The following is a 265,161-nucleotide window of genomic DNA, read 5'->3' on the forward strand; positions in this document are numbered from 1 at the left end:
GTTGCAGCAGTTTCGAAACCTCTACAAAAGATATCGTTTTCCAGGGTTTTATCGAAGTAAAGGATGTCGTTGTATCGAAACGAGTTTAACAGTAGAATATAGGCAATTCCAAATGTGATTTGAAGAAATATCGTTATAGAGCAATTTATCGTTGCATCGAGTATCTTTGTAGTGAAGTTTCACTGTATTTTTAATCATAATTATGATAATTTAATTATGTGAGTAAATTAGAAATAAGTTAGAAAAATAATTTTATTCTGTAATTTTAGTAAAGAATCGAAACTTGCGTATGCCTCGTTATGGACCGGAAAAAAAACTGTACATTTTTATAAAACAGTTGATCTTTATTCAACAATGTAAAAGAAAATACAGGTAATATAGTCACCTTTTATGGATGAGAGATGAAAAATCGGCATTTTTTGTATAAGAACGTAACAAGCAACTCCTCCAATTCCTAAAGATTATATTAAATTATATTATTAATGAATAGAGAGTGAGAAAGAAAGAAAGAGGGAGAAAGAGTACGAGGGGGTTGCTTGTTACGTTCTTGTGCAAAAAAAGGGCCGATTTTTCTCCTCACATCTATACAAGGTTACAGTTTTTCATATGGATTAGACGCCGCTGAGAAACCATACTATGCCATTTTTTCCCAAAATAGCGAAATTTACATCTGCGGTTTTTCGCAAGAAATTACGGTAAACCGAAATTTCGAATTATTGCTGAAATTATCAGTTGTGTGACCAGGATTAGAAAAAGGTCAAAATCTGCACTGAATTAGAATATATGGCATAGGTGAAAAACACTTTGAACGCACAGCCCGATTTCTACTTTCAAGATCCCTTTATGTCGATGGCTCAAAAATTCGAACAATATATATATATATATACAATATATATATGTATAATAAATATGTATATATATATATATATATGTATTTTGTCATAGTTTTTTTATAATCACCCTGTATATATATATATATATATATATATATATATATATATATATATATATATATATATATATATATATATATATATACAGGGTGATTATAAAAAAACTATCCCGACATATGGGCCCCTAACTATAATACCATTCACAGAAACTGAATGAAATTTTGGTATAAGGTATTTTGATATATGCGCTCAAGAATGATATGGAAAACAACAGTGTCACTCCAGCAGTTACGGTTACAGTGAGGAAATTTCGAAAATATCAAATGGCAACACCAAGTTTTTTGTATTGGAATGTGATCTCCATTGTGAAAAACCCTAAATAGCGTTCGAACGGCAACTGCAGCATGAAAATCACCGGCGGTAGATAGGCTAAAGGTGAGGACAACCAATAAGGACAGAGAAGCAGCATAAAATAAAGCATTTTATTGTGTTTCACAAATTTTCCACATGACCTTGTGGAGGACTAATCAGGCTGGGATCTCAGCCGAAGAAACGGTGTGACGAATGAAACGAACATTAATGCTCTGGTGCACGGCAAAGTCCTTTTTACTTTTTTCCTTGCCTTGCTCCGGGGATTTTCGTGCTACAGGTGCTTCCAACGCTATTTAGTGTTTTTCAGTATGGAGATCGCATTCCAATACAAAAAACTTGGTGTTGCCATTTGATATTTTCGAAATTTTCTCACCGTAACCGTAACTGTTAGAGTGACACTGTTGTTTTCCATACCATTCTTGAGCGCATACCTCAAAATACCTTATGCCAAAATTTCATTCAGTTTCTGTGAATGGTATGATAGTTAGGGGCCCATATGTAGGGATAGTTTTTTTATAATCACCCCGTATATATATATACATGGTCGGCTGAAGTTGCTTTCCTGTGGTTCCCAACTTCGAGGCGCAAATGTGAGCCGATCTCCCCATTAAAAAGTCTCGCCATATAGAGCAACAGGCCTTCAACGAAACAATTATTCAATCATTACACTTCACTCAGAGTTAGAAAAACTGGTGGCAGATGGCAGCACTACACATAACAAGCATTACACAGAAGCTAACTTCACGTCAAGTTTCACTACGCGTACACGCACATTCCCGCATGTGCCAATTCGTTAGAGGTTCCGCAGAGGAATATGGACGAGGTGCATGTGTGGTTTAGTAGTAGTAGTAGTAATCAGTTCAAATTACATGAAATGGTACTGAGTTGGTCATTTTTGGTTATTTAACTCAAATTGACATAAAGGGAGCTCGTGTCCCTCATATCAAAGTAGTGGGCCTTGCTTGAACATGACGAATATTGGAGTTGAATATTTTTCTCGATGTAATATGGACATCCTATCCATGTATAAACGAAGATAAACATTAATTTTATGTCAATTTTCTGGGTCCCTCTACATGTCTGAAAGTGCTTCCTTACTAATTTACGTATTTACTCTAGAATAGTGTTCTTCAATATTTTTACAGATGCCGACCAATAAAAGTAGTTGAACGACTTTGAGGAACATCTGAAATTAATAAAAAATAAGATTTCTTGACCAGCAAAAATAAATAAATGGGAGACACAATTTGCGGACTGTAAAAAAAAAACAAATGAATATAAGAAATAATTTGCTGATCGGCAATGAAACAAATACCGTAAATAGTTTGCATATTTGCAAACAATAAACAAATCGAAAAATAACTTATGGGATCGGCAAAAAATAACACAGATAATTTTCAGACATTCTGGGGATGGACAAGACAGAAATAAAAACCAATGTAGAGACGGTATAATAAAACCCCCTTATAATGGTCACCCTCTTTTACGACCTAATAATAATTTCCTTGTACAATTAAAGTATGAATTTAAACCCCTGAGAAATGATCACCCCTCTTTTATAGACGAATTTTTTTTTGTCCCTCCTGTGTCCACAAAAGAGTGATTTTACTTGAATGTAATGAATCTGAAATTACGCAGCTGCTATATGAATTGGCCGAGATGTTTCGCGACATCGATCCGTTCGAGAAAATGACATTATGATGATGCCCTCCTGTGGTTTTAAGGCTGTATCTGGTTGGGTACATGTTTTAGGACTACCTCGGCAGCCTTTATGGTGAGACATCCGAGGACGAGGTGTAGGGACGATCATTGGCAAGCACTTTTTATTCTTTTTTTTTTTTTGAATCAGCATGATTGAACCAATGTTTCTCAATCTTCTATCGTCCATGACCTTTAACTTGTTCTTGTGGCACCTTATCTTTACCAGAATCCTCGCATAATTTCTGAGCGAATTTACTGTGTATAAGTATTGTATACATAAGGGTGGATCTTTGAACCCTCCGGATGGATACGATTAGCCTCCGTCTTATCGGGGTTACACAAAACTCTAAAAAAGTCCATTTTCTCACATCATATTATATTACAGTAGAGTCTCGCTTATCCGACATAAACGGGAAGGCAGATCGTCGGATAAGCGAAAATGTCGGATAATAGGAAGGTGTTAAGAAAAAGCCCATTAAACGTCAAACTATGTTAAAATTTTACACGTTAACCTAATAATAACCTAATAATCATGTTTTATAACATAACAGAAGAAAAAATTGACTGATTACAGAAAACTAACAGTTATAGAATATTCTGAGGTTAGATACAGTATACTTAAAAAGTTCAGTCCTGTGATGATTTAAAGAAATTTTTTTATCGTAGTTTGCTTTCGTGACGAGTGCCATTTCTTCGCTGCCAAGTCTTGCCATCACTGAAGCATTATTATGTCGATTCCTGTAGCTTCTTGTTGCTCAATGTATTTAATCGCAGTTTCTAAAGCCTCAGTCGTTGTGTGAAATTTGGGGAGGCTCAACAGTTGGTGCTTGATCTTGCTTTTCAATTTCGGTGTCATCGCAATTGACAATAGCGACAATTTCTTCATCAGTTATTTGATACTGATCATCATGGTCATAGTGTAGACGGACTCGCCACTGTACAGTCGGGATAACTAATTAGTTACGGTAGAGTCGGAAGCGACAAAAAATAGACTACGCTCGTAACTTGCAGTTCTTGTTGCCGATTGATGCGTTTTTGTGTTGGTTTTTTTTGCGGTGGGACGTCGGATAATACGGAATGTCGGATAAGTGAAGATCGTGTAAACGAGACGCTTATGTAAATCGCTTCATAACAGGTTTTTTTTTTCACTTCCATAGCTCACTCTGCTTCTTCTGCCCCCCGCTCCCTTTTAGTTGATTTTCATCCGTGACTCCCTTAGAATATCCCAGAGTCGAAGGGTTCCAGTCGAGAACGAATTATTATATCATTGTATGACATGAATGTCGCTCTCCACTTGTTAATACAAGGTATACAGAAGACTGGATGTTGTGAAGATATTTATTATTTGAGATGTTAATTTTTTAAGGAAGGAAAAAAAACTCATCTCTGCCTTTACCGGGAGTCGAACCCGGGTCCCTCGATTGCCGGACGAGTGCTCTGACCACTAAGCTACAGAGGAAATAGAGATTTCCCTTCGCTAGAGCGTATATATGCCGAACGGAACCGTGCAATGGACGGTGAAACCGATCAGCTAATAGCTCAAGGACGACGAGCCACCAGAGGGCTATATATATGACATGAATGTCGCTCTCGACTTGTTAATAAAAGATTCAGAGCACTCGTCCGGCAATCGAGGGACCCGGGTTCGACTCCCGGTAGAGGCAAAGATGAGTTTTTTCCTTCCTTAAAAAATTAATATCTCAAATAATAAATATCTTCACAACATCCAGTCTTCTGTATTATATCATTGATTAATCCCAACAAACGAAAAAAAATCACAATTAAACGGAACGAAATTTGCATAAACATTTTTTATTACATATTTTGTTGAACATGCTTAGCGCACAGGGAAACAATATTTCATCAACAGTTGCGATCTAAATTCATCTGATTTTAAATGAGAAACATTACTAAAGGCAAATTTATCAATCCAATTATTTATTCATTTCTTTTGCAACATGATTTCAATTAATTATTACTTCGTACATGAAATATTTACTACAATAGATAATTTTTTTTTGATTTTTTTTTCTTATGTCATACAGTAAAACCACAACCATTCATACACACTCGTACACTCATACAGAGGAAAAAACGTCAATTTATTTTTTTCATAACCCTATAAACGAACGGAAATTATTTCAGCGAACCGCCGAACGCGATTTGCATACCTAATAAGTTAATCGTTACGTGCATGTATAGCAGTTACATGGCCACTTTTTCTTAAAGTAACGAGTGACTGCTTTCTTCCCGTGTACAATGAGCAGTTTAAAAAATGAGCATATTATTAATGAGTACACGCTGACAGAACACGAACATTGAGCAGATGATTAAAAAAAAAATTGAAAAATTACATGCATTTTGCGAATCAAACATCTCAATGCTGAATTGCGTGTTTTCTGATTAATTAATTATAAAAATTTATTTAAATATATGTGTAATAATTTATTTATAAATCCAATGAGTAAGGAATTCGAAAATGTCAACTATCTTTTAATGGATGTTCATCATTATGAGAGTAGTTTTGGTCAAGGATTCACACACACATGTATACTTCCATCTAACGTATCTAAAAGATGTTGCTGTCTTAGTAATTATCTCAAATATTATTTAAATATTTATTTTAAATGAAATTAATTAATATTGAAGCTCATGGTCAAGAAGAGATGAAAGATAATTTATTGGGATACCGTCGTTTTCGAATTTGCCATCATTTTGCAGCATAAAATCATTGTTATACGTACAGTTATTGTACTTATTCTTGATATAAAGTAATGAATAACAGGATTACATCAGACGTTAGTATCCTGTCCGATAAAAATAAGCAAAATGCCCCTATTTTTCAAAATCCTCCCATTCATTAAATTCACATCATAACATAAATTGATTTCAAATGATGTAAACTTCAAATTTTAACTCAACGGTGGAAAGCAAAACAATGGCTGGCTGTGACGTTCCGAAAATCCAAAGTTGTCCGATACGTCTCATTTTTACCCCAGATTGGTGACATTTTTCTTGGCGTGATTCCCTTTTCATCGTGGTAATGACAGATATAATTGTACCCAGCTATCTTTGGGGCCATTTTTATGGTCCTTGTGGACCAGAGGTGGTCGGTCCACAGGCAAGCTTGATAATTTAATTTTAATCAAAGTGAAGAACTATTCAATTTGAATAATAATACATTAATCGTTGCTACTGATATTAGTAATGGGTTGAAATAAAAAATTAGACATTGGTACTCGGGGGGGTAATCATATTTCTCATCAAGAAAAATATAAGAAATACAAGCAATCATAAGGATGATAATTCTGTTCATATGAGCGAATATGGATGACATGCAGCTCATTAATGGATATTTCTTTTGATTCAACCTATTACTGACAGCAAATTGATGGCGATTAGTTTTGGATGTTCCATTGCAAAGAAATAATGCCAGATTTAATTGCTATAGTTTGTGAGTTTAAAATTTGCTAACCCTACGAAAAACAGTCAATTTCGATGAAAAAAAACCAATATATATTTTACTATTTTTCAACAAATACTTAATAATGTGAATAGAGTTCAAAAAAAAAGAAAAAGAAAGAAAGAAAAAAGGAAACGTGATAAAATTCCAACTGAAAATGCGTATCAGATGATAATTCTCTTCACATGAGCAAATATGGATGACACATGCAGCTCATTTCGTTTACATTGATGGACATTTCTTTTATACTAGAGATGAAATCGTGACGTTTTGGCACGAGGACTACAATGTTTGTGACTTTGCTATCATTTGCATACCGTAGAAGCACTAATTAGGTATGATGCAAGTATATTTGAAGTAATTATCATACATTTAATAAGTAGTCAAACAACATGGAGTAAAACACTGAAAACTTTAGTTTTTTTTTTGTTTTCTTTAGAAAATTGTCGTTGTTTGAAATATTTTTTTCCTTATCCTTTTAAGAAAAAACAGGCACATTGAGAGATTATCTTCATCTAAATCACACACAAAATGTAAACAAGCATACACCTTTTTCCTAAATGAACAACATATATTCACATGCATTCCAGTTTACATATACTGTATTAATCAGGTAAAACATATGATTACAGTTATATATAATCCTATTATTATTATTATTTTTTTTTTTTTGCTGGTGGATAGTTATATCAGAATGTGCTGATCTCTTATCTATATAAGATTGTAATTGATTTAAATTAATTATTATACGATTTCGGATCAGCACTGAAATCATGAACATTCATGAGTGTGACGAAATATACCTTCTACCTTTGTTGTGGATCTCGCTAGAAGGTATATCATGTCCGACACTCGAAATACTCACCCCCCAAGTAACAAAAAGAATTTCTCACGACGAACCACTGCAAGAGCTGGGCAAATATATATTTATGTATACATTTATATATTATATGTACATTAAAAAAATATATTTCTAAAAAATACTGTTTCTTTTTTTTTCATTTCATCTTTTTTTGTCACCTGCTTCGGACCCGCAATCGCATTTCTTGTTCTCATTTGCATAACGTTTCGAATATATATGTACATGCAATGTCTTTATATACTACCCGAGCGATACTTGTCTTTCACCTGTACACGAACGCGCTCATACATTGTACAAAAAAAGTCAGTCAATTTCTGTAAATGTAATTTATGTGCTGATAATTTCAGTGCAATTCCGAAAAAAACATTAATTCATTTGAACAGTAACAAAGTCAAAGATGATTTATAATAAAATAAAACACTAAATATATATATAAAACAATTTAAAATGAAATAAGTATATAAAGCAATTTACAGTAAAATATGTTTTAAAACGATTATTATAATTTAACATACTCAAAAAATAATAAAAATCATTCATAGAATGAAATTATTATTAGACTCGTGTGAATATGATAGTGATGTGATAAAAATGTTTATAATTTTTATATCATGCATGAGAATTTTTGATTATCATTGTTATTGTTTGAAGAAAAATAGAAGAAACTATTTATCTACTTATAATATATTTATGAATATTATAAATTAATAATGAATTAATATGGAGGTGTTTTATGCGTTATTAATATAATTAAGCAATATATAAATTAGGTTATACTGTTCATAACATTTTCAATGAAAGTTATTGTTTATCTGCATAAAATACATTTATGAATATTACAAATTATTTATTAATATGGAGCGTATTATGTATTATTAATATATTATGTATAAGTAATATATAAACTAGGTTATATATTTTTTGAATCCTTCCTTAATTTAAAACGAACGAAAAATATTATTGTATATATTTTTATTTAAATAATACTTAAATAAATTAAAATTATTATTTAAAACAAATTAGAAACGTAAATTGAATTATTATAACATGAAAAAAATTTACCATAAGATAATGGTAAAAACCCTGGCCTATACGAGTCCAGCCAAGGATTTAGGAGCCCTGGGCTAAACAGACTCAAATAATTTATTTTTTATACATCCAAAAAATTGAAATAAATATTAATGAAAGTTAGTATCTTGATGTAAGACAAGTCATAGAAACATATAGGTTTATATATTATGAATATATGCAGAAATTAAATTAAAATGATAATTTACTTTTTTCATATAATATTATCATTTCGTATTTATAATAATATTATTATCCAATGTTAAAAGAAATAAATTTTTTGAGTTGAAATATATTTTTAGAGCTAAATACCCCATATATAATTGAATTAAAAACGTGAATAACTATAACTTATTATCTAATAGTTATGTATATACAGGCAAGTATATTATATTATATACATATGTGAAAATATTGAAAAGTAATAGAAATAATATTATAAATAATATTATAACAAAATTAAAATTATATAATAATAAATAAATAAAAATAATACAATGATAAAATTAAAGTGATGTAATAATAATAAAATCAAAATAATGTGATAATGATAAAATTAAATAATGAAATGTATTAAATAGAAAGGAATTTCAATAATAATGTAAAAGAGATCAGAAAATTCCGAATAACGATCCAATTGCATATATCTTTGAAATGCTCGCAATGTTCGTAACAAAAAAAAAAAACATGAGCGCATTGTCGGGAAGTCCGTTTTGTATATGAATTATTATTTATTTATATTATAATTATTATTTGTGTCAAAATTTTTTTCGCACTCTCATTCATACAACATGATGAAAAAATTGCAAAAAAAGAAAGAAATTTCTAAATTTTATGATAATAATGATAATAACATCACAAGCTAAATTTTCTAATACGTACAACGCAAATATCTATAATATAGTAAATGTTCTTTTACATTGAAAATCCACTCGCGTACTTACAGTAATTATGTATATATATAATATATTCATTTTTTATTATCATGATTTTTTTTATTTTTTTTTTAAATCTTTGCATAGAAGAAGGATGAAATTGGGAGAAAAATTAAAAAAAAAAAATTGTTTTCAGTTTTTTTTCCTTGTTTTCTTTCCCCCGTTTTGCGAAAAAATTGTCACATAATTTGGAAATTGGTTTCTTCTTCTTCTTCGGCTTTTTATTTTGAAACACACTTATACAGTACACACATACACAGACATAGCACATATACAGAATGTTTCATTTTTTGCTTCGGAAGCGAGACATTATTACAGAGCAAAAATCTTTTTTTGGATGAATGATTCGAAATATGAAGAGAAAAAAACAAAACAAGTAGGAAAAGAGAAACAAATGTGATTATCATGTTTACATAATAAATATGCATTAAAAGTATAGAGAAACATTGCTTATTATTATCATTTTTAGCTTCACATAGACACTCATTATTACAATAAATATTCTTTTGCGAACAAGAGAACATACATGCTTCTATAATTTATTTTTAAGGTTTCCTACTGAAATTTCAGTGCCAGTTTTTTTTTAAATTTATTTTTCATTTTGCGTTCATATATATCATATCTACACTATATTTAGAATGACATACACCAGAAATATACATAAATAAAGTGGTAATTACAATAGATTGTTTTTTCAATTAAAATTATTTTTGTTGATTTTATTGACAAAAATTAATTTCCAATGAAAACGTAAATTTTAGTTATTATATTGAGTTTTAAATCAATATTGATTAGAATAAGGGGAAATGTACGACTTTTTAGTTTAACAATATTTAATTAATATAATAATTAGTCGTAATAACAATTTCTTTTTTTGTTGAAGGGGATACATACGCTAAAGATTTATGATTAAAAACTTAGTTATTTGAGTACACTAAATAAATTTTCAATATTAAATTTTTTTATGGATCCAAATTGTTTTATAGATACAAATATTTAAAATTTAATTTTGGAAATTTATCTAACATTGAAATAATTATGTTTTAATAGAAGTCAAAATTGTTTTTCTACTGAAACTTTGAATTGCATAACTGATAACATTCGCAATATTCTATTGATTCTACCATGTTTATTAAACAAATTTACAAATCCAACTTAAAACAATGTATATTGTAATACATAATTTATTTGCAAAGCGTTTTGATGTCAATAATTGTTTTATCTGAGTTGATAAATGCATTCTCTTGATGGATAAACTGTTTATTAGTAATTGTTGAATGAACTTATTAATATGAAGGTGAACGATAACTATACTGTTTATATATGGACATTTTATTTTAATAATTTGCCGTCTCGTTGGATATTCCCTCTTGTAGTAGCGTTTGTTTTGTTATACAGTTTTAAACAGTATAATTACAGTCAAATTTGGTTATAACGACACCGGAGATTCCACGAAGTTTTGTCGTTATAACCGAGATGTGGTTACAACCGAGACTGATTTTTTCCAAGACAATATTCACGTATGAAAAATAAAATCTGATGCAATCAAAGGCAAAGATGAAGTTATTTCACTATGATCAATATGACCATAATTTCATCGAGAAAAATACGGTAAAATTAGGATCCTAAATAATCACGGAATATCGCCAATTCTTGCCAAAAAATGTTGCCAACTGTCAATAAATAACTCTTGTCTGAAAATAAAGTGCAACATCAAGTCCGCAAGGAATTAAAAGTTATTTTACAGAAAAAAAAGAAAAAAACCTCCACATGACATATATGCGAGATCAATATTTATAACTATATTCTTATAATATAATTTGTAAATTATCATAATTATTTTCATCCTCCATTTTAGTAAGCTTCGTTGCAAAAACGGGACATTTTTTATAGGAATTTTTCAGGAATTTCTTGAGAAACGGAAGAAAAGGGACAAAAAAATGTGTCGTTATATCCGACGTCGTTGCATTTTCATCGACGTAATAAGCAAGGTTCGTTAATATTATTCTCCATAGGAATCAGCCGAGGCCGTCAATTAGTTACATTATAGTCGAGGTATCTTTACAACACCAAGTTTGACTGCAATTATGAATGATAGGGAATAAGAAACAAAACTGAAATTACTAAAGTAATAATTGTCATGTCAACAATTATCAAGTAATGAAATAAAAAAAATTATGATCAGAATTAGAATATTAATTTTTTAAGTTATTTAGGTGTGTATGTGTGATTGATACAAGTAGTATATACTGATTTTTATATATATATATATATATATATATATAGAAAAAAAACATTATAATGACGGTTATATATATATAAGGAGTCAAAAGATTATCCTGCACCAAAAATCTGTACTAGCTGCCAACGTATAAATGCAATTTTCCCATAGGATTTTGAAATAAAAATAATTACTAAAAATATTTATATGCAAAAGCCATCAATAACGACTTTATTAACGCATTTTATCCAGTCATGTTTCAATTATAGACATCATTAATCATTTAAATTAAGAAAGAAAAGTGTGAATTGATTCAAAAATATCGGGTGAGAATCGTTGTGTAAGAAAAAATAATATAACACGATTTTTATAATTGTTTATAATGATTTATTAAGCACTAGTAGGAAATATTTTTGCAAGAATATTTACAAACTGTAACGGAGATGGTTAAATAATATATGCATATACATTATATAAGACGCGGATAATTTTTCCGAGATGATTAATGAAAAATGGGAAGGGTAATTAGTCAAATGCTTAACCATGTGTGTTTGTTTTGATCATTTCGTGTTCAAGACCGACCCAGGGAGGCAAAGTTATGATTTAAAGGGGGAGGGAGAGGGTCAAAGGGAAGAGGAATAAAAATTCTGAATTTTCTGCACAAGCGCAATTACAATGCAATTTTTAAAAACATTTTTCTTTCTATTTCTGTTAAATATTAAAGAGAGAGAAAGAAAGAGAGAGAGAGAGAGAGAGAGTCCTCTCTAAATTTTTCAATTTAAATGTGTATTAATAGATTTTAAATACATTGATTCGTAATTTTTTTTTCGATAAAAGTGACACAAAATCCCCATTTTATATTATACGTATAAAAAGATGAAATCACCAATAAAAACTTTCAGATTTTGATTGATTGATGGCTGTAACTGCGCTTGTGCTATTATCGGTATAATTTTATTTTATTTAAATTTTTCTATTCTTGCGGGTACAAAAACCCCGCGCATCTTCATTCTTATAATTTAAGATTTTAGTATACTAAGAATCTTAGGATGATGTGTGTACGGTTAGAATGCGTAAAATTTCAAATAACCGTAGTAATCATCATCAGCATGAGATTCTCGTGTTCACGATTATTTATTATTGAGTTTGCATGAGGGTGTAACATCTGCCTTGAAGTCATGTTCATCACGAAGATACGTGAAATTTGGGATTTTTTTCCAAAGATTCTCATGCGGACAAGTAAGTCCACCACCATCATCATCGTAAGACGAACAGCAAGGAAGTGAGGTCCCTTTCAAGCCCTTTGAAAGAGATTGCATTCAAACTTGGACGTTGCATAAATCGGACTTTGAATAAAAAAAGGGAGAATACGAGTACAGTAGAAGCAAACCTGTTGGAGAATAGGAAAATAATCAGGCTGACCATATTTCCTCGTGAAAAATAATATAAAAAATAGGGGGCATCGCCAAAAATGATGCCAAAGGTAAGCAAAATTGCTAATTATTGCATAAATCACTGAGAGATCACTAATAGCGGGTAGTGAAACTTTACTGTAAATTGCAGTGTATTAAAATGAATAAAACGTTTAACATGACAAATGTGTGAGCTGAATACTCTCATTTGCAATTGTAATTATCATAATATGATTTATGAGTTGAAAAATAATTTATCCTTGTGATTTCAGTAAAGAATAAAATTTCAAGAGTAGGTTTCATTGAAAAACGGGATGTCCAGAATACGAAAATACAAGAAAATTACGTATATGGAAATACGGGACGTATGATCATCGTAGAAATAACGAAGGAAAATAAACTAGAGCGTATATTCATGCTCCATCTGTACGTAATTTTAAGAATTTCATCTGAAGAAAGCATTTCATATCATCACAGGGATTATTGAGCATCCCATTAAGAACCTCACTTTGTGACGATGGGAGCAGTTTAAGTGTTAAAAAAATCCTCTCGGATATCACTTTACAATTGCAGCTCTAAAATTTAACTTCGACGCATCTCTCTCACGATTTATGATCGATCGAATATGTTCGTCAAAAAAAACAAAACGTAGAAAATGAATATATATCGGTTAAAAAGATGTAAAATAATAGTCATTAATTTAATAATTTTTCAAAATTTAAAAAAAACTGAAGACTTTAGCAATTTTGTTTCTTTCAATTTCCATATTGGATACAATAAAGACACGATGAATATGACCCAGGACAGATGCTATCCACATGTTACAACTACCTTATTTATTTATTTTTTCGTGAAAGATGGCACTGGTGAAATACGGATAGACCTATGTATTTATATGTTATTGCAGCAGGAACTTGTAGACAACAGCAGATCTCACGGACTGACGAAGGGAGGGAAGGAATTTTTTGCTGGTGAACCAGAAGACGCTCACCGACACAGACAGACAACACGGAGCTGAATTATGGAGAGCAACCAGATCGGACGATGGTGAGCCTTCATTTCCATTCTATCATATCTTCAGCAATCGCGGCGAAGATAAGAGCTGAAAATATAGTACATATAAGATCAGTTTTAATGCATCTGACTAAGTTTTTAAAATTATTCAAATGAAATACAGGCAGAGCTGACAAGTACTCAAATATTTGAAGGGTTGGTAGAAAGATGGTTTGGTGTAAGTAATACAGCTAGAGCCCGGAAGTTCAAGTGTAATGCCATCAATGCCTTTTTTAAATTTTTCCTGCCGTAAATTCTTGCTGTAAAAGACTGACCAAGAAAGTGCGCCAGGATGTGACTGACCAAAAGAGTGATCTATAAAATGTGTGTGCACGGTAGTGACCTAAACTCCGAAGGAAGTCTTATTTTCTTCGTTGTAGGTGATGGAATGTGGAGGGGGGGGGGAGGATTTGAAACCTTTCAAACATTTTATTTAAGTAACCAATAATCATATGTAAAAATTAGGTGCAATTTGGTTAAAAAAATCGAAAGAGCGATCCAAAATGTGTTAAGTCACCTCCGGCGTCCTCGGCTGTTGAGGTAAAACATTAATTTCTGTTTTTCCATTAATGACTGTTAAAACATTAATTTCTGAATTAGAGAGTAAATGAATGAAAATGAAATAGAATTAAAATGAATCAAATAGAATTAAAATGAATGAAATAGAATTAAAATGAATGAAATAAAATTAAAATGAATGAAATAGAATTAAAATGAATGAAATAAAATTAAAATGAATGAAATAGAATTAAAATGAATGAAATAGAATTAAAATGAATGAAATAGAATATTACTCATATCAGTTACCTCATTAACGTATCAATTACAGAAAAATTTGATGTAATCAAATATCGGCTACGATTCCAGATTCGCGTCCTCAGGCGCTTTACTCTAGAGCATAGTTTCCCAAACTTTTTGTTCCATCGCCCCCTTCATCAGTAATTTTTTCCTTCTCATCGCCCCCGAAGTGAAATGAACCCATAGGATCCTATGTTAAATCAGTAGGTTCTATCGCCCACCAGGGGGGCGATGCGATATTGCCCACTTTGGGAAACACTGCTGTAGAGCATCAAAATTTTTCCACCTCACTGATCTGCACAAAGATTTGAAGGTGTCGTTCCCCACATCAAGGAACCATCTCGAAACTACTTCAAAAAACAAGAAAGGTCGTGTCACCAACATCTGAGAGAGATCTCCATTTATGGTGCTCGCGAGTTTTTGAAATATCTAAGGCCTAAAAACATACTCCATACAAAATATGTGTCCGAATTTTGAAAAATGTGTGTGCGCTTGTGTACACATACATACTTTTTTTTTTTTTTGTAAATACTCAAACATTCATTAGTGTTCATCCTTCAAGACAATGTTTAAGACAGTCTCACGACTGAAGATATAAAATGTGTGACGAACTGTGGATAAGGCAATTTTCCGCAACAAAAAATGCCATTTTCTTTTCTCTTTTTTCCCCCCTTCAAATATATTATCATTTATACCATATTTTATGCCAATTTAATATTATGTTACCCCAAGATGAAGGAGAATAGGGCTCTTTTGAGTTCGGCGTTCTGTATAACGTTCAACGTCATTTATCGGCTAATATGATTGCTTTTTTAATTTTATTTTGGTCAGTGGACAGATTTTGTCCCATTTTGAGTTAGTTTTTGGTTTCAATTTTGTCCCATTTTGAGTCAGTTTTTGGTTTCAATTTTGTCCCACTTTGAGTCAGTTTTTGGTTTCAATTTTGTCCCATTTTGAGTTAGTTTTTGGTTTCAATTTTGTCCCATTTTGAGTTAGTTTTTGGTTTCAATTTTGCACTCGCCTAAGTTAGTTTTGTTTTAGCCACATCTATCTTTGACTTTGAATATTACTTTATAATTTTACACGTATAAGCTTTGGTCATATTTCAACGCATTCGATCGGTTTTTTTATTTGAGAAATCAAATTCTCAGCAATTAGCAGAATAATTGATTATTTTGATAAGTTGTGCCTATTTATAAAGTAATCGGATGCAGTGAAATATCGGTTAATACGATGTTTCTTCTGCTTTCATAAGCCTGAGCCATTAAAATCACGTTAAAAACTAGATGCTCATTGTAAATGTATTTCCAGCGTTTATTCATTGTTTTGAATGTAGGGAACAGGCTGGATAAATTATCCGACATGCCCGGGCATGTAAAAATTTTAACCGAGCACATTTTTTTTTCGGTCGGCATGACTATCACTGCTTGACCGTACATGCACCTCGTACACATTTCTCTGCGGAATTTCTAACGAATCGGTGCACGTCGGAACGTGTACTCTTGTGCTCTGGGTGTATGCGTGACTCCTAACGTACTTAGAGTTGTGCTTGTTTCCTGTTCTGCTCTCTGGTGCTGCAATCTGTCTTTCATATTTCGAAGTGAACATGGTAGAAATCGATTAGATGCTTGAATTTTGATGTTATATAAGTATTGCGTTGAAGGTCTGCCTGCTCTCCTCGGAGAGACTTTTTCAGAAGGGGGACCGTCTCGCTAGCTTCATGACTGTAACATATATGGCGTATATAGGATCTGAATGTTACCGGGGTACTTTTTGTTAATTGGAAATATGTTTCGATGATTATCGATGATTTTCGATGATTTGCACTCTGTATAAACCCTCGATTTTTTTATTATTTTTAAGGGGTCTCATTACTCTTTCGACTTGGAAAAGTAGAATTTTCAAAAATAACTCCAAAAAATATTTCAATTGATTGCAAATAAAATACTAAAAATTTCGTGTCAATCGGTTAATTTGTTCGTTCATAATTAAAGAAAGAAGTACTGCGTGGATTATAGTGTAAACATATACAAGAAAAAACATTTTGAAAGCGATTTTCTCAGATTGCATTTTTTGAGCTCATCCGTAAGATTTAAAGAAAACCACTGCTCCAAAAACTGAATTTTCGCAGGAAAGTTTAGTCGACATGTGTTAGCAGAATAGATCTCGGACTTTTATATCTGACCATTCGGTAGAATTTTATGAATTTTTAAAGTTTGAAAAAATATATAAATTTCAAAAATTTAAATTCAACGTTTTTTTTCTTCAAAAAATACTTCCCATTAGTCAATTTTTAAATCCGTACGGATGAGCTTAAAAACTGCAATCTGAGAAAATCACGTTTAAAGTGTTTTTTTCTTTTATACGTATATTGGATTATAGTGTAAAACACTATAATCCAATATTTCTTTCTTGAATTATGGAAGAACAAATTAACCGATTGACTGACAAGAAATTTTTAGTATTTTATTTGCAATTGAATGAAATATTTTTTGGAAGTCATTTTTGAAAATTCGACTTTTTCAAGACGATAGAGTAGTGGACCCTTTAATGAAATTGCATTGACTCGGCAAAATACATGAAAAATTTTCACCTTTCATAATTCTCGAAATTTCGCTCATCTAAGGGTTGTAATTTTCAATAGCACCAGCTCAAAATAGAGACACGGGAAAAAATGGGGAAACATGCAAACGAACGATAGATGAAGGTACTCATACAAAAATATACTTTTTTTCGGAAAATGTATACAGTATTTTAAATCGAATGAGGTCTTCGCACGCGAAGCAGTTCAATCTTTATGAAAGATTACGTTTACACACGATCAGCAAAGCATTTATTGATCGACCGTCAAGGTGAATGTAAAGTTGCCATTTTCAGAACAATAAACCTCATTTTGGCTGCGATCATTAAAAATCTAGATGGTAAAATTACTGGTTTTTGAACAATTTATTAGTCTGTGTTTCAATTTGTTTAACAAGTGATAACCCACTCGTGAATGGAGAGAGAGAGATGGAAAGTCTAAAACACTCAGGTACTCTCAAGATGGCCAGGATGGTCACGACTCTAATATACAATGTGATGACTTCAAGTTCCTTGGCTACAAAATTACTGGTGATCTGTTGATCCTAGAGGCATACGTCCAATTACAACAAGTAGCGTGTAGATCTCAGATACGTCATTCATATTGCAAAGGGGTTGTATAGTTATTGAAATATAAAAAGAATTAACTTTTTATTTGATCGCTCTGTCCTAAAAACCCAATTAGAGAAAGTAGACGCCTTGTTTCTCCTCTGAGTCCAAAAATAAAAATAAAATAAAATAAAAATAAATAAAAATAAAATAAAATAAAAAATAATCCACGTTTTCAAGTGCAATATTCGCTGAGACATTTGAATTCAAAAACCATTGAAAATGAAGGGGAACTGCATAAACGAACGGAAAAGCTCATTATACTGTTCTTTACATTCTTTTCAGAAATTTTAGCTTGAATTCAAATATCTCAGCAAATATTTCCCTTGGAAAAGTTGATATTTTTTTTGTTGGGCTCAGGAGAAACTGGGCAACAATTTTCTAATCGAATTTTTAGGACAGGGTGACCAAATAAGAAGTTTTTTTTCTTTATTGTAATAACTATGCAACTCCTTGCAATATGAATGGCGTATCTGAAGTCTGCAAGTCATTTGGACACGTTTTCAAAAATGGGAAAGTACATCCCTAGGATCAACGGTTTGCCAGTGATAAGCGAAGTTCAACGGTGAACTCGGAAAGAAAAGTCATTCTACCTATGTGGGGACTAGAACCCAGTCCCCCTCGCATACCGGGTAAACATGCTTCCTACCATCTACACCACTGAGATAGGACCCCGCCTTCCTTATTCCACGCGCTGTGGCGTGAGTTGAGTTCACCTCAGCAGTTGAGTTCACCTCAGCATAATATCCAGAAAATATCTGTTTCCTTGATACCTTGGGCTGAGAAAAAGCCGCCTATTTTTTTTTCCGGCCATATTGGTTGTGTTTTTTTCTTCAAGTTTTGTAAAAGAACTTTTATCAAACTTTATAGCGTAATCCTGGCGAAATGTCTGCACGCGTGAAATAAGAAACAAACAAAAGAAACGAAAGAGTCGATAAGAAGTTTAGATCGTTTTCTTTTGTTCCCATGATTCATTTTTGAAGGAAATAATTATGTAGTAACAATTTTTTCTATAAAATGGAATTTTTCAAGAATGAAATTTTAAAACTAATTTGTTAATTTGAGAATATTTCAAACGCAAGATTCATAACCATGTTGTAAAGTAAAATATCATAGCATACCTGAATTCATAATCAAAAAGAATGGCCTCGCATCACTCTAACTAAAGAATGGTGCAGATCGCTCCGTGGCATCCTTGTGGTAACAGTGGATGAGCGGTAAGGTTTCCGGAATGTAGGGTCGGCATCCTCCAGGGCTGGTTGCTCACTATCTGACGAAAGAAGAGGCAATAACAAATTCATCAGTGAATTTATCGATTAAAAATTACTTTTTTAACGAATGTGAGAAACAAATAAAAATTTTACTGAGTTGTGAATTTTGCATATTACAATAAAAGCATATCCAAAAAACATTTGGCGCCAGCAAAATTTCATAGGTGTCAAGAATCTTTTTTTCCCCGCAAAACATTGCTACTACATTGGTACTACATCCTGTAAGAGCGCCAATGCGGACTTTATCTCCTCAATCGTCCATCGTAGAGGTAAGATTCCAATTTAAAAAATGATCAAAAGGGGTAAAAAAATTACCCTGTACCGGTTTTGAGAGTGTGTGTGTGTGTGTCACATAATAAAAAAATCTAAATTTTTATACGGTCCCATTGTCCTGTAACTTCCAGTCAGAAAGTTGTTGCTCCGTATCTCCTGAGGCCAACAAAAAAAATTTCATGTTTCTAAGTGCAATATCAGCTAACATATTTCAATTCAAAATCAGAGAAAAGTTATGAAAGAACAGCGAAAACTAACAAACAACGGTCCTTTTCCTCATTTATTCTTTCCTTTCCACTTTTCTCCGGTTTTCAAATTCAAATATTTCAGCGAATATTGTACTTAGAAACTTGGAATTTTTTTTGTTGGCCTCAGGAGAAACAGGGCATCATTTCTCTATTTGGAAGTTATGGAAGGGTGCCATATCAAAATTTAGATTCTTTTCTTACACACTGTATTTTCATTCCAAAAACCGTTACAGGGTAATTTTTGAACACCATTTGAGAATTTTTTAAATTGGAATCATATTTCCAGAATGGATGGTTGATGAAATGGCCGTATTAGCACTTACAGGATACCCTGTATGGGGTATTCGTTGACTTTTCCGGGATTTAGGGACCTTTCCCATGATAACAGACTTATTGACATAATTTTGTGCTGTCTTCAGACTTAAAAAGAGACATTTGGTGAGAATACCACGTTTTTAGTTGCCGTGATGACTTGGCACCTGGAATTTGTCAAGGCCTGCTAAAAGTATAGCATATCCGATGTATATACAAACGTTTCAAAAATAAGTGATTTTCTCTACTTCTTAACCGTATATGCAACTCGTACACATTCCTCAGCGGAATCACTAACGAATTTATCGATACAGAAACGTATTGTGAGTGTACGTGCACATGCGTGGCGGTCCTAACGTGCTTATGTTGTCGGAGTTGTGCTAGTTTCGTTTTCTTGCTGGTACCGCCATCTGTCTTCCATATTTTGAAGTGAAGGTGGTAAATGTTTGAATTTCCATGTTATTTTACGTATTACGTCGAACGTCTGCCTTCTTGTGGAGAGACTTTTTCAAAGCATTTTTCTTACATTTTTGTATATTTTTTCACATTTTACATATTTTTTCTGTAATATTCACTCAATGTCAGTTTAGTTTCTGAAGTCTCTCATGAAGAGAGAGAGTGTAAAAGGAATGGAGAAAATAATATGGTTGGGGTTCTAAAATTGAAGTAAAATATCGAAAAATAGCAAAGAAATTAAGACTAAGAGCTCTAGTAGTTACACTTTCGTATGATGATGTGTGATTTGGGGAAAACATAAAAATTAAATTATTATAAGTCCCCGAATGAAAAGAAATATTAGTTTCAATATTTCCTTCCATAACATTCATTATTATATAACATTCGTCCTGTTACTCCCGAAGTCCGAAAATGGCCACTTCGCGAACTGGCTGGCCAGCTGAAACGTCCAATGTCCAAAATTCTGTAGAGATTCAAAAAATACTGATACCATTCCACACTAAGATATCGATGTTCCGATTTCTTTGACAGTTAGGGTTGCCATAGCTAACAATAATCATTAATGGCCATAATTATTACAAAAAACAAAAAATACGCCAACTTGGTGATGACCCGAGTCGTGATTTTTTAGCCAGGGAATCTGTATACACTTCACGACTTGGTTGGCCAAAACAAGGTCATAGCCCGAATTTCGGACGTCTGGCCGATTTCGGGCTTTGGCAATAACAGACCCTCCCTCAATAATAGCAAGTGAAATCCTTGAGTATTTCCACTCTTCCTGACCATATTCCTTTCCATACCTTCTATTTTAGCGCGTAAAAAGTGGTGAAAATCATGAATTGCAATCATCGATATCTCGGTGAAAATTAGTCTTCAATTATTCCTTAAATTTTCTTTTTGTAAATATGCTTTTCATATTTCCCTCTAAATTCAGGATCGACAGATTTATTTGGTACTAAGCATAAAACAATACTTTTAAAAAAATGCAGGGTGTCCCATAAATTGGTAAATAGTTCAAAAATTTATAAAAATTGAAGGTATCAGTGTATTTGAATGGGGTTTGCGAAAAAGTTATTCTCACGAAGGGGGATTTTTTTAGTGCTGAAAGTTCAAATTTTTGTCACTGGATGGTAATAAAAAGAGAGTTGCAGACGAACCAGTTTCAAGAAGACATTATACATAATAACACCCATCTTCGTTAAGTGTAAGTTTTTCGCAAACCGCATTCACATATACCAATTCCTTCAATTTTTATGAATTTTTAAACTATTTACGAAATTAGGGGATACCCTGTATATATATATATATATATATATATATGTGTGTGTGTGTGTTACGGTAAATGTCATAAATTGATTATTATACATAATAACCGGTTATTATGCACACTTACCAATCATATTGGTACCAATCATATACTTACCAATCATATTGGTAAGTTTGATAAATTTATCACTTTTACCGGCGATTATTCATAATATCCAAGCATCATTGGTAAATTTGATAAATACCTGGAATTTATCGCCTTTATCTGTGATTATGCATAATACCTTAGTGTATTTGGGGAATTTGATAAATACGAACAAAAAAAAAATCACATTTACCGTATAACATATACAGTATATATAAATTTTACTGATAAATTTTCAAACTATACCCTTCGTATAACTGTCTGTGTTGGTGGACTTCTTATTCAGAAGATTGAAAAATTTTTTGTCAACGTTATTGTTCTGAAAAAAAAAAGAAATCGATAGTCAGTTTCAACAAGAAAAAAGTACATAATAATTTATATTCAACGCGCAACGTCTCTCTCACGGCTGAATAAATTTAGCAATATACGAAAATCATATATAACTATGCTACTCTATGTACCTATAAGCTATGATGATTATCTTGATTCATTTTCACACCACCAAATACGAATAGGCCTATTTATAACCCTAACGAAATGAGATTAAATGCAAGCAAATGGTAAAGTCTCATTAAGAAATTTCTAAAGGAATTCATAGAATTTTCATTATCAGTCCTTTTGAGTTTAGTATGATGGAATATCTCACCATTGGATGTTAATAAGCCCTTAAGCTGATTGATATATCATACATGGAAATATGGGGATGAAGGGACTTTCATCCTGGAATAAATCGCGAACTGTTTGTCCTAGAAGCATACTTCCAATTAGAAGAATTATCCAAATAACCTGTAGGATTCTGATATGTCATTCATATTGCGAGGGGTTGTATTATTATTAATATAAAAAATAAAATTTTTATTTGGTAACCCTATCCTAAAAAATCTAATAAGGAAGTTGTTGCCCTGTTTTTCTTTGCGCTCCCCCTAATAGAAGAAATGAAATAAAAAATGAAAAAGCCACGTTTTCTTTCAAGTACAATATTCGCTGATATATTTGAATTCGAAAATCGCTGAAAATCGGGGGGAAAGAACAGCATATGAAGCACAGAATGAGCCTGTCCGTAAGTTTATGCGGTTCTTTCCCCCCAATTTTAGCGATTTTTGAATTCAAATATCTAAGCAGATATAACGCTAGAAACGTGGATTTTTTTTTTGTCGGGCTCAGAAGAGACAGGTGGACCGTACAAAAATTTAGGTCTTCAATTTTGTGTCACACTGTATTTTCATTCGTCAACACAACTTCTCACCTTCGACTGGTATGGGGTGATTTCGGAACAAATTTTGAGCATTTCGATTTAGTACTAACAGGGCACCCTGTATTATTTAAATGGATTTTTTTTTTCACACACAACTGCCTTCCAGTAATCCCTCATATTCCTGGTCCGATATGTGCAGCATTAGTGAGAGTCTAATGTAATTAAAATGTTTTGATTTCAAAACTGTCTTAAATGAGGACCAATGATGGATTTGAAATCTGTGCGTGAATACTTGCCAAATAAATTTGCCAAAAAATGATTTTTTTTTGTTTGGCAAACAAAAGAAATAATTCGCCCAATCCCAAAATTTGTGACTGGAAGAAGAAACCGCATTTCAAATACTACAGGAAATCTGCCAATTTTTATTATTTTTAATCGTATTTACAAATTTATGGGACACTAAATGTTACATAAAAAATAAATGGCATATTTCTACTCAATTAATATATAAATATCTGATAAAAGTTTTGTAAAAATTTTCAAAACTTTTTGACAAAAAAAAGATAAGAAATAGAGGACAGATGTTCATTCATATTCGACTAAAAAATACAAAACATAGGACATCGAGGGAAAGGACATATATATATATATGCACACACAATACACATACATAGCAAGCATGTAAGCCATGACGTCACAGACCATATCATACGTAATAATTAGCAGGACAAGTCCCATATTCGAGACAAATGGTAATGCATTCAGGCGAGTGTTTAGAAATTTTTTTGAATTCAGTCACTTAAATTTTTTGAGAAAAACTCATAATTTAAAAAAGTGATTTCAGATGGCAGCACTACACATAACAAGCATTACACGGCAACAAACTTCATGGAAGGTTCACTAAACATACACACACACATTCCGACATGTACGAACTCGTTAGAAGTTCCGCAGAGGAATATGGTGCATGTCTGGTTTAGTAGTATGTATACTTGTATCATCCCTCAAATATATATTTTGAGATTTTAAGTAACTGCACGCCATTTGAAAACTTTTTTGCAACTGAAAGTATGTTTCTTAAGTGCAGAGATGTCTGCTGCGCAAACAATTTGGGACAGCGTGCATACGCATTGAAAACCTTATTACTGATTCGATTTAATAAGGTGTTCAGATCTTAATGAATATTTTAGCTATAGGCTGCCTGTCATTTTCAATAACTACCCCCGATCTATACTTCAAGAGAATGACCTAGATTTGTCAGGAAATTTTGTTTACGTATGAATTATCATCCACCCACATCCCGAATAACGAATATATTCCGTCCCAAACGTCTGAGTTTGGGTTTGACGTCCAGCCAATTATCGCCAGTCAGTGTCTATTCTGAAATTTAAGCTTCCTCATCATGGAACAACCTTACGTATAACCTTACGTGTAACTGGATTATATCCGACATGGGGACGGAGTCGATGGTCATGTCTGGTTTCGTTATTGTTGAATGAAGTCCCACAGGCACTTAACGGCCCACGAGATTGGCCGTGAGATGTGCCGAGAGACATTTCAGTGATACAATTCCGTAGGAAATAAGTTAAGCCATATAAATGTACGGATCCCCAAACAACTTTTGTATCTCTTTAAGGTTATCGCCGAGTGCTTCGATACCCATAGGGCTGGTGCAAGAGTATTTAACATAACAGGGCGTTCAGTTTACAGCTGTATTGGAGTAAACATGGGGAAACAACTCATGGGCAAAACTTTATAAGGATTGATAGAGCACATCTAAACAAACAAATCTTTCTTATTAAGTATTTTTTGGGTAACCACAAAGACCTTTGAACTAGAAGGAGAAATATTGGTGCAAAATGTGATTCATTAATAATTTAATTTTACTTTTTTGAACGTTTCGAAAAAAAAACAACAACAATGGAACAGAATTATAAAGGCAGGTGAGGCTTGCATGTAATGGCAGATTACTGTTGAAGTCGCCTACTTCCAAAGCCCATAACAAAAAATGATATCAGTGTTTTTCCTTGAATTAATTGAATCACATCATTTTGCTTTCATTTTAGTAGACTTAAAAAATGTATAACACCACATATTTTTTAGAGCATCATGACTATTGATCTACAAGATCACCATTACTTTTGATCTATCTTGTACTTTGATTTCATAAAATTATTTCACTATTATAATTATTTTATCTTTTATCATATCATTATATAATTTTAATTTCATTCCTAACTTACATGTCACACAGATTTCGTGTGACATGTGCATTGCCTGCCTATTTGAATCTGCCATGTGTATGGTGTATCAATTGTAATTTTAGAATGCACATTTATTGATTTAAAAACAGGCATTACTTAGTATCACTACTTTTGATCGTTCATCCCTCATTGACTTCATCACTATCTTTTGAGTTCATCATTATTGATTTATTTTTTGATTAAATAAATCGATTATTCTTTACGATGAAATTGATTTATGGCATTGATATAAGTTTAATATTTATTGGTATTTATTTCTTACAGTTTGAATAAATTGCGTCTTGTCAGTTGCTTAAGAAAATATTGAAATTTAATTTTCACTTCATCTCAAAAACTAGAGCCAATCTGGCGATAACCATGCTAGATTCAAAATCAGCGCACCCCCCTAAAATTACCCTTAAATCACTGGAATATGTTTGGAAACAAAATAAGTGTCAAACAGTGTTATCACGACCACATGTTATCAGGACAATTTAAAGTACATATTTTCGCCAAATATTACCAAGGTTAATCTGAAATTTACGAAGACCAAAACTATCGTAAGGAAGGAGATGTGTGGCTGCCTATCTTTACATAAATTACGGACTCTATAACCCTGAATGCATATTCCATACTGAAGATAATAAAACTGAAAGGAGGGGGGTATAGTATAGAGTAATTAGTGGGAGAAAAGAAATTATATAGTACACACAAAAGGAAAAGGGGGTGAGAGAAAGATAGAGAAAGAGAGCAACGATACTTTTGTGACGAAGGAATTCCAAAGGCACGTTTTATGCAGTGCGTTGCTGCTGCATGCACAAGAAAGGACAGAAATAATTACAATGAGTTTCACACAACACATCAAACATTTACAAAACTTGATGATCTTGGAAAAAAAATATTAAAAGTTCAAGATTATTTCAGACACACAAACACACATTTACGACAACACCACGACAAACAAGATACGTTTAAAGACAATTCGTATGATAACAAAGGACAAGTTTATACACAACAAGAAAATACGCATTCATTTTCACAACGAAAAACAGGTTTTGTTTTAAGATGAGGTTGAGAATAATGTGTGTGTATGTAAATACGAGACTTTCTTTACGAAGTGTGTCCCAAAGGAATAAAAATTCTACGGGGATTCGTAAATTGAAGTAAAATGTGAAAGGAATTTGGGTGGGCTAAAGATCTTTGACATATTTCGAAAATTCATACAAAAAATCAACCAATTGGCAAAACGTGTGTGGTTTGTACTGAAATACTTATCATGGCGTAGAATTTTTTTTGTAAAAAGAAAAATATCGGAAAAGTAGTTCAAAATTTCAATCACAAAAATTCGACGATGTAGACCACTGTTATGACCACCTCAGATTAAACTTCCCTTTGATTTCTTCTTGTGGGAATAAAGAAGAAAAAAAAAATTCTTCGTCAAAGATGAAGTTTACGCCTCACGTGTGACCAGCATCGAGAAGACTACCGAAGACAAGAATCACGGAAACTTATCGGAACTCTTCCATCTACGTTTGCAGATACGTGGGTTGAAATCAAGTATCGTTTTTATATGGCCCGAGCTACAAAGGGGATCATATTGAAATTTGGTAGTTTTATACAATGCAAACATTGTTCACTGTTGTGTCACTTTATGGAGTTATAGTTTTTTTGCGATACAGCGCCATCTGGGATTTAAATTTTGAACGACTTCCTAAATTAAAAAATAAAAAAAACTTCTACGCTATGATAAGAATTTTAGTGCGAACCGCACCTTTTATTGCCAATTGTTTGTATTTTCTATTATTTAAAATGTGTCAAGGACTTTCACGCACCCTGTATACCAGGAAATAAGTAAGAAATTCAGCTGTCAAAATTTCATCCTATAAAAATTAAAATTAGACAGGGAAACGGTCTGAATCAAAACATCTCAAGAAATAAAATTTGCGGATGCTTCTTTTAAAACGAAAGAAATTTATCGAGTAAAATTTGAACAAGAATTCGTCGAGATATCGATAGTTGAAGATCTTGATTGATCTTGATCTCACCCCCCCCCCCGCACTATCTCCATACTGTTTTTCTTTTTTTCTTTTCTGGAAAAAAAGACATTTTCACGAAAATCTAAAATTTTAATCCCTGATATCAAAAAGAATATTCATTAAGAAGTTACGGTGTAATGTCTACCCCCGGTAAAATAGTGACACAGCCGCAAACTTTAATTGACTCTTTTTTTTTTCATTGTAGGTCATATAAAAAATTATATTTCTTATGTCCGTCTTCTCTCTTATTATCATTTTACATAGATGCCAATATAACAGCTCCACTTCTATATTTTTACTAAAATTTCTTTCCATATTTTACTAGTATTTCAATTTGATGATCAAATGCAGGACATTTATTCCCCTTCGGACACACACGTTATGTTCCATGCAAGTTGAAAGTTTGTCTCTCTTCGTTTTCATAAAACATATTTCGTAATAATGTGCGATTTATTAACGTTTTTCTTACGTCATATAAATGATGTATTTACTCGACACGTGAAGAAGATCATGGGATGTGACACATACAAAGAAAAAATAATAATAAATAAAAAAAGCATGACATCACATGCGTTGAAATCCAATTTCGTATAATTAAACACTTCCTCAATCATCTTTAAGGAAATACATCAAGCAACATGCAAGTATAACATTCACATTTACCCCATGCAAAAATAATATTTGATTAGCACTATATGCATTTTTCTCACATATTTAAAACAGAATTATATTATAGACCTCTTGTTATAAGTTGCTAGTAATAATTTAATTCACTACGATCGGAATGAAATATATGCAGATATTCACTTTGGAACAAAAGAAAAATCTATTGAAATAAGAGTACAATAATCTATGTGTGTTGGAAAATATTAAAAATAAATAAATTAAATAAAATGCAGAGGAATGAAAATTTGATAATGAATCACATGCTTTAAATTGGAAATTCAAATAGGGAAAATTAGAATTGCTTTCCATTGGAAATTCACTAATGCTAATGATAATTCAAAATATCAAAAGAATGTGAAAATTTCAAAATATTTGTGATTTCTAAAAATCTATTTGGATTTTCTAAATGCTAAAGAAGTGATTTAAAAATTTAGATTTATGCATTGGATGACTGAGAATTTTCGAACAATGAAACCTCACTACAACGATAATCGATATAACGGTAATCCCTCCACAACGATACTTTTTGTTGGTCCTCAGACTATCGTTATATCGAGGTTTCAACTTATTCAATTGTAAATTTCATCGAAACCAATCGAATAAGTGAGGAAAGAATTTAGTATCCCAAGTAATCAAAGACAAAATATAGAACGCATTTCAATAAGACATTACATGCTGTCTGTTATGCAAAATTATACACTGAAAAAAAGACAACGTGCTTCATGCAAATACTCATATGCAGCTATTACAGTATTAAACATTTCATTCTATGACAAAACGGAACATCATATGTACAAATTGGTGCTAAGATAACACGCATTGTATTTAAATTTTCTTTGTGATAAGTTTGGAAGAATCAGCATTTCAACTGAAGAAATGGGATAACTGAATGATGTGGGGAAAAACATTCTGCCCCGTAAAAACACGCGTGTCTGTCTCTCTATAAATATATTGCCAGCTAGAAAAGTTACATTAGTTGGCGCATATATATAGTATTCACTTATTTTAAAATCTGGAACCTGTACGTATAATATAAAACCATAGGGATGTAGGAATTTTAGTTTGAAAGTAAGTTATTTTACCAATTATTTTTTGTATTTTTAAGGAAGATATTATTTGAGTTCTTATTATTTTTTTACTGAAAGATTTATGATTATTGTCATTACTTATGTAGGTTATATTATAATAATCATGAATATAAATACAGACATATATCTCATATAATTGCCACGTTAAGCAGTTTTTCTTGTGAAATGCTTATCAATACACTGCGATTTGTTGTTCTTTTCCCGTCACTGAAAAATTTTCAGTTTTTCTACTATAAGTGGTAAATTTTCTTACTTTTGGCGAAAATTGGATACACCGATTTTTCTCGAGAAAATGTGGTCAGTCTATCTATACGTATTTCTTGTTTTTTATCCGCGGCACCGCATTTAAAAAATATAATTGTGTGGGGCTTGTAGTGTTACAGCGTATACGTTAATTATTTATTTTTTTACGTTATATGTAGCATTAAAATATAAATAATTTGGATTGAATTGTAACAAGGTATCTGGAATTGGTTCTGAGCATTCAGCAAGAATTTTCTAACAAATATTTTGTTAGCAGAAACCAAGAAAACGATAAATGCACGAGTATTAAATTTTATTCTGGAAAACTGGGAAAGATAATAAAGTGAAATTATATTCACGAACTTGTAGCATAAAACGGTATTTTTTGGTACTAAATCATGATGTCTTTTATTTTCACATTATTAAATTTCGCTAACACCACTAAAAACTCATTTCAATGTTTTTTTCCCTATAAAATGGCTCATCTTGAGTCTTTGTGGCGGCATTACTCACTTTCCTGATGTCTTCTCCGGTCTCGAAATAATGGGCTGACTTGTGTCCAGGATTATTGAGTCTCGCCATTTTGGTGTTGCTATCGCTGGTTACCGTCGAGAGGTTGATTTGAGCTGTACTTCCTCCGGGGTATTTCTTAGGATCGTGCGGATGCAGTTTGTACCATTTGGACTGCTCGTCTATCACTGACGTATCTGCTTAAGCAAAAACATGGGATTTAGCAATAGCGAATCAATAAATTTCGAGTATCAGTTGTCATTAGCTAAATTTTATTCACTAAGAAAATTGCGCGAGAAAAAGTCGTGAGTATTTCAGCTTGAATCGAGGAAAAGAAGTGTTCATGATTCTATATAAGGGTTGGATCAAATGAAAACGGATCAGTTGTTATAATTTAGTTTAATTTTGTATGATTGTGGTAAAGCATTACAGAGAAGTAGAGCGGGGGGTAAGGAAGGCGATTCTTACTGGGGAATGGACTTGCCCTAGGTAGTCGCGCGGAATCATGTGATATGTGTTGGAGGTCAGCTCGGTATCGTCCAACAGGCCATGGCGATCGGTTGCTATTTCATCTACGTCTGCGGAATGTTTGCGAGTAAAGAAGAGCAACGTGGTCTTACTCATTTTTTTTAGTGGCGGAAGGAATTGGAGTTGAAGTGCATTGGTAAACGAAGGCAGTGTACGAAGGTTATGCACTGTCATTTACTCGTATTCAAGACTGACACATGACTTTACATAAACTCGTGGTTGGATTTAGCCTCTCCTGCTGGGCTGGATTGCTGTCTCGACGTCGGACCTAGTAGCGGGTCGCGGTGTGCCACGCATTTACCCCTATCACACGGCACGATTATTGTCGGGGTTAAATTCAGCTCGGATCATCATCCAACCAAATAGAGGTCCAGTCAAAAACCAAAGCACTTCGATGTAGTAACCTCAAGTAGCATGGTCCTGGAGTCCCGTTTGCAACTAAACTACGTCGATGGGAGGCTGAGAATATGGCAGAAGCCCATTGGGCCATGGATCCTGCATGCCCCGCTAAAACTGGTTGGATCATGGTCTCTAACCAATGATATAGTGGCGTTTTATCTTCAAATTTATAGTAATTGGTACTCGTACAAACCACTCTAAATGCATTTCGATACATTCACTTGATTGCCTATCGCCTACATTCATTACGTTTGTCTCTCATCCGATTTACGGACAATGAATCTACCAGGTTTAAGGAGTGTATAATGGAATCTTCTTGGTGAACTGGCCAACTAGATGACAAACCCTATTGCTTTCGCGGTGTCTTGAACTACGCATTAGAAAATGGGACTATTTGGACCCCCTTCCTATTGGAGGTAAATTCAAGAAGAATTCGAATATGTATTCCTGAAATATAGGATTCACGTGCATGATAACTTCTAAATATATCGGTTCAATACGCTTATTTTTTTTTACATATTCTTACCTTTTAAATCGAGAATGACTTCACCAAGAAATTCGCTAGGTCTATTGATGTCGTAATTCCAAACGCTAATTTCCAGATAATGTTTCTTCAGTTCGTCTACGGGTACGTTAGGGTACACCATGGTCTGTTTCCATTCGGGATCGCTGCATCTCGAGAAATACCTGGTTCGACGCTCGTTTTCCACGCTTTATAAGAAAAGAGAAGCGCCAAGTACATTATTACTTCTTTTGCGTACTGTGTATGCGTCTTTGAAATGATATGAAAATTAGGAGATAAAAAGTACCATTAAATTTTTTGAAGCAAATGAATAATTTCGTCCTGGACGTGCGTTGCCGTGCGGTTTTAGGCACCGTGTCTTGATGAAGATGGTTTACGGAAAATTCACCGACAGCAATTCACCGTCATGCAATTCACCTCTAGGATGTTCACCGACAACAGTTCGACACGGGTCAGTAGTAAGCCAGTAAAGGGGCAAGAAATGACCGCATGAGTGAGTCAGAAAAGGATACACCAGTTAGTGAGTGAGTGACAGAGTGGTTAGTGTTGGTGAGTAAGCAAACTAGTGAGTGAGCGAGTGACAGAATGAGTAAAACAGAGATAGAGTAAGTTAGAGTGGACGACCTAGTGAGCGAGTGTCATAGTGAGTGATTTAGTGGTAGACTGAGTGACCTAGTGGGTCAGTGCGTGACCTAGTGATTGAGTGTGTGTGACAGAGTGAGCGACCCAGTCAGGGAGTAACAGAGTGAGTGAACGACTTAGTGAGTGAGCGACCAGGTGATTGACAGATGTGTAACAGATCACTTCAGCAGTGACCTGAAAAGGTGCAGCACGGCACTCAAGAGATATATATATATATATGTAAATATTCTGCGCGTCACTTGAGTGATGTCATTATTTTTTCCTAGCCACTTTGTTTAGCGATTCGCCGGATGTGGCATCTGATTTTGTATACATAGTTCATCATTATTTCTCTATTTTTTGACAGGTTTGCTTGTAATGTACTGGACGGGTGTATATTATTGAGTAGTAGTAGAGTGCTTGCATACCCTAATCGCTATTTTGCCAGCGATTATGGGTTCGAATTCAGATTTTCTCTGTTTGAACCAGACCTTTTTTTTCAATTCTATTCAGTTTGTAAGTCTGAGTCTGAGTGCCATCTATCTTTCCCAAAAGACAACTGGAAAAAAGGGAATTTTTTTTTTAATCAGCGGTACTGAGAGCAGCTTTTCTCCTACTCTTCCCGCAGTCAAAGGGTAAAAATACGGTTCCACACCTTGCATATTTTACATTTACAATATTTACATCACGTTTGGCTTCTCTCGCGATTTCAACGACGTTATTCCTTATTTTTCGTAACTGCGCCCGAAAACCTTCTATCATGTAGTACAAGTATTAACTGATAACATTGGAAATATGGCTTTGGTTCTGAGTCATTTGTTCAGTTTTTCATGCAGGAAGCAGTGAGGACTTTCCTATATGCTCCATCGTTTCCTTGGGAAAAATATTATCAATTTTTTTACCTACATAACGTAATTAATTGTGTCTTTTTATTGGGGCTGAACAACCGAAAAAAAAGAACGAATAGTTACCATCGACTCGGTAGAAGATAACACTTGACAAAAGGGTCTGGTAATCCGCTGTTGTCTCTGGTTGTCACCAAGTTGCGAGCCCGAACGATCGTCACGTACAAAATGGCCGCTTTCGAATCGAAACAAACTTGCAGCTAACGAAATTATGTAAATACACACATAAATTATTTTATATGTTACATGCAAAAAAAGAAGAGAAAAATTTTATTTTGATAAGAAAAGAAAGTTTAAGAATTATGCCCAAATCGGGATTCGGAAAATATAATGTTAATAGTAGTACAGTCCACGCCGTTTAATGGGATTATATAGGGTTTTTGATAACAATAACCGGATGATAACTATATCCGAAAATCCAGTTTGCAAGTACGAGGACCATACATCCCATTTGATCAAATGGAACGAATGATAAAACAGTATTGGTAAAAATGTGACAACTTTGTTTTTATTTTCTACGTAACTGGTTGCAAAATTCATTTCGTTCTTTTTGTAATTCTAAGAACGGACTTCTTTCTTCCTCCTTTAAGGTGAAAGATGGGACACTGAATGTACAGGACGTAAGATTCATGAAATTCTACCCAAAGTCAGTATACATCACTTGCCATGGCCCAGAACCATCACCATCTTTTTCACAGAACACGGGCCATTCCCGGCCTATCTGGCACGATTCGAGATTAAGAAAAAGTAGCCTCTGCCTCTGCAAAAAAGAGGGAAACAATTTTAATTTCATCTCAGACTGTGTCCAAGACCCCAGAGTTACATTTTAAATTACCATACAAAGACAAGCTGACACTCTGGAAACGACGCATCATCAGAAGTCCCATGAATGCCAATCGCATAATAAAACTTGTTAAACGTCTTGAAACATGCAGAACAGAATCCAGACGTCCAATTAATCAGACTGACGATTCCAACGACTCCGAATGTACAGCTTCAGAACCTGAACCAAAAATTCCTAGTAAGCATCTCATGATCAACAAGGCTCAGGAGTAAAGAAAGATTAATCCAGGCAGCCCTCCCTCCCTCGGAGATACCCTCTACATCCCAATTACAGCATCCAGATGTAAATGTACATAAGTTAAGCAGTGTAAATTAGCGTGTGTTTGATCTTATTTTCTCTTTGGTATATATATTTCATTATTATTTCATTTTTTTCTTATGTTAATCCCGATTGTATCGTGCTCAATGTTTCCTGATGGATTGTTTCCATAGAATGTATATAATTATTTCATTTGTTGAATAAATATAAGATGCTCTCCGACATGACCCAGCCTCCTAGGAGGTGAAGAGAGGAAATTGTCTTGCACAAGAGCTCTGGGCGTGAGCGGTCATCAATCAACCAATCCTTTAAGCTGAAATGCTGCATTTGCTTTATTCGGCCATTATGCGTTAGAATGATACTGTCTAATGTATATCATGAATTGCTCTTTCAATGCACAATGCGTTTTATAGATTACTTGAGGAAGTCTCTCGGAAAAAGAAATTTGAAACTGGTCAATGGAAAAAAAAAATGATGAAAAACAGAAGGAAAGAGCTCTGTTGCATACATTTGCTTTCACTGTAGGAAGGCCATTGCAAAAGCAGCTGAGAGGGGTCTTGCGTTGCCCTTAAGAGAAGACACCCAAGACTACTCTATCCCTCTCGTGGTCGGGCTCGAAGAGAGCCAAAGATGGGGTCTTTGGGTGCAGGGCACCCCCCGCTTTATTACGAAGTTTCGTTATTCCGAAATGATTTCTCCGGTTTGTAGGAATTCGTTATAACGGGATTCGATTGCACACAAAAAGCTTTTTCCCTCATCGTTTTTAACTTCAGACACAACATTATACGGAATTGCTGTCATCTATTGAGAGATGTTGAAAAAACTTTGAACGTTTTTCTTTATTTTTATGTATCACAGATTGCATTATGTGTAATAATTTTGAAAAAATAAATTTTTAAAATCATGTCATTCACTTGTGGAAATCCTGCACATTATTCGTGAAATAGTGTCGAATGTCGTGTCTTTGGAAAAAAAACCCAATGTTGTTAACGAGATTAAGATAAGATTTAAAATTAATAAAGTAAACAAGATTGCATTTGAAAGATTTACGGTAGCTCAAATCCTACGAAATTGAACTACCGTAAACACGGGCTACTTTGACAATAGAACCGTAAAATAATAGAACGTATTCTAATTACTGTGGAGAATTGTTTTTTCGGAACTAGTTTTTGTAGTTTTTGTCAAGTAGTAGTACTAATCAAGGCAACTGAGCACTTCAGGTAGTTCATGAACACTTGACTAAGCAGTAACATTAGTGTTTTTGTATGCTGTAATCATACATGGTTTTTATCTCTCAAAAACTTTCAACTGGGGGTTATAATCCAGCTTTGTCAAGTTAGGTAGGGCCTAATTAGAAACACAATTTAATGCTTTCAACTATAGTGTGATTGAAATATCGCTTCATCTTCCGTTTTTTTTGAAAACATTAATTGAATATTTAAGCTGTGGTAAAGCTACAAAAATACACCCAACTTTCGCCCAAAATTTTGATGGGCCAAAGTAGGTAGGGGTTTTGCAACCCTTGAGAATTTTATTGTGAGTGCACATAAAAGCATAATTATGCATTGAATAATTGTGTTCATTTTCTAAATGTCTATCCTATTTCAAAAGTTTTTGTTTGCAGACTGGAATGATGGCATATAAATACTAGCGTGTGTTAGCCTGGAACTCGAAGTTATGCATACTACAGCAATGACCACATTCAGAATTATTGAAATGCAATTACACCTGTTGAAATAAGACAAAGGGAAACTGCAGATAACTTTAAAATACCTCGAAGCACCATCTAAAACAAACTTAAAAATGCATTCTCTAGAAAATCATGTCATCCCGAGGTTTTCTGGGCCGACGAAGAACTAACATTTGCTAGTCACGGGACAAAATGTGTGATTATCGATTCATTTTTGTCTTTTTTATGTCTCACGATTGTCTTTTTTTTTGGCCAATTTGAAAACATAAGGTAATTAAGTAAAAAAAAAACATGCACATATTACTATCTTTATGATCAATACAAGTTGAAATATAAATTTTATATCAAAAATTGATGTTGTATTACGACCCCGGGTTAAAAAATACCATAACTTTTTATTAAATGCTTTTAAAATAGGAAAAAATAAGGTTATCAGAAGTTAGATTAGACACATACAATGGCAACATTTGAACAAAATGTTTTAATTTTTTTCAATTAGTTTAAGTTAAAAAAAAATCTGATTTTATTTACATATATATAATATAAGATAGCCTATCGACATAAAAAAAGTTTACCAGAACTCAAAAATAGTAATAATATTGGGTTTATTGGAAAGTGAATTTGAATTTTTTCAAAAATGGGCCAAAATAGTCCGGCGTTTAGGTGCATGGAATGCTTACCTGAATTTCACCAGAAATATCTTCCGCCCTGTATTTCTCCTAATGAAAAAAAGTGAAATCAAATTTTAAAGAAAATAAAATTAATTAATTTTTTCACAATATAAGTAAGTAAATTATTTGCATAACTGAGGAATATTTTTTGAGTGTTAGATTTTCATAGAAAAAATAACGCCAATTTAATTTTTCCTCCAATGTTTATGAATAAATACACTGATTGTGAGAAGAGCGCCCCTGATATAATTTCGGGATATTTTTTTCATTGTGTATAAGACACCTATGGCAACAAATATTATGATGCGTCATCATGGAATTTTTTTAACAGTTCTTAGTCCAGGAACTTTTTAAACATTATATGAAAAAATTAATTGAAAATGATTTGATCTCTCAAGGTTCACGGTTGAGCTTGTACGAGTATTTCATTAATACTGCCATAGTTTTTCAGTCAACAGTAATGCCAAACAAAATAACTGAATAGATTTGACCAAATTTTAAGGGCATTTTTTTTTTTGTTAGCTAAATCAATCGAATAACCTGATGGTGATGATGATAGCACGTACTTTATTAGAATCCGTGCAGTCAGCACCGAAACTTGTCGGTGAACGTTTCCCCGCATGTGGTGCTCGATTTTCGGAGATGTAGTCGTGAGCTGGAGATGAGTAACCTTCTCGCCGAGACTCTCGATACGGATAATAGTTCGAATTGTGAATTTCTGCAAACACGTACAAAAGAAAAGAACTGTCAGAAAATAAATGTTTTATAAATCAAATATTGATCAAACTAACTTTTAACTAAGGAATTGCCGTACAACAACACCCCAAAAGAAAGGGACGTCACGTGTAATGCGCTTTGAACGTTTGAATAACACCTTAATGATTGAAAGAAATAAGCTACTTGCATTTGGAGGCAAGGAAACAAATTTTTTCCGTGTTGCTTGAAATTAATGATAATAAAATACAGTATATATATACTTCGTGTATAAGCCGAGTTTTTTTGTGGAAAAATTCGTTCCCCATGTGAAGAAAGGGGGGGGGGTCGGCCTATACTCGGGTCAGTTTTTGATGAGAAAATATCGACCCCCCCCGCAATCAGTAGTAATTTTTGTAGCAGTGTTCGAGAGACCGGAATTATTGGTATAGGATATGTTCAAACCCCACAGACCCGATAATGTCAAAGCCGAGGCAAAGAAATCTAAAACATCATTGGTTGGGGATGGCTAACGGGGATTCTACAGCCTTTAGATGTGTGAGCATCAACAAGCCTCTCAAAGACTATTTGAGAAATTTGTGGATCGAATGGATGAGTTCCGATGATAAAAGAAACTACAAAAAGTGGTGCCTTGAAGAAACCTGAAATTGGCCTAGTGTGCCGATGGGTACATGAGGCGTGGAATTCTGTTTCCGCTGATCCTTCATAAAGTGTTGCATCAACAATGCGATGGACGGAACTAAAGGTGATATCCTCTTTGAAAGTGACAATGGCGATGACCGCCCAGATGAGGATAAAAACGAAAATGCCGCATCCCCTATGATGAACTGATGGATTACGATGAGCTTGGAGACTCAGAAGAAATGGATTAAAAAGTTTGAATCATTTTCTATTGTAAATTTCCTCAGCTATTCATTTTAGCTATTCATTTTACATGAAAATATAAGAATTTGTTTTTTCTCTGAAATGCAAGGATTTTTTGGGGTCGGCTTATACACGAGTATATACGGCAAATTGTTGCAGACTCGCTATCAGTCGCTGCGCGGTCGAGTGGTCATCGCGCTGGACTCTCATCGTGAGTATCCGGGTTCGGACCTCCATTGACGCACAGCGGTGTTTGGTTGAAATTGGTTTTCGGCGGATTTCCAACTTTAAGCAGCGAATTCGCGAGCCGATCTCCCATTTTAAAAAGTCTCTCCGCAGAGAGCAGGCAGATCTACAACACGATACTTATATGACATAGACATTCAAGCATTTATCATCTCTTATTCGAAATATGGAAGACAGATGGTAGCACCGGGAAGAACACAAAACAAGCACAATTCTGACAACATAAATACGTTAGGGGCAGCACACTCAGAACACACATTCCGGTTAATGAGTAGTGGTAGACTTATTACTATTAATTAGCATCACATTACACGATTTTTTGTTTCAAGATTGGCAATAACGTTAAATTTCAGGTATGAAACATGACAAATTTTAAAAAACATGGCAGATGCTCTAGAAATCGTGAGATTCCATCTTTGTACTTTTCGTTATTAATTGTTACCCTTACAAGGACGCGATGGTTTTGATAGAGCTAAGGAACAGCGATTAGCTCTATAAGTCACTTATATAGGTCACCCTGGAGCAACAAAACAATTTTTTTTTGTTTAAAGTGGGTGTCTAATCGTTAAAAAAAAACAGAGGAGGGAACAGTGCTTGGCTATACGTTAGTACTGACGTCACTTTTAACTCAAGGATGTTAGATGATTCAGTCTAGGATGTCAAGGAGTCCTAATTTACTATAGCACTAATACTGATGTCACACTTTTGATCGAAGATGAAGAAATGAGTAATCTAGTATTTCAAGGAACTTTAGCATTATATTTATAGGAATGGGATGCGGTTGCTAACGAAGGGTAAAACCCACTCAATTCATCTTCTTATTTCCTAGATGTCAACAAATATACCAATTTCAGAGATATATCGCCGGTACTTCAAGTACACATAACCTCCTCCTTCTAACCAGATCATGGTCCAACGCTTTTTCTTAATGAAGGGATATAAGCAGGTGATGGAAGATAGAGGTTCCCCAGAAGAATATGGAGGAGGTGCATGTGTGGTGTAGTAGTAGGTGATGGAAGAAGACCTGGGCTATGCTGGAAGCAGCGAGTGTTGTATGAGGCCATGTTGTGAAACTAATGTTTAATGCTTTTTATAGAGAGAGAGCTGCCATGTACCATTTAAATTTAGAACTATGAGTGAACTGTAATGACTGAAAATTGTACCGTTGCAGGCTTGTTGCTCTCTGTGGCGAGACTTTTCAACCACTACTACAAAACTACACACATGTACCTCGTTCCTCTATATTCCTCTGCGGAACCTCTAACGAATTGGTACATGTTGGAATGTGCGTGTAGCGAAACCTGACGTGAAGTTTGTTTCTGTGTAATGCTTGTTACGTGCAGTGTGCTGCCATCTGCCACCAGTTTTTTCTAACTGTGGGTGAAGTGTAATGATCGAATAATTGTTTCGTTGTGTAGGCCTGTTGCATTCTGTGGCGAGACTTTTCAATGGGGATATCGCCTCGCATTTGCGCCTCGAAGTTCGGAACCACAGGAAACCAACTTCAGCAGACCACCACTGCGGTGACGGTGGGGTTCGAAACCGGATCCTCGCGATGCGAGTCCGTCACTATGACCACTCGACCACCACAGCGGCAGACTTTTTAACCAGGAGATCGAGTGCTCATAGCCCAAATTCGTTACCAAAAACCCGTAAATGAGCTTTCCCAGCCTATTGGAGCCTCTCAAAAATCCGCGAAGGTTCGTAACGCTGACATCTTAATCTTTCAAACAACTATTACTTATGACTATTCTTTAATAATCGCTACCATAATTCTGTGAATAAGGGTAGAATCGGAATTCGAGAAATGTGAATTTTTCACAGAAAACTATTAGGTCGCGGTATTGCCAGCACCTCCTATAGCAGAAAGCCTAAACGCGAAGCTCGAGACGTCACTGAAGTCACACATTTCACCAATAGTCATTGAATATACTGCAAAAAAATTTAAAGATTTTTCTCATACGTCTCAGACTACTATTCAATGGCTACATGTGAAATGGACGACTTTAGTGACGCCAAAGCTTCGCGCGTAGGCTTTCTGCTATAGATTGGACACTTCCAAGGAACTAATTGGTCATACCTTCATCTACTGGAGACTGCAGAAAATCCGCAGAATCGTAGTTCCTGTTGTAACCTCCGCCGTGTCTTTCGGATCGGCGCGATTGATAGGATTCGCCTCGTCCTCCGTTTCCTCCACTGCCTTGATACTGGTAGTTTGACCTGCTGGTACTTGACTGGTGGTCGTGGTGACCTCCTCCTTCCATAGACCCATCTCTTAATCTCGAATGCTGCCGATTGTGTTGGTTCTGATGATGTCTGTCGTTCGAGTGATGCTGGTGTGATGAAGACCTTGAACTCAACATGTTGAAGTCACTGGAAATATTCGAAATGATTTTTTTTTGTAGCTATTTCACACAAAATAGCTAATATTTCGAATGCATCGATACTCATAGGTACATATTTATTTCTACGGAATGAGAATCTACAATTTTTTTTTTTAGTTCGAAAATAGCATTTACTTTTAATAATGATCATATAATGTTTCTTCTGGGATATAACTTCGTGTTTTGTGAGTATACATAACTTCATTATTTTGAATGATAACTTTTTTTCTCTTTTGGTGGCGATTTCGCAATTTCGTACCTTCGTATGACTAATTCGACTTCGTCACCGGAAGATGCGATGATTCTTTGAACCTCTTCGTAAGTTTTCCCCGTTAATGGTATGCCGTTCCATTCCAGAATTTGGTCCCCTGAACGAAAAAAACAAAGAAATGTCATAAAACATTTCTTAAAAAAATGGAAGAATGTTTCTCAAAAACAATACATAAAGAGAGCAACAAACTCAAGTGCCGGACGGTTGGCGATACTTTATTTTATACGAAGCTCTGTGCGTTATTTCTCGGAAGAGTGAGACGCAAAAAAAAAACTGAAATGTGGAATGTCAATGTGAGATCGATATCCAAGTAATAACGAAAGTGTGCGCATGAAAATTTGAGATAAACCATTCCGTAAGTTAATTGCTAAAACGTTTTACATACAGGGTGGTTATAGTTAAACTGACGCTACTCAGACCTATGGAGAGCCTGTTCTGGTAGATATATTTCTTCGAAACTTGGTATGTAGGTTATATGGTCTACGGCGAAAATGAAACTGCAGTGTAAAAATAGCTCATGTTTTGATCACCGGGGGAAAAAGGCGCTTTTAATTTTTAATGCAGCATCCCCCCCCCCCCCCATAGTCCATAAGCGTAACTACCAAGTTTCAATGGAATATGCCCACCGGAATGGGCACTACATAGGTCTAAATAATGTCATTAAACTGACACTACTCTGTCATTAAGCAGAACTGATACCATTCAGTAATAGACCCGCACCCGTTTTGGTGGACGTATTTCGTTGAAACTTGGTAGATGCGTTTATGGGCTGTGGGGAAAAAGAATACTGCAGGAAAAATCGTCACTTTTTCACATGGTGGTCTAAATTGAACTATTTTTTATATTGCAGTTTTATTTTACCCATAGTACATATAGCCTACATACCAAGTTTCAACGAAACACGCCCACCAGAACAGGCTCAACATAGATCTGAGTAGTATCAGTTTAATTACAACTATCCTCTCTGTATAAGTACGAGTGATGCGTGATTAATATTCACTTGAGCTGTCTACAGCTGAAACAACGAAGACTCACGAAATTTTAGGAGTGCCTTTAAGAAAGAATATTAAACACATTGAAACACTATAGCGGTCGTCACACACACAATGAAACTAAGAACGCCAAGACGAAACATTCGAACCACAACCACTCGAGTCCCCCTAGCAAGGTTTTTGAGACAGTCCAATTTGTTTGAGATCATTTTCTGGTTACGTGTGAATCACCAGATCCTAACATCATTTGAGCAGGATTTGCGTGCCATTTTACACGATGTGGAATGGAGAAACAGAGCTCCTTAGGTCGGGTTCACACTGGACTGATACGACCGCGACACGTTACGAAACTAACACTGATAGGTTAAAAAACACGAAACCGGTATTGATATATGACCAGAGTTGGTAAAAAATTTGTAAATTGAAACAAATAACGTTGTCTGCGACGTAATTCATGGATACAAAAAATTCCACTTTCCTCATTCTTTAAATTATTATAATAATTATTTATAACTGATGACCTCTGACACTTTCATATTTGTATATAAAATTAAAGCATGGTCAGACGACCATAGCACCATCGGGTCTCAAGGGCAAAGTGATAATTAGGGGATTCCTAATTAGTTGAAAGTGTGTTTATAAAGTTATATACATCTCTAGACAATAACAGCACCAAATCTCATTGTTACGAGGCCCCGGGCTTTGTCCCGTACATTAAGATGGCACCGGTGTTCAGGGTTACAACCAAGAGAGGGCGGGGGTCCTAGTGCTTTTGTTGGGTCCGTAAGCGATCAAAAGAATGACCTAGAGAGTTTGCAAGCCAAAGAACGATCAAACACAGTGTGTAGGTATGTGAGTGACCAAAAAAAGTGATCTAGACATAAAGGGGCCAGGTAAGTGAGTGACCAAAAGATTTATCTAGAGACAGAGCCGTCTTAAGAGTGACTTGGCCTGGGTCCCTGGGCGAAATAATTCTTCTGAGGCTCCCTATTTAGCCAGAAATGCCTGCCTACATTTGCTTGCTTACTCTCAAAAACTTTAATCAGATTTCATTTCACGAGGCCTCTTTGCACTTGAGGCCCCTGAGCAGTGCCCGGTTAAGTCCCCGCGTTAGGACCACACTGAATTCATGGGGGGTTCTGACTGAAACAAATAGTTTAAAAACCCGCAAAACTAAGAAATCGACAGCTGTTTTTCTGCCGGTCATTTAATATAGACTCAGAAACGTGAGATTCGATTGGTTGAGTCTCTCGTTACGTCACACGAGAGATTTCCATATAAGGAAGAGCCGAAAATTTTATGAATGAAGTGATCAAGTTATGGATGAATTGACGTCAGAGGTTACGTAATCGACAAGCAATTTTTTTGAATGAACTCTAGGAATTCATGAATGAAGATGTCACGGTTACTTTCCATATATATGGAATATTTGGAGTCAATCACCGATGTGTAGTACGTTCGTAGTACTACGCTCACTATCGGTATTACTACAAGAGACGGCAATGAAACCTGACATTCGACATACGGATAACAATTCATTCATAAAAGTTTGAGTCCATTAATTTGAATGAAAGCATTTTTGATGAACGATGTTTTCGCGCGCTTTCCGTTGCCAATGGCGACAAAACAAAGTTTCTGTTTGAATGTAAACAAATCAATGCAGCGACAGCACAACAACAATGTAATCAGAAAGGGTTTCCACAGCAACAATCGATTTCTCAACCGAGCTTTCTTTCAGGATATTGGCAACAATGTTCATTACCAACAATCATCTCGGCAACAATGGTTTTTTTAACAATCACTATCACATCAGAAAATTAAATGCGTTTTTTTTTTTTAAATCGTATAAAATTAACTAATTGGAGTATCAGAATGCGGTTTGCACCAAAATGTTTCTTATCAAGAGAGGTTTGAGGGCAGCATAAGAAAGCGTTGATATTTTCCCGATAACTTTGAATTTGGAAATGTAGCAAATCAAAATAAATTATACTAATAGTGCTAGAAGATAGTTTCACGAATTGTGCTGATGTTACTGCAACCCGTTTCAAGTTTTTTTTGCAATCTTTTGCATGCAATATTGTTCGGTACCTTCTAATCTGTATTCCAAGCAAGAATGATAGTTCATTTTGAAGATTATGGATCTCTTCTTCCCAGATAGAAATTCGGATCTGGATTTTGTAAGTTCGGAATAACGTGCTGCTATCAAAGAACAAAACCTTACGTCCTTAAGATATGAAATACAATAAGGACTTTGGTATACAGATCCTCTCGATAACGAACAACCATGGATCGAAAATTTTGATTATCAACGAGGAGTATCCGTTAGCAGCAGGTAGTGAAATGAATCGAAATTCTATTCAAACGGAATTTAAAAAAAAAAAAATTATCTGTTTACGAAAAGGTGTCCGTTAACAGCCACTCACCTGACATGCCCGCGTCAGACACGGCAACTGCTTCCTTCAGAAATTAACTTCCCCGTGTCTACCAAGCAGATAGAAGGCCTCCGCAGTCTGCTTGTGACATCAGTAAGTAGTCCATTTGCCCTCAGAATATTCAGGAAAAAAGAATTCCCTGCTCGTGCCAGTATCATCGTTGTGAGGAAAAGAAATGATCGGGCTCAGAATTGGCGATTTCTATGCTTCACATCCAATCACTATGTGGTATTTGTGAGCCAATCAGGAAGATCATACGCCAAAATAAGAATAAACGAAATAGGATGGTGTGTTTCAAAATGTGTCAAACTTGCTAGGTAGTCTTAATGACGTTTATGGCAAACAGTGCAGAGGCCTTCTATTTCTGGGAGGTGCTGGTCAACCACGGGCATCGTAATCTTTGCCCCAGGGGGCGGTGACGAAAAGTAAAAATTTAACTAAATCTGCACAAACGCTATGGCTTCATGCAACAGTGATAATGATAGCTAGATACAGTCTTCTAATCTAATTACATAGATACATAAACTAGTTCAGTTACATAATCTATAATTAGATTATTAGATAATAAATTATAAATAAATAATAACTAGATTTATATCCATGCAAAAAAATTTAAATAAGAGCTTTTGAAAAAAAAATTAATTAAAAGAAAGTGAATCAAAATTTTAAAGTAAAAATTAAGTATGATTTTCTGTAATTGTTTGTTATTCCTAGTCATAGGCATATGAATAGAATGAAAAAATAAGAAACAGCTGACATTTTCTGTGCGGGAAAAATATTAAAAACCCATCAGGCAAGTGGTTAAAGGGGAGTATTGGTTATAGGCAGTGCCTGTTTCTTACATAGGCAAACGGGGCACGTGCACAGGGCAAAATGCCGGGTATTTTTGAAAGGGTTCGGCAATCAATGCGCCGCCGTTGTGTAGCGTGCATAACTGTGGATGGTAAGAACTTTGAGCATTTGCTTAACGCGTACACGCACTGTCCTCGAGTAAAAGTATCGCTAAATAAAGAGTTTTTCCACCCATTATTAGCTTGTCATTTCTGCATCTCTTTTTATCATCCGGCTGATCAGGTTGAGGTTTCCAGTCATACATTCCTATGTATGTTTTGCATTTTCTACCTCCCCTAAAAGCTGATACGTTGAGTTTTGAATCACCCTGTATACTAAACAGGATATGACTTCAACGATAGGCTACTTCAAAAGTTTCTCAGAGCAGCGCAAATGCCAGAAATGGGCGAAAAACCGTCGGGCGACATTGGTTCGTGAGCCTCAGTAATGACTTTCGGAATGTTTATTTTAATTACCGTGGTTTCCAAGCCACGACTTTCAAAATTATTTACTTCTTTACAATGGTTTATCAATTTATTAATGCACCCAGCATACAGGCTGTCCTGTAAGTGTTAGCACGGCCTTCATCTCAACAACCGTCCGTCGTAGAGGTATGGTTCCTATTTAAAAAAATGCTCAACAGGCGTTCAAAAACTACCCTGTACCAGTTTTGATAGGGAAAATACAGCGTGAAACAAAATAAAAAAAATCTAAATTTTTATGTTTCCCCCGTGCTCTAACTTCCAATTAGAAAGTTGGTGCCCTGTCTCACCTGATGCCAACAAAAACAGTTCCGTGTTTCTAAGTGAAATATTCATAGGGGTATTCGAATTCGAAAAACGGAGAAAATTTTTGAAACAACAGCGTTAAATGCGGGTAAAAGGTTTTTCCGCATTTGACGCTGTTCTTTCCCAAATTTCCTCCGTTTTTGGAATTCGAATACCCCTGTGAATATTGCAGTTAGAAACACGGAACTGTTTTTGTTGGCATCAGGGGAGACAGGGCACCAACTTTCTAATTGGAAGTTAGAGCACGGGGGAAACATAAAAATTTAGATTTTTTTTTATTTTGTTTCACGCTGTATTTTCTCTCTCAAAACTGATACAGGGTAATTTTTGTACCGCCTGTTGAGTATTTTTTAAACTGGAATCATACCTCTATGACGGACGGTTGATGAGATAAAGGCCATGCTAGCACGGTATAGTGAAATGCCGGGTATTACAGTTAATAAAATAATGAAATTACTTCACGATATATTTAAATATGTATTGTCTTACCTTCCCTGACCTCTCCCAGGGTCTCAACAACGCCCCCGGGGTAGATCCTGGCAACATATGCTCCGATCATACCATGACTCCCTGGAATTTCCTTACCACCCACTACTTTCATTCCCAATCCATTTCCTAAAGGAAAAAAAAAATCAGAAAAAAAAATTATAATGTAATCCAAAGTGAACTGAAAATAAAAATCTTCAGACATTAATACATTTTCATTCGATGGTAACATCAATATCATTAGTAATTATAACTGGTTAGACTTGGGAAAAAAAAACCCCCAAAAAGAAATGAAAATTGATCCTTACCGCTAACTGATCGGTCTTTGGGATCTCTTGTAAGAAGAATTCGTTTTACTGGGAATTCATAGCTCTGACAGGCTTTCGGATTCTGTATCAGTTAAAACACAAAGCAATTTGATTACCAAAGTAAAAACTATTGCGATTTTGTTTTTGGAAATATTTATTGCTATATTTACGATGTCAGACACCATGCATTGATGATGGACCAAACTCAGATATTTTCCATCACAATGGACGAAGAACAGGACATGCAACAGAAAAAACGAAAAGTGCACGGATTCATGTTGGATATAAAGCCTTCAAAAGAAGTCGTCATACCAAGAAGAAAAAGAATAAAATAAAATAGTTCAAGGCTTCCATAACGTTCTTTTGAGAACATAAGTATACGTGCATGCATGTTATTTGCAAAATCATGCAATCAACTGGTACATTTGGTTAAACTTATACAGGTTGGCGGGTATTGTATCTACAGGTTGGTGATACCGGATTTCGATCACTACATTGATATACAAAGACTATTATTTTATTCTTCAGACTAGTTAAATCTGTCCAAGGATGATGTCACTCTCCGCTATCCATGCGAAGGTTTACGACAGCTGGGGCTGATGCAAACATGAATTCAGAAAAGAAAGAAAATTATAAAATTCAACTGCCCTTGCGGGGAATCGAACGAACATCCTTTCACTTGCCGGGTGAGCGTACTAGACTACAAAAACAACGAGCATCAATCTTTCCTTTGAGTTCGTGTGTGCTGGTTGGGACCTTACATGGACGGCCGGACCGAACTCGGGCAAGACCTCGTGGGTTTAATTCCCCGCATGTGCAGCTGGATTTTCTTCCTTTCCTCAATTCATTTTCGCATCAGCCAGCTCTTGTTAACTTTCGTATTTATATCTGAGTAGCACAAGGCTCACAAATCAGGCAATTTTGTAAAAGTTAGAGTTGTCCCATATGGAACCAAATATATTCACAAATTCTGAAATGTACATAGTTCTGGGACGAAATCAATTTTAAATATTAATGCCATTAATTGTCACTGTATGTCCGGTATCATCCTCAAAAGATTAGGGATCAATAAGTGCATTTGGTCATCATACTACAAATTTTTCCCACTCCTGGTCCCCTTCATGTAAAATAATGTCAAAGATATCCATACAATCTGCATCTGCAACGACCAAAGGTACATTAAATGTTCACCTCTTGGTTCTCAATGGATGTAGGTATACCGCGCATGAATAATCGCACTAAGGGCAGGTTTGTCAATTCAAATTGGTAGATACAATACGCATCATTCTGTGTGAGCATGTTTAAAAAAAATGAGTTAGATTTTAAACGACCATTTTAAATATCAAAATTGAGATGATTTCGATTCTTTCTCAACCCAATATATGAAGGGAAGATGTTTTTTTTGGATATTAAGCCGAGGAGAGCTCGGAAAGAGAAGTCCACTGGTCTCCACCGGGAATTGAGAACAGGTCCTCTTGTGATCCGGGCAAGCACGCTATCCGTAGACACCACAAGAACTTTATAGTTCCACATACCATGCCCCAAAAATTAACAAAAATTAATAATTTCAACTTCAATCAAACAATGTCAGAGATTTCCACGAAAAAAAAGAAGAAATTCTACATAAGTGCATATGTAAAGAATATGTGCTAAAAATTCAAAAGAATGCCGATGAATAGAAAAAAAACAACAACCATGTATTAAAAAAATGGGGCAATCACATACGCACACATACACAAAATGAATGAGAAATCAATAAAATTAAATTCGCACTTTTTTAACGAAATGAAGCATATTTGAAAATAAATGGAAAAGAAAAGTGTTTTTTGGGAGGAGTGAGAGGAATATATAAAGATATGCGTACGTTCTTACTTGAGGTTTCCGAGAGCGACTCCCAGCAGATGTCGAAGTTGTCGTTGGGGCTAATGCCGATGTTCTTTCGCCGGAATGATGACGATGTCGATGCGATCGATCGTCGTGCCTGTGATCGACATAGTCATCGAACGGTTGAGCTGCGAAGGAAAACAACAAGAAAAAAAAAGACATGTTCAATCCTACTTGGCATTTAATTGTTGTCGATTCGGGGCTCTCTTCCCTGGCATCGATCACTTTTCAGACGCTTACCAGATCTGGAAGATCGATGTCTCGTCGTGGAAGTGTTGACGATCGGTGAACTCCCGAGATCCTCCAAGATCTTCCTGGATCGGGTCGGCATGTCCGGCAAGAGAGGCATCGGCGGAGTTGGTTCAGCTGGAGACTCCATGTCTCCCATCGGGGAATAATCTAGCGCTGGATCGTAAGTATCGAGTTCATCTACGAAACGAGAACCTCCTGCGTCATCTAATCCATCATAATATGGATCGTAGTACCTATCGTATCTGGCAATGAAAACATGAATCACGTGAATAAAAATACCATCAACATATTTTAATTAAAATGAACAAAATCCACAAGATACCGTTAAAACTATTATTAAGGACTATTATTAAAAACTCAAATTAAGGAGATTCTTTCGTCCTAATACGTCAGCAAAACTCACTTTGCTCCTCGATGAAATCCCGCATGGCGCCTGTCAGTTGCGTATCCCGAAGAAGGGGCAGTGGTGTAAAGAGAACCGTCGCCACCTCTTCGGCTGTAAGTGTCCTTGCGCAGGATATCATCGATTGTTTGCAGGACGGATAAACCATTACGTATCTCAGAACCTTGGCTGTGTGGAGAAGACCCACTTTCTAGGGAGATTGGGCTTGTGTATAACCTGTCACCATACGCAGGACTCATGGAATAACCTGGAGGGAAATAACATCTCAGACTGTTCCAAATTGTTTGCAGAGCATATATCTGCGCAACCGTTTTGACTTTAGAAATACAGTCGAATCCCGTTATAACGAACTTCAAGAGACCGGAGAAATCACTTCGTTATAACTAAATGTCGTTAAAATAGAATTCCAGGTTTTTGCATTGTCCCCATGTCAACTTATCTGGGGGATAAGAAATGTGTTCATTAAAACGAGATTTTCGCTATAAAAGTATTCGTTAAAACGGGATTCGACTGTATAATTTCAGTTACAAAAAAGTTTTCAAATGACATTACTTAAAATCTCAAAATTCGTTTGAGGGGGGTCGTATACTTAAAAAATAAACTTTTTATACAGTCCCGTGTGCTATAAGTTCTAGTTAGGGCCGTCTTAAGTGCATCATGGGCCCTCGGGCAAACAGATTTTTTTTTGAGCCCCCCCCCCTAGTTCAGAAATGCCTGCTCACAAATTTACACGCTTAATCTCGAAAATTTCAAACAGATCTCATTATCGTGAGGCCCTCAGGCCGTGCCCGCGGGGGCCCATGCATTAAAACGACATTGGTTGTAGTCATTGAAATGTAGATTCTGTTATGGAAAGTCATTTGCAAAATTTTTCATATTTTTAAATGCAATATTTATATCATTATACTATTAATTTATATATTTACTATTAAATATAGACGTTATAATATAATTACTAATTATATAAAATCACTATGTTTTGGCAAATTATCATTGTGTCGGCAAATTTTTTGGCAATTACAGAATATTGATGATTTTTCAGAGCTGGATTTACATTTCACTAATTAGAATTTTTAGCGCACAAGATCTATAAGAAAAATTATTTTTTTCATAATTTAATTAATCATCAATTTCATTAGTTTTCACCCTTGGGAAAAACACGTTTACAGTAAATTTACCATTTGAAAATGTTTGTGTAATTGAAAGCATGTTTCTAAAGTCAACGATTGCAGAGATATCTGCTGTGAAAACAATTTGGGATGAGAGGTTGATATCAAATTCAGAGAATGGACTAACTTACTTATGCACGGTGCATAGCAAACAGGGGGTATGGTATTTTACTGTCGAACCGGTTGGTCCTACCGGTATACTTCCAATTACAAAAAGTATCCAAATAACGTGTAGTACTCCAATATATCATTCATGTTGCAAGGGGTTGTATAGTTATTACAAAAAAGAAAAATTACAAATACAAATACAAAGACAACGCCACAACAGGCAAAATGCCCAACGAGGTGGCTGATAACAAGATGCCCATAAAAATATGGATGTCATGTATTTCAAAAATACAGCAACCCCATTAAAAATGCAATTAACACAAATTATAAACAATATATACGCATGACAAAATATTATACAACGCCCATAAAGAATACTTATGGTTGTCTTATTCTAAGAATGGATAGCTTCTCGATTTACCCCAACATGTTCATCGTATTTCTTTTTAAACGTGCCAATTGTGTTACAATTTACTACCTCTGGTGGTAAGCTTACGTTGTATTACGTTTGCACCGCCCACATATGCACCTAAAAACTCAATTAGGAAATTGTTGGCCTGTGTTTCCTGTCGCCACCTGAAAAAATTCCTTGTTTCTAAGTGTGATTTCACTGATGATTTTCGAAAAACGTAGGAAAATTGGGAGAAAAAGAGCATTAAATGCGGGAAAACTGTTGTCCCGCATTTAATGCTGTTTTTTCCCTCCAACTTTTCTACCGTTTTTCGAATTCGAATATATCTCAGTGAATATTTCATTTGGAAACGTGGAATGTTTTTAGTTGGCATCAGGAGAGACAGGGTAACAACTTTCTAATCGGGTTTTGGGCACACAGGGGCAGTATAAAAAGTTTTTTTTTTTTTTTTAATTTTTAATAACGATACAACCACTTGCAATATTGAACAGTGCTACACGTCATTTGGATACTTTCTCTAACTGGAAGTATGTCTCTAGGATCAACGGTTCGCCAGTAAAATGACTTACGCCCCGCCACCTATGCATTCTGTATATGCAACATACGTTTACAAAATACGCATACGTTAGTTCGGAACAAGCGGACGCGTACTTACCGCGGTCAGCAGGCCCATCCCTGAACCGGGACATTTTGTAGAACTCGTCCTGGAGCCTCTCCTCGATCTGTTGCCTTCTACGGGCTATCTCGGCCTTGATCTGGGCCTTCTTTTCCTCCCTGTGGTCCTCCTCCTCGTCCTCGGAGACGTATGGCGAAGGGTGCCACGAGCGCGGCTTCCTGCCCAGCAGGTGTTGCTGGTGCCTTTCGCGTCTCCTGCGGTTTCCGGAGTAAGTGGCGTACGCGGAAGACGATCTGCCGTACGGATCGAGGCCGAGTCCTAAGGACGATAGCGAACCGACTCCGGTCAGTCCCGTGTCCGTGTGCCGACGTAATCTGAAATCACAAATATTATCACACGATTCAGTTTTCTCAAGCAAAATTCATTTTCTTCAAGCGGACGGAAAACAAGTTAACCGACGACATTTTCCATTTGACTTGATTATTTATTAATCAAACTAAGATATGGTAATATAGAACAGGCTGGATATTATATGCGTTAAAAAAGTGGCAAAATATGCATAAAATTAGGGGAAATATGTCCTAAGAAACGCTGAAATATGCACTATTGCTACTATTAAACCAGACATGCACCTTGTCCACATTCCTATGCGGCATTTCTGACGAATTGGTACATGTTGTAATGTGCGTGTACGTGTTGTGAACCTGACATGAAGTTTTTTCCTTTTTAATGTTTGTTATATGTAGTGCCGCCATCTCCCATCAGCTTTTCTAACTATGAAGTGTGATGAATGAATAATGTTATCGTTGTAAGCCTGTTGCTCTCTGTGGCGAGACTTTTTAACGGGGAGATCAGCTTGCATTTGCGGATCGAGGTGATGAAAAATGCACTAAAAATACTGAAGTATGCATTAAGAATGCCGAAGAATGTACAAAAAAAAAAAAAAAAAAAAATGAAGATGAATTTACATTTAAAAATGTCAAAATATGAAATCGAAAATACTATGGGCCCGTGGCCTTAATTTCATTGTTACAATGGGGCCATGGCCTTCATTTCATTGTTACAATGGGTCCGTGGCTTTCATTTCGTTGTTACAATGGGTCCTTGGCTTTCTTTTTATTGTTACAATGGGTCCGTGGCTTTCATTTCATTTCAACAGGGGAACTGTCGTCTTCATTTCATTGTTACAATGGGTCCGGGGTTTTCATTTGATTGTTAAAATGAGTCTGTGGCTTTCATTTCATTTGAACAAGGGAACTGTCGTCTTCATTTCCTTCGAACAAGGGAAGTATGGTCTTCATTTCATTGTTACAATGGGTCCGTGGCTTTCATTTCATTGTTACAATGGGTCCGTGGCTTTCATTTCGTTGTTACAATGGGTCTTTGGCTTTCATTTCATTGTTACAATGGGTCCGTGGCTTTCATTTCGTTGTTACAATGGGTCCTTGGCTTTCATTTCATTGTTACAATGGGTCAGTGGCTTTCATTTCATTGTTACAATGGGTTCGTGGCTTTCATTTCATTTCAACAAGGGAAATGTCGTCTTCATTTCATTGTTACAATGGGTCCGTGGCTTTCATTTCATTTCAACAAGGGAAATGTCGTCTTCATTTCATTGTTACAATGGGTCCGTGGTTTTCATTTGATTGTTAAAATGAATCTGTGGCTTTCATTTCATTTGAACAAGGGAACTGTCGTCTTCATTTCATTGTTACAATGGGTCCGTGGTTTTCATTTGATTGTTACAATGGGTCCGTGGCTTTCATTTCATTTCAACAAGGGAACTGTCGTCTTCATTTGATTGTTACAATGGGTCCGTGGTTTTTATTTCATTGGCACAAGAGGCGTGTGCTGTTCATTTCATCGGTGCAAGGGTTTCTCGGAAAGTTAAGAAACCCCCTGAATTAGTGCTTGATTTTCTGTTCTTTTCGCATTACAGTATTGCATGGAAGATAATAAAAAACCTTAGAAAAAGCTTAGAATTTTATAATAATAATTAATAAAATTAAAAAACTTACAATCTCTCACACGAGATCATTCTCATGAATATCCATGTTTTAATCTGCATAAAATGTGTAAAATTTATTTTCTGTTAGTCTGTCTGTGTGCGCGCGCATATTCTCTATACATATCTACAATTTTACACCGATCTTCGCAAAATTTTGCATATATACCAAACGGGACCCGACTTGAACGATAAACTACTTTTAAAGTTTGCAAGAGATGAGCAAATGCTCGAAATGGACAAAAAACTGTCGGGAAACAATGGTTCTTGGGCCTCAACAACGAATTTGTGTGAATGTTCAATTCGGTTACCTTGGTTCCCCCAACAACGAGGACATGCATGCAAGTTCACAATGGTTTGTCACTACGTCAATACTCCCAGTATATAGAGAAAACCCGGGCAGCGCCGGGTATTATAGCTGGTACGGTATAAAACAACACGAATCTGAATCACCAATCTTTGAAATCAATAATACTGCTGCCATTTTTCCATCATTCGGATGATGTGGAGAAAAATATGGAATTTCGAAGATATTTCCTTCCATCCCCAAACTTTTACGCAGTGAATGAGCCGTTAGTTCCATGCCATTAACATCATGGGTACAAGTTAAAAGAGAAAAAAAAATTCCAACAGAGCTAACTAACACTACTAAAAGGGATCCCATTTCATTATTTGCTCCGTATTCATTTTTTTCCCGCTTCCCGTTAATATCGAGCAAGATCCAGTGTAAAAGGTCAGTTAAACGGGAAACTGCGCTACCTTATCGTCCCATTAACGGAGCGGCTATGATTTTTTTTTTTGGTTCTTTTCACATTGGAGCTTTTAGTGTTAACTATCGCTGGTTAAAAGGAAATGGACACAAAAAAAAAATAGTAATATATATATATATATAAGGAAGAGAGAGATATATATTCTCGTAAACGTGTGTTCACAGCGATAGGATTACGGAATTACGGTTAACTACCACAAACCAGTCGCTCATTCCATAATTGCTCTCTTTTCTCGTTAAAACAGCTCCCGGGAATAATGATAATAATAATGAAAAAAGAGTAAATGTAATGAGGGGGGAAAAAAACCGTAACTTTTTGCCAGTAGTAAAAATGCAAAGAGAAATGAGAATGTCGCTAGCGTTATCTAAACTAAATTTTAAAGTTTGAAAACGTGTCTAGACACTTTTAACGTCATCAAAACAGTTGTTGGATGTCAAAAATTGATATATTAAAGTCATTAGTGATTATAAATGTCTATAACAGGGGTCCCCAACCTTCTACACATTGTGGGTCAAAAATGAATTTTATTATATATATATGCAGTCTCTAAGTCTACACAGTGGCATCTTAACGGGTGGGCTCAGCGAGGCCAGAGAATCCGAGTCGAATGGAGACCCTGTGTTAGTGGAGAATTTGACTTATCCTGAGATTATTACTCCTTCGTTAAATATGAATTTTCATTAATTCTGGAATAATTTTTTCATTAAATCTGAATTTTTTTTTATTAATTTTTGAATCATTTCCTCATTGAATATAAAGTTACTTTTTTTCGGGAATAATTTTTTTCATTGAAAATGAATTTTAATTAATTCTCGAATTATTTTTTTCCTTGAATAACAATTAAAACGAGCTCTGAAATTAGTTCTTTATTAAATATTTTTCATTAATTCCGAAAACATTTCTTCAATAATTCTGGTTAATGCTAAACTTATTTCTCTCATTAGCTCTGGATGTTTTTTAAAAGTACAATTGAAATTACTTGTTTTTTCCAAATCCTGGAATACACATGTTTATCCATTGAGGGGTTCAGCATTTCTATAAATTCTATAACTGTGTAACTATGTCAACCTTTCCATAGATGGGCAACCACAAAATTCTTTGAGGACCACGTGTGGCTCACGGACCATGCTTTGAAAACCCCTGGTCTATAAGATCATGTAGTCAGCTCTAAATCAACATTGTACAATATAGGGGGGGGGATTCAAATTATTTCCATAGGACTATCTCTGTCACCGCTGACTTTAGAAGTATATTTGCAATTAAAAAAAGTTTCGAAATGAAAAGCATGTCGTAATTTTTCTAAGTGGTCGTATACATAGAAACATTGGAAAAAAATAATTTTTCTGTAGTCCCCGAATGCTAAAACTTCCAATTTTGGAAATATAGACCAAGCTTTGAAAAGTAATTTGAAAAAGTTCCGCATTTTTTTGAATGAAATTTTCATCGAGACATTGAACATGAAAAAAATACAATATTTTTGCAATTTATCGCTATGTTGGCATGTTTGCGTCGCCTTGAGAATGTCCATTTTTAGAAACTGTACACAAATGAAAAAAATCTTCACTATTAGTTATTTTGTTTAGTATTGTGTATTTTTAAAATTAAAAATGCTTTTCATCACACTTACTGAATCAGATACTTTTCATCCCTCTTGGATAAAATTGTAATTAAATATAAGGGCGATAGCATCAGGAAGTTCCTGCGAATCAAGTTTGTGTCATCACCCGTACCTAAAGAATCCCTATCTGTTGATGGATTTGAACGACGCAACTCGGAGAAGCCCCTGCAACTAACCCATAGGTTAAGAACACCTGGCTTAATACAACATACATGCTTAAACTTAAATGAGAAAGGAAAATGGGAAAGGAAACTCCTAGACACATGGCCGCAAGTTTTGACGTAAATACGTTCTTTGCATGGTAGGTACTGCCATAATGAAATTGGCGTGATCGGATTCGTCTTTGGAATATCTACCAGATGACACTATTATCTTTTATTTTCGTTGCGAATCCTCGAGATATAGCGTAAAACAATTTCGTTACGATAGTGGGCCACCTTTACCGCACACCAACTCCGGTCACATATCGCCATACGGCAGTTTCCAAACAATGAAGTTGGGTGGGAAATGGAGGCGTCACCATCTATCGGTGGTCGCCCAAGGATCGTTAGGTAAAGAACTTGTTTCTGATATTCTTAGGTCGGACTCGAACCCGTAGACCTTGACGGTAACCTTCATAGTGGAAGATGAGCACCTTATCACTGCGACATTAGGGCTGCGAACTTGGTGCCCAGACCGAAAGAGGTATTAAAACCGCAGTGACATCATTACATTTGCCCTAAAAATGCCTACCAAGTGACACAATTGTCTTTTATTTGCGTTGTGAACCTCTCAAGATATAGCGTAAAAACAACTTTGCTACGAAAGTGGACAGCGAGGCTGGAAGAGGTATTAAAATAAGAGTAGCATTATTGGATTTGCCTTAACGAGATCTACCCGCTGACATACAAAACACTGATAAATTATCAATACATCCAGAGACACGAGTGTTTAAAGAATTTCGCGAATGTACCCAATATTGTCCACCAACGCCCGAGTGGCATAGTGGTAAGATGTTCGTCTACCGGCCGTGATGGTTGCTGTCATGGTCCCAGGTTCATACATGAGGGAGGATAGGATATTTTCTCTAACGAACTTGAGGCGACCACCGATAGACAGCGCCTTCATTTTCAATCCATCTCATTAATGGCAGTAAATTGCAATACCGTGATATGGCCAAAGTTGGTATTTGGTGTAGTAGTATCGTCAGACGATTGGAAAGACATATGCACGTCAAAAAAAACAAACAACAAACAAGTCTGAATTCCAAGACGAACATAATTTTTTCCACTTTTACAGCAAAAGTGTATTTTCCGGGGGGGGGGGGGGAAGAGTCCTCGCATTTCATTTATTTCCCTACGTATTATCGCAAGTTGTCCACCTCCGTACGAAATGTGATAATTTCTTCACTCGTAATATTTCATATAAAACTATTTAAGTGCGATCAGAAAAAATCACGAGTCGCGTTTTTTTCCCGCAAAAATATTTAGTAAAACATTTTTTTTTCTCATCTCTTTTACGAACAACAACCATTTTCGACCAAACGCGAACGTCAAAAACCAGGTGAGGTATGTCTTTGAGCGATTCTTACTGGTCGGGCATTTTGCCAGCCCAAAAAAGAATGTTAAATAATAAAAGAAATAAAATAGGAAAGTCGCGTACGTAATTGTGTGTTGGCTGTTGAGGAAGATCAGTTTTATTGACTGGCGACGACCATCAAACACAAAAATGAGATTTCTGGCTATCTCGGCACACTTTCTCGGGTGAAGAACGACTTTTTTTTTGCGGCTATTTTTTGACCACGATATTTGCAATGAATATCTACGTATTTTCGACCGAAGTTTCTAAAATATCGTTACTTGGCGTGTATTATTTGAATAAGGTGGTGGAAAAAAGTTTTAGGACAACCTAAAAAAGCAAGCACTATATATTAGAAACGTGTTCTTGTAGGTGCAGGAAAATTTTAGAATAACAACTACAGGTGGAACTAAACATTTTCCATTGAAATAAATTTTGACGAGTGCTGCACTTTTTCAGAAAAAAAATTGTTGAAATTATATAGTAAAGGTCAAAACACACCCGGCAAAAAAAAAAAAATGTGTAAGGAAACGCGTGTTTTCTGACGTCGGGGAAAGAAATTAGCTTTTATTCTCACGTTTGCCTAACAGTCGAAACTGTTTTGGCCAGTCATGTGCTGTGAAACCAATTTTGTTTTCTGAAAATGGGAAGATGCAAAAGACAACATATTTATTGGACATTGACGGGGGAAAGCTTGCTCCCAGGGAATCTGCGTTGCCTGGTCATAGAACGGCGAGAAGAATCGAAAGATTGAAGACTTTCGGTTATAGGTTCATAAATGGGCCTGAGAAATATGAACTGAAAGCTGGCATAAGAAGGACTCTTTATTTTATTATTCGTCAAAAAAGACGCTTATTCATAGTTTTTACGTGAAAAAAAAATTCCTTGTGCGATTAAGAAGTAACATAAGTTACCTTTTGCAAGTCGAACAGTGCGTGATGAGTTAGAAAAACAATCCGAATGTCCAGAATGTGAAAATGCAGTGCAATCTTCCCCTTACAAAACAGCACAAACAAAAGCGAGTTCAATTCGCCAAAAAAGCATGTATATTTTGGTGCCAAGTGGAAAGATGTTTTCTCTGATGAGAAAAAGTTCAATTTAGTCGGACCTGATAGTTTTAAATGTTACTGGCATGACCTACGCCGTGACAGAGCTTCAAAACGCCAATTCGAAGGCGGATCAATGATGGTTTGGGGAGATTGTGCACCCTAAGGAAAAACTCCAATCGCATTCATAAGCTGCAGAATGAACTCAGAGGCGTATCGAGACATTCTGGCAGGAAATCTACTACCAGAGGAGTAGTATCCTATAACTTCTGGTTAGTATATTTTCCAACAAGACGATGCTTCCTTACATGTTTCAAAGTCTACAAAGTAATGGTATGGAATTAATTCGGGGGAACTCGTTGACTGGATGAGCCAGATGTCTTAATCTGAATTCTGTAGAGAACTCTTGTGGGGCATACAGAGATGGTATTTGGGGTACGATGAGTTTGATGGTATGATGGGGCATTTTGGTACGAGAAGTGTGTAAAAATGATTCGCAGTATGAAAATAACCATCTTATGGCAGCAATCAAATAGGCTTGGAAGAAGGTTCCACAGCAAGTTATTTATGACTTATCTTGATGATCGATGACATCCAGAATGATAAAGATTGCAGAGAAAAAGGGTGATTTTCTTGGTTATTGAAAATGATTTTGGGCACAATTTTCCCAGTATGCGTGCGTCTTTATACTTTTTTTCCAGGTTTTGACCTTTACTATAAATTCAAAAATTTTATTCTGAGACAGTGTAGCGCTCGTCAAATTTTATTTTTCAATGGAAAATGTTATGCTTGTAATTATCACTCTAAAATTTCCACGTATTTAACATCAACAGGCTTTCGATACATGGTAATTTTACGGTTGTCCTTAAACTTTTTTCCAGAACCTAATATGACTTTTTTGGTATTATCAAAAAACTGGGAAAACGGCAAATTTTGAATTTTTTTTTTCTGATGATGAAATTTTGTGCAACATAGAATAGAACAGGGACGCGCAACCCCTTTTCAATCCGTGGGCCAGATATACGGTATTTCTACCGCTCGCGGGGCCAGAAACTTGTATATATATATAAGGTAACCACATGACCCGTATTTTACGAGAAATTCTTGTAATTTTATAGTCGTCTCAACGTAAAATGTCCCGTTTTTTCCCCTTATTTTCAACGAAGCCTAGTTGAATTTTTGAAAGCAAGAATGGTAGTTATTCTCATGACTTATGAATTGTGCCTTTCACAATATTTTTAGGTGTAATTGGCAACTTTACTTGCACCTTTGGCAATTTTTTTAGCTGTAGCTGACAACTTCACTCGACTTTGACAACTTTTTTAATTATGATAGAGAACTTTTTTGACTGTAACAGACCATTTTTTTTGCTTTTGATAATTTTTTTTTTGCTGTAATTGTGGATTTAAGTTGTCTTTCAATTTTTTGGCTATGATTGACAAGTTTTCATGCCTTTGACAAATATTTTGGCGATCTGTCATATTTTTTGCGAAGGAAATATGGTCAGCCTAAATATTTATTGTTTTCCGTTTATCAATACTTTTCTACAGGAACACCTTTGGCGGGCCGCAGGTTGCACAGCACCCCTGATGTAGGCAATCACATGCATGTGTTAGTACTACTCACCGGGCAATTTGACGGTTATATCTCCTGAGTTGTTCTTGGGATTTCCCACCGAGCATCATATGATCCATTTCGTCACTCCTTAGTCTAGCATCACCCATCGAAGATCTCCTTAGATAGAGAGCGCTGCCTCTCAGCAAGGAGCCTTCAAGGGGCGGCCTGTAGCTGCCTCCCAAAAGGCCCCCAGTTCTCAGGTGGTCGTCTATTGATTCGAATTCGAAGGATTTGAAAGGCAAAGTCGAAGTCGAATACTGAGGGAACTTGTATCGAGAGAATGGATCGTCCTACAAAAACGGGAAAAAAACATTTTAAGCAATACATAAAATTAAAAAAAAATTATTATATATTATTTAGTTTCATATATACAGTCACTCTCCGACTTACGAACAGGTTCCGTTCCGAGTTTCATCTGTGATTCTCAAATCTTTCGCGTGAGTTGAAATCGCGCCGATTTGGCGAGAATTCGTAGTTTTAATGAGTTTTTTCCCCCCGAGATAACTTGAAATTTACTCTGTGTCTTCCGCAAGAACATCAAGATCACTTTATGGATTGTTTGAGCACCGTCTTTTAGTTAATGCTCGTTATAACGACCCCACGTTATAGCGACCATTCCAGTGTAACGACTGGTAAGATGAGTCTCTAATGTTTTCAAATAACAGCTACTCTACAGGGTGAACGTGGCCTGTTCTGCCAAACGAAAGGGGCGATAAACGAGCACCTTTAAAAAAAGGGAAACATGAAACACCCCCTACCAACCCTGTCCTATCTCGATCTGTTTTCGAGTTATGGTGGATGATCGATTATAAAAGAGAAATGCGTGACGCGTCTGAAAAAAAAAACCGAATCAGTGAAGTTTCGTGAAAGAAAAAAGATCTACACCCAAACTAAGCACATGTACTTAGAAAGACCAGGAAATATCCTATAAAATCACACCATTTTCATCGAGATATCTGGTTTTAATGGTGAGCTACAAACGCTGAAAGATTGGCAAAGTTAAAAACCGAATTGTCACCAAAATTTTTCATCGCAAATTATGCAAACACCCTCCTAGTCAAATTTACCAAAAACCTGTCCATTGCTCCAGCTTTCGAAAGAGCTTACAATAAACCTTATCGGCTTTCTGGTTCAAGATAAATTCATCCTTTTGTTTGCCATCAGTGAAGTCAGTGTTTGTCGAAGCAGCCACCTTAAGGATTGGGCGACAATTCGAGTTTCCGTTTCACCAATTTCCCAACACTTATAGCTCACCATTAAATCCATATACACTCACTACAAGTCATTCATATGGTCATTCATACGGTCACTCATACGTTCAAGCGAAATGTTAAAGGGTAAATGTCCAACTAAATGTCTCACTTGATCACTCATACGTTCACTCATACGGTTGGGGCAGATGAAAGGTCAAAGGGTAATGGACATTTGTCTAGTTGAATCACTGATAGGGTCCTTCATATGGTCAGGACAGGCGAAATGTCCGGGGGCCTAATGTACCAGGGACGAAACGTTCTAAGGGCGGAATGTCGGGGGCAAAGTTTCCGTAATCCATCTTGATAGAGGTGATGTCACCTTATAGGATTTTTTCCGCAAAATCAAATTGTCGCCAAAATCTGTAAGCGCCAATTACGAGTTTTCGTCGAATATCTACTTCGACAGACGCCGATTTCAGTGATGCATTGAAAACAAAAAAGTTAGATTTCTTTTTAAGCTTGTGATTGCCGCTGTGGTGGTCGAGTGACGGACTCGCATCGGGTTCGAGCCCCACCGTCGCCACAGTGGTGGTCGGCTGAAGTTGTTTTTCTGTGGTTCCCAACTTCGAGGCGCAAATGCGAGCCGATCTCCCCGTTAAAGTCTCGCCACAGAGAGCAACAGACCTACAAACAGTACAAATATTCAGTCACGACACATCACTCACTTCACTTCTGAGATATAGATGGCAGCACTGAAAAATCATACACAACACTAGATACGCACTCAGACTGTTAGGTACACACAATTACACTTCCGGCACAAACTCACTAGGTAGAAAATTGCCTATGGCGATAGACCTGAGTTGTGCTCGGTTAAAAAAAAAACCTTGTGATCAAGTATTGTGATCAATTCTTTTGTATAAATGATCAAGTTAATGCCCGTATGAGTGAATATGTACGAGGCCGTATGAGTGACCACACTCACTCGGTCTCTCATACGGTCACATACTGTTTTAATTTTTGTCTCATACTATCATTCACTCATACAGTCATCTACTCACTCACTTGTTCGCTCCGCCTTTCAATTGGACACTCATATGACTACTCACACATTTACTTGGTCACTCATACGATTACTCACACATTCACTTGGTCACTCATACGATTACTCACACATTCACTTGGTCACTCATATAACTCACCTGGTCACTCATATGGCCACACAGTTGGTCGCTCATATGACTACTCACTCATACGATTACTCACACATTCACTTGGTCACTCATATAACTCACCTGGTCCCTCATATGGCCACACACTTTGTCGTTCATATGACTACTCACACATTCACTTGGTCACTCATATAATTCACCCACTCACCTGGTCACTCATATAACTCACCCACTCACTCATATGGCCACACACTTACTCTCATACGGCTATTCATTCATGCAGTCACCCACCTACTCACTTGGTGAATCATATGGTCATTCACTCAAATGATCACTCCTCCCCCCCACTTGATCAGTCTTACTGTCATTCACTCAGATAGTCACTCACCCACTCTCTTCATCACTCATACGATAAGGCGAAATGTCTGGGCGAAATGTCGGAGGTGAAATTTCTGTAAACCCCCATTGCCCAGGGCCCTAAAATTTAAACTAAAAATATCCACTGATCAATCAAACAGCTTTGACCCGAACCGAGCGGGGGGGGGGGGGTGTCTCGATCCTCACTTTGCCCTAGGCCCCCCCCCCCCCATGTCAAAGTCGATCCCTGCTTCTATCAGAAGTGGGTCACATTCTATGAGCGAAAAAATATGAATTTTAAAATAAAGACTGTAAAACTATTCAAGGTCTGTTTTTTATGGGTAGGCGGGTTTACCCACTTCCAAACATGGCCGCGGGCCTTACAATTGTCGATTTTTAATCAAGCAGATGTACATAACATACAAAATCAAAATTTATATAAAAAATTAATCGGGGGCCCATTCGGCCAAGAGTTGTGAACTATTGGTATACGTGGTACCTAAACTGGGGAGGGAAGGGTAGGTCTAGTTCATACATGCTCAACCAATGACCCGCGGCAAAATGTAGCCTTCGGAGTCATCTGATGTGGCCCGTGACCTCAAACTAAATTTTGTGAAAATGAACTAAGCAACACATAACAGATCACAGAACTGACCAACGAAACATTTACAGTTCACCAAAGTGATCCGGGGTACTGTTCAAGATCACTTAAATGGATCACGGAACATTTACAGATCACTTACGTGACCCGCGGCACAATTACAGGTCACTTAAGTCACACCTGTGGCACTGTTCTAGATCACAAATGGTTCGAGACATGTTTCCAGTTCACTAAGTGTCATGCTGCGCATTTTTAGACTACTTAAGTGATCACGGCACGTCTACAGGTCATTTAAATTGAGCTCGACACATTTACAGACCATTTAGGTGACTGGGATGCTGTTCAAGATCACTTAATTGGCACGTGGCACATTTTCAGATCACTTGAATGGCCTGCGGCACATTTATAGATCACTTATTTGTCCCCCGACACGTTTTCAAATCAACGAAGTGACCCGCAATCTTCAAAAAGTTGAACACCCTTAGTCTAGTTGAGACTTCACAAACTTTTTTGCTCATCACCCCGAAGCCTGAAACATAGCTGCCAGTCAAGACTACTAGCTCTGGAAGTGTAGGGCCTGACTAGGGACGCTAGACGAACGAGAAGCCCACGAAGAAGGCAACTGTCTGCTCGCAGACACAAAAGACCCATTGGCCAGCCGGTCGGCCATACCAACTCAGAGCTCAACCTAGTCCCGCCTAGGGTACCTCCCCGTAGAAAGAGAGAAGGACGATGAGGATGGACCAAGGCGGCCTGCAGAGACCAAAGACCCATTGGTCGACATATTTAGACGACTGACAAATACGAAAAAGCAGCAAGGGATCAACCGAGCAATGTAGCCTCACCTCGCACCCCATCACTTAAAGACCCATTGGCTGGTCTGAGGGCCGACCAGCAACAATGTCAAGACCACAAGGGCTAAACCGAGCCCACCACCCAAAAGCGGGCAACATCTGCCCCGTATGGGCAATTGTCACGAGGCATCACCCGCGCCAATTAGGCAACTGCTCGTAAGGCGGCTGAACTTTGAAGGCTGTTTTACTGCACACACACTCCGGTCATATACCGCCATATGGCAATTTCCCACCATTGGATTTGGGCGAGAAATAGAGGTGCCATCGGTTCCTTACTTACCCAGGCTTGGTAGGTAAAGAACTTGCTTCTGATTGTTCTTTCAAACCCGTAGACCTTGACGGTAACCTTCATAGTGCAAGACGAGCATCTTACCACTGCGCCACCTGTGCAGTTCCACTATCCTTGAAGGCTAAGCCATGACTGGACAAATGTCGCGAGGCAGATGTGTGTACTATGGGTTATTTATATACTTTGTATATTCGTTTTCGCAGCCTTGCCCGGGGGTTTCATGTACAGGAGATCCGGGGGACCCAGGGGATTCAGAGAAGGAACACTCACACCTTCGGCACAACTAAATCAATAGTAAATTTCTTATGGTGATAGACCGGAGTTGTGCTCAGTTTGAATGAATGCTTATCGCTCCCTTGCTCAGATTTTTTTTTCTCATCACTCCTTTTCTTGAGTGATCCCATAAGTAACCATAACCATTATACCATACCACCGTAACTACTTTCGCGACCCTGGTATTTTCAATCTCCCCTCAGGTATCGATATCGCCCACTTTAGGAGACACTGGTCTAGTTAGAACGTTTATGCTAAACGCCATTGAAGTTAACTTGCATTCAAAAATTTAGCCAAATATTCCGGTTTCTAACACGAAAAGTCCGTAAGTCGGGAATGACTGTAAGAATATGTATAAAATACAATTTGTAATTTTTTATTTCAAGTTCGTGCTTTTCAGACTCACCACGAAGTCCTCTCTGCCTAGTGATGGATACATAGAGAGCTTCGTGTCCGAAAGATGTCTCCTGTGCCGACTCCGCCGTGGGCTGGTCTGGGCGATGGCCGAGCCGATACCTGATGAAGTTGGCAACCTACCCGACGAAGACAAGACTGATGAGGAAGCAGCGGTCGAATGGGCGGCCAGTTTGCTGCGAAGTGGATCGTAAGACAGAGCGGCTGGATCCCGAGTCATTCCGGGCCACGTGGAGTGCGAGAGCAGCCCAGACAGATCGGGCTCCGTTATACGTCGTCTAACAAAGGAGAGAGAAAAAATGATATCCATCACACATACGCGCACCATTTTAAATACAGGGTGTCCCATACACTCGCGAATAGTTCAAAAACTAATGAAAATGGAAGGAATTGGTATATTGGGATGCGGTTTGCTGTAAGGATTAATTTTAACAGAATAAAAATTTAGTTCAAGTTTTTGTCGATAGAGGGCATTGAACGGAAGGGAATTCCTCTTAATTATGCAAATCAGAGTCCTATAAAATGTAGGGTGTGCGATTAACAGCTTATTTCTGAATTTTCCTGTTACTGGTGCTCACATAAACTACACTGGTCTGCGGTGAAAATGTTTCTTAAAATGTAATTATTATTCTTTACAGTTTTTTGGATGCTATTTACTGGAAAAATAATTAAGAAATCCGATAACGACTAGGTTTTGAAATAAAGTGAGAATTAAAGAATTCAATAGTAATGCATAGGCAGCATACGAACAACACATTGAAACTGTGCGCTACAAACAAATACAGTAAATCATGGCCGAAAATAATTCAGAGATTTTAGGGTTATTTTGGGACGCTGACTCCGAATCTGGCATTGGTTTCGTTAGATGGGCTCTACTATTTTTGAGATAAAGAGGAAATCAAATTTCAATGGCAATATATAAGCAGCATACAATTCGCATTGAAACTGTGCGTTATGAATAAATATAGTGAAATCATTGCTAAAGATATTCATTTATTTTTGGGTGATTTTGGGGCCTATCATCCTAATGACAGAGCTAGTATATAAATGTGATGTAGGTTATTTATGAGGGGATAAAGTAAAAATTCTGAAATATTTAGATTTGAGTTATTTCCCGCAAAATATGAAATCATTTTGTGAAAAAACCTCACGTGACAGAAAAAATATGGATTTTATGTATTTTACAAATCATCATTGAAAATAATATAAAAATCAGTTATATCAGTACTAAAAAGCTTTCAAAAAGTATTTTTTTTGTAGACCTGTGCTATTAGTAAGTTGTTTTACCTGAGCTACGAATGGTTGATTGAAGCTTTGCGAATGTTTCAGACACAAAAAAAATTGGAAAAAAATTCCGTTCTAATTACCACCACTACTACTACTACTACTACTGAACCAGACATGCATCTCGTCCATATTCCTCTGCGGAACGTTCAACGAATTGGTACAGGTTGGAATGTGTGTGTACGTATAGTGAATCTTCCGGAAAGTTTGTTTCTGTGTAATGATTGTTATGTGTAGTGCTGCCATCTGCAATCAATATTTTTAAACCATGAGTTTTTTCTCAACTCATAGTGAGTGAAGTGTAATGAATGAATAATTGTAACGTTGTTTTTAACATGAAGATCGGCTCGCATTCGCGCCTCTATAATCACTACTGCAGGACTTTAGTGTAGCGCTGTCTATTGACAGAAATTCGAACCTAGTTTCCTCTTTGTGAGAATAAACTTTTTTGCATACCGCATTCAAATATACCAATTCCTTCAATTTTTTTTATGAATTTCTGAATTATTTACGAATTTATGGGTCACCTTGTATGATGTCTAGCGGAACATCATATATTAAAAAAATAAATAAATCAGGATTATGTGCGATTCTGACCTGTCTTCCGAAACAGATCTAAGCTCCTCCCGCAGCTGATGCTTCAACGTCATCATGTAGGAAGGAAGTCGAGTTTGTCCCAGAGCCGAGTCCAAGGCCGTGGACAACGGATCAACGGTGGATGTCAGCGGATAGTCCATTAAGTAACTGGATGGGATCGATGACGAAGCCGTGCCTGTACGTAAATATGAGGATAGGCTGTGAGGGGCGCTCAAGTCCCGACGTCCAACCATGCTAGTCACCTGAAATTCAGAAAAATACATTTTCGATATAAAAGACCGTTTTTGCACGGTGTCAAGTTAACTAAATAAAGTCTTCACAAGTACTTTAAAATGTATGCAGACATTAAAGGCCGTTTACACGGGTTCAGTTAGTTGTTAAGTTGTCAAGTGGAATATAGAATATGGGGTTTTTTTTCCAGTTAAATAGGCCCTATGCGCATGCCCCAGGGAGCGTGGCCTTGTATTATCCAATTAGCATGCGCCACTTGATTACTTATGTAGGAACAGATTTTGATATTTAATGACTTATCTACTTATCTAGTTTTTTCGATATAGGACAGCAGGAGCCCTAGCTTAACACGATTGAAATACAATGTCCGAAGAAATGAATTCCCGATAGGGAGAAACGACACTTTTTTCCAGGCTAATCCCGGCACAATATCCAGAAAGACTATTAATTTCTCAGCCGAGCAAAAGAAAAAATGTTAGAAAGGTTAGGAAAAATTTTTCTTCTAATTTCTTTTTTCACCAGTTCACAGATTATTTCCCCCATTTACACCGATTCGCGAAAACGTTCACTTGATTTCAGCGTCTGCAACGAAAAAAAGATTGAAGAACACACACTCAGAAAAACTGTACAAGGCTCAGGCTTTTTTCGTGCCATTAAGTAATTTCATCCGTTGCCTTACGATTCGACACAATAACGCCCTCTGAAAAATGATTTTTTCCCCGGTTTTTATCAGTAAATTTGTGCCATGTTCTCGGGTTTTAAGAGGCTTAGGCCCGCGCTAGCCCAAGTCCGGTCCCGTACCTTCGATCGGCAATGATCTTATAAGCGTGGTGAATTGCGACTCGATGATCTCTTTTCCGACGACAACAGAGTGGAAAATTGTAATTAGCAGTTTGTATAATTTTAGATTTTTAATTGGTGACAACATTCTCACTCCTTTTGAATTTTTTAAATTTATTTTAATTATTCCCAAGTCCAGGAAACATTTATAAATTGACGCATCGCACGCGAGGGACTGAGATCTCAGGCCAACCTCGTCTTATTGGAATATAAAACTCGTTCTTCAGCTGCAGAAAGTTAGAAAGCGCACGATATTATTTTTATTGCCCTATATATTTGTTATTGGGGGTTCCGTACTCTCAGTTACTCGTATTCGTCAGGAAAATGGGACAAAATGAAATAAAACTGATGCTTGGCAAAAAACAAAGATATTTTAGAAAAGGCATTTTAGAAATTTCCCCAGCACCTCGGATTTCCCGGAACATCGAAGTTTTGAGATTCGAATTATCGAGGCTCTATTGCCCGGCCAGAACTAGAGGGGCGCAGGGAAAGGGAACAAATGCCCGGGCGGAAAAGTTTAGGGGTGGCAATTTTTAGGTGGAAACAAAGAAATCCATAATAAAATTGTCGAATTTTAAAGTTGCGGGTTTGGAAAAATCATGTTGCCCCGGGCGACAAAAATCCTAATTACGGCCCTGCTCTACTGTATCTGAAAAATAGTTAGAAAAATGTATCCGTGTGTGAAAAATAGTTAGAAATTTCACGGATATGGTGCATTTGTATTTAATATTGGTCTATTTGTAATCGTTTAACACGGAAAGCTTGAACACATGAATCACGTAAGTAATTGAGATTTATTTTAATTTCAGCAATTGTATGGACTAATACTCTGAGCTGCTTGCATGTTTTATGATACATCGCCATCTATAAATGAAGTTACGAACTACTTTTTTGTTCTTAAATATAATAAAATTTGAATCAGGAAAAACTGACAATTTCGAACACCAAACTGGTGATTAAGTATATGAATTTTTGAAATATTTCATAGATTTCCGACAACCTTGAAAACGCAATATAACCGTCCCTTTTGTATTCAAATGCATTTTCAACATTTTTATATTATTCTTGAATATTTATTAAAACAAGACCTCTTTTTAAGGGAACTTAACTTAGGGGAATAGATCAACCAGTTCCAATACCAAGTTTTTTCACGATTCTTTAGGTCACGGAATCGAAATGAAAGATCAATTCAAAAGTGATAGAAGAGCGAAACACAAGATTTCTACTTCGATAATGTTTTATACATTATATTCCGGTGTCATATTTCTCAGATTCCTGATTGCTTCAGACCAGTTCGATAGGAAACTCAATGGGAAATTCCCATTTCATTCGGGGAGAAATTTCTCTGGAATGAATCACTTTTACGTGACGATGGAAATTGTTTCATTTATTTTTCCGTCTGGAAAATAAATCAGGAAAAAATACATTTAAAATGATTTCATCGGAGGTCACATAAAGACGTTTATCATAAATTCACTCTTTCGCTTTCCTGAAGAAATAAAAGCTAATGCTGCCAGAAAAAGAAAAATAGTCATCCTTTCTGCAGAAACAGTTTTGCTCTATTATGGTGATTCATGTTCCGCATGTGAGAGATTACTCCTTTTCTCTTACCCTGAACGGTAGTTACTACGTAGATGCTTATCGAACTCGTAGAGAAATGTGTACAGCAAATCGCTATGCATTTACAGGGTGGCCCAAAATACTCCCTGATTTTAAAATGGAAAATGAAATAACTCAGCAATATAATGAAAAATGGGCACCTTTCGCAGCACGGATTGAGCGCAAACGAAGAATGAAATTTTCAATCACCCTCTGTAGTGTCTCAATGAAAATAGATGAACATGCCTCATAGATCAAATATTATAGCTCACTCACAGTGTTCCAGGATTGTTCGGAACACTGAGGTTCCGGACAATCCTGGACAAACAAACACAAAAGTTTTAAAATAAGCCGAAAAGAAATCATCGCTTTTCGTCATTCCGAAAATATCATCGTTAAAGATTGGGAATATGTATGCTTTGAATGAAGCGAACTTATACAGGTACTTAAAAATTGTATGACCGGTCAAAATTTTAAAATACCTCATGCAATTAGACTCTCCCATACCCTTCTGCTGGTCCCTACATTCAAAACATGATAAATAAAATCTAATGACACTATTAAATAACACGTACATTGCAATAGTTAGGTACTGTAGTTTATTTTAATATTATTTATTTGTTCTGGCTCATTAAAGCAGAACGAAAATCCAATTTTTCAGTGTATCTGATTATTTTTATAAGTGTAAACAAATTATCAAAATAATCAATTATTTTGTAAATTATTGAGAAATTTATTTCTCGGATAAAAAAAATGATATTTTTGGCTTTAGTTATTTGTAAGTAACATGGTAACTCCACTGAGAAACTGAGAATTTGCAATATTTCTGGCAAAAATTAGCGATGGTCCGTGTTTATGGTTCCGATTTACCGCATTTTAATCGGTAAAATGTTGTCACCCTAATCGCATTGAAAAACACCTTCATACACCTTTGATTACATCTGAATGAATATTTACACAAAAAAAGGTCTTGAAATTATTAACCTCGGTTTTAACGACACCCAGGGCCTCGAAAAAGGGGGGGGGCAGACTGATCTGGTGCTCCGGGATTAGGGGGGAGGGCTCAAATTTCATCCTCCAACCTCTCCTTCAATATTGCGAAAGGGTGCCAAAATGCATGCGCGCCGCGGATGACCAAGCACATCTAGTTGCGGCACTGACGACACCTCAGTTATAACGACGAAATCTCGGGGTGTCTTCGATGTCGTTATAACCGAGTTCGACTGTATTTTCTTTTTTTTCTCAAAGGCGTTAGTAATTACCGGAGTTCCACTGATTCCGTATGACGAAATGGCCGACAGGATGGAGGAAGTTGTTGCTACTGATGAAGGCACGACCCCAGTCGTAGAGGTCAGGTACTGCAAGTAACTGTCAGCTGATGACGTAGTGGACAACAGGGAACGATAATCGAAGGCCGCTGAGGTGGTCATCGTGGTCAGGGCAGTTGTCAGCGATATCCCGCCGTCCAGGGACGTGGTTCTGCAAAGAAATACATAATAATAACAATAACAGTAATAATAGAAAGAGATTCCACCGCGACCAGAGAAGGATCGATCATACTGCGTGATTGATTGATTGTCGGATAATTCCGCTGAACCAGCAAGAAACAAATTTTTCATTCCTTTCTCTTCCCTAGTTTCATATATATTGTGAGAATTTTTTTCTTCTTTTTCTCTCTATTCCATAATTACTTTCTTTCTCCGACAGAAAATGGCAACATGCTCACACACGCGTACGACATATGTATCGGAAATGAGAACTCAACTTTTAAAAAGAAAATTCCGTTAAAGAAATAAAATTCTCATCCACAAATGTCACATTTATTCCGAAACCGATGATTTGAACTGGAATAAAAAAGATTTAAGTACGACGTGTACAAGGTGTCCTGAAATGAACTAACAGCGTTTTAAAAGCAATATCAGGATCACGATAGTAATAGTAGTAATAGTAAGGATATGTAATTTTCATACTTACAAAATAGATGTGGATAAATGCGAAATTTGTCGTTTCTAATGATTATAAAAAGTTTATTTTTATCATTTTTTCGCGAAATATACATTTTTTGGAGCGAAATAGGTACTAGTAATTTTGTTGAGCACTTCTCCATTCTAAAACAGAATAGCACTTTAATATTTAGCTCCGTAATTAAGCTATTAAAAATGGTTCGTTTTTCGCAAATGAATGCAAAATTTTTCATTTGAAAAATACTGTATTTTTGTGGATGGATGCAAGATTTTTGATTTGAAATTGTTTTTGCAAAGCAATACAAAATTTTTGATTTGAAAAATGCGGATGAATGCTTGAAATCTTTGGTTTTGGATTTTTTTTCAGAGTGTTAAATTTTTGATTAAAAAAATTTTTTTTTGCGAATATACCAAATTTTTCACTTGGAATTTTTTTTTTTTTTTTTGTGAATGATTACAAAACTTTTGATTCGAGTAATATATTTGCGGATGGATGCAAAAATAACTGATTTGAGAAATATATCTCTACGGTACTTTTTCTAAAAAGTTTTTTCATTTGAGAAATATTTTTGAGCATGAATGTTGTGAACCCAAAATTTTGATCAAAACTTTTTTTCCCCGCAAATGAATGCAAAATTCTTAACTTGAAAATTTCCAATTCGAAAACTTACCTTTCTTATGGGAAATTTGGATTTTTTTTTGCGAAATTTATGTACCTAGTGAATAAGTGAAATGAAGTTATTCTGGCAATAGATACATGGAATACAGGACATGGAAATTTATTTAGCCCCGCTATTTTATTGTTAGTACAAAATCTTGTCGACAGATGCTGCTGCCATCCATGATACCTTGGATGAATGGAATGAGACATCTCCTGGTCATGGAAGTAGATGTAATTCCCCATTGGACAGCTGAAGTTTGAGCCGAATTAACCATTAAGCAAAATAAGCACTGTGCTTACGGCATCGGCAGAAAAGGGGCCATAAGAATTTGTGCTGCAGAATCAGCAAATTACACTTCATTTAGCTCAGCTCAGGAGAAAAGGGGCACCACGAAAAATGATCAAAGTGTATATTTTTTAATGCACATTTTTTCCCTCAGCATCACCACTCGGTGGAAAAACCCAAAAAAATTTATAGAAATAAATACAAATGCAAATACAACGACAGGCAAAATGCCCAACGAGGTGGCTGATCACTTAGAGCACTTGATTGCACAGTTGAAGATCTTTATCAAAAGGTTGAAGGTTGATCAGGGCTTCACAACCAAAGGAGGGTGGGGGATGGGGTGCTCCTAGCGCTGGACCAGGAAGGGCGCTGAGTTTACTCTATTTTCTTTAAAAATTACGGGGAACGGGGTGTTAAAATAGATACAGACCCCACCCCCGAAACAACAAAGTAAATTTTTGTTTCTAGTTGCATTACTGAAGGTGACGCAAAAGCAGAGAAACTAGGTTAACTGCAAATAAGTACTCTCGTTGATACTTAGTTTTTGAATCGAAATTTCCATAAATTAAGCCCAGAGCCGTCTCAGCAACATTATATGCTCCCGGGCAAATCAAATTTTTCTGAGGTCCTACCCCTCACCTAGCTATAAATACCTGCCTACCAATTTGTGCACTCACTTTCTCTCCAAAATTTTAACCAGATTTTCATAAGGCTTCTACGGCACTTAACGACCCACAACATCATTGGCCCACGGAAAAAGGGTTTTTCTGAACCCCATAAAAAAGTACCTGCTTATCACTTTTCATCATTGCTCCCCCCCCCTAAAAAATTTACATGCTTATCACTTTGCATACCTACGCTCGAAAATTTTAAACAGTTTAAATTACTATGAGGCCTAATGCCATGCGGTAAAGGGACGCCTAAATCATTTGCACGCTTAGGGCCTTCATATGGGGTAAAGCCGACCGGGACTGAATGTTTCAATTTCTTTCGATAATCACACCATTGCTCTATACCAGAGGTTCTTAGCCTGTGGGACAGAGGTAGATTCATGATTTTTCCACCCCCTGCTCTGATTCTTTATATTTTCCGCCATGGACTATATCCCGCTCTTAGTGCCTACCCCTATTTCTAAGTCGCGGGTTTTTAACTGGTGTTCTGTGGAACCCTGAGGTTCCATGACAGCTTTTCTGGGGTTCCTGATGATCAAACACCACGGAACCCTTAAAAATCCCGGAACCCGGAGAGCTTAATTCGAAGAAAGAAATTTTCTTAATACTGATACTCGCAAAGCTGCTCTTTGTTTTGAATATTAACGAGATAGTGTCGTTTAAAAAAAAGTTCAGACGACTTGAATGACTAGACATAGAGAGTGTGTGCAAGCATGTGAGCAACCAAAAGAATGACAAAGGTGAGCGAGAGACAAAAACAGTGATCTAGAGGGTGTGACAGCATGTGAACAACCGAAAGAACGACTTAAACACGGAGGAATATTTATGGTGTGGGGGGAAACTAAACGGGCTAATAATGTCCAGGGCGGCTGATTTGGAGGAATGTGTAGTCAAGAAAACTGGGCAAGAATGGGTGAAGAACGGCAAAATTTATGTAGCCCACAGGTGACAAAAATATAAATTCGCCTCCGGGCGGGGGCCGATGAAGCCCTCATCCAAGGGGCCCTGGAATTATGTGAGTCTTGTCAATCGCTCGAACCTCGGCGTGGAAAAATGAGGCATTTGCCCAAACGGCACCTGCTATTCATCACAGCACCGGATCCCATTATCGTGAGTACTATGCACCAGAGAAGGTCCTCCGGGCGAACACATGCGTTAAGACGGCCTTGGGGGTGGTTTGTTAAATAATATTTATTTATCACATTATCCAGTAGGCAAGATTGCACTTACACTGGTAAGATTCAAAACCAAAAACATAAAAGAACATAAAACTCAAATAGAAAAACACTTCATATAAGGTGTAAAGCTAAAATCGTCCAAGAAAGAAACGAATCCAGCACCAATCGAGCAACATTATATTTCTTCTTCATTTCAGAAACAAACAAAATTAGTGAAACTTTGATCATTTTTGTCACACCACGGTCATTTTCTGCACACGAGGGCTGATTAGACCGTCAACTACAATTTATTGCCGATTCCGAGTAGCAGCCTTTTTTATACTCACTGAGAGGTTGGTGGTACGCTACCCCGTAGGTGTGGGACTCCCTGCGGGTAGCAGTCTTTTTCTGTGGTCAGGTCGCCGTTTCTGTCATACCCTCCGTCAGAAAAGTTTCTGACATGGACGAACCGGGTATCGAACTCGCGATGCCTCTGAACATCCTTTGGTACTTTAGGCGAGTATCTTATCGACCCGGTGCTCGTGAGCGAAACAGTATTCAGTGCTTGATAATTAATAAACAACCTCCGTTAAAAAAAGTATGGCAGGTGGGGTTCTGTTTTGATTGGAAAGCAATTTTAGTTCATTGTTGGTGTAGTGGCTCCATCTCTTATAAACATATGTAAGGAACATAGCCAAAGACGCGTGCACAAGCATCCTCAATTCAAAGTTTAAGAATTCCTGGTAATCTTACGCGTCAACGCTTCATCGCGCATATTGAGTACGTGAACATGTAATAAATAGTGTCATTGAGCATTGGAACTCCCGCTGCCATCTATATATGAAATACAAAAAATACTAAAATCAGCCCGCTTAAGAAATGCTGTTGAGTTGAATAAAAAGTTTCAGCCCCCCCAAGGCCCCCCCCCCCAAGGATCTTTATATTTCCAGATAGTGACTTGGACACTTTCTCTCTAATGTCACCTGCAAAGACCTGTCGTTTCTCTGCACACAGAATTTGGATATCTGTGTGGAATGAAAAAAAATATCGTGCTACATTATATAGTGTACAATGTGGGGAATTTTTTCTGCGCGTAACCTCTGTATACACGCGGAAGCATCCTCAGCAGCGTTCACCAATACGCATCTTGATGCGTGTGTGATTCAAGCATCAAAATTCAATTTTACTTCTCCAAATTTTGTTGAGTGAAAATACTTCAAGTCTTCGGTAATTTTTTTGAATAGAGAAATTTCTGTTTTTCAGAAGGAAAAAAAACCCTCTTTCCACAAAATTATTCCTTAAAAGTTTTGAGAGGAGTGAAGGTACTCCTTTAAAATTATTTTTTTCGGACAACATTGATTCTCAGACTCTAAACGTCCATATTTTGTAATTTTATTCAAAATAAAAAAATGGTGCTTTTTGTTCTATTTTCTATGATGCTATTTGCTCCTGCCACTTATTAGATAAAAATGGTATCTGTTAATCAATCGAATTGATATAACTGGTTTTCAATTGGTGTATTGCATTTGAAAAATTATATAATATAATTATCAATAAATACTTTAAAAATAATAACATTGATTGAATATGAATTTTAACAAGATTTTTTAACATTTAAAGTTTGTATAAAGTAAAATAAATTATCAAACTTGCTAAGTAAGTATTATTATCACATTACTCGGAATGGTTTCAGCATATGCCTAGACCTGCCCTGCCGGGTCTATGAATTACTGACATTGTGATGATGCAGTGCTTATATATATTATCAAAATTATTATTGTGAGTTCCTCACCATTGGCTCCTGATAAGACTCCTTTTGCCCCCCCAAAAAAAAATCTGTTCCATGTGACTTGGCTTTACTTAAACAGATGTGATGATTCTGGTTTTTCCTGTGCGTCGATGTATAGGTGTACATACATTTATTTAATCATATTTCCTCACATAATCGCATTTAACACTGCAATAATGACTTTGTATGTATATTAAATTACACACTGGTTCACAGTGTGATCATGCATTTTGTTCTTTAAAAAAAACAAAAACACCATTGGTTAATCAATTGAACTTATGTATTCACCCATCATATTAGTATATTAAATGCCGTTGTGCAAAGCGCACTACTGCAACAGGAATTGGCAATGTCTTGATGAAGGGGGTTTGATGGGTTATCATTACCCATTGGAACCCTGTATCACCAATTATGGCTTTCGTTCTTAGCTTTATTGGTAATTTTTGCAATTTGTGGCAAAATGGGTCACTTTAGTGAAATTGAATTGTTTAATATTGTGGATAATGCGAATATATTTGCAATCTTCGCGATTTATTTTTGAAAGTATGTAATCTGATGTGGTGAAAGGATGTTTTTACCCCTGAAAACTTTTGACAATGTAAGTCAGTATACTGATATTGTCTTGCAGTAGTGAGAATATATTTTATGTATAAAGGGTTATATATAATCTAAGAAAAATCACCGATGATTGTTTTTAATCAACCATTTCACCTGATCAATATCTCTACTTGAGTAGAGAAACCAAGACGAGAGCTCAGTTCTTAGCTTCCTGCATATAAACCGGAATCAATTTATTTTTGTTTAAACGCTTTTTAAATTACAGGAAACCACAATTATAATCCTAAATCCTAAATATGACATAGTGGCCTGTGGGTTCTGACTGAAATTGTGAAATTGACAAACAGTGCATACCCCTGAGTCATTTCTTAGCCATCCTTGACTAGTAGTGTGATTTTCGCCATGGTTGTATATGTTTTATTTTTAAACTACTTAGAGTTTAATATTAGCCATATTGGGTTATTAATCTAGGGGGAAATGAAAGCTTAAGTAGGCTGGAGGGGAAATAAAAAGCAGAAAGTGTCACTCAACAGGGCAGTGACAGCATGTCACTTCATTAGCCTGTTAGGACATCATTAATTTATAATTAATGTTATTCTTTTAACATTAATCATTCATCATAATGCATATATTACTTACTCTCATTTTTATATTTAGCGCGTCAACTATATATCATATTAATAAATGTGATTATATGTTATTAAATGCAGTTAATTATGATTATATGTTATTAAATGCAGTTAATTATGATTATATGTTATTAAATGCAGTTAATTATGATTATATGTTATTAAATGCAGTTAATTATGATTATATGTTATTAAATGCAGTTAATTATGATTATTTGATTAAATATATATTATTTACACAATTTGATATTTTGCAGTTGGTCTAATTATTTACACTATATATAGTTTCTTATATACATTTTTCACAGTCCGTTTTGTCCATAACTAACAAACGGGTAAAAATTAAAATTTTATCAGCCAAAAAGCATGGCTTCTAGAAAAAAATGTGATACCATGTACCGTGTACTGTGATACCATGTTGAGAAACATCATTAAACTGGAACTACTTCTGCCACCTATCAAATAAAAGCCATAACTGTTATGGTTCGAATTGGTGACCGGTTTTCGATTAATGTGCTGAATAAAAAAATAATTATTTTACTAAATATTTTATGAGTAATAATATTGATTAAAATATTTAGTAAAATAAATAAGTAGTTTTAGTAAAATAAAACCTATCAAATAAGAGCCATAACGGCTTTTATTTGATAGGTGGCAGAAGTGGTTCCAGTTTAATGATGTTTCTCAACATGGTACAGTATATACTGTACAGTGTAGTTATTTTCTAGAAGCCATACTTTTCGGCTGATAAAAATTTTTATTTTTACCCGTTTGTTAGTTATGGAGAAAACGGACTCAGAAAGGCACAATTTTTTTCATAGTGAATAAAATTACAAAATATGAACGTTTACAGTCTGGAGAATGACTGAGAATTGAATCTAAAGGTTTTTGCCGAACAGAAAACCACATTCTCTATATTCTACAAAGTAACACGTTATTTCGTCAATCTGCACAGATATCGAAATTCTGTGCTCAGAGAAACAGGTGAGTGCAGGTGAAATAAAAAACATGACCCCTGAAAACAAAGTTAGATGGCACATCTCATGCAGGAATTAAAAATTTTCTTTACTTGCGAGCACTCGGTGCTCATCATGCCCCCCCCCACACACTAAGATTTTGTTGGGGCTTCCTCTGTATTGAGATTATAGTGTAAAATAATAATAATAATGAGATTTGTCCCGGGCCTTCGTGCTAGTGCCCTGTTAGTCCTACCCTTTTTGGGGTCATGGTGCTCACTTAAACCATTCATGATAGATGCTTGATTTCATACTTAGGAGATATTCATCGACAGCACAGATCCCCCTTTTATGGATTTAAAGTATGAAATAAAAATCATGGGAATCATCTCGGGCTGGAGCCCTGCCATCCCCCCCCCACTTGTGGGGACCATGAGGGGAACTCAGTTGAATAGGGGTTCCACGATAAGATTTGGCACGGTGATTTATGATAATAAATATGTATATTAAAAGCAGAGACGTACGCGGAGGGGTCCATTCCCCCCCCCCCAAGCCGATGGAAAAAAGTTCAATATTACGGTGAAAAAAATTGAATATCGAAAGACAATTTATTTTATGATATTTTAACCAATTTCTGTTTTAATTTTAATGCTTTTGAAGGGTAGTAACTCAAAGTTTCTCGGGAGGACAATTTTTGACTCCTCCCCCCCAAAATTCGATCCCTAGTACACCCCCTGATTAAGAGGTAGTGACTAAGCCCTCTTTTATTTTGCCCCGGAGCAACGGTGCTGCTGAGACGGCAGTAGGGACTGTTCTTTCGGAGAAATATTCAAAAATGTATTTGAATTTTCTGTGTAACAGCCTCATTATCATCAAGGGTTCCACAGAGCAGTCATATAACCATCAAGGAGCTCGCGAGAAACCTACGTTGAAAACCCCTGCTCTAAGTTACTTTTTTGGTCAACCACGTGGTTGCAAATTCTTTTGGTATTTTTTTTTGCCACTCTTTCCGTCGCTCACTGACCCGGTCCCTCACTCTCTAAGCTATTTTATTTGGTCGTTTCCACGCTCACACTTTCTCTGGGCCATTCTTTTGATCGCTCAACGACGTGGTCCCCCGCTCTCTATGTTATTGTTTTGGTCATTCACATTCTTACACACTGTTTTCGTCAGTCACTGGTCTGGTTCTTTGCTTTTTAGGTCATTCACATGATTACAAACTCTCTAGATCACTCTTTTGGTCATTCATTGACCTAGTCCTTTGTTCTCTGTGAACAATCCTTATATGGTTACACCACCAATCTAGGTCAACGCCAGCTTTATTAGATGCTCTACTAAAGCTGGTATTGTCAAGGGCGAGAGGTGTGATCAATGAATTACCTGTGTGGTCCACGCTTGTCCCAGGATCTTTCTGAGCTGAGAGGAGTCGCCCCCATGGACAGTGTCCTCGCCCTGTCTTTCGATCGTCTCGGCACGGACGTCGGTTCTTGGTCCAACGGAACTGGTGGCAATCGACGTCGAATCTTACCGGTTTTGCTACTTTCCGGATCACTCACTGATTCTGTATCCGTCTGAAATGGAAGAAAATATGACAAAATAAGACTATTATGAGACTATGTGGTCGCCAGTATCCTGTGATAATGAATCCCCCACACGTGACAAATGAAAATTCTACATTCAATGCCACAAAAACGAAGCAATGGTATGTACCGAAGTTCAGCGTTCAAGATTCAAGTATGTTGATTCAAGTACGGTGGTTAATTTTCTTGTAAAAAATTGTTAGTCTTGAATTTGATCTTTTTTTTTTCAATTTTCAGTGAAAAAACAAGTTTATCTGCTTCAATTCAGTCATTTGTCAAAATATGGAAGCCAGATGGCATCCCAGCATAAAACTAAAACAAGCATAAATCTGACGTTAATACCCTAAGAACACATATTCATAGCCTATCATATACTAATTCGTATGAAAACACACACACAGAGAACCGTTTACGAGATGTATGCACGGTTGATTAGTAGTCATATGATAATTATAAGCCTATTCAACTATTATGACAGTCAATAAAAATCCTCATTCAATCTCAGAACAACTGTAACAAAAATTGTTCAAATAATTCCAGACAAAATTAAATAGATTATTGAGAGAAAATAAACAATTAATAGGTTTAATCAAATCTCTATCAATTGCTATTAAATAAGTGACACTAATAAAGAATTTTTTTAAAAATATTTAACCTTTTCTTCACGAAAATATTAATCTCAAATACGTAAATACTTTAAAAGTGCTTAAAACACGTAACTAATGGATGAAGGGACGATAAAAACCGAAAAAAAATCAAATAATTCATCGGATATGAAAATATTTTCAAAGCAAGATTATACATTTTTTGTTGTTGTGTTATTGCTCTAATTGAAATTCCATTTCCATTAAGGATTAATAAATAAATGCAATTTTATGTTTCGTCGATTATATATTTAAGTTGAGAGGTGAAAAAAAAACCCCACATAAAATTAAACTTAAGTTATTATCTTAATACACTGCTGGCCACCGTAAATGCAACACCCTGAAGGAAGCATGCAAATAATATGAAATTTACAACATGCATTAGCGGAGGTGAGATATGCAAATGATTAGAATTTCAGCGCAGACGCACATCATGCGCGCCTGTGGCGCCACTTCAAAGCGCTATTTAAGGCTTGGAGATTTCGACGATTTGAAGTACGGCAATTGTGTTTTTCTTGTGGTTTTTTCAAAAAACGATCAATTACGCCTCGTAGAAAACAGCGATCATCTTTTGATCAAGTATCCGAGTTCGACAGAGGAAGGATAGTGGCCTACCGAGATTGTGGATTATCTTTCAGGGAAATCGGTAGTCGTGTTGGACGAAACCAAACAACTGTAATGCGGATATGTGATCGTTGGATGCAGGAGGGTACGACGGACCGACGTGTTCGATCGCATCCACCTCAGTGCACCACTTCACGTGATGACAGGCGTATTGTGCGTATGGCAGTGACGGATCGCTCAGCCACATCACGAACCATAGCACAGCACATTCAGTCTGTACCGCATCATCCAGTGTCTGCGCGTACCATTCGACGCCGTTTACAGCAGAGTGGTCTGTGCGCAAGACGTCCATTGCTTCGTCTACCCTTGACGCAGAACCACAGACGTCTCCGCCGCCAATGGTGCGATGAAAGAAGGATGTGGACGGCACAATGGAATGAAATTGTCTTTACTGACGAGTCACGCTTCTGTCTGCAACACCACGATGGTCGGATTCGAGTCTGGAGACACCGTGGAGAGAGGATGCTGAACAGCTGCGTTATGCACCGCCACACTGGTCCTGCACCGGGTATTATGGTATGGGGCGGTATTGGATATCACTCTCGCACTCTTCTAGTACGCATTGCCGGTACTTTAAAAAGCCAGCGCTACATCTCCGAGGTGTTGGAGCCAGTTGTCCTTCCTTACCTTCAGGGCTTGCCCACAGCCATATTTCAACAGGATAATGCGCGACCACACGTGGCACGCATTGTCCAAAGGTTCTTCGTCAATCGCCAGATTGAATTGCTTCCCTGGCCAGCTCGCTCGCCGGATCTTTCGCCGATAGAAAACATGTGGTCCATGGTTGCTCAACGATTGACCCAGATTACATCCCCAGCTGCCACACCAGATCAACTTTGGCAACGCGTGGAAGCTGCTTGGTCTGCTGTACCCCAACAACACATCCAAAGTCTCTTTGAATCAATGCCGAGGCGTGTGGCAGCGGTGATCTCCAACAATGGCGGCTACTCTGGCTACTGATTTTGGCAGGAACCACACTTCACAGAAGTCTATAAATTTAATCATTTGATGCTTGGTCAACATGTTATCTACAAAATAAATATTGTTGCGATATCTCTTGTCTTTCTTGGTGTTGCAATTTGGGTGGCCAGCAGTGTATATTGTCTTATATAATAATGTTAAAACAACTCGGTATATTAATCTTAAAATCATTATCTTAATCCTTTCTGCGGCCGAGGGAAGTACACTTCCAACCAAATTCATCAATTTTTAAATGTCCGTAATAAGCCATTTCCCCATTTCTCATTAAAGCTGCCATCCATGAATAATTTCAGAAACAGCAAAAAAATTAATTTATCTAAATAATCTAAAAAAATAATTAATTGAAATAATCTAAAAAATAATAAATTAAAATAATCTAAAAAATAATAAATTGAAATAATCTAAAAAATAATAAATTAAAATAATCTAAAAAATAATAAATTAAAATAATCTAAAAAATAATAAATTAAAATAATCTAAAAAATAATAAATTGAAATAATCTAAAAAATAATTAATTGATTTTTTTTTTAAATTCGTTTTATCTATGAACTAAATGAATTTGTTTTCTTAAATCAATCTCAATCCCAAAAATATTTTGATACACCATCACTTAGAGAAAAATAGCCCTTTAAAGGGTAAATATATTAATATTAAATACACAAATACTTCAAATATGTTCAAAACCCATAACTATTAGATAAATGGACGCTAAAAACCGACTAAAAAGAAAAATCCAAAATAATTAAACCGGATACGAAAATATTTTCAAAAGGAAGAAAATAGACATTTTTTGTTGTTGTTTTACTGCTAATTGAAAAATTCCATTTCCATTAAAGATGAATAAATAAATGCAATTCTACGTTCTGTCGAGTATAGTTTATGTTGAAAGATGAAAAAACAGATCAAATTAAACTTTTCGATTAAATAAAGAGAACCGAAAAAGAGCTTCTTATTTCCCTAAAACATCTCTCTTGTGTTTTTTTCCCCCGTTTTATCTTATCTTTCTCTCTTCAAGTAGAATGGTTTCAGTAAAATTGCGAATGACACAGAAGAATAAGAAAAAAATAGAGCCCAGTATCTACTTACAAAGAATTGAAAGACGTGATGTTTAGCGACGAAACGCGGAGTTGGGACATGAATCATGTCTCTCCGAAAGAGAGGAAATTCCCTCGAGAAAATTTTATCAACAGCCATCGGATGCTGCTGCAAAATCAGTAAAACAAAAAACTACAACAAATAAAATAACAATAATAAAACAAAAAAAGTGACCCGGAAAACAGGAAAAGGGAACAACTTTTACGGAAAAATAACTCGAACAATTCGTGATGAGTTAGTTTTGAGAGCGAAACATAGTCTTAAGGCGACTGCCTGCCTTCGGGGTACTTTTTTCCCCAAAAAAGGTCATTTTAGGGAAAACGAATGTGGTTTTGGTTTGGATATGATGTAAAACTAATAAAATAAAATAATTTTGTTTCATAAATATTTTGGCAGAGAAATGTATTGCCAATTTTATATGCAAAATTAAAATTAGCTTATTTTACTAAAATACTGCTTGTAATAACAAGTTCTTCATACAGATTATATCAGTAGAATTGTTCTGCGCAATGAACTAAAAATTTTGGAATACTACGAAAACTTTATGAGATATGATTGTGTATGTGAAAAAAACACTTTTTTTTCTTGATGTAAATACTTGATGTAAATAATATTAAAAAAATTTGTAAACTATTTAAAAAAAATTTGTAAATTATTTAAAAAAAATTTGTAAAATTTGTATTTTTAAAAAATTGTAAGTTATTAAAAAATATTTGATTTTTTCAAATTATATTGATTTCATGCAATTTTATCACGCGTGCAAGCTGTTTTTAATGCATATTTTTGAAAATTTGTAATTCTGATCTGTCGAGTATAAATACTTCTCAATCCAAAATCAAATTGTAAATCAAAAAGTTTCAAAATATCGCTAGTTTTTAGTTCATTGCACAGCCAGATACAGTTATTTTGAAAAACGCTTTAGAAATCAAGTTTTTCGTGAAGTGAAAAAAACACAAATCGTCAGAAAACGCATTCAAAGATTTCATTTTTCGGATTAAGAGCAGTGAATTCGTTTCACTTATTTAGCAATAAGTTTGCTTCTAGATATGATCGGAATGAAAATGAAACAGTTTTGGATTGTTGAATAACTGCACTTTTTCCAATGAACACATAAAAACGATTTATCGTTATCCGCCATTTGCAGGTAGGCAGTCAACTTAAAAAACCTTTGGGATATAACAAAAGAAATCACAACTTCAGATATATTAGGGAGAAAAATGTTTCCTCATAAATACTGTATATAACGGACTAAATATACAGTTATAGTCCGTTATGACGGCAGTTATAATCACGAGGGAAATTGTCGTTATAATCTGTCAGATTATAGAATTGTAGAAAACTGCTGCTTAAAGGGGTCATTCAAGTATTACGTCTGCATCGATGGGGGGGGGAGGGGGTTTCCGATTTGCTGACTTTTGATGACAAGGGGGAAGGGGGTTTTTGATAATGTTTACGTCATCAACCACCCTTTATGAAAATATGAAATATTCTTAATGGCATCTTACTCGAATTTCTAATTAAAAACTTACACAATCCTTTAAGTCAGGGCTTAACTACTAGAGGTAAAAAAATTCCACAGTGAGAAAAAGCTACCTACACACACACATTTGTGGCACCGGGGTCTGTGAAACGCATAACCGAATATTTTTTGTATCTTTAACATTAGCTACTTGACAATTACTTGAAAATCACTCGTTATAGCGAGATTCTCGTTATAGTCCCTACTCGTTACATCGGACTTTCACAGTATATTTTGCATACTGCATATTTTCTTTTGCCGTGAATACGTCTTATAAATCGGGATGGCAATTTGAAAAGTTGAGCGTAATGTAAAAAAAATAGACCAGACATAAATTAATGAATATAAATGAATACTTCCATTAAAATTACCGAGAAAGTTACTTATCTAGATGATAACTTACGTTTCCAAAAAAAGAGAAATCACTGCTAATAAAAATTTTAAATGATTGTACAATTTGCATTATTATAAAAGAATTGTATTATATAATATATAATTATTAAAATAATGAGATTTATGTAGGCGTCTCTTTAGTTTGTGATGAAAATATAGACGAAGCATTCTCAAGTTCTATTATCATGTAAAAAACAAAAGAAGATAAAGGCATTTCTAATCAAATAAGATGTAATATATGTAATTTATATTCATGAAGAATATTTATTAGAAAAATTCAAAATTTTTCGCTCCGTTTTTTTTTCCTGTTAATTAGATTTCCCAACGAATATGAGAATTGCTAATTTTGTGGAATTATGTTTCATGCAATGGTTGATGCAAAGATTTTTGTCTACACAGAGACTATTATCCTGTTTTTTTTACTATTTGGTTGTGAAAGCCAGAAAAAATCCGAATTTCATGACTATCAATATCAAAATTGAAACTTTGTGCAACTCCGTGGTCTTTTCTTAAAGTTTGTATATTTTAAAACGTTATTTTCATTTTCAAGACGTTTTACAATTTTTTGCTCACTATAGTAGAAAAATTATTCATTACAGTGTTTATTACAACATTGGACCAATTCAATATCGACAGGTATTTCTTTAATGAATGGAAAAAATTATGGGTTCTTGTTTTCGCGTTTTCCTAAAGTCGTTTTTCCTTGGCTTGGCTCATCTTGGCCTCGAGTATGCCGTGAGATTTTGGAGACCGTACCTACAAAAGGACATGGTTGAGAGGGTTGGGTGCAGGAAAGAGCTACACGTGCTCTTGGTGGCACACCAGTCTTGAGCCATGAAGAGAGACTTGATATCCTGAATATGCTAACATTGGCAGAACGCAGTTATCGTGAGAGGATATGATATAAGTTTTCAACGGGACAGATAGGATGGACCATGAATTATTTATCCACCGTCAATCGACTGCTTCGACAAGAGGAAAACCAGTATCGTTTAATAATGGAGGGCCCGAGTATCGTGTTGCTAAGATAGTCGTCTACCACCGTGAAGGTAGCCATCAGGTCCCGGGTTCGAATCAGGGAAAGAATATGATAACAATATATTCTCTCCAGCGAGCTTGTGTCGACCACCGATGGATGGCGCCTTCATTTCCAATCCAAGTCGTTAACGACAGTAAATTGCAGCATAGCCATATAGCCGGAGATGGCGTGTGGTGAAGTAGTATCGTTTAGTAAGGGACAACTCCAGGTTGTGGTGTCGTTGGGAAATTTTCTCAAATAGGGTTGCGAATAAATGGAACAACTTACCCCTGGGGTCGTGAATTCAAACACAATTGACACGTTTAAGAAGAAATGCGATAAACATGTTGGGATAAATCGAGAAGTTATCTATACTTACATAAGAGAACCATAATCTTTTTAACGGACAATGTTACGTACACTGGTGTAAGCAATTAAGAGAATTTGCAGATTTGGTCGATTATCTCTAGAACTACTGTACCGATTTTAATGAAAATTGATATGTACATACATTGATACAATACAAAACAAATAATCATTCAATAATTGTAATACACACGTATGATCATGCGTAACACTCGTTGGAGTCGGAAGGTATGAAACAGCGGTTGCAGAATAAACAAAAAAATGGGTTAATGGGGGTATGGTCCCCTCTTACAGATATACAGGTCTCGCAGCGTGATTTCATACTTGAAATAAGGCAGTTTATCATTTCCTGTGGCAATTGGTCCCACTCGTTCAGCAACGCTGTTTTCATTCCCTGGATGGTTCCCGGAGGGGGGTTGCGAGTTGCAATTGCCCTCCCCAAAGCGTCCCAGACATGCTCTATAGGGTTAAGGTCTTGAGATCTGGCTGGCCAATCCATCCGGCGAATATCCTCACTCTCTAGAAAATCGTCGAGCAGAAGAGCTCTATGTGGCCTCACGTTATCGTCCATTAAAATGAACTCAATGCCAACTGCACCCCTGAAAAGGCGAACATAGGGCTCCAAGACCTCATCCCTGTACCTCACACCAGTCACAGTGCCTCTTTCAAAGACATGGAGAGGTGTGCGGCCATCCAGCATGATGCCTGCCCAGACATTAAACCTCCTCCGCCATAATGGCTGATTTCGCGGACATTGGAGGGTAGGTAGCTGGTCCCTGGTTCTCTCCATATGAACGTACGGCGAGAATCGGTGTTTAGGCTGAACCGGGACTCATCAGTGAAGAGAACGGTCGCCCATTGATCCATACTCCAATTTCTATGCTCTCTGCACCATGATAAACAGATTCTCCTGTCCCTAGAAGTGAGCGGGACGCAAACAGAAGGTCTTCTTTCAAACAACCCTCTCTCATGAAGTCTTTTGGAAACAGTCACCCTTGATACACGGGTTCCTGTGGCTGCATACAAGTCACGAGAGAGCTGAGAAGCTGTAGTACTCCTGTTACGCCTCGCTATAATCGACAAATGGCGAGCTTCTCTGGCCGTCGTGGCTCTTGGACGACCTTGCCCAGGCTTTCTCTCGATGGATCCGGTATCCTGGAACTGTTTCCATAAGTTACACACGACGCTGGGCGTTAAATTGAACTCTCTACAAATCTGGACTTGAGATTGGCCTGCTTCTAGCCTCCCCACAATTCGCCACCTCATTCCATCATCTAAACGTTGGTGGTTACTTATTTTTACTGTTACAATTTGAAATTAACCGATTGCTGCAAAATAACACCGAGAAATTCGCCGAGGTGTGCTAGCGAACGAAATGCGTCTTAACTTACGCGCGCTTATAAAGCCTGTTTCTCTACTGGCTCCGCCTACAAACACGTGTACGCTTACGTATTTGACGTACAAGATTTGCATTTTTGTCTAGAAGCAGTGGTTTTACATTCAGTTCAGTTCTGTGGTTAGCAAAGTACCGCAATAGCAATGTCACATTAACAAATTAATGAATGGGAAGACAATAAATGAAATTTAAACAAATATTACGCAATGAAAAATTAATTTATCCTGATATCAAATTTTCTATATCAAATAATAAATAATTCCGACAGGTAAATTTAAGTGAAACAATAATTCGATTTGGTTATATGGATCGTTAACATCAAGTGTAGATGCTATTTATTTTAATTGTTATTTTTGTCTAGCTTTTTCTCTGTATTATTAAAAATTTGCCATTGAATTAAAGTGAAAAAAAAAACCGCGTAGAATGAAATTCTCTTATATCAGCTTTGGGTTGCCATAATTCATTTTTTAATTTAATAAATAAATATATTTGCACCTATTTGGCTGATATATACTTCGTTCTTTTTATCTTTCTTTCAGGTCAAAAGAAATAAGAAGATTTACGTGTATCGCAAGACCAAAGATGTCATAGGGTCGAGAGCATTTTACTAGCTTTTAGCTATTGCTCTCTTCCCTGTCCCAGCGTTCTTCACCATATTATGAATTAACTATTTTCTACCGTGTCCATTCAAACATTTTTCTCATTGCATTTTCTGTCAAATATTGTGAAATATGTAATTTAATTGTAAACTCTAATTTGTATAGTATTATTGAAATTGACTGGGGACAAATAAATTATGTTATGTTATGTTTCATGAAATTCTATAAAATATGCAAATTCTCTTAATTTATTTCACCAGTGTATTATATAATATTACTATTATTGTTATCTATTTTTTCATTATATATGCTTTTACATTGGGTTGCCGTTTTTTGTTATATTTGGCATCCATATGTTTCAGCCACCTCGTTGGACAATTTGCCTTGGTATTTATATTTGAACAAAATGATTCCCACTGACGAATACTGCATGAAGAGTTTTAATAGGGAAAAAGTAAACTGAGGTGCTTCATGAAGAATGCTTTTCCTCCGGGATAACGCTTGGCTACATGTAGCACTTCCAACTACCTTACAGCTAATTTTACCGTGATTCTGTGGCCTGTGTTTGAGAACATTTGCACGGTGACTGTGTGTGTTTGGGAACTTTTTCACGGTGACGGTGTGTGTTTGGGAACTTTTGCACAGGGACGGTGTGTGTTTGGGAACTTTTGCACAGGGACGGTGTATGTTTGAGAAGTTTTTGCGCATTGATTATGAAGCATGTATTTAAGAAGCTTTTGTTCAGTGGCGGGATGTCTTTGAAAAGCTCTTGCACAGCAGCTACATAAGTTTAACTGACTTTTTCACAATGAATGTATTGCATCGATTCTATATCGTGTGTTCGAGAAGCTTTTACACAGAGACTGGATGTATTGGAGAAGCTTTTGCTTAGTGATTGCACGCGTTTGAGAATCTTTATGACAGAGATTGCCTTATATCAATTGTGCATCATATGTTTGAGAAGCTTTTGTACAGTGACTGCAAGTGTTTGGCGAGTTTTGCACTGTGATTCTGCATCATGTCTTTCCGAAACTTTTGCAGAATGGCTGGGATGTAATTGACTGAGTTTTTTCACAGCGACTGTCTTCCATTGGTTCTGCATCATGTGTTTGAGAAGCTCTATGGGATTTTCTACGCCCACGCGCTATGCGTTGCCCTTGAGTGGTTTGCTCAAATTCCCCATCAACTTGCACGGATGTCACGAAATATTTGATTGTGAATCAAACAACAAACACTGGAGGAATGCTAAATTTGGGGGGGTGGAATCGATGTCGACACGTCAGACAGACTTGCGTTGCTGCTCTAAGACAGAGATTTTCAATGTACAGCTTTTTTTTCACAGCGGCTGCGCGAGCGTTAGAAGCTATTGTATATTTTTTGTTTCTGCAACATGTCTTTGTGAAGTTTTTTCAAAGTGGCTGGACGTATTTGAGAAGCTCTTTCACGGCTGCTGCATGAGTTAGAAAAGCTTTTTGCCAGCAATAATTTCACGCCGATTTTACAGCATGTTCGAGAAGCTTTCGCATCGCAGAAAACGGCATACAGAAGTGAGTGAGTGTCGCTAATTGAAGAGAAAACGTACATCTGACCGCTCAATGAGCTGACTCCACGATTTTCCGGAACAGCCCTGGTTTTTATCATTTGATCATTTTGTTCACATTTTCTGCAAGGGCGCAATTAGATAGGGACCTTCAACTTATTGGTGATTTCGAATGGCGCCTTTTTCACACTCACTGAGAGGTTGGTGCACTAACCCCTCGGTGTGGAACTCCCTGCGGTAGCAATCTTTTACTGTGGTAATATCACCGCAAATGTTGTTGCCCCGCGTCAAGTTTCTGACAAGGACGAACCGGGTATCGACCTCGCGACATCTATAAAAACATCCTTTGGTACTTTAGGCGAGTATATTGTAGACCTGGGCTACCGCTCCATGGAACAGTCCTGGAACAAATGTAGAATATTTTACGTTAAACCAGCTTTTCTGAAACCATGGTCAACGGACCAGAGGTGGTCCACGACGATGTCATAGGTGATTCGCAGGAAGACTTGATAAAATTATTCACCAGTTGTAATTGATATAAGTAACATCAATATGGGTTCAACTAAAATAAGATCTTCATACTTAGGTTCACCATACATTATCGCGGAGAATGCAGGAAATTGCGACTCTAAATGCTGTATATCACTAAAGTTTTCCAAAAATTGAAATTTTATTGCTTTAAATGGTATTTGCCAATTACTGATTAAATTGTGGAAGAGTGTGGGAAATAAAGGGCTGCTAGAAATCACAATAAAAAAAAATGTATTACAGGGAAAACTATTTAAATGATTTGATGACCATATTTCATTGAGGAAAATACGGTAGACCGGGATTTTAAATATTAATCCGTAAAATACGGGACATGGCCAATCGCCATCATGAACATTGCCAAAAGTAGACACAACCATCTCAACGGTAATCAAAATTAAAAGAAAATTGCAGACAAAACGTTAAACCTGACAAATATGTGAGATGAATATTTATAGTTTTCAGTCATAATTACCACAATTTTATTTATAATTTGAATACGCTGCGTATTCACGACTTTGGTAAATATTGCTAATTTAAGTAAGCATCGTTTAAAAACCGTGACAAATGAATAAATAAAAATTGGAACAACAAAAATGTAATAATGCCCATAAAACGGGGCAAAAGTAGTCCATCAAATTGTTTCAGACATTTTACTGGTCTCTGTTTTCAGAAAGATTGAGAGACACTGCATTAAACCTACCATAGCCGCGAGTTTTATATTCGTATGTTGTATATATATATATTTTGAAATATTTAGCGAGATCTTCAAATGATAATAGCACTCAAAAAATCTTATTCTGCGAATTCGACATCGTAGATCGATGTTGGAAATCTCTGGAGATAAAATGTTGCTGACAGCTTTTCCATATCTTCACACAGATGTCTTCAACTCGATGTAATTTCATCATATCTATAGCTATTCAATATCTAGGTGTGACTCCGAAACACCCTTTAATCTTAGATTTATCGAAAAAAGAAGCAGCTTTATCACTATAGTAAAAGAAATGAAACTTCCAGATATGAATGCGGTTTGAATATCTTCGCGTGCTCGGAGAGAAAAACACAATAACATCAATTGAATACGGGATGGAAATACAATAGTTGTTTGCTTGGAATCGGGAAAAGAAAAACTATCGTTTAACCATCCATATGATTATATACATTTTACGAAAAATAGAAATAATGTTAAAGAAAGAAATGGAACAAAAAAAAAAGAATGTCCCATTTTTTCTTTGATACCTTGACAAAGAATTGAATAAAATTGAGAAGAAAGGTGACGTGAGAAAAGAGAAATAACTATCAAAACTCTCTGTAGACGACTTTTTTGTTTTGGTGAAATATTTTGACAAAAAATAAATAAGTGAAATAAAGGTCTTTTTCCTCTCGTTGTGAATTATACATTAGTTACAAGATTTTCTACCACTTCATGAAATAAAGATTTATTTTCCTCTCAAATTTCCGATATTTACCTTTTGTTCGATTTTCTTTCCGAATTATTTTCAAACCATTAGGGGTGGGGGGTCTCATACCTGCTGGCATGGTCAAAAAAGTAGTCGAAAACTATTCTTCAGTGTAGGGGTTTTCAACCTTTTTTAGCCCATGCCTTCCCCCCTTTGGACCATATTTTCTTCTCGTGGTCTCTTGTGGTATCCATGGCCCCTACCCTCGTCCAGAAGCGACAGCATTTCATCTTTATTGAAATGAATTCAGTCAAAATTAAATTTATTGCACAAAATGTTTTTTATGAGATCAATCACTGGAACCCTGGGCGAGGCACAGATGCAGAAGGAGGGAGGGGATGAACTGAGTTATATGGGGGAAAAGTAGGTCTGTGTAAAATACGGAACGATCCAGCGAACCTACATAATAAATCACCTCTCCCCACACATTACCATCGGTGCCCGCTGTAGACATAGTATTCTTATTATTCGTAGATCATTGTTATTCTTAGTCTACCTTGTTCTAAAGTTTAGTGAGCTTCCTTCTTGCTGGAGACTGGGAGTGCTGACCATCATGAGCACCCACCAATGTGATTTTTTGGGGCACCATACTTAGCTGGAAGTATCGGCTTACAGATATTTAACACACTTACATTCGAAAATCATAGTACAAGATATGATCATGTAGGTAGGTTCCTTATGGACATGAGGCCCCGGGGCATTCCCACACGCGGACATGGATCAAGATGGCCCTGGTTACATGGACAGCTCTGCTGTATTCTGAAATTAGTCAATTTTTTCATGATGTATGTCACTTGAAATCTTTATTCCTTCACAATTCTCTGTGTCCCCATTCACCAATTGTCGCGGCTCGCCTTTCATCTGATTTTCACCATGGCCCCACTTAGAATATCCAAGATCGCAAGGGAATCATGTTGGAAACTACTACATTATATAGTGCACTGTTCTTTAACATTTATTTACATCTGTAGACCGGCGAATATGGCTAAACAATTTCGTGGACTGGCGGAAATGGGAGAAATAATTTACGGAAGGCAAAAAATAAATATGTGTAATGATTTGCGGACCGCGAAAAGATGAATAAAAAGAGCAAAAAAAAAAAAAAAAAAAAATTACGAACCAAATTCAAATTGTACATACTGAAAATGATTTGCCTTCGGACCAACATAAAATAATTATGGAAAAGAGTTCGCAAATTGTAAAAAAATGAATAAATTAAGAAAGAAAAATTTGCGGACCGTTTAAAGATAGATAAATAGATAGTCGTAAAAAAATTTGCAGACCGACTGATCGCAAAAAAACAGAAAGGCAGTATTTTATTGTTTAATCTGGAATTATATGGTGGCTACATAGATTGGACGAAACTTTTTTCCGGATCGGCAGGAAGTTCTAATGAACCGGTGCCGGTCCGCGGTTGGAAAAACACTGATCTAATAGAGATAACCTTAAAAATATTGTTTAAACCATTGATTTATTTCAAATTTTTTACACATATTATCGATTTTAGATGCAGTACTTTCTGATAGAATGTTTTAAACACCTTAATTTTTTTTTTTAATTTTCAAACATATAAGGGGTTTTATACCTTTTAACATAGAAAACTATGCTCTAATAGAGATATCATTAAAAATACTATTTAATCATTAATTTATTTCAGTTTTTTAACACGTATTTTTGAATGTACGTGCTATCCTATGCTGATAAAAAGTTTCAAATATCTTGGATACTCAATTTTTTATAAATTTAAAAAAAAAAAGACATTAAATACAGCTTGCGCACATGATAAAATATTGACATCAATGTAGTTGAATAAAAATTGATTCGAAATAAAGGAAATTATTCAGTTTATGAAATGAAGCAAAGGATTGAGATTTCATTGGCTAAATATTATTTTAAATCAAATTTTAAGTTTCAAAAATTTAAAAATTTGAAATTTAATTGAAATGAGACTGAGTCAATGAAATCTCAAACTTTTGCTTAATTTCATGAACTAAACAGTTTCTTATATATATATATATATATATATATTTTGAATCAATTTTTATTCAAAAAATTACATTAATATCATTATTATGTTATTTCATCACAAGCAAGCTGTTTTTAATGAATTTTTTTGAAAATTTGCTAAAAACTTATGTGTCAAAGATATTTGAAACTTTATACCAACATAGGATAGCACATACAGTCAAGAGCATGCATAAAAAATTTGAAATAAATCAATGGTTAAATAGTATTTTTAATGATATTTCTATTAGAGCATAGTTTTCCACCATGTTAAAATGTATGAGACAGACCCCTTAAGAAAAAAAACGTATTCTCAACACTTTGAGCTGATATTGTGTCTCATTCATGAACATTATTATTCCCTTTATTTTAAATCAGTTTCTATTCAATTACAGTGATGTCACGCTATTTTATCACGCGTGTAAGGTGCTAATAACGCATTCTTTTGCTTAATGAGTGAAAATTTGCTAGAAAAAAAAAATTATATAGTATCGGAGATCTGTCAAACAACATTATACTGGCTTATCATATACAATTAAAAACATGTGTACCAAATTTCAAACAAATCCATGAATAAATAATACTTTGAATAATATTTCCACTACGAAAAAGTTCCCAATCCTTTGAAGAGTGCCGGTCACTTCATTGGTTTGAAAACGTGTCGTGGACTACACATAAGGGATTCTTTAAATGTGACGCGGGCAACTCGAATGATCTGGGAATGTGCCGTGGGAGACGCAAGTGGTCTAGGAATGTTTTGCGATTCTTAAGTCGTCTGGGAATGTGTTGCGAGTCACTTAAGTGGTGTGGTTATGTGCCGTAAGTTGATTGCGCGATGTGTAAATGTGTCGTGGGTCACTTAAGTGAGGCAAGAATGTGGCGCGAGCCACTTAAGTGATCTAGAACAATGCGGTAGGTCACTTAATTTATTTTTAAATGTGAGCAGCGGAGCACTCAAGTGGTCTAGGAATGTGCCGTGGGTCATTTGAATGATCTGCAAATATGCTCCGGCTCACTTAAGTGGTCTGGGAATGTGCGCGGTTCACTTAAATGGTCTGAAAATGTGCCGCAAGTCGAGTTGCTTAAGAAATCTAGTTATAAGCTGCTTAGTTCATTTTTCCAAAATTAAGTTTGAGGTCACGGGCCACATCATATCAATCCGAGAGCCACATTCGACCCTCGGACCATGGGTTGAGCATGTATACACAAGAGCATAGCTTTTTAGCCTTTCTGGCCATGTTAAAGGGTATGAGGACCCTCCCATTCCCTAAAGAAAATATCAATCAAATATTAATGATATTCAATGCCTGAATAATTGCATAGCTTTTCCATTTATCTCCATTCTCATATCAAAATAACCCTATGTCTGAACCATTTTCAAAATACATTTGTAGTTTCTCTCTTCATGTATCGTTTTTCAAGAGAGTAATGGCTTCTCAAAAAATGTTCTCCAGCTATTCAAAAAAAAAGAAAAAAATGCTGAAAATAAATTCCGTTTGCATATTTTTCTACGGAAAATGTTCTCGTGCGTTTCCGGTGTGCACATCCGATATTATTATGGGTATTGGCTGAAATATCAAAAAAATAAAATAAAATGTAAAGGAAGATTCCTTTGATGGCTGTTGCTTTAAAAATTTTATTTTCAATTGAATAGGGAAATTTTCATGCATTCATCTCATGGTTTGGATCCTTCTTTTTTTGTGAAACCAAAGTAGCACATGTCTCGGTTTGTGATTTGGTTTATTATAATTTTATTCATGCATCATATGGTAAGAAAAAACAAAATTTTTTTATCATATTATTATATGGATAAATATATATATATATTTTGGTGGAATATCTGAACCAAGTTCTTGAGTATAGAAGAATCAATGTTCTATGTGATAGATGTCTTGGAATAAGCGGAAAATAAAAACAAAGAGGACTTACAAAAAATTGTAAGCAAAAAAATACTGCTTTTGCGTATATACAAAGGAAGCAAATGGAATATGGAATTCAGACAAGCAGCTTTCATTTGTAACCGGAAGAAAAAGAATTCAAAGAAATAGCATAAAAAAATTATATATATATATATATATATATATATATATATATATATATATATATATATATATATATATATATATATATATTCTGATGTCCATAACGGAATTTTTGCATTTGACATTCATCTTAGCCCTCCACTAACAAAAAAATTGGCTGTATTCCAAATAGTAAAAAACATATATAAAATAATATTTTTGTATCCCTTATGAAGTTTCAAGTTCCAGTTATGAAATGGAGTAAAACGGCGCATAACCATATAGAAGAAATGCTGAAAACTGTAAAAGAAATCGAAGCCTATAGTTTTTCTTCTACGTATATACTCTATCCCAGCGATTCTCGACTCTATTGTCCGCGGTGGTCCGCGAACGTGGCATAGCTGGTCCGCAGGCAGACTTGATAATTTAATTCTAACTGACTGAAAAATTATTCACACCTGTTGTGACTGGTATTAGTAATATATCCATATGGCTTCAAATAAAAATTCTATATTCATACTTAGGTTTATTATATCTCATCAAGAAAAATGAAGGAAATTGAAATCCAAAGTATGAGATTATCAATAATTTTAGTGATATGTAATTTTTTTTTGCTAAAAAAATGTATTTACGACAAATTTGCTAGTTACTGCTAAGAGGGGGGAGGGGAATAAACAACTGAAACAAACCGCAGTAAACAAAAATGTATTTGAAGAATAAAACATTCAAATGACGGGAATTTCATTGAGTAAAATAAGAGGTACTGGGATCTTAAATACGGTAAAATACAGGACGTCATCAATTGTCATTAAAAGCGTTGCATTAAGTCAGCAAAATACACAATTGTGGTTAAAATTGCTGAAAATTTGAGGATAAAACGTTTGATTCTCAAATACGTGAGATGAATATTTGTATACATAACCATAATTTTCATAATAAGTTATGAAAACGCTGTTTATTTAAGATTTTAGTAAACACCATAAATTCAAATAAGCATAGTTGAAGAAATGTGATAAATGTGTAAAACAAATTCTCAAAACAAATAAAAAAAAATGTCCCGTTATACGGACACAAGTGGTCCGTCGAATTGTTTCAGACATTTTAATGGCTCTTGGGTCCAGAAACGTTGAGGAACGCTGCTCTATCGTCTTCTCTGCATTTTTGTATTTTATTTGTATTTGATGTTTTTTAGAAATATTTTTGTAGCGTTTACCACAGCGTCTCTCAACATATGGTCTACTGACCATAGGTGGTCCTCGACGATGATAGATGTGGTCCGCATGCAGACTTGACAATTTACTTGTAAAATTGTTGTAATGTTTACCTGTAATATTTTCTTATGGGTTCAAGTAAAATTAGTTTCCTACTTGGCGTCACCATATTTCTTCGAGGAATTTACCACCCTTATACGGAATATCACTAATGGCAGATAAAAAAAACCCAACTTACAACAAATTTGCTAATTATTGCAAAAATTGCAGTAAACAAAGATGCATCTCTCGAAAAATTCGTCTTGACGACTATATTTTATTAAGTAAAATACAGCAATTATCTTGAATACGTCAAAATACGGCACATCATTAATTGCCACCAAAACAGTCAACAATAATCGGCAGAACCGACAATTTTTGCTAAACTTTGATAAAAAAAACTACGAATGGTTAGGGAATAAAGGCTACTGAAAATCGCTGTGAATTGAAATGTATAGCCAAAATATGATTTATAAGCTTATTAAAATGATCTTCATTCACGAAGTGTTACAATTATGATTCGTTGAAAAAAAAGGGACAACTGTATAAAATAGAGCATTCCAAAAATATGACCTTTCCGACATTATCATGTGAGTTTGAGGCCCGTCGAATTGTTTCAGACATTCGACTGATCCTTGGATTCAGAAAAGTTGAGAAACGCTGGTATGCCATGCTTATCAAGAAAGTCATTGACCAAGTCTGAGAACATGTCCATCGACTTGAGCTAAGGATTAAATCTTTATTATTTACTACCGAACTGATATACAAAGGTAATTTGTTAATTTATATAATTTAGTACTGTAATTTATTTTTAAATTAATATGGTCATGAACAGGGTGTCCCAAAACTCACGAGTCCAAAGATAAAATGAGAAAGCAATAGAAATGCACCGTTAGCTGGATTGTGCTTGGAAAAACAGTAAGTTTTCAATCAGACAGAATTTCAAAATTAGTTGCACATTTTTGCAACAGATAACGCTGCAGCATAGAAAACTGTAATCAGTCCTCTTTGTATGTGGCTTTTTTTTGGCAAGAAATCTCAAATTCTTCTAAACTGAAAACGAGCGTTTGGTGCTGTTTCGCCCACTAGTGCCTTTTCAGAGGGCGGCTCTGAAAGGCAATACAATGAAAACTCATTACAAAAAACGATACTCGGTATAACGATATTTTTTCAAATCTTGTCTGGAAACGCCTCATAGTCTAATTTCAAACTCTTCTCGCCACAACGATACCCATTACTACGATGAACGCGTCTATAACGATGTTTTTTGAGGATATTTTGAAAACCGCTAGAACGAATTTTTTTACATTTCGCTCGAAATATCGTTCGGTATATCTTTAAACTCGCCATTTTTGTGTTCTTCCGAGGGAGTCTAATAATACCGGTATCCGGTACCACTACTCACCGAAAGTGTTGATGAAGTTTACGGTATTGCTACTTTTTGTGTGATACATGAGAATGTATCGCAATAAACCGTTTTACATGGGCAATAAATCTAACTGAATTTTTTGTATCAACTAATAAATTAAAGTTTTTGTCATTAAATACTCAAAAGCGCATTTAATTTTTGTAGTACTAACAACGCCGATTTAGGAAAGATGCCAACAGCAGCATGAATTTGATGGTACGTGATGATAATGTTGCCTCTCGATATAACGATAATCCCTCTACAACGATATTCTTTCTTGTTCTGTAGAATATCGTTATATCGAGGTTTCACTGTTTTTCAACCAGAACCATCCTGATAAGCTTTTACAACGAATCTTCAAATGCAAAGTACAGCGGAACCTCTCTTAACTGACACTCTCCGTTAACGGACACTTTTCTGATTTCGTCCGTGGAATAGGCCATTAGTGGACATTCTCGATAGTGTAGACAGTAATATCAGGCAAACTCTAATTTTTTTCCTCAATCTTTAATTTAATAATTTTGGGTCATAAGCCAAGAATTTATATTAACGAAGATTGTGTATTCGTAATCGATGAAGATTACGTATTTATATTCAACGCGAAGATCTCAATCTCATTTTAGGTAAATATGATAAATCATCAATGATGATTTATCATATCATCATTGATTTATCAATCACCATTCGAATTCACAAAGGTGAATTCGAATGGTAATGTTGGGGTTTTGTTTGCGCATGGTGATATGTGTGGAGAAAGCCAAAATTACAAGACTGATAATGTTGTTATGAATTATTAATTATATGAATTATTAATTATATGAATTATTAATTATGTATTTTAATTTAATTTTTATTGCTAAATATATGTTTACTGCACGTATCATATGTAACGGGAAAAATAATTAGTATAATGAAGAGAAGAAAGGTCACAATTTTTTTCCATATTCATCAACATTTGCAACTTTATTTTTGAATTACGCATTATAAGTTATAAATGTTGTGAACGTTAATCTAACTTTCTTTATAGAGACGATTCGTGATTATGCATAAGCACTGGTGTATCACTTTTACAGATAGGGACCAATTGCGACCGAAAACAAACGCGTATATGTGAAAGTCGTGTAAACGACGTTCCACTGAATATCGTACCTCTCCCCATTAGCGAACACTCTCCGTAAGCAGACAGAATTTTTGTTCCCATGGGTGTCCGTTATCGAGAGGTTCTACTTTATCGATTTCCCTTCAGACACTATCCATACGAAGGTTTCTAACAGCTGGATGATGTGCAAAGATGAATTTAGGAAAGAAAGAAAATTAAACTGTTTTTGCAGATATCGAACCCACGTCCTCTCACTTGCCAGGTGAGCGCCATAGACCACTGGACTACGAAGACAACGAATTTAAATCGTTTTTTCGATATCGTGTGTACTAAACGGAACCGTGCATAGACGGTCGGACCAAGCTCATGATTGCTGACACTGCCACCAGATGGCGACCTAAATTCACCTTCGCGTCAGCCAGCTGTTAAAACCTTCGAATGGAAAGCGGAGAATGACGTCATCTTTGGATCAATCGCCATATATGGTGGCAGTGTAAGCAATAACGAGCTGGGCCTGAGTTTGGTCCGACTGTCTATGCACGGTCCCGTTCAGTGCACACGAGCCCCAAATAAAGATTGAACAAGTCGATTAGTATCAATAGAGACGAAACTCAACAGGCATTATGAATATATAATGAGAAACATCTCTTATGTAATTATTCACAAATTGACAATCCATATGCATTGAAATCATGACTCATGCATAAATGAATATATAAACAGAGCGAAAGTCTGTTTCCTCAGCATCATCAGTATTCTGGCCAAGTTAATCAAGAAGTCTTCGATTTACGATTAGTTCGGCGATTCTCTCAAAGAGATCGCGTATAAAGTTAGTTGCAGAATTTTCACGAAATGTTTCTTCTTCCGTGCACTGATATTTTCTCTAGAAGCGCAACAACCACTCATTTTTCTAGAAAATTCGGAAAGAGATGAAAAGAAAAAGCTAACACGTAAAGTACTAGGGGACCATTCAAGTATTACGTATAAGCAGATTTTCAGCCATTTTTCACCACCTCCCCCTTGACAGGAAAATTTCGTCAGCAGCTTAGAATATTTCACAACTTCAAAAAGGGGTGGTTGATGACGTAAGCAACCTTCAAACCCCCCTCCCCCCCTTGTCATCAAAAGTCAGCAAATCCGAAACCCCCCTCCCCCTCGATGCTGACGTAATACTTGAATGACCCCTAGAGGATAAATTGATTATTAAACCAAAATTTTGGTTCAAAATTGTCATTTGCATAAAAAAATAGAAAAATTACATGCATAACAATGCCTCACTGAATATGCATAGATGGGAAAGAATATTTTTTATCGGATAGTTTTTATCGTGGGTTTTTCCCACCTACAGCACAACTTGCCAACCCTGATACAGTGAAATCTTGATATAATGATGCTCTGTGGATCAAGAAAGAACATTGTTGTTGGCGGATTTATTTTTGTATCGAGTATCGTTGTAGTAAGGTTTCACTTTACTTGATTGTCTGTTTTAGAAAAAATTGGTTTACTTTGGACGAAATTTTCTACTTTCTTAGCAAACACAATTATAATTGCGTGAATGATAGGGTATCAGATATTTTAAACACTTTCGTAAAAAAATGCTCATTCTTTGGTTCATAAAATTATTAAGCATAATATATATCATGTTGATACGATTCTTAAACTCGAGCGCATGTGTGTTTCACACAATTTTGTGTTGAATTTTTTCGAAATGATGCGATATAAATGAATGTGGGAAGTATCAATTCCTGATACTTGGCAAAAAAACCCATTATTGTCAGGACGTTTTTTTACTGCAGTTTTTTCCAGCAATGGCAGAAACTCCAAAATTTACTAATTCTTATACTAAAGTTTTTGCTTGAAACTATCGTATTTGCATTTAGAAAAATAATCAAATACACAAGAATGCTTCACATTCATAAATTAGGGAAAAATCAATTTTTGGAACTTGGCAAAAATTGGCAAAAACCTATTTTTGCCAGAATGATTTTTATCGTGGATTTTTCTACCTATGGCGAAAATTCGTCAACTCTGTTAGGTAAACACTCATAAATTCAGAATCCATATGAGTTAAAACCGCGATGTCCCATGCATGAATGAACATGTATATGCTACAGTAAATGTGATAAATCGGTTGTTATACATAATACCGGTTATTATGCATACTTACCAATCGTCTTGGTAAGCTTGATAAATGTAGCACTTTTACCGGTGAATATGCAAATACCCAAGCGTCATAGGTAAATTAGATAAGTACTAAAACATATCGTTTTTACTGGAGATTACGCGTAATAATCAAGTGTCGTTGGTACATTTTATTAATAATGGAAATTTATCACCTTTATAAATAAATCTGTGATTACGCGCAATACCCTAGTGTAATTGCTGAATTTGATAAATATTAAAAAAATTCCAAATGAGAGTACAGTATGTGTGATGAATATAGTCGGATCCCGATATCATAATAACACATTTTACGATCGTACCCCGATATAATAACAAATTTTACGATCGTACCCCGATATAATAACAAATTTTACGATCGTATCCCGATATAATAACAAATTTTACGATCGTACTCCGATATAATAATAACAAATTTTACGATCGTACCCCGATATAATGATAACAAATTTTGCGATCGTACTCCGATATACTAATAACAAATTTTACGATTGTATCCCGATATAATAATAACAAATTTTACGATTGTACCCCGATATAATAATAACAAATTTTACGATCGTACCTCGATATAATGATACAATACATGTATGAATTATCATGTATAGTACATTATATACTACAACAAAGCCTCTCTTTGCGAGCACATGTGGGACAAAAACATTCGTCCGTAAAGAAGAGTGACCGTTAATTATGAAAGGCATACTTTTATTATACAAGCGGAAATTATTATTTGTCCGTAAAAGAGGGGTGACCGTTAAGAGGAGTTTTACTGTAGTACGATCAATCATGTTTACCAACGACACTACGCTTGGGTATTACGCATAATCCCGGTAAAAGATGTGGGGATTATTATTATAATTTTTGTAAAAAGCATGTTTTGGGCCAATGAACCAATTTAGCCTGTATAATCGAACGAGTAGTTTCTTCTTGTTACAGCCACGAGGCTGAGGCGTCGCCAGTCAGTTCGCTCTGGATTGTCGACATGTATAGTTAGTTCTCAATTTTCTCCGTGTATGTTTCTTTTCCTTAATACTTGTGATGTCGTATTTAATTATGGATTAAAATGTTTAAGACGTTCGCGAGTCACTCATCTCTTTTTCCCACATCATTGGCAATATTGCAAGTGATAATTTTTTTTTAGTACTTATTAAATTTACTAACGGCGCTTTGGTACTATGCATAATCACTGGTAAAAGTGATTAATTTAGGGAAATTCATCATATATACAATACCAACGACGATTGGGTACTATGCATAATCGCCGGTAGAAGTGATAAATTTAGGGCGATTTATCAAACTTGCCGAAATGCTTGGTAAGCATGCATCATAACCGGTTATTATGCATAATAACTGCATTAATCACATGTACCGTAACATATCCAAAGTCAGCGGGAGAGTCCATTTCCGCAGCCATCATCAGTATTGTGGCCAAGTTAATCATGAACAATCAATCTTCGATTTGTGATTGGTTCGGCGATTCTCTCAAACATCGCGTAGAAAATTGGTTGCAGAATTTTCGTGCCACATTTCTTCTTCCATCTCATCGTGCAAATTAGCACTGATAATTTTTTTCCCTCAAAGGAGTGCAACAACCACTCCTTTTTCCAGAAAATTAGGAAAGAGATGAAAAAAATAAAGCTAATGTGTAAAGTCCTAGAGGATCCTGGCCTGTGGCCAAAATAATTACGAAGACAAACGCGTTCGTTATATCACTGATTTCCCTTGGCTCCTTAATATGTCTTGTTAACTAGCTGCAGTCAAACCGTGCAACCCGATACAAATGGGGTCGCACTTAACGAACCAATTCCCATAAAAATTTTGAGCCTCTCATCGAATTTCCTTCAAGAAATGGATTTTCAGAGACTAGAAGACGTTAATTAAGTTTGCAATGGTTTTTCGATACAGGGTGTCCGAGAAGTTTTCCGATGCATTAAAAAAAGAAAGTTTTAAAATATTGATAAAAAAAACCCCCACACAGTGAAACTTCAATATAACGATACTCTGCGGAACAACAAAAAATATTGTTTTAGAGCGGTTATAGTTTTTTCGAGAGGTGACATTATATCAGTCTCCGGCAAATTTTTACTATTGTTGGCAGTTCCATTTAATTGATGTTGATTGTATCACTGTAAAATGCATTTGTAAATATTTATTCGCAGTAAAAAATTCTAATTAATTAGTTTTGATTAACACAAAATTCATTTGTTTCACCCTGTAAACTAGTTTGTTGCACAATACTTACCTGCACTACATAAAAGGTAGCTCCACCCCAACTCCATTAACACTTTCGGAGGCTAGATAGCGCAGAATATCGGTGTTATTAAACGTCCTCGAAAGAACAGATACTGAAGAGGAATTTAAAAATATATTTGAATAGTTTACTTTGAGCGAAACAACCAAAAAAAAAATCATTGTCTCGATTTCGAAATCTTTCAAAAGATATTGTAAAAGAGGGGGCGTAGTAGAGCAGCGTTTCTCAACCTATGATTCGCAACGATGGAATAGGTGGTCTGTAGGCAGACTTGCAAAATTATTCATCCGTTGTAGTTGATGTTAGTAATATCCATATGAGCTCAAGTAAAATCATACCGTCATACTTAGATTACCATCATCGAAGAGAATGCAGAAACTTGCGATGTGGAAGAAACAACTTCAGAATGGTTAAAACAAACAATTTGAGATTTGATGAAAAAAAAATTGAGAATTGAGGAAAGAAACACACACAACTAGCGAATTGACAAAACAAATAATGAAATAAAAAAATTTCAGAACTAATAAAAGTTTTTAATGATTTACTGTTTAACTCAGGACCCTGTATCCAGGCGTTTCCGTTAAGAAAAATTTCCTGGAAATTTAATCCCATAAGGCACCAAAAGAAATAACTTTTATTTCGAAACAGAAGAGAATATAACTACCATTTGTTTTCATCTAACGCGTGTGACGTGAGTGGTCATTTCAAAATTTATTTAAATCATACAAATTTGTTGTTGGACGAAAAAAAATAGTTCAAGACATTAAAGTTGAATGTAGTAATTATTGATTCGCGCGATTGACATCTCACATGAATCGAATAGAAAAAAAATTTAAAATTGAAAAAGTTCTCAAATATTCCAGACAAACCATAAAAAAATTTCAATGGATGGACGATCGAAATATCCATGAACGAAGATGCTTAAATTTTAATTTTAAAGCTCATCAAAGCTTTTATAAATGAAAATATCAGCAAAAAAAATATATATATAGATATAGATAATATAGCATCCATAAGCTTTTATGGATGCTATTTTCTCGACTTAATTCAGTTAATATTTAATTTAGCGATGATCGATATGAATCCAATTTCATGCTCCCGTAAACATTACCTTTCTAACATCAATCTTGAAGCATTTTTATCAAAGAAATAACATTCATTTATCATGTTTTCTTCTAGACAAAACACATAATTATTTATTTAATAACCATAAATTTTGACAGATAATCGTAGTAGAAAATATAATTTGATTCCTAAACGAAAATACTTCTTATCTTGTTCTGAAATAGCTGTGGATATTAATATGTATTTTGCGTTGAAATCAAATTATTATTCCCCGAATACTTTCCAATAAACAATTCATGCAATTTGTTAGGAATTATTTACGAACCAGTTCCCATATCTTATTTGCGCTCTGTCTATGTACTGAATGTGTTACGGTAAATGTGTGATAAGTCGGTTGTCATATATAGTAACCGGTTATTATACTTAGTTTGAATCGTCTTGGTAAGTTTGATAAATTTATCCCCCTTACCGGCGAATATGCATAACAGAATTGCGAAAGAACAATCGCTAATTCTTTGTGCGTAACACAGACTTTTGACATTGTCACCCGGCTGGCACAGCGGGTCACTTGAATGATGGGGCACTGCAACGCGGGTCATTTAAGGGATCTGTAAATGTTCCGCGGATCACTTGAGTTAGCGATGGGCAAACTACGGCCGGCGGGGCCAGATGCGGCCCGCCTAGAAGTGCCATACGGCCGTGTCGCCGGAGATTTAAAAATAATAGTATAGACATTTTCAATTTCAGCGTTTAAAAAAAAAATTATTGTGAGTGTTCATCTTTTGCATATGCAAAATATAGCTGTGAGAATTTAAATAGAAATTGATTTAAAAACTTTTGCCTATGCATTAAAGCACATATGCAATAAATATGCATAAAGCTATTGTGCTTATTTATTTTCACAGTTGTGAAGGATAAACCATAGTGTCTCATTTGAAATGAAACCATGGCAGACTTCAAATTATACAATACATCCCGTCACTTCACTTCTAAGCATAAAAGTTCCAATTGTGAATCAATGTCAGAATATGTCTGACATTGAATGCGTGGTGTATAAGGTAAAGGTCCGACTTCATTTATATTCTAGATGAAAAAATATATGAATAAATATCCACCTTATATATATGCTCGTATTAGAATAATATTTTTCACTCTTGTCACACACATCAAAGACAACGTATTCATAATCTCGAGAGCAATTTAAAAATAACTTTCAGTAAATGTTAACTGCTCCAAGTATCCGAGGTGCATATCATGTCAGGCTTTGTAGACCATCAGACCGCGTAGGGAAGGCCACCATTTATTCTACGGCGGTGGGATCGTCCAGAAGCCAAGCATGTGACCGACTTCCTTTAATATTAGCGATTATACAGAAGTAAATTAGTATGCAATATTTAGAAAATTAATGGGTATATTCTCTTCCCCAGTAACTCATTGCATAGAATTGGTAGTACAGTCGAATCCCTTTATAACGAACTCCAAGAGACCGGAGAAATCACTTCGCTATAACGAAATTTCGTTATAAAGAAATCCCAGATTTTTGCATTTTATTCCTATGTTAACTTATCTGGAGGATTAGACAAGTGTTCGTTAAAACGAGATTTTCGCTTTAACGGTAATCGTTAAAACGGGATTCGACTGTATTATAGACTATGGGTAGTAGAAGAAGATATTTGAAGCGGATGTGAAGATGAATTCAGGAAAGAAAGAAAATTCAACTGCCCAAGCGGGAAATCGAATCGACGTCCCCTGTAAGCACCCTCGACCCTTAGACTACAAAAGCAACGAATTTCAATCCTTATTTGGGGCTCGTGTGCACTGAACGGGACCGTACTCAGACCAAGCACGTGATTGCTTACACTGCCACCAGATGGCGACTTATCTTAAAATGACATCATTTTCCGCTTTCCATACAAAAGTTTTAACAGCTGGCTGACGCGAAGGTGAATTTAGGTCGCCAACTGGTGGCAGTGTCAGCAATCATGAGCTTGGTTCGTCCGTCTATGCACGGTTCCGTTTAGCACATACGATATCCAATTAAAGATTTAAATTCGTTGCCTTCGTAGTCTAGTGGTCTATGGCACTCACCCGGCAAGTGAGAGGACGTGGGTTCGATACCTGCAAAAACAGTTTAATTTTCTTTCTTTCCTAAATTCATTTTTGCACATCATCCAACTGTTAGAAACCTTGGTATGGATAGTGGAGAGTGGCGTCATCCTTGTGTGGAATAGGTAGTATTACAGCAATAGTTTTGTGTAAAAGAAAGAATCGGCGAGAAATATTGAGTTCTCGAATCAATATCGTGATCTATCAACATAATACATACATATACCGGGTGATTCAATGCTCGTGAGCAAATATTTGAGAAGTGATAGAACAAATCTAAAAACACGTAACTTTTGTCATGATCGCAATGAAAGCGGTGAACCGCTAGAGAACGCTGTCATTGAAAACGCGTTCATTGGCATTTCTATTGTTGGATTGAAGAAAGGGAAAAATAAGCGGACATGCATTCAAATATGTACGGTAAGGAAATGAATGCTCTGGTTGCTCAAAGAGTCTACAAGGAGTTATTTTCCGACAAAACTCGTGCCAGATCAAAAAAAAAAAAAAAAAAAAAAGCTGAGTGATTGCATTGGCGCAAAACTGACTTCTTGAGGTGTTTAAAATTCACAATTTTTGAAAGGCATAATTTCAGAATTGATGTTCAGAGCAAATTCAGAATTGAGAAAAAGAATAATTTCAGAATTGATGAAGAATCGAAGATATAGAGGAAATATTATCAAAATAGATGAAAGAAACATTTCGGAAATAATGAAAGAAATAATTTCTAAAAGAAATAACATCATAATTCATGAAATCATTAGTTAATAAATTAGTAAAAAAAGGAAACATTTTCAGAATTGATGAAAGAGATAATTTGAGAAATAATGTATGAGATAATTTGAGAAATAATGTATGAGATAATTTGAGAAATAATGTGTGAGATAATTTGAGAAATAATGTATGAGATAATTTGAGAAATAATGTATGAGATAATTTGAGAAATAATGTGTGAGATAATTTGAGAAATAATGTATGAGATAATTTGAGAAATAATGTATGAGATAATTTGAGAAATAATGTATGAGATAATTTGAGAAATAATGTATGAGATCATTTCAGAAATAATCAGAAAAACAATTCCAGAATCAACAATAGAATCAAAGGAAGAGGTAATTTCAGAAATAATGGGAGAAAAAGTTTCAGAATAAACGAAAGAAGTAATTTTGGAAATAACAGAAGAAACAATTCCGGAATCAACGGAAGAGGTAATTTCAGAAATATTAGGAGAACATAGGAAAAAAAATTTCGGAATCAATGAAAGAGAGAATTTCAGAATTAATGAAAGAGATAATTTCAGAAATATTAGGAGAAAATAGGAAAAAAAAATTCAGAATCAATGAAAGAGATAATTTCAGAATTAATGAAAGAGATAATTTCAGAATTAATGAAAGAGATAATTTCAGAATTAATGAAAGAGATAATTTCAGAATTAATGAAAGAGATAATTTCAGAATTAATGAAAGAGATAATTTCAGAATTAATGAAAGAGATAATTTCAGAATTAATGAAAGAGATAATTTCAGAATTAATGAAAGAGATAATTTCAGAATTAATGAAAGAGATAATTTCAGAATCAATGAAAGAGATAATTTCAGAATTAATGAAATAGATAATTTCAGAATTAATGAATTGATAAAAATTTAAAAATAATAAGACAAACATCGGTGTCTCAGCGAAATGAGCTTTTTGATGTGTTCTCACATTCACGGAAAGCCTTGTATCCTCCATTCCGCCTACAAAGGAGCCCGTTCCAAGCAGACATCGGTGCAATCTCTCAAAGGCTTTTTCGATCTACAAAAAACGCGCCTTGTAGAAAACACTCCAGATGCAGTCTGTGAGCTTCTAGAGCATTGCCAGGGCTATATATCAAAGTCCGTTTCAATTCTTTGATGTTTCGTTTGCCGCCATAGCTCAGTAGGTGTTGCCATGGAACTGCTGTGTGATTTCACAGCCCTGCTACTTTTTCTCTTCGCAGATGAAATCAGCTTACAAAACATACTGCATTGATGAGGATTATTCTAAATTTAAGTAGTTTATTTTTCTTACTGTTTTTAAGTGAGTGATTTCTCGTTCATGGTGTTGTTTTAGTGTCACTGGTATGCGTGGGTATTACTTTTGTGATTCTTGTGTAAATAATGATAAACAAGTATGAGTTCTTATGTGATTGATACGTGCAAAAACAATTCTCGGAAGGCAAAGAACCTTAGTATTGAATAGAATCTCTATCAAACTTTTCCTAAGATCCAGAGACTTGCAAAATTTGGGTGTTCATATGTAAGAAGCTTGATCGAGTAAATTTAAGAACGCTTATATTTGCTTCTCATGTTTTATGTTTCAGTAATGGAAACATTAAACATGTTTTAAAAAAGCTACTCCTAATTCAAATGAAAACAAGAAGGTAATTAAAAATTATTAGAAATTGCAAAAGACAATTGAAATTATCTATCTCAAGTTAGCTTTCAATTAACCCAATAAAAGTTAACTAACGTACGTGATTCAACTGAATAGATCCGAGAAAAATATTCTTAGTGATTTAGTTTCCTCCTAAGCAAATGCAAAATTCCTTATTGTTAATGTTTAAATGGTTGAATGAAGCAAGCCATAAAATTCGCAAATACTAATGACAATAATGGGAAAGATAATTTTGCAAATAATTCAGTGAAATGTCCAGTGCAGCGGTTATGCGAACTGCCGTAATTAACAAGGCAAAACGGCCGCACTCGGTTCTGCAGGGAAATGATGTCACGTGTGACGTTAGCTGGCACCGGGTGCAGCACCTCATGAGACAGCTCTTGTTATGTGGCTATGGAGCATTCCCGTCCGTAGCACCATACGGGAAATGCATGGCCGTCTTTCTCTAATCTGCGAAACCAGCCATCCCTTATGCAATCCACGACGCAAAGTTAGAAATGACGATAAAAAGCACAACCAGAGCTTTTTTCAGAAGAAAATTGCTTGTTTAGATGTGTTCTGTCACTCATTCAAGATTTTCCCATGAGTTTTGAATCACCCTGAAAATGTCATCAGTATCAATTTTCATTTTTCCTTTGCATAAAATCCATGAGTTAAAAGAAGTAAAATAAAAAAGAGTGAAAGAGACATGCACACTCGCGCCAAATACGAACAGGCACATGCAACAACGGGTACAACGATTGCACACAGAAAAAGGAAGGGCATTGTGAAAACATATAAAAGAGTACACATAATGAGCATTACAGGACAGCACACACCCAGACGGAGGGAACAATCAAATTTGAGGAAGAGGGTTTTTTTTTGATAAGATAGAGAACAATTGCAACATCAAAGGTCGAAAAACACAGCAACACGTAAAGCAAAGGTTTTACTTTCACAAGGAAGGTTGACATAAGACGTTGACGTATACGTGCATGTTTCACAGAACGGGGGAGAAAGGCGTGCGAAGGGGATACACAAAATACATATACATTAATAAATGTGCACAGGGTGACCAGGAGAAATGCCTATCCCACTCACGAGCCTCTACTTGTGTTATGTCGTTTCATTTATCAGAGGTCTGAATAGAGCTCAGATAAGTTTGAAGTCAGTATTATCACTGTAGCTAATTGCTGCTTACTATCTTTCATTTTTTTAACGGTTTGACGTCAGTTAGAGCGAAAAAACGAAGGTTCCATAACACTCCAGGCTGGCTTTTCCACCATCTCTCTGCGTATTGTGACTCAGTATTATTGCTATAGCCACAATCACTGTCTCTAAAATGTTTTTTTTTTGCAGCTCCAATGTGGAAAGCAATGAGCCGTGATCAGTAATATAGGCACCTGGGGCAAAGCCAATTTTTTGTTCCAAGATGGAGGGCTATGTGTCTGGGCTATTTAATCCTTGCAGCAGTATTGGCTAGATATCTCGCTTAACTCGATGCTTTGTATGTATCTCGGCAATTACGGGACATTTCACCTAATTAAAACCCTCTTATTTCGACAATGCCGAGCCAGCTATCTCCGTAAGGCAGGCTTTGGGTTGTGAACGTGTTTTCTCACCACCTCACATGTCAGATCAACTAACAATGGGTAGCGTCAGCTTTTATTCAAATTTTGATAACAAACAGAAGGAGAGAGAAAGAGAGAGACGGGGTGTTTCGAATATACATTTTATCCCTTCCTTTTGGGACATCCCCAGAAGAAAATTTACGAGGTGAATGTACTGTTTAGTAGTGGTAAAAAAGATTAATTGCTCAGCTGAAGCAGAGTTCCAGAATTCTTAGTGTAAACCAGGAGTTCTTAACCTTTTTTTGGACTCTTTGTGACAACTAGATGCCAAGGACCCCCCCAATGGCAATGAAAATAATGCTATACAAATACAAATACAACGCCACAACAGGCAAACTGCCCAACGAGGCGGCTGACTTAAGAACATCATGGATCCCCGAGCCCCTACCTACTACTGCTACACCACACATGCACCCCCCCCCCGCGGAACCCCCCCCCCAACGAATCGGTACATGCGGGAATGTGCGTGTACGTGTAGTGCAACCTGACGTAAAGTTTGTTTCTGTGTAATGCTTGTTATGTGTAGTACTGTCATCTGCCCCCAGTTTTACTAACTATGAGTGAAATGTTATGGTTGAATGATTTACCGTTGTAGGACTGTTGCTCTCTGTGGCGAGACTTTTTAACGGGGAGATCGGCTCGCATTTGCGCCTTGAAGTTGGGAACCACAGAAAACCAACTTCAGCCGACCACCACTGTGGGGTTCGAACCCGGATCCTCGCATCACGAGTCCGGCACTATAACCACTCGACCACCACAGCGGCGTTTCGCCGCTGTGGTGGTCTTATTCGGTTTATCAATTAATTCATAAACACAAAGTTGATTCAAAAGCAACGAGTTACTGGCTTTATTTTCCAAAAGCTCACAAACTTGACCCCGAAATCTCTCCAAGGGCCTCCGAAGGTATCGTGAACATCTGATTAAAAGCCCCAGCTTTAAACAGTATCCTTCAATCAGCCCCCACAGAAAGAGGTCACGTGAATCGAGATCTGACGAGAAGACAGGCCAGTCTGTATCAGTGACAATCACTTGAGAAAAAATTCTCAGCAATGTCTATGTGTGACTGGTTAAGTTTTTGGATCAAAAGAACTTCTAATTAAATCTTCGTTTTAAACTTCGCACTGGCATTGTTGCACTGTTATCTGATCGGTTGGCCATCTACTTTTAAGCACGGCGACTGCAGCGCCATCTATTATCGAAATTTCTACTAAATTTGAAAACTAGTGCATCTCAATTTCCAAACGTGCCTATTGCTATGGCTTCGATAGCCATTGCCATTCATATGATGCGGGAGAGTTCCAATTTCCTGTCCAATATAATAAAGAGAAAAGGGAAAGGAGCCTTTAGCCTTTCATATGTACAAAACATGAACTATACCTCTTTTGCTTCCATTATCAACACTCTTTAATTTTATGGCCACTTACTTAAAGGACCCCCTTCAAAGATTGCGTTATACCCCCCTTTGTGTATTCTTCTTCTTTTCTCTCTCTCCTTTAATACTGAAATCTATCCCTTGACCATTGTATTGCCAACTGCAGACAATTGACTTTATGGTTTTATTTTCATCAATTTTACGCATCCCTTCCTTGGGAATACGTCTTTTCTGACTCTTTCTTTGCTCCCTCTCTTCTTTTCCTTTCTTTTTTTGTACAAGAAACACACCCCCCGTGTGTTTTCTGTGGGGGATACCCCCCCCCCCCACCCACAGAAAAAACCGTCTTCCTCCCATATGCTTCGAAAGATCGTAAGGGGGTGAACCTGACCAATGATGTTAGTTTTAATACTAATTTATACCTGCGTAATCATCATCACTCAATAGAAGCATCTTTCTTTGAAACCGGACTACCAATGGGAAAAAGAGGGGGGGGGGGGTGACCCTCAAAACTCTTTACTTTTGAATTAAAAAAAATATATATTCAGGCAGATTGATTAATGCAAGTTAGGAATCAAGTTGAGAAAAAAGATGAAGTAGCACTTAGAATTTGTTTTTATAGACATGGTAATTTTACTTCGGACGCTGGGATTATTATTATATTGGACAGGAAATTGGAACTCTCCCGCATTATATGAATGGCGATGGCTATCGACGCCATAGCACTATCAGAACATGCCACCTGTTTTATCTTTTCCATCTGTCTCTATTTCGAAATATATTTATTTTCAGTTTTCAAGAATCCTTCCTGAAACACGTCCTACATTCACCACAGGTTACAATTTGATTTATATTAATTGTTCCCATTACGTATGAATTTCCTATAATTCTTTTAAAGAAAAACTGTCTCGACGTGATAAACTGAAATGCAGAAGACTACTTAAGAAAACCTACAGGAGAAACCAACGCCTAATATTTGAACGTAGCCCATTCATGTGCACTGATTCCTTCCATTTTTATAAATTTACGGGACACCCTGTATATTCAGATTTCAAGTTTGCGTGTTGAAGCTCGTGTGTCTTCTAGAAAACACCTGTATCGTGAACAAGAAAAAATGTTAGTATTTGTATTGGCTCGAAAGCAGGATAGGTTGAACACCCTGTACGCATTCACACGTGTATACATATCAAGTAGGTGTAGGTCTGCGTGGCACTTTTCTGTAGCTTTCATCACATGTACTTACTCTTTGTTGAGGACTGGGACTGATCGACGCTGTACTGAGAGACGTGGTCAAGGGTGTCGGGGACAGGCCCATCGGGAACTGGGCGCTAGTGTTGGGGCCGCCCAGGAGCCCAGTGCCTGCTTCCGCGCCTTGCTGTCCGAATCTCATCTGAGCTGCTGCTGCCGCCGCCGCCGCTGCGGTTCCTTCGGGGAGGGATTTCCTGGGCATCATGGGCGAAACGGGTCTCTGTTGGGTAGATGCGGGTGAGGTTCCTAGAGGGCGGGACTTGTTCTTGGGCGTCTGCGACGCTATCACTACGGCGGCTTGCGTCTGATCCGTGGTCGGTTGCGGCAGACGTCTGTGAACCTGAGAGGAACAAGAGTCAAGCAACAAACCACGGACAAAGAACAGAAAAAAGAAAATGGTGGGAAATACTATGAGGAAAATTAAAACAAAAACAAATCACGGGCTCCTGTAGGGAATGATACAAACCTAAAATTCAATGCCTGGTCACAATGGTTGTCAAAGTTAAATTAGCGAATGTTGGGCCATCCCACCAGCCTCCAGACATAGTGATATTCTGGGGGCATCTCTATCTAGCTGGAAGTATCAACCTACCAATTTACATACTTCGAAAATCAGAGAACACCCTTATAATCTGATTCCCTCTAAGGACCTAAGCCCAAGACACAGCCAGGGTGAGCCCATGTGTTTTTACGGCTCTGTATATATGTTTTCATATAAAATTAGCTGGAAAAAATCGTTTTGTTATTCAGTGCTTCATTATTTTTACATAGCATGAAAATTCAGACATTCGAAATTTTCACTTCAAAATGTGAAGGGCAGGTGGCAGCACCAGCATAACTTGAAACATGTATAACTTTGGCAGCATAAGAACGTTAGAGCCACGCATGAACCCAGAACACACGGTCTGGAACGCGCCAATTCGTTGGAAATTCCTCAAAGAAATGTTTACTAGATGCATGTGCAGCTAAGGGCTCTTATAATTTGACTCTCCTAAGTACCTAAGGCCTAGGACCTACCCAGGGTTGGTCCTTACGTTTTTGCGATTATGTGAATATGTTGATACAAAATTGGCCAGAAAAATTGTTTTATTGATTCAGTATATTTATTATTATTAGGTGGAGGAACAAACTTCTTGTCAGATATTTATTGTTTGGAAAAAAGGATATTTTCAAAAATAATCTCAATCGTTATCTATTACATTCACCCATCGCTGTTCCAGTTTTCGGAAAGTTCGTCCGAAAAAAATCGGGATTTTTCGACTTTAGAAAACTGACGACCTCATTTTCTGGCATATTCAGAATTGTTCAGTTTTGCTCTTGTTCAAGTGAATCTGTAGAGACAGGAATGAGTGGACAAGATTAGTGGGACCAAGATCGGGAGAACATGGAGGGTGATCCAGAAGCTCCCAACTCAATTCCTGAATCTGTATCTTCGTGGCTTTCGAGGTGTGCGGCCTAGTATTATCTTGGAGGTAAAGAACGTCCTTGCGGTTCACGAGCAATGCTCTTTTCTGCTTCAAAATTTCATGAACATGGTCCAAATAGCCACAATGCACTTCGGCATTGATTGCTCGTCCGCTGGGAAGAAAGTCATAGAAGATTATTCCAAGGTGATCCCACCAGAAAGACAATAGGGCCTTCTTGTGTGTCAGTGTGCGTCTGGCAATCTATTTTGCCCTCGCACTGGGCAATTCCAAGCTGGATTGTCGAGGGCAATGTCCATAGCAGAACCAGTATCTGACTGTTCTGACACTTACAGTGGACTCTCCCAAGACGGAATTTATGGCGGTTATAGCCCTGGAAGCACTAAGTTTAAAGTTCCAGTGGGAACCAAATGATGTGACGAATTTTAGATTTTTCAAAAGACATTTTATACTCCTCGTATTACATCTAAAAGTTGTAAAAAACGAACGAAATTTTGCGTACTACTAGAAAACACTTTAACATTTCCAAAATGATCGCAATTATGCAAATTATACTGTAGACTCGACAATTGCAGCTCATCTGGCGCCACCTATCATTTCTGGCAAGAATTTTGTTTTCCCACCTAATGTTATCATTTTTGGGAAGATTTCAGGTTCCAGACTCAAAGAAACTTTGGCAACCATTGACTCCACCAAATAATAATTTAACTACATGAATGTTCTATATCAAAATTATGGGAAGCGCTAAGATCGGATCTAGAGAAGTGTAAACAAAATAGTTTAATATAGGTATTATATATAGGAATTATCTGAAAATGAATGTTGATTTACTACAATGGAAATTATACTAATGATAATGGGGAGGAAGGATGGTTTGTTTTGTTGTTTCCTGGACGGGTTCCATTGCAAAATTGCTCCGACAGCATTGAAAAAATCACCAAAGCACTGGCAGCAGTTGAAGAAACGACAAGAAATTGGTAATGGTTACCGATTTTTCCAATTTAAAATGGTGGCGGAAACTCAAGAAAAATTCAGTCAATTAAATTGGAAATTCCGATCTATGAAAAAAATGGCTGGTGTCTCACCTTCCTCGCTTGCTGCTGAATCTGTGCTGGACCTCCCAATGTCACTTGCTGTTGCTGCCCGACCATTTGTTGTTGTTGTTGTTGTTGCTGCTGCTGCTGATATTGCTGCTGCTGCGGGACCATTTGAGGTTGCATTTGCTGAATCTGAGTAGCGCCCTGCTGGAACTGCATCTGCATCTGAGGGTGTTGTTGTTGTTGCTGTAATTGTTGTTGCTGCTGTGGTATACCCATCTGCTGCATCCCAATTTGCTGTTGTTGTTGTTGCGGCTGTAGTTGCTTCTGGTGCTGCTGCATCTGCAGTTGCTGCTGAATTTGTGCCTGATGTATACAGTGTGGGTATGTTACTTCCTCGAAAGACTATGGAAAATGATCTCAAGAATTATATTTATTACTATGAAATCAGTGGAATCAAATTCCCTAGAAGGATCATGCTGATCCCTTGGGAATACGTGAAGATCACATTATTAAAAAATAAATAAATAAAAAGACTATGTTTCCTTCTCACCTGCTGTTGCAGTTGATGCTGTTGCTGCTGTATCATCTGCTGCTGCTGCTGGATCATCATCTGCTGTTGTTGCAACTGAAACTGCTGATGCACCAGGTTCTGATTCTGGTCTACGTCCGAGACGACGTTCGTCACTTGCGCCATCGTCGTCGTCATCGCGGACGTAATCGCGGCGGTAGGTACCACACTGTGCTGCTGGGTTACACCGCCCAGTGTCACACCGTCGCTTTCTTGCATGCCGCCGAAAGTATTCTGAGCCCTGTCATCGACAGGAGTCGTGGCGAGTCCGAGAGCTTTGTTGAAGTCTGCTAGCATCCCCGAAATCGTGCCCGAAGTTGCTCTTGGTATGGACGGTCTGCGGGGGAGAGGATTCAAACAATATGAAGGACTTTTCAGAACTCATGGGAAAAACTCTAAGGAGGGATAGAATACATCTCTGAGCAAGGAAATTTCGTCACACAATGCATGGTCATAACGCAAACGGTGATCTGCTAGAGGGCGCTCTCATTGAAAGGATAACCCTTTCAGACTCAGCATAAATGGGGGTTGTTTTCTCTCGAGGTAGACATTCTTTTTTTTTAACTTCAGGAGTTCAGCCCTGACTTCAAGGATTGCAGGTGTTTTATCGCTGAAGTCATGGCTGAAAAAATTAATATCTAGAAAGAGAAAAAGTATCCCACCCCGTTCTTGACGGTTATGTGCTCTGTGCGCCAAGGTTATCGCCGTGCTCTGTGTGAGATCACACCCTCTTCTGTTATCTTGGCCGCACAAAGGCACGGGTTGCACAGAGCATTACACCTTGTATATTAGTAACTTGCTCTGTGCGACCAACACTATTGCGGCGCTTTTGGGGGACTATACCCTTCACTCTTATCTTGGCCGCACAAAGGCACTGGACGCACAGAGAACGACACCTGTGCACCAAGTTTGAAAGTGACAAAACGTTTGTTTTGTAATTTATCTTCATTTATATCGTGGATAGCTATTTTATACACCAACAGTTTACACACCAACTCCCAACCCACCATATCGCCATACAATTTCGAAAGCGACGGAAATGGCTTTCTTTCAAACCGAACACGACTCTGGTCTATTGCCATGGACAATTTACTACCTAGTGAGTTGTGCCGGAAGTGTAAGTGTGTGTACCTAACAGTCTGAGTGCTTATTAAGTGATATGTCTGATCTTTCAAAGCTGCCATCTATATTTCAGAAGTAAAGTGAGCAAAGTGTGATGATTGAATATTTGTGCTGTTTGTAGGCCTGTTGCTCTCTGTGGCGAGTCTTTATGACGGGGAGATTGGCTCGCATTTTATGAAAATGGCTGAGAAATCAACGTACCAACTATCGGCCTCAGGCTCGGTAGGTAAAGAATTGGTTCTTGCTGTTCCTCTCCCGGATCGAAGACCCAGAAGGTAATCTTCACGGTCGAAGACGAGTATCTTACAACTGCACCACTCGGGTGCATAAAGGATAGCAGGTATCAGGGATCAGAAAAAAAAAGCAAACGTGCATTTCATATACAAGGTTTAGACAAAATAATGTGAACACCTGTGCAAAAAACAACACTCGAGGGAACCGGTCGTATACACCCGCTCTCTAGTGTGGAAGAGTTCCACTTGGTGGGCGATAATGTGCACACATCAGTCTAGTCGTAGCAGGGATAGCGTTCGGATGCGATGTATATTGGGGCGTTAAAACTTCGTTATGGTTGACTTCACAAATTTCGAAAGAGGAATGATTGTTGGAGCACGTCTTGCCGGGGCCAAAGTAACGAAAACTGCCAGCCTTGTTGGTGTCGGAAGAAGTACCGTGTCGACGGTTATGACAGCCTATAGCAAACAGGGAAAGACATCATCTGCCAAGCATAACAGTGGCCGAAAGTCGAAGATGGCTGATAGAGACAGAAGGGTTTTGAAGCGGATTGTGGCCAGAGAAAGCACAAGACAACAGCATCCTAGATAACATCTGAGATGAACACGCATCTACAGGAAGGTGTATCGACAAAAACTATCCGCCGTGAACTGCATGCAGCAAACATACAAGGTAGAGCGGCTATTCCAAAACCACTGGTGACATCATACAATGCCTTGAAACGACGAATATGGTGTCACAAACATAAGAATTGGACACAACAACAATGGAAGAATGTCATCTGGTTAGACAAATCGTCGTTCACATTATTCCAGATTAACGGACGTGTTTACGTTTGGAGAACGCCATCACAAGCTTATGATGTTGACTGTCTCCTTTCTACGGTTTTACTGGTATCAGCCTACTTGTTGTCCTGGATGGGCGGGTTGAAGCATCGGTTTATGTCAGTATTCTGGCCGACCATCTTCATTCAATGGTGCAATATTAGTTCCCTGATTCTCGGCCTGGTGTTCCAAGATGTAATTCGCCCGTTCACTCTGCTGTAATTGTCGGAAACTGACTTGATGAACACCATGATGAACTGCAACACCTCGTGTGGCCCGCTCAGTTCCCTGATCTTAATATAATTGAACCTTTGTGGGGTATTTTGCAGGCCAAAATGTGCAGTTGGTTTCCACCTCCAAAGACACACGTTCTAAATTAGTGGCCTTTTTGCAGGAGGAGTGGCTACGTATCCCTGTGATTGTTGTGCATGACTTGTATTTGTCCATCCCACGACGGATACAAGCTGTAATTAATGCAAAAGGAGGGCCAACAGCCTATTAATAAAGATTTTGTCTCATTTCACAGGTATTCATATTATTTTGTCCAGACATCGGTGCATACGCTCAAAGCTTTTTCCATGCGACACGTCCTGTCGGAAAACAAGCCGGGTACAGTATTTGAGTTTCCAGAGAATTCCCATCCACAGTACCATAGATGAATTGCATCTCCACTCCCCCCCCCCCCCCCGATTTGGGAAAAAAAGCCATCCTTTACACAATTCACGATAGAAATGACTATAGGTATCAAAACCAACGTCTCATGCATGCGTCCCAACTTAACACTGCCGTCTAGTGGTTTACCGCTTGCACCGGTTACGTCCATGCACCGTTCAAAGAAAATTACTTGTTTAGATGTGTTCTATCACTCTGAATCAGCCTTTGTAAATTAGAAATGATCAGAATGGTGTACCAATGGAATCAAGAAGTTCAAGGAAACGATTAGCAGTAACGTATGGATTTAATGCATTGGATATGTGAGAGTGACATGCTTCGATATTCATATCGTATAAAATAGCGATTATGATACATGTTCGTGGAATGTAATGAGATCGTTACAACTCGGTGACCACCCTCATCACTGATGCGTTTTCAATTTTAATGATGGTACTGCCCATCTGAATAAATGAGAAGTTTAGATAGAAGGAGAATGAAAAGCAATTCAAAGTCTCTTTAGATTGGTTTTTGCACACACGCCGAAACGGAAAAGCTCAAAGTGAAATATTTTCATATGCTACTTGCGCTAGTGAAATATTTTCATATGTGTTCCACATATATGTTTCCAATAGCGTTTTTAGTGATCATATTTTTGAGGGTAAAACTGTTATCAAAAATTAAAAACTCCTTTGAATAACTTTTGAATTGATTGAGGAGTAAAGGGAAGCAGGAAGTACAATTTTTATAACTGTCCGTTCCCTCGGAAGTGAACTGAACAAACCAAGTACGACCAGGCTTTGCCGCATTAGTGATGTAACCTCAGTGAAGGGTGCGGTAGCCCAGGTCGATAGGATACTCGCATAAATTACCAAAGGATGTTTAGAGGTGTTGCGAGTTCGATACCCAGTTCGTCCCTGTCAGAAAAATTTCCTGACACATGGGTACAACAGAAACGGCGACATGACCGCTGAAAAATTTTCTATCGCAGGAAGTACCCATCGAGGGGTTAGCGCACCAACCTCTCGATGAGTATAAAAGCAAGCCTGCCGTTCGGAATCGGCAATAAATTGTAGGTCCCGGTCTAATTTGCCCTCGAGTGTAGAAAATGACCGTGGTGCGACTCAAATGATCAAATTAACCTCAGTGAAAAAACTCCAATTGGTAGCCCGGCCGGTTAATCAGGGTAACAGGAGAAAAGCAAAGATAGAAAATAAAAGTGAGAAAAAAATAGAAACTGAAAATGCGATAACACAGTCAAAAAAAGAAATTACATAAAACATCACAGAGCCCTACGAGGCTTAGTTCATAGTGATATCAACAACGGAGCCCACGTGGGCATATAATATGGGAGGGGGGAGAAGCTGTAGCAGAGAATCAGTATCACTTTTGTAGGAAGGCTGCTGCAAGGGGTCAGCGTGGATTGTTTATTAGAATTCAGTCACACTGAGTTCACGAGTGTGCAGAGTCCGTTGCTCACGGGAGCTCAGAAGATATCTGAACACATGCAAGGATTTCGGCTGAGCTGCATGGGTGTTATCCCCATCACGAGTGTAGGCGTTTTAGTCTGTTTATTGAGACCTTGGTCCCATTTCCGTTTGGTGGACCTTATGCCTAGTTTTATTCCCACCAGGAGTTCTGTAGGCTCCATCGGGATATGCATGACATGTATAGTGAAGGGTTGCACATTTTTTTCTCTACCGTATTACGGTAGAGTAAAATTTGCTACAAACAGGCATATGCAATGGTACGAATACAGTCTATTCCCCCGTCAGTCATTGTATGTATATGGTGGTATATTGTATGCAAATGATGGTATTTTTTTTTACCTGGTGGGGTCCCCCTGGCACTTTTCCATCATTTCTTGCTCGGCAGCCTCGAGGGACGGAGAGACGTCCATGATCGGCGAGAGGTCAGTCCCCGGCGACCAATCCGTTGCCTGCTGTGGCTGCTGATCTTGCTTCGACTTTTGACCCTTCAGCCTCTGGGGCTGCTGGACAAGGCTGCCATTAGCCAGCTCCATACCTTTAGGCTTCAATTTCGGGGATGTCTGCTGCTGCGTTTGCTGTGGCGTCATCATGTGCTGCTGCGCTTGCTGCTGCTGCAGTTGTTGCTGCGTATCATGGACAATTATTATTATTAAAAGCGCTTATGCATGATCGCATACAGAAGTGACTCTAAATAAATATGTGATTTTATTTCTCAGAAAAAATTTGCTGCTCGAGAAAATATACAAAACCGGGACTTGGGGCGGGATGACCAAAAATTGTTAATATGCCCCTGACCCCACATCTAGAGTGGCGTTGACTCAGACCAGAATGACTTTAGAAAATGTCGTATTACATTTAAACACCGTAGAATCAGAGAGACTAAAATCAATGTGTTCTGATAAGCATATTTTTGGATTATACATGTCTACATGTTACTGCGGCTCCACTCGCGTGGATTTGCGAATTTGAAAATTTTTAGTTAACCCCCCAACCAACGTCGAGCGTTGAATTATTTCACGATCTCTGCATGTTTGTTACCATTCGAAAAAGGAATAATGCGGCTCTGTACAATCATAATTATTATATTATTTTCATTTATCATATTTTGTTGTGAGTGATGAACGTTTGTTGCTTAACACGTGGGGGATCCGAGATACTATTGCAAACAGCATGTTTTAGCCTGTTGAGCTAAAATGCCCTGTATAATTAAGTTACTAGTTGTTTGTTACAGCAACGAGGCTGAGTTATAAATCCGAGTTTTGGGCCATGGTTGAAGAGAAAACCAAAACAATTTTACCAAAAATAAAATATAAAACGAAATTTAGGTAATACAAAGGTGAGATACTATTTAGTATTATAGACAAGACGTTATTTTGTAAAAAAAAATTCAAATTAATTCAATGATTCGTTTAAAAGTTATAATTTTATAATTGAACATCTCTCTCTGGAGAAACCGGGGATTCCATTTTAATCTCCTCCGATCTACGAGATAGGATTGACTTGAATTTCCCCGGACTTGAGGGATTAAGGCCTTTTTTGGGATTGAATTTCGAGAAATCCCTTCTTAGCGAGTCTCTACGTTATAAAACGAAACTACTGACCAAATATCATTTTTTTTCATGGATATTGGTTTTCATCCAAACTTCATGCAAAATTTCATTTTCACAACTGGCTCGGTGATGATGAATCAGTGAGGACATGTTATTTTAAACGTATATGTTACGGTAAATTGTAATAATTAATTAATAAATAAGTGTCAGGAAGAACTTCATAACGGTCAATCGCTTCATTAAAAAGGGCTTTGACTTGGTAAAAGTCCGAAATGAAAACGTTCAGAAGCGTATTTCGGGCTTTCACCGACTCGCTTTTGCAAAACCTAGGTTTTAACAGTCTTCGGGAGTAAAATATAAATAACTTACAGCTTGCTGAAGACCCCATGGCTGAGTCTGCATCTGCTGCCCCGTTTGTTGCGTTGGCCACATTTGCTGCTGCTGCATCTGGTCTTGCTGTTGGAGCGTCTGAGACAGCGACATGAGAGGTACTGTCCTAGGTATGGCTCCAACCAGGCTACCGCTTTTAGTCGCCATTCCTCCTCCACCGACTGCTGCTCCACTCAACAATGACCCGGAAGCGAACCCGGAAGACGATGTCACTGACGCTCCCCCGATCAGCGACGTGGACTGTTGCGGCTGTTCCATTTGCCCCATCATTCCCATGGACTGTGGGACTCCCATCAATCCGCCTTGCATTTGCATCTGTTGCTGAACCTGTTGCGGCTGTTGCTGCTGCTGTAGCGGCTGTTGAAACGTCCCTGGTGGCTGGTATGGCGTTACACCTGATTAGTCAAATATAAAAAAGGAGTGGAAGAGAGAAAGAAAGCACAGAAATGATTAGTTATAGAGCTTCAGAAATTTATTTTTAGTGAACTTCGATACTGAGATTTAACGCATTTTTTTGTTTCTTGTTCATTAAAAATTTTCGGCAATTCTTGATCTGAATGTTGTCGAATTTACGAAACATAATCTATTTTTTTTGTTTAGAATCTCAAGCTTCAAGTCACCTATCGGATAATAGCAGCAATTTCATGAATTTAGAGCAATTACCCATCGTAGCTTTTTTGAATACCTTACGGAATAACCCCTTAACGACAACGGACGTGATACCTCGTCCCTGTGTAAATGAAAGAAATACATTCGAGCTCTCTTTCCCTTCCTCTCTTCGGCACACTTCATTTCTAATTCTTTACCCCAGTTCTCACTGACGTTGCATTTGCACAACACGCGTTATTTACAATTTTTTCAAGTGTAATAAGAAGCAATTATTTATTATAACCAATCAAACTGCAACAGTTTTCCTCTAAAACAGTGAAGTTTCCGTAAAATCTGCATAACATCACACATGGCACATTTTCTCGCCTTTTTACAAAATAGCGAAAAGTTTCAATTGCTTCTGGAAACGCTACAACTGGTGTTGATTGTGGTTATCATCCACAAACACTTGAGTTTTTTTTTTAATTTTTTCCTCTAAATTTAGAGCTTTTCTTTTTAACTTGTTTTGAGGCATTTTAACTCGAACTGTGTGCCCTGTAAAATCTAATGCTTTTACTTCTTCATTTTCCGAAACTTCAAAATTTATGAAAGCATGGTATTCGCTGTTCTGTTATTCATGATATTCGCTTTTAAAGAAATAAATTCCAAGAAATAGAGTTGGGAAATCCGATTTTTCTTATCTGAAAAAGCTGCTTTTAAATGCTACTTGATGCTGGCGCCTGAAAATCTGTCAAGTTGCTTATGTTTTGTGTTCATGTCACTCTTTTGCGGCTTCATTTTGTATCAATAGATTCAGAAGTGGATGAGAAAGACCGCCGTTTATTCCTTTGTTGTATTCAATCGTCTATAACACCAATAGGAGAAGACACATTTTTATTTTTTGAAATTGGTCTAATGCTGCGAATTTTAAAAGGACCGAAAAGGAAAAAAAAGTAACCTCTTCTGAGAACTTTTTCTAGTTCCCATTTGTTAGTCTTCCTATTCGGAGACAGAACTTCGATCAACCTTCTGTATTTGAGCAGTGGTAAGGGTGATTATGCTCTGCCCAATATTGTTGGAAAAAGTGAGGGAACGAAAAAAAAAAGTTCAGCGCTAGCACACACATAATCACCATATCCGTTTCTTTCCATGAAAAAAAATGTGAAAATTTCGCTGATTTCAGGGGAGGAAGAAGTTCGATGTAAATTTTCTGACCGTTGTAAGAGGAAATAGCATGAATGAATGGACGCCAGAACTTTGCCACTGTACTTACCCCACTGCCGAGATATCTTCCAGCCCAGCTTCGTGGCAGAATCTAGAACACTTTATATTGTGTCAAAAAAAGAAGAAAAAATAATATTTTTTTACAACATATTTTCCCTGGGCAATTGGGTACTGTCGCGATAAGCGGAAATAACAAAAAAAAAAATTACCGTTGCATCCGGGAAAAGTTGTTATCAATATAGGGAATATCCGTGAAAATTTGTCGTACTAAGCGGGAAAACGTTTTAGGAAGGGAAACTTTACAAGCGGGATCGACTGCATAACATACTTCACATAGGGAAAAGTGAACCCTGAGAGAGGAAAAAAGATGAGAAAAAAAAAACCTTTTTTCCTATATTTTTCTTTCATTTCCCATGTGTAAATAATTATGTCACTTTTTTAGACTCTGCTAGTTTTTAACTAGTCTCTAATTTTGTCTCTAAATTTGTTGCCTAAAGCTTGATGCAAGAGGTTAAAGTAAAGAAGCATTCAGTCTACTAACATAATTTGGCCACATGATAGATCCTTGTCCAATTAAATTTCCCGAAAACTTCAGATCCCTTCTAGGCCTACAGGGTAACCGTGCTAAATATATCCAAAACTAAAGGCTTGAGAAATACACGCACTTAGTTATGAAAGTGCCGCACCCTCGATTATTCATGTGCGAATTATATGCTACTACGGACTATACGCTGATATTTCTTTCTTAAAGTAGTAAAATTTGCATCTGCAGATTATATGCGGTGGAGACGGTTATCCACAAGGGCCTTCACGCTTTCCAAAAACTAGTTATAAACATCACCGATATAGCGACGCATTCACCTCAAAATACGCTGGAGGATGCAAATAAGTTGGTTATTAAAGATCTCGAGTGCTTTATTCGTGCAATAAATGCTTTATTCGTGCGAGGTGTGTGTGTAAATAACGCGATTTCTAAAAAAAATTACATGGTTTGAAGAAGCTTTGTTGAGAACATTTAATGATGTGAACAATGTAAACAAAACAGCAAACACTACTTTCCTTCTCGCCTGTGATGGTTCTGTCAATAACCACCTACCGTTGGTTTTTGTGACTAATTTTTTTTTCAGTTACAAGAAATCCCCTTACGGCCAATGCTATTCAGTCTGATAATTTTTTGTTTTTATTATTTTTTATGTTTAATTATTCTTCGTCCACCCTGTATTAAATTACAATGGATTCCGCTTATAATGTTCTGAAAGAAACCGTTATTATAAAGTGTACTAGGCGGGAAAACGCTAGAAACGAGAAATATCGATGAGAAATGTCATCCAACAATATTTCTCCTGTCGTTGTATCTTTTTATGCAGTCTTTGACTTAAAATGTATATTAAGAAGCAGTTATTTATACTCTACCATCATTTACATGTTTTATACAGGAAAAATTAGATAAGAAAAGGGAAGCTCTTGTATTTTTAAATTGATATTTGTGTAATCGGTTCACATTTTTTAGAGATTTTTAATCAAAATTATATTTTTGCAATTTCCATCGCTTTGAACATGCATCTAATTTGTAAATGATAGTGTTTGAACTGTTTGGGACCGAGCTGAATTTCTTTGCTGCTTAAGGGGTCTCATAGCTTTTAACCTAGGGTGAAAGCTATGCTGTAGTAGAAATATCATTAAAAATACTAAGTAACCACTGATTTATTTCAAATTTTTTACACATATTTTTGATTCTATATGTTATCCTATATATGCCAGTATAAAATTTTACATATCTCTAATACTTCCTCCGTTTTTTAATTCAAATATTTCAGCGAATATTGCACTTGGAAACGTGAATTTGTTTCGGCATCAGATGAGATATGTCTCATTAACTTTCCAATTGGGTTTTTGGCCAGAGGGTATCAGTATAAAAAGTTATTTTTTTATTTTATTAACTATATGCAACCCCTTGCAACATGAATGAAGTAGCTGAAATTCCTGACTTCGTACATTTATATTCCGCAAGAATGATTTTAATGTCTGTCACCGTTTTCTTAGTATCCCATTTTAAAAACCGTCAGTCGATTTTTTTTGCTATTACCAGTGATTTCCTTACATGCAGTAGCGCTCTCTATCGAAAAAATTGGAATTAAATTTCTTTTCTTTACCAAAAAAATCTTTCTTCGTGAATACAACTTTTTCCAAATCGCATTCAAAAATACTAATTCCTCCGATTTTTATGAATTTATTAATTATTTACGAATTTATGGGTCATCCTGCGAATCGTACCAAGCGAGAAAACTTTCTAAGTGGGAACGTTATCCCTTTATATTAGATATTAATCTGTAAACACACTCATATTTTTAAATACCCTGTAAATCATTTAAAACTGAATAAAAAAATTAAAATCAATCGATATAATTGTACCTATATATTACTTTCTCAGTATTGAAGTTCGTTCACAGAAACAGCATTCACAGTCAGAGGATCAAAAAATGATTTATAAAATATTCATGCAGAGAAACACATGCAGAAAAATTCCATACCATACATATCTATACGAGGGCACATAGAAAAGTTAGTGCATGAGAAGGTGAAGGAGAAAAAACACATGCAATAAAAAAGGTAAAGCGTTCCTATATTTTAAAAATAAATACTCTCAAACACTTTTGAAGTCTTCCAAAATGATGTGTTCGCCGTTGTATGAGATTATGTTCGAGCACAAAGTCTTTTTCCGTATAAGTACTGTACCGTAGCCGATAACAAACGTTGAAATAATCTTTCCGGATGTTTGAATTGCTTCGCATTCTTCGGACAGGTTACGATTATCATGATAATCTCGGATTATAAGGAATAAAAAGTCGAATAACACAACTCGGGGGAGTTTTTTTTCACAAAAACCGGGGGGATCGTCCTACACCGAAAGGGTCTTGAGCAAAAAATAAAACAAATAAATGAAACCTTAATTTGCAAAATCAAAAAATCAACCAGGAAAAAAATCGGTGTCATACTTCAATTATGTGATGATTAATGCAAAAACGGCTATAAAATTGGAGATTAGCTATAATGGTCATCTGTAGGAATTTTACATTATTGCTGTCAGAAAATGTCTAGTGGTATCTAGAACAGGAGTGTATAATCTTCCTCCCGCGGGATAAATGCCCGTAAAAGGTTCCCTGTAGAAAAGTATCAAAATATTCAACACTGTCTGTGCTGATTATATATCCTCGGTAAAAATAAGGGAAACCGGAATATTTACGGGACATGCCCAGTTATTTCCAAAAAAATCTTCACATGCAAGTGAAGGTATCAATCATAGTCAAATGCAAGTAAAGGTGACTATTACAGCCAAAATATTTGTCAAATGCGAGTTAAGTTGCCAATTACAGCCAGAAAAATTGTCAGACAAGTAAAGTTGCCAACTACAAAAAATTTCTGAGAAATCATAAATTTCAGAAAATGACGGCTGCAGCAAATCGCAAAGGGTAAAAATGTTATTCACCAAAAAACGTATATGTTATACAAATAAGATAAATAGATATATTCATATGACTGTAATTAATTATGATTGCGTCACAATTACCATAATATAATCTATAAATCATGAAACCAATCGAAATTCTTGAATTCAGAAGGGAGTAAAAATTCACAGAAGCCTCGTGAAAACAAACATAAAAAAGTCAGGATTGCCAAAATTACGGAAATGCCCCGTATAATAAAGGTCATACGGTCCCCCTATACAGCATACATATTTCTGGTCCGCGTGTGTGTGTGTGTGTGTGAGTGGTGGAAATATCGCATATTTGGCCCGTGGACCAAAAAGGTTATGCTACCCTGATCTAGAAAATGTTAGGTCGTTGATGGCTTTCATAGTTTTTGTGTCATCATCAAACATAGTTAGCATTTGAATCCCTATTTATGATGGTGGTAAGGATGTTGAGATTTAGAATTTTAAGGTTATAATTTTTCATTATCGATATGTTATGATACACTGCCTGGTCAAAAAAATATGAGAAGCTATTTATGTCACACTAAGCTATATATGTTACCTGCGGCTTCGCTCACGTGGAATCGGTAATCTGAAAATTTCTCAGCGATGCCCCCATATAGCATTTGAACCCCTCATGACCCTTTTGGGAGTGAATTTTCAGACATCCTGTCGTAGTGAGCCTGTATATTACAAAATATAATACTGACCAAATTTCGTTAGCTTCAGCCGTTTGGGCTCAGCTATGATTGCCACACATAACATTTGAACACCCCCCCCCCCTCCCCGAGGTTGAATTTTGAAAAAATCCCTTATTGAGTCTCTATATTACAAAATAAAAAGTACTGACTAAATCCCATATTTATAGTTTCAGCGGTTTCGGCTCGGAATGATTTCTCTATATTCCCTGGGTGGCGCATCATATTCAACAGGTCGGGGTTAAGTATCTTACATAAGGTCCGAATCCCCCACTTATGTCCCCCTTAGGGATCGAATTTCGAAAACTCCTTCTTACTGAGTCTTTACATGTAAAATGAAATTATTGACCAAATTTCATATTTATAGCGTCAGCGGTTTCGGCTCGGTGATGATTGTCTCTTATAATCATTGAATCTCCTTATGACACCCTTAGCGGGTAGCATTTCGGAAAGTCCTCACCGAGTTTTATCTGTCGCCTGAAAAATTGCAAAAACTCATTTATGCTAATGGAAATTTTTTTTTTTTTAATTTCGTCACTTTAAATTCTTCCTTATCTCTTTTCAATAGAAAGTTTTTCATACACCTAACATACATACAAAAAAAAACAGGCATTTAGATTTTATAAAAATGCACAAGATATGGCATTCAATGTTAAAACCGATCCCTATAAGCCAAAAATTTTCCACCTTTATTTCCCCTTTTGAGATTACAAAAAAAAAGATGATTTCTAACCCTTTCCAACTAAAATTAATCTAGAAAAACTCATATTTGACTTCAATTTCGTTTGGAAAAAAAAATTCGTAAATAAATAATTCATCCGGAATTTCCGTTAAAATATTCATCAGACTTTCATTTCAAAAATTCTATCTATTCAAAGGAAATATTTATCACGAATAACTAGAGTTTTCCATTGAAAGAGACATAAAAAAATTATCGAATGTTGCATTTTTAAAAAAAGTAAATAGATAAAATATGCAGAAAGTCTTCATTTGATGTAAGGATTTTTCAAGGCTAAAGATAATAAAAGCCTTTGAAGAATACGAATTTTCGAAATGGAAATTCCCATTAATGACGGAGCAAATACAGAGGATTAAAAGCTTATCTTATAAGGAACCTAACCATTACAAATTTCCAGGATAATACCCGGGTATTATCATCAGAACATGCATCGAAAAGAAAAATGTCTCGATGGAATAAAGTCAATGAAATCGTTCTTAATACTAAGTAAGGACTCCGGAATGAGTTTTGTTTTTTTGGAAAATAACCCCAAGAAAAATATAATCTACACGTGAAAGCTTAAAAGCTTTTACGCGAATTTATTTAACAAAATAAGGCTTTTCTTCGAAGCAAATGGAGCTGCAAATGTAATATAGAATGATTGTGAAATCCTTGATTAATTAGATTTTGAAAAAGCTCGAAATCTATGAGTATATTGATACGTTTGACACTTGAAATGCAACAATATATTATAGAGTAAAAACTATGGGTAAAATTATTCATTTTAAGTATTTAAAAAAAATAAGTAAAAAAAAAATTATTTCGATATTACGATTAAAAAACACATAAATGAAGTGTTTTTGAGATGCGAATACTTCAACAAAATATCCCTATCGTATTACATTACTACTGTAAATAATTTGATGCCCTTGATATCTTTTAATAAATACAGGTCATGCGAAAAAATACTTTTTTTCAATGTGTCGTAGGAAATTGTTATAATTAAAATATTACAGAGCTGTGCAAATTACTTTTTGGAGTTTAAAATAGGGGAAATTTGGGTGAGAGTAAGCACACGAGTGGGTTCTAGATTACGAGTTCAGTCGAATTTCGTTATAACGAACTCTAAGAGACCAGAGAAATCACTATAACAAAATTTTGTTTTAACGGAATTCCAAATTTTTACATTGTTCCCATGTTAATTGTTCCCATATCTGGGGGATTAAAAACTTTTTGAAGCGAGATTTTTTCGCTATAATGGTAGTCGTTAAAACTGGAATCGACTGTATAATCCAGTATGGCATTTTGTGGTTATGAAACTTGGAACCGCGGATGCGAATCCAGTCCCCCATTCAAGAAAAGTCTCTCCGTAGGGAGTAGGCAGATGCTTCAACACGATGCTTACATAGCATGATAAACTCAGGCATTTGCCATTTTCACTTCAAAATATGGTAGAAAGATGGCAGCCCAGTTGAACACGAAAAACTCATGACTTTGACAACATAGATAGGGCCACACATACACTGAGAGCATATTTTACGTATGTACTAATTCGTCAGAAATTTCCCAGAGGAATGTTTATGAGATTCATGTGCGGTAAAATAATAGTAGTACAATGTGGTATGTTTGGTGAGCATTGGTGGATAAATGTTCAAACGTATAGCATTTATAATTTGTTCCAAATATCGTGGAGATACACACTACTTTACCGCACACCAATTCCAGTCATATTGCCATACAGCGTTTTACTACTGATCAAGTTGGGTCAGAAATGAAAGCGCCATATATTGGAAGTCAGCTCAGGTTATGTAGGAAAAGAATTTGCTATCCGTGTCTTTAAGTTTGAACTCAGGGACTTAACGGCAGTCTTCATTGTGTCGTCACCACAGTGGTGGTCGGCTGAAGTTGGGTTTCTGTGGTTCCCAACTTCGAGGCGCAAATGCGAGCCGATCTCCCCGTTAAAATGTCTCGCCACAGAGTGCAACAGTCCTACAAACAGTACAAATATTCAGTCACTGCACATCACTCACTTCACTTCTGGAATATAGATGGCAGCACTGAAAAATCATACACAACACTAGATACGCACTCAGACTGTTAGGTACACGCACTTCCGGCACAACTCACTAGGTAGTAAATTGCCTATGGCAATAGACCTGAGTTGTGCTCGGTTTGAAAAAAAAAAAAGTCTTCATGGTGTTAGACGAACATTTTACAACTGAATCGATGACACTCGGGCACACAATATAAAATACATAAATATACATAAAAATATCTTATAAATATCTGCACAATATTTACTTTCCTACGAAATATGTTGAAACTGCGTATTTATTTTTGGCTCACTATGAAATTTATTCATAACCCATTCCATCACTGTCAAGTTGAAACACAATCTTGCTGTTATAAAGCTTTCAGTATCAAGTTTGAATGGATACTATTTGTTGCTTGAAATCCCTGGAAATTTCGGTATAATTGGATTCACGCGCTTATACATTAACAACCGTAATTTCCTGCGTATAATTCACGGATTATATGTTTAAAAACATTAAAATTGTGAGGATTACACACCACTGCGAATTGACTGTAACTTTTTTCCAGCTTCGAAAAAAATGAGTATTTTAATAATTAATGTGCGAAAAAAAAAAAATTTTAGATAGCGAATGGATGCGAATTTACATGCTATTAATTGCATCTCAGTAGAAGTTAGATACCTAACTTATTTCCTTGTGATAATTTACAAAATTCATATAGTATTTATATTCTTGATTGACTGCTGTAGAAGTAAGCTATATTTGTATTCTTGTACGGAATATTCTTTATCATGTACTCCTCTAGCCAATATATACATGCAGAAATACACACACATATATATATATACACTTGTACATACTTATTTATTTTTGAAAATAGGTTATTGTAACTTGTTTCAGTTATTTCATACCATGATGAAAAGAATTTCATGAAAAGAAAATTGTGATCCTAATCTGTTTGCCAACGGTTTTTGAATATTGAAGCTTTAAATAATTTGCCAAAGGACTTGCTCTTTTAATTCGATTTTCAGCAGTTTACAAAAAATTTAATTTATTCCCTCATCTCATTTCCCTCCATGAATTTTTGAAGCAGTTATCAATCTTTAACTTGACAAAACAAAAGGGTCTATACATTGCTTATCAGCAATGGGGTTTCCCCTTATTGACAATTCTAATTTTTCCTCATTTTTGATTTCTTGGAGCGTACACCGCATTTGTACTTTGGACATGACGTCGCACTTGATTTTTGTATACTCTACACAAACACACACAAACTCATGCTTTACTCATACATGTATACAAACTTGTCTTACTTCTTCAAACTCCACAGGAAGGTTATTTGTAGTCTCAGGCAGCCTCATTGGACTGGGAAACGACGAAATAAATTAAATTCTGTTCTGCAGATGCGAGTAGGAAGACGGGACAAACGACACTTTAAACTACCAAAGATTTTATTATTAATGAAAGGAATTAACGCATGCGGATTATACGCAGGAAATCGCGGTATATTGATTCACTACTGTGGGATAAAATTACTGAAAAAAAGCATTCATACAAAAATGCTATGCTTTCAGCATCGAATAGAAAATAACGACATATAAAAATTGGGAAATAAATCTGAGAAAATACCAGACAGAAAAAATATTACTACAGAGTTAAACATATACTGTACCATAACCTAGACCAGAATTCGTAATGCGTTTATTATATAGAGGGCAAAACGAATGGATTCCACTGACCATCACGTTGTCTATATTCCTGGAAATACTTTATATATTTTTCACCGTTATTTTTTGACTACTTTCTTCGAGTTAAAAAAGAAAGAGGAAAGCTAAACATTTTTCTTACAGAGGTGTTCAAAATTCTTTTTTAAGGACACCGGTGTAACTACTATGTGTATTTTTGAGAGAAGACAAGGCAGTAAAAGTCTCATAATGGAAGAAGGATTTCCAAACAGAGACGTTGGAGATAAAAATAGAGAAGAAAAATCGAAACTAGAACGTACAGTGCATAAAAAAAAATATATATTTACGATGTGATTTAGTGACTTCGATCTATCTCACAAGAAGCGGATTCCTTTTCTTTTTTTTTTTGGTTGATTTCGAGAAGAAAAAGAATCAAAGAACAATATATAATATGTTGTCTAGTTCTCTTCTATCCCTAGCTTCTTGCAGAAGTTTAGTTCTTTTCTTGACAATTTTAGGAACAATTTCTTTCTTGTTCGAAACGTTTTTTTATCTACATCAATTGTTTTTATTTGTCATTCTCTGCAATGAAATCGTTGCTCTCAGGATAAAGGAGACTTAAAACAATTTCATTTGATGAAGTTTTACCGAAGAAAAACTATCTCATTTCAATGTATCGATCAATTAACAGTTCAGAATAAATCAACATTCAAGATAAAAGTATTCTATCGACGCGCATGGATTGATCTGAATTATGTTGATTTCAATGATATTGTTACGGTAAGTGTGAAATAAATGCGGTTATTATGCATACTTGCCAAGCATTTCTGTAAGTTTGATAAATTTCCCTACATTTATCTCTTTAACCGGTGATTATGCGTAGTATCCAAGCGTCGTTGATAAATTTAATAAGTACTAAAAAAATTATCACTTTTACCGGGGATTATGAATAATGCTCAAGCGTTGTATCGTTGTTAAACATAATAAATCATACTATATGGTATACTAGCATGATAATTTATACATTTAAATTGTATCGGGGTGCGATCGTAATTTTTTTTTATCATTTTATCGGGATCCGACCATGTTCATCACACATACTAGATTCATTTGGAATTTCTTTCATATTTATCAAATTCACCAATTACATTTGGATATTATGCATAATCAGAGATAAAGGCAATAAATTTCAGGGATTTTATCAAATTTACCATTGACACTTGCTTATTACGAATAATCACCGGTAAAAGTGATAATTTTTTTAGTACAGTAAAACCTATCTTTTGCGGACACCGGCAGGACAAAAAAATCATCCGTAATAGAAGGGTTACCGGAAATCAGGGGTTTGAGATGCATACTTTTATTTAACATAATAATATCATTAATCAACGCACGGGTAAAGAATTAGTTTTACTATACAAAAATCACCAATTCGAAGTTATAAAGTTTGCTTCGTTTAAATTGAATTCTTCCTCTCTTCAGCTACTATGTTCCATTCTCAAGAGCAATTCAATGACATTGTCGCTGAATTCGGCACCCTTTCTGGTCCAGCTCCCGAGACACCAGATCCATCTGACTCCCTTCCGCTTGCGGCCCTTCAGCTGAGTATGGGTACCCCCAGAACATCACTTTGTTCGAGCACCTACAATGTTGAGATGACCATGCATAAACTCTCCCCAAGAAGGAAGCTCACTGAATTCTAGCCTAGGGTAGGTTCGTGTCCGGAAAATTCACCTCTAGGAAAATTCACAGACCAACATGAGTGAGTGAACCACGAGTAAATTTTCCATTCACTGAATGGAAAATTCATCGATGGGAAAATTCACCGACATGAGTGAATGAATGATCGAGCGAGCTAATGAACGAGTGAGTGAGTGAATAAATTATTACGTGAGCAAGTTAACTAGTGAGTGAATGAATGAGTGAAACCATCCTGTCACCAGATCTAGCTCGCTCTCGCTCACTCACTCACAAGGTCACTCAGTCAAACACTAAGCAGTTTGTTCTATCACTCGCTCACGGGATCGCTCCTTCTGTCACCCACTCACCAGCCCACTCATTATATCACTTACTAGGTTGGTCATTATATCACTCACTCCCTCGGTGACTCAATTTGTAATTCCCTCACTAGGTCACTTATTCTATCATCAAATCACTGCGTTACTTACTCTGTTATACACTCAATCACCTGGTCGCTCATTCGGTCGCACGCAGTCAATCACCAGGTCACGCGCTTACTAACTAGACCACTCACTAGATCCCGCAGTCTACCACTGGGTCGCTCATCATGACACTCATTCACTATGGGAGAGCCATACGCTGAAAAAAAGTTGAGAAACACGGCTCTAAACTATATCGATAATTCAAAGACGGAGCATTTCTGTGATAAAAGCAATCCAAAGTTTGAATTATCCAAATTTCCAATAAACCAATTTCGAAATGTCCAGGTTTTACTGTATATTCCAAGCTCTAAAAAAAAATTTGAAAATTCCAAATTTTTACAAGCTCTCCAAAAATGAAGTTTATACGAAAATTTCTCAAACACCTCGACTAACGTAAATGCTAGTCCTAAAGTTTCAGTCTGAGTGGGGGGTTTTTTTCCTGCAAGGATTCATCTGAAAATCTCTTACGGTCTAAAGCATTCAAACACGTAACTAGAAATAACGTTTCCGAAGCTAGTGCTAGTTCGTATAATAGGTTCGTTCCCTAAAGCTGGATTCCAGCCAAATATAGAACTCCGTTTTGCACGAAAAATGCTAATGTGAAACCATTAGCGGAACGCTCGTAGTTTTCATGTTGTTTTTCTTTTATTTATTTTTGTTCTTTTTACTCCTTACGTATATATATAAGTTCTTTTTTTTTCCTACTTATTCAACCAAACATACTGATTTCTGAAGCTGTAACCGAAATTCCTTGCGTGTCAGAAGCCGAGGCCAATTTTGTTTTTTGGGAATTTTCTTTCATTTTAGGAGGAGAGATTTTTTTTCATTTATTCTAAGGAACAAAAAAAATTATTGCATGAAAAACAAAATTTTTCGAGAAAGAATTTAGATCTGAAAAAAAATGAAAAGTTCCAGTAAAAAAATTATGAATTTTTTTTTATCTAAGATTTTTTTTTTTTTGTTAAATTTTCTAAAGGAATTTCTTTTTTGTGTGTAGGAAACCATTATTATCAGTATATCCAGTACATTAGGCAGCTTGAGAGATAAGTGTCTAGTGGTAAATCATTTTCCATCATGATTACTGAAGCTGAAAATCTGATTCTCTATTTCTCTTGAATGACAAAAAAACAATTCTGATTCCTATATCAGCTTTGACAGTCAGACTGAATGGCGTTTGAAAGATTATCCAGATTTATATGGAATATGAATTATGTGATTGGGAGGAATGAGTTTCCCCCTTTTAAAGCAAAACGACTTGGACATGTCCCTTCAAAAATCTCATCTTCTCACAACTCCATAAATCTCCCGAAGTAACTCTTAGGGCTCCAACAAAGTTTGTTGCTTTGTCAGTAGTAAATACGGAACATTCTATTTCTATTTTTTCCGAGGAATATGATGAGAGAAGCAATAAATAGCTCAGATGCAAGACACGATATCAGCTATTAATAACTAAGAAAAAAATATTTTCTAACCAGACACATAGATATGGCGACATCTCGAGATTTTTTGATCGATACCTAGGGAGTATAGAGAAACGGGCCCCTTGAAGGCCTCCCCTCAAAGAAGGATCTTGATTTAACTCCGCTTTCAGGTGAGCTTGATCATTAGTTATGAGTCTGTCTCTCCTTCTCCCTTGAGCTCAACGTATAGCAATATTTCATAGATGAAACAAAAACCCGACCACATTTGAGATTTGTCTTCAAGAAAGGAAATTATTCATGAGTCATTGAGGGTGTCCTCTTCTTGAGTGCATGTTCTTGGGACCATTTACAATCGTTTATACCATAAGGGATGAGTTATACTATTACATATGTTCAAAAAGTTCCGAGACTTATTTTACTACGGAAGAATGAATACATGTAGAATTTTTTTTAAACCTCTTTATTTGGTGTTTCCTTCGAAGTAACTACCCTGTGCAATTATGCATTTTTGACATTATGCATATAAAGATCTAAATGCGGATTGCGAGCTTGTTTTTGTCACACCCTTCGTTGCTGCTCGCTGCACTTCTTCGGAACCTGAAAGTTGTTGCTCTTAAACAAATTCTCTATCCGAGGATAAAATCACATAGGGCAAGATAAGGGGAATGAATTGGTTCTGAAGTATCGGAATGTGATGTTTTGACAGGTAGTCTGACATCAGGAGTGAGTTTTTAAACGTCTGCATAATTCGGTGAAACGCAAGTGACCAGAAGGCCAAGTCGTGGCTGCCCTATCACGATAATGCGCGCGGCTCACAGATCTCTCCTGGTGCCAGATTATCTGTAAAATCATCACATTCCGATACTTCTAGCTTATTTCTCTGATCTCTCACACGTGACATTTTCCTTTTTCCTCGGATAAAGAATTTCATTAAGGGGCAATGATTCTCACGTTCCAAAGAAGTGCAGCGGGCAGCGACAAGGGTGTGACAAATACAGGCTTGCAATTCGCATTTACATCTTTGTATGAATAATGGCAAAAACCATAATTGTACAGGATAGTTACTTCGAAAGAAAAACCAAATAAACAGGTTCTATCTGTACTTATTATTCCGTAATAAAATAAGTCTCCGAACTTTTTGAACGTAGTAGTATGTTATCTGAATAGATAGATCTTCTGGTCTCCTCCACGAAGGACCTTCAGAACTCATTTCAAACAGTTAGAAAACTGAAGAGTGGACAGTCTGGTGAAAGTACCCTCGGAAGTATGATGTAATTTAAAGAACCCATAAACGATCATTTAATAATGCAAGAACAATAATCAGCAACAGTGGGAAAAAACGAGTGAAGGAATAAAAACTAGAAAAATGATTGAAATATTTTTACAAACGCATAAACTCACTTTCACGGTGGGGTTTTAAATGAATTACCGAACTTTTGATTTTTTTTCTTCCATTCTTTTTCTACCCACACACAATAATCTCGTTACGATCGCAGTGCCACAGCTTTAATTATACAAAATACTACACAAGTCTTTTCAATGTGCTAACCGTCGGTGTATCGTCCCAAGTTCGACGTTTTCGTCTAGGGCGTGTTACGGGGTTCGCATTAAAATGTTTCGTGATACCAGTATAAATTGATGGGATATTTCAGCAAACCACTCAAGTACATTGCATAGCACGCGGATATCGACCTTTATGGTATAATATACGAGGGGTCAGGGAAGTACACAAGTCTCCTACCAGTTTAAAGGTTTCGCATGCCTTCTAACTTGTTTGAAAGTACACACTCTTTTTACACGTTTCTAATAATACGTATGCCCCCTATACTTTTTTAATGGTAAGCAAACATTTTGCGCATATGGAGGGATACGCACGCCTTCTTAGTATTTCTGGGAGTAAACACAGTTTGGCTCACATTTCTATATGAGTTTAGCAAACTTCTGCTCATTTCAATGGGTACCCACGCCTTCTATGCATTTCTACGCGTAAAAAACACATATCCCACGCATCTCTGGGGTATAAAGAAGCAAATGACGCATTTCTTGGAGGTAAGGAAGCGTTTGATGCATCTAGAAGAGATTAGTAAGCCTACGACACATCTCTTTCTTTAGGGATATGCAAGACTCTTACTCGTCTTTAAGAATGCATACACCCAAGTCTCCTACACATTTTGAGGAATACGCGCTTTCTGCTCATATTCCAAGTGTACACAAGCCTCCTATACTTTTACAGAAGGTCCCACTTACATCAAGAACTGAGATGGGACCAAAGCCATATTGATTTGCCTACTTTGTGTAGCCCTTCTTCCTTAATAATCGTCCATTTAGCAGTACTAATAGATTGGAAAATAGAGTTGAAGTGGATAAGAAAAGCTAGTGGAGGCAAAGAAATGTGCACCAACACCGTTTTGGTCCAGCTTAGAAATATGATTTCTCTTAAAGCTGCAGCCTAATGATGATTCCTGGCGGATTTTGACTATCAAATAATCCTTGACTGTTCAAGTAGATGATTTTAAATTAGATTGAAATTATATATATAAAAAATTAGAAAATTGATAATTCAATCAGCATGACAGGACACTCTGCTATCGTGGACGTTCAGTGAGCCAATGATTTTAATAAATCATTATACAAGTATTAATATTTGATCGATCGCCATCTTACGTAATTTTGACGATTTATTTATTTATTTTCGTTCTTTCCTTTTTATATATTGAATATTTATTGAATAAAATGTGTTCCAGAGGTACCCATGTCCGTAAGGGCAATAGCCAATCTCGCCGTAAGGCGATGTGGTCTGGGTGCATCATGGCTCCAAAGTACAAATAGATTCAGACCTTCAACACGACACTTGCATTACATGAGAATTCAGGCATCTGCCATTTTCACTTGAAAATATGGGAGACAGGTAGCAGCATCACTAAAATACGAAACACGCATAACTCTGGCAGAATAAATACGTTAGGGACACGCATACACTGAGTCCATAAGTTCCGACCATGTATTTATTCGTCAAAATTCTCCAGAGGAACGTTTACGAAGTGCATGTTCAGCAGCTTTAAAAAACATATAGGTTGAAGTCGCCAAGTTATTTACCTTAATTGCACAACTCTCTTTGTTTTCAACTCTCGATGTTTCTTAATCACAGAATGCATTAAAAGCAATAAAATTACAAATACGACTCAATATGTACGTAATGTACATAAAAATCAAAATGAATTCCATTCATTGAATAGGATTTTCAATTTTATGCGGTACTACCATCAGAAAAGAAAAATCCAGCAATTTTGATTACATGTTTCAAAAAGTCTTATCAGAGAAGATACGGAAACTTTTCAATATCCCATTTTACTTTATAAACATAAAATATTTCATATACCATTCCAGACTTTAATACTCTCTCTCTCTCTCTCTCTCTAAAATTTTATATTATTATATTTTTTTATTTTACTTTAGCGTAAAGAGAATTGCTATTACTAGAGTAAACTAGGCATTTATTTTTACGATAGAATTTTTATACGGATCGTCATTATAACGGCCATTATCCATTGAGATCGGATTTTTTCATCGTCGATATTTCTGCAGTGTGTCTTAACGTAATGGGACAATATCTTCTAAGCGATATAGTTGTTTTTTTCTCTTTTTTTTGTCTCAATGACGGCATCTATCTTCAAAACATTTGCTAGATAAATTCAGTCTTATAACGGAAGAATAAATCTAGAGTTATTCTTCTATAAAACAGTCGGATATATCAGTCGAATACACAGGGTGTCCGACTCTACCAGAATTCTACCGACAAAAATGACAGCGATGATAGTACACGTCGAGAAAAAGCATATTTTACAATGGAACTTGGAATCGCAAATGACTTTTATTTTTAGCGCATTTTAACACGCAATTGAAGCCACTGGCTCCAAAAAACGGAGAAAAAATTCTCAAAGTAACCCTGTGGAGAAGAGGGAAATAATTTTCCCACACCATTCCGTTAACTTATATACCGTTTACATGAGCCAAATTGCGGACGAATACGAGTGAGCATTACACATCTGCTTGGCAACTTTTTTCTCTCGAAGGGAAAAAAACTTGGATATCCCCATCTCTCGTCATGATATAAGTAAGGTTGCTATATTTTGGTGATTTCTGGAGTAGGGTACTAGTATCCCTGAATAAGTGGACCGTGACCCTGGGTTCCATTTAAAAAATTAAGTTTCCCGACATGTACAATTACCACTCTCATCTCAATCGTAGAGTTTTGTGACACCCCGTTATACCTCCAGTTTGAATTGCAGTTGTAAGTTTATCAGAATGCATGAGGGCATGCACAGCATAACTACATTTGTTTGGAGCTGAAATTGGGCAATTTATATATTGCATGCATATTAACATTATGTCATGAACTGTTGGCTGATGCTGATTCGCGAAGATCTTCAATTTTTTTATGAAAACCTCAAAACACAAGAAACAAGACGCCGTGGTTATGTGAGGGAGTTCCTATATTGGGATTATAGATTCCTAAATTTCCAGGAGACATCCTAGATATACAGTAAGCGAAGATAAGTGGTAAGTACGAGTATTATGCAGTTCACACTAATAAACTATTAATGAAACTGGTAAAAAAGTTCCTCCGAGAAATTTTTAACGAATTGTTGAATAGCGAAAAGTACCATGTGTATATGTATAACCCTGACCTATTTATGGTGTCAGAGTTTCAAGTTGTGGAAATGCTACTATCTACCATCTGAATTGGAAGTGAGTCTCATATAAATATCAATTGCAGAAATGTATTTTTTTTTAATTTTATACCGAAGTGAGGGTAGAGAATATCAAATTGAAATATTTTTTAAAACGACTTAGGAAAAAAAACACACACACGGGACAAGGAAATTATTGTTATTATTACATAATTATAAATTGTGAAAGAGTAGATCCGATATGTGTTTTTTTTTTGTGAGCGACAAAAAATTCCGTTGAGATGTTGCTACACGAGCGGAAAATTACAGCAAACACATAACCAAAAAAGGAACAATTAAAAATCCTCAACCTAATACAAACGAACCTACATAACAGACCCTCTTTTATATCCGACCAAATTAAGAATATCGTAATCGAAACAGCATGAAACTTTACATTCATTGAACTGGGGAAATCAAATTAACAGTATATAAATTATGAACTTGAAACATTTTGCAAACGATACCACTATCTCTTCTCAAACTACTTACAGTCCCACCTAAACTGAATTGGGTCACTTATCCGAGCATGTACAGGTTGTCCCAGAACTATACAGTTAAAAATGAGAGGGTTCATAGGACATTCCAAGACAGATAAGTCTTACAATGTAACCTAAGGTCACAAATGACTTTTAATTTTATAGTATGTTATTGTGCAATTCCAGTCACTATCGCCAATAAAGGGAGGAAAATAATCCTCAAGTAACCCTGACAGCAAGAAGGAAAAATGTTTCCCCCACACACACACACATAACACTGCTAGAGAAAAAAAACAACGATTTTTTCTCCTCCATGCGTTGAGCCAACAGCATCTATAGCAATGATTCCCAACGTGGGTGTAAACGCTCCCCGGAGAGAGATGGAATGTTCCAGGGGGGCGGTAGAAACTACGGATACAACATGGGATCGTATGGGTTAGATTGTGTTGGGAGCCCCTAGAAGAAAAAAATTTCTGAAGAAGGGGGCGATGGGACAAAAGAGGTTAGGAAACTAGGATCTGCTATAGATGGTGTTGGTTGAACCCAGAGGTTCGAGTAAAATGTCATAAATGCTTTTTTCTTTACCTATGTTCAATATTTTTTAATGCTTTTTTTGAGTTTTTCCTGCCGAAGAAAGACTGTTCAAGTTTCACTCTTGTGCGTGTTAAAATGAATGAGTTTTGTTTTTAGCGCCATCTATCTTTTATTTAAAATATCATTTTCTAATTTTACTAATATGAATTTCGTTCATACTTTTTTTCATTTGCTATCGTTTTTTTTTTATCCGAGAAATCAATTTCTCAATAATTTACAAAATAATTAATTATTTTTTCAAGTTGTGCTAACTTATAAAATAATCATATACTGTAAAATATCGATTAACACGATGTTGTTCTTTCTTAATGTGAGCCGGAACCGCATGCTTCACATGTCATAATATTATGCATAATATTGTAGATGAGCTGACACAAGTCCAAACAGCGAGGGGGTGGGATCTGGCAGGGCTATAGCACTGTAGCCCATATTAATTTGATTTTAATTTTTTACACCATAAATAAATATATTGCAAAGAACCATATCGAGTTATTTTAGATATGTAGAAATCATCTCCAGAGAATTTGAGAGAGATCTTTTTTTTTTTTTAAATTGCTGCAAATTTAATACAAAGCCCAATATTTAAAAATTTTTGAGAAACATAGCTTGACATTATGAAAATGTTTTTTTAAATAATTTCATATGAAAACCTTTTAGTTTTGATACATTTATTCTTTAATTTAAACTGGCGATATTTTTCGTGTCAGAAAATCAAATGTTAAGTATTCACATCAACTTGGCTAATAATGCAATTATTACGAACAATAACTGAAACAGTAGATTCAGTGAGTGCAGTAAATTTTTCAGCCAATTTTCGGACTCGAAATATCAATCCTTTTAGATACTTTTCCTTTTTCTCTTAATTATAAATGACTTTTTGTAGTGCCTATTTAAGGAATTTTTATTGGTTTTTTTTGCCTGCTCATTTGGACTATTTTTAGTGCCTTTTGCGTGTCTATTTTGATCATTTTCAGTGCTTAAACATCCAAGCTCTATCCATAATTAATTGGAAGGAATAAATTTCTCTCTCCCTTCTTATGATGTGAGAAATGTTGTCATATTTTGGCGACTTCTGAAGTGGAATAATGAATATATCTCTTGAGTAAGTGAGTTTAACCCTGAATTCTAATGCAAAAATTGTTTGTCTCGACGCATACTATCCCCTCTCATTTTAGCTGCAGAATTCCGGGGTACACTCTTCCTACAGGGTATACGCACCATCTGTTTTAAAGAGAAAAAAATACAGAAAATTGGACGTATTACCACCAAAGATACTCCTTATACCATTATATGGATAGGATCTTCTAAATTTTTTATTGAATGTGTGAATTTATAGATTTTGTTACGTCTCACTGCCACACTAAATTTAAGTACTCGCATCAATGCCTAGAGAGGCAAAATCATGGACACGCTGCACAGAAGTGTCATCAAATTTCACTAGATCCTATTGCCGTCACCTCATTCTTCTTCTTCAAAAAAAATTTTTTTTGATTACCAGGAATTTTATTTTAATTAATACTGGAATATATTCTCGTTTTTTGGATTGACAGAAATTTAGACATAATTGTGAAATATATCCATCTAAAAAAATAAATAAATAAACACACTGAAAAATGTTCCTGAATTGTATGAGACTAATTCTAGCTTTTCAAGCATCGACACCGACATTGAAAGGTGATCAGGAGGAAACAAAAAGAAAAACAAAGCAAGAAATGAAGAAACAAAACTGAAAAGAAACAACTAAAAGAGAATAAAAGAGATGATTTTCTGGGATCAAAGGATAAGAAGAGATGCGATTTTTTTTTTTTGTGTCTTTTCAAGAAGCGTTCCAAGGGGGGTGGAAAAGAAAAACAAGCAATACAACACCAATTACATCCAAGGCAATGACAGCGGCAATTCCCACAGAAGGTTTAATATGACAGCAGAAATAAATAAATAAAATAAATCAATAAAAGGGAGCGGAAAACGTCGAACAGAAACGAACTGGGATGGGAATCATAGAGTGGTGTCAGTCACATTCAAATGGTGGGCTTGCGTTTCGTTCCGAAGACAGAGGAGAGGCTTTTTTTTTAATTTATTTAATTTAATATATAGATTTTTTTTTTTTTTTTTGCGTGCCGAGACTCAGAGAGAGACACCACAGAACACCATCAAGATGGTCCAAGCAGTGTGACATTAATGTAGTCCCACTGCCGTTATAGAGGGACTGTTACCTCGCCATCTGAGTAGGGACGACGCGGTGTCCGAATTCAAGTCGCGGTTGTTGGCGGACGACGTGACAGTCCAGACGACGGCCGTGTGTGGTGACGCCATCTCCTCTTCCTCTTCGGGTATAGTGTAGACTTCGCCCGGACTGCGGTCATAGAAGGACATGCCTTGTAGGATGGCCGTCGTGGCGGCCGACTGCATCTTCTCCTCGTCCATCTCCTCGTCCTCGTCCTCCTCTTCCTCGTCGTCGACGTTGACCTTGATGACGTAGTCCTCGATGTCCTCGTCTTCCTCGTCGTCCTCGAGCATGCGCTGTATGTGCGATGACCTGTCTGCGAAGGCGTTGCCGTTCAACAGGTCGTCCGGCACCGACTGCGCAATGTCGTCTCCGGCGTCCGCCATGCTCGAGTAAAAGAAATTCATATCGGGTGTAGGACCTCCTGGTAGAGGAATCGAAACTACGTCACCTACTGATGATGATGATGCTTGAGCTAGGTGGTACTCACGTGACTTCGAAGGGTCGTCTCTCCTGTTCGGATCCGTCATCTGAAACGAACGTCATTGTCATACTCATGATTTCAACGGCATGAATTTCAAACATGTAGCTACACGTCCTTTTCAAAAAATTAGAACCTGAAAAAGTTGTTTCAGAAAATTAAAACATCTCAAATGAAACGAATTATTACATGAATATTTTCATGCAAATTTTCATCAACTTGATCGAATTCATGTTTTATGTCTTTCCTCGTTATGCATGTGAACCCAGAATCGTTCAATCTTCGCAATATGGGTAGAAAACAGTAAATTTCTGTAAACGCAAAATTACATGTGAATTTGCTAGGACGGTATGAGGAAACGCGTACTGATATCGGAGTAATACATGCACTGTGGCCATCTTTGGCCTTCACCGAACCCGTACATGAATTTCATGCATCAAGACATTGAATTGATAAATATCCAGCACAGATCTCAGCCCTGAATCTCACCATCGCTCTTTTAGAGCCGATAGCAGCTGGTTTGCAATTGATTAGTTTTTTTTTCAGCACGACTTCACTATCTTGGTAGGATCGCATCATCTGTACAATAATCAGATATCACGAAACCACCGAAGTATCAATGATGTTTGATGGACATTGCCGAATTCTTGATCTAATATGCGTTTTCCATCTTCAAACGAAGTCTTCTACTCCTGGAATTTAAAAAAAAAAAAAAAAAAAAAAAAATTGTGGCTTGTATGGGGAAGGAAATTTTATTTGCCATAGGAATTCCTGCAGCATCGATATAGCTTCTTAGACATGGCCAAAACCTTCATGCCAAATGAAATTCCCATCTCCATACAAGTATTCAACTTCTGGAATCAAAAGGTAGAGAGCGTAACGTACACCTCCATCCAGAGAAGTCTTTTGATTCATTGTCTCTATATTTTTGGTTCCAGCAGTTGAAGACGTCGTTTGAAGGTGGGAAACGAAAACTGGGTCAAGAATTCGGCAATGTCCATCAAACATCATCGATAATTCGGTGATTTCGCGATATCTGATTATTATACCTGATGCTGATCCTACCAAAAATTTGTGCAGTTGTCCTAAAAACAAAGCTAATCAATTGCAAAGCTGCCGCTGTCAGCACTAAAAGAGAGAGATGATAGGATTCAGGATTCAGGTCCGATCCAGATCTGTGTTGGAGACTTATCAATTCAATATCTTGATACATCTAATTCATTATCAAGGCCAAAAATGGCCACAGTAGAATGCATTCGTACGATATCAGCACGCGTTTGTTCATACCTACTGTCTGACCAAACACATGCAATTTTGAGTTTGCAGAAATGTCCCGTTTTTCTACACATTTTGCGAAGATTGAACGAGTCTGGATTTACAATGTATAACGAGAAGAGGTATAAAACACGAACTCGATCAAGTTTATGTAAATTTATGGGAAAATATTCATGTAATAATGCCTTTTAAGTCACGTCTTCTAGTTTTTTGAAACAGCTTTCTCGACGTTCTAATTTTTTGAAACAAAGAGGGAAAGGTAATTTGACACTTTTAAGAAACACTCAATCTACTTTATGCAAAAGTTTTGATACCGTTGCACAAGAACTTCTAAATTAAAATACAAATTACAACCGTACCCTTGATTTGGGGTTTTCAGCTTGAGATTTTCATGAACTGCTCTCTTTCTGGGGGTGTTCTAATTTTTTGAAAAAGACGTGCACACACAATAACAACCAATGATTAATCTTAATACCATCCTTTTTGTTAAGAAAAAGGTAACATTCTGACATTTTTTGATGTTGGAATTCACCCATGTTTGATGTTGGAATTCACCCATGTTTGATGTTGGAATTCACCCATGTTTGATGTTGGAATTCACCCATGTTTGATGTTGGAATTCACCCATGTTTGATGTTGGAATTCACCCATGTTTGATGTTGGAATTCACCCATGTTTGATGTTGGAATTCACCCATGTTTGATGTTGGAATTCACCCATGTTTGATGTTGGAATTCACCCATGTTTGATGTTGGAATTCACCCATGTTTGATGTTGGAATTCACCCATGTTTGATGTGTATGTACATTCACTGTTTTTATGTAACCAAAGAAGTTGTTGCTATCTTTGATTGTCCGGAACAAATAGGTATGTACGAATGTCACAAACCATTGGTCCTCAAAACATCTCCATCGGCATCATTTGCCATCGCGCATACAGTTCCGCAACTCCTAGGAGGTAGAAATCGAAGGTCTTCGACACATGACACAAAGAGTCCGCGAATGACTAGTTAAGTCTGGTGTCATTCATGAATGATTTCCCACAAAGGTAGTTATCCAAAGAGATATAGATAAATAGACGATAATGCATTTGGTGCAAGGTCTGAAAAAAACTGGGGGACCAGTGGCACCAGTAATCAAAGGCAATAGAGATATAGTACAACAGACTCTCGTCTATGCGGCTCTTCGTACTATTCGGCCTAGTTAACAATTAATAATAATAATTCTCCGTGATTCGAAGCTGCACAGAAACCGGTTTTGGAGTGTGGCTACGCGAAAGCGACCATTAAAATCTCTTGCGCTGCCACACCTAAAAAGACCGGACTGGTTTTTGCGTGGGTCAGAACGTAAGTGGAGGGACATTGTGTCAAGGAACAGAGCTAAAAAAGGGAGAATCCCTCAGTTATCTAAATCAAGGATTTAAAAAAAACTAAAAACTGTGAGTTTTGACTTTCATCTCAGGTCTATCCTTTGACATTTGTGTTATTATTTATCAATGAAGAGTGAAATAAGATGATTTTGTAAGAATTTAAACCCACGTAATTACATTAATACTTTGTTATTTTAAACGAGTGCGGCATGTATCCGTATGTGTATTGTTCATGCTTTTATGTTTCCTGCAAAGAAGACAGACATAAAATAATCTATTTTAAACCTAAAAACTTAGTCCAACATTTTTATTCTTCGACCATTATTTATGTATTCAATTTTTAAAACGTACAGTTCACAGTGCATAAAAAACAATAACCAAATACTGCCTTAGTGGTCAGAAAATATTTTTAATAGAATTGGTTTTTGGTATAAAAGGGGTGTTTTTTGATGGTAAATGGATGAAGGTAGAAAGTGAGCATTTATGGAAGTCCGGCCTAGCTTTTCTGTTATCTCGTCCGCCCTTCCGCCAAATTTGGCCGGATAGTCCAGAGTTTACTGTACTTGTGGCACTGATGTAAAAAAAATCAGCAGTAACTATTATAATCACAAAAGCACAATTTCTTCCTTCAAGGATCATCTACTCTTTCAGTAACAATACAAAGCCACGGGTTGGTGGAAACAATACGGTTGAAGGACTACCTATATATCATATTTTCTATACATTTTTGTTTCTGAAAATCGGAAACAGCAAAACGGTATGTGCTAATAAATAGGCTGGTAAAAAAAATGCTTATCAAGTCGTTTTTAACTACCCCCAAAGCCATCTTGCATTACAAAATGTGCAATTTGACAATCGCTACCTAACAAATGACCGTTCAAGAACATCTGGTGTAGATGACGTGTTTCATATTGATCCGTTTCATAAGAGCCTGAAGCATGATTTATTACTATGGCTCGGATTTCTATGTTTTTGTATATTTTTTTATGATTTTGCGTGATTCGATATTTTTGTGCGATAGAGCATTTTTTCATGATTTTCAATAAGTTTAAAGTATTTTTGCATGTTTTTTGTAGTTTTGAGGCATTTTTCATGATTTTCAGAATTTGAGACATATTTTTTAGCATCATTTCGTATATTTCAGCAGAACAATGAAGAGGGAGTTTTTTCCCAAGATCACTGTTCACTAGCTTCATTTCCCACATTGACACTTTTTCGACCATATTAGCAAATAATTGATTTTACTTATCTTTAGAATCATTTTCGGCAATGATTAGCGATTTTTCGACTATATTAGCAATAGCTGCCATTTTTATTTGTGTGCCTGGCTTTGGCATCATTTTGGACAATGATTGGCGATTTCCCGTAATTTCCTCGAAGAAGTATGGTCCGTCTATTTTTAAAGGCATATTTTTAACCTTTTACGGCATATTTTGAGGTTTTTACGGTACAAATGCATTAACCGCAGCATTCTGTCGGTTTTTATGTCATAAAAATCCTAGTCCTATTTATTACATATGCAGGGTATCCCAGAACTATACTTCAAAGAGGAGGGGGGGTTATAGAGAATTAAAATATTAGGGCTTATCAAAAGACAATGTTTGCCTTGTAGTATAACCTCTCTAATTTTTGCGTAGACTTCTGGGACGCGCTGTATAGTCTCAGAATCCTTCTAACAGCAATTTCACGGAGTGTTTAAGAAAACACGTTCAGCTCGTGATGTTGACGGCTTCTGACTTGCATTCTTACCTGTTACATGTGATCTATCTGAATAAAAAAAGCAAAAACAGTGGGCGACCTTAATCACACTTTGTTTTTTTATTATTCCATTATCAGTCCTGACAGAAATGTATTAAATCGTTAAGGGGGGCAATATACCTTCTGGCCGGCCATCGTGTAGGTCACACCTCCGCTGCTGGAGTCCTGCTGTTGCTGTGTGGTGGCCATGGCAGCGCTGTGTTCTTTCCTCTTCACCGAGCAATCGTTACAAACCCAGACTGACCTCTGTTGGGAAGATGCAGCATTAGGCATGACAAAAGACCAAAAAAAAAAAGGAGGGAGGGATACTACATTAGAAATAATAGGCAACGTAAATCGTGTAAGTACTGTACTGGATTCCTTGTAACTGAAAGAAAACGGGACACACATGAAGAATATTTTCCAAATCCCACGACATCACGGAATTCAACAAGGGGAGGGTTCTTCCTCCACGTGTCCTCTTTTTTCCTTTCAGAGGATGATGAATGGTTATTGTTTACACGCAACCGAAGTTCAGAAACCATTAATTTTTCTGGAATACAAGGACCGTACGTATGAAAGGTATATGGAGGAAGCAGTAAAAAATTGTTTCCCGAGGCATACGCGCGTAATTATTACGGTAGATGATGTCATATATACAGTATGTAGTAGGAAGCAACAATTTTTCATTCCTTCATCAATTTGAGAGGGTGGAGGTGTATTAAGACGAGATTTAAGTTGTGTAAGGCTAATGAATGATGTATGTCTCTTGTTTTTCAAGATAAATCGAAATTCGGTGGTTTTTTTCCAGAGAAAACAACATTACACTATTTCTTTCATAATGAGCTGTGTAATTCCGATACCAGTTGTATTTACGGGTTGCATTTATATAAAAATTAGAAAATATTTAAAAATATAAGAGTATAGAAAATGTCATGTTCATACAGGATGCACGAAAAGTCAATGACACATTTTGAATAATTAATAATAAATCAACCATCTGACATAAAAAATTATGGTTTGCACTTAAATGTGTATTATGGCATAGAGTTCTTTTTTGATCAAATTGAAATTAAATGAATATTTCACTCACAGATGGCGCAATATATCAAGGAAAAACTCGACGTAACATAAAATGCTACACAGACAGGCATAATTAATATTTATTACCATTCGCGTTACATAAAATAAACTCATTTCAATTTGAGCACTCTTTGTAGCTCGGGCTACATCTAAATGACATTCGATTTCAACCCACGTATCCTGTAACATAGATTGATTGTAACAATAAACAATGATGCGTTCCGAGATTTCCACTTCTAACTTTGTAAGCGTTTTTTGGTGAGTGAAGTGTAGCGATCTTCATTATATATAATGCACATTTTTTTTAATTCTTCGTATATTTTTCTTTTATGTAATGCATTGTTTGCAGTTGTGAACAGTGAAGTTCCATTTGATTCCCACTACATTATTATATTTAAACTGCATTGTTTTTTATTCATTTTATTTTTACATATTTTTGAACATTGAAGTTCATTGGATTTCCACTGTTATGTTTTGTTTCAATCCTAAAATGGACAGTTATGTTCTTCAGATCCTCGCTTTATTGTTACAAATAGTGGAAATTTTCTCGTTAATATTGCTTATCATGCAATTAAATTTTTTGAACTTCACAAATGTCAGTTTTCGTATTCTGCGTGCATAATGCATCTACAATTTCACTAACAACTATAACTATGACTACAGCTGCTAATTTTGTATGTGTTTTATTGGACGGTGAAGCCCAATGATCTCCAGTGTCATGCATATCTTTATTTTAATATTTGATTTTTGTTAATTACAGAATATTTTTATATAATGCACATTTTTATCATATTCAATGTGCAGTGATGTTGAGGATTTCTGCTATATTGGAAATATATAAGCTGGATGATGATATACAATAATTTTTATAATTTATGTATAATTCCTATTACCAATTATTTCTATATTTTTATATTCTTAATCGCTTTTTAATTCTATATTCTATATTGCATATGTGATAAGAATAGTGAAGCTTATAAGATTTCCACCGCAATGTTCTGTTTCAACCCTACAATGGACAGTGATGTTCTTTAGATTCCCACTGCATTGTTGTTAATAGTAGGCGGCTTTTTGTCAAAGTTATGTTTCATGCCTTTGAATACGGCATCTCCATGTTTCTAACAGTTTTCTTTCAGATTTTCCACCTTAATTTAGTTCCTTGAGTCGTGCTGTAGTTGCTTGCGGAATTTCCTGGACGGACTGACGCCGAAAAGTTCTCCCGGCATGGTCTATCCAACTGATTAAGTCCTCTTGGAGGAGAGAATGGGGAGGGACCACGTTCTAGTCTGGTGGAGGTGTAACATAGATTGTGGAAGAGACAACCACTTTCGTATAACCACACTTCTTTTTTTTTTTTTAATTTCACTTGTTTGGCATTTTATTAATTTTCAAAATGTGTCATTTATACCCACCCTGTACAACAAGCCTCAAAACTTCGATAAAACTAAAAGTTGCGTAAAAAAGGAACAAATGATGAAAAAGTTGTGGTTTGCAGGAATGGGATCAGAAGATCGGATTTTTTTAAATAATAACATAAATTAGATCTAAAAGTCACAGGTAGGTGTTGTTGGCATGCAATATTAGAAGCCGGTTTGTGGAATGCTGTCATTGAATTTGATGGGTGCGCGTAGTATTTTTCATTCAAACGGCAACAGCCTGCTTTGTGCAATCCTGCTTAATACGTTGCATAGGCGCGGTAGCTCAAATGGATAAGATATTCACCTAAAGTACCAAAGGATGTTTGGAGATGTCACGAGTTCGATACTCGGTTCGCCCTCGTCAGAAATTTTCCTGATGCAAGGGTACGAGAGAAACGGTGGCATGACCACAGAAAACGATTACTACCGTAGGCGGTTCCACACCGAGGGATTAGGGCATCGACCTCTCGATGAGTATAAAAAGGCTGCCGTTCGGAACCGGAAATAAATTGTAGGTCCTGTCTAATTAGTCCTCGTGTGCAGAAAGTGACCGCAGTGTGACAAAAATCATCAATACGTTGAATGTCAGTGCGATCTATTATATATTGACTTTTAGATAAGATCTCTCAGATCCCATTCGTGCAAATAACAATTGTTTATCATCTCTTTTGTCCTTTTTTAAATTTGTTTTCAAAGTTTTAACGAATTCCGGACCCACCCTGTGTATAGAGCGCCCAGAAATCGACTGATGACTTCGAACACATTATCAGGAAAACGCCTGGTGTCAAAAAAGTAAAAGTCTGAAAACAGATTTGTGGGACACATTAAATTTATTCAGAGCTGTCCCGTTGGTAATTAAAAATCTTACAGATGGCGCTGTATCTAGCTTTAGTGTAATGTTTGGGAAGGGGGGTTGAGATATTTTGGAATGTCTGAGATGAATCGCGAGACGCTCAGAAAAATGTTGCAAAGCTCATCGGACTTTTCCGATTCTCAAGAGGAATATTACGATAATTGCGTGATTGGTCTTAACTACCCCGCTTCAAGCACACGGGAAATGTTATGGCAACCGTATTCACTAGATTTAAATCCCTGCGATTTCTTTCTTTCATGCGTAGTCATTACAGAACCCTTTTATAGAAAATTCCGCTCACTTTTTTCTCCTGCCGGGCAATTATCGTGATATGATCATCATTCAAGTTTCAAGGTGCAGTTACTGGTGCCGCGGCGTCTTCTCTTGGTGAGACGTTTTACTAACGATAGCGGATAGCTTTCTAATTAAATTTTATCCCTGTCCAATAAATCTGCTACAAGAACTACTTTTTCCATACCTATCCTGATATTAGGGAAGACCGGAGCTAGTCCATATAAGGGGCAAGTTGGCATACGGCTTCTATTTTGTATAATAGTGAAAACGAGTGCTAGTATTGCCACTGTCAAACTACCCGAGGGTGGCGCATCATCCATTGTAGTTTCGGGGGTGATGGGAGCTCAAAGACAGAAAGGACAGGAAGTTTCCTGATTTCCTGCCAGGATAGTACTTTTTTTACTCAATTTTTTTTATTACGTGAAGCCCATCAATATGTTGAGACGTTTTGAACTGTCATGATGGGTAGGGTGGTCAATAACGTTTTGTGTTCAAGTGCGGAAATGCTTCTTGAAACTTTTGTGGAACAGTGAGGCAGCCCTCTTTTGAAAAGAGCCATGTTGGGGAAAGTTGGTATCCCAGCTGAGGGGCATGTTGGCGTAGAGCATGTCATACATACCAACTTACCGCGATTTGGTATAACCGCATCAAAATTGTGCGAAAATGAACCGCCAATTCAACCCACCTGGCAAGGGGAGCCACCACTATAAATCTTTGCTAACTTTTCCGACACAACTCTGCCTCTTTTGAGGTAACGGAAGTAAAGTGCTTTGCATCAGTCCGGGGTTGTGAGCGGTTCTATCTATCTACCACCAGTTCAAGTGAACGATCGACCTACTTTCTTGGTGGACAAAAAGCTGTGAATGGTGACTTCCTTGTTCTTTTCGGTTTTTTGTAACTTTTCTTTTTACATTCGTTTTCTTCAAAATATTGATTGATTAACATGCACCTCACTTTTTTTCTGAATTTCTGTATTACCTCTGTAATCTTCACGTATTACCAAGGGATCAGCATGATCCCTCCTGGGAACTTGTTAGTGTTAGTAGACATCCATGCCGGAACTGGGTTTGGAACACATACCTGCATAGTCAGAGGCTAGCTTGTTGACCAATCGACTGCCAACTGTGCCAAGTTGGCAGAGTTTTGAACAATTTTATGAAATGAGCATACACTTTTGAGTGATATTTTCATCAATAATTTGTAGCCAAACAGTACCGCTATCGTAGCATCAATCACATTTGCTGTAAGTACGTATATTACAGGAAGAAATGGGAAAAAATAAACAGAACTACGCCAACTATCCCCTGTCTCTCCTACTTTCAAAAGACTGTTATTCCAGTTATAGACACTTTGTAAGGCTTCATTTAACTTGATAAATGGGCTATTAAAGATTCAATTAAATGGACAATTTCGGTGAGAAACTGAAACTTGTTGAATGGGATATTTATAGGTAGATATATTCTCTGAACCGTAGAAAATTTGGCATTGTCATCGAAAATTACATGTTTCTCAAAGTCACAACTAATGGAGTCCCAAATTTTGCAGCTTTCGTTCATATAATGTTGAAAATTAATAGGAGGATTAATACGGGGATATACTCAAAGCGACGAGAAAAATTAAATTCTGTCTGTCTGTCTGTCATTAACTCAAAGCTTCCCTCTTCCAGATCGAAGTTTTCGGGAATGAGAGAAGTTTAAGAAACAGCATATAGCAATATATATATATATATATATATATATATATGGAATTCAGAATTTGACAACAGCATTTAGCAATAGAATTCAGCAGATTTATTCAGCGGATTCATTTGTCTGCTTTCAAAAAGTGAAACTTTCTTACGAAAGAACACAAAATAGAGAGACTATCAAAAATCACTGCATTTTTGTAGACAGAACATAATCTTGCGTACACTTTATTTATAATTCGCTATATTTATACGAGTATCATGTACGTGTCAGTTTCCATAGCGTACAGTATGCACATCTAGTTTATTTTTCAATATTCGCATTCAGTAATTATATATTATTAAATTAGAATAACTTGTCTTTTCGAATTTGTTCATCTCCAGTAGTTTGACATGTTTTACTAATACGATATTCGTAAAAATGGCACTGTTATTTTAACAAATCTTTCTTTTTCCCACTTTGAAATCAGAATTTCCGATAAGTCGAACTAACGATAACTCGAAGTTGTTTGTCGGCTGCTGCACATTCGACTTATCGAGATTTGACTAATTAGAAATATCATGAAAATTCTAAGTATCTAATATATGCTCCGTTTCTTTTAGCTTCGTATCATTTTGAAGACAAGTCAACAAAGCGCTGAAATATATTCATATAATTCGATTAATAAGCTCGTGTAGACATCTATAACATTAAAAATTGATGAAACTGAGATGAATATTAATAATAATACTAAAAAAAAATTGATCGTTAATCAGTTTGAGAAAATTTCTCCTTATTTTTTTTCTAGAATGTTTTAGTACATCTGAGAACATTTGAAATCACATTTCCGGAAATGACATATAAAGTTGGGAAAATATCTGTTTATTATTACTGAATTTTATTTTATTTCTTATTACTGAATTTTTGAGTGCTTATTGCATATACAGGATAGTCAAAAAGTTTATTTGATATTTTGAAGATCTGTGATGAATGAATTGATGCGAAATTTGGGAAATCGTTTTTATTTTAGCATTAGCTAGAAATGTTTGGCATTCCGCCAATGCAATAAACAGCGGTTACGGTTACTAATTTTCTTGAACATATAATGGTGATATTAAGAAGTCACCAACAAATAAGGCAAATATACAAAAAATACAAAAACTTCTGATTGACTTTCAACACACAGTGGGTGTCGATCTGCTCTTCCATATAATGGCAAAACCAAAATTTTACTGTGGAATCGGAACAAGCACTAAGAAAAACCATAGAGAGCAGTGGAATTTTCACTTCAAGTCCAGATGCGCCAATATAAAATCCCCCAAAAAAGCTGGGAAATAAAGCACGGGAGCAACAATAATGTTTTCACAGTGAGCTTCCCTATACTTTCCTCTCACACACATCTACCTTGAATTTCTCGGAAAAACACGAGAAGAAAAAGCTTAGCAAACTAGTCTGGCATGAAATAAGCTTTCATAGTGTCATCTAGAAGATTGATGTGGGTCATAATTTTGATGAGAAGTTGAATTTGACACAGACATGACATACTTACCCTTCCTTCACCAGGCACAAACGTTCCGCACTTCTGGCAAAAGTTTATGCCGCAATCTCCGCACATTTTGTTCACTTCGACTGCCAAGTCCACTGCCCGACAAGCAGGACAGAGCAGCTGGGGCCGTCGCTGTATGTCAACAGCTCCAACCACGCCGTCCGGTACGACCTCTTTCGCTCTGTAGAAATAAATAAACAAAAATGTAGAAAATCCATCATACACAAACACTTCATTGTCTTTATTAAATTTTCAGAGAAATTATGGATGCAACTTGCCAATGGAAATTAGTTTTACAGCTATGAAACTTAAATACCAGTACAGTTAAGTGTCTATGGCCGATCAGGAATATCCAATGGCACTGAATAAAACAATAATTAGAAGAAAACGAGTAAAATTTACTCTCTATAACTATACTGAACTTCTTTTCTTAACCTTTGCATGCAGATTTTTAGATATTTAAGATGGAAATTTTTCATTTCTGCCCCTGCTTTTTTGGAAGTTTGGAAGATAAGACAACCATAAGTATTCTTAAGACAACCATAAGTATTCTTTATGGGCATTGTATAATATTTTATCATGTGTATATATTGTTTGTAATTTGTGTTAATTGCATTTTTAATTGGGTTGCTGTATTTTTGAAACATATGACAACCATATTTTTATGGGCATCTTTTTATCAGCCACCTCGTTGGGCATTTTGCCTGTTGTGGCGTTGTATTTGTATTTGTATATTTTTTTCCACGATTTTTGTTATAAAAGTTTTAAGTAATCAAGAATTTCAATCTCCGATATCTTTTTTTTTAATATTGGATGTTATGGAATAAATTAATAGTTGAACAAAAATATATCATTTTTGCTTTTGTGTAATTTAGGAAAAGACAATAATATTTTGATCTTGGTTAAATTGTAAATAAACGTTTATGATCTTATTATATGTAAAGTTATACGTTTTGTGATTATTCTTTTGTTTAGTGTTCGGACATTTTACGACCCACTCGATTAACACAATGACGCCATAGAAAGAAGCATGGATCAGCTGATAAGGTGTCCTATTAATCTAACACAATTTAAAGCAGGTGGTGTTGAATGCATGCCTCATATTCTACATGTAGCCCTCGAAGCTTTTTTTTTGCAGTGGTCCGCCAACAAAAAGGTTACAAGTCACACGATTCATCGAAATGCTGAAAAAAATCTCAGTGAAGAAATAATATGAAATGAATTGGTGAAAAAAGAATCTTTGAAGGAAATAATTTGAGAATATATTTTAAAAATATATTCAGACTTAATGAGAGAATGGTCAAAATTATTGAAAAAAAATTAAAAATTAATATCTCGGTATCAATTTAAATTCTCCAATAACAAAGGCTGTCTGGGCAGCGTTGCTCCTTCCTCCATTAACATGCCACTGTGTGAATATAAGTATCGTAATATGACCCTTTGGCCTTGAGCTTAATGGGAATTTTATTTTTGTACTGCAATGTCTGTGTGAAACGATTTTTTATTTTCTTTCAAAAGACCCCTGAGATATGGAAGTAAATAATAGTCTTAATTCAGTCCATAATCGTATCCAAAGCATGAATAATTTTCACAGAGAGATACTTTTACATGATTTCATTTTCAAAATTTGTGAACAGCTAAAACTACATTAAGCGAAAAAAATTCAAAAACCAATTTATAGAGCACACTGTAGTTTACTGGAAAAATTGCACGTTTCATTTATTCTAATCATCAGTTCAGTTAAACTGAAAACCCCAATAACGTCCAAACTACGAAAATCATTGTAATTTTTTATTTAATTTTTATTTTTGATGTAATTTACTTTTTAATTTGTGACTATTCAATATGATTATGAAATTGTTCTCTAACTGCATAGGAGAAAAGTAAGTAACAATACGCATGTGATTGTTTGCTGTTTGCAGCAGCGCAAGTAAAAGCAACTTTGACCAAGTTAAAACGTGTTTTTGTCTTAACCCAACAATGCATTATTATTGATTATTTTTAGCTGATAAATTTTTACATAATTAATGAAGCGTATAGAAAGCCGGGAAAAATATCTAAAAAAAAGTATTTCAAATCGTACTGAAATATGAAATGAATGTTCGGAAGTATTATTACTTTCATTTGATCATTTGACCGCACCACGGTCATTTTCTGCACACGAGGGCTAATTTTAGACCGGGACCTACAATTTATTGCTGATTCCGAACGGCAGGCTTGTTTTTTATTCTCATCGAGAAGTTGGTGCGATAACCCCTTAATGGGGGTTATCTCAATTCTGTTGCACCCGTGTCAGGAACGTTTTCCGACAAGGACGAACCCGGTATCGAACTCGCGACACCTCTAAACATCCTTTGGTACTTTAGGCGAGTACCTTTATCTACCTGGGCTACCGCGTGCCCTTATTATTACTTTCCAAATATATTACCACCTTCTTTGTGATTAAAACTAAAACAAAAATTGTGTTGCAAACTTCAACTTAAAAAAATATATACACAAATACATCATTTCGACCTCACACACACAGTGCATGATTTTATTTTTAGGCAGGTTGCAGAAGATATGCAACAGTATGCGCTGTAGGGTTAAGAAAATGTCATTATCAATAACATTTTTGATGTCCCCAACTTTTTCGGCGTAAAGTGTGATTTTGTTCATATCAATTGTGTAGTTTTTCTACGGAGAAATCTTGACTATTATGAACTAAATTCACTGTCGAACAGTATGATGAAGCTAGAGTTTAATTCTATCTTAGGGTGTTGCTATCTATGAGCGATTTAGAAAAGCAATACACACACGCGCTGCACTAAGAGTGCACCCACAACTGGAATGTGTGAATTCTATCATTCAAAATCGAGTGAAGTCTAGAATCGAGGAAAAAAATCATAGGCCGTCAGGAAAAAAATGATAAAATGATATGAAGAAAATGGGTGATTTTTTTGCATTGAGAAGGTCCTGAAATCACAGAAGAAAACCTTTTTCGAAAGAAATCTATCAATCAGTTTGCCGTATAACGAGAATGATTGGTATGTGGTCAGCCCCATGATGAGGATTGAGTTCAGTATGAAATATGTAAGATTTGGTGGCACTGAGGAATGCCCTAGTTACAGAATTCCGAGAACATTCATTTTACGACTACTTTGAAATCATGTATTGTGTACTCTCAGCCACAAACCCTGCGTACTTTTACCCGGCGTGATGGGGGGAATCGCATTCTTAATTTTTTTAAAGAAAGTTTATAACTCATTTATTTATGAAGCTACTACTTTAAATTCTTCCGCAATCACTTTTGGTTAGCATACTATCTTCCATGAAATTTTTGAGACGTTATCTTATCAAGTTCCGTTCGTTTTTGCTGCCAAAAATTGACTAGGTACGTACTCCTATCCTCCTTTCCCGTATTTTGAAATTTTCGGGATATAAAAATAGCTTGATATACACAGGTACATATTTATTTTATTTATTTATTTCATATATGCCCATCCATTATACGTATTTTTTAAAAAATGCTAATGATGAAGGTTATTATGCTGGCAACATCTGCTTTGGTGATGAACTCATCCCAAAACTAACCGATCGAAAAATCGGAAAACATTTCATGATCGATTTTCCGCTTCCTTCACATTTCCGAGAGCAATTTCATTAAACGAAGCGAATTCCTATCAAACTTACGTAAATCGGAACGGAAATTTCCAATCAAAGTAAAAGGTACCTCAACAACAACAATTGTGATTTGTGACACATTAATTATCGAATGTGGACAATGATGTTTATCTCTATCCTTTTGTTGTACGCTTCTGTTTATGTCAAAAATAGATTTGTTCGGGACATGAGAGAGAGGGAGTCGAAGAAAGACCTCGAGCAAATTGGATAGCGGCGACAGACGCCATAACCCCAATTTTACGCACATACACACGCATTCATACATCTTTTATGAAAGGGTGGAAAACTAATGAACGTAAGTAACTGTGAGAACTTTCTACAAGTCGTGGGAGAGAGATAGTTTTTCGTGAATACAATTCGTGGAACAAACACAGACACGCGATCGATGGTATCTCCGACATCGTGGTTCCACAAAATCTCCTCCTTCATCGATAAATGACGGAACATGAAAGAAAAACCGAACAGATTTCGAGACGATCAAAATAAGAAAGTCAGGGTCGGTGCAAAAATTGGAATTCTGTATGTAATGGTGTTTTTGATGAAAGTTCGCCTTTTTGTAAGATACATGAAGTATTTTCTAGTTATCCTTCTAGCCTACCTAACTATCAAAAAGGGGAGGAAAAAAATCTCCGATTTTATTCAAACAATCCAGAATCTTCCCCGATGTATCCATTATTCAAGATGAAAAATGTTAGTCTTCAAGGCTCGTGGCATGCTCAACATTGCTGCTGAATATTCCATGAATAATAAAATGGAATCTCGTGAAAGTCTATATTCTTCAGTACTAGATATTCTTAGTTACAATGAAGAATAAAAAATCCTGACTTGTGAGTATATATATACAGCTTGGTCTGGTTGGATATGTATATTTTTTTAACCTTCCGAAATAGAAGGTGAAATATACATACTATAGCGTCTTGTTAATGTGATTGAAGTTTCAATTTACAAAAATAAATAAAATATAAAGAATTTTTCTTTATAACTTAATAAATTTTTACATTAATGGATTCTTTATTTTCAAAAAACGAAGTGAAACTTAGCGATTTATTCTTCAAAATTAAATTTAATGATGAATTAGTCAATGCACAATAAGTAGAATTCCTTTAACTCGAATATCTGTTCAAGCCAAAATTGGTTCTCTTACTCGATTTTTTCTTTACTCAAAGTTTTAAGTGCTACATAAATTGAAAAAAACCACTTTTCTATCCACTTGGTGAGGAATTAATGGTGCGGTGTACACAATTCATGGAACGTCTCTTTCTTTATCACCCTCTTCTACCCCAGTTTTTTTTCATAAACAGGCAACAATGACAATGAACTTGTACAATACTAGCAAATCAACATCTCGCCAAGTTGCGAGTGAATTCGGTGCTCAAACGCCAGTACAAATTTGTATTGTGAGTAGGTTTTTGAAATATTTTAAAGCGAAAGTTGGAAGCTTTAGATTTAAAAGAAAAAAAGAGAGAAAAAGTTATCGGTGAAATGGAAGGATATATCCAAATTATCTCAAGAAAAAGCTCGAAGTAGGGAAATAAGGTATCGCTCCGAACAGAGATCTTAGGAGAAACAAGGACATTATTCATGCAAGACTCTCTTCAAATGGTAATTAAATTTAAAGGCAATCAAAAATTTCTGAATATTTTTTTGGGAATAATTTTTTTCCTTTCACTCGCAAGTTTAATTTATACAAATATTGTGTGTATATACGTCTATACTTGTTAGACTTGTTATACATCCATATGTTTTGTTTTTCAATATTCTGATTCAATAATTAGATATTAGAATAATTCATCCTAGCGATTTTTTATAGTAGTAAGTATGTAGTTTGATATTTTTTTACTAATACAGTAAGATATTCGTAAATGTTACTGTTATTATAAGAAAATCCTTTTCTTTCTTCCCCGAAATCAAAATTTCCATTAAGTCGAACTAATGATAATTCGAAGTTTTTCGTCGGCCGCAGCACGTGACTTATCGAGGTTTGACTGTATATTGAAAAGTCGCTATAATACCGGAACGTCAGGTTGTATTGCGCCTGTAATCTATGTAAGTGATTTCACGGCAACTACGGTCATATTGCAAAGAAGCTATTAAAAAGACGCTGAAAAGCTTTGTTTGAGATAATGAAGATACAATGTGAAATCGGTCACGGAAAGTCAATAGACTGAAATAATATTTCATTTTAGACAGATTTCCGTTTTATAAAGGTACAAATAAAATCACTAATCATGAAACAGACTATATTTTGATTCCGTTTAAGGCAGGTTTCACTGTATTTCACCAGATGATTGAGATCTCGTTCAGTATAGAAAAACACCGTTAAGTTCAAGCAGTATAAAAGGTAGGCATAAAACGCAACAAAATATATATTATTTTTATTATTATTCACAAATATATAAATGTAGGAAAGGCTTTGTGGCATTTCTCCCGAAACAAGAAGAATTTTCTAAAATTTCATCAAAAATTCGAACAAATTATTTAAAAAAAAGTAAACTTTTAGTAGAATCGGTAAATAATTTTTGGAGATTCGTCCAATAATGAAAAAAACTGCGAAGAACTATTCGCACAATACTTAAAAGAAAAAAGTTTCATTATTGCTCCTGGAAGAGCATTCAAATATTTACTATCGGGAGTGGGGAAATAATCGATAACTCTCGAATCAAAATCTCTTCAAAAAGTCAGGATCGAGAGATATTCGAAGAAAGATTTCATAAGTTTCATAGTAGTGAAAAATCTGATTCTCATTCAAAAACAAATTCAAATGAAATGCGAAAGTTATTGCATGTAAAATTTTTTTTAAACACTTTATTTTTCTTTTTTAATAAAATTTTTATATAATAATTAATCATAATTAATCTAAAAAATTTCCAAAATTAAAATATGGAATCTCTCACAGCATAATTCAGGGGTTCTCGACTCATGCGTCGTGGTCCGAGATGGGTGGTACAAATCCACAAGCAATTCGGTTATGACGCCATTTGTTGCGCCACTCGCTTAACGATTTCTTTGGCCTTTGCTGGGACAAAGACGATTTCTGAGGCTCTCTGGAGCCATGGTTTTATAGATTTTTGAGATGTCAGCATTCAAAAATGGCTTAACATCATTAATGGATGAATGAAATGCTGAAAACTATCTCTGTAAAAATAGGGGCATACTTCAAATCAAAAATTTAAGATCCAAATTAGACGAGAATTCTAAAATATTCATTATTTTTTTTATTCAATATTTTTAATTCAAAAATAAATGAAAATTTTTCCAGAACTGATGAAAGAAGTATTAGAAAATTATGAGAGAATCAATTCAAGAATTAATAAAAATTCAGAATTTATCAAAAAGGGCCCGCCATTTGATCCGGGGTCCTGGCTTAGGTCCCGTTGGTCCACCAGTTAATTACTGGTGGACACTAAGGCGTATGTAAGTGGTAATTATATACGCCACTTACTGGTTTAAAAAATCTGAAAACACCAAACATTTTATCATTTAGGAATATTTAGTAGGCATGCATTTCTGTGAATTTGAAATATGAAAGATATGAAAGATATAGGTATTAACTCCATAAGAGGGAGTTAATACCTATAATACATGGTGAAAAGCTATGGTGTAATAGAAATATCATTAAAAATACGATTTAACCATTGATTTATTTCACCTTTTCTGCACGTTTTCTTGATTGTATGTGCTATCCCCCTATGCTGGTCAAAAGTTTATATATCTTGGATACTTAATTTTCTGTACATTTTTTCGAAAAAAAACCCATTAAAAACAGCTTGCAGACATGATAAAATACCATGACTACAATGTAATTTAATAAAAAATTATTCAAAATAAAGTAAACTATTCAGTCCATGAAATGAAGTAAAAGTTTGAGATTTAATTGACTCCATCTCATATAAAATTAAATTCTAAATTCAAAAATTTTTGAAATTTAAAATTTGAATTTTAATATTTATTTTAAATAAGACTGAGTCAATGAAACCTCAATCTTTTTCATCATTTCATGAACTGAGTGAAAATTAGTTCATGAAAGAATCTCATTTCTCGATGAGTTTCTTTCATTTTGAATAAATATTTATTCAATGAATGAAGCTGTTTTAAATGAATTTTTTTGAAAAATTTTACAAAAAATTAATTATCCAAGATATAGATAGAGATAGACCGCTTTTTTTCAGCTAATTATAGATCAGATAACTTTTCTTTCCGAGTTCACCTCGGCATAAAATTCAGGAAATATCAGTTTCTTTGATATCCAAGATATGTAAAACTTTAGACCAGCATAAGATAGCACATTCAATCAAGAACATGTATAAAAATTTGGAATAAATCAATGGTTAAATAGCATTTTTAATGATATTTCTATTGGAACCTAGTTTTTCACTATGTTAAAAGTATCAGATCCACCCTCAAATGAAATTCTACAAAATTTTAGCTCCATTTCCCTTTTGAGACAGTTTTATTTTACACATGTTTTTAATCTAATGGTAAATAGTTATATCATAGGTTTTTAAAAACATAAATCCGAGATTGTCAAATTGTGAGGCGGATATTCCTGTGAATGTCCTTGAAATCCTTTACGGAAGATGAGGAAATTATTAATTTTTTTAAAAAGATATTTTAAGTGACAAGCTATACTGTAGGGCCCCGATTATCCAAAATAAACACTGAACCTACCTAGGACTAGGATAACTAGAAACTAGGAAAATACGCGCCTGATCAGAATTTGAGGTTAAATTAATAAAGACGTAACTGAGATGTAAATTACGCATTTTAAAACCAAAATGGAATCCTGACATTTCAAACAAGAGGTAAGTACAGGGTGTCCCATAAAGTCGCAAAGTGTTTAAAAATGCATAGAAATTTATAGAATTTCACAGGAACAAACTTCACGAAGGTCTATCCGACAGCCTTAGAAGTTAAGTGATACTGTACCGAAAAAACAGCTGCTAGATAACAATTCTCCAATAAAAAGGAATTATGAGTATCCCATAAATACGCAAATTATTCGAAAATTCATAAAAATGGAAGAAATCTGTATATTTAAATACGTTGCGAAAAGGTTATTCTCACAAAAGGGTTGTGTGTGTGTGTTTTTTTTTCGTGTACGAAAAATATTAGTTCAAATTTTTGTCAATAGAGGGCGTTAATTGACAGAAAATCACGAAGTACGAAAATCAAAGTCCTATAAAATGAGGGGGGGGGGGTATATATATATCCTTGACAGTCATTTCTAAATTTTTCGGTTATTGGCTTTTATATAAGGTTTTCATGGTGATTTTGACATTGGCGGATAAATCACTATTTTTGAAGTTGTTTTACTTTGGCCATGAATCGCTGGTTAATGCTATACGCACGCTTTTTCGGACGCAGAAGAGATTCAAGAAAGTTTTAATCCAATCACTCCTGATGGAATTTCGTGCAAAGTCCCCTACCGACAAAAATTTGGTCAATTTTTTTCGGCACAAAGGAAAAAATCCCCTTCGTGAGGATGGCTTTTTCGCAAACCGCATTCAAATATATCAAAATTTCTCTTGCCCATTCTCATGAATAAACTATTTACGAATTTACGGGACACCCTGTACAACAAGTACACATTTTTAGAAGCAGGTTCATATTATTCCATTCTTAGTAACATTATACTTTATGTGTATCTCTATTTATAAAGGCATTATTTCTCTCTTAGTTCATGCTTCACAAAGTTTTTACGTGTATTTCTTTTCTGCTTGAATACTCTCGAAGGTACTGAAAAATTACCCTTTACACTCACCTATTTCAGTCGAATTTTTTTTTCAAGTAAATATGAATGCTCTAGAGTGAATCGTATTTATTCCGGCACGAAGAGCGTGAAGCTTTAATTTTAAAGTAACTATAAAAACGGGGCACACGAACAACTGCATCGTAATTAAAGGAGAATAACACGCGTAATAAATAGTTAAAGCTCATAAAAAGATAATTAGTTTGGGTTGTGTTTAAAACGCGTTCGTGACAATTCATTTAGACTGAGCCCCATCTAAAAGAAGCAGTCAGAGGATAAAAAGCATAAATAACTTTTCTTCAAAATTTATATTTTATAAGTATGATTTTTGAATTAAAATGTCTAGATAACAATTTAATTGAAATAATTGATTCCTCATTTCTAAATAGTTATTGAGTATATTTAAAATACCAAAACGGTCAGTACATTTTTTCCGTACAGAATGTATGAAATTGTAGCAAAATAATTAAAGGAAATGCAATAGAATTATTAGCTGTGTAGTGAATTCTGAAAACTTTTTGTCTATTTAATTCTTTTACCTTGATCTTTGAGTTTTCTGTATGAATTCGATCAAATTTTTTGTGTTTTGTATTACTTCTATTAGAACTCTCTTTTTTTTTGTATTAATTCTATTGTAACTCTGACTCTGTGTTTTGTATTAGTCGATTAAATCTTTCAGATTTCTTTTCATTAATTTGATTGGATATTTTAGTTTTTTAATTATTTGATTTAATCTTTCAGTTTTTTAATTATTTCATTTAATCTTTCAGCTTTTCTTGATAATTCGATTTGATCTTTGCGTTTTTGTAAGAATTCGATTTAATCCTTTAATCTTTTGCATTAATTCGATTTAATCCTTTAATCTTTTGCATTAATTCGATTTAATCCTTTAATCTTTCGCATTAATTCGATTTAATCCTTTAATCTTTTGCATTAATTCGATTTAATCTTTCCATTTTTGAGTTAATTTGATTTATCCTTTCAGTTTTTTATATTAATACTACTCATTCAGAGTAATGTAGCATTAGAGTCTGTAGTAATGTATTACTACAGACTATGTGCAGTATTGCGAATCGACGTATAAATATTGTCATAAAACATGCATATAATTGTCTTACTTTTACGTTACATCTGTTTTCAAGTGTATTGTATATTTATTTTTAATTGTATTGTTAATTGTACCTTATTGTGTTGTCACCTTTGCAATTAGTTTCCTGACCAGAGCAATAAATTTGAATTCGTATTAATTCGATTTATGCTTTCAGTTTTTTTCCTATGTTAATTTGATTTTATCTACTGTACTAGTTTTTTTTGTTGTTGAATTGGAATTAAGGTATCGGTTTTTTTTATTATTTAATTCAATTTAATTTTCAATTCATTTTCTTTTTTTTTCAATTCGATTTAATCTTTCAGTTCTTTGCGAATAATCGATTTAAAAATTTTCACTTTTATATTAATTTGATTTAATTTTTTAGTTCTTTATATTAACTCAATTTTATCTTTCAGATACGAAACTTAAACTTCTAGATATATTTTTCATTGAAATTTCATGTAGACATTAAATTGAAACAGTTTTGTTTGTGAAACTGAAACTAAATTCCGCGATTGTTCGTTCGAATTCAAATAAAAGTCTTTCTAAAATCAAATCGAAATCGAGATTAATGTGAATAAAATTTTCTTGTATATACTAAACGTAGTCGTGCAATTTTCGTCGATATGTTGGATATTTCTTGAAAGAAATAGCGTAAATCGTTTCGTCATTCATATTATACGCTCCGCTTAAGTATTGATTTAAGAGACGTGAACAAAAAAATCAATCTTGCCGAAATCGGTTCTCGAAGGCGAGAAAAATGAAATACCCTTTGTAACGGATAGAACCTCCCAAAATAGTTTCATCGGGAGAAAAAGCGAGAACATTCTTGGCATGTATATTGCACTTTTTTTTCCTCTCTCGCTGAAATAGTTTTATTTCTAAGGGAGAATAATGTCGTTCTTTATAGTGTTAAATGCTTAGTATGGCGTTATTACAACAACAGCAGTAATGTGTCAAGCAAAACGTATTTTCAATAGTAATTTTTGTAAGTCTTTCAGAAAAGATTTAAGAAAAATGCATTTGATTATAACTTGAAAATATATTTTCTATGCACCAAAATCTTGTTGTAAAATCGAAACTCCTAAGACACGGAATTCACCATGATAACCTAGGATAAATCAATGAATCGTAATTAAAATGCATGGTTGTTGAAATCATATATTTGCATAAAATTGAGTTATCTCCATTTGGCTGCAGTTTTATATTTTGTCTGGCTAGAAAAATTGTTACGAATAAAATGTCACCGGATGATAACAAAATGTCAGCTGACGTGCAAAACAAAAAATTGACATTCTACGGAACATCAAGTGCATTGCAACAAAATGAAGTGCAAAAACGATTTAACGTGGTGTGGGTTTTGTTTAAAACTATAAACTGCTCGCATAAATAATTCCAATAATATCCAAACGAGGGTTTGATCATGAACTGGCAGAAAAATAATGGGGTTTCATATATGTAAGTACTCATTGTCTAGGAAAATCTCAAGCCATGGGCGGAGATGTGGTGGGGGGGGGCGTCAAAGGGGGGGTCGACTGATCTAATGTATATACGTATATATGAATTCACATCATCATCATCATGCCCCCCCCCCAGAAATAATGACCGTGCTCCCCCCAGACTTCCAAGTCTATCTCCGCCTATGTCTCAAGCACTGGTACGAGTTATTACAGGAAGGACTCCCAACTTTTTCAAATGCCATAATTTGAAAACGGTGTTTGACAAAAAGGTGGAACAAGTAGTGCGTTTGATGGGCATCCCGGGAATTTCATATATTCATATTTTATTTTACTACTTTGTTCTGTGGTGCTATTTTAGGTCATTTTTTACAAGAGTCCTTAAATGGTATATCAGCTTGAAAAATTAATCAGTGAGGTATAAGCATCCCTTGCACTAGAGACATTGCAGGAGAGTGGCTTTGAATAACATTCGTCACTTTTCTCATTAACAAACATTGCTAGGCAAGGCGACCATTTCAAATCCATCGCAATGCGGTTTGACTCCTGTTTGCGAAGAACAATATCGCCCTCTTTTATAAATGAACGTAGCACCATCCAGTGGCGTCAAGCACCTACGGTGATTTGTGGGATGGGACCGAGCACCCCCAGAATTGATTCAGAAATCAAAATCTCGTATATAAAATTAGAGATCAAAACCCACAGGTTTACAAAACACTTCCGACGCCCCTTCCAACATCTATTACCCAAAAATGTTGTAACTAATTTCGCAAACAAGATTATTGGAAATCACAGGCCTGCCCATTAAACTAATTGTTTGTTTTATCTTTTTTTATTTGTCACTTTTTCCAAGTTATAGTCATTTCAAAGTTAGGGGGAGTCCTTTCTGAAACACCTTGTAAGGGGACCCTAGCATGAGAGCACCATAGCACCATCCATCTCTCTCCTTTTTTCGTTTTTTACTCTATAAATTCACTCGATACAAGCCCGATCCAGAAAGGGGATCCACTGGCTACGCTGTTGTGGATAACATTAACCACGGGTCTCTCGAGACTAGCGTTGTACGCACAGACCATTTTGTAAAGGTTCCTCATGCTACGTCTAAAACTTTATTGGTGGTGCGCACTGTTGATTGAGACTTATTAAAACTATACATGGAAAAATATTATTTTTAATAAAACCTTACGCGTCTCTGTGATTATATCGCGTCACTTTTGGTTTTTATATTCCACGAAATATAGATTCTTCAAGTGTTGACTGAATATTACATTATCTCTCGCACTACCATGACACGTTAAACTCAACTTTAACGTAAAGACGTAATTTTATCAGAACGTTTGTGTTATGAAAATATCAAATTTACTTTTTTTGAAATACTCGTTTCTCTGAAAATCGCTACATCGTTAAATATTATGAGACATTAAGTTGTTTCGGCGTCACGACGTTAAGTGCATTATTTTTAGCTTTTGGGTAACTTTTAATAACGGTTTAAGCCTTTCGCTCATTACATCGGCTCTCGTCGGTAAATATATGATTAACGTCGAGCATAATTTGATTTCGAGACGCTCCAGCCAACGGAGACATCAAAAGTTTCGCGCTCTTTATTATCAAAGTCGGAGTTGATCCCCCCCCCCCCCGTCGATGATTGATCGACCTCATAACTTTGCAGTTATAATTCCGTATACTTAGTGTTTTCCAAAAACTGCCAGTTTTTCAGAGGAATTTCCTAGTGACGTTCATCAAAACCATTTGTACTGACAAAATTTCGAATCAAATGAATTATGAGCTGACAAAATATTCACGTAATAAATTGCATGGGTAGTGTATTATTAGTAAAGGTTGGATTTCTATGACTTTACATATTTCGCTATTTTAAAGAGATAGAGCATTTTTCAGGATTTTCAGTAGTTTCTAAGGCACTTTTCCATTATTTTTATGTAATTTAAATGCATTTTTCATGACTTTCAGTAATTTTTAAGGAATTTTCTCATGATTTTCAGCGGCTTTAATTTATTGTTCATGATGTTTGGAATTAAAGACATATTTTCTTATTTTAGAGCATTATTTTCCTAATTTTAGCAGAACAGTGGAGAAAACTTTTTCCCCCAAGCTCACTCTTCATTTCCCACAATTGACAATTTTTCGATGATATTGACAACAATCGACAGTTTCACTTTCTTTTGGCATCCTTTTTTGCAATGATTGGCTATTTTTTGGCGATGTTAGCAACAATTGGCAAATTTATTTGCCTGCCTTTGGCATCACTTTGGACAATGACGATTTCTTGTAATTTCCCGTATTTTTTACGAAGGAATATGATCAGGATATTTCTAAAGACATACTTTTTTTTCCATTAAGAAAATAGATGCTCCCTTTTGATAACCCAATGATGAATCATATATTCGCCATATTATTAAAAAATACTGCCCGTTATCTCGGAAAAAGAAGTTTGAGAGCTCATTTTATATCGGAATAAAATTTTTACTTTTCCCATTATCACCTCGGTGCTTACTATGGACCCCTATAACCTAGACATAGGCTCCCTAGACTTTGGTGGGCCACCTCTATAGTGAATTTACAGTGTAGAAAAGTAAAAACACACATATAACACAGTTGAATCTCATTGTAACGAACCCCAAGGGACTGAAGAAATTACTTCATTATAAAGCAATTTCCAAGTTTAAGAATTTTAACATTCGTTTAAAAAAAATCGTTGCAAGGGAATGTGATTCGGGGTAAGTTACTCATACTTTTGGGTTGTTGCAGCATGTTTTAAGTTTTTTTTGGTCACAAATGCCTTTTTTGTGGACATATTCTGTCGGTTTTTAGGTCATAAAATTCCTAGCCCTAATTATTAGTTAATCCGTTCTGACATTCTACACATTTTCATAGAGCTCAAAGTAAAGTATTTACAAATCATTAAAACTTTTGAGCCGTTCATCATCGACACATACTGCCAATTAGTAAATTTTAGACGTGCCATTTATTTGACAAGGTATGTTTTTGTTAAAATACGAATTTAATTTTTTCTATACTGCCCTCATACATATTAATTATGCCTGGATATTTTTAGTTTAAAATAATTTTAATGATTCAGGAAAGAAAAATTCCATGTTTCTAAATGCAATGTTTGCCGAGATAATGTTCATGGAAAGTCAAGGGTGCATCACAAAATTATTTTGATAAAATGCCACTTTAAAGACTATTTCGAATTTTATCATCGTTTTTTTTTTCCGCGTATGAAGAAAATTTATCGCCGTTCTTCGACACGACAATGCACTTCCGAAAAATTCCGGTAGTGAAATAAGTTGCTGTCGATGTAAAAATTCTCTTCTTTCCTCAAGTTTGTTCTTTAATATTTGTTGTTCTTTTATTTATTTTCAACGATTTTTCGGCTTCGAATACCTCGGCTAATATTTCACTAAGCGAAACATGGAATTTTATTTTCGTTATTCTCAAGTAGAGTCAGAACAACAACTTTTCAATTAGTTTTTAGAAAATAAGAGTTTCTATTTTCTTTCCAACGCAATATTGCTACATTGCGCCAACCACTTATAGCAATAAAAATTTAATTTCCAAAACCAATAACTGAGCTATGTAAAATGGAAAAATTCCAAGTTATAATAAGTTTTGAAATGTTCCCAATTGCATATTTTTGCATATTTTTTTTCAGAATTAAATCAAAAATGGCATTCATTTAAATTTACATCTGAAAAATTTGCGAAGCATAATCTCGATTCAAAATCAAATAAAAATCCGACGCTAAATTAAAAATTAATGCTAATGAATTCTTTTAATTTTAATGACAAACGAAACTAGTTTAGTTTACTAAAAAAAGTTTTCAAATTTTAGTAAATGAACACCGTAAATTCGGTGAAAATTGATAAGTGCATTGGTGCATAATTTTTTATTGATTCTTTGTATTTCCGAATTAATCAAATGTCGCGCGTTCTTGGTTACATCATTAAAGACTTCAATCGTATTAAATGCTTTGTTTCACGTGTTGTTCAATTTAAACTAATCAAATGAAATCCAATTTCATTTTTTTCTCAAAAAATTAAAAAGCGTCGGAATCTATGGAATTTCTTCATCAACACTTTCAAAAGATCAATATTGATTCAGCTGTTAAAACGAAAAGTGAATTTTTTTCAACCCAATTTTGACTTTGGTTATTTTACAAGATCATAGTCGTTTAACGCGAATTCCATACTAATTGCGAAACCACAAGTGATGCATCCTGGAACTCGACACATCGGGGTTACCCAACGCAAGACTTTTCGCGCAACCCTTGATAGTTACAGGGCTCTTCCGCGGAGACCCTTGATAGTTAGAGGGCTGTTCCTCGGTATCATTGATAGTTATAAGGTTTCTCCGCGGACCCATGATAGTTATATAAAGGTGTTCCGCGATACCCCAATGCAGAACACCTTTTTTTTTCACTAATTCTGTAATTATTCGTTTGAAAAATTACTTCTTTCTGTAATTCTGGAATTATTTGTTTCATTAGAAAGAGAAATAGATGGCTTTTTCTTAGCTTAAGTTATCAAGGAAACAGATATTTTCTGGATATTATGCTGAGGTGAACTCGGAAAGAAAAGTCTCTTGTCTCCCCCGGGCTTCAAACCCAGGCTCTCTTGCATACCGGGAAAGCGTGTTCCCATCTACACCACTGGAGACACGACACTGCCTTCCTTATTTCACGCACTGCGACGTGAGGCGCTGAAGCAGACACATTAGTAGCCTCTCTTCACTTCAGGAAATAGCTCCCAAGTGGGCCGGTTAAGAGAGAGATAAAAGGCTTTTAAGGCAGGGATTGGAAGGCAGGGTCGCGTTTCCAGTGGTGTAGATGGTAGCATGCTTGCTTGGTATGAAAGAGGGCCTGGGTTTGAGTCCCGGCAGAGACAAGATGACTTTTCTATCTGAGTTCACCTCAGTGTAATATCGAGAAAGTATCTACCTCATTGATTTCTTTCATTAATTCTGAGTTTTCATCATTTATTTTAGAATTATTTATTTTATCAATACCGAGAGAGACATCTTTTATTTTTCATTAATTGTAGATTTAATTGTATTTCAATGTTCGGCGGGCCATGGCAAAAAGATATGAGGGCCAAATGTGGCCCGCGAGCTATGCGTTGATGACCGCTGTCTTAGAAGGATGCTTCCAATTAGAAAAGTATCCACATAACGTGTAGTACTCAGATTGCTCAGATATGTCATTCGTACAAGTGGTTGTATAGTTATTAAAATAAAAATGTTAACTTTTTATGCAGTCCCCGTGTGCCCCAAAATCCAATTGAAAAGTTGTTGCCCTGTCTGTCCTGATGCCAACGAAAAAAAAATTGCACGTTTTTAAGTGCAATATTCACTGAGATATTCGAATGATGTCAACTTTCCCCTATTTTACAAATTTGAATATCTCAGCGAATATTGGCTAATGTGTAATTATTTTGTTGGTGTAAGAAGAGACAGGGCAACCTTTTAATAGGGGTTCTGAGCACAGGTTGTTAGTACAAAAAGTTAACATTTTTATTTTAATAACTATACAACCATAATGTATAGTAATAAATTTTAATAACTATTAACTTTTATTTTAATAGCATATACAGGATATTTTATTTGGATATTTTATATATGGATATTTTTCTAACTGGAAGTATGCCTCTAGGATCCACAGATCGCCAGTAGAATGGCGTTTGTATACCCCCTGTTCGTATATGCACCCTGCATGCATGTATGTGTGCACCAGCGAATAAACATTTTGCAAAATTCGGACACATATTTCGTATGGAGTATGTTTTTATGTCTTAGATATTTCGATTTTGATGACGGTGAATTTCTTGTTTTTTAAAGTAGTTTCATGATGTGGGAATACACGGATGATACCTTCAAATCTTTGTACAGATCGGTGAGGCGGAAAAATTTTAGTGCTTCAGTGAAGCGCATGAGGACGTGATTATGGAACCGCTGTAATTTGTACATGTTGCTCTTAGATTCAAAAGCCCAAGCTGGAGCACCACGTGTTTACACTGGGCGAATGATTTGTTCGTACATCAAAACTTTGTTCCTCAAACTGAGTTCGGATACAGATTCTGTAAGAGGATCTGAGCTTTTAGATCTTGGTATCATTTTTGTCACACCACGTTCATTTTCTGCTCACGAGGGCTAATTAGACCCCGGGACCTACAATTTATTACCGATTCCGAACGGCAGGCTTGTTTTTTATACTCATCGAGAGGTTGGTGCGCTAACCCCTCGATGGGGGACTCCCTGCGGTAGCAATTTTTTGCTGCGGTCATGTCGCCGTTTTTTGTTGTACCCCTGTGTCAGGAAAGTTTTCTGATAAGGATAAACCGGGTATCGAACTCGCGACACCTCTAAACATCCTTTGGTACTTTAGGCGAGCATCTTATCGACCGGGCTACCGCGCCCAAAGAATCTTGTCGGCCGTATAGCAGTCATTGCCGTTGCTAGTTGATGCGAAGTACCGAGCACTGAGCTCTCGTCTTCTTCGTCTTGGTTTCTCTATTTAGGTAGAGATATTGATCAGTCAATGGCAAAATGGTTGCTTAAAAACAACCGCCGGTAATCTTTTTTTTAAATTATATATAACCCTTTATATATAAAATATTTTCACTAATACAAAATAATATCAATATACTGTTAACAGTTTTCAGGAGTTAAAACATCTTCGACCCCATCAGATAACACTTACTTTCAAAAATAAATCTCGTCGATTGCAAATATTCCCAATATCTACAATATTAAACAAATCAGTTTCGCAAAGTGATTAACACAACATAAGTTTACAGCATATTTTGCAATATATTTCCATTTAGACAAAAAATGATATGTGTATATACATGAAAACTCCATTCAATATGATTTCTAAACATTTGACAAACATATTTAAAAATAAATAATTATAAAATAGAAAAATAGAGTAGAAGGTTACAAATGGTCATTAGAATTTACAGAACACTGATACACTCCTCATAGTCTCATCAGAATCATATTACGTAATTTTTGAACATTTGAGAATTATATTAGATTAAAAAATCTATGCGGATTAGGTCACATAACAAATGGTTATATAATGCACAAAGCGTTCATATCATATACCTTTCAATTAATATTTAATTTTGTGAATGACTGGTTACATAAACCACTCTCACTCCACCAATGGGCCGAGTATTAATTCATTCCATAGATGGCAGCAAAAGTTATAATTTAACATTACTTGGTCTCCTAATGATGGCCTAAAGACGTTGCTGATGGTCTAAACGTTGTTGTTGATAGGCTAACGACTGATCAGCAACGACGTTAGAGCACACAGCAACGAGCACACAGTGGCCCACACAATAATCATCTTGTCAACTACCAAAGATCACATAAGATTTATTTGAATATTTGCGTTTCTATAGGAAATTCTGTCCAATGAACGGTATGATGTCCGTAGCTACCATTTAGCATTTTAGTAGACAGGTACTCGAAATAAAAAGGTCATTGCACGACCAAATCATGACTCAGATATTTAATAGAGTGTCCGAAAATTTCTGAATTTCCGGTTGATGGTGAGAAAAATAGTAAGTAATCGGCACGTATGAGGAGATGGATTCGATTCCCCGCACATGGACAGTTGAATTTTCTCTCTTTCCTAAGATTCATCTTCGCACCAGCCAGCTGTCAAAAAACCTTCGGATAGAATAGCTGCTCTGCAAATGTGAAAGGCCTTGGAACTGTTACTGAAAATACATTTCTCTATTCTTCGAGTGATGCAGAACACAAGCTTAAGGGAAATGTACGTGTCTATTTTTTTTGAAATTGTGTATCACAAATTGAAGAAGTCGAGTACAAATTACAAGAAAACGTATGAAATATAAAGCTCATGCCTGTATTGCACGACACATATTTGCTAACAAAAAGTTTCAGAATTGATGGGAATTTATATTTGATAAAAAATAGCAATAATTTCGGAATTTGTGAAAATTGATATTCAATGAAAAAAATAAATCCCAGAATAAATCAGGTTCGTTAATGACATAGCCGACCTGCTCGATTCGAAGCCCCGTGCCCTGTTTAGCCCTCCTTTTAAGACCCCGCTGTGTGAATCTACACACCGTAATATGACGCTGATTCGAATAATATTTTTATGTTTTTATACTATAGAGTATGTTTTTATACTATAGAGTATGGTTTTTTCAGACTTTTGACCATGTTGAACCGTATGTGCCCCTTCAGACCCTGGCGGATGTAGATATATACGTATTCTCCCGGGGAACAACGAAAAAAAACTTTGTTGCATACACACACTTTAACTAGCGTCGAAATTACTCTAATTATGCTTCACAAACAATAAAAGTCTAGAATCTATCCATATTTTTTTCATAGACGAGGGGAACAGACGTTGAGAAAGAAAAAGACATTTTCTTTGTGTTTTATCTAAAAAAAGAAAATAATTCGACAACTCGAGATTAAAGAGGCTCATTTCATTTATTAATTTCATTTTATTTTTTGTTCATTCCTCTTATATTTTTTCTTTCACATTCAGACCAAAATATGGCGCCGCAACAGATAAATAAGCTAATCGCGGCGACGGCTCCAGCCACTTTTGCCGAATAAGCAAACTCGACGAAATAAAAAGAAAATGGATTCTATCAAAGACCATGAATTCAGCAAAAATATTTTCTTATTATTTTTGCGAAAAAGACATAAGAAGAAAAAAAAGAAAAGTTTTTTTGTTTTTTTTAATATTCGCCCCCTGTGTTATCGTGGTATTTCGCTCTTGAAGTAATTCTTCGCTATCATTTAATAAGTAGTTGTCGGAAGCATGTGACAGATACCCGCCATTGTGTTTCGCAACAAAGGAAAATATTTCGTCCGGGCCAAGAGAAAAAAAAAATGAACAAAAAAAAAACCTATTTACCACATTTTCTTGATTAACCCCGGAGAGAAAATAATAATAAGCTGCTTATCGTCCTAAGTAGTATCAGAGCTACGATAAGTACGAGTAAAAGATTTCATTAGAATGAATGGGTGAAAATAATAACCATACACGCTTTTATATATTTGGTATAATCTCTTTAAATCTCCAAATAATTATCTTCCGAGAATATTTAGATAATTGATAGCGTTGATAAAATCTACAATTGTTTTCATGATAAGGTCTTTACCAAGTTCTTATGAGCTGGTTTTAAGCTTGATACTTCGAATTCCGTCTAGATTAATAGGTTTTTGAGGAAATATTAAAAAAAATATATGTACAAATAGCCATCAGGATTATTTTATCAACAAAATAATACATTCGTTGAATATATTAAAATATATTATTTTGTTGATCTTGTTTATTGAGGGAGGGGGGAGTCTCATACTTTTTAACATGATAAAAAATAACTGCTACAGTACAGGAAGTTCTCAAGGCATAGACAAGTACCACATGCATCCCTTGAAGTGTTTTGCAGTTTCATGTGGACATAGTTACAGAATTAAGAAACTATTCAAACAAACATTTCCAGAATTAATGAGAAGATCCATATTTTTTAACAAAAAGTTTCAGAATTGATGGAAATTCATATTTGATAAAAAAAACCAATAATTTTAGCATTGATTGGTTTTCATAATTGGGGAAAGTAAAATATCAGAATTAATGAAAAAATAATTTCAAAATTAATGAAAAAATAATTTCAAAATTAATGAAAAATAATTTCAAAATTAATGAAAAATAATTTCAAAATTAATGAAAAATAATTTCAGAATTAATAATAAAATAATTTTAGAATTTATGGAAACGCAAATATTCGATGAAAAAATTTTATAATTAATGTAAAGTCATATTAAACGGAAAAGTAATTTCAGAAAAAATGAAAATTTACTGTAATGATACGGTATTTAATGAGAAAAAATCCCACAATAATGTTTTTAATCACATAGGTACCCTGTTTGATTCGGAACCCTTGTCCCCGAGGGTCCACCCGTTAAGACGCCACTGTGTGAATTTAGATACCGCAATATGACTTATTAATATAAATAACATTTTTAGTACAGCATAGTTTTTGAGACTTTTTGACCATGCTAGAACTTATAATACCCCTGACGAATGTAGATATAAGCATTAAGAAATTTATTAATACGTGTAATGAATTCTGTTTAGAAAACCGGACAAGAAATAAAAGTTTGATATACGAGTATATACTTTGATAATTCTCTTCTATGTTATTTTAATAATGATTCCGAGTTGGCTCTTTAAAATTCGAAATCTTCCGAGAGATTAAAATTCAAGTTTAAAGCGTGTTTTTTGCTTACTTATAAGTTCCAAGCTGCCTTTTTCTTCAATAATAGCAATAAAAACAAAATATACGAGCTGTTTCGTGGTAGGTATATGAAACCATTAGAAATTTTACTTTTGATTTTTGAAAATTCAAGGATGAAAAATCAAGGAAAAGAGGAAATTTTAGTCTGGACAGTTCTAATCCCGTAACATGGAAATTGCCAGAAATATTTAAAAAGTAAAACTTTTACACGACTTCGACTCAAAAAAGTTTTAATAGTAAATGACTATCTGTAAAAACTGTGAAAGACTGGAAATTGTGAATATGATTTATGATCATGGGATTGTGATTGTGAAGTTTTGACTAGCATCATGGTTGCAACAATTGCCTTCAGTACTCCGTATGATTTTGGTCAGGTCGGATATGCCTGCACGACTTACCACTCAAAAATGAAGGACTTCAGTGAAAAAATTGCCTACATCTTACCGGGTAAATTTTTGTCCAGTTCAATAAAGAGAAACATACGTTTTACCAATTTACATTTTTTTCTTCGATTAGAGGCTGAAAAAAATTTGAATAATTTCAATAATAATTTTTCTTAATTATCATTTTCCATCTGTCACAGCTCAATTTTTCTTTTGCTCATTCTTTCTGTATAATTTCCTTTAATTTTGGAATCAACCGTAGAGTTTTTATTATTTTCGGACACTTTTCATGAAACGCCCCCCTAGATATTACAGTAACATAAGCGTCATGTTTCTAATATGTGTTATCCATTAAGTTCATTTACTGGTTTTATGTGTGATAAACTATTCATTGTGCCTGCTATAAGCCTCTGTTTGTCTATCTAAACTTCTATCAACTGGTCGATGAAATTCCAAGGATACTTTTTATCACTCCGGCAGTGATATATGTGCTTCATCTATGAAAGTTTCATGGATCTTTACGAAAGTCGGTCGCTGTCTTTATCTAGTGTAGAACCAAAAGACTGATGAAAAAAGGCTGACAACGACTAAATAATAAATCCAGGTCGAAATCAGTAAAAGTCGGGAATGTTTCCAGCAAGTGAATAGGAAAAAGCGTAGGCAATAATTTAATTCTGATTTTATTCATGGCTGTAATAATTAAGGAAATTGATTATTTTTTCAAATGGAACGTTTTCACTTTAATTCGAAGTGCTCTTTTAATGGTTTCTGAATTTTTTGGGATAAGCTCTGTTGGATTATGCAAAAGGGTATATTTAAACGGCAATATTTTCTGTAGAAATTACAATGTAAAGTTATTTGTTTCTACCATAAAGAAACGTATCCACCTTGTTCACTTCGGTATTTTTATACCGGAATTATTCGGTATTATCCTAATCACTTCGGTATTTTTCATTTAAAAGGATTTCGATAACGGACATCCGTGTGACCTAAAATTTTGTCTGCTAACGAGGAGTGCCCGTTAAAGGATAGTAAAATACACAGAGGAATTTAGTACCCGTCGAAATAAATTGAAAATGCAGTTAAAAAAAGTCCGTTAGGGGAGGTGTCCGCTAACTGTAGTGTCCGTTATTAGAGGTTCTATTGTAGAATGATCGTGTTACTTATGTTACTCACGAGAGAGAAGTAAGGGTACCTTCTTTGGCCAGGAGAGAACTTATGGAATCAACGGGTGTCATAGAAATTTCCAGTTTTTCAGACTTAACCAGGTCCAATTTTAATAAACGGGAAACACGCATTTCCACTGATTTTCTTTCAAAACAGAACATTTCCACAATGTTTAGATATTATTCTTATATCACTCCCGTATGCTGCCTGTTGGGCTATTTTCCACTAAATGTAGTATATTCCGGAGAAAAGGGCTTTTTACTTCTACTGAGAATCTTGTAACGGTGGAAAGGTTCCCTTTTGAAAATAAGCTTCTCAACTGAAACAAAATTCAATTGAATATTATTGTTTTAGTGGACAATCAAAAATTACTAACTCATCAAACTTTAATATGCTTTAATCATCTGGAACCCATTTCACACTTGTCGTACTATAAGTCTTGAAATCATTAAAACAATTTTTTAAGGTACAGTGGAACCTTCCCTAACGGACACCTACCGTTAACAGACACTTTCCTGATTCCCGGTCCCATGGAATAGAGCTTTAATATATTTCACTCCCCGTTAGCGGATACACTCAATAGCGGACAGTAAAATCAGACAAACTTTAATTTTTTTCACAAATCTAATTTATTAATTTTTGTTCATAAATCGAGAATTTATTATATTCAACGGTGATTATATGTATAATCCCCAGCTCGCGTATTAGTAAGCATGATTATCCGGCAATCAATTGCTCGATTAACCGAACCAGGAACTATGGTCCAGGATGGTGATTCCGGATGGTAATGCTAGTTTTATTTGCACATGTTGATATGTGTGGAGAAAGCCAACATTACAAGACTGATAACGTTATGAATGTTCTTACCTTCTCCATCGTATTTTAATTTAATTTAATTTTTATTGCAAAATACGTGCAGTGCGCGTATCATTTTATTTGATAATTATGCATAATCGCAGGTGAAAGTGATAAAAAAATGTAGCAAAGTTTCAAATCAGACTTTCTTTATTGAGACAATTGGTGATTATGTATGATCACTGCACCGGTGTTAACTTTCACACACAGTAAAATATATATTTTAACATTAACATTTATAGGAACTAATTGCGACCTAAACCAAACGTTGTATAAACGAGGTTTAAGTGTACATCATACCTCCGCATTAGTGGACACTCCCCGTTAGTGAACAAAATTTTTGGTCCCATGGGTGCCCGTTATCGAGAGGTTCTACTGTATTTATATTTCAAAAAATTTAGTCTTCATAACAATATTTTATCTGCCACTTATCTACGCAACAGTTTGTATCATTAGTTTACAAAGGAAACTTGAAACGTGATTCAATCGTACAAAATTTAGTTTACTTAAATGTTAGTGATTTTTTTTTCTTTCTTAATCAAAAATTACGTGAATCTTATAGTGAGATGCTACTATTAAAAGCCGTGACATATCTGCCAAAAGATTTTTCTCTTTCCAGTCATTTTTGTGGATGTGGTTATTTACCGGCGATTACGGTAACTCTTATGCTGCCATTTCTTTAAGTCACCAAAATGAAGATTTTTTTAAAATAAAATTACACTTTTATGTAATTAAAAGAAAAATAAATTATACACGAAAAAGAGATAAAAAATTATATTAGTAATGATAATGAACTTATCCAACTAAATCTTTCTGGTTAAAGAAATTTTTTCGAAGATCAAGTGAATGGTCGTACATTTGACACGGTTTTTGTTCACAGGCAGTGTGATAACTCAAGCATTTTAATATGCTTCATTATTTTTAATACCATGAAAAAATAATTTCATAATAAAAATCTTCTTCAAAAAAATGATATGCGTGTTAAAGGACATCCACTTGAGGGAAAAAAAATTTTACTTAATTAAAAGAAATTTTCACGATAAAAACTGTTTCTAATATTTAGAAGGCTTGTCAGAGGAAGATTTTTGTTTAATGATTAATAATACATTATTTAAAAGAAAATAGAGGAGGAAAAAATGCTATATATATATATATATACATACACAATACTCTACTCAAGGGATCACTTGATCCGCCCAGAGTATGCAACATAAATTTCTTTTGTGGTGGCACTTTCATAATAAATATCAAGTACAAAAGCAAAATATACAAATAGAGACAAATATCTTGATGTAGGCGCTGTAGCCCGGTCGATAAGATATTCGCCTAAAGTACCAAAGGATGTTTAGAGGTGTCACGAGTTCGATACCCGGTTCGTCCTTGTCAGAAAACCGCAGCAAAAAATTGCTACTGCAGGGAGTCACCCATCGAGGGGTTAGCGCACCAACCTCTCGATGAGTATGAAAAACAAGCCTGCCGTTCCCAATCGGCAATAAATTGTAGGTCCCGGTCAAATTAGCCCTCGTGTGCAGAAAATGACCGTGGTGCGACAAAACTGATCAATTTATCAAAAGGCCTTGGCGTAACAACACTGCATAACTCTGGGCAATCATGAATTTTATTGTTGTAATAAAAGATTAGTATATAATTGATCATTAGATTTTCGGAAACCCTTAATTAATTTTCATATATTGTTTCATTTGGTAATTTAATAAAATATAATGGAGCCAAGCATATCAATTGCTTTTGGGGGGCTTAATGTTTTTTTTTTTGGTTGTATAATAATTACATTGAAAACCTCGACTGAGACGTGCATTTGTTGTACATTGCCTCATTTCAAACAAAATAGGATTTTTATAAATAAACATTAGATTTCGATTCACATATTTTTCTAATATTGAATCTATAGTCTGATTTATAATTATAGGCAAATAGTGTAGAGTTGCGAAAGGAAATAATATTTTTATAGTTTGGTTTTTTTTTTTTTCAGAACACCTATTAAAGTATTCAAGCTAGACGCATAATCAGATCTCCTAACACTTATAGCATATCGAGTAAGTGAGTGGAAAAATAAAATGCAAAATAAAATGTATGATTGAATGGAGGAGATATATATATATATTTCAAGCAATATAAATGAGCGTTCATGAATTTTATTTTGTTACTAAGTGCAGTTACATGCGTTTCACTTCAACTTTTTGTTTATATAGTGAATTCTGAATATTTAAACTCAACAAAAAATTCGCGGTTCTTATTCATAATAATGAGCTACAGCAAATTTATTACATCCGGAATCGGTGTAATAAGTACAATCAGTTTCCTGCAAATCTTCTATCAAAGTGTCGTGGACATCGCTCCCTACATGTATGTCGCCCTGTGGTGTCCTTGATGTCATTTACGGGCCATTAGCTGATTGCTTGTCACTGCCCATCTCACGGTACAGTTTCAGCGTATAGTGCGTTCCAAGGAAGGAGCTTGTTATTGCTACTATAGGGTAGTAGTGGCAACACGCTCACCAGGACTGCGAGATGGCGGTGGTTTGTATTCTAGTGGAGGGAAATGTGGGTTTTTCTTTCATAGTCATAATCGGTGCATATATAACAACCAGTTTCCTGCATATCTTTTCTTTAAAATTTTAATGCCTTAGTAATTCAAAGTATCGATAAACTCATCATTTCGGCTTACTGAATAAAATATTCTGAAAATAATGCATAGCTGAGAGATTTTACTGATATTAGATGCTCATGCTCTAAATATGATCTGCTAAGCCCAATTACTTATTCAATAAAAAAAATCGTTTCAGGTTAATGATAATTGGCTATTCAGCGCCATTCATAGGATTTCCAAAACGTATAAAAAAAATCTAAAAATAATTATTTACGACTAATCCATTCAATAATGTTATTTTAAGTGAAGGAAACTTTTATTTTCATTGAGAATTTTCATGGTTTTGCAGCAGAAATTCAGCAGCTTATTTTAATTGTTTCCAGCTTTTCCGGGAATGGGGAAATGCCTTTTCTTTCAAGAAATTTAATAGTTTTAACTATTTAAAGGATTTTCCATAAGTCAATAATTTCACTAATTTGATTAATTGTCATAAGAGTGTGTTTTATGTTGAATTTCAACAAAATATCAATGCTCTTGAGACCCCCTTCCGTGCAAATAACAGATAGAAGCGGATTTCCGGGCACTTTATAGCTTGAATGGCTGACTTCACCCCAAAAAGCGTTTTTACGAAATTTCAAAATCACGTCAGATAAAAACTTCATGAATTCCAGAAGAGTTTCGGAACGATATAAATACTATATTACATGTTATTAGAAATGCTTAGAAACATAAAATCCAATGACTTTGTGAATATCGCTTCCTATACACAATTCATACATTCTCAATTATCAGTAAAGTCGTAATGCACTCGAGTGTGTACCGATATTGGTGATTAATATTATACCGATAAACATGACGAAAGACGCAAGAAGAACAAACAAAAATTTGGCTGACACCATCTTCCCACACACAGTCCATCGTTTCCAACAGAGCCCATCAATGTTGATCAAAGTTTGATCTGTTGTTTGAGCCCATCTGTTGTTGAATCATCTGCTAATTTTCCCGTTTCTCATTAATGCCATAGCGCCATCTGTTGGATACAAGACAAAACAATGACGAACTACAATTCTATAACTCGGCCATCCTACGGCTCACAGATCTTGATGAAATTTCGCATCAATTTTCAAAGGAAAAAAGCAAACATTATGCACGGTGCTCAAAAAATAACATTATTGACACACGAGGCACTGTGTTCATTCACTCATTCAATACGAGCACAACTCCGGTCTATCGCCATAACCAATTTATTACCGATTGAGTCGAGTCGCGCCAGAAGTGTGAGTTTGTGTCTCCCGGATCTCCGGGAACACAAAACACCTGGGCGGGGTTGCGAAAACGACTATATACAAAATATACGAATAGCACATTGCACACACAGATACCTCGCGACATTTGGCCAGTCGTGGTCGCGCCTTCAAAGTTTATCCGCCCCGCGAGCAGTTTCTTAATTGGCAAGGTTTTCGGGAGGACTGCCTTCCGGGGCAGCTATTAACTAAATCTTTCACTCTTCATAAAATGGTTAGAAAAATTTCAGAAAGAGAAGTGCAGGTAAAAATCTGGAAAAAGATTCCGAGGTGGACATGAGTTAATCTGACTCAACTGAGAATAATTCTGATGATGAGGATTTAGAGTCAAAATTCAGTTCGCGACGCTACTTCTTTATGTTAGCACGTGCATCCATATCAAAGAAAATGTTCGTTAACCGAATAAACATTCGTCATCCGAGGCAGAAAATCACGAAAAAAAATCTTCGTTGGTCGAAAAAATCGTAAGCCGAGGTATCACTGTAACTCATACATGAATGAAAACAACTAAAGTTTGAATGGCTGACTTCATCCAAAAGCATTTTTACAAAATTTCTAGAACACATCAGAAAAAAAAAAAAACCTTAATGAATTCTAGATGAGTTTCGCAACGAGATATCAATACTATAACCTGTTATTAGAAATGTTTCGAAACAACATCCAGTGCCTTAGTGAATTCGCTCATACATTCTTAATAAGTATCAGTAAAGTAGTAACACTCGAGAGCGTGTACCAATATTGAATAAACCAACTTCTTCTTCTCAGTTTGACCGGTAAAATGTAATTATCTAGAAAACCGATTCTGGTCATCGATAATGCCGGTCCAGTAATTGATACGTGACGTAGCGATCGATACAGTGGAAGAAGAGTGAGCGAGCGAGCGAGAGAGCTATACATATAGTAGTCGCAGGATGGATGACACGTTCCGTTCTTTTAATGATTCCAGAAGCTTCGAATGACGCTGGGAATTGATATTTTCCTCTACGATCGTCATCAATGATTAATATCTGGGACCTGGAACGCGGTCGTTAGTGACATTTTAGCGTGTTTGAATATATGGAAGGTCAAGTTTTCACGTTATTGGTGTCTAAGTTGGTTTGAGAACGATTTTGTGTACGGCATCATGTGAAATTATTCACATTTCAATATCTGGTGATCACAAACATTTACTACGAATATATACGTATTTCCTATATAATCATCATTTTCAATATAATGGCAGTTTCATTTCGTCTCTTTTATGCACGATAGCAGTCACGATAATAATAATAATTACCGTATTGTTATCGAGTTTCTTGGTCTATCCGCAATGACAGTCAAGTTTTTGAAAACATGATATTTTGTGGGCTTCTGGCACCTATGTAATTTTTTTCCACAAAACGTAATCTTCACGAAATTGACTATGTATATTATCGTATAAAATTCAAGTATTAAATGAGGAGCTAATTTTTTCAAAAGGGAACATTTCCACTTTTTTTCCGAAATGCACTTTTGACGGTTTCTGAATCTTTGTGATGAGCTCTGTTGAGTTATGCAACGGGACTTATTCTAACAAGAATATTTTTGGTACAAATTACAATGTAAAGTCAGTCGATTCTACCTAAAGGGAACATATAAACTTTGTTCATTCACTTCGGCATTTTTTATTCAAAAGGGAACATAACTGAGCACTTGCCTTATTGGCGTTGAGGGATTTTTCTTTCTTCAAAACGACACATTTTTCAGAAGCACTTTCAAAGTCGCATTCTACAGTAGAACCTAACGGACACCCATGGGACCGAAAATGTTGTCTTCTTACGAGGAGTATCCGTTACGGAATAGTAAAATACTTTGAGTCCCGTCGATATAAATTCAAAAGGGTCCACTATGGGCGATTCTACTGAAGAATGATAGTGATTCTTATGCTACTCACGAAAGAGTAGTAAAGGTACCTCCTTGGCAAGGTAAAACCTGGAATCAACAAGTGGAGTCGAAATTTCCAATTTTTCAGACTTACCTAGCTCCAATTTTAATGAAAAGGAAACATTTCTATTGATTTTCTTTCTAAACGGAACATTCTAAAATTTAAATGTAGATAACTCCCTTTAATGTTGATCAAGAGAAACACAACATTTAAATATTCGTATGCTATTTAATGGACTGTTTTCCATTTTTGTAAAGCAGCCTATTCCGGAGAAAAACGTTATTTTACCTCTACTGTAAATTTAGTAATTTTAGAAATGTTCCTTCTTGAAAAAAAAATCTCCTCGACTGATTAAATTTCAAATATCTAGGAACGGTTTTTAGCATTTAGAAACCATTTTTGTATAATTATCTGTTGGTAGAATAAGCCAAAATTTGCAGTCAAGTGAAGGTTTCATTTTTTCGTGGGAAAGTGCGACGCATCCGTTTCGCCGATTTCTCTTCGAGATTGTGGCGCCCCTGACCACGCGTAGGACAGGTAAAGAAACACGGTACTGGTTATTAACTGTTTTAGTGGACTAGAACCCTACTGAACTTTGGTTCACATTCTATTCCCTTGAATAAACTTAAATTTACATTCTTACCCCTCGTTGATTAATCACATCATAGAACATTCTCAAGCTCTTATCTTAAAAATTGCTTTCTCGTGCCTACAAAATTGACCTCCTGCAGGGATTCATGCACTCCTGGTGCATGTTTGAACGTATACTATCACACTAACATACTGCTATCGAGAGATGTCGCCACAAGTACAATTATTGTCAAATCATAACAATATAACTACCGAAGTCTACCAACGTTGCGGCGGTGCTTTTCCAGGTTAGTTTAATTGAAAATTTTCTTTTAAGCAATTCATTTTTTTTTTCAATTTAGCATTAACTTTTTTGAAATCCCTAATTGGGTCGTGGACCCCCAGTGAAAAAGTCGTCGATTCCTGGTGGTCCAGCCGCCCCCCTCTCCCCAATCGGGAACTGCTGCTCGAACGTCTTAAAAATCTTATTAAAACTTTTTCAGAAATTCAAATCAGAAGTGAATCAGATCTGTTCAGTTTGGTAAAGGATAGCTAATAAATATCGAAAAAAATTCTTGATAAAAAAATTGAATTAATAAATCAAACTCCATTTATATCGATTCTTTACACCTTCAAAAAAATCCACTACAGAACAAAAAAAGGCAAATTCTGTTCATAGGATCAACGTTGAATATTAGAGAAACTATTATGAACGGATCAAATCTCTATATAGCTGTATCCGTAGAGATAACTAAGAAATATATATTCACTGTGGGCTCAGGTGGCAAAATTTGACCTTATGCAAAATAGTATCAGCATTTGTGTATGCGTGTATTCCTTCCAGTAGAATATACGCTGCCCGTTTTGCAGTTTGTTTTATTCATGAAGAAAGAAACATTTTTTTGAAGCAAATAACCATCGTCATTGATTTATCGGAAATGCTTTACTCTTATTTTCACAAACATTATTCCATTCTTATCATTCCTTCGATAGCTAAAATTTTGAGATGTTAAGGGCATTGCGAGAATATTGCATTGTAAAGTATGCAATGCAAATACAAATTCTGATGCCTGCAAATTGCCAACAAGGAGGCTGGGGAAAAAACGGGAAAACGAAATAACATTGTCGAAAAAAAGTATGATTTATTTCAATATTAATACTGTATCGTACTTATTTCAAACGCGTCGATTATTTAGAATTTTCAACAACATATGGTAAGTCATTCCATTCACTGACAACCTCGTTCCGAAAACATTTACTCAGGGACATTACAAAGTGAAGTTGTCTGTAATCAGTCGGTAGTGATGTCAAATTCTACACCCCTATTCTGTGTACATTTTCTACAGAGGCAACGAATCTCGCAATCTTTCCTTCGAGCTCGTGTGCACTGAACGGGACCGTACATGGACCGTCGGACACAATTCAGGCCAAAGCTCACAATTGCTGACAATGCCACCAAATGGCGACTTATCCGAGGATGACGTCACTCTCCGCTATCCATACAAAGGTTTTTAACACAGCTCTCTATTTTCTCTCTTTGCAAAAAATACAGTATATCTTCGCATCAGCCATCTGTTAAAAACTTTTGTATGGATAGTGGAGAATGACGTCATCCTCGGATATGTATCAATTCTCAGAAATTTCACAAAGGAATACATACGAGGTACATGTACGGTAAAGTAGTTGAGTGGTATGAAACAGATATAATTGCCACAAATCGTGAAATAAAGTTTCAAAAGTTCGAGAAAATCAGTGAAGTGTTATAATTTATTGTTTTATAAGTATTAATGCTTATAGATTCAATCAAAACCAATTTATTCTAAAACAGAACTATTTCTTCGGATGGATATAAGGATAAACGGACATTCTTCTCAAAGAACAGTTGAAAGGCAACTAGAAAATTGCAAGCAAGAGAGAGCATGGATTTTCACTGATTTTGCAAGTAAGAGACTCCTTTGTCGCTTCTAAAAAAGAAATATATCCGTTTCCTTATTCTAGCGTGGTGACCACAACTTTCTTCAAGGCTCTTTTTCCAAATAAAAAATAGAACGAATTCTCCACCAAAAAACTTGAAAGAGAACCAGTCAGTCAGTCAGTCTATTGTGGGATTTACTTTGTCAGAAGTACCGTCCTTTTTACTGCACAACTACTACTTGCATTATAGATGATAGGAGATTTCCGCCGCAGTCGTCCTTTTTTTGAGAGATCGTTAAGGACGTGAACTCTTCTTAAAGGGCGGCGTGAATTCTACGATATTCCCGAAAAAGTGTTACTCGGCGAACATCCAAGAATTCCAGCAATAACATTCATTTTATTGTGAATTTTTCCCGCTTTAGAAGCACAAATTAATCCCGTATGGTCCCGTGATATTTGAATATGCAGTCAAATCTCAGTAAGTGCAGCGGCCGACAAAAAACTTAGTTCCTACTTATTGGAAATTCTGATTTCAGAGTGAGGAAAAGGAAAGATTTATTAAAATAACAGCGCTATTTTTATGAATATCGTAGTAGTTAAATCCTATTGGTAAATTCTGTTTCTAAGTGCTAAATTATGTTGCTAAATCCTATTGCTAAATGCTAAATTCTGTTGCTAAATGCTAAATTCTGTTGCTAAATGCTAAATTCTGTTGCTAAATGCTAAATTCTGTTGCTAAATGCTAAATTCTGTTGCTAAGTCCTATTGCGAAATGCTAAATTCTGTTGCTAAATTCTATTGCTAAATGCTAAATCCTATTGCTGAATGCTAAATTCTGTTGCTAAATCATATTGCTAAATGCTAAATTCTGTTGCTAAATCATATTGCTAAATGCTAAATTCTGTTGCTAAATCATATTGCTAAATGCTAAATTCTGTTGCTAAATCATATTGCTAAATGCTAAATTCTGTTGCTAAATCATATTGCTAAATGCTACATTCTGTTGCTAAATGCTAAATTCTGTTGCTAAATGCTAAATTCTGTTGCTAAATGCTAAATTCTGTTGCTAAATGCTAAATTCTGTTGCTAAATGCTAAATTCTGTTGCTAAGTCCTATTGCGAAATGCTAAATTCTGTTGCTAAATTCTATTGCTAAATGCTAAATCCTATTGCTGAATGCTAAATCCTATTGCTGAATGCTAAATTCTGTTGCTAAATCATATTGCTAAATGCTAAATTCTGTTGCTAAATCATATTGCTAAATGCTAAATTCTGTTGCTAAATCATATTGCTAAATGCTAAATTCTGTTGCTAAATCATATTGCTAAATGCTAAATTCTGTTGCTAAATCATATTGCTAAATGCTACATTCTATTGCTATAAATGCTACATTCTATTGCTATAAATGCTACATTCTATTGCTATAAATGCTACATTCTATTGCTATAAACTCCTCGTGGTGCACTCTGGGTAACGCCAAATCTATCACACGTCATTGTCATCGCTTTTTGTGCTCATATACTTCACCTTCAATAACCCAAATTACACGTTTATTTCTACACATCTTGCAGTACATGTCTTGCGTCTCGTTTTGTCCTGTACATGTTTGTCTTCTGTGTCCAACCCCTCATTGTGGGCCCCGCTCCGGCGGGGAGGGGTCCTCCCGGATGGGGCATTGCTTCTAGCGTATGCTCCATCCGGGACGCTGTCTACCTGCGTGTTTGCCGTGCGTGGAGACCCGTAAGGCTGGAGATGGGGATCCTGGTTAGCCTGATGCGCTAGCTTTGGCCTCGGATTCAGCCGAAACGGGAGGCTTGGATTAGCCCCGTCCAGGTCAATCGGCTGTGGTCGCCTCGGTGGCTGAAGGGGTTACACTACTGGGCAGGTAGAGGGGCCGGGCCTGCCGGACGTCGTTGAGGTTTGTTGGTGCTGCTTCACGACGATCTTGGATCTTGAACGCGTCTGCTCGCCTGCTTTGGTGGTGTATAGCTCCCACCTAACCTGACGTTGCTACTAACCTTCACCGGTTACGTGTGCGCGTCCCCTCGTAGGGCTCCATGGTGGGCATGGTGGGTGGGAGTGGAACAATACCCATTCAAATATGGGAAAAACAAAAAATGCACCAAAACGTCAAAGAACTACTTTAAGTGAAACTATTGTCACAGAAACCGCTTCTTCAAATCTGTCATCTGTCTCATTCTTCTTCTTGCATAGCTCTGATACCAATAAACAGCTGTCAAAAGTATCACCATTCTTGATTGATAAAGCTCTCTATGGCGCAGTTGGAACTCTGAAATCAGTGAAGGCTCTCCGTTCAGGAGACCTTCTCGTCGAAACTAACACTCCTAAACAAGCCGAACTCATTCAAAAGCTCACATCTCTCGGGGACATTCCCATAACAATCAAAATCCACCCCACGCTGAATTATTCACGTGGTGTCATCTCAGACCCTAACTTAATTAACATGGATGAAGATGAACTAACTCAGGAGCTAGCGTCTCAAGGCGTAACATCTGCCAAACATATCATGAGCCGCAAAGATGGCAATCTAGCTCCATCACGTAATATAATCCTGACATTTTCATCCCCAACATTGCCGAAAGATGTCAAAATCGGTTACTATAACCTCCATATCCGGCCATACATACCTAACCCTGTAAGATGTTTCAACTGCCAAAAATTCGGTCACTCACGAATGGCGTGCCGTGGTCAACCCACCTGCGCAAAGTGCGGCGAGAGGGACCACATTTCGGACAACTGCACTAATTCACCATTCAAGTGCGTCAATTGCGGTGGCGACCACCCCGCATTTGACAGGAAATGTCCGAAATGGAATGAGGAAAAAGAGATCCAGAAGATCAAGGTTCTCAATAACATCTCATATATTGAAGCACGCCGTCGTGTAATCCCTAACCAAACTCCAATAGCTAGTACATCATACTCTAATATGGTAACAAATCCATCAACAGCTAATAAGACTAACAATGTCACCAAAGCATCTGTGACAACTCAGACCGAACCCATAGCTGATACATCCACTCAAACATCATCTAACCAACCATGTAATAGTTGTGGCTGCTGTTGCTCTGCTGGAATACGGAAGGAGTCCACCACCTCCGAAGAAGCAGGAAAAGCAACAGCGAACACATTCAAAGTAACTACAACTACTAAGCCAAAAATCAATAGTGGAAATAAATCTAAAATAAAAGTATTCAAGACCGGATATTCAAGAAAAGCCATTCAGAGAGCAAAGAAGAACCCTACAGTACAAAACATGTCACTGCTTGATGACAAATCAATTGGTGACATGGATCTCGATAATCCCACAGAATCCGGTGGTACTCGCCGGAAATTAGACCGAAATAAGTTCAAGGACCTTGAACCGTCTACATCCATTTAAAATTTATGGCCAACATTATTCAATGGAACATTCGTGGTCTTAGATCCAATTACGAAGATCTAAAGGATTTAATCAATCGCTATCATCCTGTTTGCGTGGCACTCCAGGAAACTTTCACGAAGCCCTCGGAGACATGGAACATTAGGCGACATTCCCTGTTTCGTATTGACTACGATGACGGGAGTAGAGCCTGCCGCGGTGTTGCTCTGCTGGTTCCACATCATGTGTCGTCGCGCGTTCTAACGCTGCGCACGAACCTGCAAGCCATCGCGGTGGAAATCTCTACAGGCCTAAGAGTTACCATCTGTTCCATTTATTTGCCACCAAATGACACATTCTTACAGAGAGATCTAGAACAACTGATTGATCAATTACCACCACCATTTTTTCTTCTTGGAGACTTCAATGCACATAACATGATTTGGGGTTCTAACAGCAACACCCCTCGTGGGGAAATGGTTGAACGATTGTTAGATGACATGGACCTTACCATCATGAATGATGGCAGTTTCACTCATTTCCATGCCCCAAACAATAGTTTCACTGCAATAGATTTATCATTATGCTCACCTTCACTCTTGCCGAACTGGTCCTGGTCGGTTGATCCAGACCTCCACGGGAGCAATCATTTCCCTCTAGTGGTTAAGTGCCTTGATCGAAGCCATAGCATACCTGAGGGTCCTCCTCGGTGGAAGCTTGTGGCCGCCCGATGGGCAGACTTCACGGTCAAGGCAGAAATCACGGAGGATATGGTTTCGCAACCCGACGTCGACCATTGTGTCGACCTTGTGACCAGTTGTATGATCTCAGCAGCCAATGAAACAATACCCAAAGTCTCCTCGAAACTTCCTAAATTTCCTAAACCTTGGTGGAACCACGAATGTAATCTCACTATTAAAGCACAAAAGAAAGCGTGGAGTAGGTTCCGGCGGTATCCTACCCATGACAACAAGTTGGCATTTTTAGAAGCAAAGGCGATAGCAAGAAGAACCAGGCGCCAGGCTCAACGCGAGTCCTGGCAAAAGTTTACCACGGGAATCAATTCATCTACTTCATCTAAAGTCATTTGGGACCGGATCCGAAAAATCAATGGTCATTATCAGTCTCATCCCATCACTATTTTAAACACCAATGGCACTATCATCAGCGATGTGAGGGATATTGCGGATACCATCGCCGCCCATTTCGCCACTGTCTCCAGTGATGCGAACTATCCCCCATCGTTTCATCCCATTAAATCATCAGCCGAACGTACATCGTACACCTTCCGGCCTTTTACACCGGAGGGGTACAATTCATTGTTCACCCTTCATGAACTGACGACGGCCTTGCAGCGAAGTCCTGACTCAGCTGTAGGGCCCGATGCTATTCATTATTCCATGATTCGGCATCTCTCACCAGAATCACTGTCACATTTACTCATTTTATTTAATCGGATCTGGCTCAGTCATTCATTTCCTGACACCTGGCGAGCAGCCATAGTTCTTGCATTCCCGAAGCCTGGCAAAAATCCTCAACAACCGAACAGTTACAGACCTATTGCTTTGACCAGTTGTTTATGTAAGCTCATGGAACGCATGGTCAACTATCGCCTTATGCACTACCTTGAGGTTAACAATATTTTATCTAAACATCAAAGCGGCTTTAGACGGTTCAGGTCCACAACATGCAATCTATTACGCCTTGAGACATCAATAAGACAAGCATTCGTAAAGAGGGAGCATATGCTAGCCATATTTTTCGACATAGAAAAGGCCTACGATCGTACTTGGAGGCACGGAATTCTTTCCGACCTCTATAATTGCGGCTTGCGGGGCAACTTGCCTATTTTCATTAAGAACTTTCTCGCTCGACGCATCTTCCAGGTACGGATCGGAAGTACATTATCAGCTCCCCAAATCCAAGAACAAGGTGTACCTCAAGGTAGCATTTTAAGTGTAACACTTTTTATTTTAAGACTCAACGGGGTGTTGAACCAACTCCCGTTGTCAGTCACTGGCGCACTATACGTGGATGATCTGTTGATATCATATCAATCAGTGAATATGAGGTCAGCCGAGAGACAATTACAAACCGCACTCAACAAGATCAGCAAGTGGGCTCATAATAACGGCTTCTCTTTCTCCGCAGACAAAACCGTCGCTGTGCATTTTTGCCGGCGTCGTGAGCTTCATGATGACCCACAATTATTTTTAAATAATAGTCAAATACCTATTGTAGAGAATACAAAATTCCTCGGCATTACATTTGACAAGAAACTTACATTTAAACCTCATATTTCACAGTTGAGAGCTCGTTGCATGAAGACGATGAACCTCTTGAAGGTCATCTCTTCTACATCATGGGGAGCAGACCGTAAGTCGCTCCTCCACTTATATAAAGCTCTAATAAGATCAAAGCTCGACTACGGTTCCATTGTATACGGGTCAGCACCTCGGAGTTATCTGAGTGTGCTCGACTCAATTCATCATCTCGCTCTCCGCATTTCCTCTGGAGCTTTCCGAACTTCTCCCATGGAAAGCCTCTATGTCGAATGCAACGAGCCATCACTGACATCAAGACGCCAACAACTTTCTTTGAAATATCATATCAAAATGAAGTCTTTACCAGGTCATCCACTTCATCGTGTCATTTTCAATCCGTCATTTCATAGACTTTTTGCTGCTCGACCTTCATGTGTTCCATCGTACGGTCTTCGTATGAGGGCACTTGTGGAAGAACTAGAATTAGACATGAGTCGTGTGGCCCCAGTTGCTTGGCAACTGGCACCATGGGAGCAGTCTCTGCCAGATGTCTCTCTTTCATTATCATTATACCCTAGAGCCACCACAGCAGATGTTATATATCGACAGATATTCTTTAGGCACAGGGGTAGGTACAACAGGTACTTTCCCATATATACCGACGGCTCTAAGAGCCCTGGGCATGTCGGTTGTGCCTACATCTGCTGTGAGGAGACATCTTTCAAACTTCCCGACATATTTTCTATTTACTCGGCAGAGCTGTACGCAATCCTTCAGGCTCTACGTCATATACGACGCAAACGCCACCGACGATGCATCATTTATAGCGACTCTCTTAGCTCATTGCAAGCATTGTGTTCTTTTACTTTTCACATTCATCCATTTATTCATGCCATTTTTCATGAACTGCATCACCTCATTCATCACGGTACCACAGTAAAATTTTACTGGGTACCAAGTCATGTAGGAATACCGGGCAACGAAAAAGCAGACAACGCAGCTCGAACAACAACTAACATTGACAATAGCCTTTTGGTACCTGCCAGTGACCACTTCTCAATCCTCCGGGAAGTGATGCATCGCCACTGGCAGGATCATTGGAACAATCAAGTTAATAATAAACTTTATGCCATCAAGCCCACACTTGGCCACTGGCGTTCGAGCTGCAGGACTAACCGAAAGGAGGAAGTTCTGCTTGCCCGGTTGCGCATAGGACACAGTCGCCTCACACAATCATATTTATTATTACGAGAGAGTCAACCAGAGTGCCTTCATTGTCAAAGTCCATTGACCATTGCTCATGCTTTTACTTGTTCACATCATCGTCATCATTTTACGACCGCTTTTGGTCATAGTCATCTTTCACTTCATGACATTTTAAATGACAATAGCGATGCATCTCGCATTTTTAAATTCATCAAAGCCATTGGTTTATACGACAAATTATAGTTTTTACAATTTATGTCATTGTTTTACGTTTCATGTTCCGTTTTATATGTTTTAGTTTTTTGACATGACAGAATGACATTTTTCTCATTTTTATGTCTTGCTTTGGCGCAGTTTGACCAAATTGGTCCTTGCGCCAATAAATTGAAAATCCAATCCTATTGCTATAAATGCTACATTCTATTGCTATAAATGCTACATTCTATTGCTATAAATGCTACATTCTATTCCTAAATGCTACATTCTATTCCTAAATGCTACATTCTATTCCTAAATGCTAAATTCTATTGCTAAATGCTATTTTTCAAATTTTTCTCATTCCTGAAACTTTGACTTAAAAGGAAGAAAACTTCTGGGGTCAAAATTTCGACTTGAACAAATATTCGAGTTATCGGAGTTCAAAATATCGCGAATTGACTGTACATGACAGACACATGGTCAAAACAAAAAAAAAAAAATATATATATATATATATATATATATATATATTGGAAAAGGCTATAGATGAAAGAAAAGGCTATATATATATATATATATATATATATATATATAGTATGCATCAAAAGAGTACTTGACAAATAAATAAATATATATATAATGTATATACATATAGCCTTTTCTTTTCTCAAGTTTTTTGGTATTATAGAAAGTAAATCTTTAAATGTCATCTCAGTACAAAATATGGCTATACAAGGGCAATATTTTTCTATCTAGAACGAATTGATTCTTTGCCGGTGTCACTTTTGACAGCTGTTGAAACTTTGCGTGTTCAGAAATTCATAAAAGCGCGCCAAATTGAAGGAATTGTAAATAAAATTCGAGACAAAAATCATTAAACTTTGCTGAGCAAGATTTTATCTGTTTATAGGTAACACTAAAATCAAGGCAAACTGAATATTTTACCTTTAATTAACCATTTTAGCTAATTACAACAATCCACTCTAATTAATTAAATTTGCTGTGTTGACGTATTGTTTCAATTAAAAGTGTGCTAAAAACACTAATCTGCATCCGTTTTTGCTTAAGAAAATGTTTCATGAGAGTGAACCATGTAGAGTAAAATTAAAATTTTTTGAAAAATAATTTCTTAGGGAACATATTATGCATCTACCATTCTTTCAGGTAAATATTTTACAAAAACCCGTATCTATTCATCAGATTTTAACGATATCCTCGGCTTTTAGAAAAATCGAGTATGTTTTTGAGAATTATATCTCAAAACTTCGATGTTCTAAGCTCTAAATATCTCCTTTCCACTAGATTAAGACATGAAAAACGAAAAGCCTGATCAGCTTCGAAGAAGCTTTCAATGATCTTCTTGAGCAGAAAAAAGGGATTTTCAGTGAAAGCCTCAGACTTTTCTGAGAGATTAAACACTTTCAATGAGCCTTTTATATATAAAATGTTTCTACTCGATTTTCAAGGCTCCAATAAAACTTATGTTGAAGCTTTTGGAGACTCCAAAGTTTTCAGCACATTTCGATTCACAGTATACTTAATGTACTTTGAGATGCAATTTGAGAATAAACAAAAAATAGTAATAAAAAATCTGTGATGAAACTTAACATGACATATATATAATTTTCTTTATAGGGTAACATTGTATAATAAGACCATAAGTGAAGTATTGGGGAGTATTTTGTGTCAAAAAACTCACATTAAGAAATTTTAATTCAAGTTATCTCAATTTTTCGACATAGTCAAAAAGCCATATAAACCATGCGCTAGTAGAAATATCATTAAAAATATTATTTAACTACTGATTTATTTCAAATTTGATACGTATACACGTAGGAGAGTCATAAAGTAAGTCACAAAAATCAATTAAAAATAATTTACAGTAATAACCGCTTCAAAACTACTTTTATTTCTCAATATAATCTTTACCAATAGTTATGCACCCATCCCATCGCTTTATCAGTGCCCGAATACCAGCTGCATAAAATTCTTTGAGTTGCTGCGTCAGCCACATTAGGACTTCATCTTGAACCTCTTCATCATCTGTAAAGTGTTTGCCTCCAAGATGGTTTTTTAGTGGACTAAACAAATGAAAATCGCTTGGAGCTAAGTCGGAGCTGTAAGGTGGATGTTGAAAAAGTTTTCAGCTAAATTTTTGAATGCCTCCTCTGCTAGGCGAGTTGTATGTCGATCAGCCCGAATTAGTTCCTCCACCTGCAGCACTGTTGGTTCTGTCTTAATCAAAATGAGACGCCCGCTCTGATCATTGTCACAAATTTTTGAGCGGCCTTGAGAAAATTTCTCGACTCGATTGTGCACTTTTTTACGCGATAAATACTTCTCTCCATAAACAGGAAACACTTCTTTGTGATTATTTTTTGCCCACAAAAATCGGACAATAGATCGCTGCTACTCTATTGTACAACCATCGCCATTTTGAAACTGAATTACGCATGCGTGCAATGCTACGAGTTGATGTGAAATGAATGTCATAAAGCTGGATAATGCTGTCATCTATTAGCATTCTTTAAAAGCGTATTTGTGACTATATACCCTAAGGTATGTCATATCAATTTATGACTTAATGACTCATCCTCGTATTTTCAATTGTATATCTAAATGTTACGCCAACACAGTTTTTTGCATATCTCCAATACATTTCTTTCTTTTTTGCTATTTTTCAAACATCAAGAAAAACAACGTATTGTTAAAATGCTGCGTGTTAATAAAATATCATATCAATGTAATCAAATAAAGTAATCTGTTTAGTCATCAAAATGTGGAAAATGTTTGAGATCCATTTCATAATTCCTTGACATGAAAAAAATCTGATTTTTTTTACTTTGAATTTATAATTTATTTAAGAATAGTGTAGTGTATTAAATTGAAATATTTTGCCTCATTTGATACCCTGAACAGTTATCTTCATTTTGAATAAATTTATAATCAGCTATTTGATCATGCGTTCAAGGTATTAACAACAACTTTTTTCTTCTTAATACTTGAAAGTTTGCAAAAATATAAGTATTGCAGTTATGTAAAATGTTGTGTTAGCATAGCATATAGAATAAAAAATGCATGTACCAAATTTGAAATAAATAAATGTTCACATAACATTTTAAATAACATTTCTACTAGAGCATAGGGGTCTTTAACGCCTGGCCCCCCGGGCCACATTTGGCCCTCGGAGCTGTTTGTCGTTGCACGCCGATTATTTTCAGGAAATAGTCGAAAACATTGAAAAAAAACGACCAATTATAGAATAAATAAAAGAAATAATTCCAGAATTGACGAAAATTCAAAATCACTGAAAGAAATCATTTTAGAATTTTTTAAACAGATAATTTCATAAATGGTGAAAAAAAACGAATGGATCAGTAAGAGAAGTAATTTATTAATTTCTGATAGAAATGATTCCACAATCAATAAAAGAATAATTTCATAATTATTGAAAAAAATGATTTCAAGATATATTGAGAAGGAAAATAATTTCCGAATTACACCGAAATAAATAACTAAAGAATCATCTTAAGTGGTTTCAGATTAAAATTCGTCTCAGAATAAATTAATTTAATCAAAGTAAAAAAAAAAATTGGTGAAAAAAATTATTTCAGAACTAATTATAAAAATGATAATTACTGCAAGAAATAATTTCAGAATAAATGTCTTCAAATATTTTTTTTCTCTGTTTAACTCGGTGTCCCATTGGCCCCTTCAATCAAGATGTTACTAAATTACATGAGTTGGTGGCCCACCGGCTCAGCGGGAAGTTTGAATTCGGTCCGCCGCACAGTGGCCCAAATCGGGAAAAATTAACTGGAAAAAAATAAAAAATGATGTTCTTGCTTCGGAGGACAAAACCATATGGGTGTATAAGAGAAATGTCTGGTGCATCTTGGGGGGATATTTGTTTTGTGATATTTATTTACATAGCGGGGGGAGGGGGATCCCCGTGGTCAAAGGAAAGTAATGACTCACTCAGATGGGGCTGTCGCCGAAATGTGATGATGAGCTTAACTTTCTTATATAGGTTGTTATTCGGTTGCGTTTGAATGGAACTATGAAATTCTTTTTCCTCTATTCAGTTTTAGTTCTCTGTCCTTTTCAGTTCGTTATTTTCCAAGCTCCGAGTAGAGGAAATAATTTTCGTAATTCGTCCTTAAAGTTTGGCTTATTTTTAAGTAGTTTTGAGTACAAAAAGTGAGTTATAAAAAAGTTTAACTTTGTTCAATCGTGAAATGTTTTTTCGGATGTTCCACACATTGTTGGTGAACGTTTTGCATTATACGTAGCCTCCCAAGCCGCCCCTTCTTACATAAGAAATTTTTAAAATGGCCTTATGTGTGACTTGTCTAGAGTTGTTTGACGTTATTCGCGCAAAGGGTGGGTTGAGATTGCCTTTTAAAAAGTCAGCAGACCTGTTAATCCAATATATGATGAAAAGTCAAAATTTGAACATAGCCTGGAAGTCAAGAGTAGTAAGTTTCGCCTGAAAATTAAATGTTTCATCAGTTTCTTATCAAAAAAGAGATCTAGTAACAAGACCCTGACACGTTTCCTCTACAAAAATTCAGCATGGCGATTTTAAATGTTCAATCGGTAATCAAGCCCACAAATCATAGATTTTGTTTATTTGCACTGTTTATTTTTAATGTTTTGTGTTATAAGAGAATAATTTATTATTTTTTGAGTAAAAATCTTGATTTTTTTACATATTAAACTTCAATTAAGTGTTTCCCCCCAAGTTTTCACGGAAGTATTTTGTTTATAATGTGCTTTGGTATTATTATAATTTTTCAAATATTATTCGCAATAAATATGAGTGATGCATTATTATTTTAGAGACAGTTAATCAGAAAAGTAGGAAACATCAGTAAAAGCTGGAAAGATTAATTAGAAATAATTAATTATTTCACTGAAATGGAAAGAATTGCAAAGATGTAGAAAACATAGTAATCATGCCAAAGTAGTTTTAAAATTACCAAACGTTATTATTATTCAATTATACTTCTCAGCCTGTGAGGGGATGCCTATTTTTAATGTGAAGCAAAAAGAATTTTTCAAAAATATTCATTAGTTTTCGAGAAAAAATTTTTTCTTCCTAAATTCACTATATTGACCACGGCGTGCCGTGTCTGAAAGGTTGAACACCCCCCTCATTAAAGCATCGTTTTGGGATTTTTCGTTCACACTATAAGAGATATGAGACCTTCTTAAATTGAATTGATCAATATAGATGCATTGAAAAGCGGTATTCTAATAGAAATTCAAATTATAATTATCATAGTTTTTGATCATTTAATAATCTATCTATCACAGTAATCTTGATTATATTTGTACGGAACAACTACAGAATATGAACATGCATTGAAAATTGATTGCACGTGAAAAGGATTTATTAAATCACGTGCAATCCTTGTATGCGTATCAACTTAATATTGTAGCTGGTTATAAATTGCAGCGTTGTTTTGCGTAATTGCTTCTGCACGTAATTCATCTTAACTACTTACGAATACTAATTATCCAATTATTCTTCAGATCATTTTTCAATGTTCAATACTGTATTGGATTATAGTATTTGTATAATAGGAATTTCCTGATACAAATTGCTACACTAGGGATGTGATTATTATTATCACCCCAAAAAAACAATCTTATTCCATCCGTCATTATTAATTTCCTAATAATTCAGCATCGGATATAATCAGTTGCCATAATTTACTTCATCGTCGTCGCATGCCACGTAGCAATATCATTATCAAATGTCTTTAGCTTCCGAGCTCAACGAATCGTACAAATATATATATGACAGCAATAATATATAGAAAAAACTCAGTTCGTGACAGATGTATGATTCCGGGTTTGGGAGATTGTTTAAAGTCCGTCCAAATTATTTTGAAATTATAGGCTGGGCTTTTTTTTAACCTGTCATTATTTGAGCCAATCCAAAAACGATAGAGACATTAAGCTGTCTCTCCCTTTCTATCTATGGAATTAAATTTTTTTTAGCTCTCACGATATGGCGAATATTACTGATAAACTACTCTTTTGCTCCATAGTGTTCAGGTGGTATATTAGGTACTGGAATAAAAATAATCGTATCAATTTTCTTTATGGAACTACAAAATCATAAATATGGTTCTTCATGTCTCTTAAAATTATAACCAAATGATTGGTAAATAATCTTTCGCATTTTCAATATACATGGGTTTTAAGGGATGTCATGACCCCTGAAATAGATTTTTCAAAAATGTCTATGCAAAATACAGTATTTCAATTGATTGCAAATCAAGTGCAAAGAATTTCTTGTCGATCGGTTAATTTGGTTTTGTTTTTAAATGAAAGGAAGAAGTAATGAATAATGGTATAAATTTTATACACAAGGAAACATTCTGAACGCGATTTTCTCAGATCAAATTAAAGCTTTCGAGATAGTGATCTTCTAGTTTAAGGGCAAAAATTATTTACTTTCTGTAGAATAATTTGAACTTGAGCACATTTTGAATTTCTTTAATAGACTTTCTTTAACCTTTTCATAACTGACGGTACTTTAAGGGGTGTCACGACCCTTGAAGTCAAATGATAAAAAAATATTTCATTCAATTGCAAGTAAAATACTAAAAATTCCGTGTCAATCGATTAACTTGTTATTTCAAAATAAAAGAAAGAGGTAATGAATTATAGTATAAATACATACAAGAACATTTCGAGCGTGGTTTTCTCAGACTGCAGTTTTTAAGTTCATCCGTAAGATTTAAAACAAAACTACTATATCAAAAATTTCGGAATTTTGCAGAAACGTTTATTCAACATGTGTCAGGAAAATATACCTCGAACTTGGATGTCTGACCATTCGTTAGAATTTCATAAATTTTAAAGTTTGAAAAAATACATTAATTTCAAAAATCTAAATTCAACATTTTCTTGAAATACGTATTTCCCATAAGTCAACTGCTAAACCCGAGATCCATTTTACTAACACATATCTAATAAACATTTCTGCAAAATTTCAGAATTTTTGGTACTGTGGTTATTTTTAATCTAACTGATAAACTTAGAAACTACAATCTATATAAGAAAATAGCGTTCCAAGTGATTTTTTCTTGCACAAATTTACACTATAATTCATTACTTCTTTCTTTTATTTTGAAACAACAAATTGACCGATTGAACACGAAATTTTCAAATTTTATTTGCAATTTAATGAAATATTTTTTGAAGTGATACTTGTTTTGACGTGATACCCCTTAAATTACCGTCAGTAATGAAAGGATTAGAGAAAAGCTATTGAAGAAATTTAACGGGTTCAAATTCAAATGGTTCTATAAAAAAAAAGAAAGTGCCATTTTTCTCCTTAAGGGGTAGACAACTATGCTATAATAGAAATGTCATTAAAAATAATATTTAACCATTGATTTGTTTAAATTTTTTGCACATGTTCTTGATTGTACTAGCTATCTTACGTTTTGTAATTTAACGTATACCACTTAATGTTTTGTAAATTTAAAAAAAAATACATTCGACATACTGTTTTTAATGTTTTTTTTTTAATTTACAAAACACATTAAGTGTCTAAGATATGCTAAAGTTCATACCAGCATAAGAAATCTCATATAATGAAGAACATGTGCAAAAAATTTAAATAAATCAATGGTTAAATAGTGTTTTTAATGATATTCAAATTAGTTTTATACCATACTAAAAGATATGAGACCCCCTTAAATTAGAAGATCACTATCTCGAAAAATCTTTAATTAGCACTTCTAATCAATCAAGAGAAGAAGAAGAAGAAAAAACCATACAAAATGGTATTTTAACTTTCCATCAAGAATCAGCTTCAAAATAAAACATTCTTTTTTTTCTGGAGTTTCTGGAGACCATCAAAACACGCATTTGTTGCTCACCGTAACAGGAGAGAATGATTGAAACCTTCAAAGGGTTTCAATCATTCTAAAGGCTTAAACTCGGAGAGGAGGGAGTTGGATAAGACGTCAAACAGGCGGCGTTTAATGGGCCCGAAATCATGAGCCATCATCCATCCGTGTTTCGATTTGCTTTTCCAACCCCCCGCAGTAAATGAAGACTTAAGATTACAACCTTAAATGGCAAAACAGTTCTCCTCTAAGACTGCCATTCCTCCTCCTCCCTCATCATTATCTCCACCACCACCAACTGTATGTATCCTACAGGCAAGATGTGTTGTTGGAGCGATTTGCATAATTCTTAAGTGCGCGTGCGTTGTGTGTTTTGCGTGTAAAGGCGTGACCTAAATACCATTCCTGCTTTTTTTTTTCCTGTTTTTAAACTCCCCCTTTTCTTTTTCTCGTGATGGTTTATTTAAAGAATTTACGTCTTTTTACGCGGGAATCTCTCTTTTCATACGCTAGTTTTTTTTTTTTTCGCTTTCTTTTTAATGTATTTCGTAGAGAGGTGTGAGTAAATTCCTCTGAGAACTCTTACTTTCCGTTCTAATTTATTTTAATCCTGTAGTCGGAATAAATTTCCTCGCCGAGTTGTTTGTTTCATTTTCTTTTAATCGTCTAGAAACTTCCTATTTTCTACGGAAGTTTCTCGCTTTCATTTTATTTACCACCATGTTGGGCTTAGTTGTTCTAAAATCTATCTGAGGCTGAAATGTTATGGTATTTCCCAGCTATAATTTGCGATTTATACGAAAAAAAAACCATCGGAATTTCCTGAGGCTGTTTATACAGGGTGTGCTGTAAGTCCTAATGCGGCCTTTATCTCATCAACCGTTCTTCGTAGCTGTGGCTTTAATTTGAGAAATGCTCAAAATGTGTTCACAAATCATTCTGTACCAGTTTTGAGAGTGATAATACAGTGTTTCATAAAATAAAATATCTACATTTTTAAACGGTACCCCGTCCTCTAACTTCAGATTAGAAAGGTATTGCCTTGTCCATAGGCGTACGCAGAATTTTCTGGGGGGTTGGTTTTTCACAAAAAATTATTTCTCCGGGGGGGAGTTACTTTTTTCCTGCAAAATAACACTATAATGTAGCACTTGGCGGCTAGAACCTCAACTCCTTCTCTCCCCCCCCCCTCCCTTTGCGTACACCAATGGCCTTCTCTCTCGAGATTAACAAAAAAAATTCATGTTTCGATATTCATTGGGATATTTGAACTCGAAAACCGCTGGAAAATGAAGGAAAGAATCTCATATAAACTAACGAACAACGCTTCTTTCCTTCATCTATGCTATTACTTCACCACATACCAACTCGTAACGCTATACTGTAATTTACTGCCGTTAACGGGTTGGTTTGAAAATGCCATCTATCGGTAGTCGCCTCAAGTTCGTTAGGAAAAATACCTTGTTTTACATATATATTTTTCCCGGGCTCGATCCTGGGACCTGACGGACCTTCAGAGTGGTAAGCCAGCATCTTACCACCCGGGCGCCCGCTTCGGAGCTGTACTTTCTCAACTTTATCTCGTTGAATATTGCACTTGGAAACGGGGAATTTTTTTTATTGGCCTCCAGAGAGACAGGGCAACAACTTTTTAATTGTGAATTAGAAGACGGGAGTGCAGTGTAAAAATTCCGATTTTTTTTTATTACATACTATATATACTTTATTACATACTATACATATATATTTTCACACTTGAAAGTGGTACAGAGCTTATTCCTGAGCACATTTTGAGCATTTTTAAATTAGAACCATACCTCTCCGACGAACGGCTGATGAGACAGAGGACAAATTAGCAGTTACAGGACGTTCTGTATACCGCCGTGTCTTATCTGCAACTATCTTTTCTCTGAGAGGTTGGAATATAAATGAATATTTTGAAAACTATTTTTTTTTAATATTTATAGATAACGTATGGATGCGAGTGTAGAGAAATCGAATTTTATAATTATTGAAGAGAAAGATCTTACTTTTCTGGCCTAGAACACATCATGGTAAGAGATTTTTTGCATTTCTCATCTCGGCACTAATGTTCAGAAAAACCTCTTTTTTTGCGGTTTTTTTTTCTTCAAAAACGTGACAAAATCCCACTTCCAATCCTTAAGGCCCCTTTCACACGGAGCGGACGCGGGTCCGCATACCCTTTCACACGAGCACTAAAAATTGCGGGCGTTTCACCCGCATCTTTAGTTTGAAATTCGCGCATGAAAACTATTTTTTCGTAATTTTTGTAATTATTTTTCTCCTTCATCTCTGATTCAGTGCCCCAGTTCATTCTTTGGTGGTTTAATCTAGAGCCCCATAAAATATGGGTATAAAGATAGATGCCTTCATTCCTATCCTCACAAGTAGTCGATGGAAGAAAATATCTTAAAATATTTTCAAAAGATTTCGAAAAAAAAAAAAAAATCTGTCTTTTCGGAAAAATATGAAAAAAAAATTCCAAAAACATCCAATAATGCTCCAAAAAATTAAAATAAAATTCAGGATACATATATCGGAGTAGAAAAAAGGGGAGGGGGGGGGAGACTTTCAAAATGTCTGTGCTTAGAAATATTCGCATCACAATTCTGTCTTAGGCCGGGATTATACTATAAAAGTTTTGTAAAAAGTATTTTATAAAACTTTAAAAATGCAACCAATGAGTGCATCGGTTGCATTCGAGCAAATGCAACCAATAAACTTATTTGTTGCATTTTTAAAGTTTTATAAAAGAAATTTCCTAAAAATTTTACAGTGTAATTCCGGTTTAAGGCCGTTATTATACTATAAAAGTTTGATAAAATCCCTTTTATAAAACTTTTATAGGAGCCAGCCAATAAACCTCATAGGTTACATTCGAGCAAATGCAACCGATAAGCTTGTTGGTTGAATTTTTGAGATTTTATAAAAGGACTTTTATAAAACGTTTTTAGTGTTAACCCAGCTATAAAAGTTTTGTGAAAGTTCTTTGATAAAACGTGAAAAATTCAATTAATAAGATCACCGGTTGCATTTGTGTGAATGCAACCGATGCTCTTATTGGTTGAATTTTTCAGTTTTTATAATATATCTTTTATAAAACTTTATTGTGTAATCCCGGCTTTAAGCCCGTATTACACTATAAAAATTTTATAATAATTATTTTACAAATGCAACCAATATGCTGATAGGTTGCATTTACTCGAATGCAACCGATAAATTTATTGGTTTCTTTTTTGAAGTTTTATAAAATAACTTCATAAACCATTTATAGTAAAATTCCCTCCTTATATTATTTGTAGACAGCGTAGTATGTGAAAGCAGCATCCATATAATTTTATGCATCGAAAACTTTCGTATAAAATATGAGAAAGAGCAGGAACGAAAGCTCTCATTCATATCGTATTATTATTATCGAGTAGCAAAACCTTGTATTAATATTATCACCGATATTTTTGGACCGTAAAATTTTCTTCAGTTTTCCCGATATTTTCGTTTTTTATTTCGATGACATTATTATGTGCAAACATTTTCAGCTGACGCAATATAATCGCGAGTGGTATCAATATTAAAATATCCGGCCAGCGGACTGAATACGGTGTACATTCTTCATTCTTGAATTAAACAGTTTTAGAACTTATACGTAGAGGGTGATCCAAAAGTCACTTAACATTTCAAAGTTCAATTACTCATGGAATAAAATACGTAGAGGGACAACAATTGAGACACATGCTGGAAAAGACATGGGATTTTATTGAAACCTTAAAAATATTGCTACAAAAATGGCCAGAAGATGGTGCTGAACAAATTCTTAATCAAACTTTAATGAATATGAATAATTACTCGATATTTTAAATCCCTCCTAGGAGATAAGTCCCTCTACAACGATATTTTTTCATGTTTTTTTTTGAAAATGTCTATACTCTAATGTTAAACTGCTGCCTCTCAATATAGCAATAATCCCTCTACGACGATATTTCTTCTTGGTCCTCAGAGTATCGTTATATCAAGATTACATTGCATACTGATTAATCATTACTAGCACATGGATTGTAATGCTAATGCTTGTTTTCGTTACCGGATGAAGCGCCACCTGGGGGCTAATTCGTAATTATTTTTTTCGTTCTCAGTAAAACCCCATGTAGTTTCCAGCATGTGTCAATTTTCATTCCTTTACGTACATTATCCCGTCAATTATTGAACTTTCAAATGTTAACTAACTTATCAATCACCCTCTACCTTCTTGTTCACCAGATTTATCCCAAATAACGCATAGTGAAACTCCCGTCCTTAAATTTAATTTCCTAATTATTATTAACTATAAAAAAATCTATAAATTAATGCCATAAATGTGAGAGTCCAGTCATCATTGTATCCATGTAAATCAGGAGTTCTTAACCAGGCGATGAGATTTCAGGGGGAACGTGAGATTCGATGAGAAAACCATTAACTCATTATTTTTGAATTGCAATACACTGAATATTATTTTGTTAAGGGGGTTGGTGCACGCAAATTTTCCAAAAAACACATTTTCCAATTTTTCAATTTTTAAATACTATGAAATTTTCTGCGTCCAACTGTGTTAAAGTTTTTGTTCTACCTGTATTAAAAATATTTTTATTGTATTTTTACATTAACTGCTGACAGGCATTACAGATGCTAATGTTTTTCACTAAAATGCGTTTTTCTCAAAACTATGTTTATTGTTAGATAAGGAACATTTTTTCGAACACCGCTCATTCAAATGTCATGAAACTTTGTATGTCTCTCACCACTGTAGTGTTACACACTTTAACACGAGGAGTTTTTATTAAAATTATTTTAAATTTTTTTACGGCACAAAATATGGGTACATTTTGATGATTTTTGAAAAAGTTGCATATTGGTGGAGTTCAAATTCGATAAAAAAAACACCAACAATTAAAATCCTAAAAGCTCGTGTTGAAGCATGTAACACTATAGTGTTGAGAAGCACACAAAGTTTCATGACATTTGAATGAGCGATGTTCGAAAAAATGTTCCTTATCTAACAATAAACATAGTTTTGAGAAAAATGCATTTTAGTGAAAAACATTAGTATGTGTAATGCCTGCTAGCACACAGTTAATATAAAAATACATTAAAACATTTTTAATACAGATAGAACAAAAAATTAAACACAGTTAGAAGCAGAAAATTTTCATAATATTTAAAAATTGAAAAATTGGAAAATGTACTTTTTGGAAAATTTGCGTGCACCAACCCCCTTAAGGGATCCGTCACCATCATGGGGGAATTCATGGAACAGGAAAGGTTGAGAAGGGTAAAATACACAGTTATCAATTAAATTAAAAGATATTGCGAGTAGAAATTAAGAAAAAGATCGATTTCTCGGCCAATCTTAGGTAATTAAAAGCCCATGAACGATATCGATTTTTTTTTTCATTTGATCTTAACACTTGCCATCTAGAAACGAGGGGTTTCGATCTGTTGCTTTCCTGCTTGTTTAACGACTATATCGAATTCTTCTCTACACTAATAAACCATGTCAAAAGAGTCAGAAGGAGAAAACAACTCTATTCGATCGAGTTTCATTACTGGACATAAGAAAAAACGGAACAGGAAATTGATATTGTTTGTCCTTCACCCTCCGTGATGGAAGGGCGGGGAGAGGGGGAAACAACAATTTCGTGGGAAGCATTCATTTCTACACGAAAAAAGAGAAATAAAACCAACTCGTGAACACTCAAAAGACCTTCAAGAAACTCATAATGGCTTCCAGTATTTCCACTTACATGAAAAAAAGAAAAGGAAATTCTCAATGTTGTACGTGCAGTATAATGTGAAAAGCACCTAGAAGCAATGAAAATTCTATAGACGATTCTAAAATAGAAAAATCTAAAAATTTATTATTTATTTTAAAAATCAACAGACCGATTATTTAAATCTAAAATTGAAGTATTTAGGAAATATCAGCAAAAAAGTGTAAAGTTTAGCTGCGATGCTTTCACTTGTGTAGAATATTAATTAGGGAAAGGTTCAAAATTTAAATTTGTATACGGCCTCTAATCAAAGGAAAAATTATAATAATTTATATATCTTTTTTTTTTTGTGTCGAAAAAAATTCATATCGTAACATTTGAATGTAAATTTATCGAGATATCGATGATTTAAATTCTTGATTTTTGTCAGTTTTTCACGTACATTGCTCACAAAAACTTTCGGGACTTCAGAGAAAGTGTCAGTTTCCCTGAGCAAAGTGATGTTTTAAGAGTCATATAGACATTCGGGAATCCCTCCCCCCCCCCGTCTATTCCCGAATGAGCGCATGTGTTTGGCTGGCTTTGGTTTTTTTTTTTGTCACCTTTGCTGATTCTGGAAGTGGTCGCAAGTTTTCCCAACTATATTTTTTTACTTTAAAGCTTCATTTCTTCTCACATGATTTTTTTTTCCAGAAGCTTTCTGTGGCTCTCTTAAGGCTTCATGTACCGGCAGGATGTGAACTAAGACCGTAGGTTACTATGAGGATCACTTCAAAGACGGTATTCTCCTCACCTGAATCATAGCTGAAAAACCAGCTTTGGTGGTTGAATCTGGACCACCATATTTTGTGGATCAGTGGACGAACCAAGGTCTAACGCATGCACAGTTAGTGCTCGTAAACAAAAAATACTGGCCGTCACCCATGTTGTTTGAATTATTTTGAAATTGTAAGAATGTTATACTTTATGTGTGAAAGAAAACGATTATTTCGAAGCAATAATTTTCTCATATTGGATCACAGTCTTCTCTAAAATAGAGGATATGGATTTTGATTCACCTGCAGATATTTTTGAAGCACCCCACCCCCGACAAGTCCTGAAAAAAGGTGAGTGACGATATTTTTTGTGATTCCAATAAATAACGAACTTTATTTGCTAGTGAAATTATAATAAAGTACAACAAGTTGAGAACCACTGCCTTAGAGCATCCCACGACCACAACGGATTCATATGGTCCCAAGTTGAGATCCACTGGCTTACATCATAAAAGCTGCGTATCACCACGGCAAATTTTTCATACACACCCTAGTATATACAAATATATAAACATGATTGACGGTAGATAATTAGAGAGAGAGAAATGGACTTCTGTGTATTATAATTATGTTCTAGCGCATGTCACATGTCCATAATTCAACCGTAAGGACATCTAAATACGTGAGCGCCCGATAATCCGTAAGTAAAAAGCTAATCGATACGTTATGGGATACCGAACAAGCAAAATGAACTTCTCTGACGTTTTTCAGGCCGTCTTTTTATACACACGCGAAAGTTGAAGAAGTTGATGGGAACCTCATACATCAAAGAACAATTATGGCCAGAAATTTATTATTTTATTACAGCAAATAAATGATCACTCCGATAAATAATCATCCATCTTGGCTTGCGAGCATTGAAAAATGATGAGCCAAAGCACATCGCGTGACGAGCCTTGATATAGCTTCTAGCCAATTCTACCTTCCTCGAATAAAAAGTTTGAATTTTTCCCAAGTCCATCTTATATCTCCATTCACCATCTGCATAGAATCCCACGCCTACACAGTCACTATTTTGTATATATATATATATATATATATATATGAAGTCATACCATGTATCTTTCGTATTTTGTATGAGGTTTTGTGCTCGTGATATAAAGCAACACTTGTAGACGATGTAGTACTCTTACAACATGGTTCAGATAAAATCGTTTCTATCTAAAACACGCAGCTTTATCTTTAAACACGGAGAAGAAGGGACGTGAGGGAATCCTATCTATATTTTCCTTTTTTTCTCTCTCTTTTCCATGCGTACATGCGTGATATTTTGTGCATTTTATAGTTTACATCACACAAGAATTATAGATAAGTCTAAAAACGTGGAAGGTTCAAGAGATAAAAACGTCTGGAATAGAGTTTCGATCGATCACGTCGTACCAGTTTGTTTTTCGGTATACTCGCATATATATATATATATCCGAGAAGAAAGGGTTGCAAGGATTAAATTTTATGTGAAATAGATCAGTGATTCTCAAACTGGGGGCAATATGGCCCTCCCTAGGGTTCTGAGATAGATATTCTAAGGACGCCACTGGTGAAAATCAAGTTTAACCCCTTTACGATCACAGACGTAATATTGCGTCCATATATATATATGTGTGTATGTATGTATGTATATATATATTCTGTGTTTTCTTTACTCTCTCTCTTCACCCTCGCGAATCTTTATAGTAACCCCTATCAACTGAAGCTGCCTTTTCTTCCCCCCTTTCTTTCTATACTGCTTTTAATGATTTTTTCATCGCATATAATGTATCTTTCTATTATATGAATGTAAGCGGAGGAGAACACATAGGGTAAATGCGAAAAGAAACTCTAAAAAAAGACACTCTCTTATCTACCTCACCTATTATACTTTTCCCTTTTATATATTTTTCCCTTTCCTCTTCCTTTTTCTAACGTGCAGTTATCTCAGGATAAGGTTAGCAGGTTAATCGCCGATTTATCAAATAGATATAATCCAAATTTGTTGCCAAAAGCTTGTACGTGAAGTGGTTGCGGAGAGCCAAAGTGAGTTGTAAAAGAAAACTTCAGATGTTAAGAAATGACGCTTTCAAATAAAATATGGTAGGGAACAGCGCTGGACAAATCTCAAAAAATTTACATGGCCGGTCCATGCCTGAACCACACACACAATATTTTACATTCCCGAAAATATTATCACTGGATTCACGGTTCACTTACTTTGAATTCTTTTAAAAAACAAATTTATTGCATAAAATTTGTATTGATTTATTTGCATAAAAATATCGAAAGTGATACTTTTTATAAAATCGAAATTTTTAAAGAAATACGAAAATTCAAAAGGTATGAGACCACCAATTGAAAATCTAAAATTTGACAACCCGCTAATTATAATTCTCGGTTATATTGGCGTCGGAAAAGAAATCACCCGGTTACAATTCAGCTCACTTATAGTCGAATCATAGTCAATTTGCGGTATGGGTCCCGAGGGTAGGAGCAGACCTAGAATAGCGTGGCTAGATCAAGCGGCATAGAAACCGGGATAATTCCTTGCGAAAACCGGGACACAATGAAAATTCACTTATCCGTGATATAAATAAAAAAGAATAGGAAGGCGTTATATAGTGTCGAATTGTACGGCAATGGATAGAATTACCTATTGTCACTAAAGCCTGGGCTTTATACTGTTTTACCTAGGGACAATAGATAATTCTATCCATTGCCGTAAAAATCAACACTATAACGCGCCTTCTGATTCTTTTCTCTTTATGGCCTGGGTTTCATACGGTTTAGTTCAGTGGTCTTCAAACTTTTCCTCATTGTAGACCAAACAGCGAGCACCACGGTGCTCCCTGAAGTACCCAGAGTGCTCGTGTCCGATTTTGTGCTCGCGAGCACTTGATCAACGTTCCAATTAAACACTTTGGAGGAATTGCATTCAAGGACTGATATCATCGTTATTTCATGCATTCGCATGTTAACCTTTCCATAAGGGTGCTGCTCTTTTGAGGAAAGGTACAGGCAGTGCTCGCGACAGGAAAAAGTTTCAAGACCCCTGTTCTCTATAGATAGCTGAGTGAAAATTTTCGCGAACGAGTATAAATAGAAGAAATACTTTGAACTATCTGTAAAAAATGTTTGTATGTTTTAAACCGATGTTTTGACGCATGAAATTTATACCGGTATGTGGCGTAAAACAGGTAATATTTTGTATTGTAACAGATTTTGTTTATTTTCGAGCTGCATACCGGTTTGAAACCAACTAACTTTATCCTAAAAATTAATAGATAGTTTACTTTTTATTTGATGGGTGACAGCAGCGACCTCTTATTTTTGTTATAGAAAATTTTTCCCGATATTTTTGTGTAAGAGAAATGAAGGGATAAATATTTTCTATATCATTTTAGCATCAATCCTAGAATTTTCATGTCCTTCGTACATTTTATGTACTGTATAATAAGGTGGTATAAAAATTCTGAAACAGGAAAATTCTGAAATGAGCTGTTAATCGTCCACCCTTCATTTCATAGGACTCCGATTTGCATATTTCAAGTGATTTGCTTTCGTGCAGCGCTCTCTATCAAAAAAAAATTTAACTTAAAATTTTTTTTAAGTTAAGCGAATAACTTTTTCACAAACCGCATTCAAAACATTTAAAATCCAATTCTTTCAATTTTTATGAAATTTTAAACTATTTACCGATTTATGGGACACCCTGTATATCCAAATAATGCCTAGCAGTCTTGCGTTCTCGCAATAAACGAGTCTCTATGAAGAGAGCAATCAGGCCTACAACACTTACGATATACAACCAGGCTTAAAATAAACTGCCGAGTCGTTTGGTAATGCATTCGCAAAACAGATAGTAGCACGCCTCCACAGATAGCGGCACTCCGCATATAACAAACATTCTTCAGGAGCAAACTTTAAGTTAGGCACACAACACGGACATGGAACAATTGGACATTCACCAGTCCGTTAAAGCTCTATCCGAGTACCTCAGAGATCTACTGGGTACTGTATTGGGGGAAACAGTTAGCAGGTAGCAATTCTTCATCGAAAAAAAAAATGTCCTTGTAGCTGTTCATTGGCCTTAAAAAATAAATTGGCATTTTGATTCTAAATTTGTGAAGACAAAAATAATTTCCATCAAGTTCAGTAGGTGATAGAGCTGTAGCACAGCTATGAAAGTCGATTTTCACTTCAAAAATCTTCATTTAAATCAGTCTGGAATGTACAGGGTGTCCCATAAATACGTAAATTGGTCAAAAATTTATAAAACTCGAAGGAGTTGGTATATTTGAAAGCGGTTCGCACATTCACAAAGGGGGTTTCTTTTTTTTTTTGATACAGAAAAAATATATACGGTAATTTTAATTTTTTTCCAATAGAGTGCGTTGCAGGAAAGCAAATCGCTGGAAGTATGCAAATCAGAGGCCTATAAAATCCAGGATGTATGAAGTTCAGAAATGAAATCAATAGCTCATTTCTGAATTTTCCTGTTACTGGCGCTTACATAAGGTCTTCATTCTAATTAATGGATGAAACGTTATTGGAGAAGTAGGTTTACCTCAGCCACGAATCATTAGCTAAAGTTTTGCGAACGTTTCGGACACGGAAGAGATTGAAGAAAGGTTCAGGTCCAATCACTCCTGCCAGGCTGGCGAGAGTCCTCTCGTCCTCTGTCGACGAAAATTTGGACTAAAGTTTTTTCTACACCAAAAAAAAAAAAATCCCCCTACGCGAGAATAAGTTTCGCAAACGTGTTCAAATACAGTCAAACCCCTCTTTTACGGTCCCCTTTTATAACAAATCCATGCATTTCAAACCCCTGATTAACGGTCATCCCTCTGTTACGAACGAATTATTTTGTCATGCTGTTGTCGGCAAAAAAAGAGAGGTTTCACTGTATACCAATTCATTAAACTTTTATGAATTTTCAAACAAGTTACGTATTAATGAGACACCCGGTATGTCACCAAGTTTACATTTAAAGAAGATCTTGAGAATTAAAAAAAAAATTTTTTTGTATTATTTTCCGAGGGAAAAAAGATACGGGAATAAATTAGCGGTTTCGATTAAATCAAGTTATAATTGTTACCGTCATTACTTTCGCCCTGTTAAACACGTGACCACAAACTAATTTTCTTCTTGATTAAACTTTATACACGTGATTCTTTTTTTGCTCGAAAGAGTTGCGATTTTAATGTATCAGAAGATAATAATGAAACATAATTATCTTTAAAGGCATTTAAATGACATGGGTTTTTTTGGTTTATGTGAATTATATGTTACGTGGATGTTATCTAATAAAGTATTAACTTTGATATATTTTTGAGTTTGTTGATTTTTGTTGACGAGCGGCTATTAATAAACATTATACAGGGTGAACGAGAAGTCGTGGACACATTTTAGAAATTAATGAATAAAATCAACCAATTGACATAAAAAGGTGCGGCTTGCACCAAAATACTTATCAAGCCATCGAGTTTTTTCTTTGAATAAATAATAATGAAGCTTACCACAGATCGCGCTGCACCACAAAAATCCCGACGTAACACATAAAATGCGATATGAATACAGTCCACGCCGCATAATGAGGGGAATCGGGGTTTCTTATAACAATAACCGAATGATATGTATATCCGAAAAAAGTCAGGTTTGCTAGTACGGTGACCATACATCCCGTTTGATTGAATAGGACGTATGGTGACGAGTAATAATAGTAAAACATGACAAAAAAAAAATTCTGTTTTTATTTACAAAATAAATTGGTTGCAAAATGTGTTCAATCGTTCCATTTTATTTTTGTTCTATTCTAAAACGGGACTTTTTAAAATTTGAAATTAAAATCCTACATTTTTGTTATTTAGCCATGAAACGTTAGCATGGGATTGTCTAATGTATATCACGAATTTCTCGATATTTTTTTAATGTACTATATGTTTCATAGATCTCTTGAGAAAGTCTCTCCGGAAAAATCAAATCTGATTCTAATCAACTGAAAAAAACTGATCAATAACCGAAGGAGAGAGCTTTCCCCCCCCCCCCATACATTTGCATTTCTTATTAAGTGTGAAGAGGTTTTCTCAAGAATGAAATCGAGAATTCAATTCGATTTTTTTGAGCACCGCGATTTATCAAACATGTTCCATTCCTTTGACCATGCTACAATCTTATTCAAATTGGTCTAGAGTAATGCTTCTAAATCGCCGGGTAGCGGCCCGGTATCGGGCCCTGATATCATTCATACCGGGCCGCGAGTGGCTGGCTGTTACCTTTATTCCCATTCTTTTTCTGTTATTAGTGTGTTTGACCTGGGCTTTCCACTTACAAAAGTATATGAAACCGGCCGCGGCCCGATGGTTGAGAACCACTGGCCTAGAGCACCTTATCGTTTGAATTCCCGAGTACACTTATTAGTTTTGCATCACCTGCGAATTAGCTAACAATCCCATCCATACCCGGATTGAGTTTATCGATGGAAAGTGAAAAAGTACGGGAGCAATGACATACTCTTTTGAGGGACTCCACTTGTGACATCTGTCTCATTAGAAAATTGTGTGTTCACCATAAACCGTTTTTACCCCTCTCGCAACCACGATTCTATCTGATTTCATAAGTTACTCCTAATACCAATCTGATTAAAACGCTTCAAGAGTTTACATGGTGAACCCGATAGAATGGCTTTTGGAAATCCAAATAGACAACGTCGACGTTTTTGCCTTTGCACAAAGATATACATCGCTGCTTAATATGCTTAAACTATACATCCCCCAAATGTTTTGCCAAAAGTCTGTAAACGGAGGGATCGATTCGTATTCTAACTGCTGATGAATAATAATCATAAATACTGACATACTGACAGAACATTCTGCTGAAACCGTAAGTTTATGTACAATTTGTTAAATTTTAATGAATCTTTAAAAAAGGATCTTGTAATCACCATGTATGAAGTAGCGGACGTTTTTAGCAAATAATCCTTCTACTTTGAGTGCATTAAATGACGAAAAATGGAAATAATATTTTCATAACATCTTGAGTGAAGATTAAAACATTTCAGAGAGAGCTTGTATGTATTATAACATACTTTAATTACGAATTTGAATAACTTGCAAACCGAGTCTCATAACATCACAAAATAGACTTCAAGGAAATGAAAGTCAAATTCAAACTTCTTCTCGGAAAAGCGACGCAAAGAGACTTTTTAAAGGAAAAGGAATGGCTTCTTGTGAGAGATATAAACATACATATATACGCTTTGTCCTTTTACAGCCATCCTCTCGGTATTGCGAAAGCTCTTTGTCCTCGTTTAAAGCGGGATTATTTTTAGGGGAAAAGAGGATTCTCGTAGGATCCACTCTTCTTCTCTTTGCCACCATTATCTTTCGCCCATCTTTACTCACTAAAAGACGACAAATATTTGATTTTCCTTCAAGAACTCTCTTTTCCATTTTCTTTGCTCTTGTCGTTTTAGCATCGTACTCGGATAAATGTGTATACGTTATGGTACATTCTCATTGAAGGAGAGGCCTCGGGTTTCGTTTGCATCAGCAGTTGCTAACTTGGTGCACAGATGGTGCGTCTTTTCTTTTTTTTTAAATCTAATCTCTAATAAGATGAAAATTTTTCTTGCTCTAGTTTTTCTGGTAGTTTTCCAACACTGAAATTTCAGGTTTTTTTTAAAAATAAAAACGTATAAAAAAAGGGTATTTTTTTTCACGTATTTTGAAAGCATTTCGTTGCATTCAACTCGAATAAAATCGAAATGTACAGCAGTACATTGAAACCAAAACATCTTTTTTTAAGGGACCTCATACCTTTCAATATGGTTATAAAACCTCGTAAACTATGCTGTAGGGGAAATACATTTAAAAAACATTATTTAATTACTGATTTACTTCAAATTGGATATACATATTTTGGATTGCACTTGCTATGATATGATAAAATACTTTTATGCTTATCTTTAAAACTGATTTGCAAATTTTTAAACATTAAGAAAAAATGTGTTGATTCAATAGTACATCAACACCTTGCGTACATGATAAAATTGCTCGACATCAATATAATTGAATATAAATTTACAAACAGAACTGTTTAGTTGAATGAAATGAAGCAAAAGATTGAAATTTCATTAACTCAATCTTATTTTAAATTTAATTTAAATTTCAAATTCAAAAAAAATTAAATTTTTTTCAAACCAATTATGAAAGTAATAAAAATACTCAAATGTTTTTATTCATTCATGAACTGAACAGTTCCCTTCATTTTGAATCACTTTTTATTCATTTACATTGATGTCATGCAATTTCATCCTGTGTCTATGTAATTTCAAACAATATAGTTTTTCTTAATGTTTCAAAATTTGCAAAAAAACATTAGTATCAAAGATATGTATAAAATACGATTGCATATCATAATGCTATCGAAAATATGTGTAACAAATTAAAAATGATTCAGTGGTTAAATTATATTTTCAATTATGTATCTCTAGACTAGAGAATAGTTTTCTAGTTATTGTGACCATACGAAAAGGTATAAGAACTTCCGCCTCAAATATATTTTGAAAGCGTTTTGAAGCATTATTTTCGAATAAAATCGTGATGCACAGCATTATTTATACAAACCGAAACTGTTTTCTTATCTATATTAAGATAATTCTTATTTTTTATCATTTTCACATTTTTAATAATCTCCTTATTTATTCTTATACTTTCAATAAATAAGTACGAATTTCTCGGAAATTTAAGTATGATAAATATTGCAATTTTGATAAATTTAAAGTGTGAATAGTTTTGAGTTTCTCTAAATTTATTTTGAAACATATCTTTTAATTTTATTATGATTGCTCTTCCAGATTTAAATTCGTCTTCAGTTTTTTTAAGTTTGATGAAAATATGATTTTTATACAAATTTTTAAGGAATGCGTATCGGAACAATTTAGGTTAAAGCTTCACGTGTTTCACCATACGTGTCCGAAAGCAATGAAAATATTATAGTGTTGATTCCAGACCGATGTAAATATTAAAATATATCAGCAAATGAAAAGGAAGTTTATAGTGATAGTTTCATATAAATAGATAATTATGAGAAATAACAAAATTAAAATTTATCCTTTAATATTTGAAAATTCGTCGAGGTTTCAATTGAAATTCGGTAATAATAACGCACGTAAAAAGTTTAAGAAATTAAAAATTTTAGTAAATTCTCATTCAATGTTACAGAATAAATTTCTTCTCTTATGATATGCGAAGAAGTAGGTTTTGCTAGATGAATTTTTTTCCATTGTATAATAATCTTAATTTTTATATTTCTTCTAATTATTATTTCACAGTAAAGAAACTATGAAATACAAGGCTTCAACAGGCAAAACGGCCAAAGAGGTGTCTGAGAAAAAGATTCCCATAAAAAGTCACAACTAAATTAAATATTCGCAACTAAATTAAACTTTTTGTGCCGATATTATTATACATTTAGGTTTTAGAGCCATCAATAGAATCTTTGCTACATTCAAAAATTCCTTACCACCCTGTATGCAGTCTATGCAATTAAAGTATAAATTTCGTATATTTTTTTCATGCTGCACTGTGTAACGGAAGGTTTTAGTTCATAATACTACATATTAATCAGTCTGGTTCCATTCAATGCAAGCACATGCACACACATTAGTATTTTATTGTTATAATTTCCATTCTATTTCGTTGACAGAAACATTTGCTTAACAATTGACGTAGAACTTGTGATGGAGATTCTTATTCCGTCGGTATCGCAAAACGAAAACTTTTCAGTTCTTAGACTTAATAGAATTCAGATGATTATCCATTGCATTCATTTTGGCACCACTCCATGAAATGGAACCTATCATATAACTTACACCATGTTTTGTCCGAAAATTTTCTTCGCGAATTACAGTCTGCTCTCAGAGACGTCTGATAACATTTCTTCTTGCATCAACATTCTGGTTCTTTCACCAAAAAAATGACGTATTTCATATACATCGAATTCAAATCTAGCATTAAGGCAAAGTGTCAACGACCCAATCATTGTGCTTGAGACTAAATGAGCCGTCTAAACTTTCTAATAAAGACCAAAACTAGGATATTTGAATCTTAATTAATTTAAAAGCTGATCCCAATAAATATATATTTCAATTTTTTCAAATATTCTTAAAAATAAAAAACAGTATGAATATGACTATATATATATTCATCTCGCATGTTTGCCATGTTCAATTTTTTTCTCTCATGAAATGAATTTTAAATCACTACAGACTTCATATAGGACTGTATTTCCTGCGAATATTTGATAATTCGTCGACAATTGGCGGTCTCATATTTACGACCCCAATTTCTCTTGTTTTTTCTCGATTTAAAAAATGGTCACCCTAATCATAATGAAATAAAAAGTTCATGCACAGTATTTGCACAGCAACTGATTAGTCGAAAATGAACTTAAAAACGCCAACCTCATTTGTAACGACGAAATTTAGCGAAATCTTCAATATCTCGTTAGAAATAAATTTGACTGTACTAATTCACCGACAAACAATTCATCGACACAGTGTCTGATATAGTGAGCCAGTGAGTCAGATACAGTAGTTATAGTGAGTGAACAAATGAACAAGTGAGTGAGCGAACAAATGAACAAGTGAGTGAGCGAGTGAGAGAGTCACTCATACGGTCAATGACTCTCACAATCACTCACTCGGTCACTCAGCCATATACTGGCTCATTCATACGGTCACTGACTCGCTCAATCGTTCATTGACACGGTCACTAGCTCGCTCAATCGAACAATCACCCATTCATCGGTTGGCTCATACGGTCACTCAACCGTTAACTTACCAACTCACTTGATCCCTCACTCAATTTGTCTTACATAGGGTCACTTACTCTATTGATCACTCACATGGCCACTTACTCAATTGGTAACTCACCAACTCTCTCGTTCGCAAATACGATTGCTCACTTACTGGAGCAATCAACCAATCACTGGATCGCTCATATGGTCACTCAATTTCCCACTCATTCTGTCAATGCTCTGTTAATCATACGGTCACTCAATCACTTACTAGCTTTTTTGCTATTTAATTCACCAACTCACAAGGTCTGTCATTTACTGGCGATGAACTTTTGTCGGTGAATTTTACCAGCCGTGATTTTTCCATCGGTTAATTGGCAGTAAATTTTTCTATCTGTTAATTGCCGTGGCGGTGAATTGTTGTAATGAATTTTCAGGCGGTGAATTGTTGTAATGAATTTTCAGGCGGTGAATTGTTGTAATGAATTTTCAGGTGGTGAATTTTGCGTAAATCAGTTCCACTTCTCGCAGAAGTTAGAAGATTACACAAGTAGAATCTCGACTATATTCAGCTCGCGACTAGCCGGCCTAATCTCTTGGCGCCATGATGTCGCCAAATCATCGGAGCTGTCACCAAACTTCACTAAGTTTGTTGCCAATTTGGCGATATATACAGAGAAACTCGTTTATTTTTATTTTTACGTAAGATAATCACTATTTATAGGCAAAAAATGGCATAAAATAAATGACAAATAACTATTTACATAAATTTCGTAACAATATGTATATTCTTAGACATTATTTTTCTCTATTTTTTTTTTTAAACGTGCAGTAAAATACATAAAACGCATTTACGATATGTATATATTTATGTACAAAGTACTGATCTGTACCAAAAGGTCACAAAGTATGAATAGGAGTGTTTTTTGTATTAAAATGGTGTTTTTGATGGTATGGTTGGGGTAGGAGAAATGAGAATTTTTCTAGAACTCCTGTCTATCCGGCTTTTCTGTTACCCGGCCAGCCCTTCCGGCACATTAGGCCGGAGATAGTCTGGATTCTACTGTATTCTTAAAGCACCCTGCAATTTTATTATTAATTTTCTTTTTCCTGAAGAAACGAAATTTCTTTTAATACGTTTTCGTACACGTTTTCTCTTATATTGCTGTTTTTATTGCTTTTACTGCCAGTGGGAAAAATCCTATTTCGTGGTACAAGGAGAGGAAAAAAATACACGAGCAATAATGGTCTGGAAACCAAATAACATCGAAAAATCAAAGGTTGGACTTTTTTTCCATGAAGTCTATTTTAGTTCTATTGGTAAAAGTTTTTTTTTTTCCTGTTTTTATCCCAATCCTGTCTCAATCCCGATTCTCGCGAGGAATACGGCGCGGTTATTGAATTAAGTGCTTCCCAACACGAGATGGAGGATTACTCGATTACGTCGTTGTGGAACGAAACAAAAATTAAACTGCACGTACTGCTGTGTATATAATCGATAAAATAATAATAAAGTCTACTTTCAATGGAAAATTTGATCGAATACTGTTAATTTATTTATTTCGGAGTGTTTCTCTCGTTTTGTTGCTGTTTATTTCAAGAGAAATCAATGGAATGGTTAGTTAGACTCGACATCTATAAAAGGTCTCTTAACCTTTTTTTTTTAATAGAAAAAAATCTTTCTTTGATATGTAGAAATGTTACTAAAAAAATTATTAACCCATTGATTTATTTCAAATTTTTACCACATAAATTTGATTGTGCATGTGCTATCCTAGGCCGGAGAAAATTTTGCGGTGTGCGGAGAATACACCGACAACAATTCACCGCTAAGAAAATTCACTGGCAACAGTTGACACGAGTCAGGCAGTGAGTGAGCGAGGAATGAAAGAGTGGGTGAGTCAGCAATTGATGCAGTAGTTAGTGAGTGAGTGACAGAGTGGTTAGTGTTGGTGAGAGAGCAAACTAAGGAGTGAGCGAATGACAGAGGGAGTGACCAGGTGATTGAGTGTATGACAGAGTGTGCGATCAGGTGATTGAGTGCGTGACATAGTGATCAACTTAGTGAGTTGATGATAGAATGAGTGATCCGGTAAATAATGGCAAAGTGAGCAACCTAGAGAGTTAGTGAGTGATATGGAGATCAAGTGAGTAACCGGCCTCGGTAACTAAGGGAGTAAGAGTGTAGCCTTGGTGAGTGAGTAATAGAATGAGCAGCCTAGTGATTTACTGAGTGACCAGGTGAGTGATCGAGAGCGAGCTATCTTTAGTGACAGGCTGGTTTCACTCATTCACACACACACACATTCACTCACTCCTTCCCTTGCTTACTCGATCCTTTATTCACTCGTTCATTCATTCACTCAATCACTCATTCACATGCTTATTCATTCACTCACTTGTCCATTTCGTTTTATTACCCGATCATTCATTCACTTGTTAATTAACTCATGCCAAATTCAGGTCGGTGAATTTTCCCAGCGATGAATTTGCCATTTCAGTAAATAGTTGTTCGGCGAATTTTCCTAGCAGTTAATTTTCCGGGCACGAAATTTTACATAAGTGCCCAATTCTCAAATTTTTTACTAATTTTCAAAAATATGCATAAAGAACAGCTTGCGCACATGATAAAATTCCTTGACATCAATGTAATTGAATAAAAAGTACTTCAAAATAAAGGGAACTGTTCAGTTCATGAAATGAAGCAAAAGGTTGAGATTTCATTTATTCAACCTTATTTAAAAAATTAGAATTTTTATTATTTTTTTTTTAATTTCAACTTTTATTTAATAAACCAAGCATTTATGGTGTACGGAGTACAACGGGTTTTAGTGAACGAGAAATTTTCCAATCGGACATGTGTGAAGAGTGAAGTCCTCTTAAGGAAGTGTTCTTGGGACCCACATTTTTCCGCTTTTTATCAATAAACTCGATCATGGTATTGACGGGATTGTTAACCAATTCGTAGATGACGTTAAGCTAATGGGGGGCAGTCGGGAATCAAAGTGATAAGGAGATTCTTCAGATGAACATATATTGTGATTGCAGCTCGGGCTAACGAATGGAGCATGGCCTTTAGTGTTGATAAGTGCTTGGTCGCTCACTATGGTTCCAATAACCCACGTTTTACTTACAAGTTAAATTTTATTGCTATCCCTGTTGCAGAGCCCGAGTGGCGTGGTGATAAAATGCTAGTCTACCACCGTGAAGGTTGCTGTCACTGTCCCCTATAGATAAGATATTTTCTTTAGCGAGCTTGAAGCGACCACCACCAACCGATGGTGCCTTCGTTTCCTGTAATTCATTAGTGGCAGTATATTGCGATATGGCCAGAATCGGTGAAGTAATATCCCAGATGCAACTGGGGTAGTCAATTTGGGAACTATTATCGATGAGTGGCTCAGGTTTTCTGAACATTGTTCAGCGGTGGTCAAAAAATCGTATAAAATGCTCGGTTTCATTTTCAAAAAGGTATCTTCATGTCCTCTTAACGTAGGTTTAGTTCGTCCTGGACTGGAGTATGCTGTAAAGTTTTCGAGACCGTACCTATAAAGAGGCACATATAGACTTGGTTTGGGGCAGCGGTTCTCAACCTTTTTTGACTCGCGGAGCCCTTTTCAGTACATAATTTTTATATCGGAGCCCTGTTTGACTAGAGGAGCCCTTTTTGTGTATAATTTTTATGGCGGAATCCCGTAGGCCTTTTTTTTTCCATTCATCTGTAAAATTTACTTATTTATTTTACGTCCCTTGAGTCGCCATGGAGCCCTTGGGAGCCCACGGAGCACCGGTTGAAAACCGCTGGTTTAGGGGTTGCAGAGAAGAACTACGCTTGTTCTTGTTAAGGCACAAAAGACTTGACCTATGGAGAAAGATCTGATCTCTTGAATATGTTTGATGAGATAAAGGCCGCATTGGGACTTACTTACAGGGCACCCTATGTATAGAGATAAATCTTTGGGAAAACATTGAAAATACGACAAAACAGAAACAAATATCTAAAAAAAATGTTTTCTCACAGGTTAAATACTTAGAAAAGTTGTATAAATGTTTGATACAATTTCTCAATGGAAAATTTTCGAAAAATAAAATATTTCTTTCAATGGGTATGATAGGTTCTAGCTTTCATCTGACCACTATAAAATGCTTGCTTTTCCATGACAGTCAAAGCCTACCCACGCTATTACAGAGAACCAGTGCGGTTCTACTTTCATGAGAAGCGGTGATGCTGCTTTTGCTTTCAAAAAGAATTTGAGGTCACTTTCTTAAGAAATGCGCCAATATTATTTTCAAAATTCAAGCAGAGACGTCAGCTTGATTTGACAGTTGTCAGATTGAGGCTTTTCTCCTGAGAAATCAGTTTTCTAATAGCTTTTCTTTTTCATCTTTTCTTTAGGGAATTTTTAAGGTCTGCTTAAGAATGTTTGCCAACGTACAGTTCGGCCAACTTAAGAAAAAGTGATTCAACACCATGGTTTCTAAATATAGCTCTGTCTCTGTTGCTTTTAACCAGGAGTCCTTCAAGGGAATTGAATTAGGTGTATTATTTTTACACATTTTCAGGTTCTGAATATTTTTCTTTAAAGGGGTCCCGTAGCCTTCATGTTATTCTACTACTACTACTACTACTATTTAACCGTACATGATGCACCTGGTACACATTCCTCTACGGAATTTCTAATGAATTGGTACATATCGGAATGTGTGCTCTGAGTGTATGTGTGGCCATAACGTATTTATATTGTCAGAGTAGTGATTGCTTCGTGTTCTTGCTGATGCTGCCACCTGTCCGCCATATTTTGAAGGGAAGATGATAAATGCTTGAGATGTCATGTTATGCTAGTACCGTGTTGTATGTCTGTGGAGAGACTTTTTTAAACAGGAGATCGTCTTGAAGTTTGAAAACCACAGAAAACCAAAAACTTCAGCCGACCATCACTGCGCCTCCAACTGGATTTGAACCTAGATTCTCAAGTTTAGAGTCCAGCAAGATGCCCACTCGACCACACAGTGGCAGCCCCCCCCCCCTTTACTGGCAAAGTGGTTCTCTAGCCTTCATCTTGTTGGCCCAAAAGGTCCGTGCAACAGAAAAATATTTAATACCGTCTGCTGTGTATCTGAATGACTCAATGCAGCAATTCCAGCTTCAATAAATTGATGCCTTTGATGCCTAATTGATGCCAGCTTTTAAGCCCTTTCATGTCGCGTTACCGGAATAATTGAAGAAAAAACGGATTAGTGTAAGAAAACTATATAGTGCTCGCAAATTTTTAACACAGTGCACGATAGTGTCTCCTGCAATATTTAAATGTGCAGGGTGGTTATAAAGAAACTGACACTACTCTGACGTATGTAGTGCCTATTCTGATGGACGTGTTTCAATGCAACGTATGGGGAAAAAAAAGATTCAATAAATATGTAGCATCCGGTGCGATGGACGTATTTCATTGAGACTTCGTACATACGTTATGTGGAGCATGCATGGGAAAGAGATAGCTGCGATAAAAAAAAAGCGCCACTTTTCACCTGGTGTTCAAAAATTGAACTATTTTCTTTATTGAATCTTTTTCTTCCCCCGTGGTCCATAAATAATTTCCACCAAGTTTCATCAAAATACGTCCATCATAATAGCCACTACATTCATATGAATAGTGCCAGTTTATTTATGTATCAGTAATTCAAAGCTATTTCACCAAATAGTCAACAACTTCCAATATTCACTATGAAACACTTTTTTGAGGGGTTAAATTTTTTTTCGTATTTAAAAAAATTGTAGATTTTCCTCTTTGATCATCACAGCGCATTTGGTGGCGGGGTCTTAAACTGATTTTATGTGAATTTCATGTGCTGAAAATCAATATGGCTTCAGTTTTTTTTCCCATCAGCTTTTGGATATGAGAAATGGCAGTTTCTTTGTTTATACCAAATTTTAGACTCCTACTTCCCATTAGTCCACTGCCATAGAAGTTCTGTCCAATTCATCTTGGTAACCAAGCCTGATACTAGAGTATTCAAGTATTCACAAGATAAACTCATTTAACAAAATCGGGAATGGCTTTTCTGTTCTTTTTTCAAGGTATACCTATCCACCATATGTAGCAAAATACATCAATATGATTAACACAACTTCTTTGGCTATATGCCATTTTTTCTTTTCATCAACTTTAAAAACAAAGAACCACTTCCAACACAACTCATTCGGTAGTAAATTGCCCATGGTGATAGACCAGAGTTGTGCTCAGTTTGAAAGAGAACAAAGAACTTTATAAGTTGTATTAGGTGTAAATATTAAGTTATGTCAAAAAAATATGGCTTCATCAGCCGATTGCAGTACAAAAAAGAAGGGAGAAAAAAACAGGAACCAATCCCAACTAAAAACTCAACCACATAGTAAAATATTTCAAAATTTAGTTATGCTCAATCTCAAAACGTAGAGCTGATAGAGAAAAACTGTTTTCATATTTGAAACCAGCACAACAGATACAGTCACAATCAGTAAAAATATTCCAGGCAACAAAAATTTTTTTTTTTTTTTGTGGAGCTGTGTTATGTTGCGACTTGTGACATGATCAATATTTCCATCATAAAAAATGGTAGAAATCTCCAAATAATTATTTCTTTAATTGCAAAAAAAAAATTGCAGTGGTCATATCATACATAGCATCATGATACAGAGGTATATTCCTGATCCCAACTCTACTGAAAAGCGATTACGTAGATTCGAATTAAATACTTCACGAGGTATTTCGGTGATTCGTCAATAAAATAGCTTGAAAATACTGAAGGATTCAGAGCTATATTTTCGTGAACTTTTATCTTCTTTTCCATTTTAGTGGAGGCTGAAGGTGCGGTGTAATATGGTCAGCTGCCCCATTAACTTCTATGCTAGTGTTTCTTAACGTTTTTTAGCCCAAGCCCCCTTTAGGACTATTATTCCCTCTCGTGTCAGAAAAGCGGTTCTCAACCCATTTTTTACCCCGACCATAACTTCCCCCTCTAGGAAGAGGAGGGGCGGGGTAGCAAAGCTCTAGCTTTCGATCCTGCACCGATTTCATTTTCTATACTAAAAATTCACTTTATAATCAATAAAATAAATTAAACAGATTAATAAAATGGACGTTCGAAATTGTCTTGTCTAGGGCAGTGGTACCCTAAGTGTGGGTTACGACCCATACTTAGGGTCGGAATAAGTAAAATTAAGGAGCAGAATGATAAGTAGAATGAATGATAAGTAAAAACTGATAATTAACAATTCTAAATATATTATACGTACAATAATGTATTAAACTATAATGATAATAAAACAGAATCATAAGTAATATGTCAATATAGAAGGGGGAAATGTCTATGTATTATGAAAAATATAATTAATAGTCGATTTCAAGCAAAAAGAGTCGTTTTGAAATTGGATACTTCTTTCTGAATCCCACGATCACTGATCGGTCTGTCAAAATCAAGGTAAAAAACATACACCTCTCTACACTTCCAATTTTATAATTGAACAGCACTGCCAACCCAGTATTGAAAAATAATAGGGGTTTTAATCACTAATTATACGCATATTGGAACCGAGAGAAAAAGGAGTTCCAAAAAATGTTTATTGAACCGCACATTTACAACCACATAATCGGGTCACTCTATGTAGGGGGGTTGCCGATAAAGTTCTTGTAAAAGGGGGTCCTGGTTCACAAAGTTTGGAAACCACTGGTCTAGAGCAATGCTCCAAGACTTGGTGGCTCAGAGGTCACGGCTAAGCTAAACTTATTTTTAATTTGTGTAATTTCGATCATTGGTAATTTTTGTGGCACCACGGGCATTTTCTGCACACGAAGGCTAATTAGACCGGGACCTGCATTTTATTGCCGATTCTGAACGACAGCCTTTTTCTTCATACTCACCACCGAGAGGTTGGTGCGCTGAGCCCACGATGGGGGACTCCCTGCGATAGTAATTATTTTCTGTGGTCACGTCACCGTTTCTCTTGTACCCCTATGTCAGGAAAGTTTCTGACAAGGATGAACCGGGTATCGAACTTACGACACCACTAAAATCCTTAGGTACTTTAGGCGAGTATCTTATCGACCTGGGTTACCGCGCACCCCCTGTAATTTCGAAATGTACTTCGTTTACGAGTTTTATAATTGAATGATTTTTAATACTACAATCAACTTTTATATATACAGGGTGTACGGGTAACACAGGGCGTATAACATTTTCTGGCGAACCGTTGATCGTAGGGGCATACTTCCAATTGGAAAAAGTATCCAAATAGCGTATGGTACTCAGATACGTCATTCGTGTTGCGAGGGGTTGTATAGTTATTGATGGCTGACGGTGGGGGGGGGGGGGAGGCGGTCGCGCCCACAGTGCTGTCCTGGCTTTCTCGAGCGGTGATGTGCCCTGGGATTGAGGGTTTGGGTGTGGGGGTGTGGTTGTGCTGCTTGGGGAGTTGGCGGGCTGTTGGTCCGAACCGGGTATGCTTTTTCGGCCGGCTTGCCAGTTTGACTTTTTTCCGGCACGCCCACGATCTCACGATCAATGAGCTTATATCGCAAAAGCGACAGAGCCTGGGCTAGCTCGGTTCTATACTATACTATACTATAGTTATTGAAATAAAAAAAATTAACTTTTTATACAGTCTCCGTGACCAATTCAGGCTCCAAACAGACCATACAGTCTCCAAACCCCAATCCGATATTTATTACCCGGTCTCTCCTGGTGTCAACTAAGAAAGTTCCGCGTTTCCAAGTGCAGTCAAGTGTGCTTTCTGTAAGATTCCAAAAAATTAAGGAAAGTTGGGAAAAAACAGCACTAAATACGGAAAAATTATTTTACTCGCATTTATATAATGTTTTTTTTAAAGCTTTCCTCCCTTTTTCGAATTCGAATATCTCAATGAATATTGCACTTAGAAACGTGGAACTTTTTCTTGTTGGCATCAGGAGAGACAGGATAACAACTTTTTATTTGAGTTTTTGGGCACCGTACAGAAAGGTAACATTTCCATTTTAATGGCCATTCATCTCCTCTTGCAACATGAATAGCGTATCTGAATACTACACGTTATTTGGATACTTTTTCTAATTGGAAGTATGCCTCTAGGATCAACGTTTCGCCATAAAATGTCACACGCCCTGTTACCCATGCACCCTATATATATATATATATATATAAGACAGGGGTTCTCAAACTTTTTTTCCGCCCATGGCGCCGCTTCATCTGGTAAAAGCTTATCCGGCCCCCCCGCCACCAAGCAGTTTAAGAGAAAGGAAAGAATCACTTCGAAAAACCATGGTTTCGTGGCATACAGGCTTGATAACCCCTTGCTGTAAGGTATACAACACAACCTGGTAACTGAAGTTGGTTTTCTGCAGTTTTTCAACTTCGAATAGCGAACACGAGCCCGTCTCTCATTTGAAAAAGTCACTTCTCTAACATAAGGCAGAGAATGCAATAGGTAATAGGAATAGGAATGCAATTGGTAATAGTATTTAAGTTTATCTCAATCTCGATACAACGATTTTTCTCGTTGATGAAGAAAATTTTCGGTTTTATCTGATTTGTTAAATCAAGATTCAACTGCTCATATTTCTTTTAACGCCTTTAAGCGGCTTTGACGCGATATCTCGCCATCTTAAAAAAAACCCTTATTTTACAATTGGCAAGTCCAGATATTTTTCGAAAAGTTCATTTCTCAATGAAACACTTCAACCTGTGCACCTTAGTTTGCACCTGCTGAAAATCAGAAGAAAGCCTACTCCATTGAAAAGATATGACATTATATAGGGGGGTTTAGTGATTTCTGCCGTGCCTCTAAAGGGTTAAATTTAGGATGGCATACATTATTTTCTTCCAAGGCACTGGAATCGCTGCTTTGGAGTGTACACATTGATAGATAGTATTCCGGATAGATTAATCAAGAATGTAGATGCAATCAAATAATGATAGAAGCAATTAAAATAGAATTAAATAATAATGATTCCTAACCGTTAGAGAAAAAAGAGAAAAGTTCACGAAAATATAGCTCTGAATCCTCCAGTATTTTCAAGCTATTTTATTGAAGAATCACCAAAATCTCGCGAAATGTTTAATTTGAATCTAAGTAATCACTTTCCCTGGCATTTTGAGGAAATGTTAAAATGCTTCGAGTGTCCCCAAGCGTGAAAATTTTGGGAATATCTCTTGAATTGGAATTAAGAATAGACTTTTGCGGCAGCATTGCAATGAGAATTTTTGCAGCATCTCATTTATCGAATTCTTATGTACCATAAATTCCAAACTTTAATTTGGAAGTTCTTTGCTCTCTATGTGTTTTCTTCTTTGTGTTCCACGTACCCTTTGCGCGAATAAGTTGAAATCCATGGACCCATCTATGCCAGTGAATTAATTCATTGTATCTATAGCAATTAAAAACATTCAGTTAATAGTTCTCATTCAAAAAGCTCGCGAACTTTCCGAAATATCCCAAAGTACCCCCAAAGAAGGTCCGTGGACCCTTTGTTAAGAAACCTTGCTTCAAAACTCAGATACAGTGTAATTTGTTTCACATGTAAAAGTTCTGATGTAAATTTATATGAGTCATTTAAATACGCTGATAATTGAAACGTCTTATATCATATGGAAATCTTAATGGTTCCGAGATGTTAACCCACGCAAATATAAAAATTTTCGCAATATATAGTGGAAATTTTTGTTTCAACTCCAACGAATAAGTTTATAGCACTTAATCTCAGTAACGCTTGGAGCCCTAGGGTTTCCCAGAGCACCAGTTGGAAATCTGTGTTTCAGAATGATACATAAAATATGAATCTAAAGAGTGATGGAAAAGTTTTGAGACTCACTTCTTGTGCCGTTCGAGATCCTCCTCCATGTCGTGGGCTTTCGCCATCACCGACAGTATCTTAGCCCGTTCCTCTTCAGACAAATCACTAAGATCAACACCGAGTTCTTCGGAAGCTTTTTGTTGCTGCTGCTGCTGTTTCTGAATCATCTGCTGCTGATGCTGCTGCTGTTGCTGCTGCTGCTGCTGCTGCGATGACGGCCCGCGAATTTGCTGCTGTACAGGCCGGACCGTTTGTTGAGCCTGTGGTCCCGGAGCAGATCCCCGATAAGGAGCCGATCCCCTGTACGGTTGTTGTACAGGCGGATCCGCCCAAGGCTGCACTCCGACCTGGATGGGACCTCCGCCCATCCCGGGCCTCTGCCCACGCGGAACGGAATCCGGGCCTGCCGGGTACTGGGCGATGAGCCTCGTTTGCTGTGTTCCCTGTGTTCCCATGGCCGGAACCGTCGGCCGTGGTCCTCTCGTCATCGCCCCCATTCCCGGCGGTCTCACCTGCTGGGCGGCCTGCTGGACCATTCCGATCCCGCCCATAAACCCAGGCCGCGAGGCCCCGGGTACCATTCCCGGTGGGCCGGGACCACCACCGCCGGGCTGCTGCTGCTGCTGTTGTGCCGCATCGCCGCCTTCTTGACTGGCCTCGTTTCCCATGTTACGAAAGTAGTAGGTACCCGATCATCCAGTCCGTTTTTCGAACGTCTGGGGCCCCGGGCTCTACGGCGCCGGGGGCACCCGGTCCACGATACCACATCGAAGGGTCACTATCGTAGTCTTCGCTTCACGGCGTATATGAATGAAATTCTACTCTTGCTGTGCGTGCGTGTATGTGTGCGATGTCCTCGACGTTCCCTCGACCAACTGAGAAAACACACACAAATACACAAAAGAAAAAAAGAGGTGACGTTATTATTTCTTCGGGTGACCCCCACAAACTTCAAAGAAGACACCCAAAGTCAATAGTCAAATTTCCTGATAAAAAAAAATACTAGGCGAATAGTAAAAAGTCACAAGAATCGGGAGAAAATAAAGCTCCGCTGGTGAACGCCCAGCACTGAAGCGGTATCATGGCGGCCGCCGTATTTCCCGGCATGCATCACGTGAAATTTCAAGAGAGAGAGAGAGAGTGAGAGTTGGCAGAAAAGGTGGGGCCGTAGATATGGCCGGAGCATTCTCCTTACATTGAAGTGGGGTTGTCCACTCATAAAAATCTGTAATAATCCCAGATGGTCAGTGGATACGCTGATTACATGGCACATTCCGGCAGGTCCGGAAGAAGGGGGGGCAACTGCTGAGTGAGGTCGACATAAGGGGGCGGCAAGTGTAAAGATAATAAGATGAAATACTGTTATAAAATCATCGAATTTTACATTGCAGGGGGGGGGGTAAAATGATGCTTCCCATCATGAAAATCCTAGTTACGGCCCTACATTCTAGTAGTATTGCTTTAATTTTACTTGCTACGGTAAATGTGATAAATCTGTTTATTATGCATAATCGCAGACGATTTTGATAAGCTTGATATCGATTTCCCTAAATTCATCTCGTTAACTGACGATTAGCTTACTACAAAAGCGGCGTTGGTGAACATGATAAATCGTGCAATATTCATCACATTTGCGGGTTATTATGCATAATCGCTATTTCGTATCGGTAAATTTGATAAATTAGTCTCAATGCCGTGATCTTATATATAAATGTGAAAGTATGTATGTATGTATGTATGTATGTATGTATGTATGTATGTATGTATGCTCTTTATACAAATCTACAGTTTTAGACCGATCGTCGCCAGATTTTGCATATATACCAAACAGGTGCGGGATTGAACCGTAGGCTACTTTAAAAGTTCGTCAGAGCTGGGCAAATGCCCGAAATGGGCAAAAAACTGTCGGGCAACAATGGTTTTGGGGCCTCAACAATCACTTTCGGAACGTTTACTTTGGTTACCGTGGTTTCCAACAATGCGTTTCAGACATGAATATATGCCTTTACAATGGTTTGTCACATCATTAACGCTGCCATCATTACAGTTTATTCCTTTATAATGGTTTGGCTCTTTTCCAATACTCCCAGTAATTAAAAAAAACCCGGGAAGCGCCAGATATTTTTGCTTGCATGTATACAGGGTGTCCTGTAAGTGCTAATGTGGCCTTTATCTCATCAACCACCCATCGTCGAGGTATAGTTTCAATTTAAAAAGTGCTTAAAAGGAGTTTGAATAATATTCCCTGCAGAAGCTGGACATATCGCGTCACTAACAACAGAGAACAACAACTACGGCGATAAAACAGGGAATAAAAATGTTCAACGCCAGCTGATGAACTCAATGCTTGCCTCAAATCATCAGCACTCTACTTCAACAAACACCAACTCTGGCCATATCTCTACATTGCAATTTACTGCCATTAGTGAGATGGGTTGGAAGTGAAGGTTCTGTCTATCGGTGGTCGCCTCGAGTTTGTTAAGACATCAACACTCTGGCACGAAGCTAAAAAATTATCATTATCCACCAACATGCGAGTTCAACTGCAAAATGACTCAGCACTGCCATCATTTTCACATCAGTTGATCAAACTTGGCAATGGAAGAATTCCCGTAGACCCAAGCACTGGACTGATAACGTTCCCAAATGGATTTTGCCAGTTATTATGCATATAAACTCAGTTCAAGAACTTGCAGACAAAGTCTTCCCAAACATTCAACAAAATCACCGAAACCATGAGTGGCTTTGTGAGAGTGCGATTCTGGCACCGAAAAATGAGTGTGAACAAGATCAACGGAAAAATCCTAAAAATTATTCCGGGAGACTCCACATCTTACAAATCGGTTGACACTGTCACAGACACAGCGCAGACAATTCTGTATCCTGCAGAATGTCTGAACTCTTTTTGGATATTCCGGGTGTGCCACCACACAATTTGACCCTCAAAGTCGGAGCACCTGTAATGCTTTTAAGAAATTTGGAGACACCGATACTCTGCTATGGCAACAGACTCTGCGTGAAGAAATTGCGCAATTGCATCATTGAAGCAACGATTCTAACTGGATGTTACAAAGAAAAAGAAGTCTTCATTCCATGTATCTCAATCATCACCGAAGAAATGCCATTCACTTTCAAGCGATTAGAAGTTCCCGATTCGTTTAGCTTTTGCCATGACAATCAACAAAGTGCAAGGCCAGTTGTTAGCAGTGTCAGGTATCAACTTACTTGAGCCCTGTTTTTCACACCTTTCGTCCCCTGTTCGCGTGTTGGTAATAGCAAAAATTTGTACATTTACACACCAGATGGAAAAAGAAAACATATTGTGTATCCACAAGCAATTGCCTGAAGATTTTAATTTAAATATTTAAATATAAAAGTAGTTTTTTCTTACTTGATGCAGAAATTTTTTTGATTAAGAAGTAATTAATAAGCTATACATATATAATTTTTTTACGGGGCGGGCAACGTCGCCGGGTATCAGCTAGTAAGATATATTAGCTAGATGACTGTACTTGTGAGCAGAGTCTGAACCGGACATCATGTGAACCTTGATTTATCGAATTTTTCCAAACACTCCTGAAATAACTTCTATAATTAACTTTTATTTGATGAATTCTGAATCGGACCTTGATATAACGAACTTCCATTCAACAAATTCGTGATTTTACCCTTATATAAAAAAAAACAAAAAAAAAATCGTAAAAAAAAAAAAACTGTCATTTAAAAAATTTTATGGCCATATACTCCAATACAATAAACTTATATTAATAAAAATTACAATATATATTACCCTGATATGACAGATCGCATTTGACAAATTCTACGATTTAATGAGATTTTGATCATGAAATCATGACTTTAACCGTTAAATTATGAAATTCATTAAACAGGCTTTCATTACATTGGATCCGACTGTGTTTTTATCGAACATTTTAAATTCATTTAAGATTTTTTTTTTCATATTTATCAAATAGATGAAAGCGGTAAATTTCAAGTAATATTTATCAAATTCAACAGCTACCTTTGGGTATTGTGTATAATCTTGAAATTTACCAACAACTTTTGGATACTATGCATAATCAAAAGTAAAAGTAATAAATTTATCAAACTTAACGAGATGATTGATCATTTATGCATAATTAACATATTCATTTGGTACAGTGTTTCTTGCATAAGCAAATAGAGAACATGTCAAGCGCCCACTAATTTTTGGGACCAAATAATTATTATATATATTTATCCACTCATATTGTTAAATTCTCGATTGACGTTAATAAATCTGAACACTGACGGATTGTCAAAAAATTAGCAAATGCCAAGTCAGAATATAATTTGTGAAAGTATTTATACATAGTTGTTATATAAAAAAATACTTTTCAACAAATCCTCAAAGAATATCTAGTAGTGCTCTAAAAATTTATGTTTGTTCAGGGTCCAAACCTTTTGAGAAACGGGTCTTGATTCAGTACCGAATATAAATCTTCACGAAATAGTTGCCCCTGGTGGAGAGTTACGTTGCACGCAAAGTATATGTGCGGTAAAACAAACATCATGCTAGAAGACCATACCATATGAGAGTTGAGTGTGAGTTGTACTGTACTTATTTCTAGTAGTGAAGCAACAGTGTCATCCCAACGCTCTGACATTGTATCTAAACGTACAATAGGGGCATAACCATAAACTTGTACCCGTATTTCAATATTTGTCACACAATATTCATAATATCTATACAAATACAGTGAAACTCGGAAATAACGATACTCTGCAGAGCAAGTGAAAATTGTAGAGTGGTTATCGTTGTATCGAAAGATGGAATTATCATCCGTCGACACCAAAAATTCATGCTGTTGTTGGCATCTCTTTTAAATTTGCACTATTGGTATCACCATAAAAGACTACGCAAATTTTTCCGAGGATGATGTCACTCTTCGCTATCCATGCAGAGGTTTTTAACAGCGGGCCGATGCGAAGATATATTTTGGAAAGAGAGGTGATTCAACTGCTCCTGTGGGGAATCGAACCCACGTCCTTTCGCTTTCCGAGTGAATGCCCTAGACCACTAGACTACAGAGGCAACGAATATCTCAATCTTTCCTTGGAGCTCGTGTGCACCGAACGGGACCATACATGCACGGTCAGACCTAACTCAGGCCAGAGCTGACAATTGCTGACAATGCCACCAGATAGCGATTTATCCGAGGATGATGTCACTCTCCGCTATCCATACAGAAGTTTTTTAACAGCTGGCTGATGCGAAGATACATTTTGAAAAGAGAGAAAATTCAACTGCCCCGGAGGGGCAGTGCACACGAGCTTCAGGGAAAGATTGCGATATTCGTTGCCTCTGTAGTCTAGTGCGTTCATCCGAAAAGTGAAAAGACGTGGGTTCGATTCCCCGAAGGGCCAGTTGAATTTTCTTTCTTTCCAAAAAATATATCTTCGCATCAGCCAGCTGTTAAAAAAACCTCTGTATTTAAATTTATATCACCATAAAGACTATTTATATTGATTTACAAATCTATTGTTGTGTGTGTGTGTGTGTGTCCCAAAAAATTATATTTGATTAAATGATGAATAAAATTCAGTTAGTTGTTACAAACTAAGTAATGGTTTTCTGCACAGTATGGTTGTGTATTACATAGAAAGTAGCTTTATGGCAACTTCATCAGTGCTATCAGAGGGTACCTGCAATATAAGAGTTTGCCGAAACTGAGTCGGCAAATATCAATGAGTTGCTGACAGAAATTCAACTCGGAGATGACAAGCCATCACAGCTGTTGTGGAAAATACGCCAGCTCTCGGATTCTCCACTAACCGATGATTTCTTAAAGACATTGTGGCTGTAACGGCTTCCCACTCAAATCCAAACTGTCCTCTCAATATCGAGTGATGGACTGGATAAACTCGCGGAACTGGGTGGTAAAATCGTGGAAATTAGTCAAAATGCATCCGTTTGTGCTGTTTCTCCACCGCCGGATCCCGTGCAAGATGATTTGCGTGCACAAATTGCAATGCTCACCAAGGAAGTGGATGAACTTGCCTCCCAACAGCGTGGTCGTTCACCACATCGAAAGCTAAACAACTTCTTCAAAAGGCGTTCCAGAAACAGGAAAAATTCCTCCGGAACGTGCTACTACCATCATCGTTTTGGTAAAAATGCTCTGCACTGCACTACACCGTGCAACTTCAGCGCACCAAAAAAACGAAGGAGCTCCGTCATAGCTGGCATGGCGAACCAGAGCTCAGAGACCAGCAGATTGTTCATCCATGATCGTAAAACGGGAATAAAATACCTCGTTGGCACAGGCAGTGAAATTAGTGTAGTTCCGCCGTCAGCGACCGCTTCTACCACTCCCTGCTCCACATTTCGCCTCTACGCAGCAAACCAGACGCCAATACCGGCTTACGGTACCAAAAATATTGCTCTAGATCTGGGTTTGCGACAACATTTTCCATGGACATTCGTTGTCGCCAAAGTTTCGTGCCCTATCATCGGAGCAGATTTTAGATTTTCTGCGCAATTTCAATCTCATAGCAGATTTGCCAAAGCAACGTCTCATTAACTCTAGCACATCACTTCATCCCCAGGGATCAGTGCATCAAACGGCTCCTCTCTCAATTTCCACAGTGGGTCCATCGCAATACGAGAATATTCTCTATGAATTCCCAGATATCATAAATCCGTGCTTAATAGGCGAACCTGCCCCACATGACACAGTTCACCACATAGTGACAAAATATCCCCCAATATGTTCTCGACTGAGACGTCTTCATCCTCAATACTTTGAGAAAGTGAAGACGGCATTCGGTTTTTTTATTACAACAAGGAAAATTCGTCCTTCAAAGAGTTCGTGGTTTTCACCATTGCATATTGTTCCGAAGTCGGAAACATCTATACGCGACCGGTGGGACATTATCGCAAATTAAATTCTGTCACAGAGTTCGATTCCTATCGCATCTCATACTTAAATGATTTCAGCCATGCACATCGTGGTAAGTCAATTTTTTCAAAATTAGATATTTTCAAAGCGTATCATATCAGATCCCCTGTTTTTGAACCTGATATTTCTAAAACAGCCGTGACAACACCGTGGGGTCTGTTCGAATATACAAGGCTTTGTTTTGGCATAGCAAATGTGCCTCAAACATTTATGCGTTTCATGCATGAGGTGTTAAGAGGCTGATCCTTTTGTTATGCATATTTAGATGATATCCTCGTATATTCATCATCTGTTGAAGAGCACGAAAATTCCCTAAGACACCCCCTTATTTGAGCGCCTACACAAGTATGGCTTGAAATTTAAAATTTCTAAATGTGTATTAAGTGTAGATAATTTGGAATTTTTAGGTAAATTAATTACTCCTCTTGGCATTAAACCATTACCTAGCAAAGTGCAAGTAATATTAGATTTCAAGAGACCTGGCGCAATTTCTGAATTTATAATAATTTCTTGGTCTAATAAATATTTATAGAACATTCATAAAACACGCTGCTGAGTCTCAAATACTCTTGCACGATTTTTTAAAGGGCTCTCGCCGTAAAAAAGATAATCATAAAATCGAAAATGGACCAATTCTGCACTTGCAGCATTAAATCAATGCAAAAATCAGCCAGCTAATGTCAGAGAACGATTGGCTGCATATTCTTCTATTAAATATTTTCGGCACATGTTCGAGGCACGTCAGTTAACTCTATTTACTGATCAAAAACCTTAAAACCTTTTGTCTATGCTTTTCGACAGAAGCATGACAAATGCTTTCCTCGCCAAACCAGGCACTTGGATTTCATTTCCTATTTCACAAGTGACATTTGCCACATTCCTGTCTCAGAAAACATAGCAGCCGATATAATATCCCACCCAATTAATTACAAGAAAATCGCTAAAGCTCAAGCAACAGATGATGAATTATCAAAATTGATGGGCGATCCAAATTGTGGCTCACAATTGAAAAAAAATTAAACTTCCCGAATCTGACATAGGGATTTAATTTGTGATATTTTTACTCGAAGTGCATGTCCTTACATTACTGTGCAGAATGGGAAAACAGTGTTTGATCATGTCCATAACTTAGCACACCCAGGTATCAGAAGAACGATCCACCAAATCCGTTCTCACTTTGTTTGGCTTGGCATCAATAAGGAAATAGCAAAATAGGCAAAAGCTTGCATGGCTTATCAGAAAAGTAAAATTCACAGACACGCGTCAAATCTCCTTTCAAGGGATTTCCGATGTCATCTGCAAGATTTGATCACATTCATCTGGACATAGTGGGTTCATTAACTCCATCAAATGGTTATTCTTACTGTTTGACCATAATTGATTGTTTTTCCCGCTGGCCAGAAGCACAACCAATAAAAGACATCACAGCTCCAACTGTAGAGGAAGCCTTTTATAACTGTTGAGTATCCCGTTATGTTGCTCCGTCAGTTATAACAACTGATCAAGGTCGACAATTTGAGTCCCATTTTTCCGCTTTTTCCTACAGCTTCTAGGCACTGACCGAGACAGAACTACCGCTGTCCATCCTCAAGTGGATGGTTTGATTGAGGAATTTCATCGATCACTAAAAACAGCCATTAAATGCCATAACTCCGAACATTGGAACGAAGTATTGTCAACGATACTTCTGGGCTACCGAGCCGCTCTCAAAGCCGAACGGCAATGCGTATGTATAGCGAACCTTTCGTGAAGTTTGTTTCGGTGTAATGCTTGTTATGTGTAGCTCACAGAGCTACATATAACAAGCCCAATGTGTCAACTCATAGAGCTGAGCAAAAAACTCATAGTTTAAAAAATTATTGCAGATGGCAGCACTACACATAACAAGCATTACACAGAAACAAACTTCACGGAAGGTTCACTATACATACACACACATTCCAACATGTACCAATTCGTTAGAGGTTCCGCAGAGGAATATGGACGAGTTGCATGTCTGGTTTAGTAGTAGTAGTAGCCGAACTCGTGTTTAGTGCACACTTGCGTTTTCCCGGTCAATTTTTCGACTCAACGAATGTCAAAATTGACCATTGTGACTATGTAAACAAGTTACGAGGCCACGTGCAGCACTTTGTCCAACGCCAACAAAACATCAGGGAAAACGCGCTACGTTTGTGTATCGAGAACTGATGAATGCTACTCGCGTGTTACTACGTTCTGTTAGTGTCCGTCGACCCTTCTAGAGGCCATATGATAGTCCCTTTCGTGTCGTTGACAAAAAAAACGAAAAAGTGTTCAAACTTGACATCAACAGCAAAACAGTTTCGGTTTCCATCGACTGTTTAAAACCAGCATTCTCCCTCTCGGACGATACAACACCGCTGGTGACACAAGCGAAAGCTAACAACTCTACATTCAGAGAACTCAACCACAAAACCGAAACTACCACACGATCTGAATGTCGAGTAAATAAGTAAATTATAGATTCTCAGCAGTTTCAATTTGAACCGATTTACCGTATTTCAGTAGAAATTCCGATCTAAAATGTTTGGAAATTCGATTGGAGCAATACACAAAATGTTGCGACGAAATCTGGCTTTGAATCGCTACTGCGAGGGAGAACGCAACGTCGCGTCGTCTAAAGGTTTGGAGGCTACGGCCCTCCTCACACGGGGAAACTGAAGTCCGGCAACTGATAAGAGAAACCATTTCCAGAAGACCAACACGTGTATTGCTATAGAAGCCCTCACACGAGGAAATTGGCGTATTGGCGGCGAAATATCGAACGTGACTCGCCAACAACTTTTGTTGAAAAAACTGCCCCTCTAGTATTCCTTCATTATATTTTCGTCATGCGATTTTGGACCCAAACTGAAAAGCAATCCAGCTTATATATATAATAAATTATCAGTTGAAAGGATATAATGAAATTTCGACAGAATTTCAGTTCACAGGTAAATACGCGATTTCTTTATTTAAATTGATATTATTTTGAAATTATAATGAAATCAGGGGGTCGCGGAATTGTTTCGAAACTGTGGGTGCTCGTCTTTAGTTTTATATCGTAAAGTTTAATTTCTTAATCAATTCTGGAGTGCTCGGATCCATGCCACAAATTACCGTGGGTCCTTGAGCTTGCACCCCTGGCTCTGACGCCACTGAATGAAATGGTAAACCAGGACTGTCATTTCAACTTTTTTCGGGGGGGGCCGCAAAGAACATATACTCACTGTATGTACATATATATACTATTTCTAGTGTATTTTTGAAAGCCGGGGGGCAATAGCCCCCTAATCCCCTCCACAGATGACAGGTCTGGTAAACACATGGGCCCACCCGGGTACTCCCGGGGGCGATTTCAAAAGATGGAACGTCACGAGAATTAGATCTGGTAAAAAATTTCAGGAATAACCAAATGAATTTTGCGAAGTAGGGTCTCAGAAAAAATATCAATGGCTGGGAGGCCCCCATGATGCTCTTAAGACGGCCCTGGATAAGAACCTCCAGAAAATTTTAAAATACTGTCTACTTTTACATGTACCTAAACAAGCTCATGTTCCATAGGGATGGTCTTTGATTTTCCCCCTTGCCTGGAATGTCTGTAATCTAGGTCACGTACACGCACATCTGTGTGTGGGAGTATTCGGGGAAAATCATTCCCTGAAACATAAACAATTCATGTGTTGTTTGTCTGTAGTTTTGCCTATAGTTTATTTTTTGCCTCTCGGAACCAGCTTTTGTCGTTTTATCTCATGAAACTACTTAAAATTCTGCGTGACAATATTTTAACTAATAAACAATAAAAATATATTAAATCCAACATATATAGGTACTGAAAGGCACATTTATAGAGGAAAAATAGACGTTTTGCTGCGAATTTTTTTTCGAATGAAACATGAAATTGCACTAAAAAAATTATCTAATTTTTACCATTTTATTGTCATTTCAAAATTATATCAATTTAAATAATGAAATTTTGTATTTACCTGTGAGCTGGAATTCTGTAGCAATTTCACGTATAATAGAAATTATTTTTCTTATTTCTTTGTTTGGATTTTTCCTAACCCGGTTAACAAGATAGTACTGGAAGATAAGAAGTAAACTATAGACTGTGCTGTTTTTACTCAGTTTCCCGGGCTTTGAATATTTTTTTAGTAGCGCCGTGTGAGGGAGAACGGGCAACTCGACTCGTTCTAGTCAACTCAACTCTCAAGTTGAAGCAACTCGAGCTCGATTTTAGTTTCCCCGTGTGAGGAGGGCCGTACGGTTGACGATCTATCGAACCTAAAATACAGTAGACGACACTTAATAAAATTACTGATAATGTTATTATTTAGGTATTGTTATCACTTTCGCTAAGTGCGGAATACACCAATATCATAACATGGGAAAAAATTCTTTTTCGGGATTTCTGTTCATGTTATATATATTTTTGGCGATTGTTTTTCCTTTGTGCATATTTTGAAGCTGAACCAGACCATTTTCCCTCTATATAAGTTATCATTATCAATCTACAAGACTATGTAGGAGGTCAGGAGGCTGCCTTATTGACAAAAAGCCACCTCGTTGGGCATTTTGCCTTTAGTTATTTAAAATAATAGGCAATACAAGGATAACGAAGAAGAATCCTTCTACAATAGTTCATTTAAGAACAATACTGCTACAGTAGATGCTAAAAGTTTTTTCCAGGCGCATGACACACGCATTAGATCCACGCTTCATGGACTGCCGCACTTTCTCAAAAATACCAGATGTATGACGCAACCAGGTGTATTGTAAAGTGTGACGCAAAACTCCCTGTAGTGTCTCCGGATCGAATTCGCGCACTTGTGATTTTGGATTGTTATCATATATCTGAATTGCCCTTTTACTTTATTTTAGCGGTGTTTTTTTTAAACACCCCGTTGTTATCAATTGGTTATTGTTATCAGAAATCTGAGTCCCGATGTGATGGGGAAAATTCTGAAGATCGCCAAGAATTTTGATTTAGAGAGAGAGTAGCCCATCTCTGACAAGATTACTATATCATTTCATTGAATAAGACTCTACGTTACCGTTACTGTGAAATGAAGCCTCATCTTCTCCATTGTCTGAGCTCGTATATTTGAGCTTTTGATTAAAAAAGTTCTACCGTGTTTATTGCACAAAATTTAATTAAATACTCGAATGTATACGAGAGAATACCAGTTACCACCTGGCAGAATGAAAAGATTTTATTTTATTCATATATTTTTACTTTAACTTACAATCAATCGTCTTTACAATATACTCATTATTCATTTAAACATTTCTTAAACATACAAAATATATTCAATTACTGTCAAATACTGCAAAAGACGTCCGTTTGTGTGTTTACGTATTTCCTTTTTATCTCTTTTGTGAGGACTTACGGTCACTTAGTGGTTAATTTAAAAAATAGATGGCAGTACCTAATAATCCATTTATTTTCGAATCTTAATTTCCAACTATTTCACACGCATTCCACCCCTTTGGAAGTAAAACGGTAGTAAATTATATACACAATTCAAGATGGGGGGGGGGGGTGCACACACAAGCTTCACACACAAACACAGCACCCATAACGATTTCAGAAATAATAGATTGCAAACTCCAAAAAGTTAATAAGCTCCTAAATTAAATTTTGTCAGAAAAATATCAGCCTCTCAAATTCATTTAATTAAAAAGAATCTAGTCTGTATTTTAATTATTGTTTTAAAACATAAAAAAATATGTATTACATTAATATTGTGACACTACTAACTTCGCATATAAAAATTGCAGTTTAATCTGTTTTGTTGTGCATATGTTACTTGCCAAAGCCGAAATGCGGAACATTCACGAATTGGCCGAGAGTTTTTGCCGAAGTCCGATTTTCAGGAATGATTCCTTGATTTGGCCAGCAAATTCGCTAAGTGGCAGGAGATCCCTTGCCAGTTCGATGTGCCAATGATGGTCCGGTAGGCGACAAATCCAATAGCCATCGTGCACTATATGACTGTACTGTATATAGTAACTGTATTGGATTAGCTCTATATGACGAAAGAAAAAAACATAAATTTGGGAAAAACTATTATAAAAGTAATAACAATATAGACAAATTTTTTTTCCGTCAAATTTAAGGAGGGGGGGAAATAATTACCGCATCGTAACTGCGATATGATGGGTTGCCATAGCTGACGTGGACATAATTATAAGGAAAAAATACGCCAACTTGATGATGACCCGAATCATGCCTTTTCTAACTTTGGCCAGGGATCTCCTGTAACTTTGCGAACCAGCTGGCCAAAGCCCAAAATTCGGACATTGGCTGGATCAATTCACAACGAAATTGGTCAATTCGTGAACTGGACAATTAAAGGATTTTGCAATAACATATACATATATCAAGATAAACGTGAGTTCGGTGAATATGCATTATCACCGACTATCGGTAAAATTTATAAATTCTGTTGGCCTATTCCGATGCGAACGAATATATTATTTGTCGGTGATTATCCATAATCGTCAGTTCGTATTGGTAATTGTGATAAATCTTAAGTAAAAAGTGGCTATGGCATTTCTTCTAAATTCATCACATCCCCGTCTACCGCCATTACAGGCAATGTATTGCCGTTTCACTTTTTTTAGGGGTGAGTTTCGCTAGAAGTGTGTGTATAGACCTAACAGTCTGCATGAAGAATATCAAATGAAATTTTTATTTTAATTCTAAAAATTTGTTTTTTTTTTGGTTTCACATTGATTTTTTTTTTTTTTACTTTACATTAGAGAAGAAAAATTTTTAATTAAAAAAGTCTGAAGTTTATTAGAATTTGCACGATGTATACAATATTCTTTTCAATTTCAAAACAATAAGCTAATTTTTTTTTCATTCAACTAATTCTTTTTTTTCATTCAACTGAATTTTTTTCAATATTATAATTCGATTTTTTTGCAATTCTAACAAGGTAATTTTTGTTATTTTCATTTAACTGATTCTTTTCAATTTTATAAATCAGTTTTTTTCTAAATTTTATAAAAAAAAAATTTTATTAACAATTTTTTTTTTAATTTCAATAAACTAAATTTCTTAGATTTCCACATAAGCTACATCATTTTTTTACATTTCTATAAGCTAATTTTTTTTTACTTCAACAAACTAATCTCTTGAAATACAAAAATAAAACTAATAAAATTAAACTAAAAAAAAATAAACTAAATAACTAATTTTTTTATTCCAATAAACTAATTTTTTTACCTCAACTAATTTTTTTTTCTCCACAAAACGAAATTGCATTACTTCACGAATATTCACACAAAATATTCCGACCATAGATTCTGAAATCAGACGATTTTGAAGTCAAATCTTCAATTATAATCACCCTGTATATATAATCAGATGTTCTTTTAAAAATAAAATACAATTTTTCTTAGGAAAATGTAATTCAATTCTCCGTTATACGCTTCCTACTCTGACCTGAATCCCACGCAAATGAATGCAAAAATCTATCAATTTATTTTTTCACGATAGAATTACTTAACGGAGTCATTTCTCTCTTTACAGATGGATCACATCGATCTGTTTTGAACCGTATTATTATCATCATCCTTGAATGTCGATGGCGCAGGTGGAGAAGAACGGAAGATGATTATGTGTTAGTTGGATGCACAGGATGAACGCTAGGATCAAAGGCACCCACGCAATCACACGTAGTGCTTTATCCATTAGGAATAAGATCCCCCCACCCAGTTGCGATATTATGATGCACCATGCGAATGACGTAATTGTGCCACCGCCACTTCACTTGATCACAACATATACTCACACAAAAAACGCATTAGTTGTGGGAAGAAGGATGCTTCTTTTCGGATCGAATTTCTCTCTCGGTGTCTTTCTTTATCTTGTCTCATCCGATAAGACCCATCTATCACATATGATGGGATTTCATTTTCTGAAAAGTGTCAGGACAGTTCAGGGCGAGATAATTCAGCACTGACAATTCAGCACCGCGACAATTCAGCGTGAGCTTATTCAGTGACGATAATTCAGCACTGAAAATTCAGCACCGCGACAATTCAGCGTGAGCTTATTCAGTGACGATAATTCAGCACTGAAAATTCAAGCGTGAGATTATTCAGTGCCGATAATTCAGGGCTGAAAATTCGGTGGAGATAATTAAGCGTGAGACAAAATTCAGAGGAGGCATTTCAGAGCAGACAATTCAGCATCGCAACAATTCAGCACGAGACAATTCAGTGCCGTGATAATTCAGCTCGAGATAATTCAGCGCCGACAATTCAGTGCCGTGATAATTCAGCGCCGACAATTCAGTGCCTGATAATTCAGCACGAGATAATTCAGCGCCGACAATTCAGTGCGATACAATTCAGCACAGACAATTCATTGCGAGACAATTCAGTGCCGACAATTCAGCGTGAGGAAATTAAACGCAGTGATTGTGTTTTGTAGACAACAATTGCCATTTCTTCCAAACTTGGGAATCGATCTGTTTCGAAATTCTTCAAAATTATTTTGAAAATAAGGTGTGGTTAGAATTTTTTTTCTTTGACACAAATATGCCATCGTCATAAAAAATGTATCATCATGTCATAAAAAAGTAGTTATACTGGCAGCTGAAAATTTTGTGCTATTCCTAGTAGAAATACGTCTGATGTTCGATTCTCGTACTTTTGGATTGTTTCAAAAATTCTTTTTCCACAGCTTTAAGACGCTTAGAATTTTCTTGAGCGAAGATGCACTAATTTAATTAAATAAAACTGTAAAAACCATAAACCCTAACTAACCATGTGTGATGGCTCGGTCCACATCCTACGGGATTTCTAACCATAAAGCCCATCACTGGTTTCGATATATCCAAACCATGGTTTACGGAAAATTCACCGCCAACAATTCACCACCATGCAATTCACCGCTAGGAAAATTCACCACCGGAAAATTCACCGCCATGCAATTCACCTCTAGGAAAATTAACCGCCGGAAAATTCACCGACTAAAAATTCACCGACAACAGTTCGATGCGAGTCAGAAAGCGAGGGAGTGAGCGATTGAGTTACTGAGTCAGTGAGTGATTGAGTTACTGAGTCAGTGAGGGATTGAGTTACTAAGTCAGTGAGTGATTGAGTTACTGAGTCAGTGAGTGATTGAATTATTGAGTCAGTGAGTGATTGAGTTACTGAGTCAGTGAGTGATTGAATTATTGAGTCAGTGAGTGATTGAGTTACTGAGTCAGTGAGTGATTGAATTATTGAGTCAGTGAGCGAGGGATTGAGTGAGTGAGCGAGCGAGCGAGCTACTGAGAGATGACCGAGTTACTGAGTGGATGAGCGAGCGAGCGAGCTACTGAGAGATGACCGAGTTACTGAGTGGATGAGCGAGCGAGCGAGCTACACTGAGAGAGTGACTGAGCTACTGAATCCGTGAGTGATCTAGTGAGTAAGTGAGTGAGTGAGTGAGCTATGAGTGGATGAGTGACCCAGTAAGTGAGTGAGTGAGTTAGCTATGAGTGGATGAGTGACCCAGTGAGTAAGTGAGTGAGTTAGCTATGAGTGGATGAGTGACCCAGTGAGTAAGTGAGTGAGTTAGCTATGAGTGGATGAGTGACCCAGTGAGTAAGTGAGTGAGTTAGCTATGAGTGGATGAGTGACCCAGTGAGTAAGTGAGTGAGTGACCTAGTCAACGATCCTAAAGATATGGTGGAAAGTTTTAATAATGACTTTATTAGAAGAAATTGAGATGAAACGGAAGAAATTACAAATTGCTGTTGCGCAAGAGAATATATTCAATAATTCCATTAACTCTATATTTTACTCAGAATCTTCTAACGAAACGTTAAAAGGAATAATAACAGAGAATGAAAAGGTAATAAAGTAAGTGGATACGCGATGAACTTGCTTTCTAAAATGCTTAAAATCATCTCCTGTTATCTCTTTGATATTATAAAAAACACTGTTGATCATCAGTAACATAGGCGGAGATTGACTTGGAAGTCTGATGGGGCAACGTCATTATTGCTGGGGGGGGGGGCACGATAGTTATATTGAGAAGGAAATAATTACAGAATTATCGAAATAGATAATTACAGAATTACCAAAATAGATAATTACAGAATTACCAAAATAGATAATTACAGAATTTTACAAAATAGATAATTACAGAATTTTACAAAATAGATAATTACAGAATTACCAAAATAGATAATTACAGAATTACCAAAATAGATAATTACAGAATTACCAAAATAGATAATTACAGAATTTTACAAAATAGATAATAACAGAATTATCGAATTAAATAATTACAAAATCATTTATAGTGATTTCAGATTAAAATTGTTTGTAATTAATTAAAATAATCAGTCAGTGGCTCCCGCGGTTTCAATTTGGCTCGTGATTTCTGAAAGGTTGAAGACCCCCTGGTCTAGGGAACCTGGCTCCATGAGGTGCTCGATGAGCACCGAGATGCTCGCAAGGAAAGGAAAATTTTTATTCCTACATGAATAATGTTCCTTTTTTTTCTTCCAGATGGGGACACATTCTCAATTTCACCTGCAAAGAATACCGATATTTGTGCAGAATGAAAAAAATGACATGCTACCTTTTATACACAACATGGTGAATTTATTTTTTGCACACAAAAACTCTGTGTACACAAAAGAGGAGCATTCTCAGTAGTATTCGCCAATACGCATCAAGATGCATGATTCACAAATAAAAATTCAAAATTCTACTCCCCCCAAATTTTATCGAGGAGTAAAAATACGCCTTCAAATTTTAGATAATTTTTTAATAGAGTTATTTCTCTGGTTTTCATTAAAAATGTCCTTCTTTTTAGAAAATTGACCCTTGAAACTTTGGAGAGGAGCAAAATTACTCTTCAAGTTGTTTTTTTTTCCAGATAACTCTGATTCTTAATCATTCCTGACTCTAAAAAATATGTATAATTATAAATAGTATAATTATATTTACTCAATATTTTGTAAATAGTACTATGAAAAAATAGTGTTTTTCTTAGTTACTTTTATTTATTACCAATAAACGGGTAAAAATAAAATTTTATCATCCAAAAATATGGCTTTTAGAAAATAACTGTACTATACTGTATTACATTGAGAAGCATCATTAAACTAGAACCCCCTTCTGCTATACCTATCAGATAAAATACACAACTGTTATAATTGGAATTGATGATGGGATTTTAATTGATGTGTTAAATGAAAAACAAAATATCGTGTGATATCCAAAATATAGTTTTTAAGTAATAATATGGATTGAATTTTAAGGTTTGTTATAAAATTTCAATAGTTGATATTTTACGTAGTAAATAACTATAATATAATGATAACTATAAATAAATGATATACACTGCTCAAAACAATTAGGGGAGCACATGGTTTTAACAAAATTACGCAAAGATGTATACCGATAAGTAACATAAAATGAATCATCCATAATTTAAAGCCCAGCAGGAAACGGAAGAAGAAAACTTCATATGCAAATCAAAGTTCATGACGTCAAAAACCAGAAAAAGGAGATAAGGGCAGAAATCGGGATGTTGCAGAAACGTCTGTTTTAATGCCGTAACTGTGAAATTCGATTGCGCAGTATTTTTTTTTTTGAGACAAGGTGACTTGAGGATGTCTCAACAACGTGATTTACCGGAATCCATGGCATGGCGTGTTATAGGCAGACTGGAATCCGGGCAAACACAACGTAGTTTCGCGGACGCTGTTGGAGTCGCCAGAAGTGTTGTTGCAAGGCTGTGAAATCGATTCCAAGAAACAGGAAATGTTAGACGTCGACCAGGGCAAGGTCGGCCACGCGCCACTACAGCAACTGATGACCGGTATGTACGGTTAACAGCCCGTCGAAACAGATCAGAGAATGCTACACAGCTGCAAAGACGGTTGCTCTTGGCAACAGGACGAAGTGTGTCCAGCCAAACAGTACGTAATCGGCTTCATGAGGGAGGGCTCTATGCACGTAGGCCAATGGTCTGCATTCCGTTGACCCCACGCCACCGTGCGGCCCGAAGAAGATGGGCTGCTGAACATCGAGATTGGGAGCAACATGATTGGAGCCAAGTGCTGTTTACAGACGAGTCCCGATTCAGTCTGGAGTGTGACACCCGACGTGTTCTGGTATGGAGGGACAGGGGCACTCGAAATAACCCCGCATTCGTTCGTGAAAGGTCACAATACAGACGAGCTGGTTGGATGGTATGGGGTGGAATCAGCATAGGCGGACGTACGGACCTGCATATCATTCGGAATGGCACTTTGACGGCCCGAAGGTATGCAGACGAGATACTGCGACCTCATGTCATCCCTTACGCTGGAGCCATTGGAGATTCCTTTGTTTTCCAGGATGATAATGCCCGACCGCATAGAGCTCGTCTGGTGGAGAACATGCTTGAAGCTGAAACAATACAGCGTATGGAATGGCCAGCGTGTTCTCCTGACCTGAATCCAATCGAGCATGTCCCAAACATGCTCGGACGACGCATTGCTGCGCGACCAAGGTCGCCTGTTACTGTCCGAGACTTGCAGATTGCACTTCTTGAGGAGTGGAACAGTATTCCCCAAAGTCTGATCGATAACCTCATCGCATCCATGGCAAACAGGTGTGCAGCAGTCTTAGCTGTTCGAGGAGACCACACGCCCTATTAAAACTCACGCATCATGTCTAAACAGTACTTTTTTTTATCGTTTACATGTAACCAAATTGTTGCCCTAAATCATCTTTTCATGTTTTTTTCCCTATTTTCAAAGAATTAAAGCTTAATTCCAAATTTTTTTACGTCTTTTTTCTGTATTGCGCATTGATACGCGTGTGCTATCCATTGTATGCCAATACGTGGCTGTCTCGCACGGTTTTCTTCACTTTTTTGCTTGCTCCCCTAATTGTTTTGAGCAGTGTACGTACGTAGTAAAATAACATTAGTATTACATGTAAATTAGACATCGTTAGCTTGGGAATAGTTATTGACAAACAATTGACATTTGTGGAACAACGCGATTATGTAATACAAAGAGCAGACATAGCAAAACATACTTTGACGTATACTTGCAAACAAATCAACATTGACTATCAAAAACAAATTAAATGTATACAAAATGGCTATCAGATCCATACTTTTACATGCTGCACCAGTGTGGCTCTACTCGAGCAATCAACACATGGTTAAATTAGAACAATATCAAAACAATATAAGAGCTATGCTGGGAGCCAATTGGTTCATCACGAATAGAAGTATAAGAAACGACATAGAAATGCCCAACATACACGCCTTTGCTCAAAAGCTGGCTAATAATCTCTTCCAAAATCTTGAAGAGTCAGAATACCAACAACTTGAGGAAATATCTACTTACCCAAAAGATCAGATATCAGCTTTTTCCAGACTCAAAAATTTTTTGGTTATGAAAACACCGGAGTGTGTGTGTGTGTACCGGGATGTGAAAAATGTATGTAAACAAATATGAGCAACTATATATATTTAGCGTAAATAATTAGGTCAACTGCAAAATATCAAATTATTGTAGATAATATATGTGTATTATTATGTTATTAAATGAATTAAATTTCAAAAAAATATTTGTTAAAGTGCTCCGACATCTGTACTGTTGTACTTTTAGAACTATGAGATACTTTTCAGATTCAATGGTAATGTGTGCATTGGGTACACTAAAAGGACCGTCGTAACGAATTCGATAACCCATTGGCAAAAACACTTTTTGAGGCCTATGATTTCATATACAATATTTCGAGAAGCAAAATTCCGAATCCATAAGGTAAAAGGTATACATAATTACAAAATTTAAAGATATGCTAAAAAACATCTCAATGAAAGAAATAATTATGGGAATATTAAAAAAATAATTTTGAAATCATTGGAAAAAATTATTTCATATTTAATTTTCTTTATAATTAATGAAAAAATACTTACAAAAGTACTAAATATTAGTAGCATTATATCTGAAACAATGATGCTCTACCTTTTGGGGAGTGCGGGCCACTTCATTGGTTTGGAAACGTGTTGCGGGCCATTTCAGTTATTCGGAAATGTTCCTCAAGCCACACAGGTAATCTGAATATGTGCATCGGGCTACTTCAGTTATCTGGAAATGTCTCGCAAGTCGCTCGGCTGATCTGAAAGTATGCCTATTGAAGGATCTGGAAGCATGTCGCCGGCCGATTCAGTCATCTGGGAATTTTTTCACAATTCCCTCAGATGATCTGAAAGTGTGCAGCGTGCCACTTGAGTTACCTAAAAAATATGCCGCAGGCAATTCAAATGGTCTGGAAATGTGCTAAAGCCACTTAAATGATCTGTAAAAATGCAGTGGGCTGCTTAAGTGAACTGTTCTTATGTCGTGGGCCACTTTGGTGACCTGTAAGTAGGACGCGAGCCACTCAAGGGGTCTCGAAGAGTGCCGCGGCCCACTCGAGTGATCTGTAAATATGCCGTCAGCCACTTGGGTAATCTGCAAGTGCTCCTCGTGCCTCTTACATGAACTGGAGGTGTGCCGCAGGGGGCTCAAGTGATTTAGAAATGAGCTCGGAGCCGCTTTATTGATAAGGAAATGTGCCTGGAGGCACTGAAGCAATCTATAACAAGTGTAGACTCGTGTGACGGCTCATTGGTTGGGCACGTATGATCTAAAACAGGGCTATACGTATGTTTTCGACTTTATATTCAAAAGATTTCATCTCTTTCTTCTTTTTATACGATTTAGGATTTGCATTTGACATAAAATGTTTTCGGTTCCCTTTCGAGAAAAAAATCTTCGTAGCTCAAGATTTATTATAAATGAAATATATTTTCTCCTCTCTCTTATCATTATTTTTCTAAAAAGAAGGCTTCTTTACTTAAATTTCCCATATGATTCTTCTCTATTCCTGTTCGAGTATATAATACGATCCATCTGTTGGAGTAAGAAGATAAAAAGCTACGTGGGCAATGAAACCACGCGGATGACTTATTGAACTATACCACGTATAAATTCGATATATTTTTCCCTGCTCCTGTGTATGTAATATCATTTGTTTATAAAAAGTACAATTCCTCAATTTTAAAAATAACAAGATGAACACAACAATTCACACATTTGTTGTTCTTAGAAATTATACTTCTATTTAATAATATATACTTAAAAAAAGATTTTTCTATGTATTTGAATTGCACTATCACTAATGGTTTAAAACAAGGGTGCGCTCGACTTTTCAAATCGCGGGCCAGAGAGATGGCAGGTGACCCGTACTTTACGGGCCATTCCCGTAATTTTGGCCGTTCCAATTTTTTTTCTAGTATTCCCAACGGCGATTATTTGAGTTCACATTCTTTAATGAATCCAAATTAAGATTGTTTTCATGACTTATAAATTGTATTATGACAATTGTGACTCTAATTATGACAATTAATTATAAAGGAATACTTTAACAAAGGAATTGATACAAACAATAAAGGAATTAATACAAACAATAAAGGAATTAATACAAACAATAAAGGAATTAATACAAACAATAAAGGAATTAATACAAACAATAAAGGAATTAATACAAACAATAAAGGAATTAATACAAACAATAAAGGAATTAATACAAACAATAAAGGAATTAATACAAACAATAAAGGACTACTGCAAGTGACAACAGAGTAAAATGTAATTCAATGACGAATGTAGTTAATGACGAATATGTGAGATAAATTTATTTGTGTAACTGTATTCGTCGGACATAAAATTTATTTTAGTGAATTACATTTTACTCCATCGTCATCTGCAGTAGTCCTTTATTTGTCGTAATTGGCAATTTTTCAGCAATTTTAGCGATAGTCGGCAACTTTAGTATCTTTTGGCAATTCGTTTGGCAGTATTAAAGAATATTTTTGCTGGAATCGAGGCACTCTTTACTTTCCTCTGCCCATTTTTGGCTGTAAATTGGAACTTCCTTTGCCTTTTCAAGTCTTTTTTGGAAGTAATAGGGAATGTCTCATTTGGATCTCGTTTTTTCGTGTTTATATGAAGAAAATATGGTCAGCACAGACATTTGTCAAGGTATTTATTAATACGTTGGAATGTAATGATACTTTTCGCGGGCCGCATTTGACCTCAGGGCCAGATGATGTGCACCCCTGGTTTAAGAGGTAAAGGGTGTATAAGAATATAAGGCTTCACACTCTGTATACAAGATCTGTTTCAAAATTATGGGAAAAAACTTTGAAAAATGTAATTTTAGCCAGCTAATTATGCATGTTAGTTTCAAAAAATTAGAAAAACTCTGTGAAATTGTTAACTTGTTTCACTATTTTTGTCGCACCACTGTCATTTTCTGCACATGAGAGCTAATTAGACCACCGCTGTTTCGCGAGACATTTCAAAAATGTGCAATCGTGCTATTTTCAATGCTATCAATGTATTATTCGATAGCAAATCGATTATAAATAAACAGAAAAATTATAATATAAAAAAATATATTATATGCACGTTAATAGTCGTAATATTTAATAAAATATTTAAAAATCGGAACTTGTACTAAAATCGGAAAAAACACTAAAAGATAACTACATTTTTTAGAACATTATTATTGGTCTTAATTTTTTCTGCATGCTTTTGTTATAATATTTAACTGATTTACTATAGTAGAAATCAGCAGTATTTTAAGAGGCCTACTTGTATTTTCAGAGTTGGCAAAATATATTGTAAAATGTATTGCATCAGAAAAGAAAATTAAAAGGTTTAAATCATTTTTTCGGGCGAGGATTGGAAAAATAAAAAAGGTAACTTCCTCAAGGTGAATTGGAATCTTGGCCTTCAGGTTTACAGTCCGATATAATATGACCTACACCAATTCAGGCAAAGGAAGAGAACCTAAAACACTGTTCACTACCTAAAGCCTATACTTTTAGTGAAGATAAAAATTTCGCTATTTTTTGGAAATGTATTAAGACCTTCGTCACTCGCTGCCATTAACTACGGAATTTTTATTTTTCTCTAACGCGAATTGAAATAAAGAATGTTTGTTTGGCTTACAGCATGATATTCTGCAAGAATACATTCCAGTAATTATACTTAAGGAAGTCACCTTGTCACCGACAGATAGTACGATATCACGGTAAGGGGGGATTTATCGTAAACTAAAATTATTGTAAATCAAGAGACGTGATTGGCTGAAATCGTGTAATTGCGGAATAGTGGTGCATTTGCGAAATTATCTACCCGGGTAATTGAAATCCCCTAGTATATTCAACCCTCTTACGGTTACACATGCAGGAAATTTTTTTCATCATGAAATTTGGTGATATAGTTTCGATCCCTATTCGGTGGATTGTAACTAACCCCAACAATAAGTTTATGACGTCTTTTTTGTTTTCAAGCTCAACTCATATATATAGTTTCAATATCACTTCTCTGCACGTTACACTCTCTAGCCTTCAAACATGATTTCACGTATATCAACACTCCACACCCCCCCCCTTTCCTACCCGATTGATTTCTTAAAAAGTATCGTATCCTGATATGTGTAAGAAAGATTCACCTCCATCGTTTTCCCAAGATTCTGTAATGGCTATAAGACCCCCAGGCCCTCCAAAACTATCATAGCTTCATTTGATAACTTTTGTCGCACCACTGTCATTTTCTGCATACGAGGGCTAATTAGACCGGGACTTACAATTTATTGCCGATTCTGAACTGCACATTTGCTTTTATACTCATGGAGAGGTTGGTGCGCTAAACCCTCGATGGGGGACTCCCTGCGGTAGCTATTTTTTCTGCGGACATGTCGCCGTTTCTGTTGTACCCCTGTGTCAGGAAAGTTTTCTGACAAGGACGAACTGGGTATCGAACTCACGACACCTCTAAATATACTTTGGTATTTTAGGCGAGTATCTTATCGACCTGGGCTACCACGCCCCTACCATAGCTTCTAAAACACCTTTCTTATTACCCAAGCTCCTGGCATTTATTAGCGCACATTTTAATTTGCCCTGTAATTATAATAGTGTCAATCGAGAAACCATCCAAGTCAGAGGTAGGTAATTCCCCGTCAATACTGTGTTGTTATTATCATTAACAAACCCGCATTCCAGACTAAGTGGTCTGGGAGTGAAAAACCTGACCTAAGCCTATCGTAAACCTCCGAGACACCCCTCCTATTCAGATGAATCCCATACCAACGAAGCCACCTATCGGTAAATACGGTAAGCTCCAAGAACGTGACCCCAAGTGAGAAGCAAATGCCCTTCAGGCCTAAATGGAATTGGTGGATCCTACTCCTATACCCCCTACTACCTCTTGACAGTACTGGAATCACTGCCACATCTGAACCCCTCTTCCCTAGCGGATAATAGCAAATCCCGGTACTTTGACAAAGACTCACTAATATCCGCCCTCACCTGATTCGTTCCCACTCACAGGATTTCCCGCAAGAGCAACTTTCGGCGAAGAAAAAAGTCTCGAACGTTTTGCTAATCTTCCCCCCCCCCCACCTCTCCTCAGGAAGACAACACAATCCCTGCACAAATGGTACTGGCGTGAGCTTTAATAGCGATTTTTGATTTTTAAAAAAGTGTCCCAAAATAGTGAAAACAATAATAAATTTTGGACTACCTGTGTCATTTTCAATGAAAAAGTAATTTTTATGGAACACGATTCCAAAAAAATTATGATTGGAATGCTTTGTTATTTTCACAGTACATTTAGCTAATGTTTATGCAGGTTAAGAACTAAAATTACAAGGATTGTATGATATGCTCATCAATTGAATCCAAATCTGTTAATATGTACTTGTGGATTTTTTTTGAAATTTCATTCAACATATCGTGTATAAAACACTGTAATTAGACCATGGTTTTCCAACTGGCTTTCCGCGCAATGCTGGAGTTCCGCGACAGCTTTTTTTGGTGTTCCGCGTCATCGAACACCACGGGGCCCTTAAAATCTCGGGAACCCGAAGAGCTTGCAAAGAGGAAAATTTTCTTGTCCCTGTTACTCGAAAAGCTGTTCTTTGTTTTGAGTATTAACGACATTGTATCGTTCCAAAAAAAAATCCAGATCACATGGAGGACTAACCTAGGGAGCTTGTAACCATGTGAGTGACCAAAACAGTGTTCAAGTATGTGAGTGACCAAAACAGTGTTCAAGTATGTGAGTGACCAAAACAGTGTTCAAGTATGTGTGAGTGACCAAAACAGTATTCAAGTATGTGAGTGACCAAAACAGTGTTCAAGTATGTGAGTGACCAAAACAGTGTTCAAGTATGTGAGTGACCAAAAGAATGATCTGATGAGCGAGGGACGAAAATAGCGACCTAGAAGGTGTGAAAACAAAACACGTGAACGACCGAAAGAGCTACTTGGGCTCAGAGGCATTTATACGGTGGGAAGGGCAGGCTATTGCTCAGGGCAGCTAATTTGGAGAAATGAGTAGTCAAGAAAACTAGACTACAATGGGTGAAGGGCGACAAAATTTGTATATACCACAGGCTACAAAACTATTGACCCGCCTCCTAAAGTTATGGTGCCCTTGTCAATTGCTCGGATTTCTGCGTGCAAAAATGAGACAGTTGCCCAGCGGCACCTGCTATTTATCATACCACCAGATCCGATTATCGTGGAGTGCCATCCCGTGACCGAGATGGCCCATTAGGACCGCTTGGAAGTAGTTATTCTGCCTTCTTCAATTCAGAAGCGAACAAGTTGGGTGAAACAACGCTCAATGCCTGATAATATAAAAATGTATACATATTTAAAAGTGGTTCTGTTTTTGATTGAAAAACAGTTGTTTTTAATTGTTGGTGTAGTGGCGCCATCTGTTGTAAACATATGTAAGGAATATATCGAAAGATGCGTCCTCATGGCCAACTTCAGGAATTTCAGGTAATTATTTTTTTTTAATTTACCATATATTCAGTCTATTTTTTCATTTTACTGTCTTTTTTGAAATGGCTTTGGTAGATTTCTTCTGCAATTTTTTATTGCGATTTAATTTGATCACACACATATTGGTGTTTTTTTCCTCTTTTTTTCATGAAATTTCGCCCGGAGAGTTTTACAGTAGTTGCAGCTTTACATTTAAAATGTGCTGCTACATTTTGTTCAGCCAGGCATTGAATATTAATATCGTTAGTGTTATTGAACGAAATTACTCGAAAAATTCGTTTTACGGCTCTCTAAACCAAGTACCATTTTCGTTGAAAATATTTATACCTGTACACGACTGGCCATATTTCATGGAGATAGAAAATATGGATCCCCTTGTGTCAATTACTCGAATTTCTGCTTGGAAAAATGAGGCATTTGCCCAAGCGGGACCTGCTATTTATCGTACCACCTGATCCAATTACCGTGGAGTGCTCCTATGCATCCGAAAAGGCCCTCCGTGCCATACTTCACCGACCCATGCATTAAAACAGCACTGGGGCAGTTTATTAAAGAATGAGACACCGTATTCCTTCTTTTCAATTAAAAAAACAAACTAAATGGGTGAAATATATACTCAATGCCTAATAATAAATACTCTCCATTGAAAAGAACCGTTATAGCGAAAAGTGTACATATTAAAAGCAGTTCTGTTTTGGTTGGAAAACGATTGTTGTTCACTGTTTGTGTAGTGGCGTTACTGTTGTAAACATATATAAGGAGCTTTGTAGGAATTTCTGATAACTTTACTTCAACGTTCTCTCTCGCACATTGAGCACGTAAATAATAAATAATGTCGTTACATTCACACACATTGGAATCCCTGCTGGAATCCTACAAAACATAAAAAAATACTAAACTTCAACCTGCTTAGAAAAAAAAATCCCCGTTGAGCTGTACAAAAACTTTCATTTTGGTAGTGCCAAGGATTTTTTTCCAGATAGAGAAGAAAGGAGAAAGGGGGGTTCTCTTTACAAAATATGGATGTCATCTGCACAGACATGTTTTTTCTCTGCGCACAGAATTTCTATATATCTATGCAGAATGATAAAACAACATACTACCTTATACATTATGGGGGAATTTTTCTCTGAGCAGCAAAAAAGTCTATGTAGGCCCCACGGGAATACTCTCAGACTCTAAACATCCATATTTTGTAAACTTATTCCCCATGGAAAAAAAATAATGGTGTCTTTTTTTTAATTACTTTTGTTCATAACTAATCAATAACTGTGTTGATAAAATAAAATTTTATCAGCAAGAAATATCCCTTCTAGAGAATATTGAAAATAACTAATGAAAAAAAACAGTACAGTATTATATTACATTTAAAAAAACATCAATGAAATAACAACTACTGTCACCTATCGAGTAAAATGTCCGACTGTTATAGGTGCTCGATTGAAAAATTGACCAGTTTTCAATTAATGCACCTATAACACTTGATAGGTGACTAGTTCTTATTTCATTGATATTTTTTTAGATGTAAGATAATACTTTACTGTTTTTAGTTAGTTATTTTCAATATGAAGTTTAATAAAGTTTCAATGCCTCATAACTATCAAGGGTTCCATGAGAAACTTTACGTTGGAAACCCCTGAATTAGACAAACACATGTGAAAGATCTTGGATTTCATTTTATAACCTTAAGATATTTAGCAGAATACCGTATTAAAATTTTGTCATGAAACTGAATAGATTTTTAGAAATCATGTTTTTCAAACTCTATTAATAAACTGTCAAAAATTACGTTTTTATTCATGATTACCTGATGTAGAAACGCGACACTAAAGTGGGCATAACTTCAATTCTAAACGTCATATAAACAAAACCTGCTTTGGAATAACAAGGAAGACTACAAAAAATTGAAAAAAAATAATTCTTCCAAAATGACGTTTTAAAGTCGAATACCTTAATTATCGCGTTATTGTACTTGTTAAATAACTCGAACTAGTTAACTAGTCGAACTGGGTTAATTCGAAGTCCCAAGTCACTGGAAAAAGTTCGAATTATCCAATTAATTTCCCCTGACTACAATTTGTGCAATTTAATCATCAACATCCACGTAGGTTAATAATTATTAGTTATTAAAATGTTATCGTCAGTTACGAAACTGTTGCCAAAATTTTGCTTATCATTCTTATGCTATCAAGGAAATACTTTCATTAACGTATTGCACAATCTGAACTTTCCATACTTTTAACGACGATAAATGATTCAGATTTTGATTGTTACACCTTGATGTATAGGTTGAAAGTATAATCGGTATTAAGTGGTTCACATTCTCTATTCACTCCAGCTAAACAATGCAAAAAATGGGTGTTAAATTATCAAGAAAGAGTAGAGAGAAAAACAGAATTTTCAAACTTTATTAGTCTTTAAAGCATATTAGTCTTTAAAAATTTGTTGTTTAACAATTTGTTCGAGAAAAGCAAAGTCTGGCATCTTGTAGAATTTTTCCAAACTAAATTTGCTCATACAAAAATCGTGGTTTTTGTTTTCCTCCAACTTCGAATTATCCTAAAAGTTCGAATTAAACTAGAAATTTTAGCATTAAATTAGATAGAAAACTCAAGCGGAGTTTGTAAGAGTTAGAATTATCCAAAATTCGAACTAACCACAAGTCCTATTGCTTTACTAAATGCAGTCAATGGTATTTCTGCTGTTAACCTAAACTGCTGAGTAAAATCTAGGATGGCAAAATCACTAGACGCACAGCAGTCCAGAAACTTCTCTCAACCACTTTAATAGTTTCTTTCTCGCATTTCCTATTTTGGGCTGCTGGCCTAGACTTTTAACTGGACTCTACGTACCAAACGTCTAGTGGCCGGACGGTCGATGACTCGTTTCAAGAACGTAGAATCCGTTAGACTCGAGTGAGAGAGAGACAGAGAGATGCTAATAAATGCGTGAGAAAGCTGTCAGCTGGTATTTTAATAGGACTATAAATCTCTTCATACTCTGTTATACAAAGGCCCCCACGTCACGAGAGGTTAATTCACCATGCAATTCTCTCCGCCTTTTAATGGCTCTAAATAACACTATTTAGCTTGTGCATCAAGATCGCGGTGTTAACTGCTATTTAATAGTAATTCCGTGTCGACCCTTTAATTTAGAAGTTTGGGGAAAGGATTTCACGCAGCTTTCAATTAGAACTCTCCAAAAAGTAGTTCAGATCAAAAACTCGGGTTTTTAATTTAGGAAATCGATTTTTTTTTTTAAATAAAATTTTTGTTCTTTGTATTTTGGCAAGATATTAACGTTAAAATTCAAATTTTATAGAAATTAAATACTATTAAGGCTATCCTACCGAATTATGAAAAAGATCCCGTTTTGAATACTTAGACACAAATTGAAACAGTGATATGAAAATGGAAGTAAAAAAAAAATTATACCATTCCACAAAGCCTTGCTTGTCTTACATTTGATATGCTGTACAGTAAACATCCATTCGTTACGGTTGTTTAGCCATTTGATACTTTGGGACAATGACTGAAATTGACGAATGTCGACAGAGCCTGGGTGGTGTACGGTTTAAAAGTTAAAAAAAAGCTATTTGATACGCGTGTTGGCCAATTTTTGAACGGCCTTGGTGAGATTTAGCAACGAGCACGATATCGAAAGGTATTCCAAGAGAAGGATGAAAGAAAAATTATCAACAAAAAAAAAAAAACCAGAAAAGTTTCAGAAATGCTACCATCTGTCTTTGTAACTAGAAGTGAGCAATCACAAATGAGTATATTTACTTAATGAGTGTAACTTTTTGTGTTGCGGGTCTGTGGATTGATTTTTTTAAAGGATATGTTGCTCGAAGTGATATATTAATGCCCACTTACAGGGTATGAGTATGAACTAGAATTTACTCGATCATTTGAAAACATTTGTTACTGCCTAGAGAGCATCACGGTTATACAATATAACCATTAGGGCAAAGGCCCTCGTTTAGATGAGAGCCACAGGTGAATGATCGCTGAGGGATGAAAAGACGGTTGTGGTAAATCAGAGCTAAGGAATTGGAAAAACAAGTAAATTATACTGCTACGATAAAGGTAGTCGTGGGTAAATTAGGGATAGATTAAGGGAGCCATGGGAAGATGAGGGCTGGTAAAAATGACAGTATATTAAGAAGGCCGCGGGTAAATCAAGGAGAATTAATAAAGGGATATCCCAGGTTCCAGGTTTTTAGGGCAAGGCTGCCTCGTATAAATGAAGGATTGGATTGTTCCCTCTAAGTTGCGCGCATGCAAAAGCATGAAAGTACATCATAGGTGAACATATTGTGATTCCGCGCACGTAAAATGAAAATATTTTATACGAACTTATTTAATTTTTGAGGACACGCATCTGCAAAACAGATACTAACGAATAGAGGACACAAGGGGAAAATCAGAGCAAAGGGAAAAAAAACTGAATTTTTGGGTGTAAAAAAGCCCAGAAAAAAATCATTTGGCTAAATGACTACACTAAGGAAGCAGGACATAAATGACAGTAGGGTAAGGAGAACGCTAAATAAAGACCAGGGTAAGGGATTGGCGGGTATATGATACTTAGGACAGAAGAAACGGGTCGATGTGTGCACTTGAAACCAAAATTAGAGGGAACCATCGGTTAAATAAAAGCTATAACCCAGGGATCTCTGGATAAATCTTATCTATTACAAAGGACTGCAACGTCTCGTCGTTCAGGCAGGCGAATTGGTATCGATAATCAGAGACATTACTTCTTAATTTAAAAATATAACTTTTTATTTACATCTTCAGATACTAACGGCACGCGGGACTGACGGACGTTTTACATGCTTAGGTGTTTACCGATCAACTGACTCTTCTTCTTTTTTCTCATGCGCGCGCACACACACACACACACACAGAGATCGTCCGTGACGTCACAGCTGTCAGTTTTTATTAGCTGGAGGCGGCACC

At 36.0% G+C, this 265,161-nt stretch overlaps 2 protein-coding genes across 7 annotated transcripts; one reads left to right on the plus strand and one right to left on the minus strand.

The window, feature by feature from the left end:
* Nucleotides 1-10,337: 10,337 nt before the first annotated feature.
* On the minus strand, nt 10,338-234,478 carry LOC149067529 (uncharacterized). 6 transcript variants are annotated; one of them, XM_089252640.1, is made up of 30 exons: nt 233,405-234,478; nt 157,327-157,504; nt 150,607-150,732; nt 145,594-146,134; nt 123,556-123,971; nt 121,976-122,259; nt 117,298-117,652; nt 116,793-117,110; nt 114,279-114,623; nt 79,887-80,077; nt 71,098-71,314; nt 67,166-67,407; nt 65,277-65,562; nt 60,141-60,421; nt 51,558-51,892; nt 49,214-49,460; nt 48,799-49,052; nt 48,547-48,686; nt 46,675-46,756; nt 46,370-46,495; nt 40,826-40,934; nt 40,263-40,555; nt 36,925-37,076; nt 36,368-36,406; nt 32,962-33,095; nt 31,373-31,557; nt 29,923-30,116; nt 22,185-22,257; nt 19,089-19,237; nt 10,338-14,029 (listed from the first exon to the last, which is right to left on the minus strand). In XM_089252640.1, exons 1-29 carry the CDS (start codon nt 234,052-234,054, stop codon nt 19,101-19,103), a joined length of 6,930 nt encoding a protein of 2,309 aa, XP_089108766.1. In that variant the 5' UTR covers nt 234,055-234,478; the 3' UTR covers nt 10,338-14,029; nt 19,089-19,100. The 6 variants fall into 6 exon arrangements, 5 of the variants coding, with proteins under 5 accessions (XP_089108766.1, XP_089108765.1, XP_089108763.1 ...); XM_089252639.1 differs by having other exon boundaries at nt 19,089-19,233; nt 116,793-117,149; XM_089252637.1 differs by having other exon boundaries at nt 116,793-117,149.
* Nucleotides 234,479-239,397: 4,919 nt separating this feature from the next.
* LOC149067530 (uncharacterized) lies at nt 239,398-239,949 on the plus strand. The gene has a single exon (XM_089252622.1). It carries the CDS (start codon nt 239,398-239,400, stop codon nt 239,947-239,949), a length of 552 nt encoding a protein of 183 aa, XP_089108748.1.
* Nucleotides 239,950-265,161: the final 25,212 nt, after the last annotated feature.

This window comes from Pholcus phalangioides, unplaced genomic scaffold (genome assembly GCF_987345545.1).
Source record: "Pholcus phalangioides strain wild (caught in Gottingen) unplaced genomic scaffold, Ppha-v1.0 ptg000030l_1, whole genome shotgun sequence".
Taxonomy (NCBI): domain Eukaryota; kingdom Metazoa; phylum Arthropoda; class Arachnida; order Araneae; family Pholcidae; genus Pholcus; species Pholcus phalangioides.

Bases quoted from the DNA above. Each gene is read 5' to 3' on its own strand.
- LOC149067529 (XM_089252637.1), bottom strand. From the start codon at position 234,054: ATGGGAAACGAGGCCAGTCAAGAAGGCGGCGATGCGGCACAACAGCAG. The intron at 123,972-145,593 runs GTAACAGTCCCT...TTGACTAATCAG, and splicing joins GTCCCTACTCAGATGGCGAG to GTGTAACGCCATACCAGCCA. The intron at 114,624-116,792 runs GTGAGACACCAG...TGTTCCTCTCAG, and splicing joins TTCAGCAGCAAGCGAGGAAG to GTTCACAGACGTCTGCCGCA.
- LOC149067530 (XM_089252622.1), top strand. From the start codon at position 239,398: ATGCTCACCAAGGAAGTGGATGAACTTGCCTCCCAACAGCGTGGTCGT.